At 40.3% G+C, this 288,358-nt stretch overlaps 4 protein-coding genes across 5 annotated transcripts; 3 read left to right on the top strand and 1 right to left on the bottom strand.

Moving 5' to 3' along the window:
- Positions 1-6,927: 6,927 nt before the first annotated feature.
- Positions 6,928-72,227, top strand: LOC132835976 (protein disulfide-isomerase A6-like). The gene is made up of 11 exons (XM_060855151.1): positions 6,928-7,181; positions 42,256-42,399; positions 42,498-42,555; positions 42,660-42,786; positions 42,910-43,016; positions 51,450-51,574; positions 54,160-54,274; positions 68,578-68,715; positions 69,540-69,627; positions 69,720-69,792; positions 72,065-72,227. The coding sequence occupies exons 1-11, from the start codon at positions 6,928-6,930 to the stop codon at positions 72,225-72,227; spliced, it is 1,392 nt and encodes a 463-aa protein (XP_060711134.1).
- A 36,480-nt stretch (positions 72,228-108,707) lies between these two features.
- Positions 108,708-177,601, bottom strand: LOC132834522 (V-type proton ATPase subunit C 1-A-like). 2 transcript variants are annotated; one of them, XM_060853445.1, is made up of 14 exons: positions 177,363-177,601; positions 177,148-177,204; positions 176,397-176,557; positions 175,933-176,000; positions 169,180-169,265; positions 149,778-149,872; positions 146,247-146,338; positions 141,641-141,739; positions 141,478-141,546; positions 138,576-138,668; positions 134,871-134,964; positions 125,058-125,155; positions 119,464-119,593; positions 108,708-109,011 (listed from the first exon to the last, which is right to left on the bottom strand). In XM_060853445.1, the coding sequence occupies exons 3-14, from the start codon at positions 176,523-176,525 to the stop codon at positions 108,916-108,918; spliced, it is 1,149 nt and encodes a 382-aa protein (XP_060709428.1). In that variant the 5' UTR covers positions 176,526-176,557; positions 177,148-177,204; positions 177,363-177,601; the 3' UTR covers positions 108,708-108,915. The 2 variants fall into 2 exon arrangements, with proteins under 2 accessions (XP_060709428.1, XP_060709433.1); XM_060853450.1 differs by having other exon boundaries at positions 177,148-177,199; positions 177,363-177,483.
- Positions 177,602-177,814: 213 nt separating this feature from the next.
- On the top strand, positions 177,815-234,987 carry nol10 (nucleolar protein 10). The gene is made up of 21 exons (XM_060821819.1): positions 177,815-177,947; positions 193,823-193,868; positions 198,183-198,281; positions 198,477-198,554; positions 201,124-201,161; positions 201,321-201,457; positions 204,050-204,115; positions 205,169-205,229; positions 205,314-205,399; positions 208,548-208,626; positions 212,531-212,680; positions 215,064-215,130; positions 220,051-220,103; positions 221,004-221,130; positions 222,739-222,818; positions 223,172-223,270; positions 224,900-224,989; positions 225,560-225,733; positions 228,544-228,779; positions 230,560-230,662; positions 234,608-234,987. The coding sequence occupies exons 1-21, from the start codon at positions 177,882-177,884 to the stop codon at positions 234,725-234,727; spliced, it is 2,055 nt and encodes a 684-aa protein (XP_060677802.1). The 5' UTR covers positions 177,815-177,881; the 3' UTR covers positions 234,728-234,987.
- A 21,773-nt stretch (positions 234,988-256,760) lies between these two features.
- On the top strand, positions 256,761-266,578 carry odc1 (ornithine decarboxylase 1). Its single transcript, XM_060853437.1, has 12 exons — positions 256,761-256,953; positions 260,334-260,480; positions 260,561-260,713; positions 260,912-261,085; positions 261,168-261,340; positions 262,344-262,478; positions 263,648-263,733; positions 263,884-263,963; positions 264,039-264,198; positions 265,410-265,522; positions 265,601-265,815; positions 266,175-266,578. Exons 3-12 carry the CDS (start codon positions 260,612-260,614, stop codon positions 266,320-266,322), a joined length of 1,386 nt encoding a protein of 461 aa, XP_060709420.1. The 5' UTR covers positions 256,761-256,953; positions 260,334-260,480; positions 260,561-260,611; the 3' UTR covers positions 266,323-266,578.
- Positions 266,579-288,358: the final 21,780 nt, after the last annotated feature.

The following is a 288,358-nucleotide window of genomic DNA, read 5'->3' as shown; positions in this document are numbered from 1 at the left end:
TGCTTTGACCAGCAACACATTTTCAGCTCTGATCTCCAGCATCTGCAGACCTCATTTTTTACCAGAAGTAGTCTCAACTGACACAGAATCATACTTTTCAGTTAGTGATCAAAAGGCCTTCATGACTTCAGGCTAAATTTACCAGATGAGGCTGTATAATAGGTTGGCATCAATATAGACAGTGGGAGTGACTATGAGAGTTGTCAATACTAACTACAGATCCCATGGTGTCTCTTGGGAACAGATCAAACATGAGAAAATAAACCTGGTGATTAATTCAGTGACTGATAAATAAATACTCCACTATGTTGAAAAGCAATCGGAAGAACCACTGCAGGCAACAAAGATACCAAAGTACTCTGGGTGGGAAGGTTTACCAATTACATTACAGTGAGTGGCTTCATAATACTTTTTATTTATTCATTTGTGGGATGCGGGTGTTGCTGGCTGGCCAGCATTTATTGCCCGTCCTTAGTTGCCCTTGAGAAGGTAGTAGTGAGCTGCCTTCTTGAACTGTTGCAGTCCATCTGCTGTGAGTTGACCACAATGTCAGGGAGGGAATTCCAAGATTTTGACCCAGCAACTGTGAATGGTGATATATTTCCAAGACAGGTTGGTGAGTGGCTTGGTGGGGGAATTTGAAGGTGATGATGTTCCCATATATCTGCTGCCCTTGTCCTTCTGGATGGAAGTGGTCATGGATTTGGCAGATGCTGCCTGAGGATCTTTGGTGAATTTCTGCTGTGAGCATTGGTGGTGGAGAGAGTGAATGCTTGTGGATGTAGTCAAAAAGTGATGAAGAGCTTATACTTGAAACATCAACTCTCCTGCTCCTTGGATGCTGCTTGAGTGTGCTTTGTCAGCGCCACATTTTTGACTCTGATCTCCAGCATCTGCAGTCCTCACTTTCTCCCGCAGACTGATTTGTCCTGGATGGTGTCAAGATTCTTGAATGTTGTTGGGAATGCACTCATTCAGGCAAGTGGGGAGTATTCCATCACACTCTGACTTGTGACTTGTAGGTAGTGAGGAAACAAATGAAGGAAATGGTTACTTGAATTTGTTCTCATCAAGCTAGCTATCACAGATTCATCCTTTGGTGACAATATTGGTAGGAGTCAGCACCATGCAGATATTGTGGAGATGACATTCACACTGAAACGCAATCCCTTACATTGACTGCACCACCATTATGTCAAATGGAATTGATTTGGAACAGATCTTCAATTCAAAGTTGACATTCCCAAGTTGCCAGGACCAACAGCGTCAAGAGAATTATATTCCACTACAATCTTGAACCTTATGGATTTACATCCTCCCATCTGTGAGAGATCACGAAATGCAGCCTCAGAACAGAGATCATCTCCTATGTTTTGATGGCTGAATAATCTGATTCTAAAATGGCAAAGACTGTCAAAGGTGCCACACATGAAGTTATTCTTTGTTGTGGTGCAGGATGATCTCTGCTTGCATTTTTGTTTGCATGGTTGGTTTCTGCTTTGGAACTTTTGAAACCATGTGTAAAGTGGTGGTGAATTCCTACCCAAGGCTAATGTCATGAGTTGCATTAATTATCAGCTAGATTAACTTTGACTGCTTTCATATAATTTTGAAGTGGCCTCTCTGTCATTTGGCTGCATAGTTGGGCAGTATTATTTGTCCCAAATCTGCTCCTTCCTCCTGACCTTATAAACTGGATCTAGGTAAAGGAGAAGATTCTCTACAACTGAAGTACTCTCATTTGCAAGATTGCTGGAAGGTGTTTGCACCCAGTGCTAACCTTGTGGTAGCGTTGAGTGAGTCCACTGCGGACTTGAATGTGCCTCTTAATTTTCCAGTCATGCATGGGATCTGGCATCAGAATCAGTGGCTGCTACATTGACGAAGATGGCAGCAGCAAGGTAGGCAGCCAAAGATGGCACCTGAAGATTGGTGATTTCATCATTGGTTGGATCTGGCGCTGGCAATGGCAAAAGGGCATCACAGTGACATCAATGAAGTGAGCCCAGTGGCAAGGAATGTGACTCTAACATTAGTGTATCCGACACAGGTGACAGTGAGGTGGTGGCGGTGAAGAATCCACTCCATGGTGAGAGATGGCACCTGAAGAGTAGCAACTTCAACATTGGCTGAGTCCAGGGTAGACAGTAGCAAGGTGGTGGAGGAGGGATGATGGTGAAGGCATCATTGATGATGAACTGACTCATGACTAATCAATTCACTTTAAGATATATCTTTATCTTTTTTCTTGTTCTAAAACTATTCAAAATGGCACTGGATTGTGACGCCAGTGGAAAAGCTTTCTCACTTTCTCCTTGTAAAATACATGTGACAATAAAAACAATCAATCATTCATTCATAAAAGGATCACCAGTCACCATAGGATTCCAAGCCAGAGCCTTGACTCTCCCAAGCCAGACAAATAAACCAGTGAGTACAATTTCACCCATTGCTGGAACCTGATTGACGAATATCCATCAGGAATACTATATCCATCATTGTCATTACTATTAAGCCAAGTGACGAAACCTAGATCAATGAAAAATGCAGAAGTACATGCTAGGAGTAGCTCCTGCAGAACTAAAAATAATGAAACTATCAACACAAAACTGCAAATTGAACAGTGCAATCAGCATACTATAGACAGAACTAAGTATTTCTACAATTAACAGACCAGATCAAACATCTTCAGTGCAACATGCAATTTTGAATCGTGTTGAGCAATTACAGAACTAACAGGTGAAGGAGGCTCCATGAACGTCCCTGTCCTGAACAATTCCAGAGCCTGGTATGTGAATATAAAAAAGCAAGGCTGAGGTATTCGGCGCTTTCATCATTCAGAAATGTCAAAAAGAAAATTCATCTTGGTTTTGGTAAGATTTTAGAATCCATTTTAAGGATAGGATTGGAAATACTTGCAAGTGCATGGTAAAGTTGGGCTGACTCAGCCAACTTCGTCAAGGGGAGGTTATGCAGAGGACAAATCTGCTAGAATTATTTGAGGAAGTAACAACAAGTTTGACAAAAGAGGGTCAGTGAACATGATCTATTTTGGATTTCCAGAAGTTTTTGACAAAATGCCACATACGTGGCTGCTTAATAACAGCCAATGGTATTAGGGGCATGGCACTAGCAGGAATCGAGATTTGTTTGAATGGCAGAAAACAGAGAGTGGGGATAAATGGGGTCTTTTTCAGGATGGCAGCTGGTGACTAGTGGAGTTTCGCAAGGGTCAGTGTTGGGACCACAAGTATTCATGTCAAACATTAATGATTTGGACAAAGGAACTGAGGGCGTTGTTGTTAAGTTTACAGGTGACGCAAAGCTATGTGGAGGGAAAGGTAATGTCAAGGAAGTGAAGAGGTTGCTGAGTGACTTGGACAAGTTAGGAGAGAAGGCAAAGAAGTAGCAGATGGAATACAATGTGGGAAAGTGTGAGGCTATGCATTTTGCTAGGAAGAATAGAGACATATACTATTTTCTAAACGGGGAAAGGCTTTGGAAATCTGAAGCACAAAGAGATTTCGGATTCTCTTAAGGTTAACATGTAAGTTCAACTGGTAATTAGTAAGGCAATTGCAATGTTCCTATTTCTTTCAGGAGGGTTAGAATACAAGAACATGTGCTGCTAATGCTGTATAAAGCTCTGGTTAAACCACATTTGGAATATTGTGAGCAGTTTTGGGCTCTGTATCTAACGAAGGATGTGCTGACCTTGGAGGGGATTCAGAGAAGGTTCACAAGAATGATTATGGCTATGAAGGGCTTGTTATGTAAGGAGTGGTTGAGGACTCTGGGTCATTATTTGATGGAGTTTAGAATGATGAGGGGGAATCTCATTGAAGGTAAAGAATACTGAGAGCCTGGATAGAGTGAACATGGAGAAAATGTTTTCACTGGTAGGAGAGACTGGACCCGAGGGACGACCCTTTAGAATTGGGATGAGGAGGAATTTCTGCAGCCAGAGGAGGGGTGAATCTGTGGAACGCACTGCTGTAGAAGGCTGTGGAGGCCAAATCAGAAGCAGCTGTTTATTGCCAATTGTACAGTGTTCAATTCCATGTGTAATTCCTCAGAATCTGAAGTAGTCCATGTGCATATTCAGCAAGGCATGAACAAAATTCAGGATTTACTGAAAACTGAAAAGTAACATTGATGTCACACAAGTGTAATGACCATCTCCAATGACCAAGAGAGATTCTCACCTTGACGTTCAATGGCATTATCATCACTGAAGCCCAGTCATCAAAATCCAGGGTTACCATAAACTCAAACAGTAATTAATCTTGTTGTATAAATACTGTGCATGTTAAAGGGGAACTCAATGGAATGTAACTCATCTCTCAAATCCCTGTAAAGTGTCCATCATCTACAAGACAAATGTCACAAGTATATTGAATAATCTCCATTTGTTGGAGAACTGTGGCTCCAGCAACACTCAAAAAATATCCAGGACCAATGAGCTTGCATCCACCACCCTAAATATTCATTCCCTCCAGTACCGAAATTATGTACAAGGTGCGCTGCAGCAACTCACAAAGGCTACTTTTGCTAAAGCTCTCAAATGCCTATGCTCAATTTTCATTTCCTGCATCATGTACCTGTGAGGTCTGAGCACAGGGACAACTTCTGGAACTGAAAATCAATACATCAGCATGTCAAATGGCACATGCAGACCCTCCAAGAGAAAGATGACATCTACTGTCCAGAAAGACACACAAGAGACCCAGAAGGAACTCCACCAAGTTCCTCTTCAAGCCAGACACCGTTCCTTCACCTTCACTGGGTCAAAACCTAGGAACACACTACTAGAAGCCTGTGGGACTAGCTTCATCACATGAACTGCAAAGGTACAAGAATGTAGTTCATCGTCTTTTTTAAGGGCAATAATGTTGTTTTCCTGTGGTATCAAAATCCTGTGGATGAGTAGATAAAATTAGTGTTATAAAGCATGTCTGCCATTAATGCCAACATCAGTGAACAACTGCCATGCTTGGGTATTTCTCAACAGCATTTTTGGACAGATTCCTTATTTTGATTCTGGTCAGCTGCTGGTTTTCACTTAAGCTCAGAAATGTGACCCTTTAGAGCTTTCAGTGTGACTGATGTTTGGTAAGGTCACATCCATTCACAATTAAACATTTCTCATTTACAATCCTATTTCAAGATTAATCCTAATTATTTTACACTACTTTGTCTTTGCCAGACTCTCAACTCCCAGTTACATTACTCACATTCTTTTCTGTGAAACTTCAGATGTTCCTTAAATCGATGGATTTTACAAAGGACATGCATTCATATTACAATTTTTTAAAAAATTAATCCTGACATGACACAATGTAAAAGAAATATGGTTACAGAACCTCAACTTCTCTTTAGCCTTCACCAATGCAAAACATTTGCAAAATAGTTGTCTGTTGGGTATTATAATGTTTTGAAGTGTACTGGTGCAGATTAGCCTCCTAATGAGTAAAACATAATTTTTTAAATTTTCATATTTATACATTTGTTCAGGGAATTTGTTGTCTGTTTCTTGATCATCGCGTTTTTTCAATGTCACATTTCCTTGTTGACGTTTTGCTACAGTTAAGCAATGTTTAAGTAATTTAAATATGGAGAAATTATTTCCATTGGCAGTAGAATTGCAAACCAAAGAATGAAATTTAAGGTGATTGGAAAAAAGAAACAAAGGCAAATTGAGAATAAGCAATTTATGCAGCAAGTGATTATGTTGGGAAATGTACTATTTTAAGTGATGGAGGAAATTTCAACTGAGGCCTTCAAAATATCTGGACAATTATCTGAAAAGAAGAACAAGAGAAAAGAGAAAAAATTATCTTGCAGAGAGCCAGCATAGACACAAGAGCTAAAAAGTCTTATTCTGTGTTGAAGATATTCTATGATTCTTGAAAGAACTGACGTACTGTAACTCTTTTAAGACAAATGACTGGTTAAAAATGAGATAAATTATTTTTGAGAAGATTTGTAACTCAGGTTGATGGTAAGCATGTAAGTTAGCTTGCTGAGCTTGAAGGTTTGTTTTCAGATATTCCATCACCATACTTGGTAACACCATCAGTGAGTTTCCAGTGAACCGCTGGTGGTACGTCTCACCTCTCTATTTATAAGGTAGGTGTTGTCATTTTCGGTTCTTTTTTTCAAGGGAAGGTAGATAGGATCTAAATTGATGTGTTTATTGATGGAGTTCTGGTTAGAATACAGTGCCTCTAAGAATTCTTGGGCATGTCTTTGTTTTGCCTGTCCTGGGATGGGTGTGTTGTCCCAGTCAAAGTGGTGTCCTCCTTTGTATGTATGTAAACAAGTGAGAGTGGGTCGTTTCTTTCCACCCTGGAGGCTCCCTGCCCTCATTTCTGATGAAGAACGTAGATTTTCCTGCTCCTCCGATGCTGCCTGACCCGCTGTGCTTTTCCAGCACCACTCTAATCTAGACGTGTCTTTTAGTGGCCAGTTGGTGTTCAAACCTGGTGGCAAGTTTCCTGCTAGTTTGTAACTGTATACTTAAATAAAATGCCGCACAATTTATGAATGACTGTGATGTTAAACCACTTGAGATCAGGAGTGCCATTTGTGAAAGCGTTTGACTACACAAGTTGCAATGCATTTCAGTTACTGCCTTGAGTTTTTATACATGCACTTGAGAATCAAGAAGAAATCTCAAGTTTGGGTGAACGACAAGAAACTGACATGTCCAGAGTAAAACACCGGAGCGGAACCGAACAGACAAGCAACTCATTCCTTTGCTCACATCCGACACGCGTTTCCATTCACTCGGTATTCAATACGACAACGTTTCTTTTCCACACCCATTATAGAGAAACCGTGTAGCCGTTGTCACGCTTGCAAAGGAAGGGGCATAAACAGGATTGTTGTCCCACCACTTCCCCGCTGGACGCGGCTCAGCAGAGCATGGCGGTTTCTTCGCCAGCAGCTGCCGTGCCCGTCGCCTCGTTGTTTTCCGATTGTCGCCTCGCGCGCCAGCACCGCCCGCGCCCCCAATGTCCGTTAGAGAAGGCGCCTCGCGGGCTGGCGCGCGGGCGCACGCGGCCTCTCCACGTTCCTAACCGCCTTCTGCCCATTAACCGTTCGGTTGCGGCCGGTGCTCGGTTTCGGCGGAGGGCGCCTGCCGTTTGCTTCGGGCAGCATGAGAGCTGCCGGACTTGGTGAGTTGTCCCACGCGGTGTCTTCGCAGTCATCTCAACCCTGCAAATATATTTCACAGATTTTTGTTCAGACACCATTCTGGCGCAGGTGGGACTTGCCCAGGCTTTCTAGCCCAGCGGTAACACCCATTAAACATTTCCGGGCTTGCTATTTTTTTCTTCTCTAATCAATCAGATGTTGTTATACACCTCTGGAGGAGATGAGTCTTGAATCTGAGCCTCCTAGTCCAGGAGGAAGGATGCTACCACTGTGCCATATCAGGCGTCTTATCAGGAATCTCTTTGACTACATCCCTATTTTTTTCTTAACATCTGGCCCCATCTCCCATCTATGTGACAGTCTCCTTCTCCCACAGCACCCCAGCCACCAGGATATATACCATCCAGCTCCTTTTATTGCTGACCAAGATATCTGGACTCCAAATGTTAACTTTTCTTTTGCTCTCCACAGATGATGTCAGGCTTGCTGAGTTTTTCCAACACTTCCTGTTTTTGTAGGACACTATCATTAGCCACAAAAGCTGCCCATAAATACTTGTACACTTGTACCAGCTGAAGGATAGAAAGTCCTTTGCTCATGCCCCATCTCAAAAGACTAAATGGCTTGTCCAGAACTTCATTTCTGTGTTTCTCCGTGTGACATAATGTAGCTCACTTTGGAGAGCAAGTTGTCAATATTGAACAGGGGGCCAAATTCAGGCTGACTTGTGGTTCATGTTGATGAGGAGACAGCACAGGTTCCTCCCACTAATGTAGTGGACCCAAAATTATAAATGGAGCCCGAGTAGATTCTTGCAGGGCTCAGAAGCTGACGATGTGGTCATTCTGTTGTGGAAATGAATCACCATCTCTGTTGATCTCCCCATGATTTGGAGATGCCGGTGTTGGACTGGGGTGTACAAAGTTAAAAAATCACACAACACCAGGTTATAGTCCAGCAGGTTTAATTGGAAGCTTTGACTATCATCTGATGAAGGAGCTTTGCTCCGAAAGCTAGTGTGCTTCCAATTAAACCTGTTGGACTATAACCTGGTGTTGTGATTTTTAACTTTGATCTCCCCATGGGTGATCTTATGCTCTGGCACGTATTTAAAGCCACAAGACATTCTTCCAGTGATTGGAATTACTGAGCTTGAAAGTTTCATAACAGTGAATCATGTTTCAAGCTTTATCTCAGAGCATCGTCACTGGCCAGGATTTGAAAAATGTGGCCTATCAGTTGGACATTATTTTTCCTGCTGCTACTTTGAGATAGAGACAAAAATCTGCAGATGCTGGAATCCAAGGTAGACAGTCAGGAGGCTAGCAAAACACAGCAAGCCAGGAAGTGGAGAAGTCAATGTTTCGGGTGTAGCTAGGGGAGGTACAGGAATTTTTGTAACCTCTTTCAACCTCTTCACACCTTATCATGGTGATTGGCAGTCATTAGGGTGACGATGACTGTTATTTGCACCTAATGTTTTATAATAGCAATTCATCTGTACAATGCTCATACAACTGGAGTATTGTAATCCAATTTTCATCCCACCTTTCTTTTTGTTTTGTTCCCCAGTTCTGAAATAGTTTTATTTTCCAATTTGAAGGAATGACCAGCAAGGTTCAGCTCTTTCTGCTTTGGTGTTATTTTGCCTGTCTCCAAGACACTTTCAACAGTCTCATGAAGATGCCATCTAGTTGAGTTTTCAGTTACTTAATAAATGTCTTAAGTGTCAGCACCATATATCAACTTGCATCCATTCTGTTTCTAATTATCTTAAATCATTGTCAACTCTGTCCAATAATTTATGCCTTCTAGTTAGAGTTGTGGAAATATACAGCATGGAAATAGACCCTTCAGTCCAACCTGTCTACCAGATATCCAGAATAAAACTAGGTCCAATTGCCAGCATTTGGCCCATATACCTCTAAACCCTTCCTATTTGTATACTCATCCAAATGCCTTTTAAATGTACCCCCAGCTTCCACCACTTTCTCTGGCAGCTCTTTCCATCCATGCACCACCCTCTGTGTGAAAACATTGCCTCTTGGGTGTGTTTTAAATCTTTCTTCACCTTAAACCTATGTCCTCTGGTTTTAGATTCTTCTCCCCACCCTCCCCCCAAAATAAAATCCTAGGGAAAAGACCTTGCCTATTTGTCCTATCCATGCCCCTCATGACTTTATAAACTACTACAAGATCACCCCTCAGCCCTGACGCTCCAGGGAAAACAGCCCTAGCCTATTCAACCTTTTCCTATAGCTCAAACCCTCCAAGTCTGGCAACATCCTCGTAAATCTTTTCTGAACCCTTTCACAACATCATTCCTGTAGCAGGTAGACCAGAACTGCACATAGTATTCCAATAATGGTCTAACCAATGACGTCCCAACTCCTCCTATACTCAGTGCACTGACCAATAAAGGCAAACCAAACACCACCTTCACTATCCTATCTCAAGAGAGTGGTGCTGGAAAAGCACAGCAGGTCAAGCAGCATCCGAGGAGCAGGAGAGTTGATGTTTCGGGCATAAGCACTTCATCCTGATGAAGGGCTTATACCCGAAATGTTGAATTTCCTTGGATGCTGCCCATCCTGCTGTGTTTTTCCAGCACCACACTCTCGATTCTGATCTCCAGCTTCTGCAGTCCTCACTGTCATATATACCTGTGACTCCACTTTCAAGGAACTATGAACATGCATTCCAACTCTTTGTTCAGCAACACATCCAAGGACTTTACCATTAAATGTACAAGTCCTGTCCCGATTTGTTTTTCCAAAATGCAGCACCTCACATTTATCTAAATTAAGTTCCATCTGCCACTCATCAGCCCACCTGATCAAGATCCTGTTGTACTTGGAGGTAACCTTCACTGTACTTTACATATCCAATTTTCGTGTCATCTGCAAACTTGTGGCACACCGCACGTTGCAGGTTTCCATTCTGAAAAGCAACCCTTCACTACTACCCTCTTGTCTTCTATCTTTAAGCTGATTCTGTGTCCAAATAGTTAGTTCTCACTCTACTGTGTGATCTAACCTTGCTAACCATGAGGAATCTTGTTGAACGCATAGATCACATAGATCATATCCACCACTCTGAACTCATCAGTCCTCTTTGTTACTTCAAAAAATTCAATCAAGTTAGTGAGATACAATTTCCCAGACACAAAGCTGTGTTGACTATCCTTAATCAGTCCTTGCCTTTTCAAATACTTGTAAATCCTGTCTTCAGGATTCCCTTCAACAACTTGCACACTACTGATGTCAGACTGAGCGGTCTATAGTAACCTGGCTTTTCCTTACCATCTTGCTTAAGTAGTGGCTCAATGTTAGCCAACCTCCAGTCATCCAGGACCTCGCCTGTAGCTATCCATGATACAAATATCTCTGCAAGGGCCCAGCAGTTTCTTCCCTCGCTTCCCACAGAGTTCTAGAGTACACTGATCAAGTCTCAGGGATTGGTCCACCTTTATACATTTTAAGACATCTAGCACCACCTCCTCTGTAATGTGAACATTTTTCAAGATATTGATCTTCCATACACTTCTCCACACTTCTCCGAAGCCTCCAGCATCAGACCTCCCTCCGGATCCTCCTCTCCACCCTTGCAGCCATGCGTCGCTACGTACATTCCCTGCAATCAGCCCTACCCCAGCTCAGGACAACACTCTCACAGACCTGCAAAGGACCTCTACTGTTCTTCATCTACAGAAGAATCCACACACTAAACAAACAGTTCTTCCTAGCCATATCAGAAATTAAAGACAGTAAGTACCGAAAACTTTCATGTACTTACCCCCACACTCGTGGTTTCTCAACATTCCTGATGAACGGCTTATGCCCGAAACGTCGAATTTCCTATTCCTTGGATGCTGCCTAACCTGCTGTGCTTTAACCAGCAACACATTTTCAACTTCTCCACAGTAAACAGTACTTGTTTAATATCTCCTCCATCTCCTGCGGTTCCACACAGATGGCCTTGCTGATCTTTAAGGGGCCCCTCCTCTTTCCCTAGTTACCCTTTTGTCTTAAAATATTTGTCAAATCCCTTTGGATTTTCCTTAACCATATTTGTTAAAGCTATCTTATGTCCCCTTTTTTGCCCTCCTGATTTCAAAGAACAAAAACACACTGGAACATGCCCTTTGGCCTGTCAAGCCTGTGGCGACACATTTTGCCCTTCCATATTAAAACTGTCTTCACTTACAGGATCCATAGCCCTCTATTCAATTCCTATTTATGTATTTGTCCAGGTGCTTCTTGAATGCTGCTATTATGTCCACTTCCACCACCTCCTCTGGCAACATGTTCCAAGCACACCACCTTTGTGTGAAAAACTGGATTGGCACATCTTTTCTAAACTCCCCCCCCCCACCTTTGTATCTTGAACCTGTGTCCCCTAGTAATTGACCCTTCTCCACCAGGGAAAAGCTTTATACTTTCCACCTATCCAGGCTAATCACAATCTTATAAAGTATATCAGGTTGCCCTCAACCTCCTATGTTCCAGTGAAAACAAACCCAGTCTATCCAATCTTTTTTCATAACTAAAATCCTTCAATGGGCAACATCCTGGTAAATCTTTCTATACCCTCTCCAAAGCATCCAGATCCTTCTGGTAGAGTGGTGATCAGAACTGTGCACAATATTCCAAGTGTGGCCTAACTAAGTTCTGTAAAGCTGCAGTATAAATTGTCTATCCTTATACTTAATGCTCCTTCCAATGAAAGCAAACATGCCATAAGCCTTTTTCACTACCTTATCTACCTACGCTGCTACCTCAGTGATCTGTGGACCTGCACACCCAGATCCCTCTGCATATTAGTACTCCTAAAGATTCTGCCATTCAATGTATAATTTCCACCTATACTTGACCTTCCAAAATACATCACCTCACATTTGTCAGGATTAAACTCCATTAGCCATTTTTTTGCCCATGCCTCCAACCAATCTATATCCTGCTGTATCCTCTGACAATCCTCCTCACTATCCACAACTCCACCAATCTTTGTAGAGTCTGCAAACTTATTAATTAGACCAGCTATGTTTTCCTCTAAATCATTTATGTAGATCACATACAGCAGAGGTCCCTCTTAAGTATATTCCTGCTGCTTTTATACTCTTCAAGGGAATCACTCCAATTCTGTTGTCTACCTGACATATGTCGTCTTGTTATTCTTGACCAAAACCTCAATTTCTATGGTCATTCAGCATTCACTACACCTAACAGCTTTGCCCTCTCCACACTCCACCCCCAGCCCCAAACATAAACATACTATCTGCATTCTCATTATCTCATTTATGAAGGCTTCCCATTTTCCAGCCATCCCTTTACCTGCAAACACTTGCTCTCAGTCAAGTTTTGAAAGTTCTTGCATAATACCATCAAATATTTGCCTCGGGTTGAGGTTCTGGATGTAAGTTTGCTCACTGAGCTGGAAGGGTTTTCAGACATTTCATCACCATCCAACGTAACATCCTCAGTGAACCTCCAATGAAGCACTGGTGGTGTAGCCCGCTTTCTATTTATATGTTTGGGTTGCCTTGGGTTGGTGATTTCATTTCCTGTGGTGACATAATTTCTTACAGTGAAGTCATTTCCTGTTCTTTTTCTCAGGGGGTGGTAATAGGCATAAAAATTCCTAGAAGCATGGCATTCCAACTGGAATTCTATCAACAAACACATTGATTGGATCCCATTTACCATAAATAGAAATAGAAAGTGTGCTACACCACCAGTGCTTCATTTGGAGGCTAACTGAAGATGTTACCTACTACGGTGATAAAATGTCTAAAAACGAACTTTCCAGCTCAGTGAGCAAACCTGCATCCAAAATTTTCGAGTAAAAAGTGAAGTCTGCAGATGCTGGAGATCAGAGCTGAAAATGTGTTGCTGGTTAAAGCACAGCAGGTCAGGCAGCATCCAAGGAACAGGAAATTCGACGTTTCGGGCCAGAGCCCCGAAACGTCGAATTTCCTGTTCCTTGGATGATGCCTGACCTGCTGTGCTTTAACCAGCAATACATTTTCAGCTCTGCATCCAAAATTTGCCTTTCTCCAATTTAGAATTTTAACTTTTAGATCCTATCTTTTTCCATCACTATTTTGAAACTTATAGAATTATGGTCATTGGGCCCAAGTGTTCCCCCACTGACACCTCAGCCACCTGCCCTGCCTTATTTTGCAAGAATAGGTAAAATTTTGCACCTTCTCTTTCGGTAAATCCACACACAGGATCAGAAAATTTTCTTATGTACACTTAACAAGTTTCTCTCCATCCAAGCCCTTAACACTATGGCAGTACCAGACTATGTTTGGAAAGTTAAAATCCCCTACCATAAGCACCCTATTATTTTTACACATAACTGAGATCTCCTTACAAAGTTGTTTCTCAATTTCCCGCTGACTACTGGAGAGACTGTAATACAATCACAATAGGGTGATCATCTCTTCCTTATTTCTCAGTTTCACCCAAATAACTTCTCTAGATGTATTCCCAGGAATATCCTCCTAAGTACAGCTGTAATGTTATCTCTAATCAAAAACACCACTCCCACTTCTCTCTCACCCCCCTTTTGATCCTTCCTGTACCATGTATACCCTGGAACATTAAGCTGCCAGTCCTGTCCACCCCGGGCCATGTTTCTGTAATTGCTATGATATCCCAGTTCCATGTTCCCAGCCTGCCCTGAGTTCATCTGCCTTAACTGTTGGACCTCTTGTATTGAAATAAATGCAGCTTAATTTTTCAGCCCTATGTTGTCCTGCCTGCCCTGTCTGTTTGACTTACTCTTTTTCCCAACTGGATCAGTCTCAGACTAATCACTTTCCTTACTATCTCCCTGGGATTCATCCCTCCCCCCCCAAAACCTTTCTAGTTTAAATCTTCTTGAGCAGTTTTAGCAAATCTCCCTACCAATATATTAGTTCTCTTCCAGTTCAGGTGCAATCCATCCTCTTACATAGATCACTTCTATCCCAGAAGACATTCCAGTGGTTCAAAATTGTGAATCCTTCTCCCCTGCTCCAGCTCCTCAGCCATGCATTCATCTACTCTATCCTATTATTCTTGCCCTCACTAGCATGTAGCACTGGGAGTAATTCAGATATTACCTTCAAGATTGACCTTTTAAATTCCTGCCTAACTTTCTATATTCTGTCCTCAGAATCTCATCCTTTTTACTTCTACACTCTACAGTGTATGGAATGACTTCCTGCTGATCCTGTTTCTCTTTGAGAATATTCTACACCTTCTCTGAGATATCTTCGATACTGGCTCCAGGGAGACAACATACCATTCTGTGCCTCTATTTCGTCGATCGCTTAGAACCTGGCGTACCCCTAGTTACATTAGAACCAGTCTTGGTACCAGAAACCTGGCTGTTCATGCTTCATACCCCTGAGAGTTCATTACCCCCTACATTTTCCCGAACAGCGTACTTGTTTTGAGTTGGAGATAGCCAAGAAGACTCCTGTACTACCTGCCTGCCTCTGCTCCCTTTCCTGGATGTCACCCATCTACCTGACTGTATCTTTGGTTTATCCCCCTCCCCTGCAACTGCCATCCATCACACGCCCGAGCTCCTCATTGCCTCTAACTGGCGCTTTAACTGGTCCATGCGATCCAATAGATTTGCAACCGAACGCGCTCCCTGCAGACATAATCATCGTAAACATGGAAACTCTCTTTAATCTTCCATATCCAACAAGAAGAGAACATCACTCTACTAAAGGACATCTTTGCACCTTAACAATTTACAGGCCCAGCAAATAGCACAGTCTTTCTGCTCTAAAAACACTGCGCCAAGCTAGCATAGTACCTATGTTATTATATTTTTAAAGTTTAATTAAGAGATAGATCTCATTAACGACATTTTTAAAAAAACCCACTCTATTTGGTATTGTACATTTACAAAAGAATACCAGCAAAGTAACACTTTAAAAACCACTTAGCTGCTCCCTGCTGTGTACACCCACACACAAGTTTCTCCAAGTTCAGCTGTGAATTTTGCTCTTTGTTAGAATGAACTCTGATGTCCAGAGATACTTGAAAACGGACAGCAAAGGCAGCAGCTGTGCAGGCTACGACTGGGCTAGACAGTAGTATGGGTTTCTTTCTCCATTTGAATCCATGTGGTCATTGCCCTTTGTCTGTTTTCTTCCTTTTTAAAGTGCTATTGCTGTGAATTTTTTCCCCCAAAGTTCCAAAACTATGTAACAGCTTATAAAACAGCAAATACTGCTCCTAAAATTTGAGGAAATCGGCTCCAACATTGAAAATACCTGAAAAAAGAAGCAGCTCTTTCAGCCACAAATTTATCCTATCCTCCATCTTGGTCTGTTCAGTTGTATTCATTCAAAGGGAAACAGATTTATTTTTGTATAACATAACTTTTATTGTCTTAAGTATTTAATATCAATGACCTGTAATCCTTGATTTTGTACACTGTGGTTCCCTGTATTTTTGTTTTTTTGTTAGAAGACCAATTTATGTTGCTTCATTTTCCACCTTGTCTAAGTGATGATACAACACAGCTTTGCACAGGTTTTGCGATACAAAAATAGTAAAACTGTATTACATGTTGAAACATTTAATAGCCTCCAATCCGTAGAACTATAGAAGTAATAATAAACTAATATAACAGCTTCAAGAACAAATGAACATTTCAACTTTCTCACAAATGACCTAGCCAACGCTGCTACCAGACATTTTATTTGCACAGAGGACCTCCATCTAGTAGTACTTGATCAGTATTTCCCTCGCAACATACTGTTTGGTAGACTCATAGTTAAGGTCAGAATATGCAGGATCAAATTTCATTTAGAAGAATGGATAGCAAACTACAGAGCAGAAAATAGTTGAATGGATAAAGTCTGTTTAAAGTGAGTAGTTAGTTACTCAGAAGATATGAAACAGGTTTTGACATCAGTTGGTTTTGGATTCATTGATGTTCACATTTATCTAAATGATTTGGATTGAAGAAGCAGAAATACAATTTTAAACCTTGTAGGTGACACCAACATATGAAATATAATTAATATAGAAAAGGTTTGTGATTTTAAAAACAGCAATATATGTGCAGAATACATGAAAAATTGGGAACTATACTTCAATATAGATAAGTGTGTGTTGATATGGAGTAGTAGGGAGAATAGAGAGGCCACAAACTCCTTGTAAAACAGGTGCTTAAATGGATAAAGGGATATGGAGAGTAGGTAATTTAGTCGTATACCACAAGGGATCACAGGCATCTCTGGATTAGTGGTGCTGGAAGAGCGCAGCAGTTCAGGCATCATCCAAAGTGCAGCAAAATCGACATTTCAGGCAAAAGCTCTGTCTATTAAAGACAATTGGTTTTTTAGAAGAGCGCCATTTGACATCAAGCTTGGGCAGACACAGAGGCAGTTCTCAACTCTACCTTAGCCAGAATAAGAATGGGCTGCATAGTGGCTCATTGATTAGCACTGCTGCCTCACAATGCCAGGGACCTGGGTTCAATCCCAGCCTCGGGCAACTGCCTGTGTAGAGTTTGCACATTCTACCCGTGTCTGCGTGCGGTTCCTCCCACAATCCAAAGATGTGCAGGTCAGGTGAATTGGTCATGCTAAATTGCCCATAGTGTTTAGTGCATCAGTCAGGGGTAAATATAGGGTCGGGGAATGGGCCTGGGTGGGTTACTGTTTAGAGGGTCGGTGTCGACTTGTTGGGCCAAATGGCTTGTTTCCATACTGTAGGGAATCTAATTGAACTGTTATTATTCTGAATTACATGCTAGCTATCTTGCCAACTGAGCTAACCAGTTCCCATGATCTGAAAGTAAAAATACACAAAATAGTAAAAAGAGATTGGTTTTCAAAACAAAAGCAAAAAAAAACAATGGAGTTAATTTCCCAAAGGAGAGCAAGTTGAGAAGTCGAGTAGGTATGTTAAACTTGCACTTAACATCTTGGTTAACCACATGGGAGTCCTGTGAATAGTTCGGTGAAAATATCAATAAAATTTACAAAGTTTATACCAGAACCAAATCTTGTTTTTTTTCTAAATATGAGAAAATGGAGGATGACTTAATTAAATAAGGAAAGGTTTCAGAGGTTAGACATGGTGAAAATGTTTCCACTTGTGAGGTGACCAGTACAGGGCACCATAAATATAAAATAGAAATCAATTCACGAAATTTGGGAGAAAACCTTCCTCAGAAAGCAGTTAGTGTATCAAACTTCCTTACATTTTTGTTCACCCATAAGATAGTGAGCATCGCTTCCAAGGCCAGCATTCACTCTCCATTTGTAAAAACCTTTGGTAAGGCAGTGAGCTGCCTTCTTGAACCATTGCAGCCCTTGTGTTGACTGACGCCTACAGTGCTGCTAGGCAGGGAATTTCAGGGTTTTGAGCCAATTATGTTGAAGGAATAATACTATACTTGGAATTCAGGATGTTGTTTGATTTGAAGGGCAACTTCCTCATGGTGTTGTTCCAATTTATTTGCTGCTGTTTGCGTTTTAGGTGGCAAAGGTCATGAGTTTAAATATGTTGTTGCATTTCATCTGATAGATGGATGACTCAGTATGTGGTTTTCCAGCAATGGGAGTGTGAATGTTTAAAGTGGTGGAAAATATGCTGATCAAGTAGTCTTCTTTGTACTGGATGGAGTTGAGCTTCTTGAGTGTTCGTAGGGCTGCACTCGTTCAGGTGAATAAAGGTTATGGCAGCAAAATTGTCAATTGTGCGCTGTAAGCTAGAAAGATTCCGGGAACGTGGAAGGTGGGTACTCACTGATTTCAGAGTACCCAGCCTCTAACTTGCTCATAATCATAGTATTTATGTTGGTGGCTCAGTTACATTTCTGAACAATGGTAACCCCATTGTTGATGGGGTACTAGATCATATGATGGTGGTACTAGATCAACGATGGCAATGCTATTAAGTGTCAAGAGGAAGTCATTAGACTCTACCTTGTTTAAAATTGACCCCAAGATGAACTTCAACCATATATTTGGGCCATCTCTTGAGATCTCCTAATACCATCTGTAATCTTGCCTGACTTCACTATTTTCCTAGTTTGTCTGCTGTTGAAATTCCCATCTACATTGTTCTTGCCTCTCAACATGAATATTCCAACTGGACTCTCACATTTCACCCTTTGTAAAGCATAGAACATAGAACATTACAGCACAGTACAAGCCCTTCGACCCTCGATGTGCACCGATCTGTGGAACCAATCTGAAGCCCATCTAACCTACACTATTCCATTCTCCTCCATCTTATCTCTCCACTCTGCAGGCACCCTGCCTCTATTGTCTAGCTATCACCATTGTTAACAGCTAACCTGAGAATGCAACTTTTAAAAAAAGGCTTTTGTGATTTACACATGAAAGAAGTAAAACTATCACTGTATTCTAACAGATGAAAGGCTTAACAGTCAATTTTTCAATGTATAATTTCAGTTACATCACACTGCAAATTTTTGCTATAAATTCTGTGTTACAATCGAGCCCTCCACAATCACCTGATGAAGGAGCGTCGCCCTGAAAGCTAGTGTGCTTCCAATTAAACCTGTTGGACTATAACCTGGTGTTGTGTGATTTTTAACTCTATTCTTGATGAAGGGCTTTTGCCCGAAACATTGATTTTCCTGCTCCTCGGATGCTGCCTGACCTGCTGTGCTTTTCCAGCACCACACTAATCAAGACCCCCATTCTCCTCCATATCCCTATCCAATGACCATTTATGTGTCCTTAAAGTTGGCAGGTCTACTACTGCTGCAGGCAGTGCTTTCCACGCCCCTACTACTCTCCAAGTAAATAAACTACCTCTGATGTCTGTCCTATATCTTTCACCCCTCAATTTAAAACTATGTCCTCTCGTGCTAGCCATCACCATCAGAGGAAAACGGCTCTCACTGTCCATTGTATCTAATCCTCTGATTATCTTTTACGTCTCAATTAAGTCACCTCTCAACCATCTTCTTTCTAATGAAAACAGCCTTTACAACAACTTAAGCTCTCCTGCCCATGTCTTAACTCACACCAAGCTTTGTTCAACTATCACTCTGTTCATACTGATTTGCATTAGCTCTCGTTCAAGCAATATCTTGATTTTAATATTTTCATTCTGGGTCTTAAATCCTTCCCTGGCCTTGCTCCTCCATATATTTATAGTATACTCTTGTCCCACACATCTTCAGCAGGTGGCTCTTCTGCATCTTCAATTTAATTGTTCCACATTGGATGCCAGTCATCTAAGCACTAGAATTTCTGCACCACTCCTGTTTACCTCTTTTGTGCTTTTAAGACTCAGTTAAAACTACTTCTTTGATCAAGTTTATGATCATCTTACTTGATAACTGTTGTCTTGTTGTCATATTTTATTTCATTATATTCCTGGTAGTACATTGGGATGCATTATAAACATTAAAGGTGCTCTTAGTGTATGACTATTGCCTGATTCTTATGCAGCGTTAATGTCATTTATAAGTCCAAACCTGAATTTCTTGCTGCATGCATGTGTGGAACACTACATTATCTGAAAAATGGTATATAGAAATGAACAAAATCCAATCAGCTCACATTCCCACTTCTTACATTATAATGGAGGAAAAGTCATTGATAAAGGTGGTTGAACCTATGACACTGCCCTGAGGAATTTCTCCAATGATCTCCCAGAGTGGAGTTGATTGGCCTTCATTAACTACAACCATCTTCCTTTATGCTGGTATATCACCAACCGTGGTGAGTTTTCCCATTTTTTTCATTGAGCAAATTTGTTTGAACTCTTAGGCCAACCCTTGTTCAAGGGTATTTCTTGATGTTAAAGGCAGTCATTCACAACTTATTTCTAGAATTATGCTGTTTAATCCATACATACACCAAAACTGTAATGAATCTGGAGCCAAACTTAGCATTGATGAGCAGGATTGAAATGGTTAGTAATCGGTGTACAGTTTCCTTATTCATATTTGATCTGGTGGCATGGGATTTTGCAGAGTCCATGTTGAAAACATGGACAGGCACACCCTGTCAATTATTTATCACTGTCACCAGCTTAACTAGTTGGTTCTCTGTCTTTTCAACACATAGGCACATACTAGGCAATGGTGATGGAGGCATCAAGAGTGTTGGCTGAAAAGTATGCTTCTGTGAACATATTTTTGTCAGGTTGTTGCTTGACCAACCTCTGGAACAGCTTTTCAAATTTGACATCAATACACCACTGTTGGAGGAGAAGATTTTGTAATGTTGACTGGAAGATTTTGTCTTTGTTGGACCAATGGTGAGAGGTCTGTCTGGCTTTGTCCTTACAAAGTTTTCATATCATACTACTTCAGAGGGCCATTGGCTGTGGTCCATATTGTGTGCCTGAAGTCACAGACTGATGAGGATAATAAATTTTCTTTCCTAAAGGGCATTACATGATCAGGTTAGAGACTGCTGAGTGCAGTCTCTAATAGTAACCCTTTCAGAGCCATTATGTTATACATCAATCATGACTTTCAAAGAACAGTACCAATTTGGTCTTTTAATGTGGTGAAAGATCTGAAAAGTTTTGACACTGATTCTCAGAAGGGTTACAATTAGGTGATTTTGGTAAATGCTTCAGAAGGTCAGTTCAGTCTCAACTAGGATAATTTAGCCTCAGACAATGGGCAGGGAGAGAAGTGGAGTTGGTGGGTGGGAAGTGTTTATAGGGTGGAATGAAGTCAATGGCTCAGTCTACAAAGAATTTTATTGAGATATTCTGCAACAACAATTGTATGTAATTGTCTTCCCAGGTTACTGTCAGCAGAGGGAGAGATGCTGAGTAATCTGATGCAAGGGCACCTGTAACTGCCATGGAATATATATTTTCCTTTAATCATCAAAATTCACCCTAGAACATATATTGTGGAGTTTTAAGACAAGCTAGAATAGAAGTGGGATATTTGCATCCATTTTTCTAACTCAGCTAATTACTGTAACTACAGGTTTGAATGGGCAAAGGGAGCACTCTAGTGGTGTAACTAAAACATTCACTGTACATGAGAACATTTTAAATTTTGAAAACAATGTAAGGGAATTGTTTTAACCAGGGACATTCTGAAAGGATTTGGAAAGTCTTAACATTTCTCCAATGTAAGCTTTTGGGGGGTAATAATTCATTTGTCTAGTGCCACTTGTGTATATTTAATTGCCTCAGAGCAGACAGTGAATAGTTAGCTGTCTGCAAAACAGAATAAATGCATTTCAACAAATAAGAAAAATTCTAAGGGACAGACCCCTTATCAGTGATGAACCAGAAGATTGGACAGAATATAAAAAACGGCAAAGAATTACCAAAATACTTAAGGAGGGAAAAGTTAATGTATGAGAGAAAGTTAGCCAAAAATATAAAAACAGGAACAGTTTCTTCAGATATTTAAAAACAAATTAACAAAGTAAGTCTTGGTCCTATAGAAAATGATTCAGGGTAATTAGTAATGAAAGATAGGACTGGCCAGTGAATTGAACAGATATATTGAACAGTTTCCACTGGAGAGGACTTAAGTTGTATTCATAAAAAGCTGGAAACCAGAAATTGAAAGGGAGGGAGGAACCTGAGAAAAGTGCAATTATCAGAGAAGTGATATTGAGTAAATTGAATATGCAAATACATTCTTGATCTGAGCAATATCCAGGCTGACTAGGCAAATAACATAGGTGCCACACAAGTGACAGACAATGACCGTCTCCAAGAAGAGAGAATCTGACCGTTGCCTCTTGACATTTGTGGGTATTAGCATAATTGAATCTCCCAGTATCAAGAACCTGGGGGCTACTATTAACCACGCAGTCAACTGGACTAGCCATTTAAATACGATCACAAACAAAAACAGAAATTGCTGGAAAACCTCATCAGGTCTGGCAGCATCTGTGGAAAGAAATCAGTGTTAACAGTTCAGGTCTGGGGACTCTTCTTTAGAACTGTTGGTAGCTAGGAGAAAGTTGTTTTTTTATGCAGAAGATAGGGTTGGAGGAGGGATGAAGGAGTAAATGCTCAGTGGAGATAAAGTCAAAGAGAGAGAAGAACAGTTGGAAAGACAAAGGCATGGATGACGGTCAGCCTAAGACAGAGGTGGGGAACCTTTTCATGTTGGAAAGCCACACTATGTTAGTTGTAATCTAATAAGGCCGCATCCAAGAAACTTCAATTATATATTCTTCAAAATTTACATTATTTTGTAAAAGTCTAACTATTATGTACTAACTAACTAAAAAAAATGAAAAAAATTGTTAATTCTAAAGTTAACTAACCTTTTAATGACTTTGTTGTGACTGCTTTTTGTAGGAAAGAATTTGAATATTTGGTTGCAGCATGCAGGTCTACAGTTTTAGCTGATCCTCTAGATGGGTATCCGTCATTTGTGACCTTAAAGGTGTCTTGATTTTGGTTAAGTAGGAGAATGTAGATTCGCAGCAATAAGTGGTTGAAAAGCAATAAAGCATTTTTCGTGCATGTTGCCGAAGGCATGGGTATTCTATTGCATTTTTCCATATTTCAATCGGATCTTTCTTAGCATCAAATAAGGACTTTAAAATGTCATCTTCTCAGAGCTCAATCAATTCAATCTGTAGTTCTTTAGGAGCCTTATGACTTACCTATTTTTTAATTGTGGCGGTCAGTCTGTGAGGATTATTTCACTGAGTTTTCTTTACTCTCTGGTATTTTAAATACATTAATTTTAAGATTAACATAAAAATAATAAAGGACAAAAAAAACATATTAATAAAAAATAAAAGATTGTTCTGTAAAATTTGGATTCATTCAAAAGGCCACACACAATGGCCGAGAAGGCCGCATGCGGCCTTAAGGCAGCTGCTTCCCCACCCCTGGCCTAGGAGAATGAATGGCTGCTAATGAGGACTATGAGTGGTTTAACATTGGGTAGTGTGTAATAGCAGAGCATATAATAACAAGACCTGGTGTGTGGGGCTTGGGGTAAGGACCTGGGAGAAGGTGCCTCCATCCCTAAAATTGTTGAACTCAATTTGAGTCCAGAAGGCTGTAGAGCTCTCAAGTGGAAAATGAGGTGTTGTTCTTCCAGCTTGGGTTGAGCTTCACTGGAGCACTGCAGCAAGCCTGTGACAGAGATGTTGGCTAGGGAACAAGGTGGTGTGTCAAAGTGGCAGGCAACTGGAAGCTCAGGGTCTTTTTTGCAGACAGGACATAGGTATGCCGCAAAACAATCAACCACTCTACGCTTAATTTCCCCAATGTACAGGATACCACATTACGAACAGTGAATGTGTAGACTAGATTGAGGGAAATGCAGGTAAAGCACAGCTTCACCTGGAATGTGTGTTTGGGCCCTTGGATACTGAGGAAAAAGGAAATAAATGGGGAGATGTTACATATGCATTTACAGGGAAAGATACTGTGGGCCTGTGGGGAACTGGTTGAAGAGAAGAAGAATGGACCAGGGTGTCCCAGAGGGAATGATCTTTGCGGAAGGCTGACAAGGGAAGGGAGGGGAATGTGTGTCTTATAGTGGCATCTTTCTGGAGGTGGCAGAAATGGCGACTAATGATCTTCTGGATGTGGATACTGTGGGATGGTAGGTGAGGACAAAGGTAACTTTTGTAGGAAGAAGGAAAGGGGATGAGGGCTGAAGTGTGGGAGAAGGATTGGACCCAGCTGAGGACCCTGTCAACCATGGTGTTGGGGATTCTTGGTTGATGAAGAAGGTGAATATTTCAGAGGCCCACATTTTGAAGGGTTTGCATCATCAGAACAAATGCAAAAGAGACAGAGGACCTGAGACAATGGAATAGCGTCTTTACAGGAGACAAAAATATGGTGACAACAAGAACAGGTCAGAAGCTAGGAATCCTGCAGTGAGTAACTTACTTTCTGATTCTTCAAAGCCTGTCCACCATCTACAAGTTTGCGTCAGGAGAGTGATGGAATACACCACTTACTAGAAGAATGCAGTTTCAACAACACTCAAGATTCAATACCATCTAGAAAAATCAAGCCTCTTTGATTGACCCCATATTTACAGATATACAAACCTCAAAAACACAATACCAGCAGTGTATACCATATATACCAGGATTCCTTAGACAGCATCTTCCAAATGCAACCATCTAGAAGTACAAGGGCAACAGATATATGGCAATACTATCCCGTGCAAGTTCCTCTCTGTCTAATGGTGAACTACGAAAATTGTTCATTCCTGTCTGGTGCAAAAGTGCAAAGAGAACAGTGGTCAAACCATGGCTTACAGGGACAATTAGAGATGGCATTAGATGCAAGAAAGAGACAGACGAATCAGCAAGCAAAAGCAATAGACCTGAGGTTGGGAAAAGTTTTTGTAGTCAGCAATCGAGAACCAAAAGATTGATTAAGAAGGGGAAAATAAAGTGTGAGTAAGCTTGCAGGAACATAAGAACTGATATTAAAAGTTTCTAAAGGTATGTACAGAGAAAAGGACTGATAAAAACTAATGTAGTTCTCTAGCAGTCAGAAATGAGTAGGGATGGGGGTGTGTAGGTTATTATGGGGAACAATGAAAGGCTGACAAACAATAAATTCATACTTTGCTTGTGTCTGCAAGAAGAGGACCTGAATAAAGTACCAGAAATTATGGGCAACACAGAGTTTAGTGAGAGGGAGGAACTGAAGCAAATTGTATTCATAGACAAATTTGGGTTTGAGAAACTGATGGAATTGAAGGCTGATAAATTCAGAGAAGCTGATAATCTACGTCCCAGAGTACTTAAGAAGTAGTTGTGTGGGTATGTTTGCTGAGCAGGGATTTGGTTTGCAGACGTTTAGACCCCTTTCTAGGTGACATCCTCAGTGCTGTGGAGCCTCCTGTGAAGTGCTGCCGAACTGTGTCAGTTGGAATTTATTTGGTTTCATTCCCACCCCTTCCGGTTATTGGTTCCAGTTGTTTGATGAAGCGGTCGGTATATTGGGTCAAGGTCAGTGTGTTTATTGATGGAGTCTGTGGATGAGAACCAAGCTTCTAGGAATTCTCTGTCCTCTGTTTAGCTTGTCCTTTTATTGTTATGTTGTCCCAGTTGAATGTGTGGTCCTTATCATTTGTGTGCATAGATACTAAGGATAGCTGGTCATTTAGTGGTTAGCTGATGTTCATGAATGCAGATGGCTAGTTGTCTGCCTGTTTGTCCTATATAGCATTTTGTGCTGTCTCTACATGGAATCTTGTACACCACATCTGTCCTGCACATGATGGGCATCGGGTCTTTTGTTCTGGTGTGTTGTCTGAGGGCGGCTGTCAGTTTATGTGCTGTCATAAATCCAAGCAGTCAGAGGAGTCTGGCTGTCTGTTCCGAGATGTATTTTACGTAAAGTCAAAAATCACACAACACCATTTTATCGTCCAACAGGTTTACTTGGAAGCACTAGTTTTCGATGTGCTGCTCCTTCATTAGGTAGCTGTGGAGCAGGATCATAAGACACAGAATTTATAGCAAGAGATTACAATGTAATGCAACTGAAATGATATGTTGAACAAACCTAGATTGCTGTTAAGTGTTTCATCTTTTAGAATGGGTTGTAGGTTTTAGTTAATTAATATGTAAATCCCAGAACTTTTATTAAGTCACATTCTCAAGATAATTAAGGTTTTATGCAAAAAAGGTGACATCTCAGCTCAGACAATGCATTAAAGGTGTGAGGTTAGAGTCTGCCTGTATCCCAATCTTTAGTCAGACCGGTTCTATCTCCAAAGTGGACTTTATAAAACATTACATGGATTGACTGCCTGCATATTGTGCATGTTTCGAGCAAAATAGAATGTATTTGCAAATACAATTCTGCAAAAGCAAATTCACCCCACAAACCTATGTGTGTGTGCGTCCATGTGAGAGAGAGAGTATGAGTGCACGAGAGAGTGTGTGTGTTTGTGCATGTGCATGCTTGGTAAAGTATGTGTGTGAGTGTGAAGGTGTATAAACCTGTGATAGGGTCTGTGCATGGGTGTGAGTATGGGGTACTATATTTGTGTGTGTATGAGAGAGAGCATGTGAATGAGGGAGCGTCTGTGTGAGTGTATGAGTCTGTAAGAGTGTGAGTGTGTGTGTGTGTGTGTGTGTGTGTGTGTGTGTGTATATAATGTAGTGGGGTCACCTGTGGTGTGACATGAACCCAAGGTCCTGGTTGAAGCCATCCTCAAGGGTTTGAACTTGCTATCAGCCTCTGCTCGGCCACACTGCTATGTTGCGTATCCCGAAGTCCAGCTTGAAAGAAGGTCACCTGAAGATCCAAGGCCGAATGTCCCTGATCGTTGGAGTGATTCCCAACTGGGAAAGAACACTCCTGTTTGTTGATTGTTGCGTGATGTCCATTCATTCGTTATGATAGCATCTGCTGGATCTTGCCAATATACCATGCCTTGGGGCATCCTTGCTTGCAGCATATGAGATAGACAGTGTTGGTCAAGTCACATGAGTACCTGCTACGTACATGGTGGGTGCTGTCCTCACACGTAATGGTGATATCCATGTCGACACTCTAACACATCTTGCAGTGGTTGCCATGAAGGGTTGTACGGTGTTGTGGTCTATATTGTGCTGAAAGCTGGGCAGTTTGCTGCAAGCAGTGGTCTGTTTAAGGTTTGGCGGTTGTTTAAAGGCAAGAAGTGGACGCATAGGGAAGGTCTTGGTGAGGTGCTCTCCCTCATTGATAATGTGTTGTAGGCCTCGAAGAACATGACGCAGTTTCTCCACTCCCAGGAAGTACTGGACAACGAAGGGTACCCTATCTGTTACATCCCATGTTTGACTCCTGAGAAGGTCATTACAGTTTCTCACTGTGGCTCATTGGAACTGGCGATTGATAAGTTGAGCATCGTACCCTCTTCTTATGAGGGCATCCTTGAACATTCTAAACCATGTTAAACCCCTTTTGAAAGATGAAAAACTTAACAGCAATCTAGGTTTGTTCAATATATCATTTCAGTTCCATGACACTGTAGTCCACCCCAGTCCAATACTGGCTCCTCCACATCATTTTTTATGTTAGGTAGAGTAGTTAATGTTGTGGCATGTTCTTGTCACTTTGTTTGCCAGTTGTGGAGTTATCAGTTCTGGCAAAGACTTTGTAAAGGTCTTCTTATTCTTCTCTACACGGGTAGGGAGTGCTACAGTGTGTTGTAGCCCTTTTGAACAGGGTCCTAATGCAGCTTCTCTTGTGTGTGTTTGGGTCATTATAACTCAGCATCTGACCTGCGTGTGTGGCTTTTCTGTACACTTTTGTTATGCATTGCTCGTTCTGTGTTCTTTCTACCATTACATCCAGGAATGGGAGTTGGTTATTAATTTCCTCTTCTTGTAAATTTGATCCCTTTGAGCATGGTGTTGATAATTCGGTATGTGCTCTTGATCTCTGTTCTTTTAATTATTACAAAACTATCATTCCCGTATCTGATCCAAAGTTTGTTTCAGATTTGTGGAATGGATGGTTGTTCTAGTCATTGCATCACTGCTTCTGCTATAAGCTTGGAGAAAGAATGGCACTACAAGACAAAATAACTAAACTAGCTGACAGCAGAGAAGACAACGCAACAGACACCTGGGTAAGAAACCTCTCCAACAGACAGGTCACAGATGTACAAAAAGTAGTACTAGTCAATGGACTCAACTACAACCACAGAGACGGAGAAAAAGCAGACTTCCTAGCTGCATTAGAATGTATGTTTAGAACAAATGGACTAACTGAAGAGACACAACAAATGGTCAAATAAACCAATGAGCTCTTACCAACAAAGAAAACACAAACGAACAACCTTACCACAAAGAGAGAGCAGCTCTAAAAACAGTCAAAAAGGACAAAAACATAATCAAAGTACCAGTGGATAAAGGTAGATGACAATAATCAATTCTGAGTAATCCAGGATGGAGGATGGGAAAAAGTTGTGGCTATAAGAGCTGCTCCTTTTTGTTTTGAAGTATTTTACTGTGTTGGAGGTGATTTCCTTGAAGTCCAGGAGCAGACGTTATACTGTTTTATATTTTGTTGCATTGTTTTGGAACTTTGGGGATGTTCCAAAATGACAATGCTATTTTCTGGGTCTGTAAATTGTGAAGGAACAAAGATTGCTTTTAGTGAACTGATAAGCTCTTCATGTTAGGTGTCTGAGTTTGGGGAGCGTTTCCATGTTACTGATGATTATGTCTGCAGGAAGTGAGTTTGGTTGTGAATCCCATCAGATCACATAGATCGTTTGGAGTGACAGTTAGAGGTAATGAGGAATTTACAAGAGCTAGACGGCAATTAAAGGAAGTGAGAAAAGCGTCAGGTAGATGGGTTAACTCCAGGAAAGATAGGGGTAGACAGATAGTGCAGAGTTCTTTTGTGGCTATCCCTATTCAAACAAGAATGCTGTTTTGGAAAATATAAGGGGTGACGGACTATAAGGGGAATGGAGTACACACAGTCAAATTTCTGGTATCAAGGCAGACTCTAATGTAATGAGGGTTACGTCAGGTTCCAAGCAATTGATTGTGATAGGGGATTCTCTAGTCAGAGGAACAGACAGACGTTTCAGTGGCCAGCAGCAAAAAAAGCCAGAATGGTGTGTTGCCTCCCTGGTGCCAGGATCAAGGATATCTCAGAGGGGGTGCAGAATGTTCTCAAAAGGGAAATAGACCAGCAGGAGGTCATTGTACACATTGGAACCAACAACATAAGAAAGGAAAAGGATTAGATTCTAAAGGGAGAATATAGAAAGTTAAGCAGGAGGTCCTCGAGGGAGTAATATCTGGATTACTCCTGGTGCTACGAGCTACTGGGAGTAGGAATAGGAGGATCGAGACGATGAATGTGTTGCTGAGGAGCTGGTGCAGGGGAGAAGGGTTTACATTTTTGGATCGTTGGAGTCTCTTCTGGGGAAGAAGTGATCTGTGCCAAGAAAGATGGATTGGACCTGCATTGAAAGAGGGCTAATATACTGATCGGGAGATTTGCCTGAGCTGTTCAGGAGGATTTAAACTAGCGAGATGGAGGCGGGGTGGTGGGACCCAGGGAAATTGTGAGGAAAGAGATCAACCTGAGACTGGTACAGTTGGGAAAAAGAGCAAGTCAAACAGTCAGGGCAGGCAGGAACAAAGCAGAGAACAAGGTAGGACTTAAAAATTAAACTGCTTTTATTTCAGTGCAAGAGGCTAAACAGGGAAGGCAGATGAACTCAGGACATGGTTAGGGGCATGGGACTGGGATATCATAGCAATTACAGAGACATGGCTCAGGGTTGGACGGGACTGGCAGCCTAATATTCCAGGATACAAATGCGAAAGGAAGGATAGAAAGGAGGGCAAGAGAGGAGGGAATAGTGTTATTGATAGGGGATAGCATTACAGCTGTACTTAGGGAAGATATTCCTGGGAATACATCCAGGGAAGTTATTTGAGTGGAAATAGGAAAGGGATGATCACTCAATTGGGATTGTATTATGGACCCCCTAATAGTTAGTGGGAAATTGAGAAACAAATTTGTAAGGAGATCTCAGTTATTTGTAAAAAATAATTGGGTGGTTACGGTAGGGAATTTTACCTTTCCAAACATAGACTGGGACTGCCATAGTGTTATGGGTTTAGATGGAGAGGATTTTGTTAAGTGTGTACAAGAAAGTTTCTGATCCAGCACATGGATGTACCTATAGAGAAAGTGCAAAACTTGACCTACGCTTGAGAAATAAGGCAGGGCAGGTGATTGAGGTGTTAGTGGGAGAACAATTTGGGGCTAGCGACCATAATTCTATTAGTTAAAATAGTGATGGCAAAGGTATCAGTGGATCTAAAAGCTGAAGTACTAAATTGGAGGAAGGCTAATTTTGAAGGTATTAAGCAAGAACTTTCAAAAGCTGATTGAGGGCAGATGTTTACTGGTAAAGGGACAGCTGGAAAATGGGAAGCCTTCAAAAATGAGATGAGAGTCCAGAGATAGTATATTCCTGTTAGGGTGAAAGGTAGGGTTGATAGATGTAAGGAATGCTGAATGACTAGAGAAATTGAGGGTTTGATTAAAAAAAAGAAGAAAGCATACGTCAGGTATAGATAGGAGAGATAAAGTGAATCCTTAGCAGAGTATAAAGGCAGTAGGAGTGTACTTCAGAGGGAAATCAGGAGGGCAAAAAGGGTTAAGGAGAATCCAAAGGGTTTTTATAAATACATTAAGGACAAAGGGTAACTGGAGAGAGCATAGGGCCTCTCAAAGATCAGCTAGGCAGCCTTTGTGTGGAGCCACAGGAGATGGGAGAGATACTAAAGGAGTATTTTGCATCAGTATTTATTGTGGAGAAAGACATGGAAGATACAGAATGTGGGCAAATGAATGGTGACATCTTGAAAAATATCCATCTTAGATTAGATTAGATTACTTACAGTGTGGAAATAAGCCCGTTGGCCCAACCAGTCCACACCGACTCTCCGAAGAGTAACCCACCCAGACTCATTTCCCTTTGACTAATGCACCTAACACTATGGGCAATTTAGCATGGCCAATTCATCTGACCAGCACATCTTTGGACTGTGGGAGGAAACCAGAGCACCCGGAGGAAACCCATGCAGACACGGGGAGAATGTGCAAACTCCACACAGTCACCTGAGGCTGGAATCAAATCTGGGACCCTGGTGCTGTGGGACACACATAGAAGTGGCGAAATCCCCAGGATCCTGATCAGGTGTACCCTGGAACTCTGTGGGAAGCTAGGGCAGTGATTGCTGGGGCCCTTGCTGAGATATTTGTATAATTGATAGCCACAGGTGAGGTGATGGAAGACTGGAGGTTGGCTAATGTGGTGCCACTATTTTAAAAAGGTGGAAAGGAAAAGCAGGGAACTATAGACTGGTGGGCCTGACATCGGTGGTGGGCAAGTTGTTTGAGGAATCCTGAGGGACAGGATTTACATGTGTTTGGAAAGGCAAGGATTAATTAGCAATAGTCAGCATGACTTTGTGCAGGGAAGTCATGTCTCATGAACTTGATTGAGTTTTTTAAAGAAATACCAAAGAGGATTGATGAGGGCAGAACGGTGGACATGATCTATATGGATTCTGGATCAGTGGTGCTGGAAGAGCACAGCAGTTCAGGCAGCATCCAACGAGCAACGAAATCGACGTTTCGGGCAAAAGCCCTTCATCAGGAATAAAGGCAGTGAGCTGGAAGCATGGAGAGATAAGCTAGAGGAGGGTTGCGTGGGGAGAGAGTAGCATAGAGTACAATGGGTGAGTGGGGGAGGGGATGAAGGTGATAGGTCAGGGAGGAGAGGGTGGAGTGGATAGGTGGAAAAGAAGATAGGCAGGTCGGACAAGTCCGGACAAGTCATGGGGACAGTGCTGAACTGGAAGTTTGAAACTAGGATGAGGTGGGGGAAGGGGAAATGAGGAAGCTGTTGAAGTCCACATTGATGCCCTGGGGTTGAAGTGTTCCGAGGCGGAAGATGAGGCGTTCTTCCTCCAGGCGTCTGGTGGTGAGGGAACGGTGGTGAAGGAGGCCCAGGACTTCCATGTCCTTGGCAGAGTGGGAGGGGGAGTTGAAATGTTGGGCTATGGGGCGGTGTGGTTGATTGGTGCAGGTATCTCGGAGATGTTCCCTAAAGCGCTCTGCTAGGAGGTGCCCAGTCTCCCCAAAGTAGAGGAGAAAGTGAGGACTGCAGATGCTGGAGATCAGAGCTGAAAATGTGTTGCTGGAAAAGCGCAGCAGGTTAGGCAGCATCCAAGGAGCAGGAGAATCGACATTTCGGGCATGAGCTTCTTTCCTGAAGGGCTCATGCCCGAAACGTCGATTCTCTTGCTCCTTGGATGCTGCCTGACCTGCTGCGCTTTTCCAGTAACACATTTTCAATTTAGTAGGATGTTCGACAAGGTTCCTCATGGGAAACCGGTCAGCAAGGTTAGATCTCATGGAATATAGGGAGAACTAGCCATTTGGATATAGAACTGGTTTGAAGGTAGAAAAAAGGGTGGTGGTGAAGGGTTGCTTTTCAGACTGGAGGATTGTGACCAGTGGTGTACCAAAATGACCGGTGCTGAGTCCACTACTTTTTGTCATTTATCTTATGATTTGTATGTGAACAGAGGAGGTATAGTCAGTAAGTTTGCAGATGACACCAAAATTGGAGGTGTAGTGCACAGCAAAGAAGGTTACCTCAGAGTACAACAGGAACTTGACCAGATGGGCCAATGGGCTGAGAAGTTTAATTCAGATAAATGCGAGGTGCTGCATTTTGGGAAAGCAAATGTTAGCAGGATGTATACACTTAATGGTAAGGTCCCAGGGAGTGTTGCTGAACAAAGAGACCTTGGACTGCAGGTTCATAGCACCTTGAAAGTGGAGTCGCAGGTAGATAGGATAGTGAAGAAGGCATTTGGTATGCTTTCTTTTATTGGTCAGAGTATTAAGTACAGGAGTTGGGAGGTCATGTTGCGGCTGTACAGGACATTAGTTAGGCCACTGTTGGAATATTGTGTGCAATTCTGGTCTCCTTCCTATCGTAAAGATGTTGTGAAACTTGAAAGGGTTCAGAAAAGATTTACAAGGATGTTACCAGGGTTGTAGGATTTGAACTACAGGAAGAGGCTGAACAGGCTGGGGATGTTTTCTCTGGATTGTCGGAGGTGTACAAAATTCTGAGGGGCATGGATAGGATAAATAGACAAAGTCTTTTCCCTGGGGCTGGGGAGTCCAGAACTAGAGGGCATAGGTTTAGGGTGAGAGGGGAAAGATATAAAAGACACCTATGGGGCAACTTTTTCACACAGAGGGTAGTACGTGTATGGAATGAGCTGCCAGAGGAAGTGGTGGAGGCTGGTACAATTGCAACATTTAACAGGTATTTGGATGGGTCTATGAGGAGGAAGGGTTTGGAGGGATATGGGCTAGGTGCTGGCAGGTGGGACTAGATTGGGTTGGGATATCTGGTCGGCGTGGACGGGTTGGACCGAAGGGTCTGTTTCCATGCTGTACATCTCTATGACTCTATAAATGGGAGGTGCTGCATTTTGGAAAATCAAATCGGAACACTTAATGGTAAGAGGAGAGTGTTGCTGAACTTGGAGTGTAGGTTCATAGTTCCTTGAAAGTAGAGTTGTAGGTAGATAGGATAGTGAAGAAAGTGGTTGGTATGCTTTCCTTTATTTGTCTAAGTATTGAGTATAGGAGTTGAGAGATCATGTTGTGGCTATGCAGGACATTGGTTAGGCCACTTTTGGAATATTGTGTGAACTTTTGATCTCTTTCCTATCAGAAGGATATTGTGAAACCTGAAATGGTTCAAAAATGGTTGACAAGGATGTTGCCTAGTTTGGAGGTTTTACACTATAGGGAGAGACTGAGTAGGCTGGGGCTGTTTTCCCTGGAGTGTCAGAAGCTTAGGGTTGACTGCATAGAGGTTTATAAAATCATGAGGGGTATGGATAGGATAAATAGTCAAGGTCTTTTCCCTGAGGTGGAGGAGTCCAGAACTAGAGGGCATAGGTTTCGGACGAGAGAGGAAAGATATAAAAGGGACCTATGGGGGAATGTTTTCATGGAGAGGGTGGTGCATGTATGGAATGAACTGCCAAAGGAAGTAGTGGAGGCTGTTACAATTCTAGCATTTAAAAGACATCTGGATGGGTATATGAATAGAAAGGATTTAGAAGGATATGGGCCAAGTGCTTGCAAGTGGGACTAGATTAGTTTGGGTTATCTAGTCGGCATGGACGAGTTGGACTGAAAGGTCTGTTTCTGTATTGTACATCTCTGTGACTGTACGAACAAAACTGACTACATTCATAAAGCAGAGGAACTACTTGCAGATACCGACACCTGTCGACAGAGAGAGTGTGACCTCATGCTACAATTAACCAGTAGAACATACAATACTATGGAACCTACACAAAAATGGACCAATAACCAAGACAGACCTACAAAAGATGAAACCAGAAGGCACCAACATCCCATGATTTTCCATATTACCTAAGGTACACACAATAGACATATCACTTAGACCCATCGTGGCACCTCCAGCAACTGGTAAAAGAACTTCAACAAAAACTCAAACGTCTAATCAGTGGATCCAAAAACTCCACACAATCATCATAGGAATTCCGAGACATTATCAAGATCATAAACGTAGACAAGGACGAAGCAATGGTCTCATTCGATGTAACAGTGCAGTTGACCTCGATTGACAAAATCCATACTGACCAGATGTCCTAAATTAATCTAAGCTCATTTGCCAGCATTTGGCTCATACCCATCTAAACCCTTCCTATTCATATATCCATCCAGATGCATTTTAAATGTTGTAATTGTACCAGCCTCCACCACGTCCTCTGGCAGCTTATTATGTACATGCACCACCTTCTATTTGAAAGTGTTGTCCCTTAGGTCCCTTTTAAATCATTCCCCTCTAACCCTAAGCCTATGCCCTCTAGTTTTGGATTGCCCCACTCCAGAAAATGACCTTGTCTATTTACCCTATTCATACCCGTCATGAGCTTATAATCTATTAGGTCACCCCCCCAAGTCTCTGATGCTCCAGGGAAAATAGTCTCATTCTTTCACACTCTCCCTTTGCTCAAACCCTCCAACCCTTGTAACATCCATGTAAATCTTTTCTGAACCCTTTCAAGTTTCACAACATCCTTCCTTTAGCAGGGAATTGCACACAGTATTCCAAAAGGGGCCTAATCAATGTCCTGTAGAGCTGTGACATGACCTCCCAACTCCTATAACTCAGTGCACTGAACAATAAAGGCGAGCGTACCAAATGTCTTCTTCACTATACTATCTACCTGCAATTTCACTTTCAAGGAACATTGTACCTGTATCCAAGGTCTCTTTGCTCAGCAACACCCCTCAGGACCTTACCATTAAGTGTATAAGTCCTGCCCTGATTGGCCTTTTCAAAATGCAGCACCTCACATTTATCTAAATTAAACTATGTCGGCCACTGCTGAGCCCATTGGTCCATCTGATCAAGATCCCATTGTACTCTGAAGTAACCTTCTTCACTGTCTATTACACATCCAAGATTAGTGTCACTTGCAAATTTACTAACCATACCTTTAGTGTTCACATCCAAATCATGACGAAAAGCAGTGGACCCAGCACTGATCCTTGCGGCACACCACTGGTCACATGCCTCCAGTCTGAAAAGCAATCCTCCACCACCATCCTCTGTTTTCTACCAGATCAGTATCCAAATGGTGGTCTTTGAGCTTAAGGGGATAGAATGAACAACTGAGAGTCTTACCGACCTTTCCAGAATGCAGTAGATGATTAAACCTCTTTTGAGAAGTGCTCACTATCTCAGCTATCTTGCCAAGGTAAAGGATGTTCCTCTTGTTGTTCACTGCCATTATGTAATGCTAAATCACAGTAAGAGAATTATGGAGCTGAGGAGTTCTCCTGGCTGCTGGACTGCTGTTACATTTTAACATTGGAGTATATTAAATATGTGGGTCATTGACATTATTTACATTGTAGAGGATGTATCAGCAGCTTGACATGACGAGAATGAAGCAAAGGGCTAGTAGTTTGAATCCCAATGATACATTTACTCTTTATAGATTTGGTGGCTTCATTGTTGGTGCATGAACGACAGCAAGGCATGTGTTGATGCTGTGCAACAAGGTTCCTGGAGGCCAGATCTCCTTGAAAGAGGTACATGTTCTGAGATGGTGAGATGCTTGATGTTGCCAATGAATGTTCAGTGGTTGCTCCCTCCTCCGTGACTTGATAGGAATACGTGTACCATGATGGGATTCAGTTGAGGGCTTACAATTGGAAAGAACTCCCAAGGTGGGACTGCTGTTCTTAGTTGCATTGTGGTGTTGTGGCCTGCTAAAGATGCAAATGAAATATGAAAAGATACACACACACAGCAGCTAGAGGGCACAGGGAAAGTACGATTCCTCCAAATTTGGAGTTTTTTGTCCATGCGTGTCCAGGGGTTCTGCCACTGATGAGTAAATGATGTCTCAAACCATATGTAGGAGCTGTCCTTCCATAATCTTCCCCTCCTGCTTGTCCTTGCAGGAGAAGCAGGCACAAAACACCCGTGAGATGGCAAAGACTAAAGGCTGTTTAGGTTGAGAGGTAAAGAACATAAGTAAGATCCCACTGCAAGAATGTGTTGTTGACAGTGATTTCCCTATTCCATATTGCCAGATAAGAAGCTCATGGGGGCATGATGCCAGTGGGTGGTTGCAAAGGGAGATACATGGGTCCACTGAAATCCTGGTGTGACAGCACACTCAGTAGTGTGGTATGCCCCATCTCTGTGGAACCTGCAAAATCTGTATACCTGCCCTTCATGACCTTCTCTTGTACCTCACACAGGACCCAGTGGTGTATGAATTTCCCCATGAGCCAAGAAATCCCTCCAACATCAAAATGAAATGATGTTCAAGAATGCAGCATCACATCAAAATAGCACATCAGGCACTGACACCTATGCACCCATCTTGGTGACTCCCAGCTTATTTCTGTCTGTGACATTGTGTGAGAAGCCCAGCACAATGTGAAGAAACAGATGTTTGAGGCATACATGTGAGGCCAATCCCCCTTGGTGGAGAGAGAGCAGTCCCAATAACATTCTGCCAAGCAGTGGGAAAGGCTTCAGGAGTCACTGTTTGGACTCAGTTTTTTTTTTAGATTAGATTACTTACAGTGTGGAAACAGGCCCTTCGGCCCAACAAGTCCACACCGACCCGCCGAAGCGCAACCCACCCATACCCCTACATATACCCCTTACCTAACACTACGGGCAATTTAGCATGGCCAATTCACCTGACCCGCACATCTTTGTGACTGTGGGAGGAAACCGGAGCACCCGGAGGAAACCCACGCAGACACGGGGAGAATGTGCAAACTCCACACAGTCAGTTGCCTGAGGCGGGAATTGAACCCAGGTCCCTGGCGCTGTGAGGCAGCAGTGCTAACCACTGTGCCACCGTGCCGCCCAATTCTTGGAGCAATAACAATAGATGTGTGGACATCTATCAAAAATCCCTGATAGTGTATGATCTCATGTCGTATAAATGGAGGATTCTAAGGAACAGTTGAGCTTGGCCTTGGAACCAAGTCTTGGAACTTTGAGTGCAAGATCTCCTCCCTTGAAAAAGTGCTCAATCTCATGGAGTGATACATGGCACCAACAGTGTATGTGTGATGTTCTGCATATGGTACACTGATCTTTTCATAGCCTAGATCAGTCAGTTTAGACCTTGAGCATGGATGTCCATTGAGTAGGTGAGGATCTGCAGACCCTGAACAGGCCTCAAGCACAGGTGCTCCAAACATAGCTATAAAGAATGCCAGCTGTACCCAGCAGCAGACTGCTTCAAGCCAGCGAGAAACTTGACTAAATGCCGAGGGTGCTTAAGAAGAGGATGAAGATTCGCTGCAGCTGGTGGGACCCTCATCATTCTCAGCCTGTCTGATAGAGAAAGAGTCTATGGTTCAAATTCCAGTGAGAACAGCTGCCCTGTTTAGATACAAGCAGCATTGTCACAAGAGGGACTTCAACAGCATGACAAAGCTGACTGCCTCAGACCTCACAATGGAGAAAGTGAGGACTGCAGATGCTGGAGATCTGAGTCAAAAACTGTGGTGCTGGAAAAGCACAGCCAGTTAGGCAGCATCCGAGGAGCAGGAAAGTCAACTTTTCGAGCATAAGCTCTTCATCATGAAGAAGAGCTCATGATCAAAGCGTCGACTCTCCTGCTCCTCGGATGCTGCCAGACTGATTGTGCTTTTCCAACATCACACTTCTCAACACAGACCTCACAGTGTCTGAGCTGTAGATGTGAGCAGTCCACCTCCTCCACCTTCAAGACAACAATGGGAGCATATCATAGAGTGTTCATGTTTGCAAGGCACATTTGGCCAGTGTGGTTTATATGCAGGTAAACCTCTTTTAACATTGTCTTTTGAGATTATTTTGGGGTTTCTTTTTAGGGTCTGTTTCCTCATTGATTTATATTCTGGTTAATATCATACATTACTGCATCATCTTGTGTTCATGTCATCTCAAGTTGGGACCTGATCTTAACTTCTCAAATCAATTATGAGAAGGCCAACAGTCAGAGACAGGCTGAGCTCAATTTCTGGCTCTTGTAATTTCTGCTGGTTTTAGCAAGACAGTTAATACAGGCAAATTCAGTTAAGACCAGGGAATTAAAATGGCCCATGCTTCATACTGAAAAATCCACAAGGATATCCTTTTAGCCTCATAGTATGTACATGTGAGTTATTTTGGTATAACATCAATTAAAATAGGTATTTCTGAGCCAGAGGAGTCAGCTGGGGAATATCATGGACATATTATGGAAATTAAGTTGCACCAATATTCATATAATTTAAAGAAAGAATAATTAAATAGCTTTGGCTTCAGATCATCTCCCCTAGTAACAAATTCAGTACTGCTGTGAGGTTTTAAAATTGTATGATCTCGATTGAAACATTTATATTCATTTGGTATCTGTTGTATTTTGATGGCAATATTTTGATGAAGGTGTAGAAGGCTCCAAGAGATAGTTAGAGGATAGACCAGGGGTTCGAATCAGGGTGCATAGCCGTTTACGATGGAAATTTTTACCAAAAGCATAAACAGAATAATAAATCTATCAATTATTCCATATTCTATTGCCACAATATTGGAAAATATCCAGTCTTACTAGTGCTGAATGAAGTTTAATCGCTGCCTCCAAAATTGGTCAGTGTGAAATCATTGACGATTTGGTTTTCCTCTCGTTAAATCTTAACAATGTAGAATGGTTACAACACAAAATGAAGTCATTCAGTTTAATGCCCATGCTACCTCTCTGCAAGAGCAAATCACTCAGTGCCACTCACCCACCTTTTCTCTGTAGCCCTGCAAATCTTTTGTTTGTTCTCAGATAATTGTGCAATCCACTTTTGAAAGCCACAATTGAATCCACCTCCACCACATACTGACTCAGTGTGGTTCAGATCCTAATCGCACACTGTGTAAAAGCTTTTCCCTATGCCTTTGTTGCTTCATTTGTCATTCACATAGTGCACTCTGATTCTCTAATCTTCTGCCAATAGGAACAGCTTCCTGTTCATTTTGTCCATACCCCTGTTGAACATTTCAGCAATTTGCCTACATATTTATTCTATCTATCATGATGTCTGGGTGTTTACAATATACTTGCAGCAATGTACCAGAAGTGCCTGAAGCTTCTTGGCGAAAAAAAAATCTGAGTGAATTATAATCAGAATACTTCATGTGAAGGGGTAGAGGAGGGGAGATGGTGACAACAACGCCCTGTTCCTGAAACCAGACCTTCTGGTGAGCTTACGGCTACAACTGATATTATTGCGACTCATTAACCGGTCTTAGCTGAGGCCAAGTACTGCAATGGATTTACCTAGCCCTATTTTCATGCATGTTCAGTTTTACAGTGAGCATCAAATGGTAAACTACCCTTTCCATTTTGTTCTTCATCCACTATCAGTATATTGGTGGACTTTAGAATGTGTAGTATTGCAAAATCCAGGCCAAGAATTCTGCAGAACCTCAGATATGTTACTGTTACTTTGACTTTCTTACATTGATCCCTTCTTTCCTGATCAAAGCCTAGCAACTTTAGACACTTAGTACTTTACAGGAATAATAGATGTTGTGCATAAATAGGTGGCAATGCTGAAAATTCAATGTATGATATCCCCACGTCATTATCACCATTTTTTTAAAGAAGCAACATACCTTCTTTTCTGAACCAACAACAGAAATTGATGGTGAAACTCAGCAGGTCTGGCAGCATCTGTGCAGAGAAAATAGAAATAACATTTCAAAACTGGTAACACCTCAGATTCTACCAATATACAACAGATAATCTTCCTCCAGTTTCACATGAGATGGAGGTCTAAAAATAATTGGGGGGAAAGAATAGTAAAATATGCAACTTTTCTATGGGTAATAGTCACTTCCTGCGAGTACCATTTCTCTTTCCAGTCAGTCTGCTACCTACATGGGATGTACATGACAGAAACAGACCGAAGTTTAAGCAGACTATGTTGATGTTTATGCTCCAATCACCACTTTTCGTAGTTTTTCCTCACATGAATTTATCATTATTACCATCTCCCTATGAAAATATCTAATTTTCCCTGAACTGCATCTATGTTATTCACTTAAGTGTTCTCCCGGATAGCAAGTTCCAAACACTTACCATACTTTATATGAATATGTTTCTTCTGAATTCCCTATTGCATTTTTTTGTGACAATCTTGTGTTGATTTAGAACATAGAACAGTACATCACAGTACAGGCCCTTCAGCCCTCCATATTGTACTGCCCTTTTATCCAACTTTAAGATCAGAGTACCTACGTACCCTTCATTGTACTATCTTCCATATGCCAATTCAAGGGTTGCTTAAATGTTCCTAATGTATCTGACTCTACTACAACTGCTGGCAGTGCATTCCACTCACCCACCACTCTCTGTATAAAGAACCTACCTCTGACATTTCCTCTCAATCTTCCTCCAGTTACCTTAAAATTATGCCTCCTCATGATAGAAATTTCTGCCATGGGAAAAAGTCTGGCTATATACTCTATCTATGCCTCTCAACATCTTTTACACCTCTATCATGTTACCTCTCATCCTTCTTCACTCCAGTGAGAAAAGCTCCAGTGCAGGCAGCATCCTGGTATATCTCCTCTGTACCCTCTTTAAAGCTTCCACATCTTTTCTATAATGAGGAAACCAGAACTGAATACAATATTCCAAGTGTGGTCGAATCAGCATAAACTTGCAGCTCTTAAACTCAATCCCCCTGCGAATGAAAGCCAACACACCATAGGCCTTCTTAAGAACCCTATCAACTTGGGTGGCAACTTTGAGGGATCTATACACATAAGCCCCAAGATCCCTCTATTCCTCCACACTGCCAAAAATCCTGCCTATAACCCTGTATTCTGTATTCAAATTCGACCTTCCAAAATTTATCAGTTTACATTTTTCCAGGTTAAACTTCATCTGCCACTTCTCAGCCCAGCTCTGCATCTGTCAGTGTCCCATTGCAACCTACAACAGCCCTCCACGCTACACACCACTCCACCAACCTTCATGTCATCGGCACATTTACTAACCCATTCTTCCACTTCCTCATCCAAGTCATTTATAAAAATCACAAAGAGCAGAGGTCCTAGAACTGATCCTTGCGGAACCCCACTGGTCATCAAGCTCCATGCTGAATACCTTCCACCGACTGCCACCCTTTGTCTTCTACGCGCCAACTAATTCTGAATCCAGATGGCCATATTTCCCTGTATCCAATACGTCCTCACTTTCTGAATGAGCCTACCATGGGGAACCTTATCAAAGGTTTGCCTTGCTGAAATCCATCTACACTATATATTCACTGCTCTACCCTCATCAACTTGTTTTGTCACATCCTCAAAGAATTCAATAAGGTTTTGAGGCATGACCTGCCCCTTACAAAGCCATGCTGACTATCTCTATTCAAACTATGGTTTTCCAAGTAATCATAAATCCTGTCTCTCAGAATCCTCTCTAATACTTTGCCCACCACTGACATAAGACTGGCTGGTCTGTAATTCCCAGGGTTATCCCTATTTCATTCCTTGAACAAAGGAATAACGTTTGCCATCCTCCAATCATCTGGCACTATTCTAGTGGACAATGAGGATGCAAAGATCATTGCCAATGGCAATCTCTTCCCTCGCTCCTGTAGTAACCTAGGGTATGTCCCGTCTAACCCAGGGGATTTATTTTTTTAAAATGTTAGCACATCCTCCTTCCGAACATCAACCTGTTCTAGCATTTCAGTTTGTCTCATGTTGTCCTCAGAAACATCAAGGTCCCTCTCAGTAGTGAATACTGAAGCAAAGTATTCATTAAAGACCTCCCCAATTTCCTCCACCTCTAGGTGCCAGTTCCCTCCACTATTCCTGATTGGCCCTACCTCACTCTGGCCTTCCTCTTGTTCCTCACATAAGTCTAGAATGCCTTAGGGTTTTCCTTAATCCTACCTGCTAAAGCTTGAAATTTTCCACTCCAAGGTGACTACAAAGATAAAAAATAAAAGTAAGTACAGATTCTGAATATTAAAATTCTTGATGTTTTATCATTTCAGGTACTATAGCCTGCACATGCCTTTTGACTGTAAGTGCATTCTACTCATCAAGTAATGTGATAAAATTAACTTCAATAAATTTCAATTCTCAAGTTATTCAGAGTGACAAACTTTGGCTTGTAAAATTCTATGTTCATTGGTAAGTAAGTTGTTTCTGAGTTTGCCTTGTACTTTGTAACTGTTATTGTAAATGTTTAAGTACTTTATTTAGTAGCTGCTACTTTCCTTATGTTACAGGTGTGAACATTGTGAGAAGTTTGTTTCAGAATGGAATAATGTAGCTACTGCTTTAAAAGTAACATAACGAGGCCACTTAAGTATACAATTTTTCTTCCCTTTTTTTACCTAATTTGTAATGTCGACTGACATTTTCAAAAAAATGTTTCTTTTTATGAACAGGGTATTGTTAAAGTTGGTGCAATAGATGTGACTAAATATGCATCAATAGGACATCAGTATGAAATAGAGGAATTTCCCACTATCAAATTCTTTGGGCCTAATAAGAACAAGCCAGAAAAATATTATGGTATACAATATTCTTTATTAATAATGATTGATATTTTGACACGTTAACTTTTAGAAGATGTTTTGCAGACTTGTTTTAATGTAGCTCACTTTAAAATACCTAATATAGAATTTAATTACTCAGGAGGAAGGTCAAGTACAGCCATTACCAATGGAGTCCTTAATTCAATACGATTCATAGTAAAGGAGAGACTAAATAAACAAGACAATCTATGTGGATCCGGAGGCCAGGTGAAAAATACTATTTTAAAATTTATGCATTATCATTTTAAAATTTTATCTTTATGTATAATTTTCTTTCAAAAAATTATCTTCTGTACTGATGCTGAATGTGCTCTTGAACACTACAGTTAAATATTTTTTGGTGAAGAAAATGTAAGTGTGAAAAGATAGGTAGGAATAATTGAGATGTCACATTTATTTTAGAAAGTAAGTGTTTAAGTCAGAAGAGGAGCAAAGGAGTTTAGCAGTAAAAGTAACAGAATTGATGGGTCATAAAAAGCAAAGCACTTGGTTTAATTTCTGAACGCATATTATTTTCAGATATATAAGTTAAATTGAACATTAAAAGAACCTTGGCTAGGTCACACTTAGAATGCAATGCAGAGTTCTTGGGTTGGATTTTTGCTGAGTCAAGTTGACTCAGGAACCCTTTTAAAAATAGCATTCAATACTCAAATACTTTGGATTTCTGACTCTTTTCCTGGGCTTTCTGATTTTTGGTAATGCCTTTTAAAGGTATAGTCTGGTTCAGGTAGAGAGCCCACATCCAGCACTCCTGACCTGGCAGGCTTTCGTGGCAATAGGCATGTTTACTCCTTCACAATTACTTTGAGTTGGCCCAGGTGTTGAAAAGATTTTCTTTCACAGCACTTGAGAAATGTTGTGAGCCATGGTCTGCATGAGGAAACCTTCTGTAAGGTAACTTCAAAAGTCTTCCCTGTGTGCCCATGTCAAGGTATGCACCTGCAAACAATTCTATGTTGCATCATGCCCCCATGTCAAGCTATGCACCTCATCCCATCCCAATGCATACTATGATGAGCTATGACATTTCCGTAGGCAAAAGTGAGGACTGCAGATGCTGGAAACCAGAGTTTAGATTAGAGTGGTGCTGGAAAAGCGCAGCAGGTCAGGCAGCATCTGAGGAGAAGGAAAATCGACATTTTGGGCAAAAGCCTGAAATATTCATCAGGAATATTCCTGATGAAGCGCTTTTGCCCAAAATGTCAATTTTCCTGCTCCTCAGACGCTGCCTGACCTGCTGTGCTTTTCCAGCACCACTCTAATCTATGACATTTCCATGTCCATTCATCCACTAGAGAAGCAATATATCCTGTAGTAATGGTTTTGTATCTTTAAAAATGTATTTAAAAAGTAACTTTCCATTATAGAGTCATACAGCACAGAAACAAATGTTCAATCCAACCACTCTATGCCAAACATAATCCCAAAATGGAACTAGTCCCACCTGCCTGCTCTGGCTGATATTGCTCCAAACCGTTCCTATTCATGTACTTATCCAAATGTCTTTTAAAGGTTGTAATTATACCTACATCCACACGCAAACAACCCTCTGTTTCAAAGAAAGTTGCCCCTCATGTATTTTTTAAAAATCTCTGTCCTCTCACCTTAAAAATGTGCCCCCCTTGTCTTGAAATCCCCCATCCTAGAGAAAAGACAACTACAATTAACTCTATCAATACCCCTCATTATTTTATAAATTTCTATAAGGTCGCCTCTCACCTCCTACACTGCAGTGAAAAAAGTCCCAGTCTATCTGTTATTTAAAAGAACTCAAATCACTACAATAAGTGTCAGTTATGCAGACCCTTTAAGGTTTCAATAGGTGAGGCTGTAAGGTACCTGATACCACTTAACCAAGTGTTAATTAATATTATGACATTGACAGCAGACGTCAGACAGCCAAAGCTTGACGTCAATCAGACAGAAGCACAAAGTGTTTTAGCACTTTGGTGGACACCAGAGTTCTCAGTCTAAAATGCATATTGAGGCTTGGAATGAAATAAAGAAGAATGTGGATGAGAATTGAAGGAGCACAAACATTACCATTTGGGTCCATTAGCCAGTTACTTTGCAGTATACTCCATGACAAGCTATATGTCAGATAGCGTTGGGAAATTAAGTCAATGAAGTCCATAGACAACGCTGTGCCTCATCAAATTTGCCAAGTCAAATAGTCCTTTACTGATTGATTCTAAAATCATTTTGTTGATGAAACCTAACGTCTAATGTTCTTCAGGGAAGGAAAACTACTACTACCTGGTCTATTCTACATGTAATTCCAGACTCACAGCAGTGTTGTTGACTGTTAATGCAACAATTCTACAAAGTCATCCTTAATAACATCTGGGAAGGGTTCCCAAATTGAAAGAACTGTCCAATAGCCAAATCTAGCAACAGCCATAGTTAAGCAACACAGTCATTCTTGCAGATTCCTATCTTATAGACAGTGTCTAAGCACCACACCACTTTCCATCGGCATGCCCTATCTCAGCAGCAGAACTTTGGAAGAGTTTCCAGGACAATGATGTGTAGTCAAGATGTAATTGGACTGGGAGTTCTCAATGGACTCCGGACCCTATGAACTCTAATGCATGAAATCAAACATGGCAAGAAAACCTCTTCTGGATTAGCATGTACCCTGGAGCTGGTTAACCCGATACCACACAACCACCCCTCGCCCGATCACCATCCCCCAACCTCCAAAACAACCTGGATAAAATCTACTTACATCACTCATACCAATCTTGCTGTTGCAGGTGCATCTATCCTTGACAATATCAAAAGGATTGATCACTTCTCAATTCTTGTGGAAATTAAGTCCCATATTCACACTAAAGATCCCCTCTATATTGTGTGGCACTATCAACATAGTAAACTGAACAGATTTCAGTCAGTTCTAACAACTCAAAACTGGTCATCCATGAATTGCTGTGGATTATCAGGAGTACTAAAACTAAATTCAGTCACAAACTGTGACCTCATGGCCCAGGACATCTCCACTATACCATCAACTCAGGAGATTAATAAAAAGCGCAGGACGGAATAGTAGGACCAGTACCAGGCATATCTAAAAATCAGACATTAACCTCAAGCTACAACACAGGACTACTTGCATCTCAAACAGGAGAAGTAGCAGGCAATAGTCAGGGCTAAGCAACCAACCATTGGATTAGAGCTATGCCCTGTAGTCCTGCTGCGTTTATTCATGAATAGTGATGTACAGTTAAACAATAAGGCGAAGCACCTCCAGAAATATACCCATCCTTCAATGATGGGGGAGCCAAGCATATAAGTACAAAAGGCAGGTATTTGCATCCATCTTAGGTCAGAAGTGCTAAAGAAACTTGATACTGCAAAGGGTATGGGCCCTGACAACATTCCAATCATAGTGCTGAACACTTGTGCTCCAGAATTAGCTATGACCTTACCAAGCTGTTCCAGTGTAACTACAATAATGACATCTACATGACTACCTGAAAATTTCTAGGAGAAAGTGAGGACTGCCTGAATTTTTGTACCTGAAAATTGCCCAATATGTCCTATACATAACAATACCACCTTATCAGTCTACTATCAATCATCAGCCAAGTCTTGAAAGGGGTTGTGAACGATGCTATCAAGTAGTATTTGCAAATGAATAACCTGCTCAGTGATGCCAGGGCATGTCCTTATAACATTACAGCATAGATTAAAAGATTGATTAATTGATTTATTGTTGTCACATATATCGAGGTACAGTGAAAAGTGTTGTTTTGTGTGCTATACAGGCAGATCGTACCTACAAAGTGCATCAGGATAGCAGAGGACCGTTCACAATACAGTGTTATAGCCATAGAGAAGGTGTAGATAGAGAAGTGAGAATTAACATTTGAGAGTTTCATTCAAAAGTCTGATAATGGAGGAAGAAGCTGTTCCTGAATCTATTCATCTGTTTATTCAAAATTTTATATCTTCTGCTCAGTGGAAGAGGGTGGAAGAGAGTATAACCGGGGTGGGTCTTTGATTACGTTCGTTGCTATCCTGAGATAGAGTCAATGGATGGAAGGCTAGTTTGCATGATGGACTACACTGTGTTCACAACTTTCTGTACTTTCATGCAGCCTTGGGTAGAGCAGTTGTCATACCATGCTGTGATGCATTCCATGGCACATCTATAAAAATTGGTAAGAGTCCTTGTGGACATGCCAAATTTCCTTAGCCTCCTGAGGAAGCAGAGACATTGTTGTGCTTTCTTGACTATCTTATCAAATGTGGCTTGACAGTCTCAACTATCTCTACCTCAGCACCATTGATGCACTCAGGGTAGTGCCCTCCACTCCACTTCCTGAAGTCAGTGACCAGTTCCTTTGTTGGCTTTATACCATTGCCAATAGACACTCAATCTCTTTCCTGTACTCTGTCTCATCATTGTTTGAGATCCGACTTACAAAGGTGTTGTTGTCAGCAAATTTGTAAATGGAGTTGTGCAGATTTTGACCATACAGTCATGACTGTATAAGGAGTATAATAGGGGCTGCATATGCAGCCTTGCAGGGCACAGTTGTTGAGAATTCTGGTGGAGAAAGTGTTGTTACCTATTCTTACTGAATGCAGTCTGTGAGTCAGAAAGTCGAGGGTCCAATAATAGAGGGAAGGAGCCGTGGCCTAGATTTCAGAGTTGAGCAATGTGTTTGTTTGGAACTAAGCTGTTGAAGGCAGAACTTTAGTCAATATGTAGGAGTCTTAAATAGGTATCCTTGTTAACCAGATGTTCCAGGATGAATGTAGAGCCTGGAAGTTGGTGTCTGCTGTGGACCTCTATTGTGCCAGTAGGCAAATTGCAAAGGGTCAATGCTAGAATTGATGTGTGCCATGACTGACTTTTTGAGGCACTTCATAATTATGTCGGTCAGAGTCACTGGGCAAAGATGGACAAATGCAAGAGTAAGTGTTCTTGACATCAAAGTCACATTTGAGCGAATATCTCATTAAAGAACCCGGGCAAAAGTATAGCCATGGGAATCAGAGAATGCTGGTTAGAGTTTTACATAACACAAAATACAATTTTGTTGTTGTAAGTCAATCATCTCAGCCCTGGGACTTCTCTGCAGAAGTTCGTCAGGAAATGTCCTAGTCCAACCATCTTCAGTTGCTTCGTTAGTTACCTTCCTTCTGTTATAAGACCAGACGTGATGATATTCGCTGATGATTGCACAATGCTCAGCACCATTCAGAAATCGGATTCTGAAGCGGTCTGTGTTGAAGTGTAGCAAGACATGAACAATATCTGTTCTTAGGCTAATAGCTGGCATATAAGTGCCACTTGCAACATAGGTGCCAGGCAGAACCATCTCCAACAAGTGAAATTCTAAGCATTGCATTGATATTCAATGGCATTATCATTACTGCTCCACTAACAATATCATGATGGTTATCATTAACCAGATACTGAACTAGACTAGTCATATACATACTGTGACTAAAGCAGATCAGGGACTAGGAATTCTGTTGCAAATAATCCAACTCCTGTCTCTCCATTGCCCATCCATACTAGTATAGAAGAGGATTTTCAGCCCACTGACTCTGCACTGACAAAGACTACACTAAATTTACTCTTGTCCTACTTTCCGACACTTGGCCCATAGCCTTGAATATTATGGTATTTCCAGGGCTAATCCAAATACTTTTTAAAGGGTGTGAGGTTTCCTGCTTCAATTACCCTCGCAAGTAGTGCATTCCAAATTGCCACTATTCTCTGAGTGAAAAATATTTCCCTTATTCCTGTTTAAATCCCTTGTCATTCACTTTAAAATTACCCCCCCACCACCACCACCACCTTGTTAATGACACTTCCAATGAAGGTAATGGCAGCTTTTTGTCCATAACCCTCATAGGAATCTCGAGTATGATACACTTGCTCAGTTGGGTACACTCCAACAACACTCTAGAAACTCACCAATGTTCAAGACAAAGCAGGCACCCCATGCACCACTGTCAACATTCACTTCTTCTACCAACAGTGCAAAGTGGCAGTAGTGTGTACTGCGCTACAGTAACTCGCCAAAGCTCCTTGAACAGCACCTTCCAAACCTCTGCCACATGGAAGAACAAGGGCAGAAGATGCATGGGAACGCTATCATCTGCAAGTTCCCGCTATTTCACACATCATCTTTACTTTGAACTATTCCGCTGTTCCTTCAATGTCACTAGATCACAATGCTAGAACTCACTTCCTAGCAGCACTATGAGTTTCCCTATCCCTCTCTCACAGCAGCACTTCTAAAAGGCAGCTCACTACTACCTTTTCCAGGTCAGTAAGTGTTAGTAATGTGGAATCGTGTTCGAATAATGACTGAAGTCTGTGAGTGGCAAAAATAACCTCTTCATTCAACAACAGTAGCACAAGCTCAAGGCAGCAATAGAATCCTGAAATACAGTTTTTACAGTAGCCGCTTTATACACAGTTCTTACATATATTAAAATTCCATCACTATGGTATTATATTATTTTAATTATAGCATGCAAAAGTTTGAGGAACTTTTGTCCTAGGGAGACATGAGATGGCTTAAAATTCTGTTAAATGGTGGCAGTTACTTCTGATGGGATTAAGAGTGTCTGTCCGGTCTGCTTGCATAATTAAGCAGTGTTAGTCCTTTTGTCTTCTAAGTTAGTAAATGTTAGTAAAAATACTAGGCCTACATGCTCTAAATAAGTTAGAAAATGTACCTGTACTTAATAAAAGAAAAAAGGATATTAAACTGATTATTGCAGCTAGGTTGTGAGATTTGTTTACTATGTGCCAGTGTGAGTTTCATTCATTCATGCAATTTCATATAAGCACTGTTTTGACAGTTTCTTGAAGGTATAGCAGCCCAATTAAAAGGTATTTAATAAATATATACTAATTGGGAAAACTGTGTGGTGCCCTATAACCTATTCAGGTCTGATTCAGGTTGGTAAGAGCTGATTAATATAATCTTACATGGAGACATAATGGCAGGGATGGTATTATTCTGAATATGTTACAGTTATTCTGAGGTAACCACTGCTTGTTGCGGGGGCTGATAAGGTTTGAAGGTGTGAAAAGTAGTAATATGTTTTAATTTGGTCTATCTTGTAATAGTAAAATGTACTACAGAACTGTGGTTTTATGAATGAATGAAAATGTTATAGTAGGAAGGTATGAATGAATGAAACAAAAACGCGGTGTTCGCTTGTGAGTGGTTTAATAAAGGAGTTATGAATGGGTAAACACTTCTGCGTGAGCAAGTAAAGAAACCTGTTATACCATGTCTCATAGTGAATAAATTCTGGCTGAACTAATGACAATTTCATCCCAGTGAAGGAGTAAAAAAGCTTTTCTAATTTGAGTATTGTTTTAGTTCCAAACCAAAAGCGCACATTCCTTGCAACTGATTATCCCTAGTACATATACACGGGAACGCTGCCAAAATTCTAGCACATCTAAAATTTGTTAACCTCCAAAAACAACCAAAGAGCCAAAATTGCCAAACTACCAACCAATATTCCTGCTGTCTGTACACTTCAAGGTGATAGAATGCGTGTTCTTGTAGTGGACCAAGGCAGATGTGGAAGACATCTTAAAAATGGACCAGGTAGGCTTTTAACAAGGTGAAAGCTCATCTGATCAAGTACTCATATTCACACTTAAATTAACAATAGTCCTCAAAGGAATCTTAAAAACAGGAAACTATACTTGAATTTCCTGCAGCGTATAGCACTGTTTGGTACTCGACCAATTCATCAGCGCTTTGAGTCTTTCTTTCTGGGTTGCTGACAATTGAACTGGCTGCTCTGGCACAGACAGTTCAGGGTTCATGTGGAAGTCAAGACTCTCACCTGGCAGAAAACAATGGATGCAACTACCCCACTGTTAACCCTGTTCAGCCTATACACTAGGCGAACTATCTCAACCTCCTTCCAGAGATTAATCAGTGCAGATTGCATTTGCTGTGGCATACAGATACAAATTTTAGCTCAATACATTCAAGAGAAAGCCCATTTGATTGGCATCTCATCTACGAGCATTCACTTCCTCCACTGCCAAAGTACAGTTGTGGTAATGTATATCATATACAAGATGCAGTACGGAAATTCACCACGGCTTCTGTGACAGCAGATACCTGGGAATACCACTATCTTAAAAGTTCCTTCCAAGTCACTCCTCATCTTTACTTGGAACTATATTGCTACTCCTTAGTGTTATTGGGTTAAGATTCTGGAACACCCACCCTAGTAGCATTGTGGGTACACTTGAACCACTGCAGTCCATTTGATGTAAAAATGCAGATCAGCAACCCATTCTCAAGGGTATTAGGAAGAGGCAATAAATGCTAGTCAAGCCAGCAAAGTCTCCTCAATGAATAAAAACAAAACCTCTCAATATAGTTGTGGTGCACCAGTGATTCATATATTATTGAGGATTGTCTGCTGACTAAACTTGAAGATGTGCTTAAAGAACTCCAGCTTGTCACTGACAAGACTAATGCTTCACTCTGTGACTATTCACATGGTAAATACACAAATAGCCCCTGATATTTTAACCAGACTTTAGAAATTAAAACTAAAATATCAGGTGCCAATCTATTGTTAGCTCTTCTCAATATATCAGCAAGATTTGTCTATTCTTTGATACAGTGTAGACGAATAAACAATCAACATGCATTTGACTTGAATGATAGCAACTTTGATAATCAAGTGGTGGGAGGTGATGAATTATGGATCGTAGAGTTCTATGCACCTTGGTGTGAACATTGTTTAAGGTGGGTAACACAATAGACTTCAGTTTTTTTTCTTTCATAATTTCTGAAGCTCCTTTAAAATGAACATGCCTAGAAGTTAAAAAGATCACATTACTTTTTAAGTTACGTTACTACATATATAGATTTGCATTGCTGTTTACCATTTTGAGCAGATGATTAATGTCACATAATAATTACTGAACCAAATCCTCGTTCTTGAACTGTTGGATCGCAGAATAGTTAACTAAATGAGAAGTGGTTAGTCAAAGCAACCTTGTGAACATTTGAGATTTAGAGCACACCTTTGCTGAGTTTCAGTGACCTAAAAGCCTTTTAAAAATTTTGACCAGGACCCAAGTCTGGAATTTTTGACTCCATTCTCAGGCTTTCTAATTGTCAGAGGTAACTTTTTTAAAGGTGCAGTTGTTTCAGGTACACCCAGCACTCCTGGCCTGGATGGCTCCATTACACAGATAAGCACAACCTGCTCTTCTGCAGGTGTCATGGTGTCAGAGCAGGTCTTTAAAGAGTCATGGTTCAGGGAAACCAGAGATGTTCAAAACACCCTCTTCATCCTACTATAGGGTATTAGAGATGTCATTCATCCACATATTTTGAAGTTTTAATGCCTGAAAGCAACAAGATTCTTAACCATGTGTAAATAAACATTATGAACCTGACAGCAGAGATTGGCCAGCCAAACCTGTAAATGTATTACAGGATGCAAATGTTTCAGCCCTCTAATTGATTACTCTGTCAAGAATAAATAATGAGGCTTTTCAAAGGAATTAGATATCCATTATTCACTTGAAATGTCTTGAATTTTCTGACGTCATTCCACCTATCTCAAGGACAAAAGTCCAGCCTGTAATTTAGAGACAAAGACAGAAATTGCTGGAAAGCTCAAAGTTCTGAGGAAGGGTCACTGGATCCAAAACATTAACTCTGATTTCTCTTAACAGATGCTGCCTGACCTGCTGAGCGTTTCCAGCAATCTCTGTTTTTGTTTCTGATTTACAGCATGCAGAGTTCTTTCAGTTTTTATTTAGCCCAGAAATTACTTGTGTAGGGTACACACTTTATGTAACCTGTGGTAGGATGGGCCAATTTTCCTTTTGTTATTTCATGCTTTATTTGTAAAGGATAAGAAAACATGTGGACGCTTCTTGGGATACAGATTATAGTTAGCAGGTCAGGTAACCATTGTATACGTTATCACCTTTCTGCTTTCTGCATTCTGCATGGCAAAGGTAAAGAAAATCTACACATGTTCATTTAAATGTTCCCCTTTCTATCAATTGGGATTTAATTTTATTTAAGTTTTTCAAGGAAATGCATTATGACATACAGTTATTGTAAAGTCGTAAAGAAGTGGTAAGGAAACTGTTTGCTCTATTTTGTTGTAATACAGATGAAACTAAATTTTCTTTCCAAGTAATTGGATTTTCAATAAATGTTCTAATAGTATTGAGATTTTCAATAGGGACGTAGATGTTTGTAGACCATCTATAGAAGTATAGAAGTAGATCATTTAGCCCAGTGATTCTTTGAAACAACTATCAACTGTTCATCTTCTTGATTTGCTGTTTCCCCAAACCTTTTAAAACTTCACCTTCTGGTTTTTCTGACTAGCTTCCTTTCTGCTTTCTCTTTTACCTTTCTCCTGAAAATCCATATTTTTCTGAACTTTCTCTTAATATCCTCTTTGAGTCGATGTACATCTTTTCTTTATACATCTGAAAGAACTTTAAGGATGTTTACCTACATAAAAATAATTGAAGTTATTATTGTTCATATTTAAATTTTGTTACCAATGAAAATTGTAAATCTAGTATTTGAAATTGTTGTGTTCACTGAGAGTGATGGTAATTAAAGACATCCATTACAAATAATTGAAATTGCATTATTTACATTTAAATTTTTTTATTCTAGTTGCAAGATGAACAAGTCTTTGCCTGCTGGTAGAAAATATTCCAGGATTTCAATGTTTTAAAATAAAACTTTGATATACTTAGAAGTGTTTTGAATTTCTTATTGGGATTAATGCTTTGCTTACTCTGTGTAGTAATGAGGTTCATAAAGTATTTTATAGTTAATATCTTGAGCAATATTTTAGGTAGATTTGAGTTTTCAAGATATCATAATACAACCCAAAGTACATTAAGCTCCATTAACTTGGAATTAATGCTGTTGTATGACTTAATGTAGAATATTGGAAAAAAGACCAATGCTAATTTAAACTGGGACCACTGTAGTCAGTTAGAAAATAACTTAGAAGTAAAAGCTGCTTATTCTTTGACAATCCTATGCTGGTAAACTCTGCAACATGACAAAAAAGGCCACCTCCAACAGTTCTTTCATATTTGGGCACATCATATGAATTAAAGGAATATTATAACAAACACATTTGAAAGAAAATATTTAGGACACACTTAAGTAGCAGTGCACTTAAGATAAGTTTTATTTCCCATTAAAATGTTTATAATCTAATCTTAAAACATTAGTCTGTTCAATCTTATGAATGTTATTTTTGTTACAGCATTTATTCATCCAGTGTTTCTATAATTCACCATTGCAGAGCACTGATTAATCTTTTCTTTTTACAGTCTAGAACCTGAATGGGCTAATGCAATTATTGAACTGACAAGACGGACTAAGGGAAAGGTCCATCTTGCAGCTGTAGATACCTCAGTTAATGGAATATTAGCCAGTCGATATGGGGTGAGCATATTGCTTGGAACTTTAGCTGTTTAAATCACATGTTGACCTGTGTTAGTCATTGTTAAATTAATACAGAGCTAACTCTGTTGCTTTGTTTTCTTCCATATTTATGAATTTTATGCTTTAAAAAGAAATAATTTATTGCTTCATCAACTTCTTGTAGTGACACATTTTCTTATCCAGTAGCTTCTATCTAAAGATATTTCTCTTAACATCTCACATAATTTGCTTAGTGATAATTTCTTTTTGATAAGTACTTCTTAACTCCCCAACCAAGGAGTATTTCCACAGGTAACTTCATAAATTTATTCATACACTGGATCCTATTCTTTATAGGCCAAAAGAAAATGTCCATATGTAGTCCTTTGCTCAGTGAAGAGGTTGCAAACAGTTAATTTTGCTGCATCCCAATGGTAATATGCTGACCAATTAGAGTTGACTTGCCGTGTTTTAATTCAAACAATTAACTTAAGAAAGTTAAAAGTTCCTCCTATGTTTCAATGTCAGCTGTAGTCCAACCAATCAGTAGCCTCTTATCATATTAAAAAATGTTCTTTCTTTTCTAAAGTTGGTTTTCTTACATTTTAGTCTTGAGTGCAAGATGAAAAATTTCAACTTCACTTTAATTTTAACAATATTTAATAGATCATCTAAAAGATTGCAGAAATTTGATTTGAAAGTTCCTTTTTCAGTGCTAGCTTTCAAACTGTTGCATTTTGCCAAAGTGTTGTTCATGGATGGGCGCTGGTCTGAACTGGAGTTAGATTCTCAGAAAGAGACGTACTTTTCAGTTAGATCTGATGGTTTAAAGAAATTGCTGAGAAAGCAATCATTTTCAGCTGCCTTCCTTGCACAAATGGGATATTCAACGAGCACGTGCTGACCATGTTCCCAAACCAAACTAGTCCCACTTGCCAGCATTTGGCCCATATCCCTCCAAACCTTTCATCTTCCTGTACAATCGAAATGTCTTTTAAATGTTGTAACTGTACCTACATCCACCACTTCCTTTGGCAGTTCATTCCACTCATGAACCATTCTCTGTGTTAAATTGGCAGTTTCATTGATCAAGATTGCTCAGGTATGGGCACAGGAATAATGCAACATAAGAAATACATGCAAGGAAATAAAGGTAGAGATATATTTGGTAGATCTGGTTGACAACCGAATTGGTATAATAAAACAGAGCTAAGAACCCTAGAAATACCAGGTGCTACAAATGTCAAAATGACATTATGCAGTAAATTGCCCAAAACAAAGGAGGCAACATGTGATGTGGAAAATTCAAAAGCGGAATATGATATTCATCAGTCTGAGAGAATTGTACTGGTCACAAGAAAAGTAATCCGAAAATGAGTGTTCTAACCAAATTTGTTTAATTATGTTGGGTGGGACAGTAGTTAAGGACCAACAGTATCTGGAACAATTGTTGAAATATTATTTAGATTCACTCAGTAGTAAGGTTTGAAGTAAGGATGTAGAAGTTCCATTGCCTTCAAGTTTGGGAATGATAGTATATTGAGGTTGCTGAAAGGAGTGATGATTCCTTGCAGAATAGCATGCAAAAGTGTTTCATGCAGAGGTCTCAGATAATTCTGTGAACCTTACTGCATCGTATAAGTCTGTCAGAGATAAACTTTACTCCTGGGAATTTTGTACATTATAAAAGAAAAGGTTAGAAAGAGTGAAAAGATTTGAGAAAAGAGTTGGAATGTGATGTGAAGATTGTAATTCTCTAATATGGAGTCAAACTATGCGATCCATTCACCTAGTTTAGTCAGGATTGATTTCAGATTTTGAACAATTAGAAAGTCATGAGATACCTTGTGTAGTGCATACTCATTTATTTGATACAGTTATATAGATAAGGGCTGGTTGATGATAAAATAAATAAAACCAATGTAGAAGATAGGACCGTTGTACTCAAAAGTTGGTACTAGGGTAATGTACAAAAGGGGTAGCCATGGGCACACGTATGGGCCCCAGCTATGCCTGTCTCTTTGTTGGCTATGTAGAACAGTCGCTCTTCCGTAATTACACCAGCACCACTCCCCACCTCTTCCTCCACTACACTGATGACTGCATTGGTGCCACCTCGTGCTCCCGCGAGGAGGTTGAGCAATTCATCAACTTCACCAACACATTCCACCCTGACCTTAAATTTACCTGGACCATCTCTGACACCTCCCTCTCCTTCCTGGACCTCTCCATCTCCATTAATGACGTCCGACTTGACACTGACATTTTTTACAAACCCACCGCCTCCTACAGCTACCTGGATTACACCTCTTCCCACCCTACCTTTTGCAAAAATGCCATCCCGTATTCCCAATTCCTCTGCCTCCACCGTATCTGCTCCCAGGAGGACCATTTCCACCACAGAACACACCACCAGATGGTCTCCTTCTTTAGAGACCGCAATTTCCCTTCCCACGTGGTTAAAGATGCCCTCCAATGCATCTCGTCCACATCCCGCACCTCTGCCCTCAGACTCCACCCCTCCAATCGTAACAAGGACAGAACGCCCCTGGTGCTCACCTTCCACCCTACCAATCTTCGCATAAACCAAATCATCCGCCAGCATTTCCGTCACCTCCAAAAAGACCCCGCCACCAGAGATATATTTCCCTCCCCACCCCTTTCTGCCTTCCTCAAAGACCGTTCCCTCCGTGACTACCTGGTCAGGTCCACGCCCCCCTACAACCCACCCTCCCATCCTGGCACCTTCCCCTGCCACCGCTGAAACTGCAAAAACCTGCGCCCACACCTCCTCCCTCACCTCCATCCAAGGCCCTAAAGGAGCCTTCCACATCCATCAAAGTTTTACCTGCACATCCACTAAGATCATTTATTGTATCCGTTGCTCCCGATGCGGTCTCCTCCACATTGGGGAGACTGGACGCCTCCTAGCAGAGCGCATTAAGGAACATCTCCGGGACACCTGCACCAATCAACCACACCACCCTGTGGCCCAACATTTCAACTCCCCCTCCTATTCTGCCGAGGACACGGAGGTCCTGGGCCTCCTTCACCGCCTCTCCCTCACCACCAGACGTCTGGAGGAAGAACGCTTCATCTTCCACCTCGGAACACTTCAACCCCAGGGCATTAATGTGGACTTCAACAGTTTCCTCATTTCCCTTTCCCCCACCTCACCCTAGTTCCAAACTTCCAGCTCAGCACTGTCCCCATGACTTGTCCTACCTGCCTATCTTCTTTTCCATCTATCCACTCCACCCTCCTCCCTGACCTATCATCTTCATTCCCCCCCCCCCACTCACCTATTGTATTCTATGCTACTTTCTCCCCACCCCCACCCTCCTCTAGCTTATCTCTCCACGCTTCAGGCTCTCTGCCTTTATTCCTGATGAAGGGCTTTTGCCCAAAATGTCGATTTTACTGTTCCTCGGATGCTGCCTGAACTGCTGTGCTCTTCCAGCACCATTAATCTACAAACCTAAAGGGTCTTGTGAATAGATGGCTGTGACCATATGTCAAGAAGTTATACAAGTAAAATCAAAAATATAATTCCAGTCCCCAAATTAGAACTGGAAATGATACTGGCACTAGATGATGATCACATACTGTCAGAGCAACTGCTAATCATGGGAGAGAGAGATTCTGTAGGAGTAATTCAGAAAGACATAGGAGGGCAATTAGAGATTGTAGTTTAACTACAATATGTGATAGGACAACAACGACAGAAAAAGCTAGGAACACTAAAAAGCTAGAAACACTTAAGACCTTCAATGATTTATGCACAAGTAGATGCAGGAGCAGAGGGACTTTGGAGCATGTGCACACAGTTCATTGAAGGTGGCAAGGAAGGTGGAGAGACCAATTAATAAAACACACAATATCCTGGACTTATTAATAGGGGCATAGAGTACAAGAGCAAGGAGATTATGCTGAACTGATGCAAGATATTTTTGAGACTTATCTGGAATATTGTTCACAGATCTGGGTACTACTCTACAAGAAAAATGCATTAGAGAGAGTACAGAAGAGATTTGCAAAGATAGTTCCAAGAGTAAGAAACTTCGGTTATGAAGATAGTTTGGAAAGGATTAGAGTGTTCAACTTGAGGCGGTAGGAAGTAGCGTGGAGATCTGATTAAAGTTTTCAAAGTCGTGAGAGATCTGAATGCGGTAGAAAGGGAGAAACTGTTCTTGCTCATAAAAGTATTAAGAATAAGAGAGCATAGATTTTAATAGATTTGCAATGTAGCAAACAAGATGTGAAGTAAAAAAACAAATATACAAATGAATTAATTGGGTCTAGAATGCACTGGCTGGAAATGTTGTGGAGGCAGGTTCAGTTGAGATAATCAGGAGATATTAGGGATTATTTGAATAGAAGCAACATGCAAAAGTACCAGGGAAAAGGCAGAAGTCATAGTGCACAGTTGCAGAGTCAGGGCAGACACAAGCAGCCAAATGATCACTATCTGAGCTATAATATTTATGTGATTCTGTGAATATTGGAAGGCCTTGGTGGCTGCAAAAAAAGTCAGAAGATAAATCAATAGGAGATAAAGCAAAAACAAAGAGTTGGATCATTGTAAGGAATCTGCTGTCTACTCTAAAATGCCAGCATATCATACAGATGTGGGAAAAAAATTCTCCCAGATTGGGCACAAAATGCTAATACAAGAGTAATGACTCAAAGTTTCAAAGAGGCTGGTAGTCAAGCTTCTAAATGGATTTTCCCCAAAGCAGGAAAAGTGATCTTGAACATTTTTTTTGTTCTCTTAACCACTCTATGAATGGAAGTATAGATCAGTTGATATATTTGTCTAGTAAAAATTTCAAAATGAAGTTTTCTTTTAAAATCATTTCTAGAAACAAGTGATATAGAAGGGAAACAATGGGAAGTAAACAAACTTGTTTGGGGATTGAATGATGTGTTAAGTATATGGTATTTCTCAGTTAGGCCAATCTTAGTGAAAATAGGCTATATTCTGCTAAAAGCAGATTTAGCAATGTTCTATCAGTGTCATGGAGAAACTCTTAGGTATCTTTTGATGCATACCAATAATCTTCTATGGGGAGGTTCTGCAGAATTTGAACAATTTGATTTAAATAAGATAATAGAGAACTTAAAATTATGTCATTTTTCTGGGGCCTTAAATATATAAGCTTACACGTGATTCAAAGTGGATTGGGAGTAACCTTGATTCAACAATCATAATAGAGGTATTGAGAGGCCATGTCAAGGAAAAATGATGTTGCAACCAAAGAAGAAATAGAGCAGGTAAAAAGTTTGATTGGCTGTGTATTCAGACAAAACCCACTGCCCATTGTGGTATATTGGAACTTAATGCTAAGGGTGAAACAGGGTGTTTTGAGGGCCAATAAAATGTTAAAGAAATTAACTGGAAAGAAATTTGTACTTGTGTCCGGCTCTAGTTGACTCAAAACTTGATATAAAATTAGTTCTTTTGTTGATAATTAATTGTTAGTACATTTGAATTTGTGAAAATGATTCCACTATCCATGATTAAAATCTACAATGTAGGGGATCCAAGATGGCAGCAATCTAGTAAGTTCAGTTGCAGAGCCCTGCACTGCAGCGCAAGCAGAATGAACTTTTAACCCATCCTACCTAGACCACTGCGATATCCTGGGACTCTGGAAAGGTTGTGAAGTCCCAGGAAACTGTTAAAAATCAACTTACCTTGGTTTTTGCTGTTCAGGGATGCCGAAGAAAGGAGGAGGTATGTCTGAGGCCATGCCCGCAGTCCAGCCTGAAAGAACTTCAGACTCAATGTATTACCAGGCCCTGGTGTAGGAGCTTGCGGAATCTCACGAGATGTTGGATAAGCAGATAGAGGAGAAGCTGGCCCTGATCTCTATCATGCTGCAGAACTATGAACAGCAGCTGGAATCCTGGAGGAAAGGCCGGATGAAGTAGGACACAGAGTCACAGTGGTGGAAGCTGATACTAGTTCATCCAAGAATAGGAACCAAGCCTGGAGATGCAGGTCCGTAATTTGCTTGACCAAGTTAATGATCTCAAGAACTGGGGCAGGAGAAAAAATATTTGAATCATTGGTCTGCCAGACGGTAAGGAAGGTGAGCGGTCAGCAGAATTTATTAAGGACTGGTTGCTGAAATTCCTTAACTTGGAGGTTGGAATGAGAGACTTGAAGATTGAGAGGGCTCAGCGGGTCATGGCGCAGAAGTCAGGTCTGGAACAACATCCTCGTCCTATCTTGGTGCGGTTTCATCATTATAGATATAAGTGGAAGCTTGTTGAATCCAGGGGAAGGATCCAAAGGCCCTGGTTTATGAGGGCTCTAAGATCATGTTCTTCCAGGACATCTCAGCGGCAATGATCCAGAAAAGAAAATTCCATGACAGCGTCAAGAGAAGACTGAGGGAGCTTGGGATCCAGTACTCTGTGAGGTAGCCGGCAGTGCTTTGGATCACCTTAGATGGATCTATTTATCTCTTCGACATGTTGGAGAACGCAAGAGACTTTATGGACAAATTAACTTAATCTGAACAATTTAATATATACAAACAGTAGTGTTGTTTGGATATGCCTTTGATTTTTCTTTTTAAAAAATAGAGGAAGTCCGATCGGGGCTTTCTTTTCCTATCTTTTTTATTGGTAATAATCTGGTCTAAACTATGTTTGGCGGTAGTTGAGATGTGTACTTTCAATTTCTAAGTTAAGTTATACAAAAGGATGGAGAGGGTACTGACCCTTTTTTTTCAAAATTTCTTTATTCACATTGCTATTCCATGGTGTATTTTCTTTCTTTTTTGCTTTCGTTTGTGGTGCAGCTCTAGCTAGAAGGGGGGAAATGGTTGGGGTGGCTAGGTGCCTACTTAGGGGCAGTTTATGCCCAGTTAAGGTATTTAATTGCCCAGGCTGCAGTGGTGGCAGTGGCATGGGAAGTTGAGTTTTGGGATGTGTAGTTGCTCCCTTTGGGCAGGAGTGAATTCTCCTATTCAGCGCTGTTGGCACTTTATATGTTGGATTGTTTTTTTGGTTTTGTTGTATATAGTCTTTGATAGCTTTGTTGGTTTGTTAATTGTAGTGGTTTAGTTTATGTAGTTTTTATGTTCAAAGAATCTTGTGACACTAAGGTTTGGCGATTTATGGTTCGAGTTTCTCCTGTCAATCTAAATGTTACTGCAGAAGGTTGTGGCTAATGACTTGATTAAATGGTGTACCTTTTAATCACTCACCGTTAAGAGAAAGAAGGTACTCTCAAGTCTTAGAAAGGAAAAGGTGAATATGCTTTGTTACAAGAGACACACTTGGATGATAGGGAATATTTGAAACTAGAGTAGAATGGCTTTGGTCATGTTTACTTTTCATCTTATAATACCAGAAGTGGGGGAATGGTTATATTGGTTAGGAGGAATCTCCCATTTAAGTTACTAGAGTGTGTTAAAGACACACACAGGAGGTTTTTAATTCTCAAAGCCCTGATTAATGGGAAAGAATATGGTGTTTTAAATTTTTATTGCCCTCAGGTCCATCCCCTCAAATTTCTGGTGTATGCATTCTCTGAATTGAGCAGTCTTGAGTCCAGGCATATCATTATGGGGGAGATTTTAATTCTCTTATGGATCCCATGGTAGACAGGTTGCCCAACGGCCTTCCAATACCCTCTGTACAAACTAAACAAGTAGTGGATCTGTGTGTGGAGTTAGGGTTGGTGGACGTTTGGAAGCATTTCCACCCTACAGGCAGGGATTTCACACTTTCTTCCAATCCACGCAGGTATCACACCAGGATTGATTTTTTTCCTGACCCCCGTGGCAACCCTGGACTTGGTGGCATCTTGTACGATTGGTAATGTTACCATCTCCAATCTTGTTCCAGTGTACCTGTTGGTTAAGATTAAGGATGCTATAGTGGGCCCGAGGCACTGACGAATGCATCCCTTTATCTTTAAGGATAATAAGTTTGTGGAGTACTTCTGTAGGGAATTTCGGGCATTCCTAGACATTCACTCAGCTCAGTTAGTAGCCCACCTGTCCTTTGGGAAACTGCCAAGGCCTATGCCAGGGAATTAATTATTTCCTACTCTGCCAGAAGGGAGTGCCGAAGGACGAACAGCAACTTCTCCTCGTGCACGGTTGAAGGCAGCCGAGAAAGTTTACTTTGACAGGCCTCCTTTGGTCAAGCTACAGAGGATAATGGTGCTGCGGTCTGCATTGAATTCCGTGCTCCCGCAGACAGCAAAGAAGGAGCTTACATTCGTAAAGCAAAGGTTATATGAGCATGATGACAAGCCAGGCACCTCTCCAGCTATTACGTCAATTAGGGAAGAGTCTGGGAACCTAACATGTGATTCCAAAAGGATAAATACAGCATTCCAGAGATTTTACTCTGAATTATGCCAGTCTAAGGGTTGTGAGGAGGGACAGGTCAAGATGGAGTCGTTTTTCAAGGATCTGGAGCTCCCAGGTATGACTCCCGAAGAAGAATCTTTTCTAAATGCCCCGTTATCAGACCAAGAGGTGCAGGAGGCTGTGAAGCAGCTTCAGAGTGGAAAGGTGCCTGGTCCTGATGGACTTCCCAAGGAATTTATAAACATATTGTCAGGCCCGATGCTCAGCATGCTCAATGACTCATGTGGTCATGATCGTCTTCTGCCATCCCTGAGAGAGGCCAACATTTCACTTATTCTTAAAAAGAGAAAGTCCCAAAGGGCTGTGCTTTGTACAGGCCCATTTCACTCTTAAATGTGGGCTTCAAGATTCTCTCTAAGACTCTTCTGTTAAGGCTGGAGACTGTGTTACCTTCTATTGTTAAAGAGGACCAGACGGGCTTCATAAAGGGCCACAGATTCTCCAATAATGTTAGGTTGTTTAATTTAATCTAAGCGTGTCAACAACAGTCCATACAGTGATTGGTGATTTCTCTGGATGCAGAGAAGGCATTTGACTGAATTGAGTGGCTGTACCTTTTTTACTCTCTGGAGTGGTTTGGCTTGGGCAAAGCGTTTATAAAATGGGTAAAGGTTCTCTACTGTGGCCCTCTCACTGAGGTCATCACCAATGGGGTACGATGAAGCAATTCTAACATTTTTAGAGGCAGCCAGCAGGGCAGTCCCTTTCGCCATTGCTTTTTACATTGGTGATTGAACCATTGGCAGAGGCCATTCATAGGGATCCTAATATATCGGCTCCAGAAGAGGGGTCAAAATTACATAAGATTTCATTGTATGCGGACAATGTTCTCATTTTTTTTGTCAAATCCAGTAGTTTCGGTACCTCGCCTGATACAATGCATCAGCATGTTTGGCACCTTTTCAGGGTACAAGATTAATTTTGCAAAATCAGAGGCTATGCCTATGGGTAGTCTTACTAGGTGCTAGGTCTTAAGGGTGAATAATGATTTCCATTTAAGTGGTCACAGCGGTTTTTTGTGTATTTGAGCATATTCATCACTCCAGTTCTTGATTGGTTGTTTAAAGCTAATTTTGTTGAATTATTTGACAAAACCAAACAAGACCTTCAAAGATGGGAGGCATTTCCAGACTCATGGTTAGGTCAGATAGCGCTTCTTAAGATGAATATTCTCCTCCGTTTGTTGTACCCTATATGGATTCTCCCCCTGATTTTCCATAAGCAAACGTTCAGGAGACTAAACGGCTGGTTCAGCTCTTTTATTTGGCATCATAAGCGGCCCCTTATTAAATTAGCTAAATTGCTTCACATATTTGGGAGAGTGGATCTCCCAGACATTTGAAATGATCAATTAAGCTCACTTTTATCTTACGTGAGCGATTGGGCTTTTGAGGACCCTCTTTCAATATGGTTAGATATCAGAATCTCTCAGGCAAGGTGCCCCCTTACTAGCTTGCTGTTTTGGACAAAATGAGGACAGTTATGGAATATTGCCATAACCCAGTAGTTACCAAGACTGTTAAAGCAAGAAGGGCAATTTGGCAGAGGGAAAGCAATATTGGCAAAACATTTTTTCTTACACCTATAGTGGGTATGCCGGCTTTTCAACCGGGGATGATGGATTCAGGATTCTAACATTGGACAGCTAGGGGTGCGTCTTGCATGAGTGATTTATTTGGGGGGAACACAATGATGTCATGATCACGAAAATATGAGCTATCTAACAGGGACCTCTTTCGTTTTTTCAAGTTAGGGAATTTATTCAAAAAAAGATGACACTTTTGATGATCCCTACAAATACGACATAGAGAGGAGGGTGCTTAGTGCTAAGAGTACCTTTTCTGTGAGTACTTTATATTATAAATTGGTGGGGGGGGGGTGAGTTTTACCGACTCTGCAGGGTGTGGGAGAGAAAACAAGGCATGGAGGTCTCCTCAGAGACATGGGAGGATATTTGGGAAAACGCAAGAAAGATATCAGTTTTCAGTAGGGCCAATGCTTTTCGATTGAAGAATCTCCACAGGGTCCACTTGGCTCTGGGTTGTTTGTCAAAATTTAAACAGCATGTCCAAGTGTAGAGTTTGTACGGGCACTCTTATCCATTGTCTCTTATCCTTGTGGTAGGCTTCAAACATACTGGAGCACCGTGGCAGGTGCAATGGAGGGGATTTTCGGTGTAAGGGTGGAAAAGAACCCGATCTCTCTTCTTCTTGATCTGCCCAGTGTGTTCCCTTAGATGCGCATAGGAAAAAACTTTTCAACATCATCACTTTCTGCATAAGAAAGACTATCTTGTTAGGTTGGCTATCTGAAAATCCTCTGGGCCTGTCGGGTTGGCGTAAGAGTGTTATGGAGCATATCCAGTTGAATTTTCTTACAAATATGGTACACCACAAGACTGAGAATTTCTATAAGACGTGGCAGCCGTTTTTGGAATAACTGGACATAGATTTGTCTGCCACACTAATAAGGGCTTTTATATAGCCATAATGGTTGTGCTTACAAGTCCAATATCCAGAGAAGGAGAACTGCGAATGTATGAATATGTGAAAACTAATGCTCTCAGTATTTGAGAGTGAGTGTTTTGTTTGGTTGAGCTGCGTTATTATTATTTACAAGTTTGTTTTGGGGTATTATTTATTTAGTTAAGTAGTTGGAGTTTTAAAATATTTTTTCTATGCATATTTATACATTTGTACATGAGGGTGGTTTGGGTTTTTAACATTTTTTTTGGTGTTCTTTCTTTGTATTGTTTTGAATTGTTTTGTATTTGTTGTAATATTTAAAAATCTATTTTTCAATAAAAATATATTTTAAAAAAGACTACAACATATAAGAAAGGCACTAGATTCTTTAACACTGTCCTGCATTATCATAGTTTGTTAGTTCTTTGTTATCAAGTTGTCCTGTGAACAGAAATTCTGAAGTCTTGTTATTCTTGCTCTTTCAAGTAAGTCCCGACAATGGCCAGTATAGTATAAGGGACAGGTTCGTTGTAATCCACTTTTAGAAACTTGGCTGACTTGTAGTTCCAAAAGTCAGATTACTTGTGACAGTCATTTTAAAGATCAATCATGTTCTTTTATAAAAATGTTCATTTAAAAATTTGTAATGTCCTCCTGTTTCTTGGCATAACAATAGATTTAGCTCCAAGGGTTTGGATGATCAAAAATGTCATCACACACCTGTAATTGCTTCATGATGATATGACTGTCAGTGTCCAAACAGGAGATATTTAACAGTGGCCTTCAAATTTAAACTAGTGTAAGGCAATGGTATGTGATAGCCTCTATTATTACAACATACTTCACTTTGCAGAGAACAGAGAAAATTTAGAAGGGATCTAAGGGGCAACATTTTCACGCAGAGGGTGATGCGTGTATGAAATGAGCTGCCAAAGGAAGTGGTGGAGGTTGATACAGTTTCAACATTTAAAAGGCATCTGGATGGGTATATGAATAGGAAAGGTTTAGAGGAATATGGGCCAAGTACTGGCAAATAAGACTAGATTAGGTTAGGATATCTGGTCAGCATGGACAAGTTGGACCAAAGGGTCTGTTTCCGTGCTGTGCATCTCTATGACTCAGTAAGATGATTAATGCAAGTCAGTTGGATAGATGTGCTTGGCCAGTTTTATTACTTTTTTTTATGCAAAATGATTTAGAATGTATACTAATACAAAACTAGTAATGCAACTTGGGGAAACAACCGTTAACTGCAAGAGTTTTATACCACTTGGACTTCACACTAAATCATCATGATGTTTGGTCAAAAACTCAGTTTAAAACTTAGTAACCAGTAACCAGTAACTTTGAAATTAATTAAAAGTCTTTTATACAGAACTTTATCAATATCAGTTTGGAATTTAATGTAACATAAAGCACCATAAACCTTTTCGCCGTTCATTGAGAGTGTTGCTTTCTTGAAAAAAGTTGAGGAAGATAGTCAGTCCATATTCCCTTTTTGAATTCATGCTAACTGCAGTCAACTTGATTATTGTTGTACAAAAGATTCTCAATTTCTCCTTCATTTTAGGTAAAATAACTGCATTGATTAAGAATAATATTTCCATATTTGCCTCCACTAGTTCATACTTCGAAAACAGATACCATGTTAGTCTATTTTCATAGTGCTGATATCACTTCAGTCTTTTTTTCTAAATAATAATTGTCAATACTTCATGAATTTGCTGTCTGGCTTCTATCAGCACCTTGAAATAAATACAGTCTGTGGACAGAAAATTATGGACAGGACTGCACCACCCCCACCAGGAAGAAAAGTCAGAATAACATAACCTCATAAATCAAGATAAAATGAAGAAGTGTCAAAAACAGAAATTTCCGAAGAAGTGTAATGGGTCTAGCGGCTTGAAGGGAAAACAGTTAGCAATTTGAGTCCAGTAAGTTCTGAAAAGGAATCACTCAACTCAAGATTTTAATCCATGATATGAAATTGGCTGACATGCTAGTGAGCTGGAATCCAACCCCCAACTTGATAGGAAGACCCGTCCTCTGAAATTGCCAGTCGATTTGAATGATTAGCAGCACTAACAGTGGGCGGAATGCCACAACTCACTAGTGGATGCCATCAGTTGCAGGCAGGCCCACAAAGGAGATCTAATGGTCCTGGTGAGTTAGGTCAAACATTTTTAGGTGAAGAGTGTTACCTGATCTCACTGGTGGGAAAGTATTGGGTTTTGAAGTATAGCCAGTCTGGAAGGAATTTTGGGGAGTATCTTCTTGGGATGTGTCTGATGATCAAAGTACAGTCTCAAAATATTGTACCCCTTCCTTTCTGTTGTTTTAAAAGCTTTCTTTTATTAAAAAAAGGACCACCCACTTCTGCCCAACCACCTATGCCAACTGTGTTGTGATGTGGGCTGGATAATATCGAGTTCAATTGATTCTTAATTATTTATTTAAATATAATTGACAGGCTACTGATTTGGCTGCATGCCCATCCACCATTATGAAATGGATTGGGAAGGTGGTGGGCAGGCCATCCACTTTCGTTTACATGCTCTCTCACTGAAAACTGACTAGTTTCTATATCTAAACACTTTGGGGAACAATTGCAATTCTTTTGTTAATACAACATTTTCTGATTTATGTGCATCCATCTCATCTTTTTCAATATTTAGTGACCTGCAAAACAGCAGTTTTGCCTTGTTCTTCAGATAAGTTTTAAGGGATTCTACTTGGGCCATTTCTCTACATAGAAATTTACTAAACTGTATTTAACAAGAGAGTAATATATTGTTCCAATATTATCCTGACTTTCTTTCTTCCAGTATCCACTTAAAAGTTTATTTCATGCATATTTAATTGCCAATTCTGATTCAGCAGCAACTGATTAACTTCCTGGGCAATGTTGAGGGTGGTCCTTGAAGGTCTCTTGTCCAAGCTCCACAAATAAAACCTCCAGCATGATTCATGATATCCAGATTCTTCTCTCTGCCTGAATGTTCAACTTTTTGTTAATTAAAACCCATCAATATAATTAATTGCTGTATCTCTTTAAGAGGGACAGTTTGCCTTTAAAAAGAACCCATTGACTGCGCCACTTATTTCACTGCAAAATACTGCTTAGTCCCCTACTGAAAACAGAGACAAGCAGCAATGTGAAGAAAGAGGAAGTAATATGGCACATGCTACAATCGTGTAGGTGAGATGGCAATTTTTCCAGTTGGTGACTTTGGTCAGAATCATGAATCACAAAACCTAAAGCCAAAGAAGTAGATAACATATTTCTAACGTGCAAGTTTTAAAATTACGTAAGAAAATTGCCACTTAAGATTTCTGTATTTGGATTTTCTGCACTTTCAAAACGTTATTTTCAATTTAGCAGATTTTATTTTGGTGTCAAATGAAGTATCAGATCTTAAGTATAATTAATTCCAAGCTAATTTAAAATATTATTGCTTCATAGATTCAACAAGTTCCAACAATTAAAATATTTCAAACACACAACGAAACTGTTGACTATCACGGTGAAACATCTATATCCGGCATTATTGATAAAGGTCTTGATTTGTATGCTCAGATGCCACTATATAAACCATTTGAGGTAAGAGCATTGACTTAGGAAAAGAACCACGATATCTCCACCCAAAATAAGTCTGATTGTTTTTTTGTGAATGACAAAATATTAAATTTTCCAACATAGATAAGCTATTCTATCCTACTGGGAGAAAGTGAGGACAGCAGATGCTGGAGATCATAGTCAAAATGTTGGAGCTTGAAAAGCACAGCAGGTCAGGCAGCATCCAGGGAGCAGGAGAGTCATTTCGGGCATAAACCCTTCGTCATTCTGTCATTCTTGGTGAAGGGCTTATGCCCAAAACATCTCCTGCTTCCTGGATGCTGCCTGAGCTCCTAGAAAAGTACTAGGATCATCGTTTCCAAGTTTCTGACCAGTTTTTTAAAGTATTTGAATTATCTCCTTCTAAAATGTCCATTAAATGCCTTTTTGAAGAGATTGATGTTGAATTTCTGAAATCACTAAAGAAATAATGATACTGTGAAGTATAGAGTATCTGTTTTAGACTAGTATGGGTGGCACGATGGGACAGTGGTTAGCACTGTTGCCTCACAGCACCAGAGACCCGGGTTCAATACCTGCCTCAGGCGACTGTCTGTGTGGAGTTTGCACATTCTCCCCTCGTCTGCGTGGGTTTCCTCCGGATGCTCCGGTTTCCTCCCACAATCCAAAAATGTGCAGATTAGGTGAATTGGCCATGCTAAATTGTCCGTAGTGTTAGGTGAAGGGGTAAATGTAGGGGAATGGGTCTGGGTGGGTTGCGCTTTGGTGGGTTGGTGTGGACTTGTTGGGCCTGTTTCCACGATGTAAGTATTCTAATCTCATATATCCTCTTTTGTTTTTTTTTTCAGCAAATGCTCAGTGAAGAAGTCTTAAAGACAACTTGTAATCATCAACTACTATGTATTATTGCTGTGCTGCCCCATATTTCTGACACAGGTATATGATCAAATGAAATGTGTTATGTATTTTCTGTATTATTTTTAATGCAAATTGCCCCTTTAACCTTTTAATTAACTTTTCCTTTCCAGGGTCTAATGGCAGAGCTGATTATTTGACCTTACTGGTGAAAATAGCAGACAAATACAGAAATAAAAAGTGGGGGTGAGTAACTTCCACCTGGACTTTTTAAGTAAAGAATAGTTGAGTTTACAGTGAGAACAGCATTAACACAAATTGTCATGCAAATTGAAAAGTCTCTACCAAGTTATCCTCTCCAACCTTTAGCAAATAATTATATCGGCTGATTTTTCCCATTTTTTTTGGTGAAGTGTTATTTTAGGATCTCCAGACTCACAAGCTCTGCCACCACATGCATCTTCCACCAAGGCTAATAATCTCCAACTCTCATCATTTCATACAGCATTCAACTGCACCTGCCCACACCATCATCCCCAAACCACTCACCCTGCTCTCTCTACTTCCTAAGCATTCTGGGAACATCTCCCTACCTTTCCTGCTCTTGCACCACTACTAATAGCTTTTTCAGATACTTTCATCTCACTCAATCCCTCCATCTCTTGCAGGAGAAAATATCACACAATAGGGAGAAGAAGGCAAAGACAGGTGGCTGTCATTCCTCATCCCATGAAGAGATGTTTCTTGAAGTAGCAGGATAGAACTGTGATTACTTATGTGGTTATGCTGAAAATTCCATGTCATGCTAACCAATGTGCTGGCTGTGCTGTCGTCCCCTTACCACCAAGATGTTTAAGTGTCTATCCCTATTGCACAACCCTTAGCTTCTGTTTGATTATGTGGGATCCAGCAGCATCCACACACATGCTCAGCCTCAAGAAGGCCAGCGCATCAGCCTCCAAGGATGAGAAAACTGACCATGACACCTTGTGACAGGGAGTCATTCAGATGGGTAGAGATATGAAAAAAGAAGGAGAAGAAGACATGTGGTATTAAGGCAGGCGATGACCTAGTGGTATTATTGCCGGATTGTTAATCCAGAGACCCAGGTAATATTCCCGGGACATACCATGGCAGAATTGGAATTCAATAAAAACAAAATCTGGAACTAAGAATCTAATAGAAACTGCCATCCTTAGCTGGTTGACACTTAACTGTCCTCTGAGCAATTCCAGCTGGCCTCATCCTATGAATGAATTTTTAAAAAGAAGTTTTGGACCCCTAACAGTAGTTAGATGTGGAACAAACAATAAATGAGGGAATGATGAGGATATATATCTAAAAGAAGTACATTAATCATGGGTAACTTTACTCTTCCTGTAGATCGGCTAGTCGGATTGGCAGAGGTAGCCGTGAGGAAGAATTCATAAGATTGCATTTGGTACAATTTAACATTGTGAAATAGACAGACTGACCTCTTTTAGAATGTTGTGGTTTATGTTACTTGGGATGTTGTTGACTTTTAGAATATTGTGGATTGTCTCAGCTACTCTCGTGGAATTTGACAAAATATGGCCAGAGTTTTCAGAGCATGCTATAAGATCTAGATTGGCCTAAAACCTCCTTAGAGCAATGAAAGTTCTTAAGTAAGTAAAAATGTTTAGTTTTGTGCTTAGGCAGTGAAACGCTTCAAGCAAAAACTGCATATTTGTAGCAATGTTGAGTTAACACAGAGGTGTACACTTCTCAGAATGCTCTCTATACTTGTTTAGATTGTGAAATTCAAAGGTCTTAATATTAACCCCAGCTGGAGACTACTACTCCACATTGATAACTACCATTAATCACAACTTTCTGCCTAGGAGAGTACAACTAATTACCCATCAAATCCCGAAAAGACACAATTTTGTATCATAATCCATTATGTGGCATTTTGCTTGTAGCTCTTTGAAAAATCCAAATGTGTATTTTATATCTATTAAACTAATATGATGATGGTCAGAAACAAAAACAGAAATTGCTGGAAAGGCTCTGTAGGTCTGGCAGCATCTATGAAGGTAAATCAGAGTTAATGTTTCAGGTTCGGTGACCCTTCCTTAGAATCAGGATGGTATGGCATGGCTTTGTTTGTCACAAGCAAGTCTCTAATAACCCTATCACTGCCAAACAAATTTCTGATATTAACCCAACTGATTATAATGCCCAAATTCTGACCTGTTACTCTTTTAAAGATTAGTGCAAAAACAGTCTTCTTTCAGATTGTAGGAACAATTCTGAAGCCCAAATTAAATGTAAAAGCAAGGGAATCATAGTACCACTCCTAATTATTTAAGAAATCTTCAATTAATGTCATTTGGGAACAGCCTTTTAATTTCTAAAACTCCTTTCGATCTTCAACTGAAATATTCATATCCAGTTACCCGGATATTTACTACGCGTGACAATATGTAATTGGGAAAGAAAAATGGTTTTCGTGTTGAATGACATTGTATAGCTAAAATGCTTTCTTCCATTTTAGCTGGCTGTGGACAGAATCTGGGGATCAGACGAGACTAGAAAATGCTTTGGGTATTGGTGGTCTTATGTATCCTACCATAATAGCCATTGATTCAAGGAGGAAAAAGAAGGTACTCTTGAAGGGTTCATTCAGTGAACTTGGAATAGTTGAATTTTTTAGGTAAAAATCTAAACCTTTGTGTGTGTATATTTTTATATATATATATGTGTGTGTATGTATGTTTTAGATTGGTTTAATCAGAAATTGTGTTCAATTTTGGGTTTTCTATTATGTAAGAATTTCTAGTTCTTAGAAAAGAATGCAGAAGAAGTGCATATATACTTGAGAGATTGAGGCAATCTGCAACAAATATTTCAAAATACTGTTAAACAGCCATCACTGCTACCTTCACAATGTCCTTCCAAATGCAGTAGAACTGACAACAGGCTGACAGCAGCATTGTTTACCAACCAATTTACCAAACATCAAGGCACTAATCATTCAAAAGCCGTTTGATTGGGTGGGACAGTTCATACTCCTGAAACTAGATTCCCAAAGTAATTAGCATACATACGAATTAGGAGCAGGAGTAGGCCTTGAGCTTGCTCCATGAAAGCAAATTACTGCGGATGCTGGAATCTGAAACCTAAAGAGAAAATGCTGGAAAATCTCAGCAGGTCTGGCAGCATCTGTAAGGAGAGAAAAGAGCTGACGTTTCAAGTCTAACTGACCCTTTGTCAAAGCTAAAGAATTGGGGGAAAATAGGAAGGTATTTATACGAGGCTGAGAGAAGGTGAGTCATGGCTCCAGAAGCAAAGTTAGCAATAAAGAGATGATAATGACAGTGCATAGAGAGATTATAGGAAGGTTAGGAGCTGTGAATGACCAAGGCTGAAGCCAGTGCTGTGTGACAAAATATGTGGGGGATGGGGGTGGGGGGGGGGAGGGGAGGAGAAGGAGTGAAGCAGAGGCACAATGGAAAACAGGGGAGAAGAGTAGCAAAAGGGGCAGAAGAGAGAAGAAGGTGATGAGAGAGTGGGGAGCGAGAGAAAGAGAGACAATCAAGAAATAAGAGGTACGGAACAGTGAAAAAAATATTTTAAAAAAGATAAATAAAATAAATGAAATAAAATTATCTGAAGTTGTTGAATTCAATGTTGAGACTGAAAGCTGTAACGTGCCTAATCGGAAAATGAGATGCTGTTCCTCCAGTTTGCGTTGAGCTTCACTGGAATGTTGCAGCAGACCAAGGACAGACATGTGGGCATGGAAGCAAGATTGTGTGTTGAAGTGGCAAGCCACAGGAAGGTCCAGGACCTGATTGCGTACAGACCGAAGGTGCTCAGCAGAGCGATCACCCAGTCGGCGTTTTGTCTCTCCAATATAGAGGAGACCACATTCGGAGCAACGAATGCAATAGACCAAATTGAAAGAGGTAGAAGTGAAACACTGCTTAATCTGAAATGAGTGTCTGGGGCCTTGGATGTTGAGCATGGAAGAGGTAAAGGGGCAGGTGTTTCACCTTCCGCGATTGCATGTGAAGGTGCTGTGTGTGATGGGAGAGGTGTTAGATGTGATGGGAAGGTGCCGTGTGTGATGGGAGAGGTATTAGGTGTGATGTAGGCGTGGACTAGGTTGTCCTGGAGGGAACGATCTCTGCAGAATGCAGACAGGGGGAGGGAAGGGAAGATGTATTTAGTGGTGGCGTCATGTTGGAGTTGACGAAAATGGCGGAGGATTATTCTTTGCTTGTGAAGGCTAGGCTGGTGGGGTGAAAGGTGCGAACAAGAGGGATCCTATCCTTGTTCTGGGAGGGGAGGGAGGGAGTGAGGGTTGTCGCATGGAAGATGGACCGCACGCTGTCGAGAGCCCTGTCAACAACTGTAGGTGGGAAGCCACGGTTGGAGAAGAAGGAGCACATATTAAGAGCATCACTTTGGAAAGTGGCCTCATCAGAACAAATGTGTTGGAGGCGAAGGAGCTGAGAGAAAGGGATAGAGTCCTTACAGGACGTAGGGTGAGAAGAGCTGTAGTCCAGATAGCTGTGGGAGTCAGTGGGCTTGTAATGGATATTAGTTGATAGACTATTGCCGGAAATGGAGAAAGGTCAAGGAAAGGAAGGCAGGTGTCGGAGATGGACCAGGTGAAGTTGATGGAGGGATGGAAACTGGAAGCGAAGTTTATGAAATTTTCCAGGTCAGGTCGACAGCATGAAGCCGCACCAAAATAGTCATCGATGTACCGATAAAGCAGTTGTGGAAGGGGACACGGGTAGGCTTGGAACAAGAAATGTTCCACATATCCCATGACAAGGCAGACATAGCTAGGACTCATGCGGGTACCCATTGCTACACCTTTGTCCTTGGCCTGCTGCAATGTTCCAGTGAAGCTCAACGCAAACTGGAGGAACAGCATCTCATCTTCCGATTAGGTACGTTACAGCCTGCCAGCTTCAACATTGAACTCAACAACTTCAGATAATTTTATTTCATTTATTTTATTTATCTTTTTAAAATTTTTTTTCACTGTTCTGTACCTCTTATTTCTTAATTGTCTCTCTTTCTCTTGCCCCCCACTCTCTCATCACCTTTTCTCTCCTCCTCCCCCTTTTGCTACCCTTCTCCCCTGTTTTCCATTTTGCCTCTGCTTCACCCCTTCCCCCCCCCCCATCCCCCACATATTTTGTCACACAGCACTGGCTTCAGTCTTGGTCATTCACAGCTCCTAACTTCCCTATAATCTCTCTATGCACTGTCATTATCATCTCTTTATTGCTACCTTTGCTTCTGGAGCCATGACTCACCTTCTCTCAGCATTGTATAAATACCTCCCTATTTCTCCCCTTTTTTTTAGCTTTGACAATGGGTCAGTTAGAATCCAAACGTCCACTCTTTTCTCTCTTTATGGATGCTGCCAGACCTGCTGAGATTTTCCAGCATTTTCTCTTTTGGTTTGAGCTTGCTCCAACTTGAATAAGATATAATTATGCAACATACTATTTGCCCCACTAACCTTTCACCTCCTTGCTTATCAAGAAAATCCAGATAATATTCTTTGGCTAAATAAAGCAAAGAACTACATATGCTGGAAATCTGAAAGAAAAACAGAAATTGCCTTAGGAACACTGCAGGTCTGGCAGCACCTATGAAGAGTAGGCAGAGTTAACATTCCAAGTCCTGTGACCCTTTTTCAGACTGGGTAATAGCCAAGAAAAGGTAGTATGTGTGATGAAAAATGGTTCGGGGAGAGAGCAGCTAGGCAGAGATTGAGACCAGACACAGAGAGAGAATGCCAGTTGGATGGATGGAGGGATGAATGACCATATGCCAAGGAGAATGAAAAGCTAATAATGGAGATCTTAAATACTTTAAAATGGATTGGCTGGGCTGAAAGATGCCCATGTGTGGGAGTGGGCATAAGGACTTGGAAGGTGGTGTATAGGTTCTAAATTTATTGATCTCAATGCTGCATGGTTCCCAAATGGAAAATGAGTTGCTGTTTTTCTAGCTTGCACTGAGCCTTGCTGGAGCCCTGCAGTAAGCATGAGACACAGATGTTGGCCAGGGAAAACGGTGTGTTGAAGTGGCATTTTTGCAAACAGAATGTTAATGTTCTGTAAACCAGAATTCAAGACTGTGTTTCATTTCTGTTTGACTGTATTTGAATCCCGCCATAATCGGTGGTTGAATTTAAATTCAATAAAAATCTGGAATTAACAATATAATTATAACTATAAAATCACTGTTGATTGTCAGGCAATGTGCCTGGTTCAGTAATGTCCCTAAGGGAACCAACAAGAGGAAAAACATATTTCACTCAGCCTCACCAACCATCTGCTGCAAATGCATCTATCTAGAACAGTATGGTTAAGAGTGAACACCACGCCATCCTTGTGGAATTAAAGTCCCGCCTTCACATTGGTTATACCTTGCATTATGTTGTGAGGCACTATCAGTGTGATGTGGAGGTGCCAGTGTTGGACTGAGATGGAGAAAGTTAGAAGTCACTCGACACCAGGTTACAGTCCAGCAGGTTTGAAATCACAAGTTTTTTGAACGCTCTGAAAGCTTGGGATTTCAAGTAAACCTGTTGGACTATAACCTGGTGTCATGCGATTTCTGACACTATCACTGTAGTAAATAATATTGATGTTGAACAGATCTAGCAACTCAAGATTGGGCATCAATGAGGTGCTTTAGACCATCAGCAGCAGAGTTGTACTCCACCACAATCGGCAACTTCATGGCCTTATATATCCTCTGCTCTACCATTAACATTAAATAAAGGGATCAACCCTGGTTAAGAAGATACATGACAACATGCAACAGCACTAGGCATATCTAAAAATGAGGTATCACCCTGGTGAAGCTACAAATCAGGACTACTTGCATGCCAAACAATTTAACCAGCAAGTGATAGGAAGAACTAAGCGATCCCGCAACCGACAGAACAGATTTAAATGTTGCAGTCTTGCCACATCCAGTCATGAACGGTGGTGGACAATTAAACCTCTCACTGGAGGAGGAGATTCCACAAATATCCCCATCCTGAACCTCATCCATATTAGTGCTGAAGATAAAGCTGAAGCATTCGTGACAATCTTCAGCTAGAATAGATTATCCATTACCAACATCACAGGTTCAGCCAATTCAATTCACAATATGTGAAATCAAGAAACAGTTGGATACTACAAAGCATTCTGGTAGTAATACTGAAGACATTTGCTCCAGAACATGCTGCACCCCTAACCGCCAAGCTGTTCCAGTACAGCTACAACTCTGGCATCTACCAGAAAATACAGAAAATTGTTCAGTTATGTCACATACACACAAAGCACAACAAATCCAACCTGGCTAATTACCACCCCATCAGCCCACTCTTGATCATCAATAAAGTGATACAAAATGTCATCAACTGCTCAGCAATAACCTGCTCACTGATACCCAAAATGGGTTCCACTAGGATCACTCAGTCCTGACCTTACTACAGTTTTAGTTTAAACATGGACAAAAGAGCTGAATTTCATTGGTGAGATGAGAGTGACCGTCCTTGACCTCAAGGCTGCATTTGATCAAGAATGGCATCAAAGAACCCCACCAAAATTGGTGTCAGTGGGAATCAGAATGAAAACTCTGTGCTGGTTGGAGTTATACCTGACATCTAGGAAGATGGTTGTGATTGTTGCAAGTCAGTCACCCCAGCTCTGGGCAATTTCTGTAGGAGACCCTCAGGTTAAACATCTTCAGCTGCTTCATTAATGACCTTCCCGCAAGCACAAGATTAGAAGTGGGATGTTTGTGAATGAATATGCAATGTTTAGCACTATTCATGGTTCCTCAGATATTGAAGCAGTCCATTTTCAAATTTAGCAAGATAAGGACAATATTCATTCTCGGTCAAAGGGTCTGTAGCAGAGTAGTTCTGGTAGAATTCAAAGTTAGTGTTAGTAAGCAGTTTATGCTGATAGAGGGCCACTGACAGTCCTGTCAATAATATCTTCTATCATTTTCCTGAAAATAGAGTATATATTGATGGCTGAATTGGATTTGTTCTGCTTTCTGAGGACATGACATACATTGGCAATATTCCATATTGCCAGGTAAGTACTAGTGTTTTAGCTCAATTGGAAAAAGCTGTCTAGGCATTAACTAGTTTCTAAAGTACAATTCTTCAGTACTGCTAGTACAATATTGTCAAAACTCAAAGCTTTTGCCTTACCCAGGGCCTTCAGCTGTTTATTGATATTACATGAAGTTAATCAAACTGGCTGAAGACTAGCATCTGTGATGCATAGATATGAATCACAATAAGATCATAAGCAGACACAGCAAGTGATTAAGAAGGCAAATGGACTTTTGATGTATATTGCTCAGGAAATGGAATATAAAAGCAGCCAAGCTTTGTTAAAGTAGTACAAGACATTGTTTTGAGATCACTTAAGAAATTACATCATAAGATGCATTACTGGGAAGATTCAATTCACTGACTTCTTTGGATGAAGGGGTTATCTAATAAAAGGCTGGACAGTTTGGGCCTGAATTCCTTAGAGTTTAGAAAAATGAGTGGCTACTTAATTGAAGCATAGGCTCTAAAGGGACTTGATAGGATGGAAGCTGAAAGGTGGGTTCTCCTTATGGTAAAGACTAAAAACAACAACTAGGGGACAAAATACAAAACAAAGTATCTCCGATTTAAATCAGAGATGAAGAGAATTTGTTTCTCTCAGAAGGGTTATGAGTCTGTGGAGTTCTCTCCCCACATAACAGTGCAGGTAGGATCATTAAATATTTTTAAGGTAGAGTCAGATATATGATTAACAAGGGAGTCAAAAGTTATGGGGGTAGAAATGAAAGTAAAGTGTCGAGATGACAACGAGAACAGCCACAATTTTATCAAATGGTGGAACAGGAAAGGTTCAAATGACCTACTCTTTTGAATTCATTTGTTTGACTTCAAGAAAAGGTCAAGGTGGATCAGCTGTTCAGCACTTCTGGCTGAAGATTAACGTGAGCCTTTATTTGTACTGATGTGCTGGCCTTCCCTATCATTAATAATGGGGATTCTTAGAGGGCTCCTCCTCCCATTGCTCATCACTATTGACAACTGGCCATGGCAGGATCATAGAGCTATGCTCTATTGGTTATGGATTTGCTTAGTTGTATCTATGACATGCTACTTTTACTGCATGCCATGTGTTTAGTCCTGAATCTATGTTGGCACCTAAATATTTAGATATGCTAGGTAGTGTTCCTGGCGTGCTTTCCTGCATTCCTCATTGAACCAGGGTTGATCCTTTGACTTGATGGTTATGGTGAGGTGAAGAAAGAAAACCACACCATGAGATTACATATGATGGTTGAATACAATGTTGAATACTGATGGCACTTAGTGTCTTGGAGATAATCTAGCCATGAACTGCTAGATCTGTTCTGAATGTGGTAGCGCTCAATTTGATGCTGCAACTTGTCTCCACAAGGACTGTGCAGTAATCAGTTCTTGCAGTGGATTGTGGTACCTCACTGTTGGTTTCTTACCATGGATTCCAAGATCAGGCTGGCATCTCCATCAGTAGAAATACTGTTAACCAATTCTTGGTAATACGCATTGAAGTACCCATTATCATGCATTCTGTACCTTTGCTGTTCAAGATACTTCTTCTAAAAGGTATTCAACATGAAAGAACATGGTCTTATCAGCTGTCAATGGGCAATAGTTGCTCATCAACAGGACGTTTCTTGCCTTTGTTTCAACTGATGCCATGAGACTTCATGGAGTCCAGAATTGATGTTGAGGACTCCCAGGGCCTCTCCCTCTTGACTGCATTCCACTGTGCTGCCATTTTGGTGGATGTGTCCAGAGATTTTGATAGAGGAATCTGAGACATTGGCTGTAAGGTATTATTCAATGCACCTGTGATTTCTGTTAATTTGGGTTGATTTCAAATGATTTGTACAATTTTTTGTGCAATTTTGAAGTAGAGGTTTTATGTAATGGAACAGATTGCTCAGCCGTATCAGAGGGCAACTAAGATCTAATCGCATTGCTGTGGGTCTGGCATCAGTCACATATACACCAGACTAAGTAAGAATGGCAGTTCTGTTCTGTAAAGGATATTAGTAAACCAGGAGTAATTTAAGCAAATAAATACTGGTCTAATTTTTATTGCCGTCATTGAAGTGGTTGTATGGAACTTTATGAGCTGCCTGCAGCTACTATTCAGATCTGGTTTTCTGCTTATTCTATTCATTCATAATAAGTGTCCTGAATAATTTGTAGTTATCAAGGATGAACTATTGAAATAATTTTAATTTATTATTTTTTGTATTTATTGGTAAATTTGGCTATTTAAAGAAATATACAGTGAAGGTAAAATTATAACAAAAAAGTAAACATTAGTTGTATGGATATATAATTTGGACATGACTAACACAATCATAAATTTACGGCTGTATCTAGTCACTTAGAATTAAAATAAAATGCTGCAATTACTTCAGGGACATACAGATGTTTGATTAAACCCCATATCCACAAGCTGCTGCCTATAATATCCTACACTTCATAAAAATGGCATCAGTTCTTTGCGGTAGCATCCTTGAAATAAACAATTTAACCATTTTATTATTTCTGATTATATCGTAAAGCTACAAGTTAAAAAGGAAACTGAGCCATTAATTATATAAAGTGAAACAAAATCGATTTACCTACATTTGAATGCACAAATGCAGCATCTTAGAATACTTGATATCCACAAGACAATAATCCAAGGATCCACATGATATAACCTATATGTACCAAAATATAAACTATTCAGCTATTGTAAAATGAAGCCTGTGAGATTGTGTTAACAATTTAAAATTGTTTGGAATTATTAAATGCACTATAATAATCAAGTCAAATAGCATATTGACCATTATTACAAGATGATTTTACTATAGTAGTAAAGATATCTCACTGCAATTGTATATAAGAAAACATTGCCATGCTCCTGCCAGACTATAGGCTGATGTTTCATTAGAGAAAGATGACTGGTCATGGTTTAGCCTGAGGTTAACATGCCTCAGGCGAGGGGAGAGGTTGAGAAGGAGGGTTCTTCATGGTAACATCAGCCACACTGAACCCCCACTGTTAACATCACTGCATTGCAAATCAGTTGTCCAGTCAACTAAACTAACATATTCAGAGCCTTGATAAAACCATGCATGGATTACTGTGTGCTGGTTTGGTATGTTTACCCATTCTCTTTACAATCATAAATTGTGAGTCAGCATAATCATTCTTAAACTCAGGATTGTCCACCAAATGTTGTCCAATTGCAGGATATTCCTGGAAATACATCCAGGGAAGTTATTTGGGTGGAACTGAGAAATAAGAAAGGGATGATCACCTTATTCGGATTGTATTATAGACCCCCCAGTAGTCAGAGGGAAATTGAGAAACAAACTTGTAAGGAGATCTCAGCTATCTGTAAGAATAATAGGGTAGTTATGATAGGGGATTTTAACTTTCCAAACATCGACTGGGGCTGTCATAGTGTTAAAGGTTTAGATGGAGAGGAATTTCTTAAGTGTGTACAAGACAATTTTCTGATTCAGTATGTGGATGTACCTACTAGAGAAGGTGCAAAACTTGACCTCCTCTTGGGAAATAAGGGCAGGTGTCTGAGGTGTCAGTGGGGGAGCATTTTGGGGGCAGCGACCATAATTCTATTCGTTTTAAAATAGTGATGGAAAAGGATAGACCAGATCTGAAAGTTGAAGTTCTAAATTGGAGAAAGGCCAATTTTGACAGTATTAGGCAAGAACTTTCGAAAGCTGATTGGAGGCAGATGTTCGCAGGTAAAGGGATGGCTAGAAAATGGGAAGCCTTCAGAAATGAGATAACAAGAATCCAGAGAAAGTATATTCCTGTCAGGGTGAAAGGGAAGGCTGGTAGGTATAGGGAATGCTGGATGACTAAAGAAATTGAGGGTTTGGTTAAGAAAACGAAGGAAGCATATGTCAGGAATAGACAGGATAGATCGAGTGAATCCTTAGAAGAGTATAAAGAAAGTAGGAGTATACTTAAGAGGGAAATCAGGAGGGCAAAACGGGGACATGAGATAACTTTGGCAAATACAATTAAGGAGAATCCGAAGGGTTTTTATAAATATATTAAGGACAAAAGGGTAACTAGGGAGAGAATAGGCCAACCCAAAGACCAGCAAGGTGTCCTTTGTGATGGGGGAGATACTAAATGAATATTATGCATCAGTATTTACTGTGGAAAAGGATAAGGAAGATATAGACTGTAGAGAAATAGATGGTGACATCTTGCAAAATGTCCAGATTATAGAGGAGGAAGTGCTGGATGTCTTGAAACGGTTAAAGGTGGATAAATCACCAGGACCTGCTCAGGTGTATCCGAGAACTCTGTGGGAAGCTAGAGAAGTGATTGCTGGGCCTCTTGCTGAGATATTTGTATCATTAGTAGTCACAGGTGAGGTGCCTGAAGACTGGAGGTTGGCAAACGTGGTGCTACTGTTTAAGAAGGGCGGTAAAGACAAGCCAGGGAACTATAGACCACTGAACCTGACCTCGGTGGTGGGCAGGTTGTTGGAGGGAATCCTGAGGGACAGGATGTCCATGTATTTGGAAAGGCAAGGACTGATTCGGGATAGTCAACATGGCTTTGTGCGTGGGAAATCATGTCTCATAAACTTGATTGAGTTTTTTGAGGAAGTAACAAAGAAGATTGATGAGGACAGAGCAGTAGATGTGATCTATATGGAATTCAGTAAGGCGTTCACCAAAGTTCCCCATGGGAGACTGATTAGCAAGGTTAAATCTCATGGAATACAGGGAGAACTAGCCATTTGGATACAGAACTGGCTCAAAGGTAGAAGACAGAGGGTGGTGGTGGAGGGTTGTTTTTCAGACTGGAGGCCTGTAACCAGTGGAGTGCCACAAGGATCGGTGCTGGGCCCTCTCCTTTTTGTCATTTGCATAAATGATTGGATTGGACAGTAAGTAACTATACTTACTAAGAGGTACAGTTAGTAAGTTTGCAGTTACACCAAAATTGGAGGTGTAATGGACAGCGAAGAGGGTTACCTCAGATTACAACAGGATCTGGGCCAGATGGGCCAATGGGCTGAGAAGTGGCAGATGGAGTTTAATTCAGATAAATGCAAGGTGTTGCATTTTTGGGAAAGCAAATCTTAGCAGGACTTATACACTTAATGGTAAGGTCCTAGGGAGAGTTGCTGAACAAAGAGACCTTGGAGTGCAGGTTCACAGCTCCTTGAAAGTGGGTCGCAGGTAGATAGGATAGTGAAGAAGGTGTTTAGTACGCTTTCTTTTATTGGTCAGAGTATTGAGTACAGGAGTTGGGAGGTCATGTTGTGGCTGTACAGGACATTGGTTAGGCCATTGTTGGAATATTGCATGCAATTCTGGACTCCTTCCTATCGGAAAGATGTTGTGAAACTTGAAAGGGTTCAGGAAAGATTTATAAGGATCTTGCCAGGGTTGGAGGATCTGAGCTACAGGGAGAGGCTGAACAGGCTGGGGCTGTTTTTCCTGGAGCGTTGGAGGCTGAGAGGTGACCTTATAGAGGTTTACAAAATTATGAGGGGCATGGATAGGATAAATAGACAAAGTCTTTTCCCTGGAGTCGGAGAGTGCAGAACTAGAGGGCATAGGATTAGGGTGAGAGGGGAAATATATAAAAGAGACCTAAGGGGCAACTTTTTCATGCAGAGGGTGGTACGTGTATGGAATGAGCTGCCAGAGGATGTGGTGGAGGCTGGTACAATTGCAACATTTAAGACGCATTTGGATGGATATATGAATAGGAAAGGTTTGATGGGATATGGGCCGGGTGCTGGCAGGTGGGACTAGATTGGATTGGGATATCTGGTTGGCATGGACTGGTTGGACCGAAGGGTCTGTTTCCGTGCTGTACATCTCTATGACTCTAATCACATGTAGTGTTGAATACTGTTCAGTTTTGCAAGCAAGAGCTATTTAAGGATGGTCAGTATATTACTTGATGTGAACAGCGAAAAGGATTTGCCAGTCTTTGGGATTTACAACCTTCATATCTAGTATCACACTAGCATTGAAATTCATTTACCATATTACTCATTTGTGTGGTAAGCAGAATATCTTTTTGGTTTGAAGGCAGCATCCTGTTGAGTGGCAAACGCTATTCCTGTTGCTTTTATAGCAACAGTGTGAAACAACTACTTAACTTGTTACTGAAATTCAAGAAACCTTACCCTTTCACAGTAATCTGAGATAACCAGGGCACTTGTTAGGCCCTCCTTGGGGCCTTTTATGAGTTTGCACAATATCCAGCAAAAAGGATCTGATCAGGGTAGCTGATATTCCTCAGATTGGCATTGGCATTGATGTGCTCTATTTCAGTATCCATTGAACATGGTGAACAAATGGCTTGGCTCTATTTATGAGGTTGCCAATAAAACCAATCTTATAAGCATGTGGAACTGTGGGAATCCCAACATTTGCTTTGACTGGGCCAGCATGTACTGCTCATCCCTAGTTGGCCCTTGAGAAGATGATGGTGAGATACCTTCTTGAACCACTGCAGTCCATTTTCCTGTAAGTATATCCAAAATGAATCTATAGAGGCCACCTCAGAATATTGATCCTGCATCACTGAAGGAACAGTAACATATTTCCAAGCCAAGATGGTGACTGGCTTAGATGGCAGCTTGCAGGAGATGGGGTTCCCATGTATCAGCTACTCTTGTCCTACAAGATTAAAGTGATTGTGGGTTTGGATGGTGCTGTCTACAGAGTTTTGGTGAATTTCTGCTGTGCATCTTGTAAATGGTACACACTGATGCTACTGTCAGTGGTGAGAGAGTGGATGTGGTACCAGTTAACCAGACTGTTTTGTCCCAGATTGTGTCAAGCATCTGGAGTGTTTTTGGAGCTGTACTCGTCCAGGCAAGTGGGAAGTATTCCATCACACTCATGACTTGTTAGGTGGTGGGCAGGCTTTGGAGAAGACAGGTGGTGAGTTACTCGCTACAGGATTCCTAACCTCTGACTTGCTTTTACAGCCACAGTACTTTTTTGACTAGTTCAGTTCAGTTTCTGGTCAATAGTATACCTCAGGATGTTGATAGTTTACTGACCAAATTCGGTTTGCAGTGTACAGTAGTGAAGACCCCTGGGTTGATTTCTTAAGTAGGAGAGCAAGGAAAGAGAGCTCATTTGACTGTTTAGTTTTCCCTTGAATTAGTATTCTTGTAAATTGTCCTGATGAATGCAATACGCAAGTCCTGTACTAGTAACAATTGTTTGTTTTTCATTATTCCTGACTGATCAAAGTGGTAATTTTGACTGAATTTTGCAGTGAGAGTTGTGCAAAGTACTTTGAAGTCCACATCAAGTCAGTAAATCTTGAGTCCATCTTTGAAAACTACGTTAGTATCCTTATTTGCTTTTCTATTGAGAGTACAGAAACATCAATATTTACACATTTAACCGTGCATATAAACATAAGTTGCTCTCAGTTATATACCGTAATAATACTAAGTGTTGACATTATTCTAGGGTATAGATTTGAATTTTACCTGTAAATATTTTATAAACTTGAGTTTTTGTTATGGTAACCCATTTTCTTTACACCAGGCCTTTCAAGTTAGAATCAAAATTGTGCATTTTAATTGTGTTGTTTCTAGAAATAATGGCTATTTGATACCTTAAACACTAAAAAAGGAGTCTGGTGTATTTACACATTTTGACTGTGAAATGAAAAAAACATTTGTGAACAAGTTCTCTCCTAATTCAATAAAGTAATTATCTGATTTAATTATTTCTTATATATAGAAGACTCTCTATAGGAAATGTTTCAAGAACACCAATAAATGATGTTTTACCCAAAAGTATAAGAGTGAAACACTGGACTGCCCCCAAAACGGAGGATGTAAGTTATTCTTATTCACTTGAAACTTACAGATATGGGCCTAGTTAAAGGTTAATTATTTTCAAACAAATCAAGCATTTTTTTCAAGTCTTTGAGCTTTGACTCTATACTTCTTGGTTTAGATGATTAACAACTGTAACCCCAAACTATAATATACCAAATATTACAATAGATGCAATCTGTTCAGACATTTATATTTTGTTTTCATCTAAGGGAGGTTGCCCTCAAATGATAGTCACCTTCAAAACTTACATTTCATGGCAAAACCAAACAAGCAACACTCCTGTAAATTACAAACTATCAACCACTTGCAATATATCAAGTCCCATTTACTTGATGTATTTTATAGTTCAAAATATAACCATGTGTCTCAAACTGGAATGCTGTTAAATATTCAAAATACTATGCTTATATTGGAATCAGATGACATCTGAGAATGCTGCAGAGCTGGAATGTATGTGAACACTTGAGTTACCAATCAGCATCATCTTTGTATTGCTATGTAGTCTTAGAGTCCAGTTTATTGCTTCATATCAAGAGAAAGGTACATTTGAAAAAAGATTCATCCCACTGGAGGCATTGTCAATCCCCACCTTCAGGGTTTGAATCCCTTCCCACTACAGAACTTTTCTTTCCTTGCCCATAAATTTCTAAATTATACTGTCTCAAAACAAATGAATACAATTTTTCTGCCTCGTGCACACTCAGCCATGTTTCATCTAATAGCCTGTCTTGAACTTAACTGATGCAAGTGATTTTGGTTAAAATCACGAAAGCATTGACCTCCAGTTGAGCTTCTACTACTGCATTCAGACATTGATTGGCTTCTTGGCCTGTTGGGGGTTCACTAGAAACTTAATTTGAGTAACCATTTAAATACTGTGGATGGAAGAGTTACTCAAGTGTTGAGAATTCTGTGGCCCTCTTCACCAGTTGTAAAAAAAACACTAGACAGGCAGTGATGGAATATTCTACACTTGGCTGGATGAGTATGATGATAGCCACTTGTTTGGCACCCTTTCACCACCAGAAAAATGAATTCCCTTGACCACTGGCACAAAGTGGCAGCAGTATGTACCATCAAAAAAATCAGCTGCAGTAACTCATCGAGGTTCTTTCAACAGCATCTTTAAACCTGTTCATTCTACCACTTAGAAGAGCTGTAAATGTGTGACCGCACCATCATTTGCAAGTACCTACTCAAATCGCAGGCCATCCTGATTCATAACTGGAACGATATTCCTGCATTTTGTTCAAAGTTCTGGAGCTACCTATCTAAAAACACACCACATGGATCTGTTCTAGTTAAAAATGACCACTCTTGAGTCTGCATAAGTCAGGAAAGCAAAGGTTTTGTTTGAACATCTACAAGAGAGAAAGCCTCAATTATGCAAAGAAACTTCTCAATATATAGCATTAAAGTATATGATTGAGATTTCCAACATTACATATGCCCTTGTTATCTCAACCTCCAGCCTTGCATATGCTAGTGTCCATGCTGACTAAGCTGTCTTGTTTGGCTTCTGGTCCCCTTTTATTCTTTGCTCTGCACAGGAATGAATAATGTGCCTAAAACAAGCAATTATTATACCTGCTGAACTAACATTCTCAAAATCCAACTTCGGTTAAGTATCCCATCATGCCAGGAAGAAATTGAGCATGAATACAGTATTTATTTCAAAACTGTCATCCACTTTAAATCTTAACCTTACTATAATACCTTAATATTAATTTGCCTACTACTTCTAACCTCCACAATATAAGAAGTTAAAAATCTCACAATACCACGTTCTGATCCAACAGGTTTATTTGGAAGCGCTAGCTTTCAGAGCGCTGCTTCTTCATCAGGCGATTGTGGAGTATAAGATCATAAGACACAGAACTTATAGCAAAAGATTACAGTGTCATGAAACTGAAATGATATATTAAACAAACCTGGATTATTAAGCTTTTCATCTTTTAGAATGGGTTGCACGTTTCGGTTCATTAATATGTAAATCCCAGAACTTCTTTTAAGTCAACTTCTCTTAAGTCAAGATAACTTAAGGTTTTATAACAAAGGTGACATCTCATTTCAGACAATGCAATAAAGGTGCGAGGTCAGAGTCTGTCAGTATCCCAATGTTGAGTGAGACTGGTTCTACTTCTAAAGTGGAATTGACTAAATATTATGTACTGACTGCCTGCATTGATTGCCTGCAGATTGTACATTTTTTGAGCAACATAGAATGTATCTACAAATATAATTCTGCAAATACAAATTCATCTCATAGACTTACATGTGTGTGTTTGTGTATTTGTGTATGTGTGAGAGAGGGTGTGAATGTGTCATGTGAGTATGAGTCCACGTGAGAGTGTGTGTCTTTGTGTGTGTGTGTGAAAGCTTGGTAAAATGTGCATGTGGGTATGATGGAGTATAAGCCTGCAAGAGGGTGTATGCGTGGTGTGAGTGTGGAGGGTATATGTGTGTGTGTGTATGAGAGAGAGGGTCTGCGTGAGTGTGTGAGAATGTGTGTGTGTGAGCGCGAGTGTATTGTATAGTGGGGTCACCTGTAGTGTGACATGAACCCAAGATCCCAGTTGAGGCCATCCTCATAAGTACCAATGTTGGCTATCAGCCTCAGCTCAGCCAATACTCATGTGACTTGGCCAACATTGTCTATCTCTTACGCTGCAGGCAAGGATGCCTTGAGGTATGGTACATTGGCGAGACCAAGCAGATGTTACGAAATGGATGAATGGACACCGCGCAACAATCAAAGGACAAGGGTGTTCCCTCCCAGTCGTGGAGCACTTCAGTAGTCAGGGACATTCAGCCTTGGATCTTCAGGTGACCATCCTCCAAGGTGAACTTCAGGATAGGCAACAATGCAAAGTGGCCTAGTAGAGGCTGATAGCCAAGTTCGGTACCCATGAGGATGGCCTCAACTGGGATTTTGGATTCATGTCACACTATAGGTGACCCCACTACACTATACATTCTCACGCACGCGCACACGCATGCTCACACACACACACACACGCTTACATACTCACACTCTCATGCAGACCCTCTTTCTCATGGTCTCTCTTATATGCATAGACACATACACTCTCCACACTCACAATATATCATTTCAGTTTCTTGATACTGTAGTCTTTTGCTACAAATTCTGTGTCTTATGATCTTATTCTCCACAACTATCTGATGAAGGAGCAGCGCTCTGAAAGCTAGTGCTTCCAAATAAACCTGGTGCTATGTGATTTTTAACCTTGTCCACTCTAGTCCAACACCAGCTCCTCCAAATCATGGCAGTATAAGAAAGCAGCTCACAAACCCATAATCTAATCAATCAATTAACCACTTAACCCAATTCCTTGTTCAACTGTTTGTTATATTATTAATCTTTTAAAACCTGTAAAGGGAAGGGTTTCAACATTGACTTCAAACAGAAATTGGCAAACACTCAAAATCGGTCTTGACACTGGAGCTGGTGAAAAGATCTTGTCAGTAAGAAGCCTGAAGGGTGTGTACTAGGATCATTGGAAATCAACATACAACAACAAAATTGACTCCCTTTTAAGGCTCATATAATCCCTTGCATTGACCTGTTGAGATGAAATGCAGCTATGGTAATTCTGCATGGAAGCCACAAATATTTTATTGGGCAGAGAGAATAAACCAGCAACAGTCAGGCTACCAGTCTAAACAGAACTCAGCACTGTAACTGTTATGGAATATAATGGTTCTGAAAGGGTTAATATTCATGAGATATTGGCTTCACTACTCTACCAACATCACGGCACGGGGACGCAGTTATTAGCACTGCTGCCTCACAGCACCAGGGACCCGGGTTCAATTCCCACCTCCGGTGACTGACTGTGTGGATTTGCACATTCTCCCCGTGTCTATGTGGGTTTCGTCCCACAATCCAAAGATGTGCAGGTCGGGTGAATTGGCCATGGTAAATTACCCATAGTGTTAGGTGCATTACTTAGGGGTAAATATGGGGGGTGAGTTACTCTTCAGAGGGTCGATGTGGACTTGTTGGGCCGAAGGGCCTGTTTCCAAACTGTAGTGAATCTAATCTCATCATGCATGTATCAATTCTCCTGGAAGCTGCATTCTTGTATTTGCCAATGGTTTCTCAAATTGACTATAGAGCATGCTCGACTCAATGCCAGAACTTAAAGTGGAGACAGGGATTCCACTCTAATTTTTGCGGCATTTCTCTAGTGTCCTGATAATTCTGACAAAATGTAATTGTACTTAAAGCTGTCATTTATTTGACATTCTTGTTAACTAAGACAGTGCCTCTTCTTAAGATTTTCTGCAGTGGTATAATCTGTACCACAAATCACTGGATAGACTCAAGACAAAGGAAGATTGGTGGCAGTAAACTATCTCAAACAAGCCATATCCTGTACCACACTGTGGTAGATATGGCAAGTACCACAAATAGAGTACAGAGATTCAGAAATGGATTTTAAAAGCTTAAAAGCAGTAAATTACTACAAAGCAATCCATAATATAATTTAAAGCGCTGTTGAAGAATTTAATAGAGTATTATAGAAATACTGCACTGAAAAGACAAGGAAATAACAGAAATAATACAACATTGCTATGGTATAGAGCCTAGCAAGCTCTATAATCACACAGTTTGAGACAGCATAGGCAAATATAAGAATGCAGCTTCCAGGAGAATTGATACATAACTTTATTAATAATCTGTCCAGATTAGTGGAAACCCAGGAACATGGAGCTTCAAAATCAAAATTCACAATATACAGAATTATTATTCGAATTATTTATAAAATTTTGTCAGATTTATTACAGTCCAAGGAAGGCTTAACTTTGGAAGAAGCTATTCAAATTGTGATGGAAGCAGAAATCAGAAAGACCCAGACAGCATGCATACAAACTAACAATTAGCAACTAACATTCCCCATTAATAACTATTCACCCGTCCTAGCCAGATTGTTATCCACTCTTTTGTCTGTCCAACTACTCTTGTCACTCTTTGAGCTCCATCCCCACCTATCAGTTACTCCTTAGCCCCTCACCCCCTTCAGCATATAAACTGACATTTTCTTAGCTACCATCAGTTCTGTGGAAGGGTCAATTGACCTGATTTCTCTCCATAAATTCTGTCAGACTTGCTGAGCTTTTCCAGCAATTTTGATTCTTGTTTCTGATTTGTAGCAGCTGCAGTTCTTTCGGTTTTTGTTAGGATCTGGACAATATCCAGCCTTCAGCTGACAAGTGGCAACTAACAATCATGCCACACAAATGCAAGGCTATGACCACCAATAAGAGACAATCTAACCACCATCTCTTGGCAATCAATGGTGTTATCATAACTGAATCCCCCACTATCAATATCTTGGGAGTTATCATTGACCAGAAATTCAACTGAAATCATCACACAAAAGCAGTAACTACAGGAACAGGTCAGAGGCTAGGAAACCTATGACGGACGACTCACCTCCTGACTCCCCAAAGCTTGACCACTATCTATAAGATACACGTCAGGAGTGTGATGGAATACTCCCAACTTGCCTGGAAGGATGCAGCTTCAATAACATTCAAGAAGCTGGATTTGCCACATAAACACAGTGGCGACAGGAGCAGGTCAGGGACTAGGAATACTGCGGCTGGTAACTCGTCACCTCACTCCCCAAAGCCTATCCACTATTTACAAGGCACAAACCAAGAGTGTGATGGAACACTCCCCACTTGCCTAGATGAATGTAGCTCCAACAACACTCAAGAAGTTTGATACTATCCAGGACAAAGCAGTCTGCTTGATTGGCACTACATCCAAAGCACCAACTCAGTCCACGATGCTCAGTAGCAGCAGTGCTTATTACTTACAAGATGCGCTGCAGAAATTCACTAAAAGTCCTCCAACAGCATCTTCCAAACCCATGATCACTTCCATTTAGAAAGACAAGGATAGCAGGAACATTACCACCTTCAAGTTCCCCTCCAAGCCACTCACCATTTTGACTTGGAAATATATCGCTGTTCTTTCACTGTCACTGTGTAAAAACCCTGTAATTTCCTCCCTTATGTCATTGTGGGTTAACCCACAGCAGTTAGACTACAGTAGTTCAAGAACGCAGCTTGCCACCTTCTCAGGGGCAACTAGAGACAGGCAATAAATGCTGGTCAGACAGCAATTCTCACATCCCACCAAGTGAATTTTTAAAACTATTATCAGCAGAAATCATGGGCAGACAATTAAGGAGAGTTGTGCCAGTCAGCAGCGAACCAATAGACAAGGAAAATCAAACTTTGCTGGAGAATCAAACTTCTGCACCTTGCTGTTAGCAGTTTTCAAAAAATATGGCAGTGGCAGTGCTCAGTCAAAGACAGTGCTGAGACTGGAGGTCCAATAAATTCTGAAGACGTCATATTGGACTTGATTGTTAATTCTGTATCTCTCTCCATAGACACTGCTACCAAACAATGTTTGTTCTAGATAGATATCCACATTCATCTTATGCCTTTAGCAATCTTCTTTAAAAGAAAAGTTGGAATTAAATGTTTACTTCAAGTACCCTGGGGATGTGAATCATCCTCATGATGACATATACACCCAGATTCCTCTGTTCCTACACCTCCAAATCAATATTTACTAATACAAAAATGGTGTGGATGCTGAGAATTGCAGAAATCTCACAGCACAGAAGTGAAGCATTTCCATGAAGAACAAACTCACCTGGTCCCCCTCTACTGTGGTTTGCTGTAGCTTTACAAATATTTTCACCTCAGATCATTATCCAATTCCTTTTTGAATGCCTCAGTTGAAATTGCCTACACTACACTCTCATGCAATGCTCTCTTGATCCTAACCACTGACTGCCTGAAAAGACATGTTGGTTCATGTGCCATTTACCCTAAATCAGTGTGCTTTTGTTCTCAATCCTTCCACCAACAGAAAATACATCTCCCTGTTTGTCCAGATTTCAAATTATTGAATACCACTATCAAATGTCTTTTAAATCTTTTCTTTGTCAAGGAAAGCAGCCTAAGTTAATTCAATCTATCCATGTAAATGAAACTTCTCATCCCTGGAGCCATTCTCATGAGATAACTTACTTCAGTTATTGGATGAAATTAGTTGAACCACTGTGGACATGGGGCTCCATTATTTCATCAGCTTCTTAGTACTTCAATTCTGAATATGTGTAGTTTATGTGGAAATTGGTGTATTATATAAATAACGATAATTGTTTAAAATTTCTCAAGTCTAATATCCCAAATCTTTATTGCCAAGTATTGTACCTATGTTGTCCAGCTTCCTTTTTATTTATTTTCTATTTTCAATATAGCCTATATTTAAAATATACATTTTTTTAATCTTTCAAGTTGGCTAAGAAAGATCCTATTATCTTAACTGGCCCAAGTTTTGAAGAATTAGAAAACGATGAGTTGTGAGTCAACAATTAACCCTTCACAGAATTTCAACTGCCAGAAGAAAGTAATACTGTAAAGTTTAGCTTAATTTTTTTTCATAATTTATTTTAAACAGAAGTGTCTTCTTAATAAAAGCGTCTTGTACTTAAAATTGAATTTCAAACTTAAATCATACAATATTTATCAACAGACCGTTATCAACTATATATACAACTTAGAAACAAGAGATTCTGAAATGATACTGTTATCTTATTTTAATGGTTACTTGTAATGTGTGAAGTACATTCAAGTAGAGTAGAAATTATAACAATATTGTGTTCTTTACTGTAGTCTCCACTGCCTTTGTAAGCTAGTTACTCAGATTCAAAAAGTTCATCTGCTTACACTTTTGTTTTGAGGTTCTTTGCAAATGTGTTTCAGTTACAGAATAAAAATTATTTTTGATAAATACACATATGTTGAACTTATCTATGAAAAGCACCAAAATCATAATTCTAGAACCTGAAAACTTAGAAATCTGCTGAACTCTCACAGTGATGGAGTGTGACTTTAGCCCTACAAGAATCTATGTGCCTGGCTTTGTCAGAATTCCTGGTTTCTGGCGATTTGCGTTATACTGGTAGGCCTTACCATTTAAATTTGACACAATTGGAATATCTGTTTTGGGTGGGGAAATACTGAAAAATACAATACCGCTGAACCACTTGGGTTCAGTCAGTGGGAGATGGCTGAAAAATACAAAATGTCTGTCTTTGCAAGAACGTCAGTTAATTGGTAGAATCCTCTTAAACTAACTAGCAGGTCTTCAAACTAATCTGACAGTACTACCTTCCACTTCTAACTTTTCAAGTATTGTTTCCCTGCATCTTCCTTTTAGTTGTACAGTGTGTTGGGGGCACTGGAGAATGGAATTCTCATTCTTTCAATGGATGACCATTGGCCCCAACTCTCTTTTGACATTAGCTTTTGATAGGGATTCTGAGGGAGCCCCAATCAACCACAGTGTGCAAGGAATGCATTTTATGCAAAGATTTAAAATAACACTTAGCTATTAGATTTAACAGGCTGAGTAATAAGCAAATAACATTTTCTAGGTTCAAAGAAGCTTTCTCCTTCAGTAAATTCCACTGATTAAAAATACAGAGATGTTATTACCTGGTTCTGCTAGGAGGAGCATTGATGTCAGTACTTTTCCTTCTCTGTCTCAAAATGTGACATATCTGTTACTGTTTTGAACATTGTCTAACCTTGCATTTGTATTCTTTTTGGTCTAACTGTGGGGGATCAATAAATTGCTAAATCTAATCAAGGACTTACCCTTGATCTGGGTGTTTGCACGTTGTTTTTTTCCCTGGCTATTCTGAGAAATTTATAACCGCACATATTTGGAGGTTAATACCTGCTATATCTTGTCAAGTAATTCATGACTTATTGGAAAAACATGCAGGAATACTTAGCATTTAATAATCTCTAAATGTATAGGCATCCTAGGTTTATCCATCTGTAAAACAGCAGCTGCAACAATCATCCACAGGAAAAACCAACACAATTTAGGGCAGAGCATAGATGTGGCTGTATAATCTAAATATTATTGTCTCTTTTGTGTTTTCACACATTAACACTCATCAGAATGTGTCCTCAGTCCAGTGATCAGATAATAGACCTTCAGGATCCTTTCATTTTAGTCAAGTGTAGGCCATAACTAGGATGTCTAAACCTAATGTCTTGAATTTTAAAGTGTTTGCCAGTGTTGCCATCAGTACATCTTCAATGCGTGATCGACAATTGCTAGTGGTGTTTTAAATGCTGTAGACTGATGTTTACAGCAAAAAAGAAACTAACTAGCAAAAAATAGGAACAGTCCTAACATTGAGTTAAAAACATCTGTAGGTGCCAAAACAGTTGCACAGAGTGGAGAAATTGAAAATAATATAAGAATAGAAAGAACCAAACTCCCTTTGCTGTTTCTTTAATGCCAGCTGTTTAGACATGGTCTTTTGGCAGATCATTATGTTAAACAGCCAAAATCTAATAGCTTTCAGCTAAAATATCCACTAATGTACTTCTAGCATGTGCAATTTCTGCCTATGATTTACATTTTATTCAAGTCACCCAACGAACAACCAGAGTTCAGAAGTGGAAACTTAACCCTTTTTTATGCATGGTATTGTGGCAATGTTGTGTTTGATCCTGAAGAACAGTATAGGAGATACAAAGCCACAAAAATAAGTTCAGCAGGTAAAGAAGAAGGTAAATGGAATTTTAGCCTTTATTTCAAAGGGAATGGCATATAAAAGTAGGGAGGTTTTGCTGAAACTACACATGGCTCTAGTCAGACCATAACTGTAATATTGTGAACAATTTTAGCCTCTAACTTAAGAAAAAATATATTGGCATTGGTGGTAGTTCAGAGAAAATGCACTAGACTGATATTAGATGTGGAAAGATTGTGTTATGAGGAGAGGTTGAATAGGTTGGACCTGTACTTGGTGAAATTTAGAGGGATGAGAGGTAACTTTATTGAAATATACAAGCTTTCTAGGGGACTTAGCAGGATAGACGTGGAAATGTTGTTTCCCCGTGTGAGAGACTAAGACCAGCAGGGCATAATCTCAAATAAGGGTTTACACATTTAAATGAGAGAGGAGGAGGGATTCTTTTTCACTGAGGGTAGTGAATATGTGGAATTTTTTTGCTGCAGAGGGCTGTAAGTTTGGATCGTGAAGTATATTCAAGGCTGAGACAGACAGAATTTTAATCAATAAGAGAATTAAGGAGAAATATGGAGAACAGACAGGAAAGTACAATTGAGGATTGTCAGATCAGCTCATCGAAAGAGGGAGCAGACCCAATAGGCTAAATGACCCACTTCTGCTGCTACAACTTAAGGTTTTATAGAATAACAGTGATATTGCAAACCCCAACACTAAAGCACAAAATAATGTGTCTTTAATTCTTGGTTGTGTTTTTGTCAAATTCTGCAGCCTATAGTACATTAGATCTCTGGTTCATTGAAAATGTGTACAGGGAAAGAGCTCAGTAAGCTGACTACCCAATATACAACATTTGTCCAGACAGCAACACTCAAATAGACACGACATTCTCCTCCTGCTTTTGGTTAAACAAAAGTAACAAGGAACTAAGTACCTTATTTTTATTCTGTGAGACAAACAATAGGCCTGATGATGCTAAAGATTTGGTACATTTTCTGTTGAAGGACTAGCCATATGAATAACATATTAGATTAGATTAGATTACAGTGTGGAAACAGGTCCTTCGGCCCAACAAGTCCACACCGACCTGCCAAAGCGCAACCGACCCATACCCCTACATTTACGTTTTACCTAACACTATGGGCAATTTAGCATGGTCAATTCACCTGACCTGCACATCTTTGGACTGTGGGAGGAAACCGGAGCACCCGGAGGAAACCCACGCAGACACGGGGAGAACGTGCAAACTCTACACAGTCACTCACCGGAGGCAGGAAAGCAGCATCTTATATTTAGAAAGTTAAACAAATAAAAAATAAGTTGACTTGAAAGTCAAAAAATTCTGAATGGATTCTAATTCTTAAGTGACTGTTTGAAGTAAACATTTTCCAGACCTTAATAGTACATCTACTTAAACAAATACTTAATGTTAACATTGTTCATTTATGGTAGAAATTTAAGGGTGTTGCTTTGATAAACTATTTAATGTACTTTTTATGTACAATGCTGGCAATGAAATGATTAGAATATATTTCATATTACTCTGTTAGAGATAAAGATCAAAACTAAGCTTATAAAGAGAAATTGCATGAAAATACTTTGTTTACATTGTGTTCCATTTTATCTCTGGTTCTATATTTAAATATCTAGGACTGAAAGACCACAAAAGGAACAGACTGTATGTCTGAACATGGGTTCGTTAAAGCTTTCTTTTAAGGCCACTTTGTTCATGTTTATATTGGGATTCAATTTATCACAATAATCTGGAGACTTAGTTCTCCTTTATGCCTTGCTAATCATAACACTAAGGTTTTCTGTTCTCCTGTGAATCCATGGACATGAGACTAAAGATAAATATTTAGGTAACCTGGAACATCTTGATGAAAACTGATAGGAACTGGCACCGAAAATGGGTAAAGGATTGTGAAATGCAGATGACTATGGATTAATATAGTTAGAAACAATATAAACAAGGAGAGATCAGAGCCATACCAGAAGAAGAAACAGACAGAGGAAGGGGAAAATGTAGAATTTAACTGCTATATGGTCTTAATGTTTGCTGTGAGTGTATATTTAAATATTAATTAAGAATAAGTAATGAAAACATTTGACTTCATGGGTAGGATTTTTAGGCCTCTCCAAGGTCAAGAACGGAGCTGGGCATATGATGATAATTGTGACATCTGCTGATATTGCTGGTTTCACCAGGGCAGAAGAAGATTGACCATGAGAACTCAGCCAATTTGCCAACTAAATTAGTTTAAGAGTTCATTGAAAGTCTGGAGAGGGACATATATGAGATTGTAGTGAGAAGCACAGAATGCACACAAGGACAAGGGCAGGCAACTAAGCTATACCCTCAGCATAAGCTCTACAACTAAAGACAGAGAACTAATGTTGCAGGAGACTATGATTCTATGGGCAGCAGCCAGGTGATCGTAGATTTGTCCCCTCATCATAGAATACTTCACACCGCTGTTTGCCATGTTTTGCAGTTGCAAAGGTCAGTGAGTTTCACCTCCATTACTGAATTTCCCCAAGTGCAGGACATCAGTGAAACCCGTTTCGTCATTAAGATGTCAAATCTGAGGACAGTGAGATTCACCGTCAGGAAGAGAGTCCATTCACTCAATGTTCAACTTACCTGTGACTGCTGAAAAAGATTTCTGCACAAGTGAATTGGCTTTCCTGGTGGCTGGATAAATCCCCAGGACCTGATCAGGTGTACCCTAGAACTCTGTGGGAAGCTAGAGAAGTATTGTTGGGTCTCTTGCTGAGATATTTGTGACATCAATAGTCACAGGTGAGGTGCTGGAAGACTGGAGGTTGGCTAACATGGTGCCAGCATTTAAGAAAGGTGTTAAGGACAAGCCAGGGAACTATAGACCAGTGAGTCTGATGTCAGTGGTGAGCAAGTTTAGATTAGATTACTTACAGTGTGGAAACAGGCCCTTCGGCCCAACAAGTCCACACCGACCCGCCGAAGCGCAATCCACCCATACCCCTACATATACCCCTTACCTAACACTACGGGCAATTTAGCATGGCCAATTCACCTGACCCGCACATCTTTGGACTGTGGGAGGAAACCCACGCAGACACGGGGAGAACGTGCAAACTCCACACAGTCAGTTGCCTGAGGCGGGAATTGAACCCAGGCCCCTGGCGCTGTGAGGCAGCAGTGCTAACCACTGTGCCACCGTGCCGCCCAAGTTGTTGGAGGGAATCCTGAGGGGCAGGATTTACACGTATTTGGAAAAGCAAGGATTGATTAGGGATAGTCAACATGGCTTTGTGCATGGGAAATCATACCTCACAAACTTGATTGAGTTTTTTGAAGAAGTAACAAAGAGGATTGATGAGGGCAGAGTGGTAGACGTGATCTATATGGACTTCAGTAATGAGTTTGACAAGGTTCCCCATGGGAAACTGGCTACCAAGGTTAGATATCATGGAATACAGGGAGAACTAGCCACCTGGATACAGAATTGGTTCAAAGAAAGAAGACAGAGGGTGGTGGTGGAGAGTTGTTTTTCAGACTGGAGGCCTGTGACCAGTGGAATGCCACAAGGATCAGTGCTGGGTCCACTACTTTTCGTCATTGATATTAATGATTTGGATGTGAGCATAAGAAGTATAGTTAGTAAGTTTACAGATGACACCAAAATTGGAGGTGTAGTGGACAGCGAAGAAGGTTACCTCAGATTACAACAGGATCTTGATCAGAAGGCTAATCAGCTGAGGAGTGGCAGATGGAGTTTAGTTTAGATAAATGCGAAGTGCTGCATTTTGGAAAGGCAAATCAGGGCTGAACAAAGAGACTTTGGAGTGCGTTCATAGTTCCTTCAAAGTAGAGTTGCAGGTAGATGTGATAGTGAGGAAGGTGTTTGGTATGCTTTCCTTTATTGGTCAGAGTATTGAATACAGGATTTGGCATGTCATGTTGAGTCAGTACAGGACATTGGTTAGGCCATTTTTGAAATATTGCATGCAATTCTGGTCTGGAAGGATGTTGGGAAACTGAAAGGGTTCAGAAAAGATCTACAAGGGTTGGGGGATTTGAGCTGTCAGGAGAGGTTGGATAGGCTGGGGGTGTTTTCCCTGGAGCGTTGGATGCTGAGGGGTGACCGTATAGAGGTTTATAAAATCAGGAGAGGCATGGATAGGGTAATTAGACAAGATCTTTTACTGAGGGTAGGGGAGTCCAGAACTAGAGGGCATAAGTTTAGGGTGAGAGGGCAAAGACCTAAGGGGCAATGTTTTCATATAGAGGGTGGTGCATGTGTGGAATGGGCTGCCAGAGGAGGTGGTGGAGGCTAGTACAATTGCAACATTTAAAAGGCATCTGTATGAATAGGAAGGGTTTGGAGGGATATGGACCAGGTGCTGGCAAGTGGGACTAGATTGAGTGGGCTTTCTGATCGGCATGGACGAGTTGGAACGAAGGGTCTGTTCCGTGCTGTACACAGGAACCTCGATTATCCAAACGAGATGGGCGGGTACCATTTTGTTCAGATAATTGATTATTCGGTTAATTGATTCAATCCCTTTCCTCTGGGCCTTGCAGTTTTCTGAAGTTTCCTTTTCCCTTGCTCTGCCCATCTTGCTCCCACACTCAGTCACAAGGTTTGTTTCTGAGCAGACAGACACTTGTGTATAAGAGACCCGCAGCATTGCTTAAGTCCTCCACCCCCCACCACCACCACCATGGACACAGCGAGCACTTGCTATGTCCACTTCCCATTCAGGAGACTAGGCAGCAGCACACCGCATGCGAGTCCCTGCCACCCCCTCCCCCCCCCCCCCCGTGCATCTCCACCTCCACTTCCCTGTGTGCAACCCTGTCCTGCATGCCTCCACTCCACCCCCACCCATATTCAACACCCCCATCCGACCCCCCTGCCCCCCATCTGCGCATCCCCTCCCTGGGGGCAACCATTGGATACCAACAGTAAGACTGCTGCTGCCTTTGGGAGGGGGTTGAGTCTACAAATAGTGCACGCATGCATGCACATACACCCACAGGCGCACGCAGCCACACAAATTTTTACTGCAACTTTTTGACAAGTTCCACCTTTGCCCTTTACAGGGCAATGTTGGAGAGATTATCTGTATAGAACTCCAGGAAAAGTGTGGGGAGAGAGAGGGCAGGTCGTCAGTTGGTGCCTGGAATCCCATCAAAGACCAGGACTGTTCTCAGCAGCATTTCAGTAAGCTGAGTTTGTTTTTAATCACTGTAAACAAAAGGCGCAATCAGTGTTGGAAACACCTCTTTGATGTAATGTTTCTACCTGGACTTCAGATCTCCTTCGGATAATCCGAAATTTGGATAATTGATATTTGAATAATTGAGGTTCCTCTTCATCAGTATGACTCTATGACTCCTTGATTTCCTGGTACTGCTATGTAGGAATCATTTTCAATGAAGAATACATATTACACCAGTTAAATTCTACATTTTCCTGAGAAGAAAAGAAGTTTAGATGAGAATGAAGTCTACAGCATGGCATGAACTAACTGACAATGGCATCATGGTAGACATTCAAGACTGGCAAGTAAGAAGAATGTTGTAGTAGAAGTGTAAGACAGTACAGTGAAGGAGATTGTCACTGTTCTCTGCAGTAAGGAATCTATGTCAATATGGCTGTGTTTCCTGTCCGATGCCAGGATTCAGGATAGAGAGTCTGGAGAGGAACTTTAGGTGGGAGGAAGACCCAGATGTCAAGGCTTATATAGGGGCTAACACATGGGTAGGACAAAGAAACATGTTCTGCAGTCAGTATGAAGAGCTAGGTGTCAAATTAAGACATATGTCAAATGTCATAATCTCTACATTATTACCTAAGCCACGTCCAAATTGACAAAGGACAAATCAAATTGGACATTTGAATGGGTGGCTCAAAGGCTGGTATGGGAGAAGTAGCTTCCAATTCATGGAGTACAGGCACCCAGGACTGGGGAAATGGAATCTTAACCGATGAGATAAACTCCAACTGAATTGTGCTGGTGTGGATGTATAACTAGGGAAGTAGAGAGAATTTTACTGTATTGTTGGGCAATGAATCAAATTTGTGAAGATGCAGTAAATCAAAGAGTAGAGTGAAGGTTCAACAAAAATTAATATGGAAATGATAAACCGACACATTGCTACGTCTTGCAGGTCACTAAATAATGAAATCAAATATAATGTTAACAGTTTTGGTCTCTTTATCTAAGGAAAGACACACTGACATTAAAGACAGTCCAGAGAAATTTTGTGAGGTTGATCCCAGATATGGAAGGATTTACTTATGAAGGGATGTTGAATAGCTTGAGCCTGTAGTACGTGGAGTTTAGAAGAACAAGGGATGACCTTATTGAAAGATATAAGATTTTTGAGAGCCTTCACAGGGAGAATGGTAAGAGATTGTTCCCTTTGTGGAGCTGTCTAGGACCAGAGGGTATAAGAGGTAAGAAGTCATCTATTTAAAGTATAGACAAGGAAGAATTGGGACCCTCCAACTGTTGGAGTAGTTGTACTAGTGGGGTGGGCACACTAGATCTAGGGAGGGAAAAAACTATAACTGTAACAAGTGCTTCTAATACCGGGCCTGAAATGGTTAAACTATCATGATTACCGAACTGGAAACTGCTGGCCTCCTAATCTGATCAGAGGCTAGCTGATAGACAGCCTGTTAATTGTACCTCTGGAATTTGTAACTGGTAAACATTGCTAATTGGATCAGTTGAGCTGTCGATTGAACCATCGAAACTACTCACTTAAATGGTAATGAACTATTGTTTCTGGTAAACCACTAATTAAATAAGCAGGACCAGTGGCCCCACAATGTCTACGGGACTGGTCGCTCCGAGGCAAACGGACAGACAGCTCAAACCATCCAACCAGAGGGCGGAACACTTTGCCCGGGAACGAGTAGCCAACAGGAAGGCCAGACGTGGACACCTGACCTGGAGCACTGGCCAGCGAGGGGTATAACTGGGGCGAAGTTGAGCAGAGGGGCAGAACGCCTTCTCCAACGAATTGCATGCTGTAGAATTCGTTGTATAGTTTGCCAGTTTTGATTCTGTAAAATAAATGGTGCTCTGCTCCAAACTAAAGAAGCTGGTGCGGTCTCTCCTTCCAAAGAACTCGCGAAGACTGGAACCCCGAGGTTCCGGCCTAACACAACTACACAGCATCAATTGATTTCACCAGTTTCGTCATCTCCCCTGCCCCCATCTTATCCCAGACCCAACCCTCCAACTGAGCACCACCCTCTTGAACTTCTCTCACCTGTCCATCTTCCTTCCCACCTAATTGCTAGCAATACTTGAGAACAGCAAACAATTAAGAAGACCAGCAATCTGCTGAATTTGGTCTTCAGTTCTGACTGCCAAGAATCTTTCCATTTTCTCCATGATGTTGCTTCTAGATCCATTCACCTTGTCAGTGCTTCAAGGTGTAACACTTGACCCCCTTTAATTTTGTCAGCCTTGGATTTGTAGGAGATTGTTGCAAGTACTCTAGCAAAACTAACTTCTCATTTTCCTGTTTTGTCATTTTAAACAATCCAATTTCACTACTAGGTCGGTTAGTTTTTTTCTTGATCTCTTTTGAAGGTGTTCTGGCCTAGGATACTACTCTAGGATGTCTCGGAGCTGAGATAACTAACCTCCATAAACATCAACTATCTTCCTTTGTGCCAGGTATGACTCCAACTAGCCGGGAGCTTTCCTCCGATTCTCATTAACGCAGTTTTACTGGGGCTCCTTGATGAGACGCTCATTCAAATGTGGGGCCTTGATGTCAAAGGCAGTCACTCTAATGTCATCTCTGGAATTCAGCACTTTTGTCCATGTTTGGATCAAGGTTGTAATGAAATCAAAGAGCTGAGTGACCCTGGCAAAACTCAACTAAGCATCAGTGAGCAGTTATTGCTGTTTGATAGCATTGTTGATGGAGCCTTCCATCCCATAATTGATGATTGAGAATAGACTGATAACTGGTAATTGACTGGGTTGGATTTATCTTGCTCTTGTGTACAGAACAAAATATGCCAATTCTCCATATTGTCAGGTAGATGCCAATGTGGCAACACTGCGAAGAACAACATGGCTAGGAGTTTGGCAAATTCTGGATTACATACCTTCAGTACTATTGTCAGAATGTTGTCAGAGCCCAATGCCTTTACTGTATCCAGTGCCTCCAGTTGACTCTTGATAGCACATGGAGTGAATCAGGATTGATTGGCATGAATGATGCTGAAGATCAAGAGAAGGTTGAACTGGATTATCCATTTGGCACTTTTGGCTGAGGATTTTATGAATGCTTCAATCTTCTCTTTTGCACTGATGTGCTGCATTTCCCCATTTTTGAGGATGGGAATATTTTTGCTACCTATGCTGTTTGGCATGCCGATAGTCCTGTTCTACAACTTCATAAGGTTGACTCTTGATTGTACTCTGCACTGAAACAGTGTTAATCCCCTGGCTTGATGGTAATGGTAGAGTGGACGTTATGCCAAGCCATGAGGTTTGCAGATTCTGTTGGAGTAAACTCTGCTACTGCTGATGGCGCACAGCACCTCATAGATGCCCAGTTTTGAATTGTTGATCTCTTCAAAGTCTATACTATTTATTGTGGTGGTAGTGCCACACAACATGATGTTAGATAGCTATTTTCAGTGTAAAGATGAGACTTTGTCTGCACAAGGACTGTGTGGTGCACTCTTTTCCTGATATGTCATGGCTAGATGCAAATGAGGCATCACATGGTGAGCATGAGGTCAAGTATATTTTTCCCTCCTGTTGGTTCCTTCATTACCTGGCACAGGCCCAGACTCGCAGCAGTATCCTTTAGGACTCCACTGGTTCAGTCTGTAACAGTGCTGCTGAACATCTCATGCTGATGGACATTGAAGTCCCATCCAGACTACATTTTTTGTCTTTGCTACCCTCAGCACTTCCTTCAAGTGGCGTTCAACATGGAGGAGTACTGGTTCATCAGGTGAGGTGGGAAGGTAAATGATGATTAATGAGATGGTTGACCTGCTGCTATAAGGTTTCATGAGGTCCGAAATCAGTGTAGAGGAATCCCAGTACAACTCCCCCTCAGTTCATGAAAAGTCTTTAGCTGGTAGGATTAGGGAAAACCCAAAGGCTTTCTATAGGTATGTCAAGAATAAAAGGATGACTAGGGTAGGTATCGGTCCAGTCAAGGATAGTAGTGGGAAGTTGTGTGTGGAGGCGGAGGAGATTGGAGAGACATTAAATCAGTACTTTTCATCAGTATTCACTCAGGAACAGGACACTGTTGCTGATGTGAATATGGAATCACAAATAATTAGAATGGATGCCCTGGAAATATGCAGGGAAGAGGTTTTGGGAATATTGGAAAGGATGAATATAGATAAGTCTCCTGGGCCTGATGGCATTTACCCCAGGATCCTATGGGAAGCTAGGGAGGAGATAGCAGAGCCATTGGCCTGGATTTTTATGTCGTCGTTGTCAACAGGAATAGTACCAGAGGACTGGAGGATAGCGAATGTGGTCCCATTGTTCAAGAAAGGGAGTAGGGATAGCCCTAGCAACTATAGGCCAGTGAGTCTGACTTCAGTGGTGGGCAAAGTCTTAGAGAGAATGGTAAGGGATAAGATTTATGAACATCTGGGTAGGAATAACGTGATCAGGGATAGCCAGCATGGTTTTGTGAAGGGCAGGTCGTGCCTCACAAACCTTATTGAGTTCTTTGAGAAGGTGACCAAGGAAGTGGATGAGGGTAAAGCAGTAGATGTTGTGTATATGGATTTTAGTAAGGCGTTCGATAAGGTTCCCCATGGTAGGCTAATGCTAAAACTTCGGAGGTATGGCATTGAGGATACATTAGAGGTTTGGATTAGGAATTGGCTGGCTGGAAGGAGACAGAGGGTAGTAGTTGATGGATTATGTTCATCTTGGAGCGCAGTTACTAGCGGTGTACCACAAGGATCTGTTTTGGGACCATTGCTTTTTGTTATCTTTATAAATGATCTAGAGGAAGGACTTGAAAGCTGGGTAAGCAAGTTTGCGGATGACACAAAAGTCGGTGGAGTTGTGGATAGTGAGGAAGGAAGTGGTAGGTTACAGCGGGATATAGATAAGTTGCAGAGCTGGGCGGAAATGTGGCAAATGGAATTCAATGTAGCTAAGTGCGAAGTCGTTCACTTTGGTAGGAATAACAAGATGATGGATTACTGGGCTAATGGTAGGCTACTTGGTAGTGTGGATGAGCAGAGGGATCTTGGTGTCCATGTACACAGATCTCTGAAAGTTGCCACCCAGGTAAATAGTGCTGTGAGGAAGGCATATGGTGTACTGGGCTTTATTGGCAGAGGAATTGAGTTCCGGAGTCCTGAGGTCATGTTGCAGTTGTATAAGACTCTGGTGCGGCCTCATCTGGAGTATTGTGTGCAGTTTTGGTTGCCATACTATAGGAAGGATGTGGAAGCTTTAGAACGAGTGCAGAGGAGGTTTACCAGGATGTTGCCTGGAATGGTAGGAAAATCTTATGAGGAAAGGCTGAGGCACTTGGGGCTGTTCTCATTGGAGAAGAGAAGGTTTAGGGGAGATCTGATAGAAGTGTATAAGATGATTAGGGGTTTAGATAGGGTAGATACTAAGAACCTTTTACCGCTAATGGAGTCAGGTGTTACTAGGGGACATAGCTTTAAATTAAGGGGTGGTAGGTATAGGACAGATGTTAGGGGTAGATTCTTCACACAGCGGGTTGTGAGTTCATGGAATGCCCTGCCCGTATCAGTGGTGAACTCTCCTTCTTTATGGTCATTTAAGCGGGCATTGGATAGGCATTTGGAAGTTATTGGGCTAGTATAGGTTAGGTAGGATTCGGTCGGCGCAACATCGAGGGCCGAAGGGCCTGTACTGCGCTGTATCCTTCTATGTTCTATGTTCTATGTTCTATACCTCTGTGCCACTACATCTGCTTGGTGTTCTTGTTGGTGGGACAAGACATACCCAGGGTTGGTGATGGTAATGGCCAGTATATTGCTTGTAAGGTATGATCCTGCGATTGTGACTATGTCAGGTTGTTGCATGGCTAGTCCTTGAGACAGCTGTTCCAATTTTGGCACTAGCCCCCAGAGATCTTTGCAGGGTCAACAGGGCTAAGTTTGCTTGCCATTGTCATTTCAGGTGCCTAGGTTGCTGCCAGTTGATCCTCCTGTTTTCATTCCTTCTTGAGGCTTTTTAGCAGTTTGACAATTTTGAATGGCTTGTGATGCCATTACAGAGGACAATTAAGAGTCAGCGTATTGCTGTGTGTCTGGAATCACATGTAGGCCAAATCAGGTGAAGAACATCAGATTCCCTTCCCTAAAGGACCTTTGTGAACTGAATGAGTTTTTAACCATCTCTCATGGCAGGATTTGAACCTGGAACCACTGTGCCATTGCCTTGCCATGATGTTACCATCATTCATAATGATGTTTTTCATCTGCAATCACTACTTTCATGATGTTGCACACACAGTGAGGAAGTGCTGAATCCAACAATGCTACATTGGTCAAAGCTGATGCAATTTTAAAACAAGGAAAACTATCTTAATCACAGTCTCAGGGCCTAGAGGATAAAGTTAAAGCAAAACAATAATGTCAGCTAAGGAAAAAAATTTGATAGAATTACATGAGAAGTCAAGCAAGGCCTATCTCGGGTGCTCTGGTTTCCTCCCACAATCCAAAGATGTGCAGATCAGGTGAATTGGCCATGCTAAATTGCCCATAGTGTTAGGTGCATTAGTCAGAGTGAATTGGGTCTGGATGGGTTACTCTTTGGAGGCTCGGTGTGGACTGGTTGGGCCAAAAGGCCTGTTTCCACACTGTAGGAAATCTAATCTAATCTAATCTAATCAATGTCAGATGCAATAACTCTATTCCAAATATCGAGATAAGATTATCACTAGTTAAAGACAATAACCTGTTAAGACAGATTATTGCTCATTATCATCCCTATTACTACCTAAACTCACCTCATTAGTGTGCAGACTTTGATTTGGCCACCTATTGACAGAAACTAATTCCTGAAGAAGGGCTTATGCCCGAAACGTCGATTCTCCTGTGCCTTTGATGCTGCCTGACCTGCTGCGCTTTTCCAGCAACATATTTTCAAGCTCTGATCTCCAGCATCTGCAGTCCTCACTTTCTCCTGGAAACTAATTCCTGACATGAAAGTCAGAGTGGGTGTCTGGTTTAATGCACACTCCTCTGGATCTCTAGCTTGCGCACCAGGCATCAACATCTAGGGCACACTGTATATGTAGTGACTGCATGCACTCTACATTAGCATCGAACATGTATCTACCTCTCTGCACTCTCATGACACATCTTTGATTCACTTACAGTATACTTCTCCCCCCTCCAAGTCTGTCATGGATTGGACGAGGCTACATCTCAGGGCTGTTTGCTCACTCTCTTAGCACTCACTCACTTTGTTTCTAAAGAGAGACAGGGTCCATGTCCAGTGTTTGACATGCTTTCTTGGTCCTCACTCATTCTTAGCATCCTTGCCAAGCCTTTTTGTGCTTTGCTTTGTCGTCGAAAGTCGAAGGCTAACTGCATTGCCTTATAGTTTAGTACAGTCAAAAAGCCAGGCAGCTTGTAATGCTTGTCAGCAGTCATCAGTCAAGTGGATAGACATGTTGCTGTACAGCACATTGCTACATCAATGCCACACCCATACACCAGCACTATACCGACCTAATTCGTTTCCTGTCCTGCAAGCAAATGGTAATGTCTTGAAGTCTAAGGGAGTAGACCTGATGCCAATGTCGGTGAGGGTAAAAGTGTTGAGATATGCAAAACAAGATGGCACAGTGGTTAGCACTGTTGACTCATAATGCCAGGGACTGGTTCGATTCCATCTTTGGGCAATTGTCTGTGGACTTTGCATATTCTTCCTCTGTCTTTGTGTGGGTTTCCTTCAGGTGCTCCAGTCTCCTTCCACAATCCAAAGATGTGCAAGATAGGTGAATCAACAGTGCTAAATTGTCTACAGTGTCCAGGATGTGCAGGCTAGGTGGATTAGTCATGGAAATTACAAGATTACAGAGATGGGTGGGTCTGGGTTGTTCTGGGTGGGATGCTCTTTGAAGGGTTGGTGTGGACTTGATGGGCTGAATTGCCTGCTTCAATATTGTAGGCATTTTATGATTCTGTGAGTAGGCAGCACAGAGACCACACAGGCTAAGGTGATAGCGAGTGACGGACGTTGCAGGCAATAGCGAGTGGAGTGCCTGAGCCTTAGTGGCAAGTGGTACAAATGTAACTTAAAAGGGTCAAAGAAAAATTAAATAAGGATTTGTTTTTAAATCTCAAAGCTACAAAAAAAAGTCTCAATTTACTGAATTGGAAAAAAGGACATGATGTAACATTTTTTGTTATTGTATGTATGAATAAATATTTGATGTAAAAAGAACATAAATTCAATACTATGATGATTGAAGTTTGAATAATTCAGCTAAATAAAAGCATAAAATGGTAAAGAGAGATGGCTCAAGGTAAAATACTCACAAAGATATGATTTATTTGTAATCAGGAAGATTTGATAATAAGACAGAGGCATACAGACGTTTTTAAAAAATTGATTAAAAGACAAGCCTTAACCATCATCATATTTTAAAATCTTATTTGAAATAAGGTAAAAAAAAATTAAAATTATCAAGTAACCCACTTCCATGTGTATTTTTTTTGTGCGTGCATGTGATATATATTTTATATATATATATATTAGAAACTTGTCCTACACAGAAATCCAGGTGGCATTCATTCTTTCACATTTTAGTCAAAGACTTACTTAAAATTAAATAAATCAATGTCAATTTTGAAGTAGACATAAGCATAGTAATCTTGTTGGCTAACATTCAGTCCAGGGATATCCATGTTGACCTGCAATAGAAATGGAATCAGCACAGTATTAAATTATTTCAATAATAAGGGTCTTAAGATCATGTGATATATATGGATGAAGACAGCTGTTTGGCCTATTTTAGCTCATCCATTCAGAAGGACAATATAGCTCTTCCCATGATCAAAGCCATAAATAATTCCAGAGCTTATGCATCCAGCTATGCAGAAGTCACTTACAATGTTGATGACATTCTGTGACCAGGACGAATGTTTTTATAACAGTCTCCCATTTTCTGTTAACAATTGTGAACAAATATGCTATTGAGCAGTTTAATTTGATATATTATTCCAGATCCAAAATTTTTAGTATGCATCCATAAAGTCATCTTTCAGCCACCTTCTTTCAAGGATATCAAGCTAAAGTCTCTGTAGTCTATCCTCATGACTCAGTCCCCTGACAACACATGACCAATTCTAGTTTCTGCACCATTTAGAAATATACTTTTAGGTTGGCAGGGGAAGTGTGCAGGTTGGACTGAGGTCAAAATATTAGCACCAGGGGATTCTCAGATCTATGCTGTACCTATGCTCATGCTGTTTTGTAATAGGAATGCTTCAGGGAGCAAGTAAAGTCCTTGATCAGGCAGACAGAAGCATCATGAACATTTAAAAGTCAGGCTGCTATGGTATCATTCACACTTCAACAGTGTTTTAACTTTGCATTGCAAAATCAATGCCCAGGCAAGGAATACCAAGTAAACATGTTGCCATGCAATGTTGGCCCAGAAAAGGTCCAAGAAAATGAATTAGCAGGAATTGAAGTTCAATGTTTTCTTATAGGTGATGAAAAGCCAGAGTATACCTTCAAAGCTTTCAAGCAAGCTTTGGACCTCAGATGCTCCGGATTCCAACCCCTTCCAATTGTCTCTCCCGACTATGCCCTCCTACTTTAATGATCGTATGTCATAGCACTGACACATGGTTGAGATGGGAGTGAGGAGAAAGTGAGGACTGCAGATGCTGGAGAATCAGAGTCAAAATGGATGGTGCTGGAAAAGCATAGGTCAGGCAGTATCTCGAAGAGCAGGAGAGTCAATGTTTCAGGCATTCAACATCGACTCTCCTGCACCTCGAATGCTGCCTGATCCACTGTGCTTTTCCAGTGCCACCCTTTTTGAGTGAGATAGGAGTAAGGCCTGCTGCATTGAAATGAAGCCCTTGGGTTCAAATGATTATTCCCCCGTTTAATACTGGGAATGAGGCTCTCCCCTGATCTGCACCAACAGCCTGAATATCTTGTGTTCCAGTAACCAGAAACCACGGTGACTCACCAGAGCACTCTACAGTTTTTTTAACATGAATTCCTTTGACTTTTATCCTTATTATTTTGACGATACTGTTCAGCATTATATCCGGTTTTACAATTGCCAACTTGCATTGATTGGATCAGAGCTGATTTTCTCTACCATCCTCGAAATGCAAAGGTCAAAAAAGGGAATGTCACAGTGATCTTTTATCCACTCTAGAATCTTTTGTTTACCAACAAAAATCACTAGGCAGCAGGTCCCAAGGCCCACTGCACTTATCTGTTCTGCCTCTCCCCATTGGCACCGGTTCCTGTTCACATGTGGGCCAGCATTAAAAGTCTCTGCATCCCTGGGTTCTTGGTTCACTATTATGGGCCAGGTATGAGGGACAGATAATCTGCAAATGAGCAGTTTAATTTCATCCTTAGTTGTTTCAACACCATTACCGGAGCTGACTTTGGGACCAAGTGAAATCCTTGGCCTACATACCATCAACAGGATCAACCCAGAGAGATTCCCACAGGCAGCCTCTTAAGATAAGTAGATTCCCTATGCTGCTAGGCCAAAGAGCATTGGCAGCTCTGAACTCTTGGCAGTCAGAGAGGTGATCAACACAATAGAAGCTCTCTTGAAGACTGAAGACTCGTGAAGGTCAGGCAGGTTAGGTCTTCCAGGTGCCTTGTTGGAGGTGCAGGGACGACCTTTCCCACTCATTGCTCCTCTTTAGGGGCATCGAGTCTCCAATTAAGATGGCTTTCCCCAACTCACAAACCCCATTCTGCACCAGGGAGACTGGTTCCATGGACCTGACTGCTTCCAATGTATTGAAGCCTCTCCTACTGGAAAAATACTACATCCCTGAGATTGTACATTCTCTGGTTGGGGGGACAGTCTTGTTGGCAAATGTTAAACAGATTGGGACTCTATCCATTAGAGTTTAGAAGAATGAGGGATAGTCTAATTGAAACATGTAAGATTCTTAAGGGACTTGACAGGGTAAATGTTGAGAGGATGTTTTCCATCATGGGAGGGTCTCAGAATAAAAGGGAGCCAAAGACTGAAATGAGGAGGAATTTCTTTTCTCAGATGGTTGTGAGTTTTTGGAACTCTGTCCCCACAGTACTGTATGGTAGTGTTTTTTGTGTATATTTAAGGCTGAGATAGGTAGATTCTTGATCAGTAGGGTTATGCGGAAGGGACAGGAAAATGGACATAAGGTATGTTGGATCAACTATGATCCTATAGAGTGGCATAGTATGTCTGAGGGACTGAATAGCCTTTTCCTGTCTAGACCTACCATATAATTTCATTAAAAAGTTAACAAAGCATTTGCAAGTTTTAAAGGTGGGACCAGTGGAATATTGTTACTTCACTGTAAAACAAGCAAAATAAATGTTAAAATGCATCTGGTTGATGCTATCAATGTTTTCCCACATAGCTTCTCAGATGAAAATATTGAATCTGTTCATTCCAAACTTGAATGTAATAAGAACAAAACATAAATAGCTTGAAAAAAGTAAACAAATTTTCCCAATTAAGGCAACATTCCATTTGAGAATATCAAGCATCAACTGCAAGACTTATAAAATTTGTAGTGATTTGATATCAAGTTCCTCAGAGAGATCAATTTCTTGAACATCATATACCGAATACTCTTGGAATTTGTGAATATTTGTCCAGTGCTTGGAGTTTACAAGCAAACAGTATAGGTGATAATTACACAAATTATAAAAACCATTCTCTGGTAAAGGTAAAATTGAAACCACTTTTACTCATGCATGGTTCTGATTGTAGACTTCAGTTAGACTTACAAAGTACTTGCTTACCACCTATTGGTAGGAACACAGAACTGCTGAAAATGTTTTCATTCCCTCAAATGTATTAAGAATATAATAGTCCTGAATTTCCACAAGATCAGTGGCTTTGAGGTCTAGATATGCTAAGTATTAGCCGCCTTTCTCCCAAACATAAAAGCAAAGAATTTAGGATGAGGAAGAGATTCATCAGTAAGCAATTTCTACAATCTTAGCCTACTTAGCAATCAGCAAACTGAATTCCACAAAATCTAGCATCTACATCTGTCAGTGGGGAAAACTGCATCCACTGTGGAAACGGCCTACACCTCCAAAAATTGTACCATCCACCTTTCTTTTATAGGATAAAGTGAGGTCTGCAGATGCTGGAGTATCAGAGCTGAAAATGTGTTGCTGGAAAAGCGCAGCAGGTCAGGCAACATTATGCTCGAAACGTCGAATTTCCTGTTCCTTGGATGCTGCCTGACCTGCTGCGCTTTTCCAGAAACACATTTTCACCTTTCTTTTATACTATATTATAGTGACAATTGATAGAACGTACTTCTTAACTTTTGGTTGGCCTTTGGCGCCAGCTGAACTGGCAAGCAACTTGAGGCTACTGAGTGCACTCCACAACACTTCCCATCCAGTCTAACAATTTTAGAAATAGAGCAAAGGATTCTCATTCACAGCAACATAGTTCCAAGTTAGGAACCTAGTAATAATGATGATCTTAGTGTCTGCTACCTATGTTCTTTCAAATGGTAAGGGTTGTGGATTTGAGAGGCGCAATTGAAGAAACTCAGTCCTGCTCAGTCCTTCATCCTATTCAAATAGAGCTCTAAATAAAAAAAAATTAGAATTGTTGGTGTGTCAGGTTGAGGATTGTGGGTAGAGGGACTTGTAGATGTAGTGATTATGATGAAGTCAGGCAGGTGGATGTCACAGAATATGAGTTCCCTAATTGGGGCTATTAATCTAGTATAATCAGGGAGCCCTGGTTGACAGATAAGAACAGGAGTGTCAAAGCAGGCCTGGGGAGGTTCGGTTGGAGACCTGAAGGCCGGTGACTGTCCTGCAGGAAGGCTAGCCAAGGATGGTCTGATCAGTATGTAGTGTGAACTGGTGTCGTATCTTTTTTTTAGCTATATTGGGTCTGTGTTGTATGCACTGTTGCTCATTTTATTATACTGTCTTGTCTGTGTTTGTTACTGTTACCTTTGCGCGCAAGTGGGACTTGAGGTTTGTCCTCATCTCCCTGAAAACTGGTTGAAGGATGGGGTTTGGGGTTTGGCTTTGATGCCCTTTCCACTGTATAAAGTGTTTTTTTGTGAACTGCTGCTTTCTGTTTATTGTTAACTCTATTTTGTACTGATCAATAAAATTTTTAAAAAAGGAACAAGAGTGGCAGAGGTTCTGTTCACTCTGAAAAGCTGGCTCTGAGGAAGCTGGATCCATTTCAAAGACTCACAGTATAGAAATAAAGGGAGTACTGCCAACTCCTATCCCTGCCCAGAACCGCTGCCAGAGGTTACTGGAGGGATCATCCCCAACTTGATTGGCAGGGTTTTCTCACCTGCTGGAAAGGCAGATAAGTGGATCAGTGGTGAGGCCGTAAGTGGCTGTTAATCACTTAAAAGCCTTAACTGGTAATGGATTGAACCTTGTCACACAAAACTTATTTGCTTCATTGGTAAGAAGAGGCTGAGCATCTCTCTGAGGCCATTTTCTATTTGTCCTTCTCACCACCTACAGAAAGTGGAAAACTGCCCTTTTTCCCCACTATCTGACTTTCACCACTATTTCTCTGTTAAATACTATCAGTTGACATGTAATTGTCCCCCATGCAATATAAAGTTCAATTCATGAACATTAGAAAATTAACCATTAGCACAACTCTGGATAACCCAATGCTGAATATAGGAAGTTACTGTTGCTTTACACCTTGTATTTCCAGAGAACAGACTGAGTCAACATTGATAATTGGCACCTAACTGTGATCAAAGTGTTATTAAAGAAAAAGTTGCTTCATATTTGAAAAGACCCAAGTTGAATAACTTGAAGGAAGCCCTCATCTCTGTTGAGGGCAACTTGACTACAAATTCTTATTTATCCAGTTAAGGACAGTAACCAGATTGCAACCTAAGTACTGTTGTTGCACTCCTAATGAAAGTGCCTCATGGCATTGCTGCCTTTCCTGCTGCTGGACCACCAGCAGTAGTCTTACTGCACTGGTAGCCAGCATTGAACAGACCTCCTGACATTGGACCCCAGCTGCCATCTCTAATTGACAAAAAGGTGCCCCTCCGAAATATCACATCTGATGTACCATCACATTCAAATCTGGGTTCTCAAACCAAAACTGAATCTGCCATCTGAAACACAAGCCAACTGCAAACATTGGCCTGTGATCTGCCTTGATATTCTTTCTTCTTACTAACTGAATAAATATACAAGATTAAGGTATTAAGGTAGCCAAGTTCCAAGGTCTGGATGGGATCTATCCCAGCTTACTGAGGGAAGCGAGAGAGGAAATAGTTGGGGCTTTAACAAATATCTTTGCAGCATCCTTGAACATGGGGTGTGTAACCGGAGGACTGGAGAATTGCCAGTGTTTTCCCCTTGTTTAAGAATGGTAGCAGGGATAATCCAGGTAATTAAAGACTGGTGAGCCTGATGTCAGGGGTAGGGAAACTGCTGCAGAAGATACTGAGGGATAGAATCTATTTACATTTGGAAGAAAATGGGCTTCTCAGTGATAGGCAGTCTGGTTTTGTGCACGGAAGTTCATGTCTTACCAACTTAATAGAATTCTTTGAGGAAGTGACAAAGTGATTGATGAGGAAAGGGCTGTAGATGTCATATACATGGACTTCAGGAGGGTGTTTGATAAGGTCCCCCATGGTACAGAACTGGTGGGCAGCAGGAGACAGAGTAGTAATGGAAGGGGAGTTTCTCAAAGTGGAGAACTGTGACCAGTGGTGTTCCACAGGAATCTGTGTTGGACCACTATTCTTTGTGATATACATAAATGATCTGGAGGAAGGTATAGGTGGTCTGATTAGCAAATTTTCAGATGACGCTAAGATTGGTGGATTATCAGGTAGTGAAGGTGACTGTCAGAGAATGCAGCAGAATATAGATAGATTGGAAAGTTGGACAGAAAGATGGCAGAAGGAGTTTAATCCGGGCAATGCAAGGTGATGCATTTTGGAAGATCCAATTCAAGAGCAAACTACATGTCAAATGGAAAAGCCCTGGGGAAAATTGAAGTCTAGAGAGATCTGGGTGTTCAGGTCCATTGTCCCCGAAGGTGGCAACGCAGGTCGATAGAGTGGTCAAGAAGGCATATGGCATGCTGATTGTGGGATCACTTTGCCCTATCTATTGCATGCTATCTCGAATGTTTGGCACACAGGTAGTCCTGTGTTGTAAACTCACCAGGTTGGCATCTCACTTACGAGTATTCCAGGTGAATGTCCCAGCCTGTCCTCCTGTAGTCTTCACTGAATTGGGCTGATGCCCCAGATTGATGTTAACAGGATGGCACGTTGAGACAGTAGTGATCACTTCTGCCTCACAGAACCAGGACTTGGGTTTGATTCCAGTCTTGGATGACTGTGGAGTTTCCACATTCTCCCAGTGTTTGTCTGGATTTCCAACAGATGCTCTGGCTTCCTTCCACAGTCCATAGATGTGTGGATTTGCTGGATTGACCATGCTAAACTGCCTACAGTGTACAGGATTGTGTAGACTAGATGGGTTAGCTATGGGAAATGTGAGATTATGCAGACAGGTTGGGGGTCTGCGGAGAGGTGTAGCAGTGAGATGCTCTTCAAAGGGTCAGTGCAGACATTAATTGGTTGAATGGCCTCTATATGTACTATAGGGTTTCTGTTATTCTAACAGAATGAAGGGTAATCCAGGCTAGAAGGTTGCAAACAAGGGATAAATTAAATTTTGCTACCAACCTAGCTGTGGCTGACACTTTCAAAACATAATGAATATGGGACTGTTAGTGAATAGGAAGGCAGCTTGAGGTTTTTAGTATCACTAGTTTGATCCTGTAGAACCTGGACTGAAAGAGGCAGTCTGCACTGTAGCCTCTCTTTCTCTTCCTGTTCCTCCATTCCTGTTATGGTATCTCCTCCTCTTTAGCTTTTACTTTTATGATAAAGGCCATTAATTAATAATGACCACACTGTGGTACTTACTACTCTCTATTCAGTTGAGTACTGCAAGGTTCTCCACAGCAGTCCTGGTAATGGAAAGAGTGTTTGAGGATGTCGGCAATGTGTTCTATTATGATCCCTGTGGAAATATGACTCTCACTGTAGCACTACTATTTGTGTGCACCTTGAATCCTTATGTGACTACATAGCATCTAAGAAAATGACCTAATTTAAATCTCACTATGTTTATTGCCTCCTCCCACGAGGAGGATAGATATTTGAAGCAATAATCAATGAAGTAACTAAATACCTTCTAAGTACAATCTAACTAATTCGTGGTTGCTTATCCTGGGATGGTTGTCTCACAGTGGTAAATTACTTCATTAGTAATGCAGACTTTGGGGCCACAAGTTCAAATTCCAGCAAGGACATTTAAGAATGGCCAACAAATGCAAGCCTTGATGGTGACACCCATATCCCAAATCAAATATAAATAAAAACCATGTGCTGTACAATGTGATTCATCTTCTAATGTAAGGAAAAGTCATAACCATTGAAGACTCTACAGGCATTGGTCTTTGCTATAAGTTATTTACAAATACATTTATGTAAGCAAACATGGCAGAAGTTGAAGACTATATTACCTAGAGCTTAAATAGACCGAAGTATGCAATTTAAATAACTCAAAAGCATGTTAAAAATATAGATGTTAGGAAAATATGCATTTCTTAAGGAATGAGAGAACAATGTGGGCATTCAAATAGTCACCAATGCAGAAGAGTTGTGTCATGAGATAGGACAGTTTCAATGAACTACAAATCCATTTATATCTCAGAAAAATGTTTTTGTACGGCATGTAAATAACAATACAACACAAACATATGGAATAAAAGATTAACCAGATTAATACTCGAGCTAAATCCACTCAGCTAGTATCTGCCTGCCAAATTTTCTCTAAAACTGGGGTTGGAAGGGGATGAATGAAATGTCTCTTTGAGGCTAATTTTATTTCTAGGTAACCTTACTAAAGTCAGATCTGAGCCAGATATGAGGGCTGAATTAACAGCGGGGCTCAGGGTGCTTTTCAGTTGATTCCACATTAACTTACCAACAGGTAGGGTCATCCTGATGTGAAGATTAGAGTGGTGCTGGAAAAGCACAGCAAGTCAGGCAGCATCTGAGGAGCAAGAAAATCAATGTTTCGGGCAAAAGCTCTTCATCAGGAATGAGACTGGGAGCCTCCCAGGTGGAGAGAAAGAGAGGAGGGAGTGGGGAGAAGGTAGCTGAGAGTGCAATAGGTGGGTGGAGGTGGGAGTAAAGGTGTTAGGTCAGAGAGGAGCGTGGAGCGGATGTGGGAAGGAAGATTGAAAGGTGGGACAGGTTATGAGAATGGTGCTGAGCTGGAAGGTTGGAACTGGGGTAAGGTTGGGGGGGGGGGTGGAAATGAAGAAACTGATGAAGTCCACATTGATGCCCTGGGGTTGAAGGGTTCTGAGGCGGAACATAACACAAGGCCTTCCTCCTCCAGGCATTGGGTGGTAAAGGACTGGCAATGGAGGAGGCCCAGGACTTGCATGTTCTCAGCAGAGTGGGAGTGGGAGTTGAAATGTTCAATCACGGGGCAATGGGGTTGATTAGTGCGGGTGTCCTGGAGATGTTCTCTGCATCGCTCTGCGAGTAGGTGTCCAGTCTCTCCAGTGTACAGGAGACCGCATTGGGAGCAACAGATACAATAAATGACATGGAAGTGCAGGTGAAACTTTGATAGTTGGGGAAGGCTCCTTTGGGGCCTTGGATAGAGGTGAGGGGGGAGGTGTGGGCACAATTCCTGCAGTGCAACCCCTGCAGTGGCAGGGGAAGGTGCCGGGAGAGGAGGATGGGTTGTTTTTTGGGGGGGGGGGGGGGGGTTGGGTAATCAGAGAGGGAACAGTCTTTACGGAAAACAGATATGGGTGGGGAGAGAAATATATCTCTGGTGGTGGGGTCCATTTGTAGGTGGCGGAAATGACGACAGGTGATGTGATGTATGCAGAGATTGGTAGGATGGAAGTTGAAGACCAGGGGGTTCTGTCCTTGTTGCAGTTGGAGGGATAGGGTTCAAGGGCGGAGGTGCAGGACGTAGATGAGATGCATTGGAAGGCATCTTCAACCACGTGGGAGGGGAACCAGCAATCTTTAAAGAAGGAGGCCATCTGGTGAGTTCTGTGGTGGAACTGGTCCTCCTGGGAACAGATGCGGCGGAGGCAGAGGGATTGGGAATAAAGCATAGCATTTTTGCAGGAGGCGGGGTGGGAGGAGGCGTAATCCAGGTAAATGTGGGAGTCAGTGGGTTTGTGTGTGAAGCTTTATCAGTGGTTTGTTCTCTGTTTGATTTAGAAAGATAATGAATGTTAATACCATTATACACATCGGATCTTTAAACATGCCAACCTGCATGGAAGTTGTCAGAAACAGGTGAGCATTATGAGTAAAGATCTACAGTTCACAAACCGGGCAAATGAGAATTCTACTCATGTATAATCTTCAATAGATTAGCTTAAGCGTCTTAACCATGGTCAACATAACATAACACTTGACTCAGCTGACCAAAAACAAAATGTTCGAGAATTGTACAAGATCTTTAATATCTGTCGCATGGAACAGTTTTAGAATTGCTTTGTCCATAATACAATGCCCCCTGAAGAAAAATGAGAACTTGATTTTTTTCTACTTTGCATCTGAATCCTAAGTTCCAGGCACAAAGCAAGATGTAAACATCTGCTTGAAAGTTCAGTTTGAGAAGTACATTTAAAATCTGTTCAATGGTCATTGTTCATGTAAAACTGATTAAAACATCAAAACAGAAGCATCTGGTCAGGTTTGCACCTCTTCCTACTTTCCTGGGGTTCTCCAAACTTCCCGTATGACAGGGCTTGCCTTGATGCACAGACAAACATAGAAACTGGATTGAGAGAGATATTATAGAGCCTATTGCTTTACTTTCCACCTGACAGGCCAATAGATTCCCCTTTACACAAGTGGTAAAAAATAAATCTTGTTAGTTGTGCTGGTCTCCTTTACATGAAAGGAGTTGAGAGAAACTGGTAGGGAAATTAGAATGGTTGGAGAACAAGATGAATACAAGGCACTGACAAGGCGTGAATTCTCAATGTTTTCAGTCAAACAAACAGTTTCAATGAAATAACAACATCAGACGTACGTATGATTGCACCCACTTACATCAATGGTGCTAGCTGCAGCAACTTCATCAAGATGTTTAAAAAGTGCATTTAGCACATCTCGGAGTCGCTTCATGGTTTTTTTATTTGGTTGTAGAAGCATGGCTTGGAAGTTAACAGGAAGCCCATATCTGGAAAAGTTGCAATGTTAATATAATAATCAATATCACTGATTATATTTGTTTATCTAACATCATGTGTTACTAGGTTGTAAAGAATAGTTTGAAGTTTTCATATGTTATCAAACAAATTTTGAATATCTAAAAATCATTGGCCCATTAATTTGCAGTACAAAATTTAAAATAATTTCAAACATTTCTGATTTAAAAAACAATGTGAAGTTGAGTTGGCTTATCATTTTAAATCCAAATGCGTTCATTTTGTCCTTTCCACCCATTCCCCTTGCCATTCTCTCTGCAGATGCGGCCTGATCTATTTCGTATTTCCAGCAACTTCTGCTTTTATTGTTCAGGTTTTGGAATCTAAACAGAAGTTGGCACCACTGTGTCACATGTGCAAATTGAGAGCTTTGTGGATAATACTTCTCTAGATGTGGTTACCCTGCACCCTAATGCAGATAGAGATTGAATAGGTGACTATGAAACATGAACAAACAGACAGGTCGTGCAGCAGTTCCTGAGTCCAACCTGTATTTAAATATTGTTGAGAATCATGGTTCATCTGAAGAGTGTAGCCAGAGCCAAGGAGGGCACAAGAAAGAGCTGAAGAGCAATAATGATGTTATTGAATAAGGGGATAGGTAGGTGTTTCTGTGGCCGCTGATGTCAATCCTGGATGATGTGCCTTGCTGGCATTTAGGCTGAGGATATCACTCAACAACTGATGAGCACCCTATGGTGGAGGGGGAGCAGCAAGCAGTTGTGGTCCGTATTAGTAACAGTAATATAGGCAGAGAGAGGATGTAATCCTGCAATTAGAATTTAAGGATCTTAGGAAATTAGTGCGCAGGATCTCAGTGGTAGTAATATCTGGTGCATGTTGACTTCCAGGAGACATTAAATAAAGTGCCACTCAACAGACACGAGAATTAAGTTACAGTGCCTGAAATAAAGATAATAGAAACATGAATGCAAAATTGGATGAGTGATAGGAAACTAGAGAGTAGTGATTAATGGATGTTTTTGAGTTAGAGGAAGGTTTTTAGTGGAATTCCCCACAGGTTGTTGTTAAGATTCTTGCTCTTCTTGATGTATGTTGATGACTTAGCTCTTGTGTACAGAACACAATTTCAAAGAAAGCAGATGATAGAAATCTTGAAAGTAACGTGAGTGACAAGGAGGATAGTGTAAGTATATAGGCAGTTTGATGGAATGAGTGATAAGTGGCAGATGAAATTCAATGCAGAGTGATTAAAATGTTTCATTGTGGTAGAAAGAGTGATGAGAGAAGATATAAGACAGAAGGTACAATTTTAAAGGGAGTGCAGAAGCAGATGTAAATGTGTGTATAAGTCACAGAAGGTGGTTAATCATATTGAGAGACCAATTACTAAAGCTGGCAATACCGTCAGCTTTAATAATAGGGGTATGGAGAACAAAAGCAAGTAGTTATACAGAGACACAGTCGACCACAACTAGGGTGGTGTGTCCAATTATAGGCACCACACTTAATAAAGACAGGACAGCATTACAATGATTCACAACATGATTCAAGGAATGAGGAACTTAAGTTACATAAATAAATTGGAAAAGGACTGTTTTCTTTGGAGAAGACTGAGAGGAGGTTTTAGTCATGAGGGGTCAGGTCTAAGTTGATCAAATGGTAACTTACAAAAGAAACAATGACAAGAAAAAAAGAAATGTCTTCATACAACAAGTGGTTGGAACCTGGAATGTACTGCATGAGAGTGCTGGAGAAGGTTCAATTGCAGCACTCAAAAGGAAATTGGATTGTTACGTGAAAAGTAAAACTGTTTGAGGCTACCAGAAAAGGTGGGGAGCGGTATTAGAGCTGGTGTGGAGACAAAAGACCAAATGTCCTCCTTTTGTGTTGTATCAAATCTATGGTTCCATGGTTTGTGGTTTCCAATATCAGAAGTATTTTGCTTATATTGATTGTGGGTTGAGGCATATTAGAATACAGAATTAGGAGAAAATACTAGAAGTACAAATTATGCCAGCAATATTGGAAATTAATAAAAACAGTTTAATCCATGAGTTATTGTCATGAAAAGTGCACAATTCATATGTATATAATTGATTAAAGTGAAGAAGAATTGGCAAAGCACAAAAGTGTAATCATTCTAACAATATTACAAAAATGGCAGCTCATTGATGTAATGGCATGTGAACAGAAGAGCTTTAAATTTCAATCTGGTAGCCCAGTGCATGGTTCACAAAAGGTGAGTTTGCAGAGACAGCAAATATTTAAGAAAGCTAAGAAAATGTTATCAATTATTGTGCAGGTAATGAGCATAAAATCACAGTTCATGCTTCAGTTATACAGGTGATTGGTGAGACAACATATGAAGTACTGTGTACAGTATTGGTCTCCTTATTTAAGGAAGGATGTAAATAAATTGGAAGCAGTTCAGAGAAGGTTTACCAAACTAATATCTGGAATGGATGAGTTATTTTATAATGAAAAGTTAGTCTAGAATTGTATCCATTGGAGTACAGAAGGGTTATTGGCAGTGATTGAAGTAATTGAGATCCTGAGGGATCTGGACACAGTAGATGTAGAAAAGATGTTCACTCTTGTGAGAGAATCTAGAACTAGAGGTGACTACTAATAATAAGCAGCTACTCATTTAAGACAGACATAAGGAGAATTTTTTTTTCTCATAGAAGTTTATGAGTCTTTGGAACTCTCTTCCTCGAAAGGATTTAAAAACATTTTTTTTAATGCAGATATGGATAGATTCTTGATAAACAAGAGGATGAAAGGGAGGCAGGATTATGGAAAGATCTGATCAGCCATAATCTATCTGAATGGTGAAGCAGGTTCAATGGCCAAATAGCCACCTTCTGCTTCTAATTCTATACTGTCATACAATCATAGAGGTTTACAGCATAGAAACAGACCCTTCGGTCCAACTCATCCACACTGATCTGATATTCTAACCTAATCTAGTCCCATTTGCCAGCACTTGGCTTATATGCCCCTAAACCCTTCCTATTCATATACCCATCCAGATGCCTTTTAAATGGTGTAATTGTACCAGCCTCCACCACTTTCTCTGGCAGCTTATTCATGCACATGCACCATCCTCTGTGTGAAAACGTTGCCCCTTAGGTCCCTTATATATCTTTCCCCTCTCACCCTGAACCTATGCCCTGTAGTTCTGGACTCCCCCATACCAGGGAAAAAAGCCTTGTCCATTTATCCAATCATACCCCTCGAGATTTTATAAACCTCTGTGAGGTCACCTCTTAGCCTCCGATGCTCCAGGAAAAATAGCCTCAGGCAATTCAGCCTCTCCCTGTTGTTCAAATCCTTCAACCCTGGCAACATCTTGTAAATATTTTCCGAACCCTTTCACATTTCACAACATGCTTTCAATAGGAGGAAGGCCAGAATTGCACGCAATATTCCAAAAGTGGCCTAACCAATGTCCTGTACAGCTGCAAATTGAAATTTTGTCAGACAAGATCTTGGAAATAGGAGTGCCGACCTATCTAGATTCCAGTAATTTTGGCATAAATAATCATGGGAGAGGAATTTCCAAGATGATTTCATAAGTTTAGGTGTACCACAATTCCCACTGTCCAAAGATTAATCATAAGCACGCATGTTGGTAAAAGCTGGTGTAGATAAATATATATGATTTGGATAGCTATAAGGCAAGGAGAAAGAAGATATGGGACAGAATTTTCTCGTCCCTGTAAGTGATAAGAAAGGTGGTGAGAAGTGCAAATAATTGTACAGTTCTGAGGAAGGGTCACTGGACTTGAAACATTAACTCTGATTTCTCTCCACAGATGCTGCCAGAGCTGCTGAGCTTTTCCAGCAATTTCTGTTCTTGTTTCTGATTTATAGCATCCATAGTTCTTTCGGTTTTAAATAATTGTGTAAGTTGACACCCTGCCTGTGCTTCACAATTAACTTCTGGGTTGGAAGACTCCTGGAAATCTTTCTAGACCCACCATCAATTAAGGTCCTCTAAGTGGTTAATCAACAACACCCAAAACGACCAACTCAATTAACTTTGTTCCATTGTAGCAATGAAGAGTGGCAGTCTTCCTGACTGGGAAAACAAGGTGGCCTGCCCCCTCAACTGGGGAGAATGGGGGCATGGATGGGAGTGAAGTATGGCCACTGAAAACCAACCAACCCCCGCCCTGACATCCACTCCCATAACTCCCATCCCACAATCCTCCTCAAAATAACCTTCCACAGTCCAGGTCTTCATTGCCGCTATCAGCCAGTGTCCTAGATCATTTAGAACTAAGATAAGGAGAAATTTTCTATGCTATGAAATACTCGGTTGACGAATATGTTCGGACGTGAGCTTTACAGATTTTTGATATTAAAGGTAGTTGAGGGATATGGACAAAGCTAGAAAGTTTTGATGTACAAGTTCAACCATGATCTTAATGTAGCAAACCTAATGGGCCCTATAGCCTAATCCTTATGTTCTTAGACACAGCTGTTTGAATAGCAGCAAGAAGGCTGAGAATTTATCAGGCAGGCTGTAACAGAGCTTTGACTTCTTTTTCAGGAAAGCCTTCATGTTGCATGTATGATCTGCACAACATGGTAGCAGCTTTAAAAGCCACTTTGTCTGTTTGGTTTTAGTCTCTTCAAGATACTCTTAGAAATCTGCAGTGTCTGTTAGTTTGCCATCCATTGATATATTAAAGAGCTCACAGATGCATTATTCATCAGTGTAAATTATTTCATTTTAGTAATAAAATTGTTATTGTTATTGAATGTCTTCTTGAAAATCCAGGTACATTATATTTCCTGGTTCCAACTTATCTATCTTGTTAGTTATACACACAAAAAATTATATTAGATTTAATTATCACCATTCCCTTTTCATGAAAGGGTACTGACCAAGCCTAATCACACTGTGATTTTCCAAGACCCTTGTTGCCGTGCCCTTCCACATTTTCTCTTTTGCTGATACAGGCTAACTGTCCCATAGTTCCTGGTTTTCTCACAGTCTGGTAGATCCACAAAGATGCAAAGCAGCAGAATACTAATGGTGTACCATGTATGTTACCTGAATTACATGAAATGCTTTTCTTTCTTGTTGTCTTAAATCACTAAGTTGTTGTTAATTTTATTAGACTCAGTTGACTGTGGTGAATAAACGGCAGTCTCTTTGACAATGCAAGTTGAGCTTGTGGGTTAGCAATGTGTATTATATTGGAATAAACGGTGCAATTTACAAGCAATTACGCTAGAAAAATACAGGCAATGAATCTCATGAATATCCTCAATGCTGAGGCAATCAGACTCAATGTCCACTTCACAACAATTTAGAAACCAACAGTGTGGGCTCTGGAACTGACATTGAATAAATAATTGTTCAATTACATGTAGTGCAGGTAATTTCTAGACTACGGTTACAGTGTCTAAATTGAATTACTTTCAGTGATTTGTAGAGATAAAACAAATGTTACATACCTAAGGACAGATTCAACGAAGACTCTCAAAGCTTTTATGTGAATCCAGGCAATATATGCTTCGCTAAAATTAACTTTTAGCCAACGCAGCAAAGGACCCTGGGAATTAAATTAATATACAATTGAACAATACATTTTGGTCAGTACATTTTGGTTTTGTCTGAGATAAATGTATATTTGTCACAATTTATTTGTCACAATGTATTTATATGCTAGCTTTGTCTAAGGAATTTTAGCTACTCATACTTCAGTCAGCAGAGACTGAGGTCGTGTACCCTAATGCCCCATGCTGATCAGTTCACTGGACACTCAATGATTTTTTTGTGCATGTTTTTTATGATGGGTGGGGATAAGGAGAAAGGCAATGAAAGGTATCATGTCAAAAAAAAATTGTAAACGCCTAATAAACAGATTAATTCAAAGATTTAAGATTCTTTCTGCATAATTTGTTCTGCTATAAAACCTGTTCTTCTAAGTATTAAAACAATTACACTATTATTGTACAAATGTGTTCAGCAATTCACCCCAATCAATATAATTGGAATAAGCAGGTGTAGCTGCTTGAGAGGTGCACTATGACTACCCGTGGGCTAAGTTACACATCCCTATCCAGAGAGGTGAAAATACCTCACTGCCAGACAATGTGTACGTGGAAAGGTTCCAGTTCTCAAGGCAGGTTGGAAATGATTTGTCTAAAAACATGATTAGTAATAACTCTAGTTAATCAGACCTTCATCCATTACTGTTCCAACATGTTTTATGCAATGTTGCATGAGAAAAGAATACCAGCATGATCTGCAGTCAATAAAGCCCATCTGGTTTGCAATTGTGAAAGCTGTCACCAGCTATATTTGCTGTTATTGTCACATTTATTTAACAACTTTGGGATAGCTGTAGGGGTTGGGACAGGGTGTACACTCTAATATTCTGGACAGCCTGCTATATTTAGGTTGGGAACTGGGACAGCACCAGAAGCAGCACTGGGGTCTGTGATTTCTGTCCATGGCTGCGGTGATCTATCTTCAAAGGCTGGCGGAGAGCAACATGTTAAAACTTTTAAATAAAGTGACCAATACATTGCACAGTACTACAGGTGAGGTCTCACCAACATAATTGGAGCATAACCTCCTTTTTTGTATTTTTTCACTTTCCCGCACAATAAATGATAACATTTTATTAGCTTTCTGAATTACTTGCAGTGATGTCATCCCAGTTGGGGACAACATTAATGCTGTCTGTGTGTCAGCATTCAAAATACATGTGGGCAACAGGCAAATTTTAAGTCCTCAAATCACCCATATAAATTCATTCAAGGAAATAACTATTCAAAGAAGCGTTGTCCCCGGCAGTTGAATGAAATTGTTGAGCTGCTTCTCCAGTCATAGTCTGGTTTTCCTCTCCTACATTTGTTGCTGATGAGTTCACCTAACCTGTTCTGGGGAAAGGAGGTGGGTTGCCAGGAGCAGAGGGACTGGGGGTCAAGATCCAGGATCCAGCAGTCATTCCACCAAAGCCAGGTAATGAAGCTGGAGTCCAAAGCAGCCATTTTATCAAGGTCACAAAAGGGTAAAAAGACAGTTGTCGACCTCCTGAGTTCAGGGGCTTTGAAGGGAAGAACATTGAAAATTGAAAGGGAATTGGATGGACAGTGAAAGGAGATGGGACACGAAGACTACAGTAGTTTGAGGGAACAGAAGACTGCCAGATTGGGCAGATTGGATGAGAAGGCTGAAAGGGAACAGTGGGATGCTGCAATGCAGTGGAGGGAGACTAGGAGACTGCAGGATGGTTGGGTGGTAGGGGGAATGCCTGGAAAGGGGGCAGATGGAAGAAAGAGAGAGAGAGACAGAAAGACAGAGACAATGTGTGTGGCTTGGGAAGAGGGAGATTGCAAGGGAGGATAGAAGAACAGAGAGGGAGATTTTAAGGGTTGTGAGAGAAAGAGAGCCTTCAATGGAGGGGAAGTTTTAAGGGGTGTAAGAGACACAGTCTTCAGTGGAGGGAAAGAGAACGAGAGATTGTACTGTAGGGAAGAAGAGAAAGATGATGATTAAAATTGGTAATGGGAGGAATGGATGCTACAAAGAAGAGAACAATTTCCAATCTGTCAACAAAGTTACACTCTACTAATTAGGAGCTAGGAAAAGTTGAAATCACTGAGGTAATTTCATTGAATAAATAATCCAGAATCCCAGGTCATGAGGACATGGAGTTGATACCCAGCACGGCAGTTAATAGAATTTGAATTGAAATAATAAATCTGGAATATAAAAGCTACCATTAGTAATGGTGACCATGGAACTATTATCAATTGTTGTAAAAAAAATTCTATGTTCTTCTGGGGAGGAAATCTGCCATCTTTACCAGTTCTGAGTGATACATGAGTTATGATCCACAATGGTGTGGACTTCCTCTGAAATGGCAAAACAAGCCACTCAGTTCAAGGGGACTTAGTGATGGGAAACAAATGCTGGCCTTGCCAGTTACATCCAGCAGAATAAAGAAATGAGCAAGACTGATGATGACAACCTCCTCTGGAGGAAGTTCAGGACTGGATTGAAGACTGGGAGGAACTGAATGCATGTGGCCTTGGCTGCTATCCCAAATTTCTAAAGCCAGTGAAATTACCATATTTTAGCCAGATTCCTGTGCCATTTTTAACAAATTAGTGTGTCCATCTCAACAGATAGAGAGGACGTATTGTGGCTTGAGGTTGCAGTGTAAGTAATGTTACTATGCTAATGGAAGATTGACAAACCTCTTAAAACAATCCAAATTTAAAGTTCCTGTTTCAAAATGCCAATTGCTTGCCATGAGAAAAATAAGTTTTTTAGGGTCTTGTGGCACAGAACTGGTATCCCTGACTCTGGGCTAGAAGATCTAGGTTCAAGTTCCCATCAATCCCAAAGGTCAGTCATAGCATGGCCAAACAGATAACTTAAAATAATTATAAATATCACTGCTCTACTGAGGTCACATTCAGGGCCTGGGAGGCTTCATGCTATTTGTATGGTACAGGGTGGAAAATCAAATGAAATTAACAGAGACTCTGACCTATAATGTTATCTTGTCAATTGTGCCTCCTCCTCTGATGTCAGGGAGGATGCGGATACAAGCTCAACAGATGTGAAACACAGCAGTAAAGGGGCTTGGCATGACTAGATGCCATCCCAAACGTTCCCTTCCCCTTCCAATGATTATTCAGGGAACAAAAAATATAGGCCTTTGATTTTTACAGAAAATGAAACAAATTGAAGTAAGCTTGTATCAACTCTTACACTTGAGTTACTTATTGAATTCATTTCATAGCTTAGTGTTCCAACAGCAAATTTTTACATTTCAAAATTTTGCAAAATGTCAAGTTTGTGATTACATTTCCAACTTGGAAAAGAGAGAAATAAGTGATGAATGTTTTACTTCCATTTCTTTCAAGTTGGTGAATAGAAGTCAATACTCACACACCCTAATAGGCTTATATGTGCATGAACAATTGATGTTCATTATGTTCTTTGACCTTCTTAATGTTGCTGGCCAAATTATATCTTATTTGACATCAAAGCATGCCGCTGCTGGCCTGGCCAATGCACAGCAGCACTGGAACAATTAAAATTAACAGGATTATCCAAATGCTTAGCTGTAGGAATGTGAAGTGAAAATTAGTGAATGTTATGTGGGGAAAACATTGGTGAAATAAAGTGCATTCGAAGCAAAATGAAAGAAAAAATGCTTTTATTTCCCTTGTTCAATCAATGTAGTGGCAATAGTCCAATGATGCATGGTTGAATAAAGACAAAAGGGATTTTGAGCTCAAGGTGAATTATATTTGGAGACTTACAAACCATGGAACAATTATCCAATTATTTGGTTGTAGTGTTTATCAGTCACTGCAAAATCATTTTCTTGGAAACTTGATGTTGCAAACAATTTGTGCAATGTACTTTCATCACATCAACATATGTTGAAAGTTTTTTCTCTCTGATACTTGTAATAATTCACCCACTATGAGGTGTTCACAACTTGTTGCTGACCACTAGTTCCCTCTATTGCTCATGGTAAAACAGAAGATATGTGATTTTGAAAGGCTGCAAAAGGATGTATAGATAGGTTAAATGAGTGGACATATATGTGGGCAAATGGAGTATAATGTGTGAAAAGTGAAGTTCATTTTGGCAGGAAGGATAAAAATTAAGCATATTAAATAAGAACCCTGAGGTGCAGAGGGATCTGGGTGACCTCATGCATGAAACCCAAAAGTTACCATGCAGGTTCCATAATTAATTGGGAAAGCTGGCAGAATGTTATCATTTATCATGAGGGGAACTGAATACAAAATTAGAGAGGTTATGCTTCAGTTGTACAGGGTGCTGGTGAGACCATATCTTAAGCGATGTGCACAGTACTGGAGTTGTTATTTAAGAAATGTTGTAAATGCAATGGATGCAGTTCGCGGAAGGTTTATTGGATTAAGTTACTAGATCAGGGTCTCTCCTGTCCTGGCTTACTATCAACAATCCCCTTGTCTGCCTACCCCTTACATATCTGTACCTCTCTGAGCTCTGTGTCCAACAATCTGCACACCACCACCCCAAACCACCACTACCATCACCTTCCCTACCCACCCCTATCTTCAGCACAAGTAGTTTTTTCCTAGTTGGTATCATTTCTGATGAAGAGGCACTGCACTCAAAACATTAACTGTTTCTCTCTCCACAGATGCTACCAGACCTGCTGTGTTTCTCCATCAGCTTTTGTTTTCGTTCCAGATCTCCAGCATCCACAATTATTTGGTTTAATTTAATAATTTATTAATACTTGTAATGAGAGAGTTATTCCATGAGGAACAAATGGACAGTCGAGTCTTGTATCTGGAGTTTGCAAGAATACATGATGGCTTGATTGAAACATGTATGATTCTGAGAGGCATTAAACGGGTAGGTGTGGAGAGGATGTTTCCTTTTATGGGACAATTTAGAACTCAGGATTGCTGTTTTAAAAATAATGGACTGCCCATCTACCTCAGAGATTTTGCAACAAAGAAATTCTCTCAAAGACAAATGAATCTTTGGGATATTCTTCCCGAAAAAATGGTTAGCACTGCTGCCTCACAGCGGCAGAGACCCAAGCTCAATTCCACCCTCAGGCAACTGTCTGTGTAGAGTTTGCGTGTGTCTATGTGGGTTTCCTCCAGGTGCTCTGGTTTCCTCCCACAGTCCAAATATGTGCCAGTTAGGTGGATTGGCAATGCTAAATTGCCCTTGGTATCCAGGCACGTGCAGGCTAAGTGGATTAGCTATTGGAAATGCAGAGATAAGGTACAGAGGTGGGTCTGGGTGAGATGTTCTTCAGAGGGTTGGTGTAGATTTGATTGGCCGAATGGCCTGCTTCCACTCTGTGCAGCTCTAAAAAGTTATTTAATAAGTTTTAATGCAGGCTAAAGAGGATGGGTCTGCTCCTACTTTGTGTGTTTGTATCTATGCATGTTTTTATTATATCCTGTAACTCAGCTAACTCCACAAGGTATATACACTTAATAGTACATTTACACTAATAAGGACCCTTCTGAGATCATGTCCACACCATATGTCCTTAAACATATCTACATGTCAAATATTAGGCCTTTAACAAGTAGTTAGAAATCCAACTCCCTTCCTAACTATAAAAAGCAGCTTAAAGCAGGTTAAATTCTTCCTCTGTTTTTAAAGATTGTTTGTAATGCCTGAAGCATAACAGACAACACACCTATATCTTATAGACCTATATATTATTACAGACATATATATTACTTGATTCCCACTGTCTTCCTAATGAAAACCCAAATTATATTTTATTATATAATTTGTTATGTCCCATCCCAACAGTATCACTAATTTATCACAATTGTATAGGTGAAAATTCTAAACAATATCTACGTATGGGAGTCAAACAAGGAATATTTCCAAGCCACTGGAGCTTTGAGGAGTTTGAGGAAGGGAACAGGAAATTGAGGCTGAAGGGGCAGCAGCGGTATTGTGGAATGGCCTGGTTAAGTTTGAGAGCACTGGGAGGGGTTGACCTTTGATCTCAAAGCAATGAAGTGATTTCTGTAGCTATGGTTACAGGGAAATAATTTAGGAGTGCAGGAAATAGAAGGAGTATAGCCCCAAAATCCACAAGAACCTGAGGGCAGGGGTTTAGGCCATTGCAAAGATATGATATAATCCAGCAATATTTAAGGGTAAAATTAAAATCTCTTGATATTGATGGGCAAGAAGTCCAATAGAATCGATCTGATCACCCGTTTTGTTGTGCATTTTCAGTAAGTTATTTATTTCTGTCAGGTTGACTATCGGTGAGATGTTTGAGTGCTGAGTGCATTTGTATATTTTGGTAATCTTACAAGAACACAAGAAGCTGGAGTAGGAGCAAGCCATTCAGCCCCTCAAGGTTACCCCATTCAATAAAACCATGACTACTCTCAACATGGCCTCAACTTCGCTTTTCTGTCTATCCTCATAACTAATGGCTGCCTTCTTAATATAAAGTCTACCTAATTTAGCTTTAAAAAATCACACAACACCAGGTTATAGTCCAACAGGTTTAATTGGACGCACACTAGCTTTTGGAGCGTCGCTCCTTCATCACCTGATGAACTTTGTACTTTTTAAACTTTGTACACCCCACTCCAACAGCGGCATCTCCAAATCATAATTTAGCTTTGAATGTGTTCAATGAAGCAACCTCCATTGTTCTGGAGAAGAGCATTTCACAGACTGATAATCCTCTTAGTTAATTTGGATGAATGTGAGTCCTTATCTTAGACTTTGCTGCAGGGAAAACATTCTCTTCACATCCATCCTTTTAAATCATTTCAGGACTTCATGGCCCAAACCTTCCAAGCTGCAGCAATGATGAGTGGATAGCTGCTGTACTCTAAGGAATGGCTGCTGTGCTGTAAGAGATATCTACTGTGTGTTAAGGGATAGCTACAATGCTCCAAGGGATAGCTGCTGTGCTCTAAGAGATATCTTCCGTGTGTTAAGGGATAGCCACTATGCTTTAAGGGAGAGCTGCTGTGCTCTAACAGTTCCCCATCTGACGCTACAGCACATTTCTTCTAGAATTTTACGATCCTGGCTGTCAAAGAAATGTGCAGCACAGCATCCCTTGTGAAACTCCATCTGAGTGGAGTAGAGACAGAGGAAGGCTAAACACACCCACATCTTAGTTTACATGTATCGTAAGGTAAGTTTATAAGTCCAGTTTTGAGAATGTGAGTGAATGGCTGACAGGGTGAGTAGGTGAGGTGGGTAGATAGGTAGGCATGTGAGAAGGGTTGGTTGAGTATGCACAATGGATTGGTTTTTGTGAGGTGTTACGTGACTGAGGTAGTAGTCAGAGTGGCCAGTGAGTAGTTGGGTCACATCAGTGGGTACTTGGGTGGTTGGGAATTAGTTGTGTCAAGTCCAAGGTAATTTGATTGGGGCAAGGAGACAGAGTTGGTTCAGGATGGATTGGAATGGGGGATAGTCGGATTGGAATGGGGGTTAGTCGGATTGAGTTGGAATTAGTAGATAGTCATGTGGTTGTCAGGTTAAGGAGCAGGCTGGTCTGAGATAGGCGATCAGAGGCAGGATAGGTGCATTGGATGGTGTGGATATATATAGTCAACTGATTTGGAGTAGTTGGATTAAGGAACATAATCAAGTTGTATCAGTGGGTAGTCAGGTTAGGAGATGATCTGGAGTCAGAGCAATGATGTAGAGGTCAGTTATAGAGTTACCCAGGTGTTACACTACAATCAACCTGTTTAACATTTCCTAAGTAACTATTCAGGTAAGTACCACAGAACTATCCACTGTATCCAACTCTAAATCAGAGTCAGAGGCCATTCATGCAGGGTCCCAGGTAGCAGGAAACTGCCTGTCAGAAGTTTAAACTTCGATACTTCCAAATTCAAGATTATATACAGAAGAAGACTACGTTATTAGATAGTCTTTATAAATCAGATAGAGAATGTAATGTCCTACGATCAGTGGGGGTATCCTCCGTCAGTACTATTTATCATTTACTACATGATGAAGTATCGGGAGATATGGACAATCTGCTTAAAACATGGGATCAGGATTTGGGACTAGAAATCTCGATAGAAATGTGGAATGATATTTGGGAAAATGCTAGAAGAATTACTATCTGTAACAGAACCCAGGCTATCCAGCTGAAGATACTTCATAGGGCCCATGTAGCACCGGCTCGATTGGCAAAATTTAAGGCAGGAGCATCTCCAATGTGTCCCAAATGCAAAATAGAGGTGGGTACTCTTGTACATTGCCTATGGACTTGTCATAAGATCCGTAGATATTGGACTAAAGTAGCAAGTACCCTGACAGAAATTTTAGGAACGGAAATTAGAGTGGACTCTATATCTCTCCTTTTGGGCTTTCCGAACTTACCCTCCCTGGATATACACGGGAAGAGACTATTTTCTATTCTCTCTTTCTGTGCAAGGAAAAATATTTTGGTGAACTGGGTGGCTGAGGGCCCCCCTGGACTTTCAAATTGGCACAGATTAATGATGGAATGTATTCCCCTTGACTTCCTTACAAATATGCTGCACCAAAAGACCGAATTATTCCATAAAATATGGCAGCCTTTTTTGAATTACATAAATGCAGATATTTCGGCCATCCTAACAAGGGCTTTTATTTAATGGAGATTACAAACCTGGCTGCTTCGGGGCCCCTTGGGAGAGGAATCCCGCACGAATACGGGTTTTATTACATTTGATGTTAATACATTCCGAGCATGTAAGAGACTTAAGTATACACTCTGGTTAGTTGTAGGTTAGATTAGTAGAAAGTTGAGTTTTGTTTTTTGTTCTATTTCGGTATTTTTTTTCCTTTGTTAAATTTTGACTATTGTATATTTGATTTAATTGTATATCAATGTTTGTATTTGAGAGTTTTGTTTATTTTTGTAAACTTGTAAAAATGTTAAATTTCTAATAAAAATATCTTTTAAAAAAAAGAAGTTTAAACTTCCCAGGCAATTTACACTTAGGTCTGGGCATCTGAATTTCACAGTGTCCCAATGCACATATTTAGTCGTATATTCACTGTCTAACATTCTGGGAACAGGATGATTTAACCCTACATACTTCGATAAGATCAGCTCTTATTCTTCTGACTATGAGTCGCTGGAGGACCAACCTGCTCAACCTTTCCTCATATGATCTCTTGCAAGAAGTTCAGTGGGAAGTCACTGGAATCTTCAAAGAAATGGCAGTTATGACAGAAAATGTCTGCTTACAGCAGGAGATTCGGAGCACCCCAGCAGAATTTTCTGCTAACACTTTCTATCCAATGTTATCACCAGAAATACATTTAATCATGAAACTGAGATCCCCATTGGATAGTGTAAAACGTTTGCATGTTTAATATCTGTTACAGTCTGTTATAACTATATTCATTGATAATCTGCCTCTGTATAAGTCTGATACTCGTTTAAAACATAAGTATGTGTCATTTTCCCTTCAGATTGCAAGATCCAAATTGTGACCATTAATAACATTAAAATTATTATGGAACAAGAAATGTTATTTTACATAAGATAATACAGATCCTGTTGCTTTTGGTTAGAATTTGGTAAAATTGTTTTAAAATTAGCATGTTTTACAAATTGTAATGTAGCACTGTATGAATTGTTTTCTACAGCTCACATTTTAATGAATAGCAATGCATTAAAACTACTAAAGGTGCACCATAAAGAAGTGACATTTGCTGTTCATCTATTTCAAGTTCTGAACATTTGATTTTTCTGACAGGATAACAGTACTCACATATTGTTGTTTCTTGTCTGCACTTAGTCTTGTCATTTCTTCCTTCTCAGCGTACAACTCCTCTTCACTGTAGTTAAATTCACGTACTATAAACCTTGCAGAGAACAACTTGTTAAAAAAAAATTCTGTTGCGAGTAGTATTTGAATTCATATAATAATTCAATTGTGAAAGGAACTGGGAATAGATTTGTATCTCAATCACCTAGTCTGTAATTGACAGTGTGGATTGCCCACCTACTAAATAATCAATTATATTTCCATTGAAATGCTGGGGGTGAAATTCAAGCAGATGATATAAAGCAGTGGTTCTCATTGGGATCTGTGGAGTCTTTCCAGGTGGAGCTATGAAATAATGTGAAATTGTTTACTGAACAAACCAGCCACACAGACAGGTTAGGTTCTCAACCTTATTTCGCCGCCTGGTAATCATCAGGACTACCTGCCACTGCTTAAGATCCTGAGCATTTTGGATAAAAGTCCTTACAGTGCAATACGACATAAGATAACTGCGTCTGCAGCCCCTTGCACTGGCGCACTGTCACTTGGGCAGGTGCACAAAGCTGTAGTCTCAGACTACCCTGGTGTTCTGTAGGTCCACTGAATAAGTCAAATTCTGTTTTTAATTAGTTGGGATGTTTATCTATCTTTTGGGAGAATCACATTCTGCAATCCCATCCTCTTTTCACTGACAAAATAAATGTTGTCCTTCATGTAGAATGATTTAGAAGTATTGTTTTGAAGCATCATATAGGGTAGACTGACTTTGAAGTAAGAAGCAGGCACTTTTACCTCACTGATATCTGTCAGCAAATACCCATTCTCTTAAAATATTATTAAAACTTTACACTGCAGCTCATTCAGATTGTGGGATGATACAGTATTGTAGCATACATGATATTCATGACTACTTATGGATTTGAAAAGGAGTTGTTCAATCATAAGTAGCTTGGGGAACATGAACATAAATGATGGTAAACCCTGTCATTGAATTGCCACCTGCAGGTAGTACCGATAAAATTCTACCGCATAGTCTTTTTAAAGATGGTGGCTATAACTGCTTGCCCCTTCATCATAAATGTTCTTCAATATCTGTTTCTGAGAATTTTTGACCTACAGAACTCATTCATGAAAGCTTCCACCTTCAAGAGTTGTGATGGACATGCATAATGACATGAACTCTGCCAAAGGAATCCCTTTAGTAAGTCTATTTGACATATTCAGAGGAAATTTCCCAGATAACTGTCAGCAGGTTTAGTAAAAGACAGGATAGCAAATTCACTCTAGTGGGTGAAAGTTCTGGTTGCCTTATGTTGCCACCTCTTTTCAATATTTGTTGAGACAGCTTCTTGCACATGAAGAGTTCTTGCTTGCCAGAGACAGGAATTCAATCAACCGAATTAAAGAGCCTTTGATGACACTAATTGTAATAGCACAATAATTATTCCAGCATTACTCCATGATGTGAGGAGAAACGTCTTCACAAAGGGTGATAGGAATCTGAAACTCACTGCCTGCAAGGCTGGTAGGGGTAGAAACCTTCATAACAATCTAAATATTTCTTAAATGTTATGAAAATGTAGGTTTACCTTTAAGAAAGTTAAAAGCAACAAAGCTACTGGACCCAGCACCAAGTGTACTCAAATATGGTAACAATGCAACACTGGGTCGAACCACTCAATTAGTTTGTTGCTTGGAGACAAAAATAAATTCAAATTCAGCCAATTAGTTTAAATTACACCCAAAACATATCAAACTCCAATCAAGCTTGAATTGAGTATATTGACAATCTTAAAAGCCAATGACACAATCCAATGCTCTGGAGTATAAGACCAGGGAAAATTGAACAGTTGAGAAGAGATCTGCCACATCCTAGCATGTAAGAGACTGCTTGAAAAAAAACTCTCTTAAAAGTCCTTTTTCGATCAGTAACCTGTGATGCAAAAATTCTTAACAAGGAGAAAAGAAGACACAGGAAGATCTGAAGACAAGACCCTACTGTTGCCTGCTCCTCAGAGGTTGCCTGACCTGCGTGCTTTTCCAGCACTACTCTAATCTAGACTCTGGTTTTCAGCATCTGCAGTCCTTGTTTTTACCTTACTGCTGCCTGGTGTTGAGATAAGAAGTGTTGTTTTGTAAATTTTAATTGGGAGTTTTATCAGACTAGTGTAGTAGAAGGGAAGCTAAAAGATAGGTTAGAGGAAGAAATTGTAAATAATGGTTAGTTAATTACTCTCTGTTCATACTTTAATAAATAAAGTTGTTAATTTTTACGTTAATAGTTCTTGGCCACTCAATTTTTACAGGTTACTACACAGGATAATTTTTTTCTGTGTTGCTGGTTTTAAATTAAGCAGGAGGGTTTACCCCGTGTCGTAACAAGATGTACACTTGCACCGCCAATTCTAGTGCTGGAAATGGGATTAGAGTAGATAAATTGTTGTTTCTGACTGGCTTTTTTCTGTGTTTTCGATCTTTATTACTCTCTGACTCTAATGCACAGACCTTTTTTCTGTATCTATTCCCAACAAGTAAACGTTGATAGATGCACAGTGGACGATGAAGGCTGCATTGCAAATTAAACATTTAAATGTTTCTGGCAGAAAGAGTATCTTCTTAATTTACAGGTGTGCCATTTCCTAGGATTTAATATGAAATTCTAGGAAATGGAACTTCATAAGGACATAGAAATTTTGTGGTTTGGGTAGATTGATGGTCAAACCATTCTTGTTGTGAAAAGGTATCTCTCACATCAGATCTGCCACATTCGCAAATCACTTTAAATATGTGCCCCCTCCTTCTCGATCCTTTTACAAACAGGAACAGTTTCTCCCTATCTATGCGATCCAGATCTTTTGTGATTTTGAAAGCTCCTACCAAATCACTTCTTAGTCTTTTCTCTCTGAAGATAATAGTCCCAATTTCTCCAATTTAGCCTCATAAATGAAGTTTCTCATCCCTGAAACCATTTTAATAAATCTCTCCAAATGTGTTCACATCCTGCAGTGTGGCGCCCAGAGCAGTATACAATATCCCAGCTGGGGTCTAGACAGGGTTTGTATAAGTTCAGCATAACGTGCCTGCTCGTATACACAATGACCCTATTAATTAAGGCTAGGACTCTGCATGCTTTGTGTGCTGCTTTCGTCACCTGCATTCTCATCTTCAATGATCTGTGTATGTATAAGCCCAGGTCTCTCCGCTCCTGCACCACCTTGTCTACTTTACCCTCTATTTTATATTGTTTGTCCACAATTTTTCTACCTAAATCAGCTTACACTTCTCAGCATTGAGTTTTATCTCCCACTTATCCACATACTCCACCAACTTGTCAATGTTCTCCTGAAGTTCTATGCTGTCCTCTTAACAGTTTACAATTCTTCCAAGTTTTGCATCATCCACAACTTTGAAATTGTTCCCTGTATTCAATGTCTGAATGTGTTTATTTCTGAATATGAAAATAAATTGTTGCACTTTTTTCAGCATGCGCACCACCAGTTCCCAGAGCATACATTGTACTAACTGATAAGGCATTGGAGGTAAAAAAAACTTACGGAATGAACTGAGTGGCTTATGAAAGTGAAAATCAATCTCTTTGTATTTTCCGTCACAAATTTATGATTCAATCATTTATTCCGATGTAAAACACTAAAGGAAGATGACTCAAATTATGATTGATAGAACCATTTAAAGTGCTTTCAAACTTACTTGTTTTCTCTGGCTCTGATTTTGAATTCATCCACAGTTTTCTTAAAGAGAGTTACTGTAAAGAGGGCTCCCTCTGTATCTTCTATGATCATTCTGTGCATCAAAAAGGTTTGTGAATTTACTTTGCAGAAACTTCCAGTTCATGGTTTCAAATAGATTATTCAAAAGAGCACATGCAGAAGTGGAAGTTTACACATGCTGAGAGAAAAATCCAATGCCACTTACAATTCACATTTTACCCTGATGGGTCAATTTGCAACATTTAAATTGTAAATGCATTTAAGTAGATTTATGCCACCCCCATTGTTCTTGAGTTGTTAATGGTGAAGAATATTGTTTAATTGTGCAATATATTCATTTGCAAGCTTTGGCTTTGTATTTATTTTCAGGAAATTCATTGCAATATTTGACCAGAGTCTACTTTCAGTGGAACAAGATGCATATTCGTTCACAAAGGATACTTGAATTAACATCACATTAAATAGCTTAGGCACATCCATCTTCCTCATCTGTATCAAAAATAGCAAACTCCAAAAAAACAAAGAGTATTTGGTTATTGCCACTCAGTTTTTCAGCCTCTGATGATTTTGAAATTTTTACTTTCCATTCTTTTTTCCATCTGAGTGGTAAAATTTGGAAAGTCAGGCAGTGGACGTTAGTACACTAAATGCCAGGCGTTTTAGGCAGAGATCTGCATCATTCTCTCTTGGCACTATTATGAGTTAAACTTGAGCAGTTTTACACAAAAATAACTTTAAAGCAAAGTATGCACTAACAAGTCTAATTAATGGCAGATCTCTACAGATGCCCTGCTACAGCAAAATCTATGCCGATATTTGTGCTTAAGTGGGAAACATGGAATATTACCTTTAGACAATGACCTTTCTGTATGGGTGGGAATTTCCCCGACTGGTGTGGTGTGAGCATTGGAGAGAAAGATGGAAAAATAAGAGAATGAAACAAGAATCAGAATCTCAGCATGGAGAAAAGTGTTTGCAATTTTCCCCTGAAGCCTGAAATACTATTTCAGAATCTCACCTTTGAGCTGTGACTGCTTTGTTTCTATTTACTTGTATCACATTAAAGCCTCAACTCATTAAAATACCGCTTCTAATTCTCCTCTCATTCCTTGAGAAACTAGATGGTGCAAATTCCTGACCTGTAACCCAAAGTAGGTACCTGGTAGCTGCTGTTCATCGAATGTTTGTCCCAACATTATTGTCATTTCAATAGAGAAATATGGTCTCTTATTTTAGGAACTGAAACAACTGATATTTGGAATATTAATCAAAGGATGGCTTTCGCAATGAATGCACTAAAAGAGTGAAGAAAAATCAAACTCAGATTTTTTTTATTGGTTCATGTATTCACCTTGTCTGGAATTTTACCTTCATTCATAATGCATGAAGGGAAAATTCCACTATTCAGTAGCTAAAGTGCAAACAATATTGCAACGTTTATAGTTAATGGCTCCTGCCTTGTAGTATTCTCAGCATGCATAAATAGGTCACATTGTGATATGTTTGCAGAAGTGTTTTTTGATTTTTGTTTTTGTTTATAATTGGTTTAATAAAATTAAATAATTACAGGCAGATATCTCATGACAGGGAGATAAATGAAAAAGAGCAGCTAATACCATTTACAGCTCAGTTCAAGAGTTTTCCAACCATAATTTTCAATCATTTACCGTCAATGGTAAATCTGTTACCTATAATGCTGATGATTCTTCATTTTAGCAATATCCAACAGACTTAAATATATGAACAACTGCTGGGCATTATACTGGCAGCATTTAGATCAGAGATTAAACCAAATAAAAGACAGAAACAGCTACTTAGTCAATGGTTGGTAGGAGAAGGTTTCAACTAAAACACTATTTCTTCCTTTGCTTTGTTCTCTTCTGTGAATTATTTGAATATATGACTCGAGTTTAGTCCACCTCCCACTCAACAAAGGGTGGGAGAGGTTTGCGAAAACAGCCAACTATGCACCAACACCTGGTTTTGACAAAGGCATGTTGGGGGAGAGTGATTAACCTTATCTCAAGGAAGCTATGCTATTTAAAGATTTTAATTAGCAGGCCGACTCTGATTTGAGGTGAATTTGAAGTATACCAACTGCAGGCCGGATCTTCAGGGCCTGGGAGATCTGACAGAGTGAGGGAAGAGAAAACTGCAGTCTTGCTGCTGCTGGAACAGCTTCTCCCCAGCCAAACAAGCTGACAATTGTAGAAGATATAGAATCCATACAGCGTGGAAACAGGCCCTTTGACCTAACAAGTCCACACTGACCCTCCGAAGAGTAACCCACCCAGATCCATTCCCCTGCATTTACCCCAGACTAATGTACCTACCCTACACATCCATGAACACTATGGGTAATTTAGCACAGCCAATTCACCTAACTTGCACACCTTTGGATTGTAGGAGGACAGCAGAGCACCCGGAGGAAACCCACTTCCATCCACATAATCAGAAAACCTTGCTGAAATCAGACCAGCCCCTTTGATCAGAGCCACACAAGTCTGCAATCATTTGCTCCAACCTCCTCTTAACTCCCAATCACCTTTCCATCAACACCAAAGCCTGGTCTATTGATGTCCCCCACCTCCTGTTATCTTTCCGTCTCCTCTCCACTCACCTACAATCTCCTTTCTGCTTCATCACAGCCAGCAAACTCTCAACCCCTGTGCCTCCAGCCCTCCACAATGGCATGCCTTCTCTCCTCACCACTCCCTGTCTGCCCACCTGCCAGTCAACCTTGCAGGTTAAAGAGAAGTAGAAAAGTAGAAACAACACATCCTGTTGTTCAAACACTAAATGGAAAATGATTTGACTAACATGGTTCCTCAAGCTACAATTCACATTTTTCAACATAAGCAAACTATTCTTTCTCAACTTACTTGGTTGATCGAGGAACCACCATGTCAGCAAGGGACTCGTATGTCTTTTGCCAGTTAATATAATTGGACCTAATGCATAATAAGGGCAACATAAAGAAGAGCTCATTATAAAAGCACATTATAGGATAATCAAAGCTTAAATGCACCAACTCAGGGTACTTACTTTGGGACAAAGGCCAGAAGAGTGGTGAGATACTCTGAATCTAACACAAAATCTTCCTTATTTACAATGTCTGCTAAAGTACGAGTCAAAAGGCTACCCCTGGAAAAACATGAATGAGAAATAAAATCAGACAACATTTGTTGCATGCAAGATACAAAGATAGTGCTACGGCTCATCATTTTATCATGTTCTAGTTTTGTTTCAGATGAAGTGTCAATCTCTTCTCCTATACATTTTGATATACCATGCATCATCATATGCTTTTGGCACATTAGATCTTCTGGAGAGGACAGCTTGCCAGGAGGATCCTATTTTAACTGCTAACATAGAATGTAGAACAGTGAAGCACAGTACAGGCAGTTTGGCCCTCAATGTGCTGACATTTTATCCTACTGTAAGATCAAACTAGCCTACATACCCTACATTTTAACTATCATCCATGTACCTATCCAAGAGTCACTTAAATGTCCCTAATGTAGCTGAATCTACTACCACTGCTGGCAATGCATTCCATGCACCCACCGTTTTCTGTGTAAAGAAACTACCTCTGACATCTCCCCAAACCTCCTTCCAATCACCTTAAAATTATGCCCCCTCACGATAGCCATTTCCACCTCGGAAAACGTCTCTGGCTATCTACTCTACCTATGCTTCTCATCATCTTGTACACCTCTATCAAGTCTCTCATCCTTCTTCGCTCCAATGAGAAAAGCCCCAGCTCCCTCAAACTTTCTTCATTACGTACACTCTCCAGTCCAGACAGCATCCTGGCCAATCTCCTCTGCACCCCCTCTAAAGTTTCCACATCCTTCCTATAATGAGGCGATTAGAACTGAACACAATATTCCAAGTGTGGTCTAACCAGGGCTTTATAAAGCTTGATGAAGGGCTTATGCTCGAAACGTCGAATTCTCTATTCCTGAGATGCTGCCTGGCCTGCTGTGCTTTGACCAGCAACACATTTGCAGCTGTGATCTCCAGCATCTGCAGACCTCATTTTTTTACTTTATAAAGCTTTCCCAATTTTCTATTAATTTAACTTGATAAATTTTTTCTTCTTCATTTTTCTGGACAATGACAGCCAAGAATTACAGTGCACCCAAACACAATAACAACAAAATCATTCCTTTTCTCACACTTAAATGTTATAGATAAAAAATACGTAGAATCGAATTTGAACAAACCAACTATTTTAAGCATTTGAAATAATTTCATTAATAGAACCTCTACTAATCACTGTTAGAAAATAATTTACTATTTTTGCAGTTGACAATGAAGCAAGTACATCACCACTGATTCTAAAAGAAGTTGCCGCAAAGATCTAGTTATCTCTGTGCCGTAGCCTTCTCCTTTTCCTAATCTCAGTTAAAATCCAGAATCAAATCAAGGGAATGTCTTGTTGTGCAGCAGCGATGAGATCAGCAAGCAAGCTTAACAGTCAATCACATCAGGGTCTATTCACACACGGCAAACCAGGAACTTAAACTAATTGAAACCATTCACTTTTTATTTACATTTACAGATCGTGAAATAAATTATTATGTTCATCTTTATTTTAGTTTCCATTCTGATCCACATGCAAATAATCTTTTGCAAAAAGAGAGCAGCTTCATTTTAAAATGTGAATATTTTACTATGAAGAAATTTGATACTTTTCAAATATAAATCAGCTCTTATAGCTAGTGAGGGCATTTTGTAGTATTTATGAAATTAAAATAGTTAAAAACACAATTACACCTCACTCAATAATGTGTAACATTTTTAAGGATTTTTACAATGTTTCCAACAGCATTTAAGAACGGCGGTAGGGAACTATAGACCACTGAGCCTGACCTCGGTGGTGGGCAAGTTGTTGGAGGGAATCCTGAGGGACAGGATGTACACGTATTTGGAAAGGCAAGGACTGATTCGGGATAGTTAACGTGGCTTTGTGCGTGGGAAATCATGTCTCATAAACTTGATTGAGTTTTTTGAAGAAGTAACAAAGACAATTAATGAGGGCAGAGCAGTAGATGTGATCTATATGGACTTCAGTAAGGCGTTCGACAAGGTTCCCCATGGGAGCAAGGTTAGATCTCATGGAACACAGGGAGAACTAGCCATGTGGATACAGAACTGGCTTAAAGGTAGAAGACAGAGGGTGGGGGTGGAGGGTTGTTTTTCAAACTGGAGGCCTGTGACCAGTGGAGTGCTACAAGGATCGGTGCTGGGCCCTCTACGTTTTGTCATTTACATAAATGATTTGGATGCGAGCATAAGATGTACAGTTAGTAAGTCTGCAGATGACACCAAAATTGGAGGTGTAGTGGACAACGAAGAGGGTTACCTCAGATTACAACAGGATCTGGGCCAGATGGGCCAATGGGCTGAGAGGTGGCAGATGGAGTTTATTTCAGATAAATGCGAGGTGCTGCATTTTTGGAAAGCAAATCTTAGCAGGATTTATACACTTAATGGTAAGGCCCTAGGGAGTGTTGCTGAACAAAGACACCTTGGAGTGCAGGTTCATAGCTCCTTGAAAGTGGAGTCGCAGGTAGATAGGATAGTGAAGAAGGCATTTGGTATGCTTTCCTTTATTGGTCAGAATATTGAGTACAGGAGTTGGGAGGTCATGTTGTGGCTGTACAGGACATTGATTAGGCCACTGTTGGAATATTGCGTGCAGTTCTGGTCTCCTTCTTATTGGAAAGATGTTGTGAAACTTGAAAGGGTTCAGAAAAGATTTACATGGATGTTGCCAGGGTTGGAGGATTTGAGCTACAGGGAGAGGCTGAACAGGCTGGGGCTGTTTTCCCTGGAGCGTCGGAGGCTGAGGGGTGACCTTATAGAGATTTTAAAAATTATGAGGGGCATGGATAGGATAAATAGTCAAAGTATTTTCCCTGGGGTCGGGGAGTCCAGAACTGGAGGGCATAGGTTTAGGGTGAGAGGGGAAAGATATAAAAGAGACCTAAGGGGCAACTTTTTCTCGCAGAAGGTGGTACATGTATGGAATGAGCTGCCAGAGGATGTGGTGGAGGATGGTACAATTGCAACATTTAAAAGGCATCTGGATGGGTATATGAATACGAAGGGTTGGAGGGATATGGGCCGGGCACTGGCAGGTGGAACTAGATTGGGTTGGGATATCTGGTCAGCATGGACGGGCTGGACCGAAGGAAGCTGATGGGCCTCTATTATTTGTAATTTTTATTAATGACTTGGATGAGGGGATTGAAGGATGGGTCAGCAAGTTTGCAGATGACACAAAGGTTGGAGGTGTCGTTGACGGTATAGAGGGCTGTTGTAGGCTGCAGCGGGACATTGACAGAATGCAGAGATGGGGTGAGAGGTGGCAGATAGAGTTCAATTTGGATAAATGCGAGGTGATGCATTTTGGAAGGTCAAATTTGAAAGCTGAGTACAGGATTAAGGATAGGATTCTTGGCAGTGTGGAGGAACAGAGGGATCTTGGTATGCAGGTACATATATTCCTTAAAATGGCCACCCAAGTGGACAGGGTTGTTAAGAAAGCATGTGGTGTTTTGGCTTTCATTAACAGGGGTATTGAGTTTAAGAGTCGTGAGATCTTGTTGCAGCTCTATAAAACTTTGGTTAGACCAGACTTGGAATACTGTGTCCAGTTCTGGTCGCCCTATCATAAGAAAGATGTGGATGTTTTGGAGACGGTTCAGAGGAGGTTTACCAGGATGCTGCCTGGACTGGGGGGCCTATCTTATGAGGAGAGGTTTTCTGAACTCGGACTTTTTGAATTGGAGAAAAGGAGGAGAAGAGGGGACCTAATTGAGATATACAAAATAATGAGAGGAATAGAGTCCCACCAGCATCAATAGAGAGCAAGCAGAATTAACGTTTCGGGTTCAGTGATCCCTACTTCAGAATTTCTGTAGGAAGGGACCCAAAACATTAGCTCTGCTTTTTCTCCACAGATACTGCCAGAATTGCTGAGTTTTACTAGATATTTTGTATTTTTTATGTGCATTATTGATTATCCAAGCTGAGGACTTTTCTTTGGGAACTCCCATTTTAAATGGGTCTCAGTAGCTTTAGATAATAACTCAATCATATAGATTAATTTTCAAGTTTCACAAGGGAGAGGGGAAGGAAATGACAAGAATGTGCTGAGGCTTGCAGTAATGGATCGGCTGTATGTTTTACACCTTCTTGATTTCCTTTTTAGGTCAGTTCTCCAGACAAGTTGAAAATTAATTTTATAATGCCTATAACATCAGGCATAATTGGTAGAAATGAAGTAAATGTCAGTACTGAGTCATCGAGTCATATATTGTACAGCATGGAAACAAACTACTTCAGTCCCAACTCATCCATGCCAACCAGATATCCTATGTTAATCTAGTCCCATTTGCCAGCATTTGACCAATATCACTCTAAACCATTTCTATTCATGTACCTACCTGGATTCCTTTTAAATATTATAATTGTACCAATCTCCACCACATTTTGGTATCTGTACCACAATGATACATAGTACATTGCTTTTTGCAAATCTCAATAGCAAGATATGAATTGTGTATTTTCCAAATATTTGAATTTGTAATTTTCCAACATGTATAGATTCACTAAGTAAAGATCCCAGTTTACATACACTGCTTTTCTTTCCAGATTTTGTAGATTTCCCTTGGTATTGTTATAGGTCATTGCACGGGACTTTAAATCAGTGTCAATCTGCGAGATTTGCTGTAAGTAAGAAACACAGGGAACAGTTATTTTGCTCTTACTGCTTCTATTATTGCTAAATATTTCATGGTTGATATCTTCTAATGTAATTTTTATCTTTGTAAAAGAATCAAACGAGTAGTAGCCATTTTGTAATCCAAAGAAATACACCTTTAAGGGAAAGGAACATACAGTATGTTAAAATATATCAGATACAACATCACCATTCTGGTGACCTGTTTCTGGCTATACTGGGTACATAGTTAAAAGTAGGCAAGAAATAGCCAACATCTAGATACTGCAGCAGACAAATGAAGAAGGGATGTAGTGAGCAGAATGATTAGAATGAGCAGTAATAGTGTTGTGCAGTAACAGAGTGCCAATCTATCTGTTTTGGCCCCAATATGAAAACAATTGAAAGGTTTTTTTTTATAAACTGGTAATCATTTTGGCAGCCATTATTCATGTATATATTACACTGAAAATTAGTGCTTGAGTTGTGGCCAATTTCAGAGCCAAACTAAACTCTTCTATCAGCAGCCAGGACATAAGGCAGAATTTCCCCATTTATTTTCTGCAGTATATTTGGGGGGGGGGGCGGTATAGTGACAGCATGTTAGATGGCTAAGGGGCAAATAATGGTAAGTATCTTGTCACATCACAGGCTTCAACACTGCCAAATCACAGGTCAATAACTTCTGGGTCCTAAAGTCCACCTGTCAAGGCCTAGTTTTCAGGAGATCATTTGGCGAGATGTTGTGGATTATTTTCTTCTTGTGGTCTTGGGGAGGAGTCAAGGGTTCCAAGGCAAGGACAGGGCTATCACTTTCAGAGGCCACCTCTGTGCCTGTCATCTACGTCTCTGAGTGTTCCCAGATCGGGGCAATTGAAGGCCGCTCATCCAACTTGGCCGGCAGGAAATCACTCAGTCTTTTCACTTGCCAGGGATCAGGAAGGTGGTGAATTGAGGCCTTGAAGTGGCCTATAATTAACCACTTTAATTGTTGGTAAGTAAAGGACGTCCCCAGTGGACCGTCAGCCCCAGCATGTAATTTGCTGAGGTGCTCAGAAGGACAGAATTTCTCTTTCAGGCCAATTTGCCACCTCCAGGGAGGGGGAAATCTTGACCATGGGTTTGTGTTGTGAGGATCATTCTTTAACTGAATAAAGCTCTGTTCACTTGCACAAACACGTCTGTCACTATTTAAAGTGCCAGGAAAATACCAATGCAACAAAGTGATGAATGTTTGCACCTACAAATTCACTCAGTGAGACTGTGAGCAGGTACAAAGCTCAGGGAAGACTCTTTTCTACAGGGATGATGGGAGAAATTAAATGGAAAGGGGATATTGTGCATTTTCTAACTGACAGCTTCTGAATACTATTGATAAAACAGGCTACTAAAACTAGCCTCTGCAAAGAAGGTACATGATATTGGGAGACTAATATCAAGGTGGGATATCAAACATTTTAACTATAAAACAAGTATTTAGAGGTAAGCATCAATAATATGTAATATGTCTAAAAGGAGAGTTAAGACCTGTACAATATTGATAATTCTTATCTCAGTGTTCCCAAATAATTTTATAACCTAAAGTGCTGCAGAACAGAAGCTGCCACTATAACATGGAGATTAAACTTGAACATAATAAGCGTTAGACTTTCAAATTGCAAAGAAATATATTATTAGTTTTGTTTGATATGATATCGCTGCAGAAGGACCATTCAAGTTAAGACATAGAACATAGGCATAGCTAGGAGTTTATTAATGAACAGTGCATCACAGTGAAAACTGTAATATAACCTGCTTATCACTGAATCAATAAATTGTTTGCTCAGCAGGCACCTGAAAATTAACACAATTATGGAGAACCACAATTATTAATGACTTCATCAAGTAATAAAAGAGCAAGTGAACTAACAATTCAATCGAAAAGTGGGTTCTTACTAATTGAATTGATGAACCCACAAATATAGCAACATAAAATGCTTGAAAGGAACAGGAGGTACCAATGCATAAATGAATACAGCACTAGCCACTAACTAAGCAATAAATACATACAACAAGAGATACAGGGTGCACATGTGAATTTTGATTAGATTCCCTACAGTGTGGAAACAGGCCCTTCGGCCCAACGAGTCCACACCGACCCTCTGAAGAGCAATCCACTCAGTCCCATTCCCCTACATTTACCAATGGCCAATTCACCTGACCCGCACATCTTTGGACTGCGGGAGAAAACTGGAGCACCCGGAGGAAACCCACGCAGACACGGAGAATGTGCAAACTCCACACAGACAGTTGCCTGAGGAGGGAATTGAACCCAGGTCCCTAGTGCTGTGAGGCAGCAGTGCTAACCACTGAGCCATCGTGCCACCCCAAATGAACAAACATGAATAACTCTATCATGAATCTATCTCTGTTGCCACATTTCTGCAGCTGTAAGACATCCCTGGCTTTACAGTAGAGCCAGGAAATGAGTGAGAATGGGTAGAGATGGGAAGGAAATTGGTCAGGAAGAAATTCTTTGAGAAACCAATGTGGGCCACAAAGGCTGGATACCGAAAAGTCTTTTGCTGCTTTTGGCCATTAACATTAACATGAAGAAGATTTTTCCCAGTTAACTGTTAGGAAGCTACATGGCCTCACACAGAACATTAAAAGGTTGTGCCTGAGTGAAGGTAACAGGCTCTAAACCACAAATTAATGGCTAGGTCTGATCTGACAGCACAAAATGGCACTCAGCAATTCAGACACAGTGAAGAAGAGCAGGAGTAACAGAACAGTCAAGAAGTTTGAATGTTAGGTTTGGTGGTTAAAATGGAATACTGGAAGCAGGAGGAATTGGGACCAAATGAATGAAGAAGCTACAGGAAAGTTCACAAAGAAGTAGAAAAGCACAAAAAGAAGTTTATGGAATTTTTTTTAAATTTGAAGGGGTAGCTGGCTAAGGAATAGGGCTGGAGACTGAAGAATGTGGGGAGCTGAAAGATGTACATCTGTCTTTACACACAGTGTTAGTCTCCCAGAGGCTCCAGCTACATCGTTACACAAATTGTTGGAATATGCACATTCAACTACAAGCGTTTACAAATTATGGATAAAATTTAACTTTGTTGCACAAAACAGAAGGTAATGGATTGGCCAGCCATTAAACTACCACCTGATCGTTCTTCCCACTGAAGTCAATGAAGAGGAAAATCGAGCAAGAACTGCTGTTTGCCTCTCTGTCAAAATTGAACTTTACTCCCTCTAACTTGAAACTATAAATGTCAACATCAAAACATTACCAAAAAAAAATCACAGCATCAGGAAGCAAGGAATAGGAAAAGGAAAGTCATGCTTGAGGCAAGATTATCCATTAATATAAAAGTGTAAATGTGTTTGATGCATACATTTCTTTATATGTTTATTTATACTAAAATTTTAGAGACTTTTTTAATCAACATCAAATTTCACCTTAGTAATAACTTCTGTTAGATTTTGAAGTGACTGTTTTATAGGATATTTAGCCATGTCCCACTGAAAATGTGTCACATATCGATGAAGATCAACTAAAAACAAAGAAAACAAGATGGAATTAGTTGTGTGCCTGATGTTCCTTCAAGCATATGTAACAAACTAGATAACACCACAGCACGACATCAAAATCTGACCAGAAAATATAGAAGTATTGATCACAAAAGTTAAAAGGCTGTATGTTTATGTAATAATAGATAACAAATATGAACTGCAATTCCATGAGCAATTAGTACTTCCAACATCCCTATTTAATTTGTTGCTAAATAAATGTTTACTTTTATAAATGTCACATAGCAAAAGAAATGATCACTTCATGGGTTTCCAGAAGCTAGCAATACTGAGACCAGCTATTGCTTCGGACCATAATAGCTTGTCATGATAGTGCAAGTGATGGAGGAAAAACCATCTGCCTACCCAAATCTTGTTCATCCACCCCTGGTCAATATTGCTGTTTTCTTTATTCTTTCATGGGATGTGGGTTTTGTTGTCCACCCAAATGTTCTCTTGATCACAGAATTCGTATTGTTCAGAAGAAGGCCATTCAGTCTACAGTGTCTACACTGCACTCTGAGCATTTTCAATTTGCGCCAGTCTCCCAATTTTTGCCATAGCCTCACACACTGAATTTAAATAATGCCCTTTTGAATACCTCAGTTGAACCAGTCTCCGTCACACCTTAAGGCAATCCATTTCAGACCCTAATTACATGCTGTGTGGAAAAGTATTCTTTAACCTCACATCTGCTTCTTTGGCAAAACACTTTAAATCTGTGTGGTCTGGTTCTCAATCATCTTACAAATGGGAACAGTGTCTCCCGATCTACGGAGTCCAGCCCTCTCAAGATTTTGAAAACTGTCAAATGTCCTGTTAACATGGCCTCAAATCTCCTGATGTACTTGGCCTCAAACAACCACAAGCATCTCCTTTGTGATAGGCATGACTCTAACCAATGGATGGGTTTTAACCTGCTTCCCACTGACTTTAACATGTTGCCATGATGTCAAGGGCAGTCATCTTACCTCCCCTCTGAGTTTAGATTTCTTCCATGTTTGGACCAAGGCCGTTATGAGATAAGGAGCCGAACCAAGCCTGAGCATCAATGTGCAGGTTATTGCTTTGTAAGTCTTGTTTCTGCAAACACTTTTGTGACACCTTTTGCTGATGGTAAACTGTAGATCAAAGGGGCAGTTATTGGACTTGTCCAGTTTTTTTTGTGATAAACTAAGGACAAAAAGGATTGGTGGCAGCAACCAATATGGCAATCAGCGATAAACATCTAGAATATCTACAGAAGAAATACTGTCTGACACAGAAACATAGAATGCAGGAGCAGGAGTAGGCTATCATTTGCGAGTTTTCTTTTTAAACTCTGTTTTACTGAATGACTATTAAATTCTTCTATAAAGCTTTTAATTGTATTAAGTGACTGTTCGGTAATAATTTCGAGCTTTTTAAATTCGGTTCTTTGTAATACTATTTCTTTAAAATACTGTACTTCTATTATTTTCCAGATTTTTTCATGGTTTTTCTACATATTTTAATGATCATAATTGTGGATACCTGCTTCTTCTAAAGTTTTCCTGTCTTCAGCAGCCAGGATGGAGTTTCTTTGATTCCTCCCAAGTAAAATAAACCTTTTACTGCTATTCACATTCTAAACCAACAAGTACTTTTTCTACACAAATTTCTCTTTAAAGGTCTCTGGCTCTGACTATATGATCTTGCTGCCAAACTCATGTCACAATTATTAAATTTTAGTCTTTTAAATCTTTATCTTGTGCTGACGTTTTCTTCTGCTGAAGGCTACTAGATTTCTTTAAACTTTATCATTTTCAGCTTAAATAAATTCCAAGTTCATCCTGGTTCTGTAATTTGGTCTGAATTTATTTTCTGGCCCCTCAAGGAGCCTAATATCGATGGTGGCAATGCTCATTGAGAGAGGTGCGATCTCTCTTTTACACACCTTTGCCCTCATTCCTCTTCTACATGCCACTTTTCATAAAGTGAAGGCGCCGGTGTGGAACTGGGCTGACAAAGTTAAAAATCACACAACACTAGGTTACAGTCCAACAGCTTTAATTGGAAATACTAGCTTTCAAAGCATTGCTCCTTCATCAGGCAGCAGTGCTCTGAAAGCTAGTGCTTCCAAATAAACCTGTTGGACTATAATCTGGTGTTGTGTGATTTTTAACATTTTTCATAAAGTTATTCCCTCTTCTCTTAGGGATCTCGAACTTTATTTCCTGAAGCCTTTTATCGGTCCTTGCAGAGTCTTCCTTGATCACCGATAGCTCACTATTTTCTACCTGTAACTGGTTTCCCTTCTTTTCAATTAGATTTGATTCATTATTCACATGTGCCTAAGTGCAGTGAAAGGTTTTGTTCTGCATGCAGTGCAAGCAGATCATAACATACAAAGATCATAGAGTGATTGAATAGAGCGAGGAATACAAAGTTACGGCTACAAAGAAATAATTTTTACAGACTTAGAATTAAAGTCTAAAAGTGCAGAAAGATCGTACAAAATGTGAGAATAAGATTGCTGTAGGGAGCTCACAAAGAGTCTATCTGTGTCGGCATCATCTTGAATCTTAGCCTTGTTTATCATTCCAGAGTATTGAACCAGCTTCCGAATGGTATTTTGCTTCTGCAGTTCTCCGCCTGCCTTAATGCAGCTTCCACAGCTGCTGCTGCTCTCCGTTCGGTAGCTGCCCTTTTAGTTGCTGATTGTCTATGTCTTCTCCAAGCAATAATACTCTTCAGGTGGTAAACTCACTGACCTGAATATTCTTCATTATCTCTGGCTGACAAGGTGGAGTCCAATCCAGAACACTTTTAAAGATGACCCCTCCTGGTATCTTATTGTTATTTGCCACATCTACCGGTACATGACACCATTACTGGTGCCCTCTCTATTATATTACAACCAAAACTGGAGAAATCCAATATCACTTTGGTCCTTCTACTCCAAAGATCACAACATAAAATAAAAATACTTTTTGCAGTTTCTATGGTGACCAATTAAATATTATATTTATGTCAGGTTTCAAACAAAACAAACTATCGAGTTTCCTAATAAACACAATTATGAGTTTATTGTCTAAGCAAAATTTAGTCAATAAAGATGGAATAATTGGTTAATATACATAGTCAGTAATGTAGGAGTATAAATGTTATCCCTCTAAATGTCCTGACAACACATGCACATGGGTGCAAACACTTGGATGAAAATAATACTGATTAGCAAGGTTAGATCTCATAGAATACAAGGGGAATTAGCCACTTGGATACAGAGCTGGCTTAAAGGTAGAAGACAGAGGGTGGTGGTGGAGGGTTGTTTTTCAGACTGAAGGCCTGTGACCAGTGGAGTGCCACAAGGATCAGTGCTGGGCCCTCTACTTTTTGTCATTTACATAAATGATTTGGATGCGTGCATAAGAGGTACAGTTAATAAGTTTGCAGATGACACCAAAATTGGAGGTGTAGTGGACAGCGAAGAGGGTTACCTCAGATTACAACAGGATCTGGACCAGATAGGCTAATGGGCTGAGAAGTGGCAGATGGAGTTTAATTCAGATAAATCCGAGGTGCTGCATTTTGGGAAAGCAAATCTTAGCAGGATTTATTCACTTAATGGTAAGGTCCTATGGAGTGTTGCTGAACAAAGAGACTTTGGAGTGCAGGTTCATAGCTCCTTGAAAGTGGAGTCACAGGTAGATAGGAACGTGAAGAAGGCATTTGGTATGCTTTCCTTTATTGGTCAGAGTATTGAGTACAGGAGTTGTGAGGTCATGTTGTGGCTGTACAGGACATTGGTTAAGCCACTGTTGAAATATTGCATGCAATTCTGGTCTCCTTCCTATCGGAAAGATGTTGTGAAACTTGAAAGGGTTCAGAAAAGATTTACAAGGATGTTGCCAGGGTTGGAGGATGTGAGCTATGGGGAGACGCTGAACAGGCTGGGGCTGTTTTCCCTGGAGTGTCAGAGGCTGAGGGGAAATCTTATAGAGGTTTACAAAATTATGAGGGGCATGGATAGGGTAAATAGACAAAGTGTTTTCCTTGGGTTCGCGGAGTCCAGAACTAGAGGGCATAGGTTTAGGGTGAGAGGGGAAAGATATAAAAGAGACCTAAGGGGCAACTTTTTTCACACAGAGGGTGGTACATGTATGGAATGAGCTGCCAGAGGAAGTGGTGGAGGCTCATACAATTGCAACATTTAAAAGGCATTTGGATGGGTATATAAATAGGAAGGGTTTGGAGGGATATGGGCCGGGTGCTGGCAGGTGGGACGAGATTGGATTGGGATATCTGGTCGGCATGGGCGGGTTGGACTGAAGGGTCTGTTTCCATGTTGTACATTTCTATGACTCTATAATAAAACATATTTTTGTACAGAGATTGACTTTTTGAAAGAAACAAGCTTTGATCAATGCATTCACGAAAGCAACTGGATAATGTGTAGGATGTTCCAGATTCTGTTGCTCTGATGTTCTGGCACATGCAGTCAAGTCACTAATCATGTACAGTCATCTCTGAAGTCTTGTAGACACAGCTTTCTCAGGAAATACAACATCAAGATGTCATTTAAATCGTTCATTCAAACAAAAACACGTTTCACCTTGAACTAACGTAATGCAGAAATGGAAGAGATTAGCTAGACAGTTTGTTCACAGCAAGCTTTCATAGTTTCATAGTGATAGAAGCAGGAGTAGGCTATTGGGCCCATCGAGCCTGCTCCGCCATTCATTAAGATCATGGCTGAGCTATCCATCGTCACAGCTCCTCCTACCTGCATCATCCCCATAACCCTTAATTCCCTACCATGCATAAACTCATCCAACTGTGTCTTGAATACATTTAATGAAGCTGCCTCTACTACTTCCTTGGGCAGAGAATTCAATAGATTCACTACTCTTTGGGAAAAACAGTTCCTCCTCATCTCTGTCCTAAATCTACTCCCCCTAATCTAGAGATCATGTCCCCTAGTCCTAATCTACAAACAGAAACAACTTGCCTGCCTCTATCTTATTTATCCCTTACATTATTTTATATGTTTCTATAAGATCCCCTCTTAATCTTCTAAATTCTAGTGAATACAGTCCCAGGCAGCTCAACCTCACCTCATCAGATAACACCCTCATCTCCGGAATCAACCTGGTGAACCTCCTCCTCACCTACTCCAAAGCCAGTATATCCTTCCTCAAGTAAGGAGACCAGAACTGCGCACAATATTCCAGGTGCAGCCTCACCAACACCTTGTACAATTGCAGCAAAACCTCCATGCTCTTAATTCAATCCCTCCAGCAATGAAAGCCAATATTCCATTTGCCCTCCTGATTACTTGTTGAACCTGCAAATCAACTTTCAGTGATTCATGTACGAGCACTTAAGTCACTCTGCACAACAAGCTTTGATCTTTCACCATTTTAATAATACTCTGACCTACTATTTTTCCTTCTGAAGTGGATAACCTCACATTAACCAACATTGTACTCCATCTGCCAGCCCCTTGCCCACTCACCTCACCTATCTAAATCTCTCTGCAGACCCTCCACATTCTCTGCACAGTTTGTCTTTCCATTCACTTTAGTGTCATCAGCAAACTTGGATACATTACACTCAGTCTACTCTTCCAAATCATTTATATATCTCATGAACAGTTGTGGACCCAACACTGACCCCTGTGGCACCCCACTCACCCCTGATCTCCAGCCAGAGAAACACCCATTTAGCCCAACTCTCTGCTTTCTATTGGTTAACCAGTCCTCTATCCATGCAAGTACATTCCCTGCCACTCCACGCATTCTTATCTTATGGATGAGTCTTTTAGGTGGCACCTTATCGAACGCCTTCTGGAAATCGAAGTATACAGCACCCTCCTGTTCCCCTCCATCCACCGTGCTTGTTACATCCTCAGGTTTGTCAGTCACGACCTTCCCTTCAATTCCTGCAAGATTTCCTCCAATTCAACTTAATAAAGGTGGGCGCCCCTCCAAATCAACTTGCTCTCTGCAGGCTTTCCTACAATTCAGCTGGTTCTTAGCAGGCTTTACCTGAACCAGCTAAAACAAGAGCCTTTTCAAGACAATCCTACTGTTCAAAACAGCCCAGGATCACCAGCAGTTATCACCAGTCATGGAAATATGGCTAAAAATATTCAGTGAACCTTCATTATCATATTTTAAGAAACCATCTCAGATACGTTCAGAAAACTTGAAATGAATTCTTTATTTCCACAACCTTCAAAACAAATTTGCAGAACAAATTTTAAAATTTACTGATGACACCACTGTTGGATCTTAAACAATGACGAGACAGAGCACAGGAAGGAAATAGACAGCTTAGTGGCATGATGTACAGACAACAATCTCATCCTCAATGTCAGCGAAACAAAACAGCTGGTCATTGACTTCAGCAAGTGGAGTGGTGAATACGCCCCTGACTGTATCAATGGTGCTGAGGTGGAGGTGCTCAAGAGCTTCAAGTTCTTAGGAATAAATATTACCAACGAGCTATCCGGGTCCACCCGTGTCGATGCTACCATCATGAAAGTGCATCAATGCCTCTACTTTCTCAGAAAGCTAAGGAGGTTCAGCATATCCACAATAACTCTGACTAATTTTTATAGATGTACCATAGAAAACATCCTATCCGGATGTAAAACAAAGCTTAGTATGGCAAGACAGCAAGAAATTAGAGAGTTGTGAATACAGCACGGTCCATTATAAAAATCAGCCTTCCTTCCATTGACTCTGTCAACACCTTCTGCTGCCTTGAGAAAGCAGCCAACTTAATCAAAGACCCCTAACATCCAGTTATACTCTCTTCCACCCTCTTCTATTGGGCAGGGGATACAGAAGTTTGAAAATACGTCCCAACAGACTTCAGAAGAGCTTCTTCTTCACTGTTATCAGAATTATGAACGGACATCTCATATATTAAAACTGAACTTTCTTTGCACCTTCTCTATAGCTGTAACCCTATATTCTGCATTCTGTTCTATTACCCTGACTACTTTTGTAAGTATGATTTGTCTAGTTAGCACGCAAAAACAATACTTTTCTCACATGTATCGTGGTACATGTGGCAATAATAAAAATCAAGTCAAGAAAGCTAATTTTATTACTTTTACTGATATTTCAGTCAGGAACTATTAAAATAACTGCTACATAATTTGGAAATTTGCAAATGATCCAACTTGGAATTATTGTGAACCAGCAAGAAGATTCTAGAGATTTTCAAAGAGGTTAGTAGAAAGAATGGACAAGTGGCAGATGAAATTTTATGTGGTGAAATATGAAGAGATTTGTCTCGGTAAGAAGAAAGCAAAGAAACAATATAAAGGATACAATTCTAAATGGGTAGTGGAGCAATGCAACCTGGAAGTATATGTCCAAAAGTCATTGGAGGTGGCATGACTGATTAAGAAAAGAGTTAAAATTACTAAGACATAGAGCACCCTGGAGTTAATTAACTGGGTCAGAAAAAAAAGAACCAAAGCATTTGATTTTTAAATGTCAATGTTGGATCCATCATTGCTGTCATGAAGAAAATCGATGTATAGCATTCCATGACTGACATACCACAATGCAGCATAATTGTAATGTTCAAAACCAATGTTCAATATTTTGGTTAAAATTTGTACATCTACTGAGCTACATTGACATGAAATACACACCTAAAGGTCCACCAGGTAAAACAGAAATGAAGTATCCTGACAGTTCTTTCTTGCCTTCAAGGCACTGATTGACAGATATGCCAGCTCGCTTACCTAACATATTTTGTCAGATTTGTCTTAGAGTCATAGAATCATAGAGATGTACAGCATGTAAATTTTATTACGCTTCAAAGATTGAAGTTTCCTGATCACATGGACAACGTGACCAGGCTATGTGGCTGTTAATTATTTAATCCATCGTAACCTGATCACTGTATCCATGCATCCAGATTATTATTCCAAAATACAAATCATATTCCAATGTTTACATTGAAGGGAACAGCTGAGCCAGAGTTAGGTCAGCTTTAGACACTCCTATTATGTTTTACACTAGCATCAGTAAATATTCAGAAAAAAATAACAGCCCCTCAAGCCTACCATACTATTCAACAGGATCACGGCTGATCCGACTTCAACACCTCCTTCATGCCAATTCATCACAGCCCTCAATGTCCCCTATAGTTCAAACATCTCTATCCTATCTCTTTCAGTAGGGTAGCAAATTCCAGACAGTCTTTACACTCTGGGAAAAGAAATTCCTTCGCATTACAGTTTTCAATGAACATCCCCTCCCTTACTGTGCAACCATGTTCCCTACTTTGAGATTTCCTCACTTATGGAAACATTTTCTCATATCAACCCTGTCAATTCCCCTCAGACTCTTGTACATTTCAATAAGATTACTCTTCATTCTGCTGAACTCTGATGAATGAAGGCCAAACCTGTTCATTTTTAAGAAGTCAACTCCCTTCATTCCAGGATTCAGCCTAATGACTCTCTTCTGTGCTGCTTCCAGTACCAGGTCATTCTTAAAAACATACCAAAACAGTACACAGTTCTCCAGGTGCTACCTCCCCAATGCTGTCACGTACAGGTGTAACAAAACCTGCTTATTTTAAAACCCAACCCCTCCCAAAAATGTCTAAATTTCTACTTGCCTTCTCAACTACTTGTTGTACCTGCATCTGGTTTCATTCACAAAAATACCCAGATCCCACTGCGCTGCACCTTTTTTTAGAATCTCTCTCTGTTTAAATAATGGTCCACCTTTTGATTCTTCCTCCCAAAGTGAATGATCTCACATTTCCTTCTGGCCTTGGGAGGCAATGGCCCAGTGATATCATTGCTAAACCCTCAATTTAGAGACCCAGGTAATGTGAATCCTGCCATTGCGGGAGGTGGAATTTGAATTCAATTAAAATTTAGCATTGAGAGTTGAATGATGACCATGAAATCATTATCAGGAAAACCCATCAGGCTCACTTATGTCTTTTAGGGAAGGAAACTGCCATTATTACCTGGTCTGGCCTAGATATGACTCCAGAACTGTCCTCTAGGTAGTTAGGAATGGACAACAAATGCTGGCCTAACTAGTGACACCCACATCCTGTGAATGAATTAAGCCCCTCTATATCCCCTTGCAGATCTTTTATGTCCTTATTGTAATAAGCCCTCCCAATTATTTTTATATCATCAGCTAATGTGGACACATTTTATTCTGCACCCTCCACCAAGTCACTAATATTAACTGTAAATAATTGAGACCACAGCACTGATTTTTGTGATATTCCATGAGTTACATATTTCCAACCTGAAAAAGATCCATTCACCCACAGTCTGTCTCCTGTACGTTAACCAATCCTCAGTCCATGCTAACACATTATCTCCAATACCATGAACCCCTACCTTGTGCAATAATCTTTCTGTGGCATCTTCTCAAATGCCTTTTGGAAATCTCCTTGATCAACTCTGCTTGTTGCACCTCCAAAAGGTCTCTACCATATATGTCAAATAAGATTTCCCTTTGCAAGACAATGTTGATTGTATTTAATTGAATTAAGTTTTACTAAACATCCTGACATTTCTTCCTTAAAATTGGACTCAAGCATTTTCCCATTGATAGAAAATTGGACTCAAGCATTTTCCCATTGATGGATGTTAGTCTAGAGTTTCCTGCTTTCTGACTCCCTCCCTTCTTGCACATTGATGTCGCATTCCTCCTGGAATCCAGTGAGTTCTGGAATATTTTGACCAATGTCTCCACTGCCTCTGCAGCCACTTACTTTCAGGTCATCAGGTCTCGGTCCATTGACCCATCTGCCTTTAGTGCCATAGGGTCTTCATTGACTTCTTCTGTTTGTTTTACACCAGTGTATTCATCAACTGCTGCTGCCCAGCTTAGACTGATTTCTGTTCTCTTATATATTTTAGACAGGTTCAACTTTGTCAGATGTTTTGGTTTAGAGGTGAGGACTGCAGATGCTGGAGATCAGAGTCGAGAGTGTGGTGCTGGAGAAGCACAGAAGGTCAGGCAGCATCCGAGGAGCAGGAGAATCGATGATTTGGACTTAAGCCCTTCAACAGGAGTTGTTCTGGTTTCTGTTTTTTGTTTCATTGGAATCTGAGAGTTAGCTCCCTGTTTATGTTTACCCATTCTGTTACCTTTCCATCTTCTTTCCAATTCATTTTCTGCTTTAGTTAGGTTCTGCCTCAAAAATACAAAATAAATTTTAAAAATGGATTTGCTAACACCAGTTTCTTGGACCTGATGAACTACATCCTAAAGCATTAAAAGAGCAATAGGGGATTCCATAGTAAGGGAATCAGGCAAATGCTTCTGCAGTAGTCAAAGCAACTTCAGGATGGTATGCTATTAGAGGAAAGAGTGTTTTGGAAAGGCAGCAAGATATTCATCCAGGGGAAGCTGATTTTATTGAGGTTGTCTTCCACAGTAGTAGCAATGACTTAAGGAAGAATGGAGACTGGGTCCATAAAGGCAATTTCAGGGAGGAGATTGAAAGACCGGACCTCAGAATTATTCCCAGTCCCAACAGTCAGTGAACATTAACATATGAGAGTTGTGCGATTGGACATGTCGCTGTAAAACTGTTGTGGGATGGTAAGCATCAGATGTCTGCTGGTCACGCAATTTGACAAATTTATTAAATTTCTTTCAGGATGTAACATGCAGATAAACAGGAACCAAAATGTATAGTGCATTTGGATTTCCAAAGGCATTCAATAAGATGTCACATAAAAGGTACGAGCCCACAGTACTGGCGGTAATATTTTAGCATGGATAGAGGACTGGGTAACTGACAGGGAACAGGGAATGTAGATAAATAGGTAATTTTCAAGTTATAAAATTATAACTAGTGGAGTGCCACATAAATGACTATTGGGTCCTGAAATATTTACAACCTATATTAACAGCTTGAATGAAGGAATCTATATATTTCAGCTAAATTTGATAAAAGGTAGATAGGAAATCAAGTAGTGAAGAAGATAGAAATAGTTTGCAAGTGATAGAGTTGAGTGTGTGACCAAAATTTGGTAGAATGAGCACATTAAATCCTCTCTATCCATGAGATCATGACTTGTGATTTTGCCTTTCCACGCCAAAAAGTAGCAATTAAATTTAACAACTCCAGGCAAACGATTTGTAACCTGTTTTTAACAAGCTCCACACTGGCCATCTTCACCAGTCATGGGGATTCTCAGAAACAGAACCCTTGCACATTCGAAGGACTGACTGTATATTGCACAAAGGCATGAGACTGTCCACTTTGACAGAATGAATAGATCAGCAGAGTATTATTTCAATGGAGAGAGACTAAAGTTGCTGCAGTGCAAAGGGACCTGGCTGTCTTTGTGTATGAATCACAAAAAGTTAGCATCAGGCTACAGCAATAAAATGTGGATCTTTATTACAAGGGGGAGGGAATACAGGGCAGTGGTGAGATCACACCTGGAGTATTATGCACAGTTTTGATCTTCTTTCTCAACAAGGGATATACCTGCGTTAGACATTAACTCAATTTACTCCATTAACATTATAATCAAAAAACAACTGAAGGTACTAGATACTGCAAAACTCATGAGGACTGACAAAATTCCAGCAATACTGAAATCTTGTTTTTCAAAGCTGTTCCAGTACAGTTACAACAATGATATCTATTTGACAACTTGGAAAATTTCCCAGGTGCACTCTGTGTACGAAAAAAAGGACAAATTCAACCAAGCCAATTATTGCCCTACAAGTCTACCTTCCATCATCAGTAAAGTGATGGAGAGCTCATCAACAATGCTATCAAATTGCAAAGGAATTACCTGGTTTCCACCAGGGCTACTCAGTGCCAGACCTTTTTTTCGAAACAGTCTTGGTTCAAACACAAACAAATCAGCTGAACTCGAGACGTGAAGTGAGACTAACTGCACTTGATATTGAGGCAGCATTTAATCTAAAATGGTATCAAAGAGACTATTCAGAATGATGTGGATGAAGGAACTGAGGACATTGTTGCTAAGTTTGCAGATGACACAAAGATAGGTGGAGGACAGGTCATGTTGAAAAAGTGGGAAGGCTGCAGAAGGACTTAGACAGGCCAGGCGATTGGGCAAAGAAGTGGCAGATGGAATACAATGTGGGAAAGTGTGAGGTTATGCACTTCGGGTTAGGAAGCATGGGGGTGTAGTCTATTTTTTAAATGGGAAAAAATGAGGACTGTAGATGCTGGAGATCAGAGCTGAAAATGTGTTGCTGGAAAAGCGCAGTAGGTCAGGCAGCATCCAAGGAGCCCTGAAGAAGGGCTCATGCCCGAAACATTTATTCTCCTGTTCCTTGGATGCTGCCTGACCTGCTGCGCTTTTCCAGCAACACATTTTCAGCTATTTTTTAAATGGGGAAAGGCTTTGAAAATCAAAAGCACAAAGGGACTTAGGAATCCTCATTTAGGATTCTCGTAAGGTTAACATGCAGATTTGGTGGAGTTAGGAAGGCAAATGCAATGTGAGCATTCATTTTGAGAGGTTTAGAATGTACTGTTGAGGCTGTACAGCGCCCTGGTCAGACTGCATTTGGAATATGGTGAGCAGTTTTGGGCTCCAATTCTAAGGAATGGTGTAGGAAGGGTCCGGAGATGACTTACACAGAATGATCCCGCAGTTGAAGACTCTGAATTAGAAGGATGAGGGGGAATCTGATTGAAACTTACAGAATACTGAGAGGCATGGATAGAGTGGATGTGAAGAGGATATTTCCATGAGTAGGACAGATTGGGGACCAGTCTTAGAGTGAAGGGACAATCCTTTAGAATTGAGATGAGGAAGAACATCTTCAGCCACAGGGTGGTGAATCTGTCACAGAAGGCTGTGGAGAGAAATCATTGAATGTTTTTAAGACAGAGACAGATAGGTTCTTGAATAGTAAGAGGATCATAGGTAACAGGGACAATGCAGGAAAATAGGGTTGAAAAACATATCAGCCATGATTCAATGGTGGATCAGATCTGATGGGCCAAATGACCTAATTCTGTTCCTATATCTTATGAAAAAGATCCCATTTATGAAAATGGGATATGGGGGAACTTTTCCACTGGTTGGAGTCATACCTAACATAAAGGATACAGTTCTTGGAAGACAATTATCTCAGCATCAAGACACCACCACAGGTTTTTGTCAGGTTAGTATCCGAGGCCCATTTCACAATGATCTTTACTCCATCATTGGGTCAGAAGTGGAGATGTTCACAGATAATTGCTCGACATTCAGCATCATTCCCAATACCTCAGATTCTGAAGTTGTCCAAGTCATTACATACCAAGTCTCAGACGACATTCAGATTGGAACTAATTAGTGATAAGTAATATTTCTGACACACAAGTACCAGGTTGAAGACCTCCAACAAGAGGAAATTTAACCATCAACCCTTGGCATTCAATGGCATTATTCAATATCAACATCCCCATGGGTTATTATTGAGCAGAAACTGAACTGAGCTGGCCATACCAGTTCAGCATGCTCTGATATAACGGATAATTCAGTTTCTGTGTGATCCCGTATTATAAGAAAATTGTGTAATACCAGCACCACTTAAGCCAATGGGACTGGAATCGTGTTATAGCCAATAGAGGGAAGAAAAGCCCACTTTCTACAAATAATGGTCTAATTTATTCAATCACATTGTAGCCAATTCACATTGAAGGAACACATGTTATAGCAGAACCGACTGTACTGTAGCTATTAGAGCAAGTCAGAGACTAGGAATTCTGCAGTGAGTGACTCACCTCTAGTTTCCCCATTGCGGTCCATCATCTACAAACCATAACTCAGGAGTGGGATGGAATATTCTCAACATGCTTCGAGGAGTGCAGCTCCAACAACATACAAGAAGCTCTACACCAGGACAATCATGTGATTTGCACCACATCCACCATCTTTGACATTTGCTTCATTCACCATCAATGGACAGCAGAAGGACTGTGTATCATCCAGAAGATAACCTGCAATAACTCACCTTCCAAACCTGCAACCCTTATCATCTAGGAGGAGAAGGTCAGCCAATACATGGGATACCTACACGTTCCTCTCCATGCCATGCACCATTCTTGATGTGGAGGTGTCGATGTTGGACTGGGTTGAACAACGTCAACAATCACATGGCACCAGGTTAGCGTGCAATAGGTTTATTTGAAAACGCTAGCTTTCGGAGCGCTGCTCCTTCATCCTGGAACTATGTTACCATTCCTTAATTGTTACATGGTCAAAATCCTGGAACTCCCTTCTTAACAATACTGGTGGTGTCCCTACACCCCAAAGACTTCAGTGGTTAATGAAGCCATCTCACCACCAAGGGCAATTTAGGGTATGCCCGAATCTCATAACCAAATAAAAAACAGTATTCCAGAGAAGGTTCACTTGGCTGATGCCAGGGATGAAGGTGTCATTTTACTACAAAAGGTTGAGCAGGCTAGGCCTATACTCATTTGAGTTGAACTATCCCAGAATCTGAAGGGTCTGACACAGTTGAGGCTGAGTAGATGCTTCCCCTCGTGGGAGAAGCTAGAACTAGCAGACACAGTTTAAACAAAAGAGGTTTCCATTTTAAGCTGGAAATGAGGAGGGATTTCACCTTTCAGAGTGTCCTCAGACTTTGGAATTCACTTGACAGAGAGTAATGGAGGCTAGATTATTGAATGAAAGCGGGGGGGGGGGGGGAAGAGGATGGCAGAAGGCAAAAACAGAAATGAAGTTATGAACATATTCAAATTAACAGCAGAGCAGGCTCGATTCATCAAACGGTTTAAACCTGCACCTGTTTCTTTCATATTTCAAACCACACTAAAATAAATATCAGGCAGATATTATAATATGTTTCAGTAATTTTGTCTGCATTGATAAGACAGAAATAAATGTAACATTGTTGTTAATAATGGTGAACATTCATTCAGCCACCATGAAGATGCATTCTGTGAAAAAGCATTAATATAATACTGAACATTTACATAAGTATAGAAAGCTGATTATTCGAGAAATTAATTAGGGAGTTCTTCTGCTCTCACACTGCAACTTCAATGAGAAATCTGTGAAAACCCCAGAGAAACTGTATGTAAAAGTCAACAGTTTTAGCATTTTGGGCATTACTCTGCTAATCTCCATAAGACCATAAAACACAGGAGCAGAAACAGCCTATTCAGCCCATCAAGTCTGTGCATCCATTCAATGAGATCATGTTGATCTGATAATCTTTAACTCCACCTTCCACTCTCTTCCCAATAGCCCTGATTCCTTTACTGATTAAAAATCTGTCTCTCTCAGCCATGATCTTTATACTTAATGATCTAATCCCTACAGCCCCAACCATAAATAATTCCACAAAGTCAGAACCCTTTCAGGGAAGAAATTTCACCAAATATTACCTGCTGAACTTGTATGTTTGCTTTTTGTGATTTATATGCCAGGAGTCTCAAATCCCTATGTGCTGTGTCTTTCTGTAGTCTTTCTCCAGATAAATAATATTCAGCTCCTCTATTTTTCCTATCAATATGCATAACTTCACATTTCCCAATATTATATTCCTGTTGCACTTTCTTTGCCCATTTGCCTATCTACCTGTCTATATTCCTCTGCAGACTCTTTGAGTCATCCTCACAACTTGCCTGCCCATCTATTTTTGTGCCATCTGCATTCTTGGCTATTATCCATTCATTTTCCAAACCCAAGTCATTACTTATATTGTAAATAATTGTGGGTCCATCACTGATCCCTATAGCACTCTATTAGTTACAGGTTGCCATCTTGAAAATGTCATCCTTATCCCAACTTTGCCTTCTATTAGTTAGCCGCTCCTCTATCCATGCTAATATATTATCTCCAACATCATGGGCTCTTATGTTATTAAGCAGCCTAATGTGTGATACCTCATCAAACACCTTTTGAAATTCCAAATATGTCACATCCACTACTTCCCCTTTATCTATCCTGTTTGTTACCTCTTCAACTTATTCTAATAAATGTGTAAATAAAGGTTCACCCACGATAAATAGCTGGGAGTTAATCAGTAATTTTTACTGTTAAATGAATTTGTGCTGATAAATACTATGTTGCACTTGCAGTGTCACCACAAGTTATTCTGTTATGTGGTTTTATGCCCAAATCCATAAGTTTGGATTCAAGATAGACTGATTGAGAAGACTACAAGGACAAGAAGTGTTTTCAGACTTAGGCTTTTTTTTTAGAACTCTGTTTATTACATATTAAGCACTCTTATACATGGCAATTTGAGATCTACCAGGCTCTAATTTTACTGTTACATTATTGAAAGACTATTGTCTGCATGTGCTTCCCTCTTCATTCTAACTTAGCCCTAGCCACAAGGTGCTATGTATGCTCTGCAGGGAGCACCACCGTCACATATCGCAAGTTTGCTCCACAACCTTAAAGGCTTTTCACAACACCAATAAAGGTGCAGTGCAAAGATTGTAATAATATTGTTGCTAAATGGAAAGAAATGTATGCTAAATCAAAATATGATCAATGTAGCAGCTCAGTAATGTAGTAATGAGTCAGGTGTAAGCCACAGGCCACACAGTATTACAATGCACAGTGATTTTCATATTTCTAAAGACTTAGTAACTAGAAATTCAAGCAGAAGACACATGAGGGATACATATAACGGCTGCATCCTTTTTCCATAACTGCACCCAAATATATGAGATTGAGCTGCTCTGTAGACACCCAAAGTAATAAAGTTCACTGATTTTTATTTACTCTAGGATTATTTGAGCAAAATTAGTTTTCTGCATCATCAAATTCATCATGGATTTAATTTAGCCATAATTAAATGGTGCTAATAATTAACATGGACATTCAGGAACATACTGAAAGAGTTTATTCATCTTAAACAGGTTAGTCACTCGTGTGGACAATTAGGCTGCTGGTTAGCTTGTTTGCCTTTCTTTTTGTCCATTTGCCCCACTCCATAGTGCATTTATTGGCACAGTGGTAGTGTCCCTACCCCTACACCCAGAAAGCCTGGTTCAAGTTGCATCCCCCCAAGACATGTATCATAATGTACCTGAACAGAGCAAACTATCAACTTCATTTCACAAGTTGTCTGACATTTGGGAATGGCTTTGTGATGGCCATGGATTGCTTTAGAATGATTTTATTCTAGGTCTAGTAGATCTAATTTTGGAGCTTGAGAGGAAGAGTCCACTCAAAAAGCTAGAAGAAAGCAGCAGCAACTAAAAGAAGAGGCAGCAGGGTAAGATTACAGGTTTAGCACTTGAAGCAGTGTAACAGTTGCACTGGTATAGATATCCATTTTTAAAAATTACCAATTGATGAAGCCCTATTATTTTCTAGTTAATGAATTGAAGATATAAAACCTGGTGCTAAACATAGTGTACTTAAATTCAAGATAAAGAAAACAGAAATCAGATTATCAATATGGCAATTCTAGGACTATCTGCCACTTTGTAGTATTTTCTCATTCTCCAATTTTCAAAATGTTCATCCTCAGTGTGCCGTTTAAAGAATGTGCAAGATTGTCATCAATTACTTATGTTATGTATGCAGAAAGGTATTTGTAATCAGAAAATATTATTCCCAGTTGTTTGAAATTTAATATTCAATTTCATCTAATTGAAATACTACTGTTCAAGCAGAGATCAAGTTTTAAATTTTGACAATATTCGAAATTCAGGACTAGTGAATTCAAGACAAACAGAGTTAGCATGGCTTCATGAAAGGGAAATCGTGCCTGACTAATTTATTAAAGTTTTTTGAGGAAGTCTCAACCAGAGTAGATTGACCGGACTCAGTAGATGTGTTGTGTTTGGACTTCCAGAAGGACCTCACAAAAATTCAAGTCATAACAGCCCACAGTATTGGAGGCAGTAATTTGCATAGACAGTATATTGGTATAGACAGAAAATTGGCTCATGGTCAGGAAATAGTGAGTAGTGACAAGAGGTTCTTTTTACAGGTTAGTGACCCATGACCAGTAGAGTTCAATAGGGACCAGTGCTCGGACCACAATGGTTTACAACATCCTATAATGACTTGAAGGAAGAGGATGCAATGTAGCCAAATTTACAGATACAAAAATAGGTGGAAAGGCAAGTTGAGAAAGGGATACAGACAGAGTTTATAGAGAGATATTGATGTTTCAAGTAAGTTGGCAAAAAGTTTGCAAATTAAGTATAATGCAGGAAAGTGTGCAGTTCTTCATTTTGGAAGTTGAGAGCAAAAGATTATTTAATTGGAGAAATACTGCAGAAAGCTGCAACACAAATGGTCTTGGGGGAGACTTGTACATGAAACACAGAAGGCTAGCGCACAGGTGTAGCAGGTAATGAGAAAGCAACGGTAGAATGATGGAATCAAGGGGATTTGAGTATAAGAGTGGGCAAGACTTACTCCAACTGTATAAGTTGCTAGTCAGATCACACCTGGAGTACCGTGAGCAATTTTAATCCCTTTATTGATTAGAATTGGAGTTCAGAGAAGGTTCACTAGGATGATCCCCAGTATGGAAGGACTGTCTCATGAGTAAAGATTGAACAGTTTGGGATTTCACTCACTGAAGTTTAGAAGATTAAGAGGTGATCACAATGAAATGTATGGGATTCTTAAGAGGCTTGACAGGGTAAATGCCGAGAGGATGCTTCCCTTCACGGGAAGAGTCTATGGCCAGAGGCATTATCTCAGAATTTAAGATTGAGATGAGGATGAATTTCTTCTCTCAGAGAGTTGTAAGTCTTTGGAACTCCTTGGCACAGAAAGCAGTGGGGCTGAGATTGATAGATTCTTGATAAGTAGGGAAATCAAGAGTTTAAAGGGAGGGTAGGAAAGTGGATGTGAGGAATTTTGAATCAGCCCTGATCCGATGGAATGATGGAGCAGGCTGTTCCTATTTCTTATGGTGTTATAGTAATCCTTCAGTCGAAGTATAAGCTCTATGTAAGTATTGCAGAGCCAGTTATCACATTGATGCCATTATCAACTGCAAAGCATTATGCAACAAAAATCGAGTATTGGTATTATTCCTGAATGAGACTTTACAAAATAAAACATGCACTGATTGACAAAATAAAGCATACCTGTTAGGAGACATATACCAGAAATAAGGATTTAGGCTTAAATGCATATCTTTTTTTTAAGTACAGCATAAGAGATTGACGTACAACAAGTTTACGCACCGACTGTATTGCAGGGCACCTAAATGCAGTGCCTTTTTGAATAATGTACATCATCCATCTTTCAAAGCTGCTGCATCTTGTTCAGTAACATTCGTCTTTGAAAGGTGTATATGACATTATATTTTACAGAACCCACCTCCATTCGCTAATAGGTTCTCTTGAGCTTTATCCTTCGAATCTTCCATAATATCCGCTGTGTACTGCGCCAGCTTCTTTACAATGCTTAAACAAAAACACATGCAAACAAAACCAACTCTAAGTAACTGATAGAAAACATGGTTAGGAGTCTTTAAAATACATATTTAAATGAGTAAAAGAATAAATCGCGGCAAAAAGTTAACTGCTGCTGTAAAACCCATCTCAGATATGTGACGCTTCTAAACAGGCTATGTTCTTTTCCTTTGTTTACTTCATCTCAAACCCCTCCCACCCTCACTCCTCCACACATTGCACATCGGGCTCAAAAAGGGACAGAGGTGATCCAGACAACTACAGGCCAGACAGCCGAACACTGGTAGTGGGAAAAGTTTTAAGGCAATAAACAGAGTCAAAATTGCCACTTGAAAAATTATGGGTTAATGAATGACAGCACAAATTTGTTAAAGCCAAATTATTTTTGACCAATAGAATTATTTAGTGAAGGGAGAAGAATGGTATGGATTTTCAAAAAGCATTTTATAAACCAGCACAATTGAGCAAAACTGAAGCCCATGGAATTAAAAAAGGCAGTTGTAGTGTGGATACAAACTTGGCTAAATAACAAACAGTAAAATGTAGTGGTGAATTATACAAACTTGCAGGACGTAATCAGTAGTGTTCCTCCCGGTGATTGATATTTCAAGAACTAATTCTTTTTTTGTTAGCCATATTATTGATCTCAGGTTGAATGTACAGCACACAATATCAAAACCCGCAGACAACATGAAGCTCAGAAATGCAGTGGATGAGGAGGATTGGAACCAAGTTAGGATGGCAAAGAGAGATTGGTAAAATGAGCAGACATCTTGCAGATACAATTTTATGCAAAGTAGCAATACATTATTAGAGAGAACAAAGAGGGGCAATACAAATTAAATAGTACAATTTTAAAGCAAGTGTTGGAACAACTTTTTTTACTAATTCACTTTTATAAATAATTACTAGAAAAAATATTACTTTTTTAACATATAAAAGTTAAAATGTAAACTTTGGTGAAAGCATATTGCTACACAGGTCTTGAATTAAACAAACAATACCCACGCAAAAAAATGCAATCAATCAAATGAAAAAGTACCTTCAAACAAAAAGGCACTCCATTAAAAAGCAACATTTACATCCATTATTTAGTCAGAACCTTGGAGAATACAGTTTAAAACATTGTTCCTAATATGTTTAAGTAATGCTAGGATTATTTCAACATTATTAACAGATTGATTGAAAAAAGTGGAATCAGTTTTATAAGAGCTTTAAAATGGTATTTGCTCTTAATGTAACAAAATAGAAACCTATTGGTAATCTCGAGTATGAGAAGCATAATAAGGCTATTGTTACTTAGTTCTTCTAGTGGACTTGTCAGAGGCTGCAAAATTCATCAGGAGCAATTTACACTGGGTTATGGCCTTACTTGGACTGTTAGGATGAATAATTTACAAAGCAAGATGCAACTTATCAGAGGGCACAGGATAGGTGATGACATAATCCTTAATTGGCAAATCACATATTCAACGGGGAAGAGGTTTACAGCCTTCTGAAGATGGCTTCTGGGAGTGGAGGTGAGATCCAAGTTTGAATTCTTGGATTCCTGAAGATTAAAGATTTTCTTCACTTTTATCAGCTTGAGGCCCTTTATAAAGGAGTCTGCATGTGGGAGAGTCCTCAGGTTTTACCAGAGGCACAAACATCTGCTCTACCAGGCCTAACAGCAAGGTCAGACTTCCAAGTAGTTTAAAGCAGGATGATATCGGAGATGATCTCTAGCAGCTACATTATGTATAGCGTACAAACCGCTGAAAAAAAACATCCTTTTCAGAAGAATATCAGAAGTTCAAGAACTTGCTACTTATGTTCCTCAGAGTCAACAACTGCATAAATTATGGGCTGGATTTTACAGTCAACAGCTGGCAGAGTTGAACACAGAATGACATAAAATCCAGTGAGTGGCCTGCCTGTTGCGTACATGCCCACTACAACCTATCTGAGGCAGCAAGGGAGACATGAGTGACCTGGCCTACCTTGGGGCTTGCTGAAGCCTTTAAGAGACCACTAAAGCACCTCAAGGCAGGACTGTCAATTGCTTACCTGCAGTAGGGGGAGTACATGCCATATGAGTAGACCATCAACTTTTGCTGCATGGTTTGGTGTCAAAAGAGACGTAGGGTAACCTCTTTTTGGAGGACCCTGCACGTTTGGACATATGGTCCCCACCCTAATTCCTGTCCCCTATGGACCTTTGATCCCAGTTCACACCCCAACACTCCACTCCTACATTTCATTTAATCATGCCATTTCCCATGAATATCGAATCCAGACTGACTTGTCCAATGGGGCTCGTCAGCTCTGGGGACTTTTGTTGTGTTCTTTCATAAGATTTGGCTGTCACTGGCTGGTCCAGCATTTATTGCTCACTCCTAGTTGCCCTGGAGATGGTGACCTGTCTTCATAACAGCTGCAGTCTGTGCAATGTCCAGGGAGCTACAGTACTGTCAGGAAGGGAGTTTTTGGAATTTTGACCTTGGACCATTGAAGGAATGGCAAGAAATTTCCAAGTCAGAATGGTGTTGTAATGGAACTTACAGGTTGTGGTGCTCTCATATATTCACTGCCCAGCCCCTCTCAGTTGTACAGGTCACAGATTTGAAAGGTGATTTTGGAGAAGCCTTGGTGTGTTACTGCAATGAATTTGTAGACAGTTAACACTGCTGTGACTATGCATCGATGGTGAATGAAGCAAAATTTCTCAGTGATGGATAGAGTGCCCATCAAGTGGTTGGCTTTGTTCTGGATGGTGTCAAATTCTTGAGCGTTGTTACAGCTGCACTTATCCAGGCAGTTGAAGAGTATTCCAAAACACTTTGATTTGTGTGTTGTAGATGATATTCAGGCTTTGGGGAAATGAGGGTTGAGTTACTCATCATTCCTAGCCTTTCACCAGCTTTTGTTGCCATTGTATCTATAGGACTTTTCCAGTTCAATTCCTGCTCAATGATAAGATGGTGAAACTGAGGGCAGCAACAATCGTAAGGTCATTGAACATCAGGAGCTAATGGTTAGATTCTCCCTTGTTGGAGATGATCATTGTCTGGCACTTATATAACACAATGGTTATTTTCCATTAACCAACCCAAGTGTGGATGGTGTTCAGGTCCAGCTGCAGCTGCACACAGATTACTGTGTGAGGTTTCATGAATGGTGCTGAATATTGTCAGCAAACATCTCCGCTACTGACCTTATGATGGAGGGAAGGTCAATGGTAAAGATAAATGGACCTAAACACTATACTGAGGAGTTCCTGCAGAGATATCATGGAGCTGAGATGACTGACCGTCAACTACCACAATCTTTGCACTAGCTTTGGCTCTAACCAGTGTGGAGATTTTCCCCTGATTCCCAATGACTCCAGTTTTAGTAAGACTCTTTAATACCACAGTCAATCAAAAGCTGTCTTGATACCAAAGGCTGTCACCATCATCTCACCTCTGCAATTCAGCTCTTTTTTTTGCATCAACTCTATCACGGGTTCAGGTGCTAAGTGGCTCCAACAGAACCTAAATTGAGCATCAGTGATGTTACTCTTTTGGAAGAGCTATTTGGTAGCACTGTCAATGACCCTTTCAATCATGATGACAGGGAGTAAACTGATAAGGTGGTATTTCGCTGAGTTGGACTTATCCTGCTTTTTGTGCACAGAACATACCTGGCCAATTTTCCACATATTTGGATCGATGCTGACCTGGATCAGTTTTAGCAGAACTGGAACAACTTGTCCAGCGATTTAGCTCTGGAGCACACGTGTTCAATACGATTACCAGAATGTTTCTTTGGTCCACTAACTTCACAGTATCCAGGGCCTTCAGCAATTTCTTGATACCATGCCTAGGGAATGAAATTTGTTGAAGACTGACACCTGCGATGCTGGTACCCTCAGGAGGAGGCTGAGATTAATCACCCACTCAGTACATCTGGCTGAAAATGAGTGCAATTACTTCAGCTTTGTTTTTTTTTCGTACTGATATGCTGCACTTTCCCATCGTTGAGGTTATTTGGGGATATTTGTGACATTCACCTCCTGTTCACAGCTTAATTGTGTTTCACCTTTCACAACTGAAAGATGAAGGACTGCAGAGCTTAGATCTCATTCATTGGCCATGGAATTGCTTAGAACTCTCTAATCACTTGTTGCTTCTGGTATTTGGCATGTTTTGCACTGCAGTTTCACCAGGTTAACATCTCCTTTCCTTGTGTGCCTAGTACTGCTCTTCTTTGCCCTCCTGCACTCTTCATTGAATCTCTCCACTTGATGGTAATTGTAGAGTGGGTGCCTACCAGCACATCAAGCTGCAGATTGTGGATGAGCACAAGTCATCTACTGCTGATGGACTGCAGCGCATCATTGATGTCCAGGTGTGAGTTGTCAGATCTGTTAAAAGTCTATCAAAGTTACAGAACACAATGTATTCTCGATGTGAAGACAGGACTTTATCTCCACAATGTCTGCGCAATGATCACTCCTACTGATATTATCATGGATAGGTAGATCTCTGACAAGTAGATTGGTGAGGATGTGGTCAAGAATGCTTTTCCCTTTTGTTGGTTCACTCACCATCTGCTGTAGACTCAGTGACTATTAGAAGCAAAGCTGCTGAGACACTCTTGGAGATGGACATTGAAGTCCCCATCCAAAGTCACTGTCAGACCTTGCCATCTTCAGTGCTTCCACCAAGTAGTGTTCAATGTGGATGAGCATTGATTCATCAGCTGAGGGTTGGGGATGGGGAGCACTTGTTACTAATCAACAGGAGGCTTCCTTTCCCATTCTATTTGACCTGACGGAGTGCAGTAGCAGTGGCATTTTAATGGTGCAGATCAGACTATGGAGCTTCTGGTCAATCCAATTGGCTGGCAGCTCTCTAAGGCAGTAATTCCTCTGAAAAGGGGGACAAAAGTCTTCCCTTGAAATAACTAACACCACTCCCAGTGGAAATTATTGTAGGGCAGCCATCAAGGTCATGGATGGGTCCTCCTCTAATTGTCAGGTGGAGAGAGGAAGCACGATACCCTATAAGCTACACTCCTATGTTTTCAGCTTCAACACGATTATTCTTGTGGTGTCTCTGAATAATAAATATCAAATTGAGTGCAAAGTTAGTTAATTTAATGTCAGGAGTTTATGACCTTCAAGGATTGACTGAAACTGCCCCAACTAATTTCTTGCTGGAGGAAAGTGATGACTTTTATTCTATCGGTCTGAGTGGATTCAATTGTGACCATAAGAAAAGACTGTGTGTTCACAAGTGATGATGTTAGGAGGCACATCTTCACAGAGAAGATAGTGGGAATCATCTGCACCATTCAGAACCCCAGTATCAATTAAAATGACCAAACAGTGCTTCTGAATAGCCTGCAAGCTCATGCTTTAAGAGAGATAGTCTAGTTCTAAAATATTTTTATTTTAAGGGATGACATTATTTCAATATTTAATTCTGGTAAAACTAATTATTGTGCCACTTATGTAAAGAAAAACAGCTTTCAAAATTCTGGCATACAATGATCATGATATACTTCTAGCTGCAATCGTGTTTTTTCTTTAGATAAGGATAGTCATTACTAGAAAAAAAACTCTTCACGTTGGCAACAGTGACATATAATTAAACAGCTATTGCCAATATTACTTCAATCACAGGGAAATTATAAATGCCAATATAAGATTTTTACTTTAGTTGCATTTTACAGCTTTTTTTTAGAAGACCATGACAGTTTTCCAAATTCTATCAGTAATGGTTACTGCAGGAAATCCCAGGCAAGTGAAACAAAATGTAACTGTACCATTCAGAAAACCAGAAGTAGAAGACAGCTTTATCTTGTCTTCCGTGTCTTCCGTGACTGTTGGGAACAGACTGTTGTCTACAGTACAGAATGTTGTTTATGGTTTCAAAGAAGGGCCCAAATGAGCTGGAAGGGATGTAATCTGATGGACAGAGGCCTTGGTAGCATACTGTTGTAACCTGGCTAGGCCTCTGTGTATCATTCTGTTGCCTGAGTTGATCTATACATTTGGAATTATGATCAAAGAATTTAAAATAATAAAGTTCTAACCAAAGGTCAAGCATTCTATCAACTGAGTCAACACTGATCAAGATGTAAATCTGAAAGATTGCTGTAAATCTGAAAGTATGTGGTAATAAATATCAAGTTATTTATTGATTTGACAAAAATAATTCAATTCTACATGTTCCTTTTTCCGCTGCAAATATATTAACAAGTGCCAATTAACCTTGACTTGTACTTCAACCTGAAACATACCTTCTTCACACATTACTCACAACATTTCAAACAATTATTGAAAGTCATGGTTAGATTTTTTTTCTTGAAGGTTCTTATGTCAGATTTGCCACATGCTGAAGACAAGTTCTTTCATTCTACTTACAAGAAAAGTCATTGGATTCTAACATTGCTTATAATATTTTCATCATTATGTCACCTTGTCTTCTGGTGTAGTTCAGAGTTTGAGTGTTAGATGAAACTAGACACTTGCAGATCTCTGTTGCTGTGCGGTGTTATCTGTTTGGATAAAGCTGACTAAACCAAGTGGAATCTGCATTAGGTTGGTTTAAGACTAACAACCAAATGTCTACATCAGGAAACCGAAGCAAACATACTTTAGCTCATTTGTGTACAGTAAATAATGTTTTACCCTTCAACAAACGTATCAAGTTTTCCAAGTTCATCTGAGAGTCCAACCAGTGAGTCTAATGTCCCCACCTAAGTGAAAATGGAGAATATCATGATGTTTGTGGCAAATGATAATTAATCTATTTGAAGCACATCCAAATTAATCACATGAATTGATTTATTCAAAAGTATGTAATCAAGTTGCTTTATACAATGAAAAGTTTTGAAATTGAAAATAAAGGTATCAATCGCATGATAAAAGGTAAAATGTAATTGAGCTAAAATAACTGTGGTCCAAGTGTTTGCTAAACCGTACTCCTATTAAATTTTTGCAATCTTCAGGGCACTGTCAATACTGAAGTGTTTGCGAAACTGTACCCCATTAATTTGTCTTCACATTAAGTCCAACTGTGCTATAAAGTCCCAGTTTAAATGTTTCTGGACAGGTAGGTTTGAAGACAGGCAATGAGCAGAAACAGAAATTACCTTGAGTTCAGGGATCGGAAATTTATAATTATTTGATAAACTGGCTTTTTCAGTTACAGTGTTCATTCGTTCCCATATTTGTTGGTTCGATTTGTCAACAGGGGCCGAAACTAACCAGTATTCGCTCATGTTGTCCTGTGACGCTGTGGAACGCACTACGCCTGTTGTGTGTTAAAAAAAATGCTTTTAGGGAAAAAGAAGCAATCTTTTGTCAAGCATTATCATCTACGTACAAATTAGCTGTTATTCAATATGGACAGCCAATTAATTGGTCGGACTAGCAGACGAGACACCAGTTTTAATGGACCCTTGACTAACAAACTTGGAATAGAGAAAATAAAGATATATTTTACCCCAAATTCGTAAGATTTATTACACGACCCATAGTGGGGTTATTTGATCGTGAATGCAGAAATCGTTTGCGGCTGATTTCACTATCTAGAAATCCACATTTCTTGAGCGTACATCATTGTATCACAAACTGACAAGTCGGCGCAATCAGTGCAAAATGCAGATATTTCAAAGATCACAAATGTTTTCTCTCCGCTTCGGCTTTTAAAGTCCACGGTAAGTAAGACGATAGACTTGAACACTTATCAGCATATTCGCGAGTCTAAACAGTTAACTTTAGAAATAATTACACTGCTATTGCGAAAATGAAACACTTCACTAAACATCTTTTATGCACCTTATCAAAAAGAACAGACCACGTCTTTTAGAAAGCGGAGCATAGTTAACCAAATCAGCTCACCTTTCACAATTCTTGTTCTTGCTGGGCACTTGATATATTTTCTAAAGAATTTCTGTTCTAGATGAAAGAATTCGGGTATTGAATTCGTTATTGAAGATTTAAGCAAGTTTAAACTAGACCGATTACGTCCTCCCGACACAAATCAACTGCTGTATTACATACATGTATATTTTTCAAAATGAATTGTGAAATAAAAGAAACGTCATTTACGTTACCTCAGATATCCTGGACCTGGCAGTGCCCTGAAGATTGTAAGAAATCTCTTCGCTCAGTTTTGCAATTCCCTTGTCATTTCGTTCAGTTATCGCCGATTTACTACTAATGAAAGTTTTGGTGTATCACTGGGTGGGCTGGTTGTGCTTCTTGTTGAAGAATGTTCTTGCAGCTTTTGCCCTCTCCCTCCCTGCTCTGGAGCCAGAACTTCGATACAACAACAACAACAAAATTGTTACAGGTGAAGGCAGGAGGCTCCGCTCCTCGTGCGCAGAACCGGCTGCGCAGCGCCACCTACTTTACATAATGAGCCACGCCCCCTTCCCTCCCTCGCCTCTGTCTCTCTCCTCCCCCCACGCGGCCTCTCTCCGCGTCCCTCCCCCTGCCCTCAACGATTGCTTCGCGTTTTGTCCGACGTCAGTTCCGGTTGATCTCTAACCTCAGTGCGTCGCGAGGCGAGTGGAAGGCTTGAGGCTGCACGACCTGTGGCGGAGCGTGGCGTGAGCGGCCGGTGAGGCGCGATGCAGGTCTCCAGCGTGAATGACGTGAAGATCTACAACCTGAGTTACGGCAAGTCGCTGCCGGAGGTGAGTGAGTGACGGGGGGTAGCCTGTAGGCTGGGGCTGGGGCTGGGGCTGGGGCTGGGGCTGGGGCTGGGGCTGGGGCTTGGCTTGGGGGGTGGTGGGCGACCTGTGTGCTATGGCTGAGTGCTATGGCTGTGTGCTATGGCTGTGGGCTGGGGGGGGTAACCTGTGTGCTATGGCTGTGGGCTGGGGGTGTAGCCTGTGTGCTATGGCTGTGGGCTGGGGGGGGGGTAACCTGTGTGCTATGGCTGTGGGCTGGGGGGGGGGTAACCTGTGTGCTATGGCTGTGGGCTGGGGGGGGGGGTAACCTGTGTGCTATGGCTGTGGGCTGGGGGGGGGGGTAACCTGTGTGCTATGGCTGTGTGCTATGGCTGTGGGCTGGGGGGGGTAACCTGTGTGCTATGGCTGTGGGCTGGGGGGGGTAACCTGTGTGCTATGGCTGTGGGCTGGGGGGGGTAACCTGTGTGCTATGGCTGTGGGCTGGGGGGGGTAACCTGTGTGCTATGGCTGTGGGCTGGGGGGGGTAACCTGTGTGCTATGGCTGTGGGCTGGGGGGGGTAACCTGTGTGCTATGGCTGTGGGCTGGGGGGGGTAACCTGTGTGCTATGGCTGTGGGCTGGGGGGGGTAACCTGTGTGCTATGGCTGTGGGCTGGGGGGGGTAACCTGTGTGCTATGGCTGTGGGCTGGGGGGGGTAACCTGTGTGCTATGGCTGTGGGCTGGGGGTGTAGCCTGTGTGCTATGGCTGTGGGCTGGGGGGGGGGGGTAACCTGTGTGCTATGGCTGTGGGCGGGGGGGGGGGGGTAACCTGTGTGCTATGGCTGTGTGCTATGGCTGTGGGCTGGGGGGGGGGGTAACCTGTGTGCTATGGCTGTGGGCTGGGGGTGTAGCCTGTGTGCTATGGCTGTGGGCTGGGGGGGGTAACCTGTGTGCTATGGCTGTGGGCTGGGGGGGGTAACCTGTGTGCTATGGCTGTGGGCTGGGGGTGTAGCCTGTGTGCTATGGCTGTGGGCTGGGGGGGGGGGTAACCTGTGTGCTATGGCTGTGGGCTGGGGGGGGGGGGTAACCTGTGTGCTATGGCTGTGTGCTATGGCTGTGGGCTGGGGGGGGGGGTAACCTGTGTGCTATGGCTGTGGGCTGGGGGTGTAGCCTGTGTGCTATGGCTGTGGGCTGGGGGTGTAGCCTGTGTGCTATGGCTGTGGGCTGGGGGTGTAGCCTGTGTGCTCTAGCTGTGGGCTGGGGGGTAACGGGCTGCTGGTAGAGAAAATATATTCTTGCAATGTTAAAAATCACATAGAACCAGGTTATAGTTCAGGTTTAATTGGAAGCACGCTAACTTTCGGATTCCAATTAAACCTGTTGGACTATAACCTGGTGTTGTGTGATTTTTAACTTTGTACACCCCAGCCCAACACCAGCATCTCCAAATCCATATATTCTTGCAGTTTATGTTAAGTGATCAAAATGTGACAATGGCCCGTTTTCTGTTGTTGGCATTTCAACTGATGATCTAACGCCTCCAGGACTCCTGCCTCTGCCACTCTTTAGACAATGGGTTCCAAATGCCCCACCTGCCTCTTCCAGAAATAATTTTGCATCAATGTCCCCCCCATCTCTCCCAACCTCCTGCTCCTTTACTGTGCTTCCTCGTTACTGGCCCTGGCTCTACTGTGCCTCCAATCCTGCAAAGTCTTGGAATGAGCTGTGACCAGGAATGTCCCCCAGATTAGGTCTCAGGTTTGTGGAAGAGCAGAGCTTGGAAAGGGATTTATCTATTCCCTTTTTTTGGGCAAAGATGGTGTGCAGTTTGGCTTCAAGGATGGTTCACTCAAATGTGTGCCTGAAAATCCTCCTTTCCAGGCCAGAAACACAATGAATAGGAACAGGCCATTCAAACCTACTACGCCATTCACTATGATGGCTGATCATCCAGCCCTGTTCCTGCTTTGCTCCATACCCTTTGATCTCTTTAGCCCCTTTATGCCTAACTCTTTCTTGAAAACATTCAATGTTTTGCCCTCAACCACATTCTCTGGTGGAGAATTCCATAGACTCACCACTCAGGCTTAAGATATTTCTCTTCATATTATTCGTAAATGGCCTATCCTGTATCCTTAAACTGTGACTCCTGGTTCTACACTCCCTGGTCATTGGGAACATCCCAATGTCTAGCTCTTACAATTTTAGAGGTTTCCATGACACACTCCTCATTCATCTAAACTTTCAATTCCTCAGCCGCTTTTTGCCACGTGGTTATTAAAGTTTTCCACCAAGTGCCCGCATTATGCTTCCAGATTGCCTCTATGTCCCATGTCCCTCCTAGTGGCCAGACTTCATTGTTCAATTTCTTATTTAAACATCCTGAGGGACAACCGAGCTGATCCTCGTTCTGAGGTCATCCTGGCATAATCAATACAAAGGAATCCCTGCCCATGACTTATCTAACATTTGTCCCAAGTTATTAAATTTGCTCTTTCTCTAACTGACTTCTATGGGTCTACCTCAGCACCCACTTCAGATTGCTGACCTTCGCATGGGGGATTTCCCCTCTTAAAGACCAGTCTAAGGCAGGGTGCTGAGACAGACACAGGGTCTCTGCCTTCCTTAGTGTACTGTATCCTGGGACTCTAAATTTGCTGTTAGGTGATTCTAGCCTCTGAATCCTGGGGCAGGGGGCTGCACCCGCCCAGCTTCCTAGGGGACTCTAACTCTGATTAAAATCCTGCGGACTCTAACCCTGATTAAAAACCCTTCCACCGAGCAAAGCGATTCGTTGGTGTGCAAGTATGCGAGTTGCGTCAAAGATTCCGTCACCACCGAGTTCCAGGAAACAGAGTTGGCTGAGTGTTGAGTTTAAAGTGAGAGATCAAGGTGAAACTTACCTTGTGGGCCCACCCGATCTCGCAACCAACACTCAGACAATCGCTTATTCAATCTGACGCTCTTTGCTGGTTGTGCGAAGTTGAGTCAAAATGAGACCCCGAACAAAGAAAACACATCCCCTTTATCACAGATGCTCTTCTCTCCACGTCCCCATAACCACGTTACCCCAGGTCATCCTCTGAGATAGGGTCATAGAGATGTACAGCACAGAAACAGACCCATCGGTCCAACCCGTCCATGCCAACCAGATATCCCAACCCAATCTCGTCCCACCTGCCAGCATCTGGCCCATATTCTTCCAAACCCTTCCTATTCATATATCCATCCAAATGCCTCTTAAATGTTGCAATTGTACCAGCCTCCACCTCTTCCTCTGGCAGCTTAACCATGAAAATGTTGCCCCTGAAGTCTCTTTTATATCTTTCCCCTTTCACTCTAAACCTATGCCCTCTAGATCTGAATTTCTCGACCCCAGGGAGAAGACTTTGCCTATTTATCTTATCCACGCCCCTCATAATTTTGTAAATCTCTATAAGGTCACCCCTCAGCCTCCAATGCTCCAGGGAAACCAGCCTCAGCCTGTTCGGCCCCTCCATATAGCTCAAAACCTCCAACCCTGGTTAAACAGGGGCACCAAATTTGCCAACCTCCAGTCTTCCGGCACTTCACCTCTGACTATTCATGATACAAATATCTCAGCAAGAGGTCCAGCAATCACTTCTCTAGCTTCCCACGGAGTTCTAGGGTACACTTGATCAGGTCCTGGGGATTTAACCACTTTTATGCATTTCAAGACATCCAGCACTTCCTCCTTTATAATCTGGACATTTTGCCAGATATCACCATCTATTTCCCGTCTATATCTTCCATATCCTTTTCCACAGTAAATACTGATGCAAAATACTCATTTAGTATCTTCCCCCATTTTCTGTGACTCCACACAAAGGCCGCATTGCTGATCTTTGAGGGGCCCTATTCTCCCTAGTTACCCTTTTGTCCTTAATGTATTTGTAAAACCCTTTGGATTCTCCTTAATTCTATTTGCCAAAACTATCTCATGTCCCGTTTTTGCCCTCCTGATTTCCCTCTTAAGTAAACTCCTACTGCCTTTATACTCTTCTAAGGATTCACTCAATCTATCCTATCTATACCTTACATATGCTTCCTTATTTTTCTTAACCAAACCCTCAATTTCTTTAGTCATCCAGCATTCCGTTTACCTACCAGCCTTTCTTTTCACCCTAATAGGGAATATGCTTTCTCTGGATTCTCATTATCTCATTCCTGAAGACTTCAAACGTAAATGCCCTAATCCTAGGGAATCATTATGCAGATGATTTCCAGACTTCATGATTATCCAGGGGGTGGCACTGCTGCCTCATAGTTCCAGATATCCTGGTTCGATTCCTTCTGGCGACAGTCTGTGTGGAGTTTGCACATTCTCCCCGTGTCTGTGTGGGTTTTCTCCGGGTGCTCAGGTTTCCTCCCACGGTCCAACAATATGCAAGTTACGTGAATTGGCCATGCTAAATTGTCCATAGTATTCAGGAATGTATAGATTAGGTGCATTAGTCGGGGGAAATGTAGGATAATGAGTCTGGGTGGGATATTCTTTGGAGGGTGGTGTGGACCTGTTGGACTGAAGGGTCTGTTTCCAAACGATCGGAATTCTTTCCAAAAAAAATGTAGGTGTGATATGTCCTAGCTTCGGGGCGGCCCTGCAAACAAGATCGGGCGCCACTCCTTCCCCAGACAATGTAGGTGTGAGATGCTTCAGTATCGGGGATGATCATGCAAACAAACCTGATTGGCTGGGGGATGGCTGTGAAAGTATTTCTGAATGGAAGGGGCTGAGTGAGATTTGATAATAGTTGGAGAGTAGTAATAAATTACTGCTTACATGAAGTGGGAGTCGTCTGCGTTCCTGCAAGAGTGTCATCCCATTCAGTTTCTGGAGTAAGACAGTGCAGTTTAACCCTTTAATATTACATTAATGTCCAGGGCAATGGTGCAATTTATTCCCTAAACATTACATCCTGTCACTAGATCCTGTAATATCCAACATTTTATGGCCCTTATTTGTGTAGAATTGGAAGGCAGAAAAGTTGTTAAGTTTGTGGAGAACTGTCTACGCTCAGAGGATGAGTCATCATAACCCTGCATCTCTACATGCATAAGAGACTTGGATTGACCTAGGGCAGTCACCTCAACGGATTGAAGTGATGTCTTTGCAAGGTCTTCCAAATTTGGTGGCAAGAAAGGAGTTCTAGCAGTAGCATCCTCTTCTTTCGAACACAGCTCCACTGGGTGGCACATGTCATTTGTTTGTCTGAACATCAAACTCGCAAAACAATCATTGTACTTGGAACGCAGTCACAGCTGCAGATGCCTGGGGTTGTGTGGTGAAAACTCTTTAGTCCTCAAAGCACTCTTGAAGAGCTTAGACAGACCTACTGATTATGATCGACCAAGATGTGAAAATTCCTTCTGGAATGCAGTGGTCCTACTCGAATCCTAGTGGAGCTGCAATCTTTAATACTTGTCTGTAAAGCAACCATTCATCATAACTCAGTCACTAAACCAACTTTATATTTATGCCACCATCCTTTCCACCATATGCAATTGAACTTCAATATGCTTAATATGTGGCAGTTTGTGAGCTCTTTGTGGAAATCTGTTTACTATATCAATCATTATCTTCATCAATCTCCCTGTTGTCTAATCAAAAAAACATTAAATCAAGCTATTTGAACTTAATTTGTTTTTAGCAAATTTGTGCTAGCTTTTCTTTGTTAAATCATACTTGTCCACGCAACTTGATTTGTAAAGGTTGAATAGGCTTGGCACTAAGACATGGTAGTAGGGGGAACTTGATAAGGCCTTTTAGGATATGAAGTTGCATGATTGAGTAAATGCAAATATGTTTGCATTTTGGCTACAATAATTAGCGGCCTTAAATATGAGTCGCAAAGTCAATGGACAGTTCAAGAGATTGGTTAGAATGTAAGATTTCTTATTGTATAGAATACTTGTGAATAGTACGGCTGCATTTAAAAGGAAATTAGAAAAACACACGGGTTACTAGGGTTAAATGAAGATGAAATGAGGTGACTCATGGAGTGCGAAAGTACATTTTTGACTAGTTGGGAGAAATGGCCTGTTAAAGTTATGTGTGATCACACTGTGCATGTGTAAGCTCCAGAAGGCTGCAAAAGGGTTCAGCAGCAAGACTTTCTTCAAGGTTGAAAACTGAGTTTGTGGAACTCGTGTTAAATGTGGACTTAGTTGGCAATTTGTTTTAACGGGAAGAGACATTAACTACAGCAAATAACATTGAAGAAATGCACAGAGAAGTTGATGAATAGAAATCAGTTGCACTCGTATCAGCTAAACACAAGCTTTTGCATGGGAATGAGATGACTCTTCACTGAGATTCGAGTATTTGGGTAGGTTTTGTTGGGATAGGACGGATGCATCTTCCTTTCTAATCTTTGTAATCAGATTGCTGTAATTTTTCCAATACACGGTTAGTTTGTGTTTTTAAAAAAAATTCATCCCATTTTACTTGACAACCTAAACCACTTAACTTGATGCTAAGTTGTTGATGGTCTTTTGCGTAATTTAAGGAAAGTGACCTTGTGAGCAGGCAGGGCTATTGATGTGCATTCCTGGCTGATGTGCAAAGATTGTGAAAAGCCTGGTTCTTAATACAAGGTATACTGCAGGATTTTGATGAAAAGACAGTATATAAGTTCCATTCAAGTGTGGAACTTGACATTGTTGTCATTCACATGTTTCTGTTTTCCTCATCCTTTTTGGTAAAGGTTGTGAATCTGTGAGGTGCTGTCACAAAGTGTTTAGTGAGTTGCTGCAGATACCACAGTCACAATAAGCCAGTGGGAGAAGAATGGATTTAGAAGTAAGTGTTGGAGGTGTTAATCAATGGGATTCGTCTGTGAACATCTTATGTTGCAGTTTGCACCTGTTCGTGAGAGTCCTGACTTCCCCATTGTGATCTCTCTCCTCAAGGCCACAATTGACTCTTGGGTATGATATTGCTCAATGAAGAGTTTTTCACTTGATCCCATTGGCTTCAGTTTGCTCCAACTCCTTGGAGCTAAATGTTGAGCGTTTGTTTAAGTTTAAGGGAAGCTTTCTTGCCCCCTTGACAGTTACTTATGTAGTAGTGCTATATAACATTATTCTGATCTATTGCATATGGGACTACTTGCCTGGCTGCAGAGTATTTTTGTTTAGCACTCATGTCCAATACTGTAGTCTCACTAGATGGTATCTAGTACCCAAGTTCTTCTTCAATGTAAAAACTTTTAAAATTGTATACTTCAACAGGATAATGTAACTCCAGCTCCATACTAATTGCATCTTATCTTTGTTTGGGGAGCCAATGATAAAAGCTAGTAGAAGACCAAATACAAGCATAATTCCACTTTCTCCACTTGCAGCTTTCAGTGTTATGTGATGCCCATCAGCTGATGCAAGTGGCTACAAAGGAAACCAGCATTTTTCCTTTTGAACTAGAAAGCCATGCAGAATCACAGTAATTGAGGAAGGCTGACAGTATGGTGCGACCAATTCTCCAAATTTGCAGAACTTCAGTCCGTTGTCTGCTTTGAGTTTATTATGTCAACACTAATGGTTTTGCAACCATACACAACAAAAAACCCACTTGCTGTGACTCAGGACTGTAAATATACCAATTCTTCTGTTTGTAAAATTTTCCCATCCTGTGTCATCTCCTAAGAGATGGTCTTGTAAACAGAAGTTTGAAGAGGGTGATTCTGTCACTTTCAAGAAACTACGTTGATTTACCTTTTCTACTTTAGTACAACTGAGTGGTTAATTTCTTCCCAACAACAATAAGGATATATTTTATGATATCTGAGCTACTCTATTCTTTCACTGTCACTGGGTCAAAATCCTGGAATTTCCTCCCTGAGGATGTTGTGGGTCAATCTGCAGGATGTGGACTGCGGGGGTTCAAGAAGGCAGCTCACCACTACCTCAATGGCAACTAGGGATGGCCAGCAATACCCATGTGCTGTGAATGAATTAAAAAGCAAATAGAAAGTGATGTGTTGAATGTCTGGCAAATTTTTTTCCACAAATTCCCATGCTTGTCTATTCTGCTTTTACAGTTTCAATAGTAATTTTTCTTTCAAACATATACGGGAATATAATTTGTTGTGGCAGACCCACCTAACAGCAGCTTTTAAATTATTTTTCATGGCAACTTGGCAGAAAGTGCAAAGTTCATTGAAGGACGCCAGGCATGGGTGACCTGGAGGAACTGGTTACCATACATTTCCTTAACTAATGAAACTGAAGGATACTGAAACTAACTGCGAGGACATTGGGAGGAGGTATCAGCTAGAGTGGAATGATTCAGTGTCAAATCAGATGTAAAACAAGAACTAAATTTGGATTAAAAGAGGGGAAAATTTTAAGCTTGTAGTAATTTTTCAGTGCTAGAGAAGTTGACCATATTAAAAACCACATTAAGGGTTATTTGAACTGAAATGGACATAACTTTCAATGATTGTAGTCCTACCTCTGATGCAAATACAGCAACCTCATTTCATTCAATGCATGTTCATAGATGTTCAATGACACTACTGATGGATCAGCACATTTTGGTCATCAAAGTTTGGTCATTTGAGTTTAACTATGCATCTGTCCCTGGCCTGAGTTTGCTGATGCCATTTATGCGTAAATATTGGCAAAGGGCAGTGGCTCCACTGTCATCTGATGGCAGACTATATCCATACTTTTTGCATTCATGTTTATTTTTGTCAATTCCAAGCAGACCTTATGCATGTCTTGAAGCTGCAAACAGCATAACCTAAAACAGACACTGCAAATCTTTTTATTGGGTAAGCCAAGTTAATATGATTTATTTTGTTCTTAACTTTTTTTTGTGGACAGTTTGTTTTGTGTGCATGTGAAATAGTATATGTAAACATAGACCAGAGAATAGCACAGCCCAGGAACAGTCCCTTCAGCCCACCTGGTCTGTGCCGACCATAACACTAAACTGATCTCATCTACCTGCACCTGGTCTGTATCACATCTAAATCATTTGTATTTATTTACTTGGTACAGCATCCTTCCGAATATGGAAATATCTACATTGTGAGAGTTAGCATGTTTATAATTATATGCCGGTTTTATGTTTAAGTGTCAAAATAAAGTACTCTGTAAAACTTGGTGCTGCCTTGAAGGTTTAGTGAGTTAATACATATAGCAACTGTCATTCAAATCATTCGGGTGTCTTGTTTACTAGCCTGAGCTGTGCTATTTTATCTCAACAACAATGGCTCAGCATTTCTTTCAATGGACTTGTACAGAAAATGTGGAATAAGATTAGATATCTGTCCATCATCAGCTGTACTTTCTTCCTATTATCTATGCATGGCCATCTCATTGTAGAACTCCAGTGAAGATCTGTAAATTCTCTTTCATTTTATGTGATTGAAACCATTCATTTAATAATTTCAACCCCCAGTCCACCTTTTCAACTGGCATTGATCTTGTTCCTATTAGAGAATAATATCATCTGGTGTTAACTACTTTGTCTCCCATTCTCTCCAACAATGCCACCATCCTTTTTGCATGCCTGAACTCTTTTTAATCTTACAGAATTGGAAAGTCAATACTTTGTCCGAGCGAAATGGCCTATGTATCTCTCTTTTTAAAGAATGTGATCTTCTCTTCTCTTCAGTACTCCTACAAATCTTTATTCCAGCAAAAAATGTTTTTTATAACTTGGTTCCCTGAAGCTTGGAATCGCCTTCTGATTTATTGGTGTCTAAACTGCATACCATGCTTCAAATATATTGTGCAAGCCAGTGAGTATTTGACAACTTTACAAGGGAAAATATACAATTCATTTGAGTAACAGTATATCTCTCCATCCGTTATTATGTTCCTTTTGATCACAGAGGAAGACATAAAGCCATATGTGTTTTCATTCATGACAGGTTTCTGTTCTCTTTTTTTTCCATTGTGTGAAATGTCTTTAGTAAAATATAGTATAAGCTAACAAAAGAAAAATGTGCTGTAACTGAATGTGCATTTCTTTGTAACTAAAATGAAAATGAATCATAGAACTGTACAGCACAGGAACAGGCCCTTTGGCCACAATGTTGTTCCAAACATAATGCCAAATTAATCTAAACCCTTCTGCCTGCCCTTGGTCCATATCCCTTCATTCCTTACATTTCATGTACTCATCCAAAAGTCTCTTAAATGCTCTTATTGTATCTGCCTCCACCACCCCTGTCTGTGCATTCCCTGTGTACAAAAAAACTTGCCCCTCATATCTTATTTGAACTTTCCCTTCTCATCCATATGCATACCCCCTGATTTTAAATATTTCGACTCTGGGGGAAACAGATTCTGACTGTCAACCCTATCTAGGTATCTCATAATTTGATAGACTTCTATCAAGTCTCCCCTCGGCCTCCATTGCTCAGGTGAATCGGCCAGAATTTTTCTAGCCTCTCCTTATAGTTGATATCCTCTAGTCCAGGCAGCATATTCTGCACCCTCTCCAAAGATTCAACACTTTTCCCGTAATGTGGTGCCAAGGTTTGAATGCAGTACTCCCAAGGGTGGCCTAATCAAAGTCTTAAAAGCTGCAATGTGACATCCTGACTCTTGTACTCAATTCCCTGGCTGTAAAAGGCAAGCATGCCATATGCCTTCTCAACTATCCTATCGACTTGCGTGATCAAATTCAGGGAGCTATGAAGTTGAACTCCAAAATCCCTCTGTATATCAATGCTGTTCAGAGCCCTGCTGTTAAACTGTATAATTTTCCTTAACATTTGATCTCCCAAAGTACAACATCTCTCACTTACACGGATTAAACTCTCATCTGACATTTCTATGCCCATACCTGCAACTGATCTATATCTGGCTGTATCTTTTGACAACCTTCTATACTATTCACAACTCCACTGATTTTTGTATCGTCTGCAAACTTACTAACCTGCCATTTTCATCCAACTCATTTATATACATCACAAACGGTCTAGATCTCTGCAAAACACCACTAGTCAAAGACCTCCAGCCTGAAAAAAAAACTTCCACCGCTGCCTTCTGCCTTCTACAGGCAAGCCAATTCTGAATCTACGTGGCAAATTCACCATGAATCCGCATGCATCTTAATTTTCTGGATGAGCCTGTGATGAGGGACCTTGTCGAAAGCCTTACTAAAATCCACGTGGACAACATCAACTGCTCTACCCTCATCAAACACCTTTGTCACCTCCTCGAAAAATTCAATCAAGTTAGTAGGATGTGACCTGCCCTGCACAAAACCATGCCAACCGACCCTAATTAGGCCGTGCTTTTCCAAATGCATGTGAATCCTACCCAAAGAATTCTCTCAAATAGCTTCCCAGTCACCAATAATAGACTCACCAGTTGATTATCCCTATTTCCCCTCTTGAATAGTGGAACAATCAGTCCTCCGTGACCTCTCAAGTGGCTAACTAAGATACAAAGACCTTGGTCAAGGCCCTAACAATCTCCTTCCTTGCCCTGCTCAATAACCTGGGACTCATCCGCCTTCATGCTCTTCAAGAGATCCAACACAGTTTTTTTTCTTGATCTCAAAATCCCCTAGCATATTAGCATGCTCCACTCAAATCTCACTATTCCATATCCTCCTCCTAGGTAAATATTGATGCAAAATACTCCCATCCTCTGCCTCCAAGCACAAACATGTGCTCACTTGGAAAATGGGACTGGATTAGTTTAGCTTACCTGGTCAGCATGGACGAGTTAGATTGAAGGGTCTGTTTCCATGCTGTACATCTCCTATGATTTTCTTTATCCTTGAGTGGTTCTACCTTCTCCCTAGTTATCCTGTTGTTTCTAATATAGAACAGAATGTCTTGGGATTCTCTTTAACCCTATTTGCCAAGGTAATTTTATGGCCCCTTCTTGCTCTCCTAATTCCCTGCTTGAGTTCATAGAACAATACAGCACAGACCCTCAATGTTGCATCGACCTGTGAACTGATCTAAGCCCATCCTCCTACACTATCTCATCATCATCCATATGCTTATCCAAGAACTGTTTAAATGCCCCTAATGTGACTGAGTTAACTACGTTGGCAAGCAGTGCATTCCACGCCCTTACCACTCTGAGTAACGAAGCTGCCTCTGACATCTGTCTTAAAACTATCACCCCTCAACTTGGAGCTATGCCCCCTCCTAAAAGCCAATGTCTACATCCTAGGAAAAAGACACTCACTGTCCACCTTATCTAATCTTCTGATCATCTTGTTTGTCTCTATTTATTCCCCTCTTAGCTGCCTTCTGTCCAATGAGAACAGACCCAAGTCCCTCAGCCTTTTCTCATAAGACCTTCGCTCTAGACCAGGCATTATCCTGGTATATCTCCTCTGCACCTTTTCCAATGCTTCCCCATCCTTCCTGTAATAGGGCGACTGGAACTGTACACAATATTCCAAGTGAGGCCGCTCTAGTGTTGCAGCATGACATCACGGCTCCGGAACTCAATTCCTCAACCAATAAAACCTAACACACTGTATGCAGCCTTAACAGCACTATCAACCTGGGTGGCAATGTTCAGGGATCTATGTACATGGACACCAAGATCCCTTTGCACATCCACACTACCAAAAATCTTTTCATTGACCAAGTATTCTGCCTTCCTCTTATTGTTATTCCCAAAGTGAATCACCTCACATTTATCTGCATTGAGATCCATTTGCCACCTCGACCCAATTCTGCAGTTTATCCCAGTCCCCCTGTAACCTGCAACATTCTTCCATACTGTCCACCACTCCCCCTGCAAACTTACTAACCCATCCACCTATGACTGCGTCCAAGTCATTTATAAAAATGACAAACAGCAGTGGTCCCAAAACAGATCCTTGTGGCACACCACTAGCAACCGGACTCCAGGCTGAATCATTCCCCTACTGAGCTAGTTTAAGTTCTTTCCTACTTCCTTTATATTCCTAATGGGCCTTGTTCAATTTTAAATTCCTAAACCTTACATATGCTTCTTTTTTCCTTTTAACTGAATTCATCACCTCCCTTTTTATCCAAGAGTCCTTCACCTTGCCATCCTTGTCTTTCCTCCTTACTGGAAAATGCCAGTCCTGAACTTACATCAGGTTTTTAAACAATTCCCACATGTCAAATGTGGGCTTTCCTGATTACACCTCCTCCCAATTATCACTCCCTAGCTCCTGCCTAAAACTGACATAATTTTCCCTCCCTCAATTTAGTACCTTGCCACAAGGTCCTGACTTATCATTATTGATTGTTATCTCAAAGTGTAAGTAGTTGTGATCACTGTTTCCAAAATGCTCTCCCACCGAAAGGTCAGTCACCTGGCCAGGCTCATTAGCTAGTACAAGGTCCAGTATCATAGAATCCCTACAGTGTGGAAATAGGCCCTTCAGCCCAACAAGTCCACAACGATCCTTGGAAGAGTATCCCACCCAATCTCCTAACCTATTATTCTATGTTTACCCCTGAATAATGCACCTAACCTACCCATCCCTGAAAACCATGGGCAATTTACCACAGCCAATTCACCTAACCTGCTCATTTTTGGATTGTGGGAGGAAACTGTAGCACCCAGAGGAAACCCACGCAGGCATGGAGAGAAACCAGACAGTCGCCCAAGGCTGGAATCACACCGGGTCCCAGGTGCTGTGAGGCAGCAGTGCTAACCATGGAGCCACTTTGTCACCCCGAGGAATATGCCCAACCCACCCCCCCAGTTGAAACCCACGTACCTCGTGGATGCACTTAAATTCTACTCCCTATAAGCCTCTTTCTCTAAGGGAGACCCAATCAATATTGGGGAAATTAAAGTTGCCAACTGTGACAACTTTGTTTTTGTAATCTGCTTGCATATTGTTCCTCAATGTCTTGGTGGCTGTAGGGAGGCCTCTAATGTCGTCCTATCCGAGCAATCGCACCCATCTTACTTTTTACCTCTACCCATATTGCCTCAATGGATGAGCACTCCAGTATGTTCCCTCTTGGCTGCGGATGTAACGTTCTCCCTGATTTGTCATGCAACTCCTTCACCTCTTTTACCTTTCTTTCTATCTCGTCAAAAACACCGAAACCCTGCAACTTTGAGCAGCCAACCCTGCCCTTGTTTCAGCCAAGTCTCTCTAAGAGGCACAACATCATAGAATCATACATTAAATGGACAGGTGCCTTGCTTTTACTCACCCAGCAAATGGGACTAGATTACTTCAGTATATCTGGTCGGCATGGATGAGTTAGACTGAGGGCCTGTTTCCATGCTGTAAGTTTCTGTGACTGACTTTTAATGCGGACGTAACTGCCAGTGGTTTTGAACACCCTGAATTCAGGATACATTGACCTCTTTATAGCATAATCCCCATCTATTCAGCCTTCACTAAACTTGTAGCATTTGTAAGTATTCCAGAAATGTACATATTGGCCTACTGACTACAATATCAAGCATTCACTTCACCCTCATAACTTCAGTGCAAGACCAATGAGTTTATGGTCTCTCATTTTAGAAAATAAATAGCTCTAATGTACTATTAGGTTACTGGTGAATATATTTATTTCAGTTGTGGTATAGCGTACTTGGAGAATTGAGGGAGTGGTTGAGAGGTGGACACGTGCAGGAGGAAAAAAAGTGCTCTTGAAATGAGTAAGACAAATACCTTATGTGAAGAAGACTTTCCAGAAACAAAAAGATAATGACTTAGACCATATTCAGGTAAGAAGAAAAATTCCATTGAAGGGAAAAGGAATGAGGGAATTTGGTTCCAAAGAAATGGAGCCAATTTCTGCCTCAGCTGGGAGTTGTGAGGACAATATCTGTGTCATGGTTACACGAAATGACTTAGCTACAGCTGCAATTGAAAATTCTTTCACAAATTCATCTGAACACCTAATTGTCTACTGTATTTTTAATATTTCATGATCTTCCACTACGTACACATTGAAACGTGTGAATTGTGCTATTCTGCACTTCAGAGACTGCAAATTCTGACCATGGATTATCATTGGAAATCTGCAGGAAAACTTTGCATATCTTATAATAGCAAATAACTTCCTTCTGAATTGAGTTTCTGTTGATTTCCATGTGCAGTGCCTTGTAGAATATTTTTATTGCAGTATTTATAGGAACATGTATTGAGACAATAGTTTTGTCATTTTTGATCCTGAATTGCTTCAGACTGAAGCAATTGTTTTATTATACGGGTGCAAGAGGAAGCTAATAACATTCTATTTGGAGTAGGATTGAATCATTAACCACTTTGCTGTAAATAATATGAGAGAGGCCCTCAAGGGTGATATTTCCTAAAAGTTTGGAGAGACATTATGCATTACTCAATTCCCAGATTAATCAAATAGTGAAGATGTTTTTTCTGGTTATGAGGTGACTTAATTAGGTCTGCTTAAACACTTGCATCATAAATTTTGGGTGCTACATAGAGTACATGTGATTTCATGTATCTCTTTAATTTCCAGTGAAAAACTTAATGGAGTAAGGAATATCATTGTGAATCTGTTCTTTCATCTGACTTTAAGAATGGCACTTTCATGAAAAGAAAATGAAACATGTCCTTCCTTGTACTGTGTTAACCATTTGATATTGGACTTTTTTTTTTAAACCCCCTAAATATCTTCAAAGCAATGTGCTGAGAGAGTACGAAAAAAAAAGGAAAGTTGTTCTCCTGATATTTCTATTGGGTTCTTGATAGTTTTTTTGTAAAACAGAGTCCTCGCGATGCATCTCCTCACAAGTGCTGCTGCATGATTAGCAGAACTTTTGTAGTTTTACATTCCTAATCTGTATTTCAGGGTCATTGAGTTTTTGTTTCAGAGGTTAACTTCCAATAACTTGGCCACGCATTTGCATTCTCTCCAAAAATGCCAGTACTTATTGTTTGCACTGTAACTGCATGTATTTGAATTTGCATTTTCATTTCAGTGGCTTTCAGATAGAAAGAAGAGAAGCTTGCAGAAGAATGATGTCGGTGAGTGTAAGCCTTCACACAAATGTCTTGTTATAATATATTGACATGAGATTTTAACTTTAAATATTTAAGACCTTTTGCATATTCTTCTGTTTCAAAATGGAAGCATCCCTAACCTGCCCCTCATTCAATTTAGTCTACTGTATTCACTGCTCACAGACCAGTCTCCTCTACACTGGGAAGATGATGTACAGACGAGTTGACCGATTTGCAGAACTTGCAGAACACTTTGGTTGTGTCTATAAAAGTTACCCAGAGTTTCCCGTTGCCTGACATATCCACATGCTACTGTTCCCATTGCTAACATTTCTGTCTCAAGCTTGCTGCAGTGAGGCTCAATGCAAACTGATGAAGAGCACTTCCCCTTCAGCTTGAGGACTTTACAGCCTTCAGGACTCAACATTTGCCCATGGAATTCACTGTCATGTAATAGGTTGCTTTCAGTGCAACCAATCCAGTTTTGACTACCATCAAGTCCCCATTACCATCTGTTTAGCTCCTTTTCTCCCCTAGCTTATTATCAACAACCTTTATCTGCCCACAAGAAAGAACAGAGAGAACTTTGATTGGGAGATAGTGGCAAAGAGCTCTAACTTAGACTTGCCTTTTAAACCTGTCTGCAATCCTAAGCCTGAAAGAACAATGTTGTTATGCCTATAAAAAGAAGTTTGGTCTCATTCTTCTGTTGACATTGAAGTTCCAGCGTAGACATTTTTTCATCAGTCCTCTAAAGTTAGAAAGCAGCTTGAGAAGTCAACTATGTAATTTCTTCAACTTTATGCCCAAATTAAAATAAATGTAATTTTAGAGGTAGTTACATCAAGTTGCATTCAGTAATATTTCCACTAAATTATTTACACTACCAATATAAAAACTGATGGTCATAGTTTATTGGTATGTTTGTTTGACATGTCTGCACCATTTTTACATTATTATGAATTATTTTGAGTATACAAAGAAGGAACAGGGCATAGTTCGGAGAACTCCAAAAAACAGAGGAGAACCACCTACCTATACAACGTATTCAAGAAGAACGAATACTCAAAAAAACACAGTGCGCAGATTTCTCAAGAACAAACCAAGACAAGCAGACAAAACACAGCCAGAAACCCTAACCACCTTACCATATACCGAAGAAGTTTCAGAAATGACAGCCAGACTACTGAGACCCCTCGGAATCCTAGTAGTACACAAACCCACCAACACTCTCAAACAAAAACTAACAAACTTAAAAGATCCAGTACAACCCGTGGACAAAACCAACATCATTTATAAAATTCCATGCAAGGACTGCCACAAACACTATGTAGGACAAACAGGAAGGAAGTTAGCCATCAGGATACATGAACACCAGCTAGTCACAAAAAGACACGACCCCCTCGCCTTCATAGCCCTACACACGGATGAAAAAAAAACCACCATTTCGACTGGGACAACACAACTAGCCTGGATCATGCTAAGCAAAGACATGCCAGAGAATTCCTAGAGACCTGGCACTCCAACCACAACGCCATAAACAAACACATAGATCTAGATGCCATCTATCAAGCCCTCAGAAAACAAACAGGAAATGACATCACCACAAACCCCAGGAACCCCATCCAGGAGAAAGATTTAAATAGAAAGCAGGAGACAACAGCTTCACTTCACTTGGAGGTCGCCACTGATGGTGTTACCTGGATATCAGACCTACAGCTCGGCGAGCAAACCTACACCCTAAACCTCAACCTGAGCTACAAACCTTCACAAATCGGAGAACTCAGTATATTATGGATAACAGATAATAGCATATGGTCTAATTTGTTTACAACTTTGTAATCTGTAGATGAATGTGTAACATTATTAATGTCCTTGTATATTGATCTACCTTCTCATGAGTCACCATTTAATTTTGTGATTAATTTAAAAATTCCATACTGTTCCAGATCTCTCAATCTCTATAACAGTTTAGAACATAGAAACATAGAAAAATACAGCACATTACAGGCCCTTTGGCCCTCGATGTTGCGCCGATCCAAGCCCATCTAACCTACACTAGCCCATTATCTTCCATATGTCTCCAATGCTCGTTTAAATGCCCATAAAGAGGGAGAGTCCACCACTGCTACTGGCAGGGCATTCCATGAACTCACGACTCGCTGAGTAAAGAATCTACCCCTTACATCTGTCCTATACCTACCACCCCTTAATTTAAAGCTATGCCCCCTCGTAATAGCTGACTCCATACGTGGAAAAAGGTTCTCATGGTCAACACTATCTAAACCCCTAATCATCTTGTACATCTCTATCATGTCACCCCTAAACCTTCTTTTCTGCAATGAAAACAGCCCCAAGTGCCTCAGCCTTTCTTCATGCAATCTTCCTACCATACCAGGCAACATCCTGGTAAACCTCCTCTACACCCATTCCAGTGCCTCCACACAATACTCCAGATGCGGCCGCACCAGTTGTATAAGACTGCAACATGACCTCAGGACTCCGGAACTCCATTCCTCTACCAATAAAAGCCAGTATGCCATATGCCTTCTTCACAGCACTATTTACCTGGGTGGCAACTTTCAGAGATCTGTGTACATGGACACCAAGATCCCTCTGCTCATCCACACTACCAAGTATCCGACCATTAGCCCAGTACCCCATCTTCTTGTTACTCTTACCAAAGTGAATCACTTCACACTTACCTACATTGAACTCCATTTGCCACCCTTCTGCCCAGCTCTGCAGCTTATCTATATCCCGCTGTAACCTGCCACATCCTTCCTCACTGTCAACAACTCCACCGACTTTCGTATCATCCGCAAACTTGCTCACCCAACCTTCTAGCCCCTCCTCCAGGTCATTTATAAAAATGACAAACAGCAGTGGTCCCAAAACAGATCCTTGCGGAACACCGCTAGTAACTGCACTCCAAGATGAACCTTTACCATCAACTACTACCCTCTGTCGTCTTCTAGCCAGCCAATTCTTAATCCAAACCTCCAACTTACCCTCAATGCCATACCTCCGTATTTTTTGCAGTAGCCTACCATGGGGAACCTTATCAAACGCCTTACTAAAATCCGTATACACCACATCTACCGCTTTACCCTCGTCCACCTCCTTAGTCACCTTCTCAAAGAATTCAATAAGGTTTGTGAGGCACGACCTGCCCTTCACAAAACCATGCTGACTATCCTTGATCACATTATTCCTATCCAGATGTTCATAACTCCTATCCCTTACAATTCTCTCTAAGACTTTGCCCACAGCAAAAGTGAGTCTCACTGGCCTATAGTTACTAGGGTTATCCCTACTCCCCTTCTTGAACAAGGGAACCACATTTGCTATCCTCCAGTCTTCTGGCACTATTCCTGCAGACAACGAGGACATAAAAATCAAGGCCAATGGCTCTGCAATCTCCTCCCTTGCTTCCCAGAGAATCCTGGGATAAATGCCATCAGGCCCAGAGGACTTATCTATTTTCACCCTTTCCAGAATTTCCAACACCTCTTCCCTACATACCTCAAAGCCATCCATTCTAATTAATTGTGACTCAATATTCACATCGGCAACAATGTCCTGTTCCTGAGTGAATACTGACGAAAAGTATTCATTCAGTGTCTCCCCAATCTCTTCAGCCTCCTCACGCAACTTCCCACTACTATCCTTGACTGGACCTATTCCTACCCTAGTCATTCTTTTATTCCTGACATACCTATAGAAAGCCTTTGGGTTTTCCCTAATCCTACCAACCAAGGACTCTTCATGTCCCCTCCTTGCTGCTCTGAGCTCTCTCTTTAGATTGTTTGTTTCTGGTTATTCCCCTTTATTCCTGGATACTCTTAAATATTGTTATATCACTCCATAATGTCCTCTGTATCATAAATTTGAAGCATTTTCCTACTTATAAGTTATGTTAGCTGGATGCAGATGGATTTAAACATTTACATACTATTTACCCTCTCAATTGCATGAAATTCTTCTGTAAATGTGGAGTTCAAATCTGTAAGCATTTACTCTGATTATAGCCATATTAAAGTTTCATATAGATTCACTATTTGATCTCTCAATATTCCAGACTTGACATGAAACCCAGCCATGGAAATTTCTTTGTCTACCATGTATTAAATCTTTAATATTAAACCTTTACTGCTTGCTTTCGACCTGAAGCAGGTTCTGGTACAATGTAATTTTTACGTCTCTTTTTATTAGGAGGATGTCAACAATCCTATGGGTTAATCTACTTTTTATGGAAAGTACCTTAGTTGAAAACACTTTATTCCTAATTTCATCAACTGGTTATGACTAATAACAAAAACAATTGCCTTTCTCTAGATATACGTCGAAGAATTGAACTTATACAAGATTTTGAGATGCCTACAATTAGTACCACCATTAAAGTTTCAAGAGATGGCCAGTATATCATTGCAGCTGGTATGTTTTTTTTTGTAAATGAACTATTTATTTCCTTTAATTGTTTCATTTAGATTGTCATCTTCCAAATTGGTTTATTGAATCAGGCTTTAATCTGTCAATATTTTAAACCACTGTGGAGTGGGATGCAGTAACAGTTTTTTGAAAATGAATAAATATTATTGCTGTTCAATTTTTAAGTGTTCATCTTTGCAGGCACATATAAGCCAAGGATTCGATGTTATGACGCGTACCAGTTATCCATGAAGTTTGAACGATGCCTAGATTCAGAAGGTTGAGTAAATTTGGAATTAAGTTGTTAAAATATGGAGCTTAAATAAAACTAACTTAAACCCACTTAAGAAAGTGTAATATTTTAACATTGCTATATGTTTAATTGTATAGGATGTGCTATATTAAGTTTTCAGTACTAAAATCTGATTTTTACTTTACTTCTGTTTTTATTTGTGCAGCTACATTCAAGAAAAAAACTGTTGTTGAAATAATTTTGTCCAAAAAAGAATTAAGAATTTTAAATGATTTTTAAATGGGGTTTTTGCTATGAAGAATGCTTTAAGGTGCACAAACATAATGGGTCAAAAATTGATAGAGTAAAAAATTAATTTTGGGTCTAATTGAATGCATAATTAAAGAGATGTGACTGAGGAAAAAAGTCTTGACTGGCGAAGGAAGAAGGCAGAAGATAATTTCAGAGTTTGGGGCTCATTAATTAAGACATAGCCACCAGGGGTTCTAAAATGTAATCTTGGGCAGCATCAGGTTAGAATTGAAGAATGATAACCTCCTTGGAGTGCTATGGGATGGAGGTAATTTCAGAGATAGTGAGAGATCTGACCAATGCAGGAATTTGAATATTGGGATTAAAAAAAAATAAATTTGAGGCAATAGTGGTTCTTGGAGGCAATCTAGGTCAGCAAGTATAGGGGTGAAGATTAAATTGGGATTTGGTACTGAATAAGATGAAAATAATGGAGGAACTGAAGATGATGTAGATTGAGCTGGATGGCATTTGAATCACTTAAGTATGAAGATGGTAGTGGCACTAATGAAATTTATGCAGCCAATGGGCCTGAGACAGAAAGGGAAAAATTAGTGTGTTATGGAATAAGCAGTCTTTGTGATTTGCAAAGAGGTGAAATTGATAACTTGCGCCATTTACAGTGAAATTTAACATTTTGATGGTGAGAAAGAAAACAGAATCAATGGCCCAGAATGTAGTGTTTACAACGGGATGGTATAGATGGTGAAAGTTGCAATCCGTTTTGAATTAAATGTCAAAGAAGTATGCTGACATTGCAAACAGTGAAGGTGTTGAAACAGGTGGTGAAGAACTAGTGATGTGTATAGGCTAAATTCCTGAGGAACTAAATTCTATGTCTTTGTGCTATCCTCAGGGGCAGTGTATAAATGAAAGGGAGGAGATTTCCAGAAATAGGGTAACTGCAGACTTAGCTGATGACAGGAAGAAAAACCATTCCTGGAGATATTCTAATTGGATTGGAAAAGTGGAACCAAACAAAACTGTCCCATTTAAGGTAGGCAACTGAGAGGCTTGGAAGAAGAATGTTTAGGAAAGAATTAATCACAGTGACCAAGGACATTAATTTGAACTGTTTTGATTCTGTGGTGAGGGTGGAAGCATAATTTAAGAGAATAAATGTTGCAGGCAAGATGGAAATGGATTTGCGAGTCACTACCATGTTTTAAAAAAATTAGAGAAAAAAGGAGGTTGAAAATATTTTACTAATACTTGAACATCTTGTAAGTTATGCAGCAATTCAAAAGTTCCCAAACACAAGGCAAACTTCTTTAAGTTACTACAAATGGACAACCAAATACAAATTTTAAGGGACCATACTTAAAAAAAAAAGGCACATGGGGTGTGTTGTTTGAAGAGGAGGATATGGTGACAATGTTTGAATTATAGGGTGACAGTACCTGAGGAGAACAAACCCTCTTGGAAACTAGCATGGGAGGAAGCAAAGTCAGTTGGATGGTTAAGAGTTTAGTGGGAATGTAATCCGGCAGGGCCATAAGAGGCTAAGCTAGGACGTGGAAAACTTTAATGATACGATTTGATGGTAAAGCCAGACTTTGAGAGTTTGAATAGATTGTCATGGAACGAGGGAGGCTAATCCACCTGAGAGAGGGGTATCTTTCAAAGCAGTAATATTATTTAGTCATATGTAGTGATATTATGGATGGCAAACCTTATTCAACCCTAACAGCATATTTTGAAGGGAAAAGTTAAGAGAAAGGTGATATTTGTTGATCCACTAAGAGTCCCAGGAACAGTGGGAGGTTGTGAAGGTTAATCTCTGGATGCCTTCTAAAGAACTATTTAATGATTTGTAAAACATCAGCAAACAGAACCTTATGTTAACTAATTCTTAGTTTAGTGGTTGGAAAGCTGGCATTACAATATGAGTGTTGGAGATCTTCTCATTAGTTGCAGTGCGGTTTTGGGAGTATAAGATGGTTGCTATGCAATTTTCTAGCTTGGAAGGGTGGAAAAATTTAACAGCAATAATTAACATGGCTCTTATATATGTTTCGAACCACCAATGTTTAGCTTGTTTTAATATCAGTTTTTGTGTTTGATTGAGCTAGTTACAAAATTTATGAAGCCAAAATGTTTATGATCCCAGAAAAGAAAGTTTCATAACACTGACCTGGAAATAAGAACATAATTTCTAATGTTTTAACAATTTTGAAGACTAAGAACTATACATTTTACTTTGATCTTTGTTGAATGTATATTTTGTATATTTCAGCTTGTTTACTTTCATTATATTAATATTCGTCCATAATTTGGTAATTTATAATCAATTTTCTTTTGCAGTTGTAACATTTGAAATTTTATCAGATGATTATTCAAAGGTAAGTACATTCTGCTGGGTTTTCTTGAGGTTGTATTTTAAACTATTGGTCTCCATTTATTATAATGAATAAATGTGTCACTCCAACACTTCAAACAAATAGCAAGTAATTATGCTGCAATTCTCACTTTTTAAATAAGTGTTTTTCTGATTTTTACAGATAGTATTCCTCCAGTGTGATCGTTATGTGGAGTTTCATTCACAGCATGGCCACTATTACAGGACACGTATCCCTAAGTTTGGTCGAGATTTCTCCTATCATTATCCATCATGTGATCTCTATTTTGTAGGAGCAAGGTATGGAAATGTTACGTTACTGTTAAGGATTTAAGAAGTTTTAGATGATTGACATTAACACTGTGTGAGGATGTGGGACGTATATGTAAAACGGAGACAAAATACGGTTGGGGACTTCATAATTAAATGTTAAGAATTGCTTTGATATATGCTGTTGAAACAAGCCTGTGAAGATAAGTAGACCCATACTTCTGAATCTTTATGCTTTCTGTTTTGAATTCTGCAATGTGACACCATTGATTTATATTCATTCTGTTTTTGTTTCGTATCTCACCATACATAAATATAAACACTGGGTCTTTAAGGCACAGATAGATTTTGAACAGTGAAGGTTATGGTGAACGGGCTGGTAAACTGAGAGGATTCCACAGAAAGCTCAGCCATGATCTTATGGAATGGCGGAGCCAGATAGGCCAGATGGCCTACTCCTGCTCCGCTGTCTTATCGTCTTATAAGCATACTGCTGATTAGGTTAACTATCCTTCACTGGGATTGCCATTGAACTTGATCCATGATTTGACAGTGCTTGTAACAACATCCATCTGTATTTTATACGAAGATCACACTGAGAAATGTGCTTGATTTCATCCATGTCTGTTTCTTTGGGTAGAGTGGAGGAATGACCAACCAGCTGAAAAGGAACAGGATGCTGCCTAACCTGCTGTGCTTTAACCAGCAACACATTTTCAGCTGTGATCTCCAGCATCTGCAGATCTCACTTTTTACTCGAATGACCAACCAGGCCTATTTGTAAATTCTTTAGCCCTTGAACAATAGCAATGGATGAAAATTTAGCATTTCAAAATGTTGCAATTCTCTTTACACAGAGCATTTTCTAAAATTATAAATTTGTTGCTTTAACTGAATCTTAACTGAGTGAAGAATTGACCAGAGTTCATAAACTAAATTTGTGTTGCTGGAAAGATGGTGCAAGAGAGGGAGGGCTTTCGATTCTTGCGGGAAATGTGATGTGGCTATAAGAGACCTTGCTCAGAGAGCAGGACTGGGTGTTAAATATTCCTGAAAAAATGTGCTCTGGAAAGTACTTGAGGAAGAATCATGGAGTGGCAGTGACAGCCTTGAGTAAGGAGAGCATTGCAGTGTTGAAGAAAGAAGATACAGTAGTCCCCCCGTACCCGCAGGGGAGTATGTTCCAAAATCTATCATGGATGCCCGAAACTGCAGATTGTGACAAACCCATTAATTTAAATGGGAAATTTACCTCTTCAGCAGCCCCCGGTTCCACAAACCCACCAACACACTAAAACAGCAGCTAATGAACTTGAAAGACCCTATACAGACAACAAGCAAAACTAATGTCATTTACAAAATACCTTGCAAGAATTGTAACAAACACTACATTGGACAAACAGGCAGAAACCTAGCCACCAGGATACATGTACATCAACTAGCCACAAAAAGACATGACCCACTCACACTAGTATCCTTACATGTAAATGACGAAGGACACCACTTCGACTGGGAACACCAGCCCTTGGACAAGGCAAACAGAGACACACGAGAATTCCTTGAAGCATGGCATTCCAACCGGAGCGCTCTCTACAAACACATTGACTTGGATCCCATTTACTACTCCCCTGAGAAAAAGAACAGGAAATGACACCACCAACCCAAGGAAACCTAAACACATCAATAAAAAGTGGACCAGTGCTTCACCGGAGGCTCACTGATGATGTTACCTAGTATGGTGACAAAATGTCTGAAAAGAAATCTTCCAACTCAGCGAGAAACTTGTATCCAGGATATGAAGGCTTTGGAGAATGTGCAGAAGAGATCTCAGAGAATGGTCCTGAGATAAGGATCTTCAGTGATGAAAGTTAAGCTAGAGATGTTGGGACTGTTTTCCTTAGAGAAGTGAAGTCTAAGAGGAAATCTAGCAGAGAGATTCAAAACTGAAACATACGTATCAGGATCAGGAGGAATAAGTCATTAATCTCCTTGAGCCTGTCTTATCATGCCTGATTTGGCTGTAGCCTCAAATCTACATTTCTGTCTAGTCCTCATAACCTTTCAACCCCTTGTTTAACAAGAATCTTTTGCTTCTGTCTTAAAAATACACAAGAATTCTGCTTCCAACACCTTTTCAGGAAGAGAATTCCAGAGATCTCTGACCCTCTTTAGAGATCATGAGATGTCTGAACAAAATAGATGAGAAGAAACTGTACCCACTCATGAAAGATTTGAAAAAAAAGAGTGCATAGATTTAAAGTAATTAACGGAAAAATCAAAAATGATATCAGAAAAAGCTTCGTGCATCGAATAATGCACTGGAATGTGCTACCTGATAGTCTGATATAGGCTGGCTCGATTGATGAATGCAAAAGTTAGTTTAAGTGGATCAATGTTCTGGATTACAGGGAGAATGCTAATGAATAGCGTTAGATGAAATGGGCTGAATAGCCTATCCTGAACTGTAATCATTGTGAAAAGAACACCTCTATAGCATGTGCCATTAAAGGCACGAGTGGATGGCAAAGAAATTGCTGTTGATAGAAATGAACTAAATACATCTGAAAATGAGACCTTTTGTGAATTATTTTAAACGCTGTTATACTCTTGTGTATCCTGCAGCTCTGAAGTCTACAGGTTGAATTTGGAACAGGGGCGATTCCTAAATTCCCTACAGATGGATGCTTCGTAAGTATTTTAACAACCTGCACGGTGATGAAGTTTTAATACAATGAAATGTCTTAATGTTTCACAAAGCTAAATAATTGGTTATTGAGCCATTATGTGAGAAAGCATAGGTTTGCTGATTGAAGATGTTGAACCTCAGGAGAGGGACAAGGATGTAAGAAGACTCAGTTTAAGGAAATGGTGCCAGGGCCTGGTTTGAGATGACTAAATATTCTGCTTTTGAAGATGGCTCAAAGACAAGACATAAAACTGATTAGGATTAGGTGAGCAAAGCAACACACACAAATTGCAAAGATGAAGGAAGTGAGGATATGATGGATCTTGTAATTTAGTTTTATGAAGGCCAACAAAGTGAATAAAGTGACTCTGGATGTGTTAGACGTTTAGATAGGAATTACAGTAACATTAGAGATAACGAAGATATAAAAATTGATGTTCAGGTTGATATTTGACTCAGACAGGACACTAAAACAGAAGTTGCACATTTCTGTTTTTGAACCATGGAATGAGGTTATGTAAGTCTGCCACCAGGTGGAGCTATTTCCTTGCAGATTATGCTGAATCTGAATCATGTTGAGCCTGAGGAAGGAGAAAAACGTTAAAATTTGAATTAAATGGCTACATTGCATCATAAGCATAATTACCAGAACTCTCGGACATGACAGACTAGTAACATTTTCCTATTCAGTACTGAGTTCCTAAAATTGGTATAAAATATGGCAAGAACAATTTAACATTGCCCAACAAAAATAGGGAACATGTTAGAAGGTAAAAAAGGAGAGAGAAACGCTTTTTCTATTTTAAACAAAGGTTGCTACTTTTTAGGTTAAATTAGGAGGGGAGTGGAATGCTGATATTGAAAAATGGTGGGCAAACTATCACTGAAATTAAGTTGATTATTGTCTGAACATAATTGATGCTTTTCAGAAGCATAAAAGCATTCTTTTTTTCTTCCTATTTTAATATGATTTTATTACAATATATGGTAGCAAGATGTCAGACAAAGTGCTGTTTTTAAAAATACATTTTAATGTCAACTATTTATATTCTCAGACAAAGCAACGTTTGTGATATTAACCCTGCACACTACCTGTTTGCTGCTGGAACAGTTGAGGTAATAACAGTTTCCTGATTTGTTTTTGAATGATATGCATTAAATAAATATATTTCACCTCTTGAAATATTCTGCCCATTTTAGGGTAAAGTGGAATGTTGGGATCCACGTACAAGAAACAGAGTAGGAATTCTTGATTGTGCCCTGAGCAGTGTGACAGCTGACACTGAGTAAGCAATACAATGTGTATATTTTTAATTCATTCACAACCTGTGTGATTCGTTGCTGCGTTCAGCATCTATTACATTTTCCAATTGCCTTGAAGGTGCGGGTGCACCTCCCTGAACACCTATGGTCCATGGGGCTGTGTGTACATTTTCAATGCTGTTATAAAGGGACTGCTAGAATTTTGACCCAGCCATAGTGAAAGTGTAGTTATATACTTTTAATTCAGGATGGTATGTTGCTCAGAGGGGGAACCTGCGGTGTCGATATTCTCGTGCATCTGCTGCCCTTGTCCTTTTTGGTCGCAGTGGACTTTGAAATGTGTTTTTGAAAGAGCGTAAATAGTTGATGCAGTGTATCTTCCCCTTTTTGAATAGGGGGTGTCACATTGGCAGTTTTCCTGTTCTCCAGGATCCAAGGATGTTTGGAAAAGCACCCAGTGCAGCCATTATCCAGTATCTGCTTCTTTTAGGATCCTAGGCTGCACCTCATTAGGAGCAGGAGATGTATCGGCTTTTAGCCCCATTAGTTTGTTTTCTACTGCCCCTCCATTGATGGTGATGCCCTGTACTTTCTGTCCCATATTCTTTGGTATTAATGGATGTTCAAAGTATCTTCCATCGTAAAGACTGATGCAAACCACCGCAGCAATTAAAATGATTCATTGGCAATCTGCCTTCTCAGCAGCAGAGAAAAGTGGTTGCTTTCCCAGCAAGGAAACCAGATTTGAGGGTGACCTTTTAATTTGCCATTATTTCGAGGCATGAGTGAGAGATGGGGAATAACCACCCAAGCTTTGGACTCCATTTCAGCAAGATCACCCCTGTGATCCCACACCTCAGTAGAGGTTGTCATGCTGTGTGACCTGGCACTTCATCATACTGTTCACCACCCAAGATAAGACTGGCCTCTGCTTGACAGCTTCAGGTGTGGTTGGACTTTAGTGGTAAGGCTTGTGATTGAATGAGAAGCTTGCTGGACTGATTTAATTTCCCAATTTGTATTCGATCCTTTTGATGATAGAGATGGGGAGTCAGTTGGCCCTGTAGTCATCGAGTCACCTGTACTTCCAATTGATGCACAGTGCAATAAATCCTGTGCTACAGGCCCGTCAGTTTAACTTCTCTTGTGAGAAAACTTATAGAAATAATAATTTGAGACAAACTTAGTAGCCGTGTGAATAAATGTGCATTACAACTGGATAATAGCAACATGGATACAGAATTGCCTGTATGATAGGAAACAATAGTGGTTAATGGATCGTTTTTGGACTGGAGCAAAGTTTCTAGTGGAGTTCCCCAAGAGTCACTATTAGGATGTTTGTTGTTCCTGATGTCCATTAATGTCCTCAACTTTGGAGTACAGGGCACAATTTCAAAATTTGAAGTTAAAAATCTCACAACACCAGGTTATAGTCCAACAGGTTTAATTGGAAGCACTAGCTTTGGGAGCGCTGCTCCTTCATCAGGTGATAGTCAACACCTGGTGTTGTGTGATTTTTAACTTGGTACACCCCAGTCCAACACCGGCCTCTCCAAATCAAAATGTGAAGGTAATACAAAACTTGGAAATATTGTAAACAGAGGAGGATGATAGTGAGTACATCAGAAGAATATAAACAAGTTGGTGGAATGGACAGATGAGTGGCAGATTTAAGTTTAATGTGAGACATACGAGTGATTCATTTTGAGAGGAAGAACGTGGAGAAACAACATAGATAAAAGGTTACAATTCTAAAGGTAATGCAGAAGTCGAACAACCAAAATGAATATCTACTTAAGTCATTGAAGTGGCAAGCCAAATTGAGCGCACAGTTGATGAAGCATACAGCACCTTTAGATTTTATTGACAGGCACAGAGTGCAAGGGCAAGGAGGTTTTGTTAGACTTGTATCAATATAGTTTGGCCTCACCTGTTGTAGTGAATCCAGTTCTGGGTGACACTGTAGGAAGGATTCAAAGACATTGAAGACAGAATCATTCTTGCAAACTATGTTTGAGGAATGTCAATGCTGATTTGTGATTGCAGAAGTTAGGATTGTTCTTAGAGAAGGAAAGCCTAAGATGAAACCTGCTAGATGTTTTCAAAATCGGGGAGGGTTTGTGCTAAGTAGGTATGGAGAAACTATTTTCACTCATGAAAGGATCAAATATAAGAGAGCACCAAGTAAAGTAATTGGCAACAAAAGCAAAAGCTTTTTCATGTGTTGATTAGTTAATCTCCGGAATGCACTGTCTGAGAATCTGGTAGAGGCAAGTTTAACTGATGCATTCTTAAAGAAGTTGGATTTTATTTGGAAAGGAGCAGTATGCAAGAAACCAGGAGAAAGCATTCGGTGAAATATTCATTTTGGCAACAGTGGACCTACAGAATGGCCTTCTGTACTGTAATAATTGTGATTCTTCAAAAGCCCAACAGAGAATATGGAATGAAAAATCTTGTGTCCAAATTACAACGAGGACTGTCTGCAAGTTCTGACAATCTCTCCCGTGAGAGTGCATCAGTTCAATTCTATTTCCACTCATTTGTCCTGTTTTGAATTTTGAGTCGTGTACAGACCATTGAACACCTTCATTTTATTTTAAGAATAATTTCTGTTTCTTCCTTCCTAATGAAGGGCTGACAGTGTTGATTTATTGGAATTAAAAGAATATCAAAAATGTTCGTATTCTATCAATACTACAAGCTGTCCAACATCACATCCCTCCTGAGAAACTAGACTAAATATGGTTATACTTTCAAATTACTTAATAGGGACTTTTGCCACAATGGGGATATATCCTACATCAGAACTTCAAAATCTGTAGGTAAATCTTAGCCATAGAGTAACCTGAAGGATACTGTGCACACGTAGATTCGTTTAAATCACCCTATACTGATTGTGTACAGAAATGTACAGGCCTGTGTAAAGACATGTTCTTCAAATCATCAAGACTATAATTTGTTGTAAGATTGATTTAAACCCTGAGTCCCCTCAGGCTCTGTTCTGCTCGGAGACTTGAAACGTTAGCATCTCCTTCTCCGTAGTTGAGCATTTCCAACATTTTTGATTTTTTTTCAGTCTGGGGAAATTTGGCGTATAAGCAGGGTGATAACTATTACCAATAGTGTATATTAATGCCCTGTTTGAAATTTATCTGTATTTTCTGTTAGAATCGAAGGTTTGCCTTCTATTTCTGCTTTGAAGTTTAAAGGAGCACTGCATATGGTTGTTGGCACTACAACAGGGCAAGTGAGTATTGTATCTAGACATGACATTTCTACTGATTTATTGCATTTAGCCTTTCTTTAATTTAAGAAACAGTAGCTTCATAACGTAACATGAGAAATTCATAACCTTGTAATTTTTGTAGCAGGATTAATTCTTCATACTTTTTTGTGTAATAATTTCATTTTCATTATAAAGTTATTTTTCTCACTCCCTTTTATGTTTTTTCTCTCTTCCTCCTTTCATTGCAACAATGACTTATTAGTTGCAATAGTGATTTTCTTTCATGAGAAGTGTGTACCATTTATACATGTAGTCTGAATGGGACCAGTGGATTGTTTTAGAATTAAAGTTGGACTGGATTTGTACTGCATTCTCTAGAAATTCAGATCCATCCAGGTATGATTCCTGAGGAATTTAGTGTCCTAGTCGTCTGTCATGCTGTCATTTCTGCATTGATGTGCATCCAAAACCACTTAGCATCAGTGCAAATGCAACCAAATTGTTGCTGCTTAGTATGGGTGCAAGCATTATGTGTAAGGCAAATTTACAAAATAATTGATGCTCCCACTTAATTGCTATTGTCATATTACCACACCATCAATGGAATTATTCTTGATATCACTTCTTCTGAATAATTGAAAAAAAATCCAGAAAGCTAGAAATTGAATTTATTTGTTTATGCACGCACTTTTGTCGTTTACTTAGTTTACTATGTTGTGCCTACTTTGCATCACAGGAATATTTTTCCAATCAGCTAAGCAGCAAGTACTGAACTGACTGTTACAGCTGTAGCCAATATTATTTGACAACATATTGTTTGTCTTTTGCGATGTTTACAATGACAGTCTCCTGTGTTATGCTATGTTGTGCTAAATTCCTGAGGAATATGACCATAGAAGGATTTCATTTTCCAAAGATTTAATACAACTCCACTCTAAGCAGAGTCCTGAAATACATCACTGGTCCGTTCAACTGACAGTCATCAACTGACACTTTATACTGGCTATCTGAAGTGTTGTATATGTTCAAGTATAAAATACACTCTTGACAGTTATTAAACTGCAAAAATTTGGACCTGAAATTGATAGCATGGTTACATTATTCTCAAAAGATTTCTGAAACATGCTTGTCACACAAATTAATTTTGGAAAAGCATTCTTCAAATTTCTTTTTCTACATTTCAAACTGTTATCTTGTGATAGTAACTGCTGTTGCTGTTAGGGAAGCACCTTTGCAAAAGGTGCACCACGAAATCACAGTAAAATTGGGAAAGTCAAAGGGAAATATCTTCATTGGTTGAAAGTATATTAATGGTTGTGCTTGTCAGAGGTTTGCCATCACTTCAGGAGTTCCTTGAGGAATCGTCCTCAACCCCCACTATCTTTTGCAAGTCTCATCAATAATCTTTGTTTTGGGTTGCTTGCAAACAATTCCATTATTATTATCATAAACAGGAGCTAGAGCAGCCATACAGTCCATTGAACCTGCTTAACCATTTCATATGGGGAAGGCAGTGGCTTAGTGATAATGTTACTCAACTAATAATCCAGAGATTCCAGCTAGCATTTTGGGGAGAATTTGCTAGTCTAGGTAACTTGTCTAATAATGATAACCATGTAACTATTGTTTACTGTATAAAATCTCATCTGATTCACTAAATTATTCTTACCTAGCCTTAGTCTAAATGTGCGAGTAAAAAGTGAGGTCTGCAGATGCTGGAGATCAGAGCTGAAAATGTGTTGCTGATGATGGGCTCTGGCCCGAAACGTCGAATTTCCTTTTCCTTGGATGCTGCCTGACCTGCTGTGCTTTAACCAGCAACACATTTTCAGTTCAGTCTAAATGTGGTTGACTCTTATTTTGCCTAGCAAACCACTTGGTTCAAAGACATTGGGTTTTGACTGGAAGTGCTGGTCACGTTACCAATGCCCACATACCATGTAAGAATTTTTAAAAAAACAACCGTTCCATATATTCCTTGATCCCTTAAGAATCCTATCAGTCTTTAGCCTTAAATATACTAATCAATGAACGATCCACAATCATTTGAGTAAAGAAGTTGCTCCTCATTTCAATTTTAAAGAATTGGGTCCTTATTCCTAGACTGTGCCTCTTTATTCTAGATTCCCTGGCTAGGGCAAAATACCTCTCCGTATCAACTCTATCAAGCCACTTCAGAATCTTGTGTGTTTCAATAAGATAATCTCTTATTCTTCTCACCTCCAGAGAATATAGATCTAGTTTACTTGTTCCCTAATCACAGGCCAACATTCTAATCCAGAGGCCAATTTTTACTTCTGATACAAATATATACTTCCTTTAAAATGGATGCTTTGCAAAAAAGACCTACGTTTACTTTCCTAATTGCCTGCTGTTTCTTCATGTCAACTATATTCCTTGTACTAGTACACTGAGTCCTTTTGAATGTCAACAATTATGACTTTATGAAATGTTCTACTTTTTCTATTCTAAGGAACAAGGTAAGTAACCCTCACTTCCCCACATTACTCTGCTGTGACAAATTGAGGAGAAATTGTCTCCCCTCTTTCTAACCCACTCTGGTTTAAACACTCAAGTTTTAATTTCTTTATATCACACAGCTATCGCACTTCAATTAAAAAAAATTAACTAAATCAAAACGAAATAGCCAAATTACAAAGTGTTCTGAGTGAAAGAAAGGGGAATTTTATTACCTACTAACTCAAAAAAAAAAGTATCGAGCACAAATGCAGATAATCTTAAAAAGTAGATGTGGTTGGGGATGAAGAGGTAAAAGGTTGTCTGGTATAGATAACAAGGTAAAGACATGTTATCTTCATTTACTATTTGTTTCATAAGCTTGGCTCAGCTTAATCACGTGACACAGCAACTCTTTTAAGTCAGTTTTGCCCTCTTGTAAAAGGTCACTTGTCCATCAAGATTTCTGATATTAGAATTAGATAATGAGAAATTTGAAGATCGATCATCCGTTTTTACTACGATTGTAACAATATTCCATCTTCCAGCTTGTGTCTGACCTACTTAACCTGTCTGTATCTCTTTGCAACCTGTTTGACGACTCTTGGATTGCATTCCCATCTAAACTTTTATCATCACCAAACTTGAATGCAATCCTCTGTCTCTTCAAAAGGAGTTAATATAGATTGCAAATAGCTGAAGTCCAGCACTGATCCGTGCGATATTCCACTCCTCACAGCCTGTCAACTTGAAAATGTCCATTATCTCTACTCTTCTCTGCTTCTCCCATGAATCAATTCCCTCCTTTGACTAATACCTTTGCCACAAGTATGATGGCACAGCTGTTCTTGAGTATCCTCCCTTAATTTCTTGGGGAAGTTGGGATTTGGCAGGGGTGACCATTGATTTTACGCCACTGGGATTACCATTAGATTAGATTACTTACAGTGTGGAGACAGGCCCTTCGGCCCAACAAGTTCACACCGACCCGCTGAAGCGCAACCCACCCATACCCCTACATTTACCCCTTACCTAACACTACGGGCAATTTAGCATGGCCAATTCACCTGACCCACACATCTTTGGACTGTGGGAGGAAACCGGAGCACCCGGAGGAAACCCACCCAGACACGGGGAGAACGTGCAAACTCCACACAGTCAGTCACCTGAGTCGGGAAATGAATCCGGGTCTCGGGCGCTGTGAGGCAGCAGGGCTAACCACTGTGCCACCATGCCGCCCACTGATACAGGAATGTGGTAGTTCAAGGAAATAGTTCTAGGACACCATAGGATGGATGATCAATGTCGTATTGCCAGCATGACGCTCTTGTATTTTTTTAAAATTTAATTAGTATTTGTTGAATGTTTCTTTTGAGACCACACAATAAGTTTGTATGTTATGAAGTTGACAGAATTGCAATTCAGTTAACCATTTATCAACTCTTGCTCTTTTGATCTTCAACACTAGGTTTTGTTATATGATCTTCGTTCAAGCTCCCCACTGATTGTCAAGGATCATCATTATGGACTGCCAATTAAATCGATTGAATTCCAGGAGCAGTTAGATTTGATCATTTCAGCAGATTCTAGGATTGTAAAAATGTGGAATCAGAATACGGTAGGCTATTAAATATCCTGAATAGAAAGGAAGTGATGGTGTTGATTGCAAAGGCACAGAAATCCACCTTATGTAAGCATTCCATCTGCATTTACAAGTCAACAACACATTCCAAATTTTTTTTGTATTGATGTCTCAGCAGATCTTCTCCTAGTATCTGAGTCTGACCAGAAATCTAGTCACAATTATGATGTTTGGTACCTATGCAGTTTGCGATGGCCCAGACACTCTGAATTAATTTGCTATAAGAGTTGGTGCACAGTTTAGTGTAGTCCACTCAAGGTTTGCAAAATATGTATTGCTTCAAATGATTCGGTTTCTGATTTTATGTTTGCTGGGAAAAAAGTCTGTATTTTAGTGTAATTATAGAAACTGAAATCATATGCCATTCAACAGATTGCATATGTTAGCAGTACTATTATAACTCTCCCTGTATCCTGATAGGACTTTTCTCCTAAATAATTAAATCCCTCAATACATTGATTCACACACTTCTAATTGCAATTTTGCTAAAGTCACTTATATAAAGAGATTGTGACATGCTAGCTTTATATGTGGCAGTAGATTTGAAGGCCTTTTCAAATTTTCAGCAACAGAAAGCAGATGTCACTGGATGCTGAGGAAACTCCAGACTTTGGGTTGTTGTTTCTGGAGAGCTTTACCTGGTGATGTTTATATGCAGAGTTCAATACCAACCACTCAGCAACTGCCACCAACCACCAAGAACATATCTACTGCAGAAGTTCCATTCTGTCAACTGCAATGCAGTGAGGTTATGGTATGTGGCCAAGTTGTGTTTAGGAGTAAGATAGCAGTGCAGTGTCAGTTAAATGTTCCTATGAAACTAAGGGCAAAGTGCCACAATAAATAGTTTTTCTACCGATTAAACCAGTTAGATCAAAAATGCACCAGTTTGTTGCCATGTCTATGCAATGCACATAGTCATAGCCAGGGCCCTGATAGGGGTTATATTTGGTTCCACTATCCACGTTATGGAAGAAAAGAACAAAGGAGATATCAAACTAGAAAAGAACAATTGGGCCACATGTTCTGCTTCAAATGGGAAGGTGGTGGCATCGTGTTAATGTCACTTATCTCACAATCCTAAACTCCAGGCTGGTTTTCTGGTGACATGCGTTTAAATCCTACCATGGCATGTGATGAAAATGGAATTCAATAACAATCTTGAATACATACCTAGCCTGATGGTGACCATGTAACTGCTGTTGATTGGCTTAATAACCCACCTGGTTTACTAATATCCTGTAGGAAAGGAAATTGTTGTCCTTACCTGATCTGGCCTAAATATATCTCCAGACCCACTGCAATGTAGGCCTAAGTTGTGAACTGTGCTCCAACAAAATCAGAATGAGCAATAATTGTTGGCCTAGCCAGTGATGCTGTCACCACACCCCATGAACAAATGAAAAAAATACCCAGATTGCATTAACCATCACAATTTCGACACTCCCAATTCATAAAAAGTCAATAAATTTCGAAGGAGAGAGGTAAAACCTGAAAAGTTTGCCTTTGACCACCTGTACAAAGTCTACTTGTGCAAGAGGGGTTACATTGACTGTCTTTCTTGGGTAACATCCTTTGTACTACAAGATTTCTGTTTGAGTCAGGAGAAATTCCAGCTCTTTCCAGATTAGATTTCTAACCATGCCACTAGCCATTGGTCTGCACAAGAAATGCTCATCTGTGGGCCTGCAGTGGTGTCCCCAGAGTTGAACAATTTATCAATATTCCTTCACTAGCTGCAGTGGTGAGGTACCAGAGAGCCCTTAATTTCAATGTAACTGAATCCCAGAAATGAGCAGTTGATTCTGGAACCTGGAGAAAATTGATGGGAAAATGTAGAATGAAAAATACAATAGAACCATGATATGAAGAGTGAACATAAAGATTACAGAAATGCAGGAAAAAGTGATCGTTTATGGTGTTTGTTTTTCTTGCATGTTGGGCAGTGCTGAAATGTGATTGCTTAGTATGTACTTTATATAAAATGTTGATTCAGACTCCAAGCAAAAGAGAGTCATCACATTTTGATTTGATGTGAGAAAGACAGATTCTACCATCTGCAATCTCTCCCAAATATGAACACTTAATTTATAAATGGGCAACATTTACTATAATTTCACATTGGCAATTTTGCAAGAGCTCAGATCTGCAAACAACAGAAATTGTGTGGGCATCTCCACGAAGTACAATCCTCTTAATATTACTGGTAGCAGCAAATTAAGAAAAATAGATTAAGATAAACAGGGGTATGGTGGTGAAATCTAGAAATATAGTGCCCAGGAGTGGGGATGCTGAAATGAGACTAAGAAATACCGAGACTAAGAAATTTTAGTGACCATAATTGCATCTTTTTTTAAAGGGGAAAATGTTCACCTCGATTGAAACAGAGCATGAAATTAATGATCTGTGCATTTATCCAAACTCAGGTAAGTGTGAAATTACTTTGCACATCAGAATGCTGGTACAAATGCATGTCCTTCATCATAATGCCTCTGAATAAAATCCACTCTTTCAGTATCTTGTCTTTTTTGCATGAAACTCTGAAACACCAGAGTGCCCAAGGAGTTTGTTAAGTAATTAAGGGTTTTCAGTATTAATATTTTTGTATTTAACTCTTTGCTTAGAGTCATACAGCATGGAAACACACCCTTTGATCCAGTCAGTCCATGTTGACCATATTCCCAAACTAAATTAGTCCCACCTGCCTGCACTTGGCTCATCTCCTTCCAAAACATTTCTTATTCCTGAATTTATCCTAATGACTTCTAAATGTTGTAACTGTACTTGCATCCACCACATTCTCTGGCAGCTAATTCTACACATGAACCACTCTTGCTTTTTTAAAAAAAGTTTCCCTTCATGCTTTTTACATCATTCTCCTCTCGCCTTAAAAATGTGGCCCTAGTTTTTAACTCCCCCACCCTAGGGAAAAAATCCTAGCCATTTACTTATCTGCACCCGTCACGATTTTATAAAGCTCAATAAGGTCACACTTTTGGCCTCCTAATCTTCAGTGGGAAAATGTCCTAGCTTTTCCAGTCTGTATTTATATCTCAAACTTTCCATCCCTGGTAAAATCTTGGTAGATTTTTTCTGAACCCTTTCCAGTTTAATAATGCCTTTCCTATAACAGGGCAATTGGAGCTGCACACACTACTCCAGAAAAGGCCTCATCAACATCTTGTACAACCCCAAAACGACTTCGTAACTACCTATTTTACTAAAGCAACATCTTAAGCAAGGAATTCTATTATTTTATATGGAACAACACAGCGCTGCACAGTCCCTTCGGCCCTTGATGTTGCACTGACCTGTGAAACCAATCGGCAGCCCATCTAATCTACACAGTTCCATTATCATTTAAATATTTATCGAATGACCATTTATATGTCATTAAAGTTGGTGAGTCAACAACTGTTGCAGGCAGGGCATTCCACACTCTTACTACTTTCTGAGTAAAGAACCTCCTTCTGACATTAGATTAGATTACTTACAGTGTGGAAACAGGCCCTTCAGCCCAACAAGTCCACACCGACCCGCCGAAGTACAACCCACCCAGACCCATTCCCCTATATTTAGCCCTTCACCTAACACTATGGGCAATTTAGCATGGCCAATTCACCTGACCTGCACATCTTTGGATTGTGGGAGGAAACCAGAGCACCTGGAGGAAACCCACACAGACACTGGGAGAATGTGCAAACTCCACACAGAGTCGCCTGAGGCGGGAATTGAATCCGGGTCTCTGGCGCTGTGAGGCAGCAGTGCTAACCACTGAGCCACCGTGTGACATCTGTCCTATATCTGTCAACCCTTAATTTAAAGCTGTGTCCCCTCATGCTAGCCATCACCATTTGAGGAAAAAGGCTCTCGCTGTCTACCCTATCTAATCCTCTGATCATCTTGTATGTCTCTCTTCAGTCACCTACTAACCTTCTTTTCTGTAACAAAAACAGCCTCAAATCCCTCAGCCTTTCTCATAAGACCTTCCCTCCATACCAGGCAACATCCTAATAAATCTCCTCTGCTCCCTTTCCAGTGCTTCCACGTCCTTCCTGTAATGGGGTGAACAGAACTAGATGCAATACTCACAAGTGCAGCCGCACTAGAGTTTTGTACAGCTGCAACATGAATTCCTGCCTCCGAAACTAACATACCGTATGCCTTCTTAACAACCAACTTTCAGGGATCTATGCACATGGACACCGAGATCTTTCTGCTCATCCACACTACCAATAATCTTACCATTAGGCCAGTACTCTCCCTTCCTGTTACTCCTTCCAAAGTGAATCACCACACATTATTCCACATTAAACTCCATTTGCCACCTCTCAGCCCAGCTCTGCGGCTACAGGTCCCTCTGTAACCTGCCACATCCTTCCATCCTGTCCACAATTCCACCGACTTTCGTGTCATCCGCAAATTTACTAACCCAGCCCTCATCCAAGTCATTTATAAAAATGACAAATAGCATTTGCTCCAAACTATAACTGAACTCCATGATGAACATATCCCATCAACCACCACCCTTGGTCGTCTTTAAGCTAGCCAATTTCTGATCCAAACCTCTATATCACCCTCAATCCCATGCCTTTGAATTTTCTGCAATAACCAATCGTAGTTAACCTTTTATCTCACGCTTTACTGAAATCCATATATACCACATCAACTGCTTTACCCTCATCCACCTGTTTGGTCACCTCCTCAAAGAACTCAGTAAAGTTTGTGAGGCATGACATACCCTTCCCAAAGCCAAAAGAGAAAATGCTGGGAAAATCTCAGCTTTTTTCTTTTTTCCTTCCCAAAGCCATGTTGACTGTCCCTAATCAAATGATTCCTTTCTAGATGATCATAAATTCTATCTCTTATAATCCTTTCAGATACTTTACCCACAACTGAAGTAAGGCTCACTGGTCTATAGGGGACAACATTTACTATCCTCCAGTCTTCTGGCACTATTCCTGTAGATATTGACGGCATAAAGATCAAAGCCAAAGGCTCTGCAATCTCCTCCCTAGCTTCCCAGACAATCTTAGGATAAATCCCATCCAGCCCAGGGGATTTATCTGTTTTCATACTTTCCAGAATTGCTAATACCTCCTTATGAACCTCAAAGATTTTCGGTTGTTATGATCTTGGTTTTGCCTGTCCGGGACTTGGAGTCAAGAATAACATATAGCAGTATTGTTGTCGTTGTAAACTTTTGGATCTTGTGAGTTTAGCTGTTGCCAGTGCCTAAATGAGCATATCATTCTTGTAGTTCAAATGTAAATTTTGAAATCCTAATTTTTAGCATCCTTTCATTTGCAAGAAATGAAAATGCTCCTAAACAGAGAGGTTTTGAACTCAGATGATATACTCTGCACCTATTTTGATGATTGAACAAACCAGTTCTGAAAAGGCAAAATTTACGCAAGTGCCACCCATGAAGTTATTCCTTGCTGGTGGTAAGGAATGATCCTGCTTTTCTGTGTTTGCAGAACTGGTTCTTGCGTTGGAGGTTTTGAAATCACATTTCATCAGTGACAAATTCCTACCTAAATTCCTGGTGTGTTATCTGAATCGGTCATCAGCTAGAGTTTCCTAATTGTCATAATTGATGTTGAGGACTTCAATGTGCCTTTTGAACGGCATCCTTGAACTGGCCTTTGAGCACGCTGCCTTACTCTTTGTGCAGATTACATCCCTGTATAGCAGATCCTTAGATGTGGCCATCCTCCACACTGTGCTTATGTCCAACCCAGTGAAATTACTCAATAGGAACAGAATACAATACACCTGGTACTAATATGATTGAAATAATTAACTCAATTTTAAAAATAATTTACTGCCTCCAGAAGATCTTATGGTGTTGTATATTTATATATTTACAGTATCTATGCTATTGGTTTAAATAGAATGTATTAAATCCAAAATGCACAAGTACTGATGCTCATCAATTATTCTCAATTGCTTCATTGAATTGATCCTTTCCTGATATAGTAACATTTATCCAAGTCTGATGAAAGCATTCTACATTATGATAGGCTGATGGAGTAAAATAATTCTTTTTTGATCATTTACCCTTTTCTGTCCTGCAGGTTGTGTACCTTTGCTTTAAAAATAGTAACATTTAAGTCTAAGCGATTTAAACAGGAAATGGGGATTTAGGTGGAAAATGCTCACTCCTGATTCTAAAACAAAAATTAAAATTAAATCTGTGAAAAGCTGTTTTCATTTTTTTTACTTTGATGTTGAGCTGCAGCATGTTTGTCATGGCAAATTGTGCATCACTGGTCTTTTTTGTGATACAAGATTCTCATCTGATACAGTAATAATAGACTTTGCATCACTTTTAAAACTTGGAGGGAGTTGACAAATATATAATTTAGAAAAGCAAAGCCTGTCTCTCAGCCATATTGAAATATATGCAGGTAATTACTATTTGTAATTAGTGTATTTTCACAGTCTATTATCCCAAAATTGTTTAAATTGCTTTTAATTTATTTTAAAAATCACATTAAACATTATGAAATTTCATCTAGGCTAACAGGAATTCTGCTTTCTGTGCTGTTTTCTTGTCCTGTTAAATGTGCCAATTTAAAATGGCACCTCAATTATTCTCAGGTGTATCGTATTCTCTAATGCCTTTTTTTGACAAAGAGCAAGAAAATAATATCAGCATAAAAACTTCAGCATTCTTGAGCAAGATGTTTTCGTGCTGCTTAAGGGATCGGGGTTCCTATCCACAAGATGTTTTCGTGCTGCTTAAGGGATCGGGGTTCCTATCCACAAGATGTTTTCGTGCTGGTTAAGGGATCGGGGTTCCTATCCACAAGATGTTTTCGTGCTGCTTAAGGGATCTGGGTTCCTATCCACAAGATGTTTTCGTGCTGCTTGAGGGATCGGGGTTCCTATCCACAAGATGTTTTCGTGCTGGTTAAGGGATCGGGGTTCCTATCCACAAGATGTTTTCGTGCTGCTTGAGGGATCGGGGTTCCTATCCACAAGAATGAAGAAACAAGGAATTGTTTAAATTAAAGTTTGCATTTTGTGAAGGTGGAAAAATTCATTTCCTTGAGGAAAGCAGATCAGTCTCTTGCTTGTTTCCTCTCTCCCCTTTTTTGCTGGTGGGATATTTGTGGTGACTTGTGGCCTTTAAATTCCCAGCAAAGACTACTTCAGCTAACAGTGGAGGTTTGTGGTGAGTAGTAAAATCTTTATTCAGCAGCAAATGGTCCAAGCAAATGTTTATGAAATCTGTCCGTACTTAGTAGAGCTAGAAACGTGCATCTCTACTTTTCTGAATATATCTTGATTTGTTCTCCTAAGTGAAACAACATTCAGTTCTATTTTTACCTTTCCAGGACTCTTTTTCCTAGCTAATGAATCGCCTAAAATGAATACGTTCTATGTTCCAGTAAGTAGATTTAAAAACCTTCTTGGTGATATTTCCACAGAAATAGGTACTTTATACTTATCCAACTTCTAAGGTTTAATCTGTCTTATTAATTGAAAGCTTCTGTTGAAAACCTTGTTCGAGTTAAAATTGCATCATTTGTTTGTGCGATGTGATTGCTTTGCTCATATGCAGCAGCTTTATAGAAGCATAATCTTTCACCTCTAGTATTTTGTCTATGTTGCTGTTCATACTGTACAGACCTGGACAGTCCATGTTGGGAATCTGTTTGAGGATGAGGTCATTGCAATAGAATCCCATTGAATATTCCCAGCATTTCTTTATGTACCTGTGAGGTCGAGAAGTTAGGAATTTGAATCTGTCACTGTTGTGTTTTGCTTTTCCCTGCAGCTGGCAGTCTTTCCTTTAAGACAAGATGTTTGAACTTGGCATTTTGAATTGCTGTGGGTGTCTCCACAGAATACATTTGCTCCATTGAGGAGTTGGGGGTCTTTGATCTACTTTAAAGAATATCCAAGTACTTGATGCTTCAAGTTATGCATTGTGTCCTCCACTTCCCGTTATAGGTTGCCAGCTTTCACTATTGCGATGTGCATGTGCTTAAGGACTATTTCAGTGAGGTACTCCACGTTGAGCTTTTGATCTTACAACTATAGTTCAGTTTCAACCCTTTGGAAAAAGACGAAAGATAATGAAGGGTTTTTTTAAAATAAAAGTTTTTTTTTAATTTTGCAGTGCTCATTGTCACAAGATGTTTTTATTTGTAATTGAAACATTTTTTTAAACAGTCTTGCATTTGAACTGCCATCCAGATAATTTGGAACAAACACTGATTACTTTTTGATTTTAAATTCAAGATCTAACCGTTAATAGTTCAATAATTTCTCTATTGAAACATAGTCTTTGGGACCTGCACCACGTTGGTGTTCATTCCTGGATAATTTAACAGAGGAACTTGAAGAAAACCCAGAAACTACAGTGTATGATGACTATAAATTTGTCACCAAGAAGGATTTAGAAAATCTAGGTAAAGTTTTAAACAAATAATTCATTTTGATATTTAACAAGTGTGCTTAATTTGTTTTTTAAATTAATTACATAGAAAAGCAAGTAACTTTTTCTTTAGGATAATTGTTTGTACTTGCTATCTGTTCAGGGCTTTGGATAGAAAAAAAAGTTTCTGATTGCAAACCTTAGTCTTTTGAATCAAAATGTTTGTGTTTGCTTCAGTAAATTTCAGTTAAACTCCACCCCAGTTTTGGTTCTTGTCTAGTATGTTTATTTACTACTTGACTTGCGCTCATCAGTTACTAGATGGAAAATATGTCACAAGATTTGTCACAAACTTGGCCTAGTTAGAATTCTAAAGTAAATATGCTGTTATTACTATTGGTATGCAAGTCATAAGGGTTTATGTGACTTTTTTTTGTAAGCATTACACTCTGGTTTTGAGCATTGCATTGCATGTTTTCATGGAGCATGAAAAAGGATTAAATAACTAATTTCGGTACTTGTAATATTGCAAAACTACAACATCTCTAGAGGTTGACAGAATTTCCCTTTTTCTAAATAAGAGCAGAAGGCAATTCAGCTTCTTGAGCCTTTCAGTATGATCATGGCTGATCTTGCAGCTCCATACTCTGTTCTCACTTTCTACCCGTACCCTAAGAACTATAACTGCTCCTTGAAAACATTGATTGTTTTGTCCCCAACTACTTTGTGGTAAAGAAATTTCTCCTTATTTAAGTCCTAAATGGCCTACCTCGTATCCTTGAACCGTAACCTCAGATTCTGGACTTCCTGGGCATCAGGAACCACCTCCTTGTGTTTACTCTATCTAGTCCTGTTAGAACTTCATAAGTTTCTATGAGATTTCTCCTCATTAGAACATAGAACAGTACAGCACAGTGCAGGCCTTTTGGCCCTCAGGGTTATGCCATTGTTTTATCCAACTCTAAGATCAGACTAACCTACATGCCTTCATTGTACAACCTTCCATCTTTCTATCCAAGAGTCACTTAACTGTCCCTAATGTATCTGACTCATTCTTCTCAGCACCAGGGAGTATAGTTCTAACTGATCCTGTCCCTGTACATATTTCAGTCCTCCTATCCCAGGGATCAATCTGGCAAACATTCATTGCATTCCCTACATAGCCAGAACATCCTCCTTCACAAGAGGAGGCAATATAAACAAAAATGTACAGAGTTCTCCAGGTGTGTTCTCACCAAGGCCCTGTACAATACACAACAAGGCATCACTTCTCAAATCCTCTTGTTATGAAGGCCAACATACCATTTGCCTTTTTTATCGCCTGCTGTAACTTTATGCTTACTTTCAGTAACTGGCATAGAAAGACATTCAGGACTCATTGCAGTCTGCATTTACCCACATTATACTTTATTTGCCATTCATTTGCGCACTCACTAAATGCATCTAATCATACTGAAACATCTCTGTATCCTCATCATGGCTCATCCTCCTTAGATTATTTTTATAACTAGAGTAATAAACATTTTTGAGAGAACAGTAATAACTGTGAGATATGTGTAAATATGACACAATTTTATTATTATTGTAATATATTTTTAGCAAACATTGCTGGTGTACTTAAGTGCTATACTTTTTGCATTAGGTCTGGCTCATCTTATTGGCTCTCCACTGCTTCGTGCGTACATGCATGGCTTCTTTATGGATATCCGTCTATATCACAAGGTATGCAAGTGTGCCAGTACAGTTTAAAGACAAAGTGAAGCTTTCTTTTTGACATTGATAATAAAGGTGTGCCCATTCATATATAATAATTACAATTGTGTAGTTCTATTTACTTCAACTCAAATGTATCTTGCGGTAATTTATTATAAAAGAAGATTGTTACCAATTGTTCTAAAAACAATTTTAAAATGTGGGAACATTTTTACCAAAGGTGAGAAAACTATTGTGGACTCTTGTGTCTCTTTCACAGATGTTGCCGCACCTGTGTTTTTACCACATCTTCTGCTTTCTTTAATTTCACATTTCCAGTTTTGGTTTTTATGTTACCAATTGTTACGTTGTGTGATTAAAAGGTGAAAGCTATGACAAATCCATTTGCCTATGAGGAATATCGAAAAGAGAAAATCAGACAGAGGATAGAGGAAACACGTGCTCAAAGGGTCCAAGTAAAGGTAAGAGACACTACTCGGAATTAGTGTTGAGTGTAACAAAGAAAATTGGTTGCTTTTCCACTTTGCCCTTGAAACATCAAATCGTGGTGCTGAGAAATAAAAATAAATAAAGTTTAATTTGAATTAGCAGTTTGTTTTCTGCAAATAAATTGATAATTTTCCTTTCTACCCTTTTTCTCCACTTTTATTTATCTTATTTGCCTAAGTTCTGAATATTCCTTTCATAATATAAACATGACACCATCTTCAATGAATGGTGTACAGATAAATGTATTTTATTCACAGAGGTAAATGTGAAGGTTGTTAAATCGGTCCTGGAGGTTTGGACGTCAGAATGTGGTTAATAGAAATTGATGATTTCTCATATTTCTGAATTTAATTGTTAGTAACGGAGCTTCTTGGCCCTTTCCTCTTCCAAATATGGCTATTTTCAGTCTTGAATCTTGTGGGAAAAGATTTGCTAACCCACGATAGGACCACAAAAGCAAAATTGGCCAAACTGTACCAAAACCAGCCAGAATTCCCAAGCAGCTCACAATCCGAATCAGACAGCCCACACAGACACAGCTCCCACTAACAATGACAGAGTACCACAAATCTCTCAAAGTCCTGAGGGCAGTTTCACAACCCAGAAATACCAAAGCCACACAAAGAGGAGGTTAGACAAAGAGGCACCAACATGAACATGCTTCAGGAACAGGACAATGGAAGCACCTCACCAGTTCAGAGGAGACATTAACACCTACCTGTGAAGAGGAATGGAACCATTGATGTTGTCAGAATGTTGCATCCTGTGAAGGAACAGGACATTCACCCAATAACTCTTTTTAATGAGCAATTCTTGTAACTAGATTACTCCATTTCCAGATACATTGTAGTTTCACATTTCTTAATCAGTGTCATTGTGCAGCAATATTATAAAACTGGTCTCATCCTCAGCTCTGGGAAGAGAAATCTGATCTACCTGTACAGACTGTCAGTTCTGTGTCAACCTAGTCTGGTTCTCTTCCAGTGATATTGCTTGCAATAAACTGTTCATCAGTTTCACTTCGAGCTGTGTTTTGTGATCTCTAACCTATTGGGCAAATTTCTCCGACAAATCTCCTCAAACTACTTCCTGATGAATTATGCCACTTTCCGTGTCTGCAGGGGTTTCCTCTGGGTGCTTCAGCTTCCTCCCATGGTCCAAAGATGTGCAGATCAGGTGGATTGGCCATGCTAAATTGCCCATAGTGTTAGGTTCATTAGCCAGAGGGAAATGGGTCTGGGTGGGTTACTCTTCGGAGGGTCAGTGTGGACTTGTTGGGCCGAAGGGCCTGTCTCCACACTGTAGGTGACTCTGATAGCATCATATTCAAAATGTTACAACTATTTACATCTAAGAAATATCTTGAAGAGGGCAGTTGTTTTTATAACAGTGCATTCTGTAAAAATCTTGAATCTGGATGCAGCATCACTTTTAATTGAGAATGTTTTGTAAGTGTGAAACTGTTCCCAGAAATTCCATTAACTATTGTATAAATTTGCAAGTATTTGAGAAATATATTGTTAGTTCCTTTCTCTTCTTTAAATGTGAGGTACTTCATATATTTTTAATAATAATTTTATTTTAATAAAACTTATCAACAGAAACTGCCAAAAGTAAACAAAGAGCTAGCAATGAAGTTTATGGAAGAAGAGGAAGCAGAAGAGCAAGTACAAAAGAAAAAGAAAGGAAAGGTAACAAACCATTAATTTTTGAGATGTTGGTGATGTGAAATTTTACAGAAAAAGCTGACCTTTAAAATTGTCCACCTATGTAAGCTAGCCGGGAAGTTTCTGATCTTGGAGACAGCAAATCTTTCAGCCTGTTAAGTGTGTTATATTTTGTATGTTTCTCAAGTTTCCTCAACTAGTTCTGCTTTCTGATATTCTTTTCTTGACTCTTGTATTTTTCTTTGTCTTTCATATTGTCCATCAGAGTAGCTCTTAATCCAGTAATTTCAACCTTAGTTTTATGAACTGTCAGGAAGAAAAATATGCGGACCTAGAAACTGGTACTTCTGGTTGCTCATCCAATTAATAAATAACAAAAGTTTGTCCATCCCTACAATACATATGGTGTACAAATATAATTCCATCTTCCTTAATTTTCTTTTCCGTATATTCCCTGTCTATTCACTCTGAATAAATTTTGATTTTCTTACAATCTAAATTTCTGTTCATTACAAGAATACCCAAATAACCAGTTATTACTAAAGAATATGGCAGTCATGATTTGTCACAAACATAAGGCATATTTGTTTTCAGAGTCTACCCAATATTCTGCGAGATGAGCGTTTCAAGGTCATGTTTGAAAATCCAGACTTTCAAGTGGATGAAGCCAGTGAAGAATTTAGACTCATAAATCCCATAGTCTCCAAAGCCTCAGAAAAAAGGAAGAAAAAACTTAAACAACTACAAGAACACATCCAGGCTGAACAGGTAACATTCACTTTAAAAATGTTGGCAGCATCTTAATAGCAGTGATGGTGAGCCATGTGGTTTAATATCAGCTTCTTAGAAGTTTTATAAATTAATTGTTACTGATAACCAATGTGTTTGTAAAATCAGCTTGATACAAGAGCCATAATCTATACACAAGAGGTTTAAAAGAAACATCTGCATTAAGTGGAAAGGATTTGTTTTTTCAAGCCAAAAGACTGTAGGAAGAGGATGTTTCAAATTGTTTCTAACTTTTATAAAGTTGTGTATTTATATAGGAAATTCATGTAAGAAATTAGTCATTCCAAATTTTAGTTCCAAATTATATTCTGTGGAAACTGCATAAAGTGTTGCAGATAAAATCCACGGCATTTTATGTTCAGCTGAGCAGCAGAATGTTCTTCCTGTGCAAATATGTTTGTTTGCAGCACTTGTTCAACCGTTCTTTGTTTAACAAGTGGCTTCATATGGTAACTGGCAGAAAGAAGGGGCAGCATGGTGGCTCAGTGGTGAGCACTGCTGTCTCACAGCACCGGGACCTGGGTTTGATTCCAGCTTTGGGCGACTGTCTGTGTTTGTACGTTCTCCCCATGTCTGTTGTATTTATTAAATGAGTACTGCGGTGGGTAGTATAGAGATGTATTTTGTGATCACATGTCTAAATTATTGCCTGCTTTATCTTATTTTATTTCCAAAGATGGTGGTGAGCTGCTGCCTTGAGCCACTACAGGCTATTTGGCATAGGTATATTCTCAATGTCGTTAGGGACGCGGCTCCAGGATTTTGACTGAGTAACCCTAAAGGATTAGTGATATATTTTCAAGTGAGGATGCTCATGGCTTGGAGGGGGACTTGGATGTAGTGGTATCCCTCTGCTGCACTTGTCCTTCTCGATAGTGCTTATGGGTTTGAAAGGCACTGTGAAAGGAGATTTGGTGAATTTCTGTGTTGTGCACCTTGTACACAGTACATACTGCTTGTACTAAGTGTCAGTGGTGAAGGGAATGTATGTTTGTGGAGGTAGCATCATTCAAGCTGAATTCCAGAGGGAGGGGAGAATAATTGTCCTGTCATCAAGCTGCATTTGACCGACTGGCATCAAGGACCCCTCGGAAAACAGGAGTTGGTAGGAATCAGTAGGGTGAGGGGTTGGGGTAACTCTGGTTAGTCATACCTGGTACAAATTAAAGTGGTTGTGATAGTTGGAGATCAGTTTTATCAGTAACAGGACATTGGTGCGTAAGTTCTTCAGGAGAGTGTTTTAGGTCCAATCATCTTTAGCTCCTTGATCAATGACCTTCTCTGTAGAAGGTCAGAACTGGAGGATAGTCGCTGATGATTGCACAGTATTCAGCATCTTTTGCAGCAGTCCTTGTCCATTGATAGCAAGATCTGGATAATATCCAGGCTTGAGCTGAGAAGTAGCAAATGACATTCGTGCTACACAAGTGCCAGGCAGTGACAATCTCCAAAAGAGAAAAACTAATTGCCCTTGATATGCAATGAATCTCCCACTATCAGCATCCTGGGGGTTAACATTTCACAGAAACTCAGTATTTACATGGCTGGTCCACATGAGTGCAAAAGTAGGTCAAATTCTAGGAATCCTGCAGTGCAGAATTCACCACCTGACTCCCCAAAGTCTGTCTACCATCTACAAGGTACAAATAAGGAAAGTGATGGAATACTCCCCACTTGCATGGTTGAGTGCAGCTCCAATATGCTCAAGAAGCTTGGTACTATCCAGAACAAAGCCTGCTTTATTGGCACCAAATTCACAAACATTCACTCCCCCCGTCTCCAACATGCATTATTAGCATTGTGTACATCTCCAAGATGTACTGCAGAAATTCACCAAGGCTCTTTAGACAACATTCTCCAAACGTAACTACTTCTGGACAGAAAACAAGGATGGCAGATGTGAGAATGTGATCATCTTCAAGTTCCCCTCCAAGCCACTTGCCATCCTGACATGGAAATGTTTTGCCGTTCCTTCAGTGTCACGGGGACACAATTCTGGGAGTCCCTCCTAACAATATTGTGGCTGTACCTATACAGTGATTGCTTCAGTTCAGGAGAACAGCACACCACCTTCTGAAAGTTAATTAAGGATCGGAAACAAATGCTGGCCCGGCCAGCAAAGGTGGATCCTCTGAATTTAAAACAACATCTTGTGTGGATTTTTCTTGTTTCCTTAAACTTGCAACCTGTTTGAAGTATGAAAGTTCAGATACATGAACATTCATAGCAAAACGAGAGTTGTTTTATTTGAAAATGCTATTTCTAATAACTCATTTGGACAAAATACTGGGGCTGTTTTCCTTGGAGTGTCACTTGCTGAGGGGTGACCTTAAAGAGGTTTATAAAATCATGAGGGGCATGGATAGGGTAAATAGACAAGGTTCAAAACGAGAGAAGGGGAAAGGTTTAAAAGGTAGAGTGTGGTACCTGTATGGAATAAACTGCCAGAGGAAGTGGTGGAGACTAGTACAGTTACAAGACTTAAAAGCAGCTTGATGGGTATATGAATAGGAAGAGTTTAGAGCAATATTGGCCAAATGCTAGCAAGTGGGACTAGATTAATTTAGGATATCTGGTCAACATGGGCAAATTGGACCAAAGGGTCTATTTCCATGCTGTACATCTCTATGACTAATTATGTTAAAAAATAAAAGTTGGTTAGTGTTAATGGTGACCCATGAAATGATTTAAGCACAAGAATGAGAGTAGTAAAACAAATGTTTTTTTCAAATTGTGGGCATTTTCAGAATTTGAGTTTGTACATATAAATGTATGTTTGTGATCTATAGGAGGAAGAGGAATTAGAAGGAAAACCAAGCGATGCTGAGAGCTCTGAAAGCTCTGATGATGATCGTGGATGGGTTGAAGAAATCCAAAAACAGCACAAACTCCTGCGCAAAGAACAGAAATTGAGACTGATGGAAGGCGATCAGCAAATTCATTCAAAACCAAAATTCTTTGAAATCAAAACTGGGGAAGAGTTCAAAAGTTTTAAAAATGCTGCCCAAAAACACAAGTTGCTCAAGTGAGTGTGGCTCCTATGTTTCAATAAACTGCACAGTGTCAAAAAAAAACTTAAAAATACAGATTTCCTGAGTATCAGAGGGATGAGATTCTACCAGCTCTCGAGTTACACCTGTGCTTCTTAAACTTTTAACCTCTTAACATTTTTAATGCTTGAAAATTGTCACCATCCTCTGTAAAGGCCTGTTAGAGATACTGAATTACTGTTGTAAGGTGATCAAAGGTCAATGGCAGCAATTGCATCAGAACACTCAACACCCTAATTTTAGCTCTTGACCCCACTTGGAGTCCCCAAAGTTATTTGCTGGACCCTTAGGTTAGACTGTAGGGTATCTTTTTTTAAAATAAAGCTATAAAGAGAGATTATATGGACCAGCTTTGTATTCCTTGTAATATAAGGTTAAGGGGTAATCCAAAGTTGTTTTTAGTATTTTCAAAGAAATGTTGTTTTGCTGTTGTGGAAGTCTTGGACAAAGGGATTTTATCTTAACATCACAGCTAGGTATTTTCAGATAAGAATTAATAAACACTTCACACAAAGTGGTAGAAGTGTGGAGTTTTTCCCACAAAAATGTAGTAGATTCTATCTCCAATTAATTTTCAACCTGAATTTGGTGAATTATTGCAAGCCCAGGATAAAATGAGTGAATGATGTTAGGATACAGATTAACCACAATTACATTGAATGATAGAATAATACTTTATTAAGATATGTTATTGTTCCTCTCCTATCTCCCAGTGAGAAATCTGGAAAAGCTTTCTTACTCTTTAATAAAAGGTATCAAAATAGATTCCTGATGAAGGGCTTATGCCCGAAACGTCGAATTTCCTGTTCCTTAGATGCTGCCTGACCTGCTGCACTTTTCCAGCAACACATTTTCAGCTTTAATAGAAGGTATCAAAACTAACTGAATGTAAAACAGTATTTGTCGGCATTTGATGAAATGTTCATGTTGCTTTGTTTAGCTGGTGGCCTTGGTTTTTTTAATCAAAGTTGTGGGTTCATGTTCAATTCTGGGTATGGTTACATAAGCTATGCAGACACTTCAGTGGAACACTTCTAGATTATAGTGAATTATGGGCCTTGTCTACTTGCTGAGATTATATAAAAGATACTATGGCCCTATTTAAAAAAGAACAGGGAGTTCTTTCTGTCCTGAACAGTGCTAGTTGTTCAGCTAACACCACCATCAACAGTAACTAATCATTCACCTGACCTAACTGTCTCTAGGTTTTTGTAACATACAGTTTGACGACCAAGTTTGCCTCTAGAACAATGGCGGTACTTCAAAAGTTAACGGATGGTTTTGGTGTTCGAGAGGAAACATATAAAGGAAGTTTGTTCTTTCTCATTGCAATTCTGTAAAATGTAAATGATGAATCAAGGTATTAAGTTTTAGATCTATTGCCTATATGAACTGCATTGTTCTGTCAGCCAAACCCCCTCCTCACCACTACAATGCGCATGCACACACACTCTTGCTTTGTTAGTTGAGTATGTTGGGTAAGTGAAAGAAATTGTTGAATAACCTGAATATTTTTCAATCCATTATCTTTTGGGGTCCCTGAGGTGTTTGCATATTGAAACCCAATCTTAGCATGATCTCTGCTCTGAAATATTTGAAATCTTGATCTCATGCCATAGTAGCCTCCAAAATAAAATTACTGATCAACTCAATTGCAGTTATGCTATTTATTTTATAAATCTGGCACTAACATCCTGTAGATATATACAAAATATAATTTCTAACTTTGCCATTATTTTTATTTCCAATTTACAGAACAACACTTGAAGATCGCTTGAAGCATGAAGAAAAGACTGGAACACTTCATTTATCTGACACCACTGTAGGCAGCAAACAGTTAACATTCACACTTAAAAAGGTGAGTTAAATCTGCAATATGTAGAATATTTCATCAAATTTCTGACTTGTGCTTTGTAGATGGTGGTCAGGCACTTGGGAGATGGGCGAATGATTTGCAGAATTCCTAGCCTCTGGCCTGTTCTTGTAGAACCAATATTTTATATGTTTGGTCCTGTTCATTTCTGATCAGTGGTAACCCCCAAGTTGCTGTTAGTGGGATTTCAGCAATGGTAATGCTATTGAACATCAAGGGGTGAAGGTGAAATTCTCTCTTGTTGGAGATGGTCAATGCCTGGCACTTGGATTGCTCAGATGTTAGCTTAAAATCCCAAATCCCATTCACTGCAATTTTCCTAGGGCTTAGTGAAAAGCTGCCTTGATGTCCACTGTTGCCTCACTTCTTAAGTTCAATTCTTGTGTCCACATTTGGACCAAGGCTGTAATTTACTCAGATGTGGAAAGTGCGTGTTACTGGCAAAGGCAATTATTTGTTGCCTGTCCCTTACCTTCCTTGCACTGATTGGCTTTTAGGCCATTTAGTAGGATTGTTAAGGGTCAGTCACATTGTTGTGTCTCTGGAGTCATTGTTAGGTCATACTAGGCTTTTTAAAATCTTTTAGGGTGTACAGCTCAGGAATGTTCTATAAATAATTGCTGGAAAAGAAAATACTTTTCAAATAGTTTGATTTGCAATTCAGGTTCCTTGTTCATTGGCCATAAGTCGTAGGAGCAGAATTAGGCCATTCGTCCCATCGAGTCTGCTCCACCCTGGCTGATATTTTTCTCGTTCTCATTCTCCTGTCTTCTCTCCATAACTCTTAATCCCCTTACCAGTCAAGAACCTATCTCTGTCAATGACTTGGCCTCCACAGCACTCTGCAGTAATGAATTCCACAGATTCACCATCCTCTGCTTGTCCCTTCACTCTGAGATGGTACCCTCGGGTCCTAGTCTATCCTACTAATGGAAACATCTTCTCCACGTCCACTCTATCCAAGCCTCTCAGTATTCTCTTACGTTTCAATCAGATCCCCCTTCCTCATCCTTCTAAACCCCAAGTACAGACCAGAATCCTCAAATGCTCCTCACATGACAAGCTGTTCATCCTAAGATCATTCTTGTGGACATCCTCTAGAACCCCTCCAATGTCAGCAAATCTTTCCTTAAAAACAGGGCCCAAAACTGCACGATTTAAATGCTATGACCATAGCCTTCTATTGCTTCAGTCGTATATCTCTGCTCTTGAATTCTAGCCCTCTTGAAATGAATGCCAACATTTCATTTGCATTCCAAATTGCCACTCAACCTGCATATTAATGTTAAAAAAAAAAATCCTGACCTAGGTCTCCTATGTCTTGGTGTGCTTCAGATTTCTGAAGTCTTTCCCCATTTAAATAATAGTCTATGCCTCTATTCTTCCTGCCAAAGTGTAAACATCACACTTGCCCACATTCCATCTGCGACTTTTTTGTCCACTCTCTTAACCTATTTCCACAAGACTATCTTCCCCTCTACCTATCTATGTGTGATCTGGAAACTTGGCAATAATGCCCTCAGTTTCTTCATCTGTTAATGAAGATTGTTAATATATGACTTGAATAGTTGTGGTCCCAACTACAGAACTCCCCTTTTCAATGGCTGCCGTCCTACCTTCTGCCAATCTTCTATCCATGCCAATTCCTTGCCCCTAGCACCATGGGCTCTTACGTTATTTAGCAGCCTTGTGTACGGTACCTTGTCAAAGGCCTTCTGGAAGTCCAAATAGATCACCTCTGCTGGCTTTCCTTGCTCTTTACCTCAACGAATTTTAACAGATTTGTCAAGCATGAGCACCCGTTGATGAAGCCGTGCTGAATCAGCCCTATTTACCATGCACCTCCAAGTACTCTGCAATAGCATCCTTAATAAATGACTCTCAAATCTTACAAAAGGGATACTCATTTTGGATCATTTGACTAGAGGTTTGCTTACTGTGTCACTGCATTATGTAATGTACAATGACCTTGAATTGGGATTGCAAGCATTTATTCAAATCAAACTTTCGATAATGTTTTCAGCTAGGTTTGTTTAATCCTTCAATTAATAATAATCTGATCCATTGTATATGATTTGTTATGAATGTGACTGACATAAAGCACAAACTACATCGTGCATAATTGCCTTAAATTGCAAGCCTCCAACAGAGACTTGGAGGTATACAGACAATGACTAGATCAGCAATTTGCCAGATTACTGCTTTGATGGTGAAGGTTTAAATCTAACTCGGTGTGCACTCAATGTTGTAACAACAAAGTCATGCTCTAAATAACAGTTCTCCGACTTGCACTTTATCCATGTTATAAATTCTCTTTCTCGTGGAGATTATTTTTAAAAAAACTACAATGTTCATTTTAAATCAGTATTAAAATTTCATTGGTGATACAATGGGGAAAAATCAAATTGGTACTATAGGAGCACTATTCTGAGATGGGGATATGATTGCCTTGTTCGACAGTTAATTGACCATCATTCTGTTTTTTGACTGGTGGCTGATGTAATTGTGGCCTCTACTTTCCTATCTTTCCTTTTGCTGTTTGGCACCTTGAACAATCCAGAATCTATCGAACTCAGCTTTTGTTACTCCCTTTATTGCAAAGAGAGGTCTATAGATTAGTGACCCTCAGAAATTTTCCACATTTCCATTTGTCTCTCCCACAAAGCAATACACACTTTCAGCATCCACTCTATCAATTCCCCTTATGATCTTATTGAAATAAGATAACCTGTCCATTTCCTGAGCTCCAATGGGTACTGATTAGTTACTGTACCTCCATGCTAATCTTTTGTAATTAAAGTACCAGAACACCAAATCCTTCTATACCACATCTAATGCTAATGGAGTAGCAAAAGAAATGTTCTGTTCTCAGCATAAACACTTGCAACTTTGAACATAAGCATTGACTATTAAAGCAACCATGAGAAAGCAACCTGCAGATGCTGGAGATCAGAGTCGAGAGTGTGGTGCTGGAAAAGCACAGTCAGGCAGCATCCGAGGAACAGGAGAATCGACGTTTCGGACAAGAACCCTTCATGAGGAATGAGGCTTGTGATCTGAGGGGGTGGAGAGATAAATGAGAGGGGGGTGAAGCTGGGGGGGAAAGTAGCTGAGAGTGCGATAGGTGGGGGGTAAAAGTGATTGATTGGAGAGGACGGTGGAGGTGGAAAGGAAGATAGGCAGATAAGACCGTTGAGGAGGGCGGTGCTGAGTTGGAAGGTTGGAACTGGGATAAGTTGGGCTGAGAGGAAATGAAGAAACTGGTGAAATCCCCATTGATCCCATGTGATTGGAGGCAGGGTGGGAGGAGGTGCAGTCCAGGTAGCTGTGGGAGTCGGAAACCTCCTAAAGTTCAGTAATGAAAGTGGGACAATTAAGGAGAAGTAGGATGGGATATTAGGGTTGAATGACGACCTGAGACACATCCAGTCCAGAAGGATTGAATGATTGGTTTTTTGATTCTTTTATGTTTTAATGAAACTATGAAAACTCTATGCTGCAAATAACATTTTCTCCTTTGGCAAATTAAAAAAGATTTGTACTTTAACATGCACAAACAAAAAAAAAAGAGTTCTTATTCTTTTCAGCAGCTTCTAAAACAACTGACCATCAAACTACCGTGTTGATTGTGGAGATAAAACTCCATCTAATCACTAATGTCTTTTAGAGCAAGAAACCTCCCAACACATGATTCCAGACACAGTGATATGGTTGACTTTTAACTCGGAAATGTCCTAACATTTATTCAGTTCAAGGAGTGGTTGAATTCACTGGAAGAATAAGTATCTCAAACTAATCGTCTCCATTTTTCTTTTCTCTCATTCTCTGCTGCATTCGTTCTTTTTTTCTGAATGTAAGGCACTTTGCTGGGCCTTTCTGCATATCATGTAAAATACAAGCTATTCATTCCTCTCAACCTTTTCTTTGTAGTCGGAACAGCAAAAGAAGCGACAAGAAGCCGAAAAGCATCATCATGAAGAAAGAAGACGACTTAGACGTTCTGCAGGACACCTCCAAGGCAAAGCAATGCAAAGGAAGCCATTCTTCTAAAACAAGAATTCTATGGTTCCCATGTTACTTCCTCAATAAATAACTAGGAGCCAAATAGTTCCAAAACACTGGTGTTAGCACCATCAGCTATAAGTAAGGCAAAAGCAAAGACCATTTGCAGTGGCTCCAGACAGGAACACTCACTATCTGCTTCTTCAGATTAGATGGTCTAGAAGAATTTAAGATGCAAGACCGTGAAGTTTTATATTTGTGAATAACATTCTCCACTGAAGACTAAATAGTTTGTATTTATAAATAGAAGATTCTTTTTAAAATTATAAAATATTGTTCATATTTTGTCTTGAGTCTACTTTTTTGCTGAGTTAGAATTTTCCATCTCCTGAGTAGAAATCCAAACAACTAGTTAGTATTTTTTCAAATGAAACGAGCAACTGTGTTCTTTGAGTGGAATTTGTTCAGTTTATAGATGCCAAAGTCTAGAAGCTGTTGACTTTGTTTTATTCATGAACATTTTTTTTCAAGCATTCTTTAAAAAATATACTGAAACACTGCAGAGGATTTATAAATACTGTACAAGCACTGGATCTTTTTGTCTAGGCAAACCAAAGATCCTATATAAATAAGGGTTTTTTTGCCTTTTTCTCACCCATTTACTCTCTTTTCTCACCCTTTTCTCAGTGTGCTTGCAGAGTGTGGAATATTTAAGCTAGCAGTTAATTTGGATCAGTTCCATTCATCATGCCTTAGCCTTGTATACATGCATCTGAATTAGGAGCAGGCCATTCACCCTGGTAAAGATCTGCTAACATTTGATAAAATGGTGGCTGATGTAATTGTGGCCTCTACTTTCCTATCTTTCTTTTTGCTGTTTGGCACCTTGAACAATCCAGAATCTATCGAACTCAGCTTTTGTTACTCCCGTTATTGCAAAGAGAGGTCTATAGATTAGTGACCCTCAGAAATTTTCCACATTTCCATTTGTCTTTCCCACAAAGCAATACACACTTTCAGCATCCACTCTATCAATTCCCCTTATGATCTTATTGAAATAAGATAACCTGTCCATTTCCTGAGCTCCAATGGGTACTGATTAGTTACTGTACCTCCATGCTAATCTTTTGTAATTAAAGTATCAGGACACCAAATCCTTCTATACCACAGTTCTACAATCTCAATTTAAATAAATGCTGCTTTTCTATTCTTCCTGCTGTAGTGTAGGATTCCCTCCAGCTTGCTACATCATTTAATAAGATAATGGCTGATCAACACGTAAATGTCTTTTACCCACACTATCCCCATAACCCTTTACACCATTTATAGTCCGAAATCTATCAATCTCTGCATTAAACTCTTATCTTAAAAGCTTTATAAATCTTTGAAAGTAGCAGAACAAGTTGATGTATGGAAACCTTATTCATACATCCCTTTCAAAATGATGCCATTTAACATGTATAACCCCACTTATTCTTCCTCTGAAAGTGCATCACTTCAATTCTTTGCATCAAATTTTATCTTGTCAAGTGATTGATTATTCAATACTACTATCTTTTTCACTATTTAATACTCTCAGTTTTGTCGTCTGAAAAGTAAGTGAAAATGCTGTATAACCCAAATCCCAGTCAACAATATAATGTCATCCTTGATGGGTTAATATTGACTCCTATGATGTACTTTCCTGACTGAAAAACAACTTGTCATTAGTCTCGGTTTTTCGTCACTTGAACACCTTTGTCTTTCTGCTGCTATTTACAATTCTATTAACTTTAAATATATTTAATCTATAATGTTGCCAAAGCCTTTGAAAGTCAGCTTGCACAACATAAACTTCACTAATTTTGGCAACCCTTCTCTTAATTATATCTGTGAATTATAGTGTTTACCTTTTAAAACAATGTTAGCTATCATTTCGTAATGAGTAGGTTAGACCAAGGAGAACCAATCGATGTTATCTACCTGGACTTCAGGACGGCCTTTGACAAGGTGCTGCACGGGAGGCAACTGAGTTAAGATAGGGGCCCATGGTGTCAGCATGGATAGAAGGATGGCAGCTATGACAAGTGATGTTCTGCAAGGCTCGGTTTTGCGACCACAACTTTTTTCATTATATGCATTAACGATTTAGATGAAGGAACTGAGGACATTCTGGCTAAGTTTGCATTAGATACAAAGATAGTTGGAGGAACAGGTAGCATAGAGGAGGAGGGGTGGCTCCAGAAGGATTTAGACAAGTTAGGAGAGTGGGCAAAGAAGTTGCAGATGGAGTACAATGTGGGAAAGTAGGAGGTCGTGCACTTTGGTAGGAAGAATATAGACATGGACTATTTTCTAAAAGGGGATAAAACTCAGAAATCAAAGAGACTTGGGAGTTCTAGTCCAGGATTCACTCAAAGTAAATTTGCAAGTTGAGTCAGTAGTTAGGAAAGCAGATGCAACGTTGGCACTTATTTTGAGAGGACTTCAATATAAAAGCAGGAATGTACTTCGGAAGCTCTGTAAGGCTCTGATCAGACCATATTTGGAGTATTATGCGCAGTTTTAGGCCCAATATCTCAGGAAGGATATACTGGCCCTGGAGTGTGTTCAGAGGAGATTCACGAGAACAAAAAGATTAAAATATGAGGAATGTTTGGGGACTCTTGGTTTATACTCAATGGAGTTTAGAAGGATATAGGGGGATCTATTCGAAACATACAGAATACTGAGTGGCCTGGACAGAGCAGATATTGGAAAAATGTTTCTGTTGATAGGAGAGACTAGGAGCTGAGGGCATAGCCTTCGAGTAAAGGGAAGACCTTTTAGAACTGGGATATGGAGAAACGTCTTCAGCCAGAGTGGGATAGAAAGCTGAGGATCAAGGGTTATGGGGAGAAAGCAGGAGAATGGGTTGAGAAATTTTATCAGCCATGATTGAATGGTGGAGCAGTCTTAATGGGCTGAATGGCCTAATTTCTGCTTCTGTATCTTATGGTATTAACCAATTTTCCAAGTTCTTTTAAAAATCACAGGACGAGACTGGGATAAATATTTGGGTTAGAGTCTTGGTGCATTTTCCTAAATACAATGAATCTTAAACTCCTCCTGCAGTGTAATACAGTTTATTCAGTTTGATCAGTTCATTGATAATTGAGTTTACTAATGGATTTCATGCTTGAATTTGCATGCAATATTATACTTCCAATAATTTGCATTTAGTTGATTAATCAAAAGTATCCAATTTCTTCACTACCATCTTCAATAAATATGACAGTTTCATTGTCATGTCACAGTTTCATCAGATGCAGTTAAATCAGGTTTTGTGAAAGGGAAATCTTTAATGCAGTTCTTTGAAGAGGTTGCTGTGGATAAAATAGGAGTATATAGACATCCCTTACTTGAATTTCTAGAAGGTGTTCGATAGGTGCCACATCAAAGATTATTTTGGAAAATAAAAGCTCATTGATACTAGATTGCTTTGCTGCAGAAGACAAAATGCATAAGTGCGTCTTTGGCAGGAGTGTAGCGCTACAGAGATATGTGCTTAGGAATTAATGTTTTGCAATTTTCATCAGTTACTAAATGAGTGGAGCATTGTTAACTAAATTTGCAGATGACACAAAGATGTGTAATAAAGTATGTTGTAAAGAAGATGCAAGGAGTGTATTGATGAATATCGATAGCTTTAGTAGTTAGGCAAAGATCTCGAAGGTGGAGTATAATGTGATAAAATGTAGAATTGTTCACTTTGGCAAGAAGAATAAAAGACGTTATTTATACAGAAAAAAACCTGGGGAATTCTAAGGTTCACAGGGATTTGGTGTTCTAGTATGAGTCACAAAGTTAGTGTGCAGGTACAACATTTATATAAATGGTTTGGATGTGAACATAGGAGGGATAGTTAGTAAGTTTGCAGATGACACCAAAATTGGAGGTGTAGCAAAGAAGATTACCTCGGAGTACAATGGGATCAGAATCATATGGGCCAATCGGCCTAAGAGTGGCAGATGAAGTTGGATTTAGATAAATGTGAAGTGCTGTATTTCAGAAAGGCAAATCAGGGCAGGACTCATACATTTAATGGTAAGTTGCTGGGGAGTGTTGCTGAACAAAGAGACCTTAGAGTGCAGGTTCATAGTTCCTTGAAAGTGGAGTCGCAGGTGGATAGGATAGTGAAGGAGGTGTTTGGTATGTTGCCTTTATTGGTCAGTGCATTGAGTATAGGAGTTGGGAGGTCATGTTGTGGCTGTACAGGGCATTGGTTACGCCACTGTTGGAATACTGTGTGTAATTCTGGTCTGCGCGCTATAGAAAGGATGTTGTGAAACTTGAAAGGGTTCAGAAAAGATTTACAAGGATGTTGCCAGGGTTGGAGGGCTTGAGCTATAGGACCGGGCTGAATAGGTTGGAGCTATTTTCTGTGGAATGTCAGGTGTTGAGGGTGACCTTTAGAGGTTTATAAAATCATGAGGGGCATGGGTAGGGTAAATAGACAAGATCCAAAACTAAAGGACATGGGATTAAGGTGCTAGGAGAAAGATTTAAAAGGTACCAAAGAGGCAACTTTTTTTCCCCGCAGAGAGTGGTGCATGTATGGAAGTAGTGGAGGCTAGTACAATTACAACCTTTAAAAGGCAGCTGGATAGCGAAGGGTTTGAACGATATGGGCAAATGCTAACAAATGGGACTAGGTTTATTTCGGATAGCTAGTCAGCATGGTCAGGTTGGACAGAAGGGTCTGTTTCTGTGCTGTATATCTCTTTAACTCTAATCCTGTATTATGAAAGGAATTAGATATTAGATGTCAGGATGGTATGCTTGAGTTTTAGAGACCATACCTCAAATGCTATGTGCCATTTTCATCTCTTTACATAAAGAAAGCAGAAATTGCATTGGAAGTGGTTCAAAGGAGATTTACTAGATTTCAATTGTATTCTGGTACTAGAGAGAGTTCCTAGTCAACTGTTAGCACATGCCAGTAGGTTTTTTTTTAAAAGTTTTTTTCCTCTTGTTGGAACTAAAACAATAAATCTGTTACTTATTGCCTGGATTTGCTTGGCTGCTGCAAAATCACTTGATTTCCAACAAAATAGTGGATGGCATACAGCACCCGTTAAAGCTTTCAATTTCTATAATTGATCATAGCCTGCATACTGCTGAATATAAAACCAGGAAAGCACATGATCATGTTCAATCCAGAAAATGCCCAAATAATTACAATATCCAACTTCCAATATCCTTCTGTTAAGAGCAGACAAATATTCCCTGGGATATAAAAAAAATCTTACACACTCATTCTATTAATGTTGAACTGATTCCCAGTGCCCTAGCTCCTTGACTTTACCTTTGTGTTTAAATCCCTTCAGAACATCTCTAATATCCATTAATGCCTAGCCATTTCAGGATATGTGCATTCTACTACAAATCTTGCAGCCCCACTCAAAACATTACTGCTAATGTCTTCAGAAATATGTCTAAACTCTTCTGCCATCCGCAGGCTCCTCATTTTTTAAAAGCCCAATTACCTCAGACGAACTTTGATTTCAACATTTTTCTCCCCTCCTTACCCAGAAATTGTTTTAACCTTGTTTTTCTTGTACGTGCTAGGTGAATGCAACCTGTTGCTGTTGATAGCAATACTGTTTTAGTGCATATTGGAGCACTGACATTAGATGCCAAAAAGTGGGAGGTTGCAGATATACTGCCCCAGGCAGACCAACTAACTGTGGATGACGTGTTGAACACTGTCGTAGACCCAGCAGGAAAAGATTGAACTTAATGGATTGGCAGTATCTTGTAACCAATGTTTGGAAACAGGCCACATGTCTGTCCACAAAGAACAGTCATAAATCTACAGTGATCTTTTATATTTGGGAAATTGAAGACTTTTTTTTAAAAAGTGAAATTTTACTCCAGCAACATTCTTGTAAAGTAAAGCTCCATCATTATTTACTTGTCCTGCAGTCAGAAAGAAGGAAATGTAGCAATGTGTTTTTTTTCTCTAACTTCGAGAATATGGTGAGTGATGGGTAATCTTGCTGGTGTAGGATCAATTCTAACAAGTACTTTAACTGTGACTCTAAACATTTAGAGCCAAAATTTTAATGAGAGTCATGACAGAAATTATAACAAAGCTTCAATGCATCTTGCACCTGTTTTTTTTAAACAATTGAATATTAGTTAAATGTTATGAGAGGTAAAGATTGTGGACTTGAGGCAAGATTCCGATCACTGTGACGTCACTGTGTGATAGAGGCTTAAGATGCCAAATAGTTCATAGTTTTGGCCAAGTGTAGCAGAGGTTATACAGCAATTCCAGTAGAAAGTAGTCAATGTTCCAGAATTCTTGAGAACAGGTTTTGAAAATACTTTAGATTTTGCAGTATCATATATTGTAGCTGTAAGGCCCTTTTAGACACCATATGGGACCACAGAAAAGATTTGGTTGCTCTAAAACTGATACCCGAAGAAATTAATTTAAATGACTCAGCTCTGCTGTGTGTGCTTCCTCCTCAAACAGATTTCCCAAACAATGGTTGTGTGCCTTTAAACTAATTTCTTCTGGCATAGTTTTGTTGGAGTGACAAAGTTTTAACATTTCTTTAATGATATTGCATTTTTTGCAACAATGTCAAAAATATAATGACCTTGTAACTTTAAATGCATGGCTTTGGTGTATGAATAACATCTCTCCAAGCATGCAAATGTAGCTATGACAAAGTAGCAAAATTACATCAATTGTACATGATACTTACTATCAGTCATGGAACACAGGTTCCTAATCATTTTGCACAATTTGTATGTTCAGAGCAAGGTCTAAAATTCTGCCAATTTAGCTGAGCTGGATCAGAAATCTCAGTTGCAAACTGAATTGCAACAGAGAAAGTGATTGTTCTTATCTGATGTGAGTATATGTATTGTAGACAAATGTTTAACTTGAAGTGAGGTTTTATGTCAAAAATGGGTTTGCTAGTGCATTCCGACAGAAGCTCACTGATTAAGGGTAGTGATTGAGTCTCACAGATCAGGAGATGCCAAAATGGGAATCTCTATACAATTCTGTCAACGCCTCTGTATCACTGAGAGGCAATTGGCCGTTGTTTTTACTGATCGTGACCAGTATCCAGTAATTCTGGTGGGACTGCATATGAGGACATCCGATATAGATTTTATTGAAGCATAAGATTGCCAATGAGCAAAATAACAAAATTGTGAATTGTAGTGCCATTTAGCAAAGTAATACATCCTGCTTCACAGGAACAATTACACAAGAGATTGAGCCAAAGAAAGAAATATTAAGTGTGTGAGCAGAAAGCTGGGGCAGAGATAGGTTTTAATGAGTATCTTCAAGGAAGAAATTGAGGTGGAGAAATAAAGGGGTTGAGGAACAGAATTTAATGCCTGGACCTTTATGGTTACTCATAAGGCAAGTTCAGGTAGAACCTGGAGACACTAAAATTGTAAATGGTAACATGAATGCAGATCTTATAGTGGAAATGAAGTGTTTTAACTGAAACTGAACAGCTGGCCAAAGGAGAGGTACTCAAAGATAATAATCTGTGTTAAGTTAGTTATTTGCTTATATATAACAGAAAAGTCTGAAAACTATGGATTGGATAGAAGCTCGTGCCATTTAATATCCAAAAATCAATAAGTTTGATGTCAGATATCAAAACATTATTAGAAGTGAGCAAGATGTTAAATTCTGGGAAATCCAAGATGGAGAACGGGAAAAATTTCTGGCAGTAAGAGCTGCTCCTTTTTTTTTGAGGTATTTTAGGTGTTGGAGGTGATTTCCTCGAATTCCAGGAGCAGCAGTTACTGTTTTATATGCTGTTGCATTGTTTTGGGACTTTGGAAAAGGTAAATCAGAACAACAGCACTTTTAAAAGGGAGAAAGACAGACAATAGGCAGCACATGGTCAGTGAAGAAGAGAGAAAAAACTGACACAGCTGTGAATCTGCGCAGTTACTGCCTTTGCTGTTTGAATTCATGTATCTCTGGACATCGGAGTGCATCTAGGAAAACTTAAACAGTGAAACTCACAACTGATCTTGGAGAAACCTGTTGGGAGAGGTCACAGCATAGAAACATAAGTGCAAAATTTTGTGTAGCCTTGCTGTAAATCTACAATAGTGAGTCCGGTGGGTTCTTTCTTGATTATGTTTTATTGAGATCTGTCTCTTCATTAAATTTTAAAAACATAAGCCATACGTGTTAAGTTAGCTTGGTGCAGTGTTTTTAGAGCAATACAACAGTGCTATTTTCTGCGTCTGTAGATTGTGATGGAGCATAAATGAGTGATATGCTCTTGTTGAATGTGGGAGTTTATAGTGAGTCTAAGTGTTACTGAGGATTATATCTGCAATAGATATCTTTGGTTGCAAATTCTAACAGATTGAATGGATCGGTTAGAACAACAGAGGCAATGTGGAATTTATAAGAGCAAAGGGGTGTGATGGATGGCAGTTATTGGAAGTGAGGAAAGCCGCAGATATAGTCAGATTGATGGGTTAACTCCTGGAAAGATAGGAGAGGTAGGCAGATAGTACAGGAGTCTTCTGTGGCTATCCCCATTAGCATGATGGACTCTCAAGGGAATGCAGCACGAACAGCCAAGTTTCTGGTATCATGACAGGCTCTAATATAATGAGGCTAATGTTAGGTTCCAAGTGATCAATTGTGTTAGGGGACTTTCTAGTCAGAAGCACAGACAGATGTTTCTGTGGCCAGCAGCGAAACATCAGAATAGTGCGTTGTCTCCCTGGTGTCAGGATCAAGAGGGTGCAGAATATTCCCAAAGGGGAGAGGGACCAGCAGGAGGTCATTGTACACAAATTGAACCAACGACATAGGAAGGGGAAAAGGATGAAATTCTGAAGGGAGAATATAGAAAGTTAGACAGGAATTTTCAAAGGAGGTCCTCAAGGATAGTAATATCTGGATTACTCCTGGTGCTGAGAGCTGGTTAGGAGGATACAGCAGATGACGCATGGCTGAGGAGCTGGTGCATGGGAGAAGGGTTCATGTTTTTGGATCATTGGAATCTCTTCTGGGGTAGAAGCGACCTGTACAAGAAGGATGGATTGCATCTGAATAGGAAAGGGAATAATATACTGACGGGGAGATTTGCTAGAATTGCTCGGGAGGATTTAAACTAGTAGGGGGACGCAGTGGGACCCAAAAGATAGTGAGGAAGGAGATCAATTTGAGACTGGTACAGTTGAGAAAAGGAGTGAGTCAAACAGGGCTGGTAGGAACAAAGCAGAGAACAAGGTAGGACTGATAAATTAAACTGCATTTACTTCAATGCAAGAGGCCTAACAGGGAAAGCAGATGAACTCGGCATGGTTAGGAACATGGGACTGGGATATCATAGCAGTTACAGAAATGTGGCTCAGGATGGACAGGAGTGGCAGCTTTAATGTTCCAAGATACAAACGTGATAGCAAAGATGGAAAGGGAGGCAAGAGGAGTGGGGAATGGTGTTTTGATAAGGAATAGTGTAACAGCTATACTTAGGATATTTCTGAGAATACATCCAGCGATGTTATTTGGGTAGAACTGAAGAATGAGAAAGTGATGATAACCTTATTCAGATTGTATCATAGAGACAACCCCACCACCACCACCAAATAGTCAGCAGGAAATTGAGAAACAAATTTGGAAAGAGATTTCAATTATCTGTAAAAAGTAATAGGGTGGTTATGGTGAGGGATTTTAACTTTCCATACGTTGACTGGGACTGGAATAGTGATAAGGGTTTAGATGGAGATGAATTTGTTAAGCGTGTACAAGAAAATGTTCTGATTCAGTATGTGGATGTACCTACTCTTGGGAAATAAAGCAGGGCAGGTGGCTGAGGTGTCAGTGGGAGAACACTTTGGGGACAGCGACTAATTCTATTAGTTTTAAAATAGTGATAGAAAAGAATAGACTGGATCTAAAAATTGAAGTTCTAAGTTAGAGGAAGGTTAATTTTGATGGTATTAGGCAAGAATTTTCACAAGTTGATTGGAGCAGATGTCGCAAGTAAAGGGACGGCTGGAAAATGGGAAGCCTTCAGAAATGAGATAACGAGAACCCAGAGAAAGTATATTCCTGTTAGAGTGAAAGGAAAGGCTGGTAGGTATATGGAATGCTGGATGTCTAGAGAAATTGGGGGTTTGGTTAAGAAAAAGAAGGAAACATATATGAGGCATAGATAGGGTAGATCGAGTGAATGCTTAGAGTATAAAGTCAGTAGGAGTATACTTAAGAAGGATATCAGGAGGGCAAAAGGGGGACATGAGATAGCTTTGGCAAATAGGGTTATGGAGAATCCAAAGAATTTTTACAAGTATATTAAGGACAAATAGGTAACTGGGGAGAGAATAAGACCCCTCAAAGATCAGCAAGGCAGCCTTTGTGTGGAACTGTAGGAGATGGGGGAGATTCTAAACAAGTATTTTGCATCAGTGTTTACTGTGAAGAAGAACATGGAAGATCCAGAATGTAGGAAAATTGATGGTGACATCTTGAAAAATGTCCATATTAAAGAAGAGGAGGTGCTGGATTTCTTGAAATGCATAAAGGTGGATAAATCCCAGGACCTGATCAGGTGTACCCTAGAACTCTGTGGGAAGCCAGGGAAGTGATTGTTGGATCCCTTGCTGAGATATTTGTATTAACAATAGTCACAGATGAGGTGTCAGAACACTGGAGGTTGGCTAATGTGGTGCCAGTATTTAAGAAAGGTGGTAAGGAAAAGTCAAGGTACTATAGACAGGTGAGTCTGACGACAGGTGGGCAAGATGGAGGGAATCCTAAGGGACAGGATTTACACATATTTTGAAAGGCAAGGACTAATTAGGGATAGTCAGCATGGCTTTGTGCGTGAGAAATCATGTCTCACAAATTTGATTGAGTTTTTTCAAGAAACAACCAAGAGGATTAATGAGGACAGAGCGGTGGAAGTGATCTATGTGGACTTCAGTAAAGCAAACAACAAGGGTTCCCCATGAGAGATTAGTTAGCAAGCTTGGATCTAATGAAAAACAGGGAAGACTAGTCAATTGGATGCAGAATTGACTGGAAGGTAGAAGACAGGAGTGTGGTGATGGAGGGTTGCTTTTCAGACTGGAGGCCTGTGACCAGTGGAGTGCCACAAGGATCAGTGCTGGGTCTGCTACTTTTCGTCATTTTATATAAATATTTGGATGTGAACATAATAGGCATAGTTAATAAGTTTGCAGATGACACCAAAATTGGAGATGTAGTTGACAGCGAAGACACGTTACCTCAGATTACAATGGGATCTTGATCAGATGGGCCAATGGGCTAAGGAGTGGCAGATGGAGTTTAATTTAGATAAATGCAAGATGCTGCATTTTGGAAAAGCAAATCAGAGCAGGACTTATACACTTAATGGTAAGGTCCTGGGAGTGTTGCTGAACAAAGAGACGGAGTGCGAGTTCATAGTTCCTTGAAAGTAGAATCGCAGGTAGATAGGATAGTGAAAAAAGGGTTTGGTAAGCTTTCCTTTATTGGTCAGAGTATTGAGTACAGGAGTTGGGAGGTCATGTTGCAGCTGTACAGGACATTGGTTAGGCCACTTTTGGAATATTGCATGCAATTCTGGTCTTCCTATTGGAAGGAGGTTGTAAAACTTAAAAGGGTTCAGAAACGATTTACAGGGATGTCGCCAGGGTTGGAGAATTTGAAGCTCCAGGGAAAACAACCCAAGCCTATTCAGTCTCTCCCTTTCGCTCAGAGGCTGAGGGGTAACCTAAGAGGTATATAAAATCAGGAGGGGCATGGATAGGATAAGTAGACAGTCTTTTCCTTGGGGTGAGGGTGTCCAGAACTAGAGGGTATAGGTTTTGGGTGAGAGGGGAAAGATATAAAAGGGACCTAAGGGGCAATGTTTTCAAACACAGGGTGGCGCATGCATGGAATATGCTGCTGGGGAAGTGGAGGAGGCTGGTACAATTGCAGCAGTTTAAAAGGCATCTGGATGGGTATATGAATAGGAAGGGTTTGAGGTATATGGGCCAAGTGCTGGCTAATAGGTCTAAATTAGGTTGAGTTATATGGTCAGTATGGACAAGTTGGGTCGAAGGGTCTGTTTTGTGCTGTACATCTGTGACTCTGATATTTTGTACAGCTATCTTGCTGGAGACAGGTAGGTACTTGCAATATATATTGAAGAAAAGGTAAAGTTTTGTCAACCAAGTTGAGTTCTTTGAGGAGATTGCTAGATTAATGAAGGTATGTTAATACATTGTCATTTTCAAAAAAAAACTTTAACAATGTGCTGCACAAAACATTGCTATTAGATCATGTGGAATTGGAGGGTGAATTCCTGGGTTAGATCGAAAATTTATTGTTCTCACATAGTGGGTTACCATTCGTGATAGTGATTCCAATCACCAACGCATGACATTCCATGAGAATCAATATTCTTCTCAATCTATATTAATGATCTGAATGAAGCCATTAGGATTACTGTCTGCAAACTATATTAAAACAAGCCAGTATCAGTACACTTCAGAAAGACAACCAGCCCTAGTCACTTTGGTGTATTGGGCTATCAATACAGACAACTGTACTATGGGGTTAGTACCAAACTCAAAAATAATGAGCATTCTACCAATTGATCATGTAATCCTTCTTGTTTTTCATTCCTTTTCAATTCAGGTTGAGATCTGGTTCCCATGGAGTCAGACTTTCAATATCTTATCCAGGTAACTTTTTTTTTAATGCCTGATCCTGAATAGTGAACTGTGCTAAATGTGTGAACATAGCATATAAAATGGCATCCTTAAGAGCATGTGGCCAACATTTGTAATTTTCCCTCTTATCATGAATGTTTTACTGCAAGCACTTTATCTTTTGAACGCCATATGCCTTATTGCCTGAAACATAAATGTTATATCTGTCACAAAGAGAAACAAAGGAGTCTTCCTATAGAGCAAGATGGCACTGAAACTAGCCATGGTGTGAAACATAACTTACTCATAAATGTTGAGCAATCCATTGATTATAATGTCCTAGCTAGTTATTTGATGAGCCTGCAGATTACGTGGTGTAGGACCATCCTGTCTTATCATATTGTAAACAGAAATGATTTCAATGTTTGTTTGCTGATGTGTTTCATTGAGCTATGTTTTTATCTACTTTTTCATTGTCAAATGATGTATACTGTGAAACTTATACTCATTATTGTTACAACATGTAAGCTTGCATGTATTTCATGTTTTTAACATAATGTCCCAAGGTTTATATTAATGGACATAATGAAAGAAGATAGTACCAAAAATAAAAGATTCCTGGGAGAGATGGGCAATCAAAAGAAACTTAAAATTCATCACATTAACTAATAGTGAAACTCACTGCAGTAAAAAGCAGGAAGTACTATTTATTTTGTGGGGAAATATGCAAGTATATAATGTATCAGCTGGGTGGATTTTGCTATCCTGTTCGTGCCTTCTCAATGTTTAGACATGGTTCAGGGTCCAGTCACATTACAGTATTCCTTTTGTAACTTTGAAACAATTCCAATAGTGAATCAGGTTGGCAAAGTTCAAAATGTTTGCCAAAAATATCCACTTAGAAGTGCAAGTAAACATGTTACAATTCTCCAGGAAAGGTAATAATGGTTTTACCTACTGAGTGTAGAACTAGATTTTTTGCACAGCCTAGATTCAAGTTTAAGACTGTGTGAAGTTTAATAGCAACTGCCGTCAATCTTAGAATTGTGGGAGAGAAGTTAAAGAAAATAACATTTTTGCAGCATCAACGCATAACGTTCTTTAGAGTCTCAAAAACAAAACATGCTTCTTAAGGTCTGCCTTTACTCCATGCTTTACTTTTACCTTGCAACAGTCAATGATTTTATTTTTGGGTTTTTTTCCAGATAAAGATCTTGTTGACCACAATCTAGATGTAAACATATGTTTAATGATTTTTATTTTTAAAGATGCTAGAGAAGCACAATGAGGTGATGGGATCAGGGGATAGATACAGCACCAAAGAATAACATATCTACGTATCCCTTAAAACATCACATAGTTGCATGTACAGACATTAACCTAAGGGGCTGATCAAATAAGTGGGTTTTAAGGAGAGTTGTAAAGTGGCTGTGGCGCAGAAATTCAGGAAAAGAATTCTTGATCTGAAAGCCTAGATGGTGAAATTATGTCCATTCACACATATGCAAAAAGACAGTTGGTGAAATGCCTGTTACGCTGGATACATTGAAAGAGGTAGGACATTATTTGGTCTTTCGAGATTCACAAACAACGGGGTAGAAACAGATCCAAGTCTCCTGGAAAAGGTTCAGTGCTCAATTGATCTTGGACATTTCTGGTTCTCTAAGTCAGACAATGTGCATTTTGGCTCTTTACGTGTGCTAGTGAGAAATTCTAATGCCTGTTTCCAAACCCCAAGAAATCAGAAGTTGGTGGATTATTATGCTTGGAAATGATGGAGAGTTTGAGGGACATGATATGGGTAGAACTGAGTGTCTTCTGTGTATATCTGAAAACTTATACCATGTCCTCAGATGGGTTGAAAGTGGTGCTCATTTTTGGAGAGACAGTGTCTAACCAGTTGTTGCAAGTTTGTTCAATCACGACAACTGCCATATCAGGACAATTTTATTCTCCTTTCAGTCCATAGCTACTTAAACATTTGAAATGCATTTCAACACATTGAGAAGATGTTTTGTTCCCAGATAAGATTTTACATTTGTTGTAATGATGTAAAAGATGTCCTCTGTTTAGTGCTTGCTTTGTGATGAAAAATTTCCATATCCTTGTGTGTATGTATAAACCTGGAAAAGATAAGTTGGAAGGATTCCATTCAGACTTCATGCTGCCACATAGGCTATTTTTCATTGTTACAGTGTGTGTGAGACGAGAAATAGCCTTGAACTATAACCCTTTGTCTAGAAGTTCTATGCTAATTATACTTTAGCAATGTAATCCTGTGTCAACAATTGAAGATATGTTTTTACATTTCAATTAATTTCAAAATCAGTCATATTTACATAATTTATTGCAAATATTTAAAATGCTTTAATCAAAGCACAGGAAATACACTTCAAAATTGATTGCAATTGAGATGTTACTGATTGGATCTTTGGGATACTTTAATGAAATAGTAGCTAAGTGACAAATGCCTCTGGCTACTTAGCAAAATAGCGAGACCGATAACAATGCTGAGTTACAACTGTTCATTTGTCTTCACGTTTCTTTATGCAGTTTGAGATCAAGCTTACTTTAACCAAAGAGAATTTGCTGTGATTGAATGTGAACTAATATTAAAGATAAAACAAAATTTCATTATTACTATTTTTGGTGCATATTCTTGGCATTAGCTATCTGTACAGAAAGTGGTGGCAAAAAGAACCAGTTTCATCAGGCCATGTACATAATGCCTGCTGTGCACCTAAAGTCACAGTTGACATAACCAAAGGGGTTGTTTTGGAAAAAGGGTACAAACACATGCTTAGTTGATATTATGATTTTAAAAAAAAAATCTGTATAAAACTCTGGTTGTGCTAAAGTAGGCATCTGCATATTTAGCACTCGAGCGTTGATTACCAATTTTCTGAGTTTATTCGATGTAGCTTCTACTTATACTGAAGGTGCAGAGCGTGTTAACTAGCAAACAGCAAATATCCGAACTGTTCAGGAACCAGGTTCACAGATTCTTGAATACACTGGAGAGTTTAGTGATGAATTTACAGAGGAGGAGAAATCACCTCACCTACACTAGGAAAAGGAGGCCACAGAAGTAATTAATGTAGTGGATAACATATTGTGATTCTGTGATTGAGCAGCACTTGCTGAGTAATGTCAAGTGTTCTTGAAATTACACTGACAAAATATTATCTTCAAGTTCGCAATGTGGCTCACTTACCCTTGCTAGACGCATTATAGATACGGTATACAGCAAACTGCATATTAACTGGCACCTAAGGAACCAGGAAAGTGCCATTTTGTTCACATAATCCATATAAAAACACATACTAAGTAATAGAAATATCATGTACACATCACTGTTATACTTTACTTACAGTATAAATCACTTAAATAACAATGCAACTTTGTCTTAAATAAAACTTACCAACGGACAACCTTCTCAGTCACACCTTCAGCTGACTAATCACATCACAAAGATTGTGATAATACAATAAACTTTCAGTACTTCAGGTATATATTTTACCTTGTTTACTGAGAATGCTGGGCTCATAAGGAGCCAAGTGAAATAAAGTTTGCTATGTGTGAATACATATAATCACATAAATATGTAAGGCCCTGTCCACTACAAACAGAAAAAACATATCTAGTTGCTGCACCTTTTCTAATTAAGCAAAAGCATGGCAACAGTATCTTCCTGGGGCATTTTCCATGGCAACATTTTAATCAAGTAGAGCTGATTGGCCAAAGAATCAGCTCCCTTTTCACTTGCAGGAAAAATTGTTGCTTTCTTTGAATCTATAAATTGTAAAGCTTTTCTTTTCTTCACAGTATTCAAATTAAATGAATTTACAAAGATATTACAGAGATGTGCAAAAACTACTGAATAGTTGATGCCTTTAAAAAGTATGCAACCAGAATGTATTTCCCTTTCACAAGGTGAAGGCTGACTTTTAGGTACGCAAAAGTGAGGACTGCAGATGCTGGAAACCAGAGTTTAGATCAGTGTGGTGCTGGACAGCAGGTCAGGCAGCATCCGAGGAGCAGGAAAATTGATGCTTCGGCCAAAAGCCCCTCATCAGGAATAGAGGAAGGACGCCTCCAGAATGGAGAGCATTAAAACAAATGCAGGCTGATTTGAAAGCATAAAATTTGAGTCCGCTTTTGAACAGGGAACTACCCAGCAATGTGTTTACTGCTTGGTTCAATGCCAAAATCTTAATATATTGCCTAAAGTTTGCATTAAAATTTTGCATGATGACATGAAACCATATTAGCAGTAATTAGGAGGGGATTGGCAGACATCATGGCCAAAGGCACACAAAAGGTAGGCCACCTAGATATCCAGTTTCCTTCATACCCACAACTACTTCTGAACTCGAATCCCACAGACCTAGCCTCATCACAATGGTCATATGATTTATTTCAAGCCTCCTCCAATAGTGGCACAGGCTCTCAACTCTTATCCTTCTCGCTCTATCATAGCAGGTTCCCTATAGCAAGACTCACGTGAGTAGAGCCAACCTCACACCTCCTAGGCCACTAGAGGAAAAGAGTAGGAAGGCAGTTTCTCAACTACCGATTCAGAAACTGGGAAACACGCAACTTAGAAACTAGCGTAGGTCACAAATCATCAAACTTTTGCAAACTGGTGATCGCAGATAAAAGGAATATTATAGATTCTATCTTACTGAGAGGCAAGATAACAAAGTTTTGCGGCAGAATATAGTCAGATAAAGACCTCAGAGGTCAAGTTTCAGAAGGCTGACAGTGTGTCTGAAAGCTTGTGGGGAATTCTACCTCCAGCTTGACCTAAAGCTTGAGGTAGAGTCTGTGACCAACCTCTCAAATGTGAGATCTAGCCAGTCCCATCCATTGACCTTGGAGACCAACATCTTGCAGTGTCTGGTTATAGCTTCTGTAGAATCTGAAGTAGTTTCATGGAATGGCAAGTTGCTGCTAGGGTTCAGGCAGCCTGCTGATCTGAAAACCTCTGGTGGAGTGATTTAGCAAAGTGTAAATCTGAGGTTATATCTTAATCAGAAGCCCTTTATCATTCTGATGAATAGACTGTGCACTCACACCAAAGCATTATAGATATTTCCTGGGTGCAGTGCCCAAAACTAATTGCAGTTCTACAAAAGGGGAAATTGCATACATGTACCTTTTTATTCCCTTTAAGTATTGAGGGGTTGATCTCAGAGGTGTGCAAAATGTTTAAAAATTTTGTGGGGTAGATATGTAGGAATGTTTACCATTGTTAAGGGAATTAAGAACAAAGGAATAGAATTTTAGCATTGTCTCTTTCTCTCTCCTCCAACTTCTATAAGAGATAAAATTAGATTCTGTACAACTTGAGCAAAGCTACTTTCTTATTGTATTCCTGCCAATTTCAGATAAATATTTAACACTGATTATATTCTGGATATAACGAGTTTGTTCTCTAAGACTAAAAAGTACAACTGGTGTGTGCTCATAACTATTTACTGAGAATTATCCTCCCACGAGTCACATTCCAGGGTAAGATGACCTGATTATTGACTCCTGACACAATCTAATTGTTTGCTTGAAAGTAACTATAAGCAAAGCTTAAATTTACTTGCTGGAATCTGCTTCCTGAAAGCACCACGCACAATTCCAACTCCATCTGGCAGTATTTCAAAGATTTCTGAACATGTTTACCCTTCATTACCATCAGCGCAAACCCCAATCTATCACTCCTCCATTTTTTTCCTCTGACTTGTCTTCTAAAGTTCGTTTAGCAATGATTCCATGGTTGCCCCTGGCCCTGCACTTCTTGTCCAAATGTTTATTCATATGCAAGGTATGTTAATGGGTGTTGATTTGCTATTTAACTTTGAGCCTATCATAGCTGCACCACTTGCTCTACTGCCTGATCTCTAGGTAAAAGCAATGACTGCAGATGCTGGAAACCAGATTCTGGATTAGTGGTGCTGGAAGAGCACAGCAGTTCAGGCAGCATCCGAGGAGCAGTAAAATCGACGTTTCGGGCACAAGCCCTTCATCAGGAATGAAGGCAGTGAGCCTGAAGGGTGGAGAGATAAGCTAGAGGAGGGTGGGGGTGGGGAGAAAGTAGCATAGAGTACAATAGATGAGTGGGGGAGGGGATGAAGGTGATAGGTCAGGGAGGAGAGGGTGGAGTGGATAGGTGGAAAGGAAGATAGGCAGGTAGGACAAGTCCGGACAAGTCATGGGGACAGTGCTGAGCTGGAAGTTTGGAACTAGGGTGAGGTGGGGGAAGGGGAAATGAGGAAACTGTTGAAGTCCACATTGATGCCCTGGGGTTGAAGTGTTCCGAGGCGGAAGATGAAGCGTTCTTCCTCCAGGCGTGTGGTGGTGAGGGAGCAGTGGTGAAGGAGGCCCAGGACCTCAGTGTCCTCGGCAGGGTGGGAGGGGGAGTTGAAATGTTGGGCCACAGGGCGGTGTGGTTGATTGCTGCGGGTGTCCCGGAGATGTTCCCTAAAGCGCTCTGCTAGGAGGTGCCCAGTCTCCCCAGTGTAGAGGAGACTGCATCGGGAGCAACGGATACAATAAATGATATTAGTGGATGTGCAGGTAAAACTTTGATGGATGTGGAAGGCTCCTTTAGGACCTTGGATGGAGGTGAGGGAGGAGGTGTGGGCGCAGGTTTTGCAATTCCTGCGGTGGCAGGGGAAGGTGCCAGGATGGGAGGGTGGGCTGTAGGGGGGCATGGACCTGACCAGGTAGTCACGGAGGGAACGGTCTTTGCGGAAGGCGGAAAGGGGTGGGGAGGGAAATATATCCCTGGTGGTGGGGTCTTTTTGGAGGTGACGGAAATGTCGGCGGATGATTTGGTTTATGCGAAGGTTGGTAGAGTGGAAGGTGAGCACCAGGGACATTTTGTCCTTGTTACGGTTGGAGGGTGGGGTCTGAGGGCGGAGGTACGGGATGTGGACGAGATGCGTTGGAGGGCATCTTTAACCACGTGGGAAGGAAAATTGCGGTCTCTAAAGAAGGAGGCCATCTAGTGTGTTCTGTGGTGGAACTGGTCCTCCTGGGAGCAGATACGGCGGAGGCAGAGGAATTGGGAATAAGGGATGGCATTTTTGCAAGAGGTAGAGTGGGAAAAGGTGTAATCCAGGTAGCTGTGGGAGTCGGCTTGTAAATAATGTCAGTGTCAAGTCGGTCATCATTAATGGAGATGGAGAGCCCCAGAAAAGGGAGGGAGGTGTCACAGATGGTCCAGGTAAATTTAAAGTCAGGGTGGAATGTGTTGGTGAAGTTGATGAATTGCTCAACCTCCTCGCAGGAGCACGAGGTGCGCCAATGCAGTCATCAATGTAGCGGTGGGAGAGGTGGGGAGTGGTGCCGCTGTAATAACCGAAGATCAACTGTTCTACGTAGCCAACAAAGAGACAGGCATAGCTGGGGCCCATACGTGTGCCCATGATTACTCTTTTGGTCTGGAGGAAGTGGGAGGATTCGAAGGAGAAATTAAGGGTGAGGATCGGTTCGGCCAAATGAATGAGAGTGTTGGTGGAAGGGTACTGTTGGGAACGTTGGGGGAAGAAACAATGGAGGGCTTGGAGGCCCTGGTCATGGCGGATGGAGATGTAGAGAGATTGGATATCCATGGTGAAGATGAGGAATTGGGGGCCGGGGAAACGGAAGTCTTGGAGGAGGTAGAGCACGTGGGTGGTGTCTCGAATGTATGTGGGGAATTCCTGGACTAGGGGGATAGGACAGTGTCGAGGTAGGTAGAAATGAGTTCAGTGGGGCCGGAGCATGCTGAGACAATGGGTCAGCCAGGATGGTCAGGCTTGTGGATCTTGGGAAGGAGGGAGAATCGGGCAGTGCGGGGTTCCCGGACTATGAGGTTGGAAGCTGTGGGTGGGAGATCTCCTGAGGTGATGAGGTTCTATATGGTCTGGGAGATGATGGTTTGGTGATGAAGGGTGGGGTCATGGTCAAGGGGGCGGTAGGAAGAGGTGTCCTCGAGTTGGCGTTTGGCTTCAGGGATGTAGAGGTCAGTGCGCCAGACTAACACTGCACCCCCTTTTATATGCTGGCTTGGTGTGAGGTCAGGATTGGAGCAGAGGGATTGGAAGGCTGCGTGTTGTGAGGGTGAGAGGTTGGAGTGGGGGAGGGAGGTAGACAGGTTGAGGCAGTTAATGTCCCAGTGCCAATTGGCCCCCATCAGCAGTTTTTAACAACTGTGAATAGAGAGAAATACGAATTGAGAACTGATACTCCACAATCTCATTACTGATTGAAGGGTGTTAATGTAAGCAAAAAGACTAATAAGGAAGCATCAACTTAGATTGAAAGAGCAGCTCTTCCATATAAAGTACTCTATGCTCCAGAGAGGCATGGTTTTCTATTCGAGGTGGGATAGGAAGAAAGGTGATTACCACTTCTTGAGAAATGTTATCCTCAATGGCAAATGAATGTAAGCAAATTCATTTCATTGCAAAAATGCAGTTTAAACATGTGGATGCTGAGCAAACTGTGGCAAAGTGGTATTCCTCCTAATGTCCGAGGAGGTCTGGCTTCAAGTCCCATCTGCTCCAGAGCTATGTCATCAGAAAATAGCTTCAGTATTCTGGCACAGGAGCCTGATAAGCTCAGTCAGCTGAATGGTTACTTTGCAAAGAGGTCAAATTCCTGCACTGGCTGAGTTCACAAAGCAGGACTCTCAATCTCAGCCTCCCCTCACCTGAGAAATGGTGACCTGCAGCCTAAGCCACCACGAGTCCCTCACCTCTCTCTCAGGACAGAGCAGTCCTATGCTTCAGTAAAAATCTGGTGACTTTACCCTTCCACTGGCAGTGTTACTGCCTTCTGGGCGGGAAAGCAAAGTGCCACCTGCTCCACTAGAATACAGTAGAACCTCTATTATATCCAACAAGACAGCTAGGGAGTATTTTGTTTGGATAATTGATCGTTTGTATAACTGGAAACAAGCAGTAATTTTGGAGTGCTGGTTATCCACACATTTCTCGGTTTTCTGACAATGCACATCATAATGCCGTTTAACTGATAACTGAATGCTGAGTTACCTAATGCTGTTTTTGCGGGACCTTGAGATCTAGTTAGGATAATTTGAAATTTGGATAATTGATGTTCGGGTAATCAAGGTTCTCCTGAAATGAAACATAACTGCAAGCTGATGGAAAATTACTGAACAGAACCACGTCATCCGGACTGACATGGGGGTTGGCGTGGCAAGAGGTAGTTTCCAAGCAATCTTGACTTAATATGCTGATGGTGTATTATTTCCTTTTGAAACAACCAGCCCATAACCAACATACGACCTCACTGCCAGCAGATTCTATGGTTGGGGGTGGGCAGTCTGGCCAGGAGCTGTCAATCACGGGTGACGTGAGGACAATGGGCGGGGCTGGGGAGCTCGCTCCACTGATCACAGACAAGAGAAAACCGACCAGGGCCGGTTTGGGCCGGAGACGTCGCCTGGCAACCCGGCCTCGCTCTATAAAAGGCGGCGGGACGGCGGCCGAGCGGCTTTATCCTGTCAGCGGCGGGACGTGAAGGAGGAGAGCGCTCCTTTTTATTTTCCGAACGGATTTCTTCGATGGACATAGTCTTCGTAAATGTTTTTTAAGGTAAGTTTCCCCCCCCCCCCACTGTTCCTGTACGAGTAAGGCCGTCGGTGTGTTTATATAAAAGTCATGACGTGACTTTAGCTAAACCGCCACGTGTTAATTCGGGATGGAGTCACCGTGTTCCCCCAGAAGATCACAACGGCCACATCCTTGAGTTTAAAAGGAAGTCGAATTCGCTCAGAGGGATTTTATATCGTTCTTTGTAAAAATAAAAAAGGGATAATATACAGCGTGAAATTATAAAGATAATCCACCAGATCCCAGGGTATTGGCCAAGTGGTATTGCAGTGTTTAAATTAACGCCATGTTAGTGATCCCGGTGTTTCTGAGCCCCCTTCCCCCTCCCGGGCCGCTCTGATGGAGTATCCTCCGCCGGTGAGCGGCCTTCACCCCCCGCCCGCCTCCTATTGGTCATCGGGACCGTCAATCAATGCAGACGTGTTGGGGGGCGGGGCCAGAGTGCCCACTGCCCTGGCAGGGGCAGGGCAGAGCTGGTGTCGCTGCCCTGGGCAGGGCAGGGCAGAGCCGGGGTCGCTGCCCTGGGCAGGGCAGGGCAGAGCCGGGGTCGCTGCCCTGGGCAGGGCAGGGCAGAGCCGGGGTCGCTGCCCTGGGCAGGGCAGGGCAGAGCCGGGGTCGCTGCCCTGGGCTGGGCAGGGCAGAGCCGAGGTCGCTGCCCTGGGCTGGGCAGGGCAGAGCCGGGGTCGCTGCCCTGGGCTGGGCAGGGCAGAGCCGGGGTCGCTGCCCTGGGCAGGGCAGAGCCGGGGTCGCTGCCCTGGGCAGGGCAGAGCTGGAGTCGCTGCCCTGGGCAGGGCAGAGCCGGAGTCGTTGCCCTTACTGAGCTAAACATCACACAACACCAGGTTATAGTCCAGCAGGTTTAATTAGAAGCACTAGTTTTCTGAGCGCCGCCCTTTCAACAGGTGGTTGTGGAGTACACAATTGTAAGGCACAGAATTAATAGCAAAAGTTTACTGTGTGATGTAACTGAAATTATACATTGAAAAATACCTTGACTATTTGTTAAGTCTCTCATCTATTAGAATGACCATGTTAGTTTCCCTTCCTTCATATGTAAATCACCATTCTTAAAACCTTTACATTCTCAGGTTAATTTTAACAATTGGTGTCAGCTCAGATAATATGTTGAAAGTGTTAGCCCCCTGTGTACCGCTGTCTGTGCCATAATGTTTAGGCCAATTCTAATCTAAAAAATGAGTCTTACATAGATTCATGCAGTTTTTGAGCAAAGTACAATGTAACTCTGCAAGTACAAATTCACCCCACAATGTGTATGTGTGTGTTTTAGTATAGAATTAGTCTGAACAATTATAGCACAGACAACAGCACACGGGCTAACACTTTCAACACATTATCTGGGCTGACACCAATTGTTAAAGTTAACCTGAGAATGTAACTTTTTATATATAAAAATTTTGTGATTTACATATGAAAGAAGTGAAACTAACATGGTCATTTTAACAGATGAGAGACTTAACAAACAATCAAGGTATTTTACAATGTATAATTGCAGTTACATCACACTGTAAACTTTTGTTATAAATTCTGTCTTACAATTGTGTACTCCACAACCACCTGATGAAGGAGCAGTACTCCGAAAGCTAGTGCTTCCAATTAAACCCACTCCAGAGTTACTGAGCTGAGTAGAGCAGAGTGAGGCACTCCAACTGTTGGACTCACTGACTTTAATGAGCTAGACAGAGCAGTGTCAGGCTGTGTCCACTGCCAGAGTTATTGATCTTACTGAGCCAGGCAGAGCAGAGTCACTGGGAGAAAGTGAGGACTGCAGATGCTTGATATCAGAGTCAAAGATTGGTTGTGCTCTTCCAGTACCACAATCAGGCAGCATCCGAGGAGCTGGAGAGTTGACATTTCGAACATAAGCTCTTCATTAGGAATCTCTGCAGAGTCACTGACCTTACTGAGCTGGGCAGAGTAGAGTGAGAGTGTGCCCACTACAAGAGTCACCGATCTTACTGAGCTGAGTTTAAAATCACACAACACCAGGTTATAATCCAAAAGGTTCATTTGGAAAAACAAGTTTTCAGAGTGCTGCGCCTCGTCAGGTAGCTCATGGAGTAGGATCATAGGATACAGAATTTTGTAGCAAAAGATCGTGGTGTCATCCAACTCATGCGATATATTGAACAAACTTAGATTGCTGTTAAATCTTTCATCTTTTAGAATCGGTTGCAGGTTTTGATTCATTAATATATAATTCCAAAGCTTTTTCAAGTCACATTCCTGTAACAATGTAAGCTTTTATAAAAAAGTGACAGCTCAGTGCATTAAAGGTGCAAGGTTAGAGTCTGTATGTATTCCAGTCTTGAGTCAGACTGGTTCTATTTCCAAAGTAAGAATTTATAAAATGCCACATGTATTGACTGTATTCTTTGAACAAAATAGAATGTATCTGCAATTAAGAGTTCTGCAAATGCAAATAGGTAAGTGTGTGTATGTACATTCATGTGAAGGAGAGAAAGAATATGTGTGTCAGAGAGAGTGAGTGTGTGTGTGCCTGATGGGGATGGAGTATATGCCTGGTAGGTGAGTGTAGGGGTGTTTGTGTGTATTTGAGAGAGAGAGAGTGCATGTATGTCAGTATGTAAGTGTTTGTGTGCTTGTGTTAGAGTATATAGTGTAGAAGGGTGACCTGTTGTGCTACATAAATCCAGGCTCCTGGTTGAGCCCATCCTCATGGGTACCAAACTTGGCTATCAGCTTCTACTTGGCCACTCTGCGTTGTTACATATCCCAAAGTCTGCCTTGGAGGATGGTCACCCAGAGATCAGAGGCCAAATTTCCTTGACCGCCGAAGTGCCCCCCAACTGGGGGGGAACATCCCTGCATTGTCTGAGCTGAAGTGTCACCTTTTCTATAAAACTTTAATGTTATCTCAGGAATGTAATTTGAAGGAAATTCTGGGACTTGCATATTAATGAATCAAAACCTGCAGTGGATTCTAAAAGATGGAAGACTTGACTTAACAGCAGTCTAGGTTTGTTGAATATATTGCATCACTTGTATGACTCTATGATCTTTTGCTACAAATTCTGTGATCTTGCCCCACTGGCTACCTGACAAAGATGCAGCACTCCAAAAGCTTGTACTTCAAAATAAACCTGTTGGACTGTGACTGGTTGTTTGTGATTTTTTTAACTTGGTCCACCCCCGTCCAACACAATGGACATCATGGCTTACTGAACATGTGAAGAATGACAGTGCCCACTTCCAAACACACTAACCTTGCCAAGCAGAGCAGTAGCTTGCATTTGTGCAGTGTGACGTACTTAGTTCAAAGGGGCAAGCGTGTTTTTAAATTCTTTTTGTTGTGCAAATTTGTCTGATTTCTTCTGTTTCAGAACGAACAAGTCACAAAGGTATATAACGGCTACGCAGAGAGCCCAGACCTTGCGCTGTATCTTAGAGGGTTCAACTCTGTTGGAAAGCCACCTTGGCCAGACAGCTGAGTTCTGCTTTTAACTAGATTCCATCTCTTACTTGCCTGTGTAAGTATAAATGTTTAACGTTTAATAGTGTGTTGAATTAGATGGATTGTTGTCCCATGTCACTTAACTTTTTTTTCCAGTTTGTTGCATATTGCAGATTCCTGCTTCGTGCATCATCCTATAAATTCAGAATGAATGACTTCAGCAATAATGAATTTGATTTTGCCTTCCTTGAGGAAGGATTTAGTGCAAGGGACATCTTGGAAAGCAAAATAAATGAAGTGACTCATTCTGTAAGTATTTGTCACTTGATTGCCAGTTATTTGATTATCTAACCTTGAAGTGATGTAAACTGACCTTACTTTCCTTTCCCTGTTTTAAACTCTGCTGTTCTGTGGACTTTCTATCAGCATTTTTCTGCACTACTGATCGTATTTAATTTAGAAGTATTTCTAGCATGGAAATTTGACCTTATACTATTGTATTCTTAGGATGACAAAGATGCTTTTTATGTTGCTGACTTGGGTGATGTTGTCAAAAAGCACATGCGCTGGCAAAGGGTTCTTCCTCGTGTGGCTCCTTTTTATGCTGTCAAATGCAATGATGACAAGGCTGTGGTTAAAACTCTTGCTACTTTGGGTGCTGGATTTGATTGTGCTAGCAAGGTATGTGAAAATCTGACTTTTGCATTCTAGCTTAAGCTTGCCTGTGCTATTGTCATGATTTTAATGCAGTCATTCTTTGCAGACTGAAATTCAGATGGTGCAGTCCCTTGATGTTCCAGTTGAGAAAATAATCTATGCCAACCCATGTAAACAATTGTCTCAAATCAAATATGCAGCTACACATGGGGTGCAGATGATGACATTTGATAGCGAAGTGGAGCTGATGAAAGTAGCAAGAGGTCATCCAAGTGCAAAGTAAGTTGCTGGTCTTTATACTCAAGTTTCAAATTTGTACAAAAAAATGCAGAAGTAATTTTGGAACTTGCGGATAGCTTCAGCCTTTTTAAAGAAATAAAAAAATGTCAGATCTTTAATTTCTGATATGTTTTTGAAATGATGCTTTCAAAGATATTTAAGGGAGTGATAGAGTTAGTAGATAAAATTTAGATGGTGAGAATGAAATGTAGGATAAGGATGTTTGTGTAAGGTGTAGATAACTTGGTGAACTGCTAATTTAAGTGTAATGGAGGATGGATATATGTAATCAGTTCTGCAGTTTTGTTTGCATGGTTTTTCAACAATTCTAATAAGAAAAATAATGAAGTATTTAAAGCTAATGAAAGTGTTTTCTCAAACTGCATTTACATTTTGAATGCAGAGATGTCGAGTGAACCCAAATGTTCAACAGTCCTTTGGATTTTCAGGGATTCCAAAGGAAAGAAGTGATGTAATTACGAGTTGAAAAGCTCTGTCCACTGGATATATGCAGGATGACAAATGACATTTTGTCCTGTATGTGCCTTTCTTTACGACTGGACATTTCAGTTTAGTTAGTAGAATGGGCAAAATCAGGTTTTTTGCATGAAATACTAGAGAATCTTGGCTGAACATTTTGCTTGCCCTTCAGGCGTGGGTTAATTCGTTAATGATACTAAAACACTCTCTTTTTCAATTGCATATCTGTCTTTCTTTGTATATAACTTGATACTGTAGAATGTCTGTTAGTTTTTTGACCTGATTATTTCAGAATTTCTTGATTGAGCAAACCATGCGAGTTGATCTTGCATCTGTCAGGGCTTTGGTCTGGCAGGTCTTAATTCTGGGATGTTGTTTCCTGTGCAGGTTTTCATGTTTTTAGGTTGCCTGTGGTGATTCATCTGGATATGGGATTCTCCTTTTTATAATGTTTCATTGACGCCTTTATCGAACTAACGTCAAATCCTGGCGTAAAATGCATCCACCTCTCCCTCTGTCCTAGGCTAGTTCTGCGCATTGCTGCTGATGATTCCAAGGCAATCTGCCGCTTAAGTGTGAAGTTTGGAGCAACACTTAAGACTAGTAGACTCCTCCTTGAGCGTGCCAAAGAGCTGGGTATTGACATTATTGGAGTAAGGTAGATTGTTCATATTATCTTGACTTTTACTTTGGATTTGAGCAATTCCATGGTAGATGAGACATTTGAACATGTTTGAGTTATTCTAATTCTGAACAGTTGTAATTAATTGAAATATTGATGTTGATGCAATGTACCAATCAAAAAGTTACAATGCACTGAGGTTATTTTGTCTAGCCACTTTATGCTGGCTCTCTGTAAAGGCAACCTGTTCATTCCTAGATTCTTCTTTCTGCATTGCTCTGCAAATTATTTTCTGTTTGAATGATCCTCTTAGTATGTCATGATTGAGAAATGTGTCTCCTCCACGTTTTTAGGCAGCACTAACCATGCTGCATTTTATGCTCTTAAAATCCAAAATGAATTTTTTAAAATCCGTGTCCTTGGTGTTCTATCATTCTGCCAGTGTGGGCAGTTTCTCCTCTACTACTCTGTTCAGGTACCTGATTATTTTCACCACCTTCATCAATCATCTTCAATACTTTTAAGGAGAAAACCCCAGCCTATCCATTCAACAGGGGTGTCTCATCCCAGGAGCTCTTTTCACCTCTGCATCCTAGAATGCTGTTGCATCCTTCCGGAATTGGACATGATTCCAACTTTGGCCAAGTCAGTGCTTTAGCATTTCACCATAGTTTCCTTGGCTTGATACTCTATCTCAGTTTTTAAAACCACCGCATTCTACACACTTCTTGTTAACCACTTTCTCAATTTGCCATGCCACCTTCAATGATTTATACCTATGTGCTCCTCGGCTTCTCTTTTTTCCAGTACACAGTTTAAAGTTGTATCGTTTTTGTTATATGTTGTCTTTCCTCATTCTTCCTAACAAAATGTATTACTTCATACTTCTGAGTTAGCCTTCATCTGTCATGTATCTCTCCATTCCCCACAGCCTTTGTCCTGAAGTCATAATGTTATCCTCAGTTCACAATATTTACACAGCATTATTTGACAACTTGTGTCAGTTATGGATGAATGCATTTACTTGTAGACAAGATGATACACTGGAAGGTTTGAGAGGTTATAAGATTAGTAGTGTTTTTAAAAAATGCATTAGTGATATAAAGATTTAAACATTTTAAAAGCACTCCTATACCTCATTGGTTGAACTCTATTGGCTTTATTAGGTACTGACTATGGACTAATTTTTGTCTCCCCTGTGAAAGCTTTCATGTGGGAAGTGGATGTACAGACGCTCAAACGTATGCCCAGGCTATTGCAGATGCTCGTTTTGTTTTTGATTTGGGGGTAGGTTTTTTTTAAAAATGTTTTCACTTTAACAGTTGTGTGCTTGAGGATACCTCTATTCTTAGTGGAGTTTGAAGCCATCAAAAGTTTCATCATTTGGATTTGTATGTTACCCATTTTATCTTCCTTACCATGTTGTCTGAATTGTAGGTAGAGTATGGTTACAACATGTACTTGCTTGATATTGGTGGCGGCTTTCCTGGTTCAGAAGACACTAAGCTAAAGTTTGAAGAGGTGAGAAGTGTTGCTATTGGTCCTTAAGAGAACCTTACCTGAAAATGAAAGTTGATTAACTCTCAAAATTTTTAGATTGCAGCTGTTATCAATCCTGCACTGGACAAATACTTTCCCATTGATTCTGGAGTTCAAGTCATTGCTGAGCCTGGTCGGTTCTACGTGGCATCTTCTTACACACTTGCTGTGAACATTATTGCCAAGAAAGTGGTTCTCACTGAACAGAGCAACTCTGGTGGGTATATCCATGGTGATATAGCCATTTATTGCATGTTAAACCCAGAAATTCTGTTCAAACTAGATTATTTAAAATGCATTACCCTCTGAAACATGCCAGAAAGACACAGAAATCTTTATCGTGTTGATCTAATGTTTGCTATTTGTCAGTGACACCACTAGCGTGGGTCCACTTTCTGTACTAACTGAGGTTACCAGGAAAGTCCTCTGAGATTATAGTGACTATTCATTTGGGCACATGAAATATTAGAATGTTGGAGAAATTGAAAGTATACAACTTAATTAAAAAGGCAAATATAAAAGACATTAGGCAAGGGAATCAAATAATTAGCTGGGAAGAGAGCACCTGCTGGACTCCCTCTTGAAGATCTCTATTGCAATATCTTTTTGTATTCATGTAATCATTCAAGTAACTTAAGAATTCACTAATTTTTATGCTTTTTTTTGTAAATGTTAAAAATTTTTTACATTGTGGAAAGAGGCTCTTCAGCAAATTACATCAATCATCAACCATCTATCTATTTCTAATTTCATTTGCTAACGTTTGGCCTGTGGCCTAATGGTGCTTTAAATATTGTCTTGTTCCTGCCTCTACCACCTTTTTTGACAGTAGAGTCCAGGTACCCACAACTGCCTGTGTGGAAACAAATTGCTCTCATCCCTTCTAAATCTCCTGTTGACTGAATTGCTCCAGCTCAGGCAACATCTTCATGCATTTCTGCGTGTACCCTGTAAAAGGCTTTCCTCCATATTTACAACACCAATGTTTGAGTCATCTGTGAACTTCCTAGCCAGATGTCCTATAGTTATCTAAACATTAATATATATTATAAAGCTATAGTATGCTACTGGACGCAAACATAATTATGACCCATGACCAACACCCTCTGCCACTAAGCCAATTTTAGATCCAATTTGCTAAATTAGCCCTGGAATTCATGAGTTCTTGCTTCTTGAACAGCGTCTCATGTGAAATTTTGTCAAAGCTTTACTGAAGTCTATGTAGACTACATCTGCTGCTCCATCCTAAATAATGGACTTGTTGCTTCAAATCAAAACAAAATGTGTTAGATGTAATCCCTGGATTTGCAAACGTTTCCTGTGTTTGCAACTGAATTCAAACTAAAATTTAGCATTCTGTCTTGATTGGAATAAGGCATACTTCATTTTCAATTAAAAGTTTATTTGCAATCTGACTATCTTTTAAAGATGAGGATGATGAATGTGACAGGACCGTCATGTACTATGTGAACGATGGTGTTTATGGTTCATTCAACTGCATACTATATGACCATGCTCATGTAAAACCAGTTCTACTTAAGGTAAGACCTTTCTTAACATCTTAAATTGTATATAAGCTGTCCAAATAATGTGCATTAAATTAGTCATTGTTTCTTTAGAAACAGAAGTCTGATGAGAAGCTGTACTTGACCAGTATTTGGGGCCCGACCTGTGATGGACTTGATCGTATTGTTGAACGTTGCAGTATGCCAGAGCTTCAGGTTGGAGATTGGATGGTGTTTGAGAACATGGGAGCTTACACTGTTGCTGCTGCCTCAACATTCAATGGATTTCAAAGACCTCAGATTTTTTATGTTATGTCAAGGCCAATGTGGTACAGTATTTCATTATTTACTCTGTTTTCATTCTTGGTTTTCCTATTTTAGTGTACACTAATTAACTAAAGAAAACATGAGACCTTATAAATGCCCTGTTGGAATAGTGCAGTGATATTGCAGTTTAAAATGGTGCTTTCCCCCAAAGTCTGAAATTTGACTTAGAAGTATTTTCTGGAAACCAGTAATGTCTGCAATATCAATTTGCAGCCTGATCGATTCAACACAAACTTAAATGTCTGCTCTTACTCATCTCAGTATCTCCATGCAATACAGTTCCCTATTTAGATTTGAAAACATCTTTCATCTACTGCCATGCAGTGCCATGGTGTATAATCTATTTTATTTATTCTCCTAGGCAACTAATGCAACGAATCAAGGAAGGTGACTTTCCATCCCAAGTAGAGGATCGTGCTGCTAATACTCTACTGGCGTCCTGTGCCTGGGAAAGTGGAATGGAACTCCTTTGTTCTTCATGCTCTTCAACAGGAAGAGTCAATGTCTAGATTGTTGCATAGAACTTCACTGGCCATTTGACAGTCTTAAGTAGAATGTTTGGGTGATATTAAATGGCTGCTGTTTGGAACCAGTAAGTTGTTCTGAGTGCTTCAATTTTAAAGTTGTGGTTTAGTTTATGTATGCAACAAAATGGTTGACTAGGAGATGGAATCACATTCTAAAGTGTTCCTATGGAAACTTGTTTACACTTTTTATAACATTTTTGTATTATTATTTGAACTTGAAATAAAAAGATTAAACTTATTTGGACTTTGGTCATTCTTATTGTTTATAGCATGTGGTGGTGAAGGTTTGAAAAAGTTGCTGACTCTGATGATTTCCGCTGTTGCTTCACAGCTGCTGCCTGACCTGTTTAGTCACAATTACAGGTAGTTCTGGGATAATGTGCATTTCAGCGGTGTGATTTGGCTATAACGCTTACCTCTGTTGGCAATTAGCACGATTCCAGTGGGGATCGGTTCACATTCTTTGTTCTGCATATGCGCCAGTGTTCACATTGAACTCTTCACGCCGTTCTGTATATGCACCAGTGTTCACACTGAAATCTCCACGCCGTTCTGCACATGCTGGTGTCTATGCTGTTCCACACACATGATTTTGGTGCTGGTCTTTGTGCCATTCTACACCTGCACGATGTCAGCTGCTGACACAAGCTTTCTGTGAGAGACTGTACAGAGAGCAGCTTACTTACATTTTTTAAATGTACTGTTAAATTTGCTTTTTGTTTCATAAATATGATTTCAACTTTCATTCAGGCTGTGCTATATTTTGTATTAGACTTGGGTGAGTTTTGAGCGATTGTGGATTTTTTTTTTGTTGTTGGCCTGCCCTAGTCTAGTTATTTCCATTAAGCGATTTTCTACTGGGGTTTTGCTGGAACGGTGTTGTAGATGAATTGGCTCTCATATTGTTGGGCCATGACATATTAAATGGTATACAGAGGAATCTCTATTATCCAGATATTGGATCTTTTGAAGGAGTTCTCAAGATCCCGATAGAAACATCACATCAAAGAGGCGTTTCCAATACTGATTGTGCCTTTTGTTTACGGCAATTAAAAATGAACTCGGCGAACTGAAATGCTGCCGAGAACACTACTGGACATTAAGATTCCAGGCACCATCTCCAATGATTGATCTCTCTCTCTCTCTCTCTCTCTCTAGCTATCTTGCACCCCCCACCCCCTGTCCAACACTTTCTTTGGAGATCTACACAGGTATGTACTCTGAACCACCCCTTCCCTAGATAATCACTCCAACATTTTCCTGTACCGGGCAAAGGTCGAACTTGACAAAAAGTTGTGTTTGGCTTGTGTGCATGCACACTATTTGCAGACTTTTCCCCACCCCCGTAAAAAAGGCAGCAGCAGTCTTACTGTTGGTGTCCAGTCTGGCTGCCACGGAGCATTTTGTGGAGGGTTTCTCGTGTGACATGTTGCTGCCTAGTCTGAACGGGGGAGTGGACTTCACCAGTGCTCACTGTGTCAATCCCATTGAACTGTTGGGGTGTGAGGTGGGTTTCAGCAATGCTGTACAACTGTGTCTGCTCAGAAACAAACCCTGAGACAGAGGGAGCAAGGCAGGCAGTGAGGAAAAAGGAAGCTTCAGAAAACAGCCCCAGAGGAGAGGCATGTAATCATTTAACTGAATCATCAGTTATCTGAACAAATAGTGCCCGCCCATCTCATTCAGATAATCTAAAGGGTGGGGTGAAGGAAGACACTAGGAAGCAGAGAGATCTTAGGAGCTTGTCCAGGACAAGTTAATAGGGTAGCTAAGTCTTATAGGACACTTTTATCAGTTTTGACAGAGACAGTTAGGACAGGGAGGTTATGTTGGAGCTGTACAGAACTTTGGTTAGGCTGCAGCTATTACACTGTGTTCTGGCCATCCCACTATTGGAAGGATGTGATTGCATGGTGCGGTTGCAGAGGGGATTCACTAGGATGTTGTCTGGGATGAAATGTTTCAGCTATGAAGAGAGACTGGATAAGCTCAGGCTGTTTTTTTGGAGCAGAATAGATTGTGGGGGACACCTGATAGAGGTGTACAAAATTATGAGGGCATAGACAGAGTAACCAGAAAGCAGCTGTTCCCCTCAGTTGAAGGGTCAATCACAAGGGGGCATGATTTTGAAGTGAAAGGCAAGAGATTTAGAGAGGATCTGAGGAAAGTCTTTTTCACCCAGTGTATTTTTTAAAAAATCAAAATTGTGTGTTGTTTTCCATGGAATGAGAAAATGAAATATTTTCTACTGAAGTGAACAAGTTTGTGTACTGGGTGAGTCAGTAGTTGAGGAGGGAAGCCTCAAAATGTTTAAAAAGTACTTGGATGAGTGTCATAACATTCAAGGCCTAATGCAACTAAGTGGGACTAATGTAGATTGTAGTATATTTTTGGCGCAAACTTAATGTACCAAAGGCTTCTGTACTATATTATTTCGTGAATTTAACTGTGACCCTTAACAAACCATGCTGGCTTTCTGGTCAACTCATTATTCATATGGGTTAACTTGCTCACAACTGGAGATGTACAACACAGAAACAGACTCTTCGGTCCAACCCAGATATTCTAAATAAATCTAGTCCCATTTTCCAGCATTCAGCCCGTATCCCTATAAACCCTTCGCATTCATATACTCACCCAGATGCCTTTTAATTGTTGTGATTGTACCAGCCTTAACCACTTCTGGCAGCTCATTCCATACACGCATCAACTACTATGTGAAAAAGTTGTCCCTTGACTTCCTTTTAAATCTTTCTCCTTTCACCTTAAATGTATGCCCTCTAGTTTTAACTCCTCTAACCTGGGGAAAAAAAAGACCTTGACTATTCACCCTTTCCATACCCCTCATGATTTTATAAATTTCTGTAAGGTCACCTCTGATGCTCCAGGGAAAATAATCCCACACTATTCAGTCTCTCCCTATAGCTCAGACCCTCCAACCCTGTCTCAAGATTCATAATTTTACTTGTACCCCCTCTCCATGATGACGACTATTTGTAGTGTACCACTATTTATATTTCTTGCACTCCTTAAGACCTCCATTATCCTTTGCATTCATGTAAGGCTTTTTCCATACCATTGTCTGATATTGTTTAAGTACAGGCATAGTATACTACTATCTTGTCCTTGACAGCTGTCTGGTGTAAGAAATTCTTCAAATTTGCCATAGTTAGAAGAAATTCATCTTCCTCTCTGTCCTAACTGGATGACTTCTTAAATTATGTTCTCTGGTCCTAAAATTAGCCCATAAGGGGAAACAAATTTCTCCACAACTGTTCTGTTCAAATCACCTATAAATCTGCCCTTACAATATGGTCTACTCTTCTAAGATCCAACAAGTATGGGGCCAAACTATACCATCTTACCTTGATCCCACACTGTTGCAAAGTTAAACTAACTAGAGATGTCCAATCTTTTCACAGTTTTTGTGGTTGAGAGGAGAGAGCTAATTCATTTGTTTTTTTGACTTAAAGGGCTACTGTATACATTTTGACATTTGTGATTGGAAAGAAGACAGCACCTTACCACCACCTTGAGGACAACTGGAGATGGATAATTGACTCCTGAATGAATGAATGTTTAATAAAAATCACACACAAGCTGCAAGTCTGGATTGCTAGTTAAGGTGAGGACTGAGGCAGAGATAAAGAGTTGAGCTTGATGGTACTCATGGCTGCCACTGCATTGGCGGTGAAGTGAGTGAATATTGAAGGTGGTGTCATTAAAGCAAGCTGCTTTGTTATGGATGGTGCTAAACAACTTGACTTCAGTTGAAGCTACATTCATTCAGGCAAGTGGGGAGTATTCCATCACATCCCTGATATACTTATTCTTCAAAAACGTTGTTCTTGAAATATATCCCAACTCCTTAGATAAATTTCCCAACTTTGAAGGACGAAAAACAAAACCATAGTACTCATTAGCCGTTGAATTCATGGCTTTCCTGTAATGTAACAGTTTGATCTGTTTTCTTTATCTCTCACATCACCAATCCCAGTCTGTTTCATTCTGCATTTGACTGACCTTACAGTGATCCTCCTGTTTTGGACATGAATAGCTTCCAAAATCAATGTTAAACTTTATTGTCTTATGGAATCTCCTTTATCCCACCCTTTAATATCGTGGCTATCCCTTCCTCCTTTCCCATTTTGCCTATCCCTCTTTAAAGTTAAGTATTCTGGAATATTTTATTCTTAACCTTGGTCAATTTGTGACCATGTAATGCCTCTTGGATCAAACACATTTATTTCTATCTATGCTATTCATTTATCTGAATTAGTGTAAATACTTTGCATATTCAGGTACAATGGCTACAGAGAAACAGCATTCATTCCCTTGACTATTCTATCATTAGCAAATTTCTTTTCACTAGCCCCATTTGAAGATCTTCCTGTACGACAGTGCTATAGTCAGTGTACCCTTCTACCCTGCAATCATACAAGGAACAAGTAAATTGCAGCCTGTTGGTCAAAGCCAGGGGTGAAGATTCCTTCTACTGGATCCTCCTATCTGCCCAGCTCAGTCCCACCCTTCAGTCCCTGATCATTAGCCAACCCTAAGATTCTACTTCTCCATGCGGCACTGTCTTCTAGAACAAATTGCCCTGTTAACCTTCTCACTCCCTAGACCCCTGTAATCACTGCACCTTGGATTCCAGCTCAAAAACACTAATCCTAAGTTCCTCAAGCTACAGGCACTGACTTGCAGAATTTGATATTAATATCACAAAGGCCCACTTATAAATACAATCTACTGCAATCCTACCATGTCTAACCAGCCTTCTTTATTTGATTTGATCATTTATTTTATTTAATTGTTTATATTAGTTTGTTTAAGTTGTTGGTTTACCTAGTATAACTCCAACTTTGTAATCACAAGTTAGTTTCCCAGCTTAGCAACAAAATAAAAAGCAAGCGTCTACTGACACAACTGTCCAGTGATAAATTCCAACCGCACATGCTCACCTCTGAATTATTTTATATGCTCATATACAATATAAAGCCAATTTCTAAAAATTCTTTTAAAATTCTACTTTATTTGACAGTATTTCTCTGAGCTGTCAATTTTTCTTGTCTGTCAGGTTTATAATCGCTTTTTATTTCAATTTATTTCAGAGATCTCGCTGCTACTCTGCATGAGCCTGGATGTTAGCTAGCTCAAGAACTGATCCCGTCAAAGTTAATTGTCAAGATCTAGCCCCTTGACACCACTGTTCTCCCCTCCAACTGCTCACCAAATGGTATGAAGGATTGGAATTGTCTCAATACGCTCAAACTGGCAATAATGAAGGAATGTCTCAAAGAATTCAAGAGTTGCTTGTCTGCAACTGAGATCTTCATTCACTCAACTTAAGGATGACTGTATTTCTTTTGGGCCTTAACCTCATTATATTTGCATTACCTTCTAGACTAACTTGGTTCTTCTTTACCTGGCTGTGCATCAGCTTCTTCAGTACCTCCACTCCGTAACCCATTCCTTTGCCAAATTAATTTGAACACCCACCATGCACTCTAGCAAACCTCCTGACCAGGATGTTGATCCTGTTCCAGTTTAGGTGCAACCAGCGGGACCCATAAAAATTCCACTTTACCCCAGAAACAAACCAGGTTAGCCAGGAATCTCAAGCCTTCCCCCCGTTCCGCATGCATCCACTCCATCCACCTATTTCTATACTTTTAATCTGGTCCCTAAATTCTTATTACAGGACTTCACCCTCTTTCTTCCCTGTGTTGTTGGTCCTATTGTGAAACATGATCTCTAACTGTTCACCCTCCACCTTCAGAATGACCTGCAGCTGTTCAGTGACATCCTTGACCCAGGCTGCACGGAGGCAACACACTATCCTGGGCTCATGTCTGTAGTCACAGGAATGCCTGTCTGTACCCCTCATTATTGAATCCGCTACCACTATAATGTTTCCTCTCTGGTTGTTCCCGCCTTGTGCAGCTGGGCTTTGGTTACACTCCCCAGAGGATCTCTGTTTTCCAATACAGGGCGTCCACTCATGTGTGAGAGAGAGAGAGCTTTCCTGACCACTGCCTGTGATCCTTCTTCTGACTGATGGTCATCCATCCCTCTCTGACAACTTCCTCAGGCTGTGGGTGACCACAGCTAAGAATGTGCAATCCAATGACTCTCAGCCTCACAGATACGCTGCTGTGCCTCCAGCTGATGCTCAAGCTCAAAACCTGGTGCTCAAACTGATTGAGCCAATGGCACTTCCTGCAGATGGCCAAGAGACCCTGCCAATTCCCTCATACTGCAGGCCGTGCAACACAGCGCTGGAATCCGCTGCCCTACCTTGGCTGAATCTTAAACTTATTTCCCTTGCATTAACTTTATGCTCCTGTCCTTACCTTACTTTGGCTCACTTATACTATTTTATGATATTGATGCTGACTTTCGTTTTTTTCTGATGTTTAATAATACACTTTTCTAATTTATAGCAATTTAGACAGTACTTAGCAGTAGTTTCTTACCAACCAATGAACTTATAGATTTTCTGTGATGTTACTCTGCTTTGTTTTCAAATGAGCCAGTTCCCAGCAGCTGAATAGTATTCCTCTGCACGTCCAGGGAGATTGCAGTTTTATAGTTAAATCTTCAACCGAAAACAAATGCATGAAGAAGACAACACGGTCAGTCCTCATGATATCGCTGTTTGAATGTTTTCCCCCTCAATCAGGTGTTGTTCTGAAGCTGCAGTTATGAAACCAGACCTCTGATCCCAGGGCTCAATGTATCCTCTGCTCCTCCCCTCTAGTTGCTGTGAAAATATGGTGTAGATGGTGCTCAATCTGACACCATTCCAGACAAAGAACAGGGTCTCCAAGCACCTAGTTTGCAGTTTCCTGTTTTCCAATGACTGCACACGAGCTGCCAGTTCAGAGCTGAATATGCAAAGTTGCACAGATTGTTCCCCAATGGATTTGACAAATTGAATCTTATGAGAAGTACAAAACAAAACTGAAGTACTGTACAACCTGTTTCATGAAAACCCTCTCTCGAGTCCCATCACCGGAACCTTTTAGCAGTGGATCTGTTGACTTACCTCCACAGTACAACTGCCTTGAGCTGAATATATTGACTTAACCAAATGAAGATTTGAAGCAAAAGACATGTAGCCTTCAGCAGAGTTGAACCATCGATGGGGAATGAAGCAGAGTAAGGCTGTCTATCGACCTGAAAGTCGGCACAGCTGTGGAGCTGCTCACTGTGATCTACACGTGAGCCTTTGGACAATGTATCCGAGAGTCAAGCCAAGGAACTCAGGCACTTTCACTGAGATGAAAATCGACATGATGATCATTTTTGTTTGTTATATTTAGATTTAGATTTTATTGTCACGTACTCATGTCCAAAAGTACAGGAGGACAGTGAAGAGTTTTCAATGTCACCACACACAACGCCATCTTAGCTACAATTACCGAGATACAAAAACTGAAGAACAATTAGAAATAAATAAGGAACAAAGTTAAAAGTTAAACGTTACAACAGTCTTTGTATGAAGTCTTTCTTAAGTGCTTAGCTGTGCTGAAAATCGACAAGGGCTCGATCTCCTTTGCTTTGACACGCTTTCCCTGTGCTAGCTCCATCTCCTCTGCCCTTACCATCGCTGTAGATGTCAGGGGAACCTCCATTGCTGCATTGGGCTCACTGCTGGGATCTCAGGCCTTCGGCTGCTGCCACACACCCAACTGCCAAAGCCCCAATCCGGGTGTCATCCGCAAACAGCTTCAGCCTCACCATCAGTCCGCGTGCTGGGCAGATCCTTGGTCTTGCCTTCAGTCCATGTGCCAGATATTGGGAACTCACTGAGAGTCTCACTTACTCCTCGTACTGGACATCTAGCCGGCTGCCAAATTCAACGAACCTGATACTGCTGCTGCCACTCTCCAGATGGTGAGTCAGTAGAAAAGAAATAAAAAAAACTAAAACAAAAGAAAAAAGTGAAAAAAAAATAAAGGAAGGAAGAGTGATTAGAGGGGGCAATCCTCCTCCACCACCATTTTGCAGAGAGATCTAATTGTGAACTTCAGGGAACATATTGTGTGTCAGCAACTAGTCGCAGGTCACATTGAGAAGATATTATGACAGTGACTATGAGGAGGACCTAGCTGTGAGTTCTTAATCCTCCAAGATTCTAAAATATTTTATCTACAGCTTCACATGACATCATCGTAGTGAATGGTGTTTATGTCCTTCATCCATAGTAACCCTTTCAGTCTCGTTCACCTTTATACAATATCTATGTCCTTGGAATGAATGCCCTTTATGAAGACACTGTTGTTGAGATGGTTCCTTGTTTTAATTATAATGAACAAAACCAGCTTTACGTGAATAACTGCTAGGCTGACTCATTATGTCTTGTAAACCTCATTATATCAGGTTTACTTTATCATTTATCGAACCTGCACCTAAATCCACAGGGCTCAGTCTCTATGGACCTGCTCATACCTATGCTGGTGCCGCTGTATTCAAGGCATGACAACCCAGCAATGTTCAGAATTGTTGTAAAAGAGATCATGTTAACATTAATCCAAATACCCAGAAAGCTGCTTTCCCTGTCTTCATATTGTTCATATAATGGACTCCCTGTCAGTCATTTCCAGCTACGCAAACATTTAAGACAATATTCAACGAGCCACAGACCAAGGAGGGGAATCACTGAAAGCTGACGGCAGTGTGTATTAACCAGATTTGTTGTAGGATATTGCAAGCTCTTTGTTATCAATACATAATCCTATTCCTTTTTCTCTTATGAACCTATTTGCCTTCAGCTGAAATGCATTTATGGCAATCATCTCAATCACTCCATATGCTGGCAAGTGACATTATTTTTAGATGTTTTAATAAATTGGAAATTAGTTGCTGGCATATTGTTAGGAGATGTGACTATAAATATCATGAAACTACAAGTTCAAGTATTCTAACACTGTTAAAGGGGCTGACCAGTAACAGTCTATGTGGATTCAAGGACAGATCAATTTGCACTTATTGTTACACCCTTAGGATCAGTTGTTTCGTTCTAAAGAAATCTGACAAATCTGCTTCCAGAGTTCCTTAATAATGACTTACTATCTGCTTATATATGTCCTATAATTCCAAGTATGCGCTTCACCAGGGTTACTCAGCTCCTGATCTCATTACAGCCTTGGTTCAAACACAGACAAAAGAGCTGAATTCCAGAGGTGAGGTGAGAGCGACAGCCCTTGATAACAAGGCCACATTCAGTCAAAGCAGCAAGGAGCTCTAGGAAAACTGGAATCACTGGGTATTGGGGGCAAACTCTTCAATGGTTGGAGCTATATCTGGGCTCAAAGGAAGATATTTGTGCTTGTGGCAGGTCAATCATGTCAGCACCCTGATATCTCTGCAGGAGTTCCCCAGGATAGATTCCTAGGCCCAAACATCTTCAGCTGCTTCATCAATGGCCTACCCTCCATCATAAGGTCAGAAGTGGGGATGTTCGCTGATGATTACACAATGTTCAGCACAACTCACAACCCCTCAGACACTGAAGCAGTTCATGTTCAAATGCAGCAAGATCTGGGCAATATCCAGGCTTGGACTGACAAATGGTAAGTAACATTCACGCCACACAAATGCCAGGCTATGACTATCACCAATTAGAGGAAATCTAACCATCACTCCTGACATTCAATGGTATTACCATCACTAAATCCTTCACAATCAGCACCCAACGGGTTACTATTGACCAGAAACTCAACTGGACTCACCATGTAAATGCAGTGGCTACAAGAGCATGTCAGAGGCTAGGAATACTGTGGCACGTAACTCACCTCCTGACTCCCCCATAGCTAGAAGGCTCAAGTCAGGAGTGTGATGGAATAATCTCCACTACCTGAATGGGTGCATTTCCAACAATACTCAAGAAGCTTGACACTATCCAGGACAAAGCACCCACTTGATTGGCACCACATCCACAAGCATCCACTCCCTCTGCCACCAGTACTTAATAGCAGCAGTGCATATCATCTACAAGATAGACTGCAGAAATTCACCAAAGGTCTTTAGACAGCATCTTCTAAACCCACAATCTCTTCCATCTAGAAGGACAAGGGCAGCGAATACCTGTGAAGACCAACTAACTTCCCCTCCAAGTCACTCACCATCTCTGACTTGGAAATATATCACTATTCCTTCACTGTGTCTGGGTCAAAATCCTGGGATTCCCTCCCGAAGGGTGTTGTGGATCAAACCATAGCAAGCGGACTGCACGGTTTAAGAAGACAGCTCACCACCCACCTTCTCAAGGGCAACTAGAGAGGGGCAGTAATTGCTGGCCAGCCAGTGATGGCCATGTCACTCAAATGAATAAAAAAAGACTGTTACAAGAAAATACAGATGCCATTTCAGGGATCTGGGTAAAGAGATGTGAGTTGAGACTAGGGCCGGAGTTTTTGCAAAAGTAGAGAGACATGAAAAAGGCAGCAGAAGACTAAATCTTGAAATCTCATCCTGGAACTTGGCATTTGCTATTTTTGTGATGGCAGAGGGGTTGGACAATGGGCTTCCTCATGGTGACCTGATTTTTGCTTGTGGTTTATCCAAAACATGACCTGGTATGCAAATATGAGGGAAAGTGAGGACTGCAGATGCTGGAGATCAGAGTTGAAAAGTGTGGTGCTGGAAAAGCACAGCAAGTCAGGCAGCATCCAAGGAGCAGAAACATTGACGTTTCGGGCTTAAGGCCTTCATCAGGAATGACTTACATTCCTGAAGAAGAGCTTCTGCCTGAAATGTTGATTCTCCTCCTCTTCGGATACTGCCCAACCTGCTGCACTCTTCCAAAGCCACATGTTTTGACTCTGGTATCTAAATATGTAAACCTGGTGGTGTCCTTTGGAAAGGTAACATACCTTTGCGGAGGTAAGGTGCAATTTTTAATTATATTTCTGGGACACATGTGGGAGGGGTCAGGTGCCATTTGAGAGAGATGAGCTGTTCTTTAGCATTGTTAAAAATAGACACACATACGTATGCAAAATGCATAAGTTAATTGGAACTGTCAATAGAGCTGTGAAAAGAATTGTGCAAAGGAGTTCTCAATCTATCAATATAAAACTCTTGCCCTTTAAATATTTTTAAAATGCTGCCTAGAGTGTTAAACTTCACGCTATCTGTTGACATAAGCTTGATGGCTATCATTCTAGGATTAATGCTGAATACTGATTTAATAACTGTTCATTATTACATTGGAGAACTTTTTTTATTTTACAGATTGTTTGAAATCTCCAATTCATTCTAAATGATTTGAAGTGGATCTATCAATGCAGTATTTGTTTCTTTTTTAGTAAGGGGTTAAAGAAAGTTAAGTGCAGTGAATGTGTTTTGTGTCAATGGTTTTAATGAAAAATTCATCAATAGACATTTAATAATAACTTTATTTAATCTGAACTTGACCCCTAACATCTGCACCTAGTGGATACTGCATGTATCAGTGTAAGGGAAAGGTGATGGTTGGGGCAAGAGTTGGCATAACTTGACACTGTTGGCATAGAATTATAAAGTGTTGTGTAGGCGTACAGAGGGGAATAGGTTGACATAGAAAGTATGAGGGACCATGGGGAGGAGGGTACAGTGATACAGGGGAAGGTAAAAGGGGCCTTTGGGAGTAGATTGTAGGCATCAAGTTCCAAGGGTTTACATGGGGAGTGCCTGGGATGTTGGGGGTATGAGGGGTGAGTGTGGAGGGTTTTTTAAAATTTCTTTTGCATTCTGAAGAGCGAGGTTCCAATGCAGGAACTCCATCGAGCCTGCCTTGCCACTCAGAAGTCTCTGACCTTTACCCAGGCTAGCCTGGCACAGCTCCCATTTTGATTTGACTCTGTCCAACCTTCCAGGATTCGTTTTTGCATGTCAGATTTGTGGAGCTTAGAAATTTTCCGTTCCTGACACAGGATCAAAACTTCAAGCTCAGCTGTTTGATTAGCCTGCAAAAAACTGGCACACACCCCATGGACAAATAGCTTCCTTCAGTGCTGACCTCTTCAATTCTTCTAATTTTGAGTTGAATGTGGAGGATGCTTAACAAAGAAAGAAACTATAAATCCAGGACTTCTCTTTTAAAAAAATTAAGTGTGTTCTTAATTTTGAAATTTTTATTTTTTAATATTATTCTTGTGTCTATATATATATATATAATATAATATATATATATATATATTTACACACACACATACATACTGTGAATATAAAACCATTCTGTTCACTTCCATTGGTTTTCTGTTGAAATTGTGAAATGTTACCCTTTCTTTTTACCAAAACTCACAAGCTGCTATTAATGAAATATATTTTATGTCCATCTGCACCTTCACCTTGACATTCAAACTGCATTCGTTTTTGTTAATATGCTTTTAAGATGTATCCTTAATAGTCCTAAATAAACAATGTTATTGTTGGCACATTATAAATAGCAGCAAATGTCAAAAGCTTCAAAAGCATATCAAGGGAAGAAATCTACTTCACTTATTGTTAGTGTAGAGGCACTCACTTATTTTCAAAGGGTTAATGCCTTTATTAAAATATCAGAAAAAAAGGTACTGGTTGAATGCATTAGCATCTGTACATGTAATGTCTGGCTTAATTTCAAAGTCTAAGTTCTGTTCCAAGATGGAGGACAGGAAAAATTTCTGGCTGTAAGAGCTGCTCCTTTTTTTTGAGGTATTTTAGGTGTTGGAGGTGATGGAGAGAGAGAGAGAGAGAGAGAGAGAGAGAGAGAGAGAGAGAGAGAGAGAGAGAGAGAGAGAGAGAAAACCTGCACAGTTACTGCCTTTGCTGTTTGAATTCGTGTATCACTGGACATCAGAGTGCATCTGGGAAAATTAACCAACAGTGAAATTCACAACTAATCTCGGAGGAACTATTGGGCGAAGTTCACAGCACAGAATCAGTTAAGTTAATTGTTGTTTTAAGTCTGTCCAAGAGAAAGGCTGCAGTAATGGGTACAGTGGATTCTTTCTTGATTATATGTTTTTGAAGATAAGTCTCTTGATTAAACTTAAAATATAAGCCATAGCTATTAATTCAAACTGGGGCAGTGTTTGTAGAGGAATAAGACAGTGTTAGTTTCTGGGTCTGTAGATTGTGAAGGAGCAAAAATGGCCTTTGCAGTGATACGTACTTCTTGTCAGATGTGGGAGTTTAAAGAGAGTTTAAAGGTTACTGCGGATTATATCTGCCATAAATGCTGTTGGATGTGAATCTTATCAGATCAAATGGATCAGTTGGAGAGACAGATAGAAGCGATGAGGAATTTGCAACAGCAACAGTATGTGATGGATGGCAGTTATAGGAAGGGGGAAAAGTCTCAGACACAGTCACATAGATGGGCTAACTCCAGGAAGGGTAAGAAGGTAGGCAGCTAGCGCAGAGGTTCTTTGTAGATATACCCATCTTAATCAGGTATGCTGTTTTAGAAAATATAGGGGGGCATGGATTCTCAGGGGAACGTAGCACGAACAGTCAAATTTCTAATGCAACGAGGGGTATATCGGCTTCCAAGATCCCAATTGTGTTAGGGGATTCTGTAGTCAGAGGTACAGACAGACGTTTCTGTGGCCAGTATAGAAAACGCAGAATGGTGTGTTGTTTCCCTGGTGCCAGGATCAAGGATGTCTCAGAGAGGGTGCAGAATGTTCTCTCAGGGGAGAGGGGCCAGCAGGAGGTCATTGTCCACATTGGAACGAACAACATTGAGATTCTGAAGGGAGATTACAGAGAGTTAGGCAGAAATTTAAAAAGGTCCTCAAAGGGTAGTAATATCTGGATTACTCCCAGTGCTACGAATTAGTGAGGGCAGGAATAGGAGGATACAGCAGATGAATGCATGGCTGAGGAGCTGGTGTATGGGAGAAGGATTCACATTTTTGGATCATTGGAATCTATTTTGGGGTAGAAGTGATCTGTACAAGAAGGACGGATTTCACCTAAATTGGAAGGGGACTAATATACTGGCAGGGAAATTTGTGAGAGCTGCTTGGGAGGATTTAAACTAGTAAGGGGGGGGGGGGGGGGGGGGGTGGGACCCAGGGAGATAGTGAGGAAAGAGATTGATCTGAGATGGGTACAGCTGAGAACAGAAGTGAGTCAAACAGTCAGGGCAGGCAGGGACAAGGTAGGACTAATAAATTAAACTGCATTTATTTCAATACAAGGGGCTTAACAGGGAAGGCAGATGAACTCAGGGCATGGTTAGTAACATGGGACTGAGATATCATAGCAATTACAGGAACATGACTCGGGATGGGCAGGACTGGCAGCTTAATGTTCCAGGATACAAATGCTACAGGAAGGATAGAAAGGGAGGCAAAAGAGGGGGAGTGGCATTTTTGATAAGGGATAGCATACAGCTGTGCTGAGGAAGGATATTCCCGGAAATACATCCAGGGAAGTTATTTGGGTGGAACTGAGAAATAAGAAAGGGAGATTACCTTATTGGGATCGTATTATCGACCCCCCAATAGTCAGAGGGAAATTGAAAAACAAACTTGGAAGGAGATCTCAGCTATCTGTAAGAATAATAGAGTGGTTATGGTAGGGGATTTTAACTTTCCAAACATAGACTAGGACTGCCATAGTGTTAAAGGTTTAGATGGAGAGGAATTTCTTAAGTGTATACAAGAAAATTTTCTGATTCAGTGTATGGATGTACCTACTAGAGAAGGTACAAAACTTGACCTACTCTTGGCAAATAAGGCAGAGCAGGTGATTGAGGTGTCAGTGGGGGAGCACTTTGGGGCCAGTGACCATAATTCTATTCGTTTTAAAATAATGATGGAAAAGGATAGACCAGATCTAAAAGTTAAAGTTCTAAATTGGAGAAAGGCCAATTTTGACGGTATTAGGCAAGAACTTTTGAAAGCTGATTGGAGGCAGATGTTCACAGGTAAAGGGACGGCTAGAAAATGGGAAGCCTTAAGGAATGAGATAACAAGAATCCAGAGAAAGTATATTCCTCTCAGAGTGAAAGGGAAGGCTGGTAGGTATAGGGAATGCTGGATGACTAAAGAAATTGAGGGTTTGGTTAAGAAAAAGAAGGAAGCATATGTAAGGTATAGACAGGATAGATCGAGTGAATCTTTAGAAGAGTATAAAGGCAGTAGGAGTATACTTAAGAGGGAAATCAGGAGGGCAAAACGGGGACATGAGATAGCTTTGGCAAATAGAATTAAGGAGAATCCAAAGGGTTTTTACAAATATATTAAGGACAAAAGGGTAACTAGGGAGAGAATAGGGCCCCTCAAAGATCAGCAAGGCAGCCTTTGTATGGAGCCACAGAAAATGGGGGAGATACTAAATGAATATTTTGCATCAGTATTTCCTGTGGAAAAGGATATGGAAGATATAGACTGTAGGGAAATAGATGGTGACATCTTGCAAAATGTCCAGATTACAGAGGAGGAAGTGCTGGATGTCTTGAAACACATAAAAGTGGATAAATCCCCAGGACCTGATCAGATGTACCCAAGAACTCTGTGGGAAGCGAGAGAAGTGAATGCTGGGCCTCTTGCTGAGATATTTGTATCATCGATAGTCACAGGTGAGGTGCCGGAAGACTGGAGGTTGGCTAACGTGGTGTCACTGTTTAAGAAGGGCGGTAAAGACAAGCCAGGGAACTATAGACTGGTGAGCCTGACCTCGGTGGTGGGCAAGTTGTTGGAGGGAATCCTGAGGGACAGGATGTCCATGTATTTGGAAAGGCAAGGACTGATTCAGGATAGTCAACATGGCTTTGTGCGTGGGAAATCATATCACACAAACTTGATTGAGTTTTTTGAAGAAGTAACAAAGAGGATTGATGAGGACAGAGCAGTAGATGTGATCTATATGGACTTCAGTAAGGCTTTCGACAAGGTTCCCCATGGGAGACTGATTAGCAAGGTTAGATCTCTTGGAATACAGGGAGAACTAGCCATTTGGATACAGAACTGGCTCAAAGGTAGAAGACAGAGGGTTGTTTTTCAGACTGGAGGCCTGTGACCAGTGGAGTGCCACAAGGATCGGTGCTGGGCCCTCTACTTTTTGTCATTTACATAAATGATTTGGGTGTGAGTATAAGAGGGACAGTTAGTAAGTTTGCAGACACCAAAACTGGAGGTATAGTGGACAGCGAAGAGGGTTACTTCAGATTACAACAGGATCTGGACCAGACGGACCAATGGGCTGAGAAGTGGCAGATGGAGTTTAATTCAGATAAGTGCGAGGTGCTGCGTTTTGGGAAAGCAAATCTTAGCAGGACTTATACACTTAATGGTAAGGTCCTAGGGAGAGTTGCTGAACAAAGAGACCTTGGAATGCAGGTTCATAGCTCCTTGAAAGTGAAGTTGCAGGTAGATAGGATAGTGAAGAAGGCATTTGGTATGCTTCCCTTTATTGGTCAGAGTATTGAGTCCAGGAGTTGGGAGGTCATGTTGCGGCTGTACAGGACATTAGTTAGGCCACCGTTGGAATATTACATGCAATTCTGGTCTCCTTTCTATCGGAAAGATGTTGTGAAACTTGAAAGGGTTCAGAAAAGATTTACAAGGATGTTGCCAGGGTTGGAGGATCTGAGCTACAGACAGAAGCTGAACAGGCTGGGGCTGCTTTCCCTGGAGCGTCAGAGGCTGAGGGGTGACCTTATAGAGGTTTACAAAATTATGAGGGGCATGGATAGGATAAGTAGACAAAGTCTTTTCCCTGGGGTCGGCGAGTCCAGAACTAGAGGGCATAGGTTTAGGATGAGAGGGGAAAGATATAAAAGAGACCTAAGAGGCAACTTTTTCATGCAGAGGGTGGTATGTGTATGGAATGAGCTGCCAGAGGATGTGGTGGAGGTTGGTACAATTGCAACAATTAAGAGGCATTTGGATGGGTATATGAATAGGAAGGGTTTGGAGGGATATGGGAGGTGGGACAAGTTTGGGTTGGGATATCTGGTCGGCATGGACGGTTCGGACCAAAGGGTCTGTTTCCATGCTATACACCTCTATGACTATATGGTAGAGATAGGAGAAAAGTCATTTGCTATCTTTTCTTAGTTTGTTTACATACATCTAATGTTGGGACTTAGAAACTAGAGTCCATAGCATTCATTATTAATAAAACTTAAAGGTGGTCTAGCACTAATTTTTGCAACATTTCATTGTTCCAACTGACATTGCATTAAATACTGAGTTCATATTTTATTACGGAAGTGGAAGTTTTGGAGCTTTTCTGCTTTGAGAAAAGTTTTATGAAAATAAAACGAAGAAATAGAAAATAAACAAAAATCATTTGAAAAGATATAAAGAGAAAGTATATCCATCTGGGGAAAGTAGGAAGACGACAACAACTGGAATACCAACACTAGAATAATTGAAGGAATGAAAATAATATGGAGGCTATACAGAAAACTTTTAGATGAGGCTATGTTAGCTGCTAATTCAACTGTAGGGGGCTCTCTAACTGCATATATGAGCCATGTCACTGGAAGGTGATAGATTTTAATTGAAAAATATGTGCTGTGATCTGATTTTGATTGAATCCACAGAGACAAGATATAAAATTATTAAATAACTGCTACATGAACCAGGCTGTTATAGTTTTTTTCCAATAGAGTAGCAAGTAATTTTATGGACTTTTCTCACAGATGAAAGCTGTTAAAGATTGTAAACTCAACTCAAATACGATCCTTTGGCACCAATTAATGCATACTTGACAAACTCAAAGCTGCATATGGTGAATTAATCCCACATGTTAAGCCAAGAGAAAATTCTGGAAAGATTTGAGCTTTACTGCCTGAAATCAAGGAATGAAGTATGCAGTGAGCTGTCAGACAATGTTGGCAACTTGGGCTCCCTTACAGGCATCAGGTCAAATCTGAACAAGCTGAACAGTGAGCTCCAGGGAAAGAATTGATCCAGATGATCAGTTCTGTGAAATCATTTAAATTGAAGTTGGGTCTGTGAATTCCCCCCCAATGCTGCAACACTTCCCAAGTCTGGAGAAAACACTCGAAAAATGTCAAAGGTTCGACCCATATCGAAAACTGCATGTACGCCTGAGAAAGTTAGCAAAGGAATTCAAGTCAATTTTAGGAATTAAATGTGGGTTGGCTCACAAGGTCCATCAGGTGTTGGATTTACAAAGCCGTGGAGATATGGAGATCATTACTATCACATTTCACTTAATAACAAGTTATATCACATCTAAGTTATATAATAGTCTCTTGTGAGACCTCAGGCTAAGCTTAAGAGTAAGTACAATTACTGCTAACTACATGGAACCTAATGCTTAGAATCACATCTTAGATCTAGCTAAATACTCCCAGGATCAGTCCTTTATATTATGATGGAGGAAGGTTATCTCGTGATGTGGATTAGCCTCTCAGGTATTGACTGTTTTGTACAATAGAAAGAAGATCAGAATGGTGAGGAGCGCAGACAAAAGGATGGCATTGAGGTTGGATCGTGGGGAATGAAGAATGGAGAGGCAGCTATGTTAGATAGATACATCACTTCTGGCTTCTGTTCCAACTATTGCTTCCAATGCTGTATGACGCACGTTGATGATGCCAACAGTACTAACCTCATAGATTTGTTAGCATTTTACATCAACAATACACTGATTTATAACTTATGTGTAGTTGCTTATTAATATTATGGCTTCAGTCTCCATGCATTCTGAGAAACTAATTCAGTCTACAGATAATCAAATCTGTGCTAAAAGACGAATCGGGTAATAACTTGCAAGAACCAATGCAAGTAACACTGCAAAACAGAAATTGCATGCTATAAAAATTGAACTTCGACTTTTTGAATTAAACAAATTAAATTAAGAGGTTTTCTATTGTTTATTCTTTATCATAAGATCTACCTCTTAAAATTATACTCAGTGTGAAATGGGTGCAAGTTTTTCTGGTTTTGTTCCTGTTTTATATTTGCATACAGTACTCACATCACATACAGTACTCACATCACATATGTGGAAACATCAAACACATGATTGGCAATTTTTCTTAAAAAGAAAGCACATAGAATAGCCAGCAGGTAGCACCTCTAGTGGTCAATTCTAGGCCAAAGAAACAATTCAATCATAAAGTTCCTATTTCCTTCATTGTGGCAGATATCCATCAATAAAATTGCAGCATTAAGAATTAACATGGACATACTGTCAGGTCTGGATTTGGTTTTGGTTGGTTTGGTTCTGATGAAAATATGTTTGCTATAAAGGTTGAGAAAGAAAGCATAACAATAATATTCTGGGTCTACTTCTCTGCAATTTGAGTTTTGCATAACATAACTTCACCGCTCTTGAAATTAGGTCAAATATTGCGGGCATGTTCAGGAAGTCTCATAGTTTCATAATGTATTCATTGACAAAAAAAAACAAACCACACAGAGACAAGGAACCCTGCAAAACACAGGAAATCCTTAGAATCAATTTCAGTATAAATGTGTGTATAGTTTTCTCTGTATTTCAGCAATTACAAAGAAGCCTGTTTTACTTTATTGACTCTATTAATGCTATTTTGTTACTCTAAATGATGCTCTTTACACAGTTTGTCTTCAAGCTTCGTGTAAATTATTTAACAATATGGATTCAATTAGCTATATGTTTAAATATTCTGTCTCTGAAACATACTTTCATTTTTATCTATGTTCCTCCCTCCATCCCCACAAGAAAAAGAGGTTTAGACTTAGTTTAAGTTGTTGTCCTGAAGCTAGGAATTGTGATGGTAGAGGTTCCAATTTTCTCAGATTGCTAACCACGAGACTCTCTCACCTTTACTGGCACGTCGCAGGCTTTACAAGTTCGTACTCAAGCTGCTTGGTCACCAGTTCCTTGCATAGGGCTTGAACCCAAAGCTTCAGGCTCAGGAATACTATCCACTGCACCACATAAACCAGACAGCCATACCACCATGAAACAATTGCAACCTTGGGCTGAAGTTTCTTGGACATCAAAACTTTAGAGCATAATTCAGAGTCTTGTAATTGACTGAGTCACATTGTTTGGTCGGGTCTATAAGGGTTGATCTCTTGGATTTATCTGGCAGAGAAGGACTACGTCAAAGGTTCCTCTGGAATATCTAAAGCCACACTGTATCTGTAGGAAGAATTCCTCAGCCACAGAAAGTAAGTGATTCAGGAAAATGTATGTCAGGATTTGACCTGCTATAAACAAGATGTTGATAGTGTCCACAGCATAAAGTCATAGAGTCATAAAGATTTAGAACACAGGAACAGACTCTTCCAACTCGTCCATGTCAATCATATACCCTAAATTAATCTAGTTTCTTTTGCTAGCATTTTGCCCATATCCCTCTAAGCCCTTCCTTTTTATATACCCGTCCAGATAGCTTTTAAATGTTGTAATGGTACCAGCCTCCATCACTTCCTCTGGCAGCTCATTCCATACACATCACCCTCTGTGAAAACATTGTCCCTTAGGTCCCTTTTAACCGTTCCCCTCTCACCCTAAACCTATGCCCTCTAGTTCTGGACCCCCCACCCCCCCATCCCAGGGAAAAGACCTTATCTATTTATCCTATCCATGCCCATCATGATTTTATGAATCTCGATGAATCTCCTCTGGCACTCCAGGGAAAACAGCCCCAGCCTATTCAGCCTTTCCCTATAGCTCATATCCTCCAACCCTGACAACATCCTTGTAAATCTCATAGAATCTTAACAGGTTGGCCGTTAGAATTTGATATGTCAAACCATGATAACCAGCCTTATCGTACTGCAGCTTTCTTCTGTCTCACAGGGCAAGCAGTTATGCATCACTTTTTACTATTTAGGCTGCACTGGTTTGTAATTCCCCCACTACATGCCTACAAGAGCAAAGTGAAATTGAAATTCATCAAAGTCACAAAATACCATAGGGTGCTCTCTCTTGCAGAGGAATGACTGATAGCAAGTTTAACCAGAGAGTCATCACACCTCACACAAGGGGCAAGATGGAGAACCAACAAGCTCAGGGCATGGTGACACTAGTCAGTAAGGGAATTGTACCTGCACTGTTTGCCTCATCCTACATTACAAATCAACCAACTGCACTCAACAGCAATAGAACACAAAGAACTGGAAATCTGAAGCAAATACAGAAACTCAGCAGGTCTGACAGCATCTAGAGGGAGAATGCAAATTAGTTTGATTTCTCTCCACAGATGCTGCCAGACCAGTTGAGTTTCTTCAGCAATTTCTGTATTTTTTTATATAGAAGATTTTAAAACCCCCGTTTGTAATTTTTTTATATTTTAAACCTCCACACTACCACTAAACAGCAGCGGTGTTTATTTTCCTCAGAGTCCATGTCGTTTGTGTGCAGATGTAGGACAGAGTGAAAAAATGATCGCAGAAATCTTTATTCACATTCCAACAGCAGGAAGAAAGGAAACACCCAAGTGGTCAGTGACAAGCAATGTCCATCTCATCAAAGGGCAATGTCGAGGTGATCGAAATTGTGAAGGGAGTGGGGTGGGGAAGAGAGAGAAAGCAATGTCCGTATTTGTTACTGATCACTAACATGCTCCCAACACAGTACCTCAAAGCATAGTGAGGGCATCTGCAGTTCCCCATCACATCAATGGAGGATACCATGGAAGAAAACAGTTGCCGTGGGATCTTCTCTCTATTTCAAGCAATGTCACCTTCACTTCAATGACAGAGTGATAATGCCATTAGGCCTTCGCCTCTGCTATTTAAACTCATTTGCCAAAATTTTGTACACTCTCTCAACTGCATCCCTTTGAAGACATTCTACCATCCCAACAACTATCTTGGCATCAGCAGCAAATTTAGCTACCATACATGCACCTATTGCCTGTATATCATTGAAATAGTTTGTAAATTGCTGAGGCCTCAGATTCTTGTGGCACTCCACACATTAGTCTGAAAAACAACTAAACCCAATGCTGTGTGCCCTGCTTGTTAGCCAATCCCTTATCCATAATATTATGGCTCCCCCATATGACTTGCTTTTATCCTAAACATGGCACCTCCTTGGGTGGAAATCCAAGGACCAG

The sequence above is a fragment of the Hemiscyllium ocellatum genome, chromosome 3 (assembly GCF_020745735.1).
Source record: "Hemiscyllium ocellatum isolate sHemOce1 chromosome 3, sHemOce1.pat.X.cur, whole genome shotgun sequence".
Classification (NCBI taxonomy): Eukaryota; Metazoa; Chordata; class Chondrichthyes; order Orectolobiformes; family Hemiscylliidae; genus Hemiscyllium; species Hemiscyllium ocellatum.
This window is presented reverse-complemented; position numbering and strand designations above follow the sequence as displayed.

What these genes read in the sequence shown, in the direction of transcription:
- nol10 (XM_060821819.1), top strand. Translation starts at nt 177,882, where the DNA reads ATGCAGGTCTCCAGCGTGAATGACGTGAAGATCTACAACCTGAGTTAC. An exon ending in TTGGCACTACAACAGGGCAA is followed by an intron (nt 208,627 to 212,530) that starts GTGAGTATTGTA and finishes CTTCAACACTAG; the next exon opens with GTTTTGTTATATGATCTTCG. An exon ending in GTGCATTTATCCAAACTCAG is followed by an intron (nt 215,131 to 220,050) that starts GTAAGTGTGAAA and finishes TTACCTTTCCAG; the next exon opens with GACTCTTTTTCCTAGCTAAT.
- LOC132835976 (XM_060855151.1), top strand. Translation starts at nt 6,928, where the DNA reads ATGGCGGTTTCTTCGCCAGCAGCTGCCGTGCCCGTCGCCTCGTTGTTT. An exon ending in CAAGCCAGAAAAATATTATG is followed by an intron (nt 42,787 to 42,909) that starts GTATACAATATT and finishes TTAATTACTCAG; the next exon opens with GAGGAAGGTCAAGTACAGCC. An exon ending in CACTATATAAACCATTTGAG is followed by an intron (nt 68,716 to 69,539) that starts GTAAGAGCATTG and finishes TTTTTTTTTCAG; the next exon opens with CAAATGCTCAGTGAAGAAGT.
- LOC132834522 (XM_060853445.1), bottom strand. Translation starts at nt 176,525, where the DNA reads ATGAGCGAATACTGGTTAGTTTCGGCCCCTGTTGACAAATCGAACCAA. An exon ending in GAACCTATTAGCGAATGGAG is followed by an intron (nt 149,873 to 169,179) that starts GTGGGTTCTGTA and finishes CTTTGTTTTTAG; the next exon opens with TTGATCTTCATCGATATGTG. An exon ending in CAGACAAGAAACAACAATAT is followed by an intron (nt 125,156 to 134,870) that starts GTGAGTACTGTT and finishes TTTAATTCCCAG; the next exon opens with GGTCCTTTGCTGCGTTGGCT.
- odc1 (XM_060853437.1), top strand. Translation starts at nt 260,612, where the DNA reads ATGAATGACTTCAGCAATAATGAATTTGATTTTGCCTTCCTTGAGGAA. An exon ending in GATTTGATTGTGCTAGCAAG is followed by an intron (nt 261,086 to 261,167) that starts GTATGTGAAAAT and finishes CATTCTTTGCAG; the next exon opens with ACTGAAATTCAGATGGTGCA. An exon ending in GTTATGTCAAGGCCAATGTG is followed by an intron (nt 265,816 to 266,174) that starts GTACAGTATTTC and finishes TTATTCTCCTAG; the next exon opens with GCAACTAATGCAACGAATCA.